Source organism: Pinus tabuliformis, chromosome X (assembly GCF_031772625.1).
Source record: "Pinus tabuliformis cultivar Carrire ecotype Pingquan chromosome X, CPIR1, whole genome shotgun sequence".
In the NCBI taxonomy this organism is placed as follows: Eukaryota; Viridiplantae; Streptophyta; class Pinopsida; order Pinales; family Pinaceae; genus Pinus; species Pinus tabuliformis.
This window is the reverse complement of record NC_142308.1, coordinates 769,699,448-769,987,805: the sequence shown is the minus strand read 5'-3', so window position 1 is coordinate 769,987,805 and position 288,358 is coordinate 769,699,448. Positions and strand designations below refer to the sequence as shown.

At 38.9% G+C, this 288,358-nt stretch overlaps 4 protein-coding genes, 2 long non-coding RNA genes and 4 pseudogenes across 52 annotated transcripts; 3 read left to right on the top strand and 7 right to left on the bottom strand.

Annotated features, from left to right (window-relative positions):
• Nucleotides 1-22,055: 22,055 nt before the first annotated feature.
• LOC149142136 (uncharacterized) lies at nucleotides 22,056-28,998 on the bottom strand. 8 transcript variants are annotated; one of them, XM_089448569.1, is made up of 6 exons: nucleotides 27,865-28,998; nucleotides 24,567-27,762; nucleotides 24,385-24,469; nucleotides 22,863-24,226; nucleotides 22,596-22,718; nucleotides 22,056-22,444 (listed from the first exon to the last, which is right to left on the bottom strand). In XM_089448569.1, exon 4 carries the CDS (start codon nucleotides 23,809-23,811, stop codon nucleotides 22,975-22,977), a length of 837 nt encoding a protein of 278 aa, XP_089304695.1. In that variant the 5' UTR covers nucleotides 23,812-24,226; nucleotides 24,385-24,469; nucleotides 24,567-27,762; nucleotides 27,865-28,998; the 3' UTR covers nucleotides 22,056-22,444; nucleotides 22,596-22,718; nucleotides 22,863-22,974. The 8 variants fall into 8 exon arrangements, with proteins under 8 accessions (XP_089304695.1, XP_089304691.1, XP_089304692.1 ...); XM_089448565.1 differs by having other exon boundaries at nucleotides 22,863-24,469; nucleotides 24,567-25,417; nucleotides 25,538-27,762; XM_089448566.1 differs by having other exon boundaries at nucleotides 22,863-24,469; nucleotides 24,567-25,154; nucleotides 25,538-27,762.
• Nucleotides 28,999-32,686: 3,688 nt separating this feature from the next.
• On the top strand, nucleotides 32,687-35,254 carry LOC149142135 (putative pentatricopeptide repeat-containing protein At3g13770, mitochondrial pseudogene; annotated as a pseudogene).
• Nucleotides 35,255-36,366: 1,112 nt separating this feature from the next.
• On the bottom strand, nucleotides 36,367-96,356 carry LOC149142131 (uncharacterized). Of its 5 annotated transcripts, XM_089450654.1 has the most exons (16): nucleotides 95,733-96,356; nucleotides 95,552-95,642; nucleotides 95,130-95,180; nucleotides 91,451-91,517; nucleotides 91,267-91,325; nucleotides 89,262-89,357; nucleotides 89,092-89,156; nucleotides 88,645-88,810; nucleotides 86,408-86,503; nucleotides 86,238-86,302; nucleotides 86,047-86,116; nucleotides 39,666-39,833; nucleotides 37,429-37,524; nucleotides 37,259-37,323; nucleotides 37,068-37,137; nucleotides 36,367-36,983 (listed from the first exon to the last, which is right to left on the bottom strand). In XM_089450654.1, the coding sequence occupies exons 1-16, from the start codon at nucleotides 95,854-95,856 to the stop codon at nucleotides 36,803-36,805; spliced, it is 1,530 nt and encodes a 509-aa protein (XP_089306780.1). In that variant the 5' UTR covers nucleotides 95,857-96,356; the 3' UTR covers nucleotides 36,367-36,802. The 5 variants fall into 5 exon arrangements, with proteins under 5 accessions (XP_089306780.1, XP_089306783.1, XP_089306784.1 ...); XM_089450657.1 differs by lacking the exons at nucleotides 91,267-91,325; nucleotides 91,451-91,517; nucleotides 95,130-95,180; nucleotides 95,552-95,642; nucleotides 95,733-96,356 and adding exons at nucleotides 90,058-90,493; nucleotides 90,634-90,841 and having other exon boundaries at nucleotides 36,368-36,983; XM_089450658.1 differs by lacking the exons at nucleotides 91,267-91,325; nucleotides 91,451-91,517; nucleotides 95,130-95,180; nucleotides 95,552-95,642; nucleotides 95,733-96,356 and adding exons at nucleotides 90,058-90,493; nucleotides 90,673-90,841 and having other exon boundaries at nucleotides 36,368-36,983.
• Nucleotides 39,827-47,055, bottom strand: LOC149142134 (uncharacterized). The gene is made up of 8 exons (XM_089450659.1): nucleotides 46,754-47,055; nucleotides 46,573-46,663; nucleotides 46,151-46,201; nucleotides 42,472-42,538; nucleotides 42,288-42,346; nucleotides 40,283-40,378; nucleotides 40,113-40,177; nucleotides 39,827-39,987 (listed from the first exon to the last, which is right to left on the bottom strand). Exons 1-8 carry the CDS (start codon nucleotides 46,875-46,877, stop codon nucleotides 39,890-39,892), a joined length of 651 nt encoding a protein of 216 aa, XP_089306785.1. The 5' UTR covers nucleotides 46,878-47,055; the 3' UTR covers nucleotides 39,827-39,889.
• Nucleotides 73,200-78,010, bottom strand: LOC149142133 (uncharacterized). The gene is made up of 4 exons (XR_016264871.1): nucleotides 76,844-78,010; nucleotides 74,517-76,741; nucleotides 73,546-74,133; nucleotides 73,200-73,448 (listed from the first exon to the last, which is right to left on the bottom strand). It is a non-coding gene; the product is annotated as an uncharacterized LOC149142133 (long non-coding RNA).
• LOC149142132 (putative pentatricopeptide repeat-containing protein At3g13770, mitochondrial pseudogene) lies at nucleotides 81,667-84,384 on the top strand (annotated as a pseudogene).
• A 7,446-nt stretch (nucleotides 96,357-103,802) lies between the features above and the next one.
• Nucleotides 103,803-273,536, bottom strand: LOC149142127 (uncharacterized). Of its 36 annotated transcripts, none has more exons than XR_016265216.1 (8): nucleotides 140,868-141,160; nucleotides 140,421-140,607; nucleotides 140,190-140,324; nucleotides 117,717-117,787; nucleotides 108,342-108,514; nucleotides 108,041-108,086; nucleotides 107,066-107,208; nucleotides 103,803-104,556 (listed from the first exon to the last, which is right to left on the bottom strand). XR_016265216.1 is itself a non-coding variant. In XM_089453032.1 (8 exons), the coding sequence occupies exons 7-8, from the start codon at nucleotides 107,227-107,229 to the stop codon at nucleotides 104,299-104,301; spliced, it is 318 nt and encodes a 105-aa protein (XP_089309158.1). In that variant the 5' UTR covers nucleotides 107,230-107,293; nucleotides 108,041-108,086; nucleotides 108,342-108,514; nucleotides 117,717-117,787; nucleotides 140,190-140,324; nucleotides 140,421-140,607; nucleotides 140,868-141,155; the 3' UTR covers nucleotides 103,803-104,298. The 36 variants fall into 36 exon arrangements, 9 of the variants coding, with proteins under 9 accessions (XP_089309158.1, XP_089309157.1, XP_089309160.1 ...); XM_089453032.1 differs by having other exon boundaries at nucleotides 107,170-107,293; nucleotides 140,868-141,155; XR_016265209.1 differs by lacking the exon at nucleotides 140,190-140,324 and having other exon boundaries at nucleotides 107,170-107,293.
• Nucleotides 111,238-115,589, top strand: LOC149142130 (probably inactive receptor-like protein kinase At2g46850; annotated as a pseudogene).
• Nucleotides 168,303-187,991, bottom strand: LOC149142129 (ultraviolet-B receptor UVR8-like; annotated as a pseudogene).
• On the bottom strand, nucleotides 217,059-220,819 carry LOC149142128 (uncharacterized). Its single transcript, XR_016265235.1, has 2 exons — nucleotides 218,732-220,819; nucleotides 217,059-217,955 (listed from the first exon to the last, which is right to left on the bottom strand). It is a non-coding gene; the product is annotated as an uncharacterized LOC149142128 (long non-coding RNA).
• Nucleotides 273,537-288,358: the final 14,822 nt, after the last annotated feature.

The window sequence follows — 288,358 nt, the reverse complement described above, 5'->3', positions numbered from 1 at the left end:
CGTGGGTCAAAATTACTCTATTACTATAGAGGAAATTCCATATAAATAGGACTAGCGCTTACAATAGAGAGTCCTAGTGGATCCTTTTTGTGGTATTTTTTTCTCATTTAATTTCTTTTGTTTACTTTTCTTGATTTTGAGTCATCATTAGGGGTCTTAGAATAATTCATTATGAAAAGTTGTGCTTGAAAAAAACTTCAAAACTAGGTCTAAAACCCTTCAACTCTCCTCTGCAGTCTTGAAAGAGTGTTGTTCGCTTGTTCAACACTATGTATGAGCTGTGAAAAAGGATTGCAACTCTCTATTTCCTCTGTTATAAAGCATTAAAACACTCAAAAAGGGGTTTTGCATGGGTTTTCTCTAAAATTTCTCAATTTTTCTTGCACCAGTATTAGCCCAAGGTTAGGCCAACTTTAGATCTAATTCTTTAGTCCTTGTCTCATTCAAAAATTTCTTAAATCCACTTCAAATAAGTGAGTTTGCAATCTTGTATAAAAGCTTTGAATCCTCCTGGGTTTTATTCCCAACAGTGACATTGGAGGTTGGGTGTTTCTCTCAGTCACCATTTTCATGTAGCCATGTTTCATTTTTGCCTTATGTTGTGAGTATGTTCTAACATTTGAATCCTTTTATTTGATGCATTCTTTCTTGTTGTTAGGGTCTTAGGTTTTGGGTACGTTCCTTTTTTATTCCTTTGGATTTCTCTTTGATTTCCTGCATATTACGATTCTAATATATTAATGTACATTAGAGTGATAAATGAGAGAGTTTTGAGGATTGTATTCATATTGCATTGAAAATATATAACTCTCCTATAGATAGTTTTCATTGAAATAAAATATTACATTTGCATATTTTGCATCTCTTTCCTTGAAGCAATTCAAAAAACCATTGAGTTTCATGCCATATACTCCTGACATAAAAAAAAAAAAAAAAAAAAAAAAAAAAAAAAAAGCCACTAAGAAGAAATTTAATTAAATTTATCAAACATTTTTCATTTCTTTGGCAGCGCACCAACATTATCTTAGGATTATAGGGCCTTCGAATAGGTTGGTGGGGATGCTCTCCAAGGCCATAAAAACAAAAACTAGAGTCTTCAATCAGTTAGTGTAAATCTAGATACAATTAGACATTGTCTAGGAATCCCTTCTGACACAAGGGTCAAGCATTAGGTCACACTGGGGATGGTGGAGTGACCGCCCCACTTCATTTGGTCTTGTTTGCGTGGTCTACATACATATGAGGGTATCTATTGGGAGGTTACGAGATCAATACTATTGATGTCCAAAATAAAAGTACTATTTGCCCATTTTTTTTTGAATCCTTGGTAGGCTAGAACAAAAAATATGGGAATGTAGCCTTGAATTCATAACCTTCTTTATCTATATTACAATTTCAAAGTAACTACTCAATAAATAAATACCAATAACATTAATATGATTGTTATATTTACATGCATGGACCAACCATAAGTAGTGCCATAAGTCACATAAGAAAAGAATTAAAACATCTATTAACGATGTATTTACAACTATAAAAGATAAGACATACATGGTAGATTGTTATAGCAAGTAGTTGCAACCATGTCAAACAAAATTCAACAATATTTACTGCTTCTATTTCATATAGAAACTCATCAACAAGAGAGGCGTTGTGTACAAAACAAATGAAACTACAATTAAAAATGTGAAGAAAATAAATAATAACAATAAGACATAGGATGGCAAGATAAGAAATAAATCCTTCATTGAGTATATTTGAAAAATTGTTTGGATATAATGATCCCAACTTAACAAATTATAAGTAATATATGACAAGAATCTTCTTTGGAAATGACAACGCTTATAACCTTATGAGTCAAATGTAAGTAGCAAAGAACAAAATATAGCCTCGGCCTTGTTGCAGCTAACTCAATAAGATCTTTTGGATGTTGGTATGACTATTGCAAAAAATGTTAATTATTAGCGATGACAAATAAACAATAGAGATAAATATCATTAAAGTCAAAAGTTAAAGTATACCTTAACAAAAAACACAAAACTTTTAAACCTTCATTCATTGCTACTATTTAAAAGAAGTCTTATAACAAAATTTTCATGTGTCTCAAAATATCTAAAACAACTTAACAAATTGTCCCAAAACTAAAGAAATTAGGCTCATTCATACCATACTCTGTGTGAATATTTATATAGTTTTCCTTCTCCATTTAGGTATTTGTAATCAAGTTTTACTTCATAGGGTTATGCAATTGTTTCATGTTTTATTTTCACTGAGATTCATCAATAAAAATGACTCACAAATAGGTGAGAAGGAAAATCATTTTAAAATGGTGGACTCTTAATAAATAGGGGACACATATGACTCAAGAGGGAGGGAGGACCCACTTCCGTAACATTAGCATGCCATCATATTTACATAAAAAAAAAATCTTTTAAAGAAACGAAAATCCACATTATTCATGATAACACCTTGTATCCTGTACAAAGTCATGCGTCACATTATGGTCACTCATCACAAGATCAACTTTCCCTCAAAGATTCCAAATATATATATATATATATATATATATCAAAATTAGTGAATAGGAACTTTCCATATGATTTTGATTGTCAAAACAAAACCATCATCAAAACTAACCAAACAATTGTAATTAATACTTAATAGAAGTCCAAAACCTGATCTACAATCCTATAAATTAAAATATGTATGAGAAAATAGTCGAGTTATATGTTGTTTCAGAAAAAAATATTATAAGTTGTAGCCATTGGTTTCCCTGTAGATGACTCAACAAGGTTTGCATTAGACACAACCTCCTTTTATTTTCCTCCTTCTTCATGAGGTGAAGCTCTGAAAACATCGCCTATGTTTAAGTGTTCAAGATTAGAAGTAGGATTTTCAACATTAGGGCTAATAGAATTTACTGGCAGAGGACAAGGATTAGTTGAATCAAAATGTTTGGGAATTGGATCATCAACAACAACAACTTTAGTAGCAACAACATCAATATGTCTAGGATCAAAAACTGTAATGACAATAGTCACAATATATTTGGTGTTAGGGTTATAGATGCTTCAAATGGGGAATATTGAGCATGGATTTTTGAGGAATGAGAGTGATTAGACATATGGCGAGCAAAGTTTGTAACAATTTGTCCCCAGCCTTTATCTTCAACCTTTATCCACCCTTTATCACTAAATTTATAGTAATTGAGTGTAATTCTTCAAATTTTACAGCTGGAAAAACTCAATATAATTGAGTATGGAAAGATAAGCAAGTTATCATGGCTAGGGTTTTTACAAGGCTTGAGGATTTAAGATCATGAACAAGGGTAATAGGTCCAGAAATAGAAGTTGTATCAAAATAGATGAATAAATGAATTGACTGTCGAGCATAAATACCCAAGGACGAATTGAACCTTAACTTATATGAGGGCTTTCACATTTTGCAATAAGAGTGAGAATTATTTTTAAAATGCCCATTCAGAGCTCATTTCCAGAGTCTATTTCATGAAACCTTAAGTCAAAATTAGGGCCTTTTAGTTTACTAAGCTCGATAGCTAATTTTGTGAGGTTTCCAACAAAAAGTTGTTAAAATATGTTGCAGTAAAAAGGGGTTTTATAGAGCCAAATAATGTCAATGTAATGGAGAACGAGAAAATATACAATAAACACTAATAGTATAAAAATGGTTGCGGAATTTATGATGAATCTACAGAGTAACGAATTTAAAAAAAAATGATTAATCAACATCCAAGACACATGTTAACTGCGTAATTAACCATAACATATATCAACTTACCTGTACCTTTCATTTCCAAAATTGACACACGACCTTTAGAAACATTCTAGTGGTTTTTCCACAACTTTAACTCAATGATCTCTTTTGGTTATAACTACTGCAATGATGCTTTGGTGAAACAAATAATTGTCGTTTAAAGTTATGGTTTGGTATGGTTATTTATTGTGAACTTGTGTCATGAAAATCATTTTATTCATAATAAAACATTGCAACATGATCAGTTATAGATTCGATTGTTGAGGCTTGATCTGGTTGCAAGTCATCTAGTCATAATTTGCTTGGAATACACTTTGATCCCACTGTTACATAGCTCTGGCTCTGGTTCAGTATACAACATCATATGATTCACATTATGACATGGAAAAGGCATAATATATGGTCGAGGTTTGATTGGTTCAAGATTTCCACGACGACATCCCTTGATAGGATTTCGTGGTATATGTTGTATTGGTTGGCACATGACATGAATTTTCAAGCCTGACACATCAGACCAAGGTGGTTTGTATAAGGACTGACACGATGTAACAAATATTTGAGCATAAGGTAGGCATGTTATCTTGCCCCTATTCAAAGTTAACTTTATTATAATGCCAGGAGAATAACATTACAAGGTTTAACATATAGATCAGTTGGTGGTGCACTGATAGTGTATGGGCTGAGACCCTGGTTCGAGTTCTAACGATAGTTAGGCTATATTAATTGTCTTTTATATAACGTCATTTAATCAAATGTTTAACAAATCGACAACATACATTTTGTAGCGTCGACACCAAAATGTGACCATAATATGGCCATTATGTCTAATGTGCCATAAATAAGGAAAATTGTATAATGGTTATTTTATTATATGGTTTTAAATGGTTGTTTTGATTTTTTGAGTTCATTCATGAGCCAAATTGAAATCTAGAAGATGCAGGTGATCAATGTTCAGAGGTGGATGAAAGCCTTGTTGACATATATTTGATGACCATAATCTATATTGCATGGTTTTGAGGATTTATGAGTAGGTTGTAGTGGTTTTGGATATGTTGAGAGAAAATTTTGATAAGGAGTTTGTGTGACCAGATAATGAACTAGTTGGAGAAGAGTATGGACAACAATATGACAGCCAGTGACAGTAATTGATATGATAGTTTGTGGTAATGATTGCAATGAAAAATTGTGGTAGTGATTGTAGTGACAATGTTTGCAGGTTGTGGCAGTGTTTGCAGTGGCAATGTGTGCAAGTATTAATGATGGTGAAAGTGTGTGCAGGTTGTGACAATAGTAACAATGATTTCGAGTTCTGAAAAATTCATTGAAAAAAAACTATTTAAGATGACGGTGGATCCAATTTGATTTTTTTTTAAAGAGGTCCATAAAAGGTTGAAGAAGGAGGTGGGTGCCTCCTTTAAGTTTGGAGCCTAGAGCAAGTCTAAGCTTTATCATCATTTCGATTGGTGCCTCAATCATGTTATAGCCTAGAGCAAGTTGAAGCTTGCTCATCATCTAAGTTGGTCCTCAATTAGGTTTGTAACCTATAGTGAGTTATTGCTTGCATATTTTCGAGGTTGGTGCCTCAATCAGGTTGTATCCTATCGCAAGTAGTAGATTACATATTTTTTTGGATGGGTGCCTCGAGTAGGTTAGTGCCTAATCTATGCAATAAATTGAAGCATAAGAAGAAGAATTTGTGGTTTTCTCTTATATGGGTTTCCACGTAAAATCTTGTGTATCTTTGTGATTGATGCGATAGCTTCTTGATGTGTTATTGATGTGATGGTAGCTTCATGATGCATTGTTAGTCTAAAAGCCCTTGGTTGATTTACTATGTAAATAAATAAAAATAATGACCAAGGTCATGGGACACGTATTCCAAGCTGAATATTGGGCACAAAAACATAGTGATGGGGATCACTGGTGATTAATAAATGGCTATGGAAATTAGCAAAGGCATTGGCAAAGGAAAAGTGGAATTTATTGACATTTTTTATGAAAATAATGGAAAATAGGAGAAAACGAAGGTGAAAGGTCACAAAATTGCATGTGAGGAAAATTGAAGGAAAATTAGAGGAAAATGAAGAAAATATAGGCCTCAATGATAAAAAGGCTTATGAGGATCAGTTCATAGTTTTTGACAGTACAAGATTTTATCAGTTCAGTTTTGGAGCTCTCTCTTTATTCTCTCTCTCTTGTACCCTTGCACACTTAAAGAAATCTTAGAGCATTGTTGGAGCATGCTTGGAGCACTCTAGTTTTCATTCGATTTGGTGAAAGAAGGCAAAGGAAAGAAGGAAATCGCAAGAGGACAATGGGATCAACAAATACAACATGATTGCTTTGCACATATTGAGTTGCATGTATGATTTCCTTGCTAGTATTGGCATACATGGTATATGCATGTGGTTATTTGGTTATGATCTATCATTGGCACAGAGGATTGCCTAGATTGACAATGGATTTTCCTAGCTTTGCCATTTCCTAGATAGCCATGGCGTTGTGGGTTTTTCCACTTGTTCTAGACAAATTGGGTTGAGTTACTAGCCTTGGAGCCTTGGTTGGACAAACGCTTTGGAGCCATGGAAGGTTGTGGGTTGAGTTATCAGTTCCTGGAGTTGTGGTTGGGACAAATGCTCTGGAGCCTTGGACAACTTGGGTAGGGACTGATCTGGTTCGTGTTAGTGATGTCCGACCGTGAGGTGGAATCAGGTTGAGGGTTGAGATGGTTGGCCTCTAGACGCCCTAGTTTGGTTTTGTTTGGTTTATTCCATGAGATCCCACATATACACTTGGGATATGGCATCGAGGTGATTGGCTAACAGAGAGATTTGGTTCATCCCAATCTATGGTTGGGTGGTACGTGGAAGTCCATGACTTGTTTTGATTTTTCATATGTTAATAAGAGCTCTTTCCTCTTGTATTTTCATAAGTAGTTGTAATTGTTAATATGTGGCTTTGATAGTTGTTTTATCATGATGTACATGATATTCATTTGTTGGTTATATAATGGTTATATGATGTATATTGGCTATGGATCTTGATGTGTTTTGATTGTTGATGAATGGTTAATGAATGTATGAACTAAAAGATGTTATTTCATCTATTATGAGAGGGCACTAGACCTTCTTGATGATTATCAGATAAGTATCAAACCCCTATGTTTAAATATGCATTCATGACCTGTACATTACATGTTTTCCATATGTTTGATGAAATGACTGTCATGGTTAGGCTTGGTTAGGTCAAGTTTTTGGTTTATGTTTGGTTGAATGTATTTGTCATCATGAAAGAAATGATTCTGGAAAGTGTCACTGAGTTCTGGGCAGTGGTCTGGAGGCTGACCTGGAAATTAAGCTCAGAATTCGAGACCGCATTCTCTAAAATGAAATTTTTGGGTTGCAATCGCTGAGATGTAGGCTTATGCATGTGGTTGGAGGCTCCCAACTGTATGAATGCCTTTCTATGGGATTAGTTGAGGGCTCATATCAGAAAAAAGGGTGTCCAACTCATTTTTTGGGCACCTGGGGTGGTTACTCAGCCTCTAAGTGACCTATAGCCCCTGTATGATGTGTTGAGTTGTTAGTTTGTTTTTCGTGGTTGGCCCCACTCCTTAATGGGACTTAGGATTTCAGGTCATGTGATAGTAGCTCCTCCTCTCATGATTACCCCGGCAGGCCGATGAAAATGGATAGACATGGGATGGGTGGTTATAGTTATATCTGTTGATATGTTGCATATGGTTATGGTTCATTGAAATATGATTGTTTGTTGAAGAAAATTTATGAAATGGTAAAATTGTTCTCACATTGATTCACCGCTCCGCCCCCCGCCCCTTCTTAGTGTGATATTTGATCAAACAATCTAGACCTCCTGAACGTACTATGCAGAACCCAAATTCCACGTTGCAATATTGTATTTGTATCTTGACCTTGTGACTGGTGATCCCTGTTATTGCACCAAGAATGTTGCAACTCCCAAGGGCTCCTCAACTCAAATTATCAAACTGAGGTTCATATAAACTTTAAGGTGACAACGTTATATGCACAGCAGAAAGGATTCCACTCATGCAACCCTCATTTATGACATTATATCAAAAAGTTCTCAGAGACCCTTCCTCCTACTGAATTAGAATGAAAACTTGATAAAAGGACAACTCGAAATTTCTTCTAGATATGAAAATAGAAATTCCATTGACTCAACTTGTAAAAACTTAACTAATCAATTCATGAAAGGACAAAGGCTAACCTACTTGCAGAAATAAAGCTATGTTATCTTGCGGAATTCATCAAATTACCTCATCTACATGCAGAATGGAAACTAACTTATCTTGCATAATTCATCAAGCTACCAATCAGAATTTCATGTACCATCTACCTAGTTCATACTTTCTCATAAATCAGTAACCTATTTGCATTATAAAGAAACTAACTCTACTATGTTTTTGCAGTGAAGAAAAGGAAGGTTTGGAGTGGCCCAGGAGCTTTCCCTGATCATAATATCACAGCTGGGGGTCATTATGCATTTATGTTAAGTCAAACTTGCATGGGGATCAAAACTAAAGAAGGAAAACGCTGCTACAGGTTTTCTACAGGCGATTGCTACAAGAGGCCTATAATGCTACAGGAGGGAATCGAAGTGGTTTTGGAAGGTGAAAACATTGTATTGAGGGTATGCAGAGGTGGATAGTAGTTGAAGAAAATGAAAGGAGGTTGGTTGGTTGGATATCAGGGCTAGGTATCTCTTCATTATGAGTGAACAAGAAGGAAAAGTAAAGGGGGGAGGCACCATTTGCATACTTTGTTCATGAGATTTGAAGAGGAGAAGGAGTTTGAGAGGACAAAGTACAACAAAGGAAGGAGAGTACAATAGGTACAATAATAAGGCTATAGGAATGAATTCCAAGGCATAGGCAGAGTAGGCTTGCATGAATTTCGAGTAGAAAATTCAGTGCATTTATTTTTGTAGACATAGAAAAGGATTTGAGGTAGTTTGGGTCGCATTTATTGTTGTCTTATGGGATAAAAAATCGAGGAGACTGATAAGCATTTATTATTGTAAGAAATGGCATGAAATTTGAGGTTCCGAGATACATTTAATGTATTCTAACAGACATGGAAATCAAGGAACAATGTTGCATGAATTTTGACACAATCAGCATGAATTTCTGAGTGAGTTGGGAATGAAAATCAAGGGAATCAAATCAGATTTATTGTAGCATGTTAGAAATGTAGACCAATGTTATTTTTCGAGGGGTGTAATGCATTTTTTCCTTCGAGGATTTTCCAAGGTCATTAGACCAAAATATCTTTCTTCAAAAATTATGTGATTGCTAATGTTATTCTCAACAAAAGTGAAAGAGTAGAGTAGGCTCATGCGTTTCTTGTTTGAAAAATATCCATGTCTATGACAACAACATAAAATATGTGGGTTGTGCATTAAACTTGATGTGATTTTAGAAAACTTGAAACCTGGTTTGACTTGCAACAAAATTTCTACACCATGTAATTACAAGTGGAACGTTTGGCCATTTAGATTTGAAACGACCCCTCTTGGCCTCATCCATGTAAAATTTTTCCTCCTTTGGGGTTTACTCAATGTAAATTTGAAAATTTCAATTTTTTAACTTAGCCTGCAAGTGTTTTGTGGGTGACAAGTTACTTATTTTGTGGAAGACCAAGGAGGAATTTTTGAAGAGCCTTGTCTATAAATATAGGCCTTCTCCTCCTTAGAAAATCATTGTGAACTTGTTGAGATCTATCAAAATGTGGATTTTTTCATGAGGAAAAAGGCTTTACATGTGAATTTCCTTCTTTTTCTTGATTGATCAAATATTTTTCAAAGGAAATTTTTGGAGAAACAAAAAGTTACTACAAGGCTAATCTAATTGATCCAAGAAGTCTTGGAAGAGGAGGTCTAGGGTTCATCTCACACATTCTCTTAATTCATTCAAGGTATTTTTGTTCTCTTTTAGGACATGATTCACTTTCACCTCTTGAGGTAGATAACCTTATCTTCAATAATTGTTGATTGCTTGGTTGGAGGAGTATCTTCTTGGAAGGCCCTCGTAGTAGAATTTTGGTTCTATTACTTCTTATTTTGGATTCTAGGGTTGTATCCTTGGTGTTCCACCTAATATTCCAAAACCTCAAGCATTGAGATACCAAATCAACAGAGGACATAATTCCATGTCTTTAACTCCCGTGGAAGAAAGATCATATCCTTATTCCAACAATTTGCAATCATTTTATTTACAAAATTATATATCAAAATCTCTTATCTTTTTTGTAAATTTGTAGTTAGTCTTAAATACAAAAACCCTAAAAGAATTATATATTTCAAAAAATCAATTTGTTTCTTATAAGAAATCCAAAAAATATTTAGATAGCGAATATATTCACTCAACTATGATTTACATTGTATTTATTGGTTATATCATTGGTAAAACCACCACAAAATTTGCAATTTTGGGAAGCCCTAAGCCATAAGGTTGTACAACCCCCATTGATTTGCCTTGTATTTTTGTACTAATTGTATTTTCAAATGTTTTAAAGCTAATTGCAGGTCTTAACAATTCGCCTACAATAATTGGAAGTGATTGGAGGCCAACCCTTCCCTCGGGATATGTGAAAACCAAGATACAATATTTTGTACCCATTGAAAATGATATAAAGAGGCTTTTCATTTACTAATTATTACTATATTTTTCAAGTTTTTGTAGTTGGAGTTTCTTATTGATAAAGGAATATCCACAGATGTGAAATTTATTGTCGACATTTCAGAGCCACATGTAGAGCACATGAAAAAGAGAGAGTGAGAAGTACAAGTACTCTTGGGCTCTAATCTAAATGAGTAATTTTGAGTGAAAATATTGGGTATTGTGTTTTACATATGTTTATTTTTTTAATTAAATGTGACAATGAATGGATAGGTTGTCCCACCTCCCTTATATACTATTTGGAATTTTGCATGAAATCAAGTCAAAGTAGTTAAGGTGTATAGGGATGGGTATGGGTATAGATGTAAATGAACCAATTTCAAACTTACATGTAAAAAGGGTGTATGCATACTAGTCAATTCAATTAAGTTTTATAAATTATGGAGAGAGAAAAATAATAGAAATTTTTAAATAAGTTTTATCACATCAAATATTATGGGTTAGTTAATACTATGGATCTATAATCACCAATGTTAAACTCATGATCGACAAAATCAAGGTGATTTTAATTAATATAAATCTCTTGTTTTAATTTTTTTTTGGGATAAACAACTACCCCTTTGAATTTTATTAACAATGTATTCTAGAATATACCTAGCTTGTCTCCTTAAAGCAGGACAAACATAAGTAAATGGTATTAATGGATGGAAAAGTATCCCATGAACCCCTCCTTCAAGTACATGCTTTAATGTCTAATGTTATAAGGCCAAATCATTTTCCCCTCAGTCTTATCCAAACTTTAGGAAAATGGGTAAAAATTGGGGGACCATGTGACAGGGTTTGTGGCTCCCATTGACACAACACTTCATGCAACTCACTTAATCTCAATCTCTTCACGTTCTCTGAGTACAAGGAAATGTCGATGTTTTGATCTCTTCTCAGATCTGGAAATCCTGCTATTGATTGTTCCAATTGCTACAATAATTTTTTAAGGTTAATGGAATATGGATTATAATCGCATGTGGGATTAACTCCAGGCATGTTAAATTTACAGTATCATATCGATCTCCTACTCTCAACATGTTAATTCCCTGCCACTTTTTGTTTTTTGGCCTTCGAAGGTACTCTAAGTAGTTTCGATTGAGAACGATCAACATCTCTAGGCATATCTCTGTGGTGGCGAATATAACTTTCTAGTTTGTTGCTTCATCATTTTCTGAGTGGACTTTGGCAGTAGTGATTCCCTCTAGACTCGTCTAGGTTTCAGGTTCGTTCTGGTGTGCCCATTTCAATTAGTCTTTGTTGATTGTATTTTCATCTCTAAGTTTATATTTTTATGTTGGAGCTCCTCAAATTTGGTTTTCTTTATCCATCTATCTAGTACTCCTTTCTTTTGGCTCATATTTTGTGTCTTTGAATTCAGCGAAGCCTCTTCCATTTCTGGAGTTAGATTTATACTTTGGTGTCTTTGTTATCTTTACCCCTTCATCAATGAAATTAGTTTGTCTCACTCCTACTTGGGCCCAAATGTCACAATATTAGGATTTCTTTAAGCGTGCTCTATCTCCTTTAGTGAATTGTGGTTGTTTCCTCTCTGCCTGGACCATGTTGTCTACTATAAGGTCGCTCTTGTCCTCCTTTGAGAAAATTGTTCCCTAGCACCTTTCTCCTATATCCCTCCTATTAGTCTCTAGCACCTATTACGCATCATGCGAGAAGGAAAAGAGGTCTCCCGTGCCATCAATCTGAGGATGTGGGAAAAAAGAGATAAAACTCCTCAAACTATGGATAACCTAAATTGTATAAATTGTTCCAAGAAAATTGAATCTCTACAATTGGAAACAATGGAAATTAACAGGAAGTTGCATAAGCAAATGCCAATGTCTATCAACCTCCTTGAAGAAATAAAATCCTTGAAAGGAAAATTAGCTTGATAGAAGGCCACAATCAACGCTTCCCAACAACAAAAAGAAGGTTTAAAGGTGCAACACCCGGTCGATGATAATCAAACTACCAACAACAATGCTTCCAATCAGCGTGTCGGCATACTACTGCCTGATCCCAACTAGCTTCCCAAAGATGACCCCCCATCAATTCTTTGAAATATTCCCTCTATAAATGTGTTTTGATTCTCGATCAGTTTTGAAAATTTTATGCATGTAGTTCATCAGTAATAGTCAGATTACAATATAGCTAATTTGTAATTCTAGAAAGATCCTCTCTAGAGGACCCACTACTAGATGAATTATTGTTACTACTTCTCAAGTAATTGTTGCATTAGAGCACATATTTTAATAGAAAATATTCTCGTTTTTGTTATAAAAAAATGTATTCTATAATATAAAATGTTCCTTATCACTAGATCTACATCCACACTTTACACTACTTACTAACCGAATCAAAAGAAGACATGCCTATATAGATCTTATAGCCATATACCCATTTAAATATGTGAATGCATATAACTCCATACATAAACTTGCAATTGTGTGCTCAAATATGCAATGCTTAAAGCATCTATTTTCTTCATTACTCAAATCCTCCAAATACACTTACTAAGTACTTATTAATTCATATATCCTATCACTATATGACTAAGAAAATGATTTTTGAAGCATCTACCTTTACTTCAAATACAATAAGCTAAATGAGACACTTCTTAATTAAAAAAACTTCTTCATTAGCTATAGTAATGTGTTGTCACCAATGCTCCAAATTGGTTCTTGTAATCTATTTCCTGTTGCTTTCCACCATTGAGACAACACGGGAAAAATATATCATGCAACAATGTTGACATATCCTCTCTATTGATGGAATTGTGACATATTTTTTCTATTGATGGAATTGTGACATATTCTCTCTGTTGATGGAATTATGACTTATTATCTCTATTGATATATATTAATATTAGACCACTATAGTGAGAAAGGATAAGGATACTAAGATTTGATTCACCATCTAGGAAATGCCTAGGTTAGTCTCACTAGATAGTCCAAGCCTAAGGTTTTATACTAAATTTTAAAACTAAGAGACGTAAATGTCATTATAAGATAGGAACAAAAAACATAAATAAGTTCATAGAGCCAATATTTATCTTGGAAACTCTTACTTGAGAAATGAACACCCAAACAAATACATAGTATTTCTTTGGAAAAGGTGGACAAATACCAAGTGAATTAAAAACATTATATAATGGTGTTCTTCAAACATTTCAATAGGTTTCATCACTTCAAATACCATGGTTTTACCAATACCATAGGGCCCTATACCACCAATCGAAATCTTGTTGTTGACATATCAAAATTTTCTCATAGGGTAAGTCAAAATTAACCCATCAATAACTACCAAACCCTTAGAACTTGGAATTTTTATCTTTTTGACAAATGAGTGATCAGACGACACCCTTCTTCCTTATTATTATCTAATATAATATTCACAATTTCTCCAGTTAGTGATGTTCCTAAGGTAGACCAAACCAAAATGGGAAGGTAATAAAAAAAACATGGTGCATGCAAACCAAATGGCAACTACATGCAATCTATGGCATAACATTTCATTAACATCCATATCTAAAAAATTCATATAATGCATAGTGGGTATGTAGAAAGTCAACACTTGCATCCCATTCCATCCTTTAAACACATGTCTAATGAGCACAAATTTATATACACTCTCGAGACACAAATTTATATACAATTTACATGGATATGCACATTATAATTGTGTTTATGTAAATTTGTTGAGAATGTGTATTAAACTTTTAATGCATTTAAATTGTTGCGTGATATTAAGAATAATATTGAATGTGACTCTTCATGATGACATCACTAGTGCCTCAATAGGCATTTAGGAAAGTGAAGGTGGACAATGCGCAACTCATTAAGGGCATGTTTGTGTGGATTGTAGTGTTTGCCATCCATCACAATGAGGAATTATGGGGATAATATGCCAATGAATTCAACCCATAGTGATTTGTTTACAATTCATGTAAGCTTGAGATTGATTTCTTATCTTTCTCCTTCATACTTCAAGTGATGATCATGATTTCCAATTGTGAAAATAAATTATACTAGCATTTGCACCACATGTTGCAAAGGAAACGCCGTAAGGCAATGGCATAATAAATAATTGCGTAGAAGAAAAAGTCAAAATTTTATGCAATTTTGTTTCTTTATTAGTTTTTATTTTTATGTTATGTTTTAAGGGGACCTGGGATTTAAGGTTTGATTCATGAGTCTATTTAATGTAGAACTTCATTTCTCTGTATGTATGTATATATGTATATGCTAATACTCTTCTGATAAGGTAAAAGGTGAAGCAAATATATCATACATTTTCTCCATTTATTATAGAGCTCCTGAGCTTATATTGTGAAGCAAATATATCATACATTTTCTCCATTTATTATAGAGCTCCTGAGCTTATATTTGGAGCCACTGAGTATACTTCTGCTATTGATATCTGGTCCATGGGTTGAGTTGTGTCTTGGTTGAGCTACTTCTTGGTCAGGTAAGTGGGTTTTCAGCTTCAGAGTACAGTCTTACCTCTGCATATCATGCATGAATACCGAATTTGCAGTTTGTAATATTCTCAATGACATCATTCTTACATATATTTGAGGAAATTTTACCAAATTTGTACCAAAAGACGGTGTAGCATGCTGATCATTCTCACCACGCAGAAAACTTGCAATCGTGTTTGTGTGTTATATCAAGTAAGGTATTATAGGCACACACAGATTTCTGATTTTCCTTTTCCCTTTACAGGCTCTCTTAAGCTCCCACCAGGATCAGATTTCATCCTTAGCTATCACTACCCAGTCTGTGGGGTGGCCCAAAAGGTCTTTTGATCATTAGTGTGAAAGCTACATACAGTTTGACAAAGATATGTAAATTACTGTTATCAAACTCTGGGAATTTAGGATTTTATTTTTTATGCAGTTGGAAAGGTTTCTTAGTGAATGTTCAGTAATATGGTTAAACTATTAATAGTCATACTTCAAAAAATCACTTCTGAACGGTCCAAGTAGTGACCTAATAAATCAGGAATAAAAGGCCCAATTCAACTTCAATTCAACATCAATGCATGAATAACTACACTGTTGCAGTAAGTTATGTAAGCCCAAATCTAAACCAATTATTTTCCCTGTATGTGTTATGCATAGAGCAATGCTTATTTCTCAGAAATGTCCAACGCTGTTGCAGTAAGTTATGTAAGCCCAATTGTAAATGAATTATTTTCCTTGTACGCGTTATGCATAGAGAAATGCTTATTTCTCATGTCCAGTGAAAGTTTTGGTAGCATTAAAATCTCAATATTTTTGACCTATAATTAGATGAAAAAGTTCATATTAAGTGTCACCATCAATTAAAAAAAAAATATAACTGATTTATGTCTGCCCCTTCATATTTAATTAAGAAATTATAAAAGCAACATTTATTTCTCTACCCTACTTCATTTCCCTTTCATGCCTTTCATTGAAGAAAAGCTAATAGAAAAAAAATTGTGAATTACATAAAAGTTCAGTCAAGTTTGCAATCTTGATTTCCTTTTCATACATTTAGATTGAACAAAAGCTGGATAAAATAATTGATAAAACTTTTGTGATCCTGCACTAAAGTTCAGTGAATAATGCAATCCAGAACAGAGTTATCACCATTTGGTTCCTTTTGTGACACCAGTGGAAGTGTCTCTACTTCATGCCAAAACTTCATGACAACAACTGTTTTTTCTTTGCTTCTAGTACAGGTCCTTTGTCCAAAAAAAGTTTCCATGACCTGTCCCTTAAGCTACCAACGACTTAATTCAAAAGCTACAGCGGTATTCCAAAGCCTTTCCTGCATAGAACAAAGGCAGACATATAAAGTAATATAACACAAACATAAATAATGTTGTTATTTGCACAACACTGTGAAGGTACTACATTTGGCTATAAACAAAGTCAAAAAATCAATAGAGAAAGCACAAAATCATTGCCATTGCATGAACCTGCATGAAATCATTAGCCATCCAAGATGTTTCCTCAAGAACAAAATCCCAATGAGATTTCCTTCGTGGAGGCTCCAGAAAAGGTTATTAGCAGATTCTGTGTTCTTTCTCAGTCTATAGCCTGCATGTCAGGCAAATTTGGCATTAAAACAATATTTCACGGCATAGCTAACAATGCTGAGATAGAGTAGTCTCCTAGAGAACGAATATATTAAATATCTATTAAAATTTTTGAAAGCATTTAACCATAAACCTCTATAATACTTACTTTGATCAATTTGGCCTCTTCCAAAATGATATCTTCATGTGCTCTTTTTGCTGCAGCCGATTAGTTTGAATTCTTCTCCATTTCCAAAGGAAGAGCAACTCCTGGGTATTTACTATTTACTACTCACAATACCAGATAAGATGGTAACTTTTGATTGTGGAAGCATAGACATTTTTTGGAAACTAGATATGCCACCCGCTTGACTCTCAACCTCCTTTTCTAGTACAAAAGAGGAATTTTCATTCCTTTTACATCCTGAATATTTGTGATCTTCGGTGCTAGCGGGTAATCCTTCTTCAGTCTTTATCTTAACATCAGTGACCCCTAAAAGTTTATCTTCATACATAGAATTGGCTCTGCTCCTCGTATGCAAATCCTTATAATTTGATGAAGATGTTTCCTTTGTATTGTCCAAACTTGTACTTTCTAGTAACCTCTCAGACATTGAATGTTTCTTACAGGCACATTCATTAAAGTCAGGGTTCTCATGTGTATGAGATGAATTAGTTCCTGATATGTTCAGTTTGCCAACATCAACTGCAGTTGTGGATGAACGATGTTGACTATTTTCCTGTTCAACATGTACATTCTCCTCATCTTCAATCAACCATCATACCTCCTATTCAGACTTGGTTCCAATACAATAGCATTCTGGACAAATTTATCTATACCCAATTTATCATTTTCTTGGCATGATGTTTGATATGTCTCTTCACTAACCACCATCGATGCTGCAACATTTCTTGGAACTGCGTCTTGAGCCACATTGACCTCTTTAGGATGCTGATGGCTTTGGATATTGTCAGAACTTATATCAACCTTAATGCCAATATGATTTCCTTCATTGTGGATATATGGTAGCATCCCTATGAGTGTCCTGCCTCTGTAGCCCACTCAAATCAGTTCCCAAATGGTTTTCATGCATAAGTGCTTCTCGCATTCCATTCTTATTGAAGGGCGTGGACTTTGAAATATTGGTTGATGAAATATTACAATTTTTGTCTGCATGTATCTCAACCTCTGTATCTTTGACTTCTCCAAGGCCTTTTAAACCAGTGGGAAAATTTGGAGATCTATCACTAATAATGACTTTAACATTATCCTTTATTGAGGAGTGTCCAGTATAACGATTTGATTTATGCCTATTTGTTCTTGCATATAGCCTTTAGCTCCCATGCGTACACCCCCCTGAGTATTTTGATTCTTTTACATGTGTTTGAATCCGACTTCCATCCAGCTGTGATGTCTGCTTTCCTGTGCAACATGTCCTTTCCCATCACAACATGATGTGATTCTTTCATCATCCACGACTTCTGTATCACCAACAAAATTGCCTGCTGTGTTTAATTAGTTGCCAAGAAAAGTCCCAGGTCTTCTATTGCTTTCGGCAAAATCTCCAATTGGTAAGGCATTCAAAGAAAAGCTACCTTTTGATTCACTGCAAAGTATCATTGAATGGTTTATTGGCTACCATAAGAGTTTATGTAACTAAGTATTGGTTGTGCTCCATCACAAAAGCAGAGATTTTGCAAATTCGTAGAGACAATAAAAACAAAGCTAAGCAGGTGATAAGCCTGAAGAAAACCTTGTCAGGTACTACTCAGCCAATGGATCCCTTGGTGATGGAGAGAGAAAACCAATAGAGTTCGTCTCTCCAAATTTGAAATCCGAAAATTTTCCTCTTGAAAAGAATAAAGCAAGATGTAAGCTACAGCAAAGCAAATAACCCTCACTAAGCATGGACTGTAAATTCAAGGAAAATGAATAAGAGATGAGACCTTCTCCAGTGATTCCATCTCCCGCCTCCGTTCTTCACGAACAAAAAACTCCTACCTGATTTCATGGTAATCATTTCTCTAGTGGATCAGTGAATAGAATAACACCGTTAAAAGAAAGCTTTGGGACTATAAAAATGGTATACAAACAAAATCACTGCTCACGAAGAGAAACCGAAGCTGTGGTGCTTGTATGAACAGTGGCGGGAGATGTGGTTATAACATTTCAGAACCAACTAAAACGTTTATTTGCTATTGTCCCGATGGCACCTCGCATACAGAGATATGCCCACCAATAGCATTGCTACTTTTCCTGAACCCCTTCTCCCAATTCGATTACGAGACCCAATGCTTAAATTATCACAATCTATAAAAATGTTTTAAATGTTCCCTCCATTCTGCACTCTTGAACCCATGGACATATGTGTATGTGTTTCCCTATATTGCCAAGTATTCCCCTCTTTGCAAAAACTATCGATTTTGCTTTTACTCATAATAGTTGTTATGACCGCGTTGCAGGTCATAAAAACAGGCCCGCCATTGTAATAGGTAAATATAATTCTTCCTAGTATTCGGTATCTCCACGGTGATTTAGTACTGAATTTGTATCTTTCTTTTCATTATTTTCTTCGGCGTTGGACAAAGGATCACATTCATATCTATCTGCTGGTGTCACCACAGGTTGCTCCACTGGAGGAATTGCTTTGGTAGCAATAGCGGTACTGTTATTAGGGTATTGTCTGAAAAAAAGAAAAAGTTCTAGGAATTTCTGCAAATATGAGAGAAAGGACATGGAAGCGTGTGTGTGCTTGGGCGCGAGACAGGCCATTTGCCAATATTCTCTTACGAAGCACTTCGCCAGTCAACAAATTGCTTCCACGAGGAGAACGAAATTGGGGTTGGAGGGCTCGGGTCGGTCTATCTGGGTAAGCTTAGCGACGGAAGAACTGTGGCGGTAAAGAGACTTTCTCATGATAACTCCAGGAGGGTCGATCAGTTCGATCAGTTCATCAATGAGGTTAAGATTTTTTCGACTTTGAATCATCCACACATTGTCCGGCTTTATGGCTGCACCCCTGCACACAGCCCACAGCTGCTGCTCGTATACGAATTTGCCCCAAACGGAACCCTAGCTGATCATCTTCATGGCGATCGCAAAGACCCCAAGGGATTACCATGGAATACTCGCTTTAATATTGTTGTTCAAACTGCGCAGGCCTTGGCTTTTCTTCACAGTGTTCATCCGCCTATATTGCACAGAGATGTGAAATCCTCAAACATTCTCTTGGGAGAAAATTTTATTGCCAAAGTGGCTGATTTTGGGCTTTGCAGACTTGTGCCTGTAGATGCCTCACATGTCACCACCTCTCCACAGGGCACACCAAGCTACCTTGATCCAGTGTATTATCAGTGCTATCAGCTGACAGAGAAATCCGATGTGTACAGCTTCGGGGTCGTTTTGGTGGAGATCATTTCTGCCAGATTAGCAGTGGACACCAATCGGAAGACCAGGGAAATCAACCTTGCTACCATGGCAATAGCTAAGATTCAAGAAGGGGCTTTGCATGAGCTTGTGGATCCGCAGCTCAATATCGAAAAGAACCATGAGGCGAAGGCCATGGTATGTGCCGTTTCCGAATTAGCGTTCAGATGCCTGGCGTCAGAAAGAGATGACAGACCACACATGGAGCAAGTTGTTACTGAGTTTGAGGAAATCAGACATTTGTGTGTTGGCAGTTCAAATGGTCCAGGTGAACAAGAGGAAGGATACCTTTCCAACATCAAACAGCTGAGCACAGCGCCAATATCTCCCACCTCTGTTGAAGACACGTGGCGCACCAGAAGCTTCACTCCCAAGCAGTGCATAATTTCTCCCTTGGAACTTCGTATGCATAGTGTTTAATTTGCAGTTTTCAGATTTGGCGCACCAGAAGCTTCACTCCCAAGCAGTGCATAATTTCTCCCTTGGAACTTCGTATGCATAGTGTTTAATTTGCAGTTTTCAGATTTGCTCCAGAATCTGGCTTTCTGACCTTAACCCAGGATGTAAAAAGACCACAGCTAATTAACATTCCCGGCTAGCTGGACTGTATAATGGCCGGGAGGCATAACCGCATGCTATTAAGGTAGGGCAGAGAATAATGAGATTTGAATAACTGGGTATATTAGAAATTGAACCAAACCTGTTTCATATTACATGCTGTTTGAGGAAATTTTTGTAGGAAAGAAATATGGAGCCTCCCAATGTTATAATATAAACAACATTTGTTTGTATTTACATAAAAGTTCGGTCAAGTTTGCAATCACTGCTACCTGAGCTCTGCTTGAGTCATGTATCTCAACCTCTGTATCTTTGACTTCTCCAAGGCCCTTTAAACCAGTGGGCAAAGACCATTTACGTTGGTGTCACCATCAATTAAAAAAAATTATAACTGATTTATGTCGCCCCTTTCATATTTAATTAAGAAATTATAAAAGAAACATTTATCACCATTTGGTTCCTTTTGTGACACTAGTGGACTACTACCCTGCTGCAAAGGAGACATCACCCCTGCATGAGAGTGTCTCCACTTCATGCCAAAACTTCATGACAGCAGCAGCAACTGCATGAGAATTTTTTGTTTGCTTCTGGTACAGGTCCTTTGTCCAAAAAAAATCTCCATGACCTGTCTCTTGAGCTACCGAATGACTTACTTGAGCAGCTGCAACCATCTTCCAAATCCTCGTGTTTATGTGTTATATCAAGTAAAGTATTATAGGCACACACAGATTTCTGATTTTCCTTTTCTCTTTACAGGCTCTCTTAAGCTCCCACTAGGATCAGATTTCATCCTTAGCTATCACTACCCAGTCTGTGGGGTGGCCCAAAAGGTCTTTTGATCATTAGTGTGAAAGCTACATACAGTTTGACAAAAATACATAGATCACTGTTATGAAACTCTGGGAATTTAGGATTTTATTTTTCATGCAGTTGGAAAATATTAATGCTAAACAGTAAGGTTTCTTTGTGAATGTTCAGTAATATGGTTAAACTGTTAATAGTCATACTTCAAAAAATCACTTCTGAACGGTCCAAGTAGTGACCTACTAAATCAGGAATAAAAGGCCCAATTCAACTTCAATTCAACATCAATGCATGAATAACTAGGCCGTTGCAGTAAGTTCTGTGAGCCCAATTGTAAACGAATTATTTTCCTTGTATGCGTTATGCATAGAGCAATGCTTGTTTCTTAGAAATGTCCAACGCTGTTGCAGTAAGTTATGTAATCCCAATTGTAAATGAATTATTTTCCTTGTATGCGTTATGAATAGAGAAATGCTTATTTCTCATGTCCAGTAAAAGTTTTGGTAGCATTAAAAACTCAATATTTTTAACCTGTAATTAGATGAAAAAGTTCATGTTAATGCTTATTTCTCATGTCAAGTAAAAGTTTTGGTAACATTAAAAACTCAATATTTTTAACCTATAATTAGATGAAAAAGTTCATATTAGGTGTCACCGTCAATTGAAAAAAAAATATAACTGATTTATGTCTGCCCCTTCATATTTAATTAAGAAATTATAAAAGCAACATTTATTTCTCTACCCTACTTCATTTCCCTTTCGTGCCTTTCGTTGCAGAAAAGCTAATAGAAAAAAAATTGTGAATTACATAAAAGTTCAGTCAAGTTTGCAATCTTGATTTCCTTTTCATACATTTAAATTGAACAAAAGCTGGATAAAACAATTGGTAAAACTTTAGTCATATATGTGATCCTGCACTAAAGTTCAGTGAATAATGCAATCCAGAACAGAGTTATCACCATTTGGTTCCTTTTGTGACAGCAGTGAAAGTGTTCATGACAACAGCTGCAATTGCATGAGCATTTTTTCTTTGCTTCTTGTACAGGGCCTTTGTCCAAAAAAAAGTCTCCATGACCTGTCCCTTAGGCTATCCAACGACCTAATTCAGCAGCTACAGCGGTATTCCAAAGCCTTTCCTGCATAGAACAAAGGCAGACATATAAGTAATATAACACAAACATAAATAATGTTGTTATTTACACAATACTGTGAAGGTATTTACGTTTGGTTATAAACAAAGTCAAAAAATCAATACAGAAAGTAGAAAATCATTGCCACTGCATGAACCTGCATGAAATCATTAGCCATCCAAGACGTTTCCTCAATGACAAAATCCTAATGAGATTTCCTTAGTGGAGGCTCCAGAAAAGGTTTTGAATTAGCAGATTCTGTGTTCTTTCTCAGTCTAGCCTGCATGTCAAGCAAATTTGGCATTAAAACAATATTTCACGACATAGCTAACAATGCTGAGATAGAGTAGTCTCCTATAGAATGAATATATTAAATATCTATTAAAAAGTTTGAAAGCATTTAACCATAAACCTCCATATTTACTTTGATCAATTTGGCCTCTTCCAAAATGATATCTTCATGTGCTCTTTTTGTTGCAGCCGATAAATTTGAATTCTTCTCCATTTCCAAAGGAAGAGCAACTCCTGGGTATTTACTATTTACTACTCACAATACCAGATAAGATGGTAACTTTTGATTGTGGAAGCATAGACATTTTTAGGGAACTAGATATGCCAATCGCTTGACTCTCAACCTCCTTTTCTAGTACAAAAGAGGAATTTTCTTTCCTTTTACATCCTAAATATTTGTGATCTTCGGTGCTAGCAGGTAATCCTTCTTCAATCTTTATCTTAACATCAGTGACCCCTAAAAGTTTATCTTCATACATAGAATTGGCTCTGCTCCTCGTATGCAAATCCTTATAATTTGATGAAGATGTTTCCTTTATATTGTCCAAACTTGTACTTTCTGGTAACCTCTCAAACATTGAATGTTTCTCACAGGCACATTCATTAAAGTCACGTTTCTCATGTGTATGAGATGAATTAGTTCCTGATATGTTCAGTTTGCCAACATCAACTGCAGTTGTGGATGAATGATGTTGACTATTGTCCTGTTCAACATGTACATTCTTCTCATCTTCAATTATGCAACCATCATACCTCCTATTCAGACTTGGTTCCAATACAACAGCATTCTGGACAAATTTATCTATACCCACTTTATCATTTTCTTGGCATGAAGTTTGATATGTCTCTTCACTAACCACCATCGATGCTGCAACATTTCTTGGAACTGCGTCTTGAGCCACACTGACCTCTTTAGGATGTTGATGGCTTTGGATATTGTCAGAACTTATATCAGCCTTAATGCCAATATGATTTCCTTCATTGTGGATATATTGTAGCATCCCTATGAGTGTCCTGCCTCTGTAGCCCACCCAAATCAGTTCCCGAATGGTTTTCATGAATAAGTGCTTCTCGCATTCCATTCTTATTGAAGGGCGTGGACTTTGAAATATTGGTGGATGAAATATTACAATTTTTGCATGTATCTCAACCTCTGTGTCTTTGACTTCTCCAAGGCCTTTTAAACCAGTGGGAAAATTTGGAGATCTATTACTAATAATAACTTTAACATTATCCTTTATTGAGGAGTGTCCAGTATAATGATTGATTCATGACTATTTCTTCTTGCATATAGCCTTTAACTGCCTGCTTTCCTGTGCAACATGTCCTTTCCCATCACAACATGATGTGATTCTTTCAGCATCCATGACTTCTGTATCACCAGCAAAATTGCCTACTGTGTTTAATTCGTTGCCAAGAAAAGTCCCAGGTCTTCTATTGCTTTCGGCAAAATCTCCAATTGGTAAGGCATTCAAAGCAAAGCTACCTTTTGATTCACTGCAAAGTATCATTGAATGGTTTATTGGCTACCATAAGAGTTTATGTAACTAAGTATTGGTTGTGCTCCATCACAAAAGCAGAGATTTTGCAAATTCGTAGAGACAATAAAAAGAAAACTGAGCAGGTAATAAGCCTGAAAAAAACTTGTTATGTACTACTCAGCCAGTGGATCCATTGGTGATGGAGACAGAAAACCAATAGAGTTCGTCTCTCCAAATTTGAAATCCGGAAAATTTCCTCCTTGAAAAGAATAAAACAAGATGTAAGCTACAGCAAAGCAAAGAACCCTCACTAAACATGGATTGTAAATTCAAGGGAAATGAATAAGAGATGAGACCTTCTCCAGTGATTCCATTTCCCGCCTCCGTTCTTCACGAACAAAAAACTCCTACCTGATTTCATGGTAATCATTTCTCTAGTGGATCAGTGAAGAGAACAACACCGTTAAAAAAAAAGCTTTGGGACCATAAAAAATGGTATACAAACAAAATCACTGCTACTTGAGTTCTGCTTGAGTCATGTATCTCAACCTCTGTATCTTTGACTTCTCCAAAGCCCTTTAAACCAGTGGGCAAAGACGATTTACGTTGGTGTCACCATCAATTAAAAAAAATTATAACTGATTTATGTTGCCCCCTTCATATTTAATTCATATTTAATTAAGAAATTATAAAAGAAACATTTATCACCATTTGGTTCCTTTTGTGACACCAGTGGACTACTACCCTGCTGCAAAGGAGACATCACCCCTGCATGAGAGTGTCTCCACTTCATGCCAAAACTTCATGACAGCAGTTGCAATTGCATGAAAAATTTTTGTTTGCTTCTGGTACAGGTCCTTCATCCAAAAAAAGTCTCCATGACCTGTCTCTTGAGCTACCCAACGACTTACTTGAGTAGCTGCAACCGTCTTCCAAATCCTTTGCTGCATAGAACAAAGGCAGACAGATAGTAATATATCACAAACATAAATAATGTTGTTATTTACACAATACTGTGAAGGTATTTACATTTGGCTATAAACAAAGTCAAAAAATCAATACAGAAACCAGAAAAGCATTGCCACTGCATGAAATAATTAGCCATCCAACACATTTCCTAGAGGACAAAATCTGAATGAGATTTCCTTCCTGGAGGCTACAAAAAAGGTTTTGAATTAGCAACTTTTGTGTTCTTCCTCAGTCTAGCCTGCATGTCAAGCAAATTTAGCATTAAAACAATATTTAACAGCATAGCTATCAATGCTGAGATAGAGTAGTCTCCTTTCGGCAGAATCTCCAATTGGTGAGGCATTCAAAGAAACACTACCTTTTTATCACCTTTCGGTTCCTTTTGTGACACCAGTGGACTACTACCCTGCTGCAAAGGAGACATCACCCCTGCATGAGAGTGTCTCCACTTCATGCCAAAACTTCAAGACAGCCGCTGCAATTGCATGAGAATTTTTTGTTTGCTTCTGGTACAGGTCCTTTCTCCAAAAAAAATCCCCATGACCTGTCTCTTGAGCTACCCAATGACTTACTTGAGCAGCTGCAACCGTCTTCCAAATCCTTTCTTGCATAGAACAAAGGCAGACAGATAGTAATATATCACAAACATAAATAATGTTGTTATTTACACAATACTGTGAAGGTATTTACATTTGGCTATAAACAAAGTCAAAAAATCAATACAGAAACCAGAAAAGCATTGCCACTGCATGAACCAGCATGAAATCATTAGCCATCCAACACATTTAAATCTGAATGAGATTTCCTTCGTGGAGGCTACAAAAAAGGTTTTGAATTAGCAACTTTTGTGTTCTTCCTCAGTCTAGCTTGCATGTCAAGCAAATTTGGCATTAAAAGAATATTTAACAGCATAGCTATCAATGCTGAGATAGAGTAGTCTCCTTTCGGCAGAATCTCCAATTGGTGAGGCATTCAAAGAAACACTACCTTTTTATCACCCTTTGGCTCCTTTTGTGACACCAGTGGACTACTACCCTGCTGCAAAAGAGACATCACCCCTGCATGAGAGTGTCTCCACTTCATGCCAAAACTTCAAGACAGCCGCTGCAATTGCATGAGAATTTTTTGTTTGCTTCTGGTACAGGTCCTTTGTCCAAAAAAATCCCCATGACCTGTCTCTTGAGCTACCCAACGACTTACTTGAGCAGCTGCAACCGTCTTGTAAATCCTTTCCTGCATAGAACAAAGGCAGACAGATAGTAATATATCACAAACATAAATAATGTTGTTATTTACACAATACTGCGAAGGTATTTACATTTGGCTATAAACAAAGTCAAAAAATCAATACAGAAACCAGAAAAGCATTGCCACTGCATGAACCAGCATGAAATCATTAGCCATCCAACACATTTTCTCGAGGACAAAATCTGAATGAGATTTCCTTCGTGGAGGCTATAGAAAAGGTTTTGAATTAGCAAATTTTGTGTTTTTTCTCAATTTAGTCTGCATGTCAAGAAAATTTGCCATTAAAACAATAGTTCACAGCATAGCTAACAATGCTGAGATAGAGTAGTGTCCTTTCGTCAGCATTTCCAATTGGTGAGGCATTCAAAGAAAAGCTACCTTTTTCTTCACTACAAATTATCATTGAATCGTTCATTGGCTACCATAAGAGTCTATGTAACTATGTATTGGTTGTGCTCCATCACAAAAGCAGAGATTTTGCAAATTCGTAGAGGCAATAAAAACAAAACTGCGCAGGTGATAAGCCTGAAGAAAAGCTTGTTATGTACTGCTCAGCCATTGGATCCGTTGGTGATGGAGACAAAAAATCTGGTACAGGTCCTTTGTCCAAAAAAATCTCCATGACCTGTCTCTTGAGCTACCCAACGACTTACTTGAGCAGCTGCAACCGTCTTGTAAATCCTTTCCTGCATAGAACAAAGGCAGACAGATAGTAATATATCACAAACATAAATAATGTTGTTATTTACACAATACTGCGAAGGTATTTGCATTTGGCTATAAACAAAGTCAAAAAATCAATACAGAAACCAGAAAAGCATTGCCACTGCATGAACCAGCATGAAATCATTAGCCATCCAACACATTTTCTCGAGGACAAAATCTGAATGAGATTTCCTTTGTGGAGGCTATAGAAAAGGTTTTGAATTAGCAAATTTTGTGTTTTTTCTCAATTTAGTCTGCATGTCAAGAAAATTTGCCATTAAAACAATAGTTCACAGCATAGCTAACAATGCAGAGATAGAGTAGTGTCCTTTCGTCAGCATTTCCAATTGGTGAGGCATTCAAAGAAAAGCTACCTTTTGCTTCACTACAAATTATCATTGAATCGTTCATTGGCTACCATAAGAGTCTATGTAACTATGTATTGGTTGTGCTCCATCACAAAAGCAGAGATTTTGCAAATTCGTAGAGGCAATAAAAACAAAACTGCGCAGGTGATAAGCCTGAAGAAAAGCTTGTTATGTACTGCTCAGCCATTGGATCCGTTGGTGATGGAGACAAAAAACCAACAGAGGTCGTCTGTCCAAATTTGAAATCCAAGGGGTTTTCTCCCTGAAAAAATAAAACAATATGTAAGCTACAACAAAGCAAATAACCCTCACTAAGCATGGCCTGTAAATTCAAGCGAAATGAATAAGAAATGAGACCACCTACAGGAATTTCAGTTCCCTCCTCCGTTCTTCTGCCTGGTTATTGCAAGGAGACGAGACTCCACTATACCTCGACGTCCACAGCTTGCTGCCCTTCGTTGCCAGTTTGTGTTGAAGCTGTGTGGTGGGGGTCAGCAGACACGGAACTCGTTCCTGTGACCTCTGCACGCTCCTTTGGCTTGCATCCCTACACAAACAAGAAAACCAGTCACAAAAAACAATAACCCTAAAAACAGAAAACAAGCAAGAAACCCTGGCAAGTAAGTGGTTTTGTCTTCCTCGACAGTCCAACCAGCTTTTGTACACAGTCCAACCAGCGTTTGTACACAGGAAACCGATGTAGAGAAAAACTACCAACGCATACGTGACCCTCCTCATCCTCCTGCAGCAAAGGCGTTTGCCTCTGCCCTCCTCTACATGCCCCTCACCCTCCTCTGCAGCAACCGCGGCTATCCGCGTGCACGACGGACCGAGTACACTGACAAAATGGTAGGGTTTACCTAATTTTTTAATTAATTAATTACTTTAACAGTTTTTAATTAAATTGGACGGCATATTATTGTTTAATCGTCTAACAAATGAATCTAACGGTTAAGATTAAGACAGAGAAGCATCTGGGGGAGTTGATTTCAGAGGGAAACGCCTTACGGCGTAATTATTGTTGAATTATGTGATTGACACCGAAAAATTATACTAGCATTTGCACCTGATGTTGCAAAAGAAACGCCGTAAGGCATAGAGTGTGGAAGAATATGGAGATGTGAATGGCCATTGTTGAAAGCAAGGGTCGATGATAAATAGTTGCAATTGAAATTGTTAGTTATGTGTATGCTGAATATAGATATTTTATAAATAATAGTGTGTAGAAGAATAGTGACATGTGAATGGACATTGTAGTTGTGTATGTTGAATATAGATATTTTATAAATAATAGTGCGTAGAAGAATAGTGACATGTGAATGGACATTGTTGAACGCAAGGGTGGATGATATTGAGTTACACTTGAAACTATTAGTTATGTGTGTTTTGAATATGGATAAGTAATAGTAGTGTGTGGAATAATAGCAACATGTGAATGGACATTCTTGAAAGAAAGGGTGGATGATAATGAGTTATAGTGAATGTCATATAGAGGTTATCCATTATTCATGTAGTAGTTGTTGTTTATGTGAACATATTTTTGTACATTATTTTAAGTTTTTTTTTTTGTATTTGGAGATTTTGTTTTTCCATATGTTACATATTTAAGAATGAATTGTCACTTTTAAAGAGGGCACACAAGGTTGCTAGTTGTCACAAACCATCGTGAGAGTAAAAATTAAATGTCATTTTCCTACTACATGGTTCTATCAACTAGGTGTTTCGAAAAATACAAGTGAAAGCCATCAAACTCCTTGCTGAAATCAAACTCTCTGGTGAACTTTTCGTAAATATAGGGATGCACAAATTCCTTAACTTGCCAGAACTCTATTAAAATGACATTTTTCACTACTAACTTCACATGAGATGTCATGAACTTTCTTTTGGATAAAACCTCGAATGTGTTTTTAATATCCCAATTCAACTCTCGGTGAAATTTTCATAGATATAGGGATGCACAAATTCCTTAACTTGCCAGAACTCTATTAAAATGACATTTTTCACTACTAAGTTCATATGAGATGTCAATTAAACTGTTTTATTATTATTATTTTAATTTTGTTTCATTATGCATACTAAATATTTTTTTCATATAAAACTAAATTTAAATGTTTACTCATTTACAAATACTACAACACATACCCCTTTTTCGGATTGATGTTTATGAGTAGTAGGCCAAAACTTGCGAAATGATTAAATTTATTTTCCAAAATTTTAGAGATGCCCATTTGAAAACCCTGGATATATTAGTGTTTGATATGAACAAGTTTCGAGCATACTGGTTGTTGAGGTACAGAGTTTTCTATAAATTGCTACCGAGCAAGGAAGAAGTCAAAAGAGGATTGGTACTAAAACCATGGCCGCAACTCAAGGACTTGTGTTCTTGTCCCCAAATAAGACACTGCAACTAACATATGAAGGTGAGTTTTATGAGGTACTCATAGCAAGAGCCCAGCTCTCCGCCATAGCAGACAAAGGGGGCATACCCTCATCTACAGATATTGTAAAGCAACTGTAGCCACATTTTGAATATTGCTACAAGGGCTTAGAGCATACTATATTGCAGGCTGTAAAGACTCCACATTCAAAACAAAATGGAAAGATAAGATGAGAAACATATTGGATCATAAAGCAATAGAGAGTATAGTGGAAGCATGGGATCGTTATAATTATCGTTGGTCCTCCTTAAGCCTTGCTAGGATTGGTGGCTTAGGCAAGAAGAGTGATTTTGTAGGTATCATTTTCATTTTGTTGCTCCTATGGGGCTTCTTAGATTCAGAATTTGAAGGGACCCAACATGGGAAAAGTGTTGTTTTGTGGCTTGGGCCTGTAACACATAGACTGTACTCATATTAGGCTATGCATTTATATACACCCTTTCGCTCTAGTTTTCCAACCATAAATCTCTCTGACAAAAGCACTGTCTTGACTGGAACCCTTCTTATGGTGACAATGACAAGAACTTCATGCAGAGACCCCACATTCTTTACATAATTCTCAATAATCAGTGGTAAGATGGAAATAAGGTCACTGTAGAAGAAACAAATTCCCGGTACACGTGAATTCACCCTGGCAAGCAATCCATTCAAACCTTCTATGCCGAGTTTTTTCTGTGCTAAAAATTTATACTTTTCTGCCTTCCATAGTTCCAAGAGAACATTATGGTCAGAGAAATTGTTGCAATTAGGAAGGGACACCAACCTCCCTGTGGTACCTTATTCAATACAAATGATAGATAAACGCCTTCAGAGATAGCAAAAAACATAGTGAAGGGTAGTATAAGCAAAATATTTTGTGTAAACGATGTCCCATGCACTATTTAACATAGATTATCCTTCTAATATTCTCACTAGTGAAGGAAACATGTTTTTCCAAGTCCCAAAAGTCAATAAAAACAACATATTATCAATGCAACAATGCAAAGGTTTCTATCTTCCTATATTTTACATAACAATTGAGCCTCAAGGGTTGGCACTTCCAAAGGAGCGTGATCAATTCTTCTTAAAATTCGCCACAACCAAAACAACACCATCAAGACCAGTAACAATATAAGTAAGAAAAATAAAATATCTAACCATATATATGCTATTATTCTCTGCTGGTAATCCATAAGTGCTGACGTTTCAAGAGCTGATGCAGATTCAAGTAGCAAGCTAGCCAATGTTGTCAATTTTCTATAAAACATTTGGTAAACAAACTTTGAATCTCAAATTCACCAAACAATGAGCAGGATTAAATAGCTCTAATTATCTCCATATAGCTCAGCTCACATATCCACTATCAAAACTGAAGTAAATTGAAAATGCTCTCAAAACTTTTACCTCTTCCAAAACATAATTTAAAAACACATTGTAACATCTTGTCCATCTTTTACCTATCTAATGATAACCTAAAAATCACAGAACTTTGGTAATCTTCTTCTACCATGCCAAGATTTCAAATCATGATTCATACGTATGGTCTATATAGACTCAAAGGTCATGCATGCTCATTAGTCTCCGCCCTAGATTGATGAGCAACATGTTCGCTAAATAAAAGCATAGATAATCTACCATAAATTTAAAAATGAATGCATATTTAAAACATGGTAAATGCTTAGAATTTTCATTATATATTGAATATCAGTACATTATGATATGAAATAAGGCAACATTTTTCATCCCTATGGTGGAAAATAAGCTCGGGGGAAGCAGCTAAGAGCCATTGACTGTTTTATGATTGAGAATGTTGTTGTAATCAATGCTTGAATGGCTACAATGGCTGCTAAAATGGCAACAATGAACATTGACTAATACATAGGCTGTGGTATTGCTTTGTAAAATGTAGAGCCTATGTCCCCTGTGTTGTTTATCAAATAAGTCGTTTGTCTCGTATATGTGATAAGCAGAGATGGGTAAACCAACACACAGAAAGAAAGCTGCAACAAACAACCCGAATTTCTCATTATGGTACTAAAACTTAAGGAGGATGAAGCATGTAGGTATGATGAAATACTAATAATTATGTCCTTGTCAGACATATAGCTTGGACCTGGATTGATTTCCTGTTGAAATGGCCCAAGTCTGCAAACATGGCATCGACACCTGGATCCAGTCAGAACAAAGCACTGATGTTAGTGTTTCTATTTGTATAGCTTTAACATAAATAATTGGGATAAAGTTCTGAATTTTCTTTGAGAAAATCATTGGTATGGATTTATCAATTTAGAAAATAGTTCCAAGTATACTATATGATAAAATGAGACACATATCATCATGCGAATAATCAATACCTGTTATACATAAGACTACACCTCCAAGCATCACCCATCCTTATTAGTGATATTCATGAAAGTAATAGTATATATAATATGGGTTGAATGCCTTGAATGCTCCAGGATAATATTTCACAATATTATACTGTCCTATCATGATGTTGGTCACGAACCAGGCAATCATTATGGGTGAGAACATGAAGCTAACTTTACTTGTACCAAGTACCTACACTCTAGATGAAACACCAATGTATTCAAAATGCTTCTCTGAGTATGATGATGGTGTCCGAGCTGTTTTAAATAGGTGAAATTCTGATAAGATGAATGGCACTGAGTGCTATGAATTAGATGAATGGCATTGTGTGCTATAAATTTCACCTGTTTAAAATAGCTCAAACACCATCATCATAGTCAGAGAAGCATTTTGAATATAATGGTGTTTCATCTAGAGTGTAGGTACTGGGTAAATAAGCAAAGAGAGTTTGGTTATGCTCTCAAAGATTATCCCAAAGAAGAACAAGGAAGTAGCCATGATATAGGTGTTCTGAATTCTACATATTGCAGGTTTGTTCAGGTGGATCCTAATATTTATATTCGTCGCTTGCTGGAGTGCGGAAATAGCAGAGCCCTAGCAGAGGGCAAGACGATTCATGGCCATATGGTTAAAACCGACTTTGAGCCAAGCATCTATTTGTGGAATTGTATGATTGACATGTATGTGAAGTGTGGGAGAATTAAGGATGCATGCCAAGCATTTGACACAATACCTAAACGAGATGCCTGTTCATGGACTACGGTTCTTACAGGTTATGCAAAATGTGGGTATGTGGAAAATGCACAGTCTCTGTTTGAAAAAATGCATGAACGTAGCATAGTTTCTTGGAACGCAATGATTGTGGCATATGCCCGATGTGGTGATCAGGTTGAAGCCATGGATTTATATGGCCAGATGCAATGGATGGCCATGAAACCTAATGAGTTCACCTTAGCCAGTGTTGTAAGTGCATGCATGGTGGATTTAGGATATGGGAGGAAAATTCATGGACCGATTGTTAAGCTTGGATTTGAGTCAAATGTATTTGTTGGGATTGCTCTTGTATATATGTATGTCAAATGTGGGAGAGTAGCTGGTGCACGCCAAATGTTTTATTTAATGCCAGTTCGAAATATTGTTTCTTGGACTGCCATGGTTGCAGGATATGCCCAAAATGGGCAAGTGGACGAGGCCACAAGGTTTTTTAATCAAATTCACCAGACCGATATGAAGCCAAATGAGTTGACATTTGTCAGTGTCGTCAATGCGTGTGTTATTCACATTGATTTGTAGTTTGGCATACAGGTCCATGCGTACATTATCAGAAGTGGATTCCAGTCCCAAGTTTCCGTGTGCAATGGTATTGTTACAATGTATGCCAAAACTCAAACCATAGAAAATGAACTATGTGTGCTTGATAAAATGCAGGAACGAGACTTAATCTCATGGAATGCAATTATTGCAGGATATGCACATAATGGCCATTATCAGGAGGCCTTCAAGCTTAGTTTCCAAATGAAACAGACAGGTGTGAAACTGAATCAATTCACTTATGCAAGCATTCTCAGTGTAAGTTACAGCTTACCTGCTTTTGAAGAAGGTAAACAACTTCACAGCCACATTATCCAGACTGGTTTTGACTCAAATATGTTCGTTGGAAGTGCTCTTGTAGACATGTATGCTAAATCTGGCAGCCTACAATATGCCCGTCAAGTGTTAGACAAAATGCCTCAACAAGATGTGATCTCCTGTAATGCAATGATTGAAAGGTATTTGCAGCATGGGCATAGTGAAGAGGCTCTAAAACTCTTTTGTCAAATGCAACACACTGGTTTGAAGCCAAATGAGACAACTTTTGCTAGCATTGTTAGTGTGTGTGCCAACTTAGCAGTTCTTGAGCATGGAAGACACATCCATGCCCACATTTTTTGTATGGGGTTTGAGTCACCCATGTCTGTGGTCAACGCCCTGGTTACTATGTATGCCAAATGTGGAGGCATAAAAGATGCACGGAAAGTTTTCAAGAAGATGATTGAGTGTGATGTTGTCTCATGGAATGCAATGATTGTTGGTCATGCTCAGCATGGGGATGGGGTGGAAACCTTGAGACTTTTTGAGCAAATGCTACTGACAAGCATTAGGCAAGATGCCATAACCTTCCTTGGTGTTCTCTCTGCTTGCAGCCATACAGGTCTAGTAGATCGAGGACATTACTACTGTCATTCCATGAGGCATGAACATAACATCACACCAAGAATGGATCATCATGCCTGCATGATTGACCTTCTTGGTCGTGTTGGTCATCTATACGAGGCAGAAGATTTCATCAATAAGATGCCATTTGAACCTGATGTCAGTATTTGGGTGGCACTGCTCAGTGCTTGCAGAGTTCACGGCAATATAGATATAGGAAAGTGTGTCACACAATTGCTTTTCGATTTGGAGCCACAAAATACTTTTGCATATGTGCTGCTTTCAAATATCTATTTTGCAGCTGGTAGGTGGGATGACGCAGCCAAGGTTAGAAAAATGATGAAGGACAAAGACGCAAAAAAGAAGCTAGGGTTCCGCTGGATTGAGGTCAAGAATAGAGTACAAGCATTCATGTCAGAAGATAGAACACACCCACAAATAGAAGAAGTTCATACAATGTTGAATACATTGGCCGGGAAAAATCAAGGAGGCAAGTTATGTACCGAACACAAACTTTGTCCTCCATGATATGGAGGATGAACATAAGGAACATGTCCTCTACCATCACAGTGAGAAGCTCGCCATTGCATTTGGGCTTATGAGCACACCTCCTGGGGCCCCTATGCGAATAATAAAGAACCTTCATGTATGTAGTGACTGTCACAATGCTGTCAAGTTTATTTCTAAGATTTTTGGACGTGAAATTGTAGTAAGGGACATTATACGTTTTCACCATTTTAGGATGGAACGTGCTCTTGTCAGGATTATTGGTAATACAAGATGAAGTTTGAGCACTATTTGGGAGTGGCTTGAATGATTCTCTATGTTATCCTCTATTGGTCTAGAAGTCGCCTCTTGTGACACGCGGAAATAAGGAGAAACATGTTGAGGATATGTCAGTTGTCTCGTAGCTTCTTCATGTGGAGCAGGCTCACCTCTGGTAAGTTTCATACAATATTTTGTATTGCTTTGATAGCATGAATGGATGCATTAAAAGTTTAGTATGTTAAGCTTGATTATTGACAAGACGGTTCTAATCTTGTTGCATGACACATAAGACACTTTCTTTTATAGTACTCATTTTTAACATTTTTTACTGTCTTTATAGCTGCACTAGTTTGGCAAATTGTAAAAATTTCCCTTTGGAGAAATGTTAGGAACATCACTTTCTAAAGAGAACAAAAGCATGGGTGAGAAGCAACATTACAAAACATATGTTTTTTCACAATTCTGCTTTTTATATGTTGAAGTGCTAATTCGGTCATTTATCATTATTGAGTTGCTTAGAAGGAGGGATGCAATCGATCTTTCTTGATCAGGAAACCAACTTGAACTTTTGAATGGAAGGGAACAAATGACATGTTGATTAATGTCAAACATTGAGGAATCCCAACTTTGGAATGGCACAACATTGTTTATGTAAGCCCCCATCATTGTAAGTCAGGTTTATACTAATTTTATATTATTTCAGAATAAAGTTTTAATTTAATTTAATTATAATTTTAAGCTAGTAAAACATCAAGTACCCTAGAATGTTTCCCACTGCTAGACGGTTTTTTGTTGAAATTGCTTTACAGACCCCAGAAATGCTTTGCAGCTAGGCCTTCCAATTGATATCATTTTTTTGCAATTACAGATGTCAAGTTTCTATTCTAGAGTGATGGAGATGCAGCGTTGCGTGTTGGTGGGAACAGAAAACAGATAGAAAATATCAAAAAATTGAAAATAAATATTGTGCACAGGAGCTCCACAATATTTCAGAACTGTGAATAATGGATAGCCTTGTGTGATAATGCCTCGCATGCATAAAAGGCAAAGAAATAAGTTATTTAACCTGAATTTTAAAACCCTCCAACTCATAATATAGAGGATCCTTTATTTTTTAAAAGCAGAGGAATATCAATGCATGTATGGTATCTGCAACTTTGAATAAAAGGCATGGTTTGACCACTGAAAAAAACCTTGTGTTCTTTAAAATATTATCCATACAGTTTTTGTCTCCATGGACAAAAATAGTGCTTTCAACAAGTCAGCCAACCAGCTACCCTTGCAAAGGACAGAGGAGGTTCAAACATATCCAGAAAGAGCCGATCTAATTTTCTCAACCAATCTCTCATGCAATCCAAATTGACATGATTTGCCAAGAAGACAAGGCTCCCAAGGAGTCAATCATGCAGCTTGTTGGACTTATTTATATACTAGATCTTTATTACACACCACCTTACATAAACTATTTTCCACAATGATAATTTGAAAGTTTTAAGTAGGGAGTCAAGATGGCTTTACAAATATGGCACTGTTTAGGCCTGACACCTGGTTAACTTAAAATATATACCCTTTAACGGGGAATATAAACGGCACACAGATAAGGCATGCAGCAGCAATGGTGGGTACAACAACTCCCTGATCAAAAGCCTTTTTAATACCCCCTGTCCTGGTGACGTGATGATAGATCAAGTATGCAGAAGCCGCTATGGAAATGACTATTCCAGCTTGGGTTCCTCTGCAAATCAACAACATCCCATAAACAACCATCCACATTTCCAAACACCAATTCAATCATTTGTTAAGGAAAACAACAACTTGCCTCAGGTTCATGGCTTGATAAGGAGCAATAATCACCAGTAACACAAATAAAAATGGCAGTTCCAATTCCCCTCTTCCCAACAAATTAAGTTTGTCAAACACTACAGTTCTGTCATGCAATTCAACTCAATATACTGTGCAGAAAAGAACGACCAAGTAAAATAGGATGGCATTTGAGTTCTTGTGACTCACCAGGAATGTAGTAAAATAGTCTAACAAGGAAGACCAAAAAGGCAGTCCACAAACCATAATCACCTCTGTAATAATGTAGACAAACAAATCCAAATGTGGGGTGAAGTTTAAACTCTCAGTTCACTTCACTGGAATTTGTCTAATTTTGCAACTGGGAAGAACCTGGTCACCCGATCTGAGAAATGACATCTCCAGGTGCCTCTAGGGCCAACAATGGAACAAGGAAAGATTTGTCGATGGATGTGTGCTTTGATAACATCAAAACCCTGCAACAACATAATTGAATCATTTTTTGCCTCAACAACTACTTGAGTCCCAAAAATAAAAGTTGAATTATGACTCAAAAAAGCCTAATGCCTTTTTTAAAGTACTGACCTTTGGAAACAGGCAAAAGCAAAAGCAAATAAAACTTGAGACATTTGTGTATAAAGATCTAAAGCTGAAATAAAAATTAAACTATGAACTCCAAGGGAGCCTTTGAGGTATTCCATTTTCTGAGAGGAATATATTGACAATTGGAAACAATCAGAAAGCAAAAGCTAAAAAGCTCAACGGATTGTTGTAGTAGAAAAATCTAGTAAATTGAGGTTGCCTATCCCAAATTAGTTAGCATTCTGAAGGAGCCCCTTGTCTCAACAGTAGGCTTGAGAGAGATTTTCCTTAACAAAGTTATCCTTAGCAGAGTTTTGAAGTTGAGAGAGATTGTCCTTAACAAAGTTATCCTTAGTAGAGTTTTGAGCTGATCTTTAGAGGGGGGGGATTGTATAGCTGGAAAACCAATCCGAGATGCTCTAAGAGAGATTGTCATTAACAAATTTATCCTTGGCAGAGTTTTATGCTGATCTTTAGAGAGGGGATTGTATAGCTGTAAAACCAATCCAGGATGCTCTAAGAAAGGCTTATCTAATCATTGTTTTACACAAATTCTGCACAAAAAGAAATATGACCGAGAAAGCAAACATACTTACTTAACCGATCAACCATTAAGTTAGTAGGAGACACCACTTCATTGACAATACCACTCTGTTATCCAGTAAGAAACACCACTACATTATAACTAAACTTTAAACTATATCCTATCTCAGTAAAAACTAATAATAAATATTTGTTTTTGAAAATTAAACATTACATAATTACATTGTTCAATAATTCAATAAGCTTTTTATATTGTAAAGTCCTACCTCAGTAAAAACTAATAATAATCCAATTACTATAAGAAAATAGATCCTTATATCATAAACAAATTATCTTTATACCAATTCAATATTTAACTTCACCATAATATTATATATAAACTTAATATATGTTCTTTCTCAATAAAGAAATAAAAAATTACTTGTTTTATATGGAAAATCATTTAGAATTGAAGTCACAGAGGCTTAGAAACAAAAATGGGATATTGCCTAAAACAGCCTGCATATCTTGACAATTATGAGTTATATAATCCATGGTATTATCTTGTTTTAAGAAGACAGAAGTCTCAGAAACAAAAATGGGATATTGCCTAAAACAGCCTGCATATCTCGACTTATTGCGAGTTGTATAATCCATGGTATTATCTTGTTTTAAGAAGACAGAAGGTGTACTGGAGCAACAATATCATATAATGGATTGAAAATAGAATGTGTTGCAATCAGATCGAATAATGGATTGAAAATATCAAAATTAGCAGAATGAAAGTAGATTCTGTATCCAGTAAAAAATTTGGCATCAAAATAGAAAGGATGCCAGATTAAGCGACATAAAAAAATGACAGAAAACAGATAGAAAATATCAAAAAATTGAAAATAAATATTGTGCACAGGAGCTCCACAATATTTCAGAACTGTGAATAATGGATAACTTTGTGTGATCATGCCTCACATGCATAAAAGGCAAAGAAATAAGTTATTTAACCTGAATTTTAAAACCCTCCAACTCAGTATACTCTCATACTATAGAGGATCCTTTATTTTTTAAATCAGAGGAATATCATTGCATGTATGGTATCTGCAACTTTGAATAAAAGGCATGGTTTGACCACTGAAAAGAACCTTGCGTTCTTTAAAATATTATTCATACAGTTTTTGTCTCCATGGACAAAAATAGTGCTTTCAACAAGTCAGCCAACCAGCTACCCTTGCAAAGGACAAAGGAGGTTCAAACATATCCAGAAAGAGCCGATCTAATTTTCTCAACCAATCTCTCATGCAATCCAAATTGACATGATTTGCAAAGAAGACAAAGCTCCCAAGGAGTCAATCATGCAGCTTGTTGGACTTATTTATATACTAGATCTTTATTACACACCACCTTGCATGTACTATTTTCCACAATAATAATTTGAAAATTTTAAGTAGGGAGTCAAGATGGCTTTACAAATATGGCATTGTTTAGGCCTGACACCTGGTTAAATTAAAATATATACCCTTTAACGGGGAATAGGAATGGCACACAGATAAGGCACGCAGCAGCAATGGTGGGTACAACAACTCCCTGATCAAAAGCCTTTTTAATACCCCCTGTCCTGGTGACGTGTTGATAGATCAAGTATGCAGAAGCCGCTATGGAAATGACCATTCCAGCTTGGGTTCCTTTGCAAATAAACAACATCCCATAAACTACCATCCACATTTCCAAACACCAATTCAATCATTTGTTAAGGAAAACAACAACTTGCATCAGGTTCATGGCTTGATAAGGAGCAATAATCACCAGTAACACAAATAAAAATGGCAGTTCCAATTCCCCTGTTCCCAACAAATTAAGTTTGTCAAACACTATAGTTCTATCATGCAATTCAACTCAATATACTGTGCAGGAAAGAACGACCAAGCAAGTAAAATAGGATGGCATTTGAGTTCTTGTGACTCACCAGGAATGTAGTAAAATAGTCTAACAAGGAAGACCAAAGAGGCAGTCCACAAACCATAATCACCTCTGTAATAATGTAGACAAACAAATCCAAATGTGGGGTGAAGTTTAAACTCTCAGTTCACTTAACTGGAATTTGTCCAATTTTGCAACTGGGAAGAACCTGGTCACCTGATCCAAGAAATGACATCTCCAGGTGCCTCTAGGGCCAACAGTGGAACGAGGAAAGATTTGTCGATGGCTGTGTACTTTGATAACATCAAAACCCTGCAACACCATAATTGAATCATTTTTTGCCTCAACAACTATTTGAGTCCCAAAAATAAAAGTTGAATTAGAGTACTGACCTTTGGAAACGGGCAAAAGCAAAAGCAAATAAAACGTGAGACATTTGTGTATAAAGATCTAAAGCTGAAATAAAAATTAAATTATGAACCCCAAGAGAGCCTTTGAGGTATTCCATTTTCTGAGAGGAATATATTGACAATTGGAAACAGCCAGAAAGCAAAAGCTAAAAAGCTCAACAGATTGTTGTAGTAGAAAAATCTAATAAATTGAGGTTGCCTATCCCAAATTAGTTAGCATTTTGAAGGAGCCCCTTGTCTCAATAGTAGGCTTGAGAGAGATTGTCCTTAACAAAGTTATCCTTAGCAGAGTTTTGAACTTGAGAGAGATTGTCCTTAACAAAGTTATCCTTAGAAGAGTTTTGAGTTGTTCTTTAGAGAAGGGGGGATTGTATAGCTGGAAAACCAATCCGAGATGCTCTAAGAGAGATTGTCATTAACAAATTTATCCTTGGCAGAGTTTTGAGCTGATCTTTAGAGAGGGGATTGTATAGCTGTAAAACCAATTCAGGATGTGGAGCAACAATATCATATAATGGATTGAAAATAGAATGTGTTGTAATCGGATCGAATAACGGATTCAAAATATCAAAATTATCAGAATGAAAGTAGAAATCGCTCACCGGCCCACCATAAAATCATTTTCTCTTTGAGTAGCAACCACATCTGTGGATTTATTGGTAAGAGGTATCATCCAATGTACCAAAATTACTAATGCAATCCAGCCCTTTTGCTTTTCCTGCATTCATCGAGAAATTTATAAAATCTCATAGAGTGAATGGAGATGAACATAGATCAGAGAGGAAAAGAACCCGATAGGTTTTCCTGTACAACTCCACAGCAGCTATATGTGATAGCAAAACATGGTGACCAACAATATATGGCTCAACAGTTGAGTTTCCAGCAGTACAATTTCCAAATGGTTGGGAACATCTTTAATGTGGGAAAACGCCGTCTCCTGCAGTGCCAAAAACATTGGGCTCATTGAAAGTGGACCAATATTTCACTCGATCACCAAACTCTCTGAAACACACATCTGCATAACCTTTAAAATCCTCCCTGCATAAGATCGAAGTAGATTAGAGAACTCTGCTTCTCTAACCATAAGGTTATTAATGCACCATAAATTGATGCTTTGACTTGTGTTTCAACCCACATGGGAAGAAAAACAAGAACAGGAGATGACATAAGATTTCTACACAATCTGTGGATTCAAGAAACATCCATAGGAATCTTACAGAGCTCGGGGCAGATCAAAGTGGTATAATGTCACATGTGGTTGAATGCCTGAGACATGCATTGTGAAATGATTAACAGTTTTAAGGATGATAGTCACAGGAATAAAAACAAAGTAGAGAGACAGGTTTGTCAATAAATACTACCATGGGACAAAAGCTCATTTATGAGGTTATTATACTACTCAACGTCTTTTGGGTTGATGGGTCCTTTGCCATCTGCATCAATATATGTGAAATAGTTATTTCCTACCATCATTGTCCATTGAGTGTTTACTAAATTCTCAGGATTAAACATGTGCTCAGAGCTCAAACAGAAATATACCAGGAATAAGCCTGGGCCATGAGATCGAAAATCTATAGGCATCTACTCCCATCGCAGATATTAGATCAATAACCTCCTTCAAAACCCACATGAAATTTTGCATCAGGTTGATACCCAAATCATCTAGGAGTTTAACTATTGATACATTAGTATGAAAACAACAATAATGGGGTTGGACATGCACATAAATCTTGAGGATGGCTTACAAGTAGCCACTGCATATAGGTTGTCCTAGTGACATTTATTGTTCTTAGATTTGCAGATAATAATACCTTGTAATGATGGTATTGATCAACAGCGACATCTCCATTACGTCCATCCACAGTAATTCCTGACAATACAGTTAAAACAAACAACAGCTCACTTCCAGCCTTGGCCTTGAAAGTCGCAAAGTAAAGTAAGGAACTGGGTAGAATGCAAATGAAGGGATGAATGAAGATATGTGATGAAACAGACCTTCCCTGTGAGTGAAAGTGTCAAAGATGCTTCGCTTCCGGCCATCTTCTGCTGTAGCTCCTTCATACTGCAGAAAACCAAATGTTATTTTGCAAAGAAACATGCTGGACAGTATTCCATATGGGCACAAACTGGAATTGAGTTTGCCATGGCAGAATTAGCACTACCGAGCAGTTTCGAAGTCCTGGAGACAAAAAGAGTTCAAAGGGCATGAGGAGGGGTTCGTAAGGAGAGAGGTGACCACCTAGAGAAACAGAGTGTGAATACTATGTTGCCTTGGGGAAGGTTATCTGGGGCTGCCTTGGGGAAGGTTATCTGGAGCTGGCTTGGTGCCAGTGGAAACCTCCCTGCCAGAGAGAAAATCTGACTTTTCCAGGCTGGACTACGGTTTTGGGCCCTGAGAAGTAATCTGTGAGAGTTTACTCTCAACAACTGGAACAGAAGGAGGAAGCTCGGGGGGAACTTGGACGTGATGGCCATTGCCAGTTCCATAGGTTGGGAGGTGTGGTCCTGTCCCAAATTCACTTCCTTGGAAAACTGCCAATCAATAAGCTTAAATCAATAAATGACAGTTGAAACATGTGGCAGCCAAAAATAAATACGTCCACACTATCTACTACCGGTCTTCTTTTATATCTTTGTGCTTAGCATTAGTTTACACAAAATGCAAGATTCGACTATCTCTTGTGCCAAAATGCCAGCAGCAAGGATCTTACATCCTTTGTTCTAATATATGTTCTGTCTTCTCCTATTGTGAGAACAAACTTATTCTAACTTGTGTTGCATTGTATTTACTGTAGCATCCTTTCCCCATTTGCAAGCTATCTGTGCATCTTTAAACTCTCCTACCAAAGCAAGATTGGTTTCTTGCTAACTGCTAGTTTGTTGGCTTCATCTATCTGAACCCCAATCAAGGGATAAAACAAATTGCAGTGTAACTTCTTTTTAATCAATGGATAGAACTTCTTTTCATGTTTTCAATCAAATCTTTTTGGAAGAAACTGTGTTGGGCGTGGGAAATGTTTGTTGTTTTGAGGGATGCTCTACCTATGAAGATAGCGTTGTTTGTTCCTGATGGTGGGCGGACTGTCCTCAGAAAATTTCCACACACAACACAATTTCTTTTAGAAGCATTTTATCCACAACATCAGTTCAAACTGTGGAAATTTTCATTCCCAAACTTCTTTTCATTTAAAAGATTCAAGGTTAAGATATATTTGCTCTTTGGTTTCCCACACAAACATAATTTCTTCTAAAAACATTTGATCGGCAACATGAGTTCAAACTGTGAAAACATTTTCATATAAAGATGAAAAGATTCAAGGTATATTTACTCTTTTGAGATTATGCACATTCATTCTTTTCCATCATAATTCAATGATGATATTACACAACGTGACATACCCATCTTTCACTGAAATGAAACATCTTCGATTGTTTATCTTGGTGCAATACTCAAGCATTTTACAGGGTTTCATATAGTGAATGATAAGGCTATGAGACTGCCCTTAACAAAATTAACACCAAGGTATCTTTCTGCACAGGATTTCCGAGAACAGTAGTCGAGACTGTCATTTCTCGTTTGTGAAAAACTGGACGCGGGTTCACATAGAAGACTGTGAGAAGACACTGAAAATGCCTTTGTTATTCTTTGAATTTGGAATCCCTAAAAGGGATGGAGGATACAGGGAGAGTTTCATGGAGGTTGTGTACGAGAGTGTGCTAAGGTCTTCAAGAATGGGCGGAGAAGCAGGAGGGAACCTGGTATGGCAGCTATTGTCTCCAGAGGACAAAGATCATATGGGAGATGGGTTTGAGATCGTGTTTTCTCAAGACCAGTCATATGAACGAGTCTTAGGCCTGATGGTCTATGCATTGTGAGGTTTAACAATAGGATGTTCTATGAGAAGGCAATCAGTGCTTGAAGAGATGGTACAGATTACAATAGGATTCAACTTGTTGTGCAGTATTTTCAATGTGTGACTGGCTTCACACAACCTGAGATAATAAAAGACTTGAAGAAGCTAGTGAAAACAGATTCTCCATTTGGTTGGCCTTCGGTGTTTCTGAGAATGGGGAGTGACCCTTTTAATGCAGTTATTGCTCATAGAAATTTTAAGCCCATTTGAATATGCGGCATAGTGCTCAGGAAGTCTATTAAATAAGGTCTCTGAGGATTTCACTAGAATTGGGCTTCTTTGATTTCACTGGAATTGGGCTTCTTTGCTTAGGTAAGGGCCTAGTCTGAATATCTGCCAACTAATCATAAAAGAGAGAGATATACCCGATGAGTGCATGGTCAAGATTCCAATTTAATTTGTAGAATTTATCCTGGTATTTATTCTTCTTCATTAATGGGGGTTGTAGAGTAGCCTGTTGAAATATTGTAATCATGTTTTGCTAATGGGTTTCAGTAAGAGCACAAAGTCCAGTGGGATGTGACTTGTAAGCCAAATGAAAAACTCTATTGTTCGATACCAGAATTAACAGTACGGATGAACACTTAAAGGTCACGGTACGGATGGTAGAGTGCTATTAGGCATGTTAATTTTAAGCATGCCTTTCTTTCATTTTTGGAAAATGTATCTTATAGTTCATCAACAAAGAATACATCAAGAATTATATATTATGGAGCTAATGCTTGAGATGACAGGTTACTCGTACCTACATAGACAAAGAGTAATAGTCTATCAGTTCTGACACCAATTGCAAGAAAATATTTGTCTGCATATTTCCTGAAAATGCTATTCTTGAATGAAATCTGGACAACCAATTATGAAACCTGATCTTAAAGTTGTGGGTTCTCCCAAACTAAATGTATTAGTTGCTGAGACTATCATTTCTCATTTGTGAGAAACTGGATGCGGGTTCACATCGAAGACTGAGAAGACACTGAAAATGCCTCTGTTTTTCTCTGAATTTTGAATCCCTAAAAGAGATGGAGGATAGAGGGAGAGTTTCATGGAGGTTGTGTATGACAGTGTGCTAAGGTCTTCATGAATGGGTGGAGTAGCAGAAGGGAGCCTGGTATGGAAGCTAGTGTATTCTTCAAGTTGTGGGTTCTCCCAAACTAAATGGATTAGTCACCCCATCAATGGTTGGGCAGGATTGAAATGGTAATGTTATTCAACCCATAATCAACAGAGACAATGTGACTGATAAAGTAAAGTAAAGGGAGTAAATGAACCATGTTCATAGTGCCAATACACTGGTCTGAGGGTAAGTGAGGTATTAAAATACCTATCCTCCAGCCAGGGTAACCTGTTCAGGTAGATTGATCCTCTTGGGAAGAAACCCCAAATTCAAAGAAAGAGCTCCATTGGGGAAACTGGGAAATCTCCGCTGTAGAAATGATACACAGCGAGAAAATGCAAATAACAGTATTCCTCAAAACGATAGGAATGAAACCCATAACCCTGTTTATTTATAGAATGAACTGTAAAGAGAGATATCAGCAATCTTATTCATTAACTGGAAATGAGTAAACCTGTGAAACACCGAGGAGATGTAACAGCATGACTACCCCATTTCTTCCAGACATAAATACATTTTTTTAAAAGACTAATACAATCGCTGAAAGGGCGAAAAGATGCTCCAGAACTTAATTAGGCATAGAACTGAATGAATATTATTACTATGCTGGGAGTGATCTTGAGGGACAGAAATAATTTCCGCATACCTCTTGGTCGCTGAAATGCAACAGTCATAACGAATACAGAGTATCATCAGCCTAAACCAAATTTGAATGTGTCAAACCGTTTAAATTACATTGCAGAAAATAAATAGTCATAGTAGATCTTATACAGAGAATTTGTAATTAAGGCAACAACCGTGCTGTCGGTTGTGAACCATTAAACTATATTCTGGGCCGAGGATCCTCAAACCAGAGATTAAGGCTAATTTTCTTCCAAACATTCATAGGGGTGAGGTGATAGCTTCAGGAAGCCCTAGGATACCGCAGGCAAGTTCCGGTTGTACAATAACTCATTTCACTATCAAACCCTCTGCTGGAAGAGGAATAACCAAACATGTTCCACAATAATAAAGCCTACATAGCTTCAAAGGAAATCGTAAGACAAGCCTTAGGCTGAGCTCGCCAACCTGAGTGAGAGAAGTTGTTCCTGCACTTCCGGAGTTCTTGATAGCCGATAACACCAACCCCACTTGGAGTTTGTTGGGGTTTGTTGCTGGCCTGCAAAAACAACCCATGAAAACAAGTAAAACCCTGGTTTCAAATTAAACATTATAACTCAGAAGGTAAGAGCTTCCAGGGTGAGATTACCCGAGTTCTGCCGTGATGAAATAACGGGGAAGAAACAATGTTCAGTGATACCAGGCCAGAGCCCTAGAAACAAGTTCTGTGGATCGTGTGGAGGATAGCTGAAGCAAGCAAGAACAGTTCTCATTCATATCATTGCTCTGTGAAATAACTTTGTTCGCTTCAGCTTCCCAGCGCATCCAAACCCCGCGACGGTTTCGATGACGTGAGCAACCATTTAACTACCTTCTCTTAATCGAACGACTAACAATACTATAATCGTCTAACACATGATCTGACGGCGCACAGGAATGACAGGTAGATTTTAGGGAAGTTTATTTCAGAGGGAAACGTCTTATGGCGTAATTATTGTGGAAACAAGTTCTGTGGATCCTGTGGAGGATAGCTGAAGCAAGCAAGAACAGTTCTCATTCATATCATTGCTCTGTGAAATAACTTTGTTCGCTTCAGCTTCCCAGCGCATCCAAACCCCGCGACGGTTTCGATGACGTGAGCAACCATTTAACTACCTTCTCTTAATCGAACGACTAACAATACTATAATCGTCTAACACATGATCTGACGGCGCACAGGAATGACAGGTAGATTTTAGGGAAGTTTATTTCAGAGGGAAACGCCTTACGGCGTAATTATTGTTTATATTTATATATATATATATATATATATATATGGGAATTTAAAAATTTATAAGAAAAACAATTAGTTTTTAAGGATATAATCCATTACAAATTTGGTTAGAAGTATAAATAAGTTATATTTAAATTTATTTTCAAAAATCATAAAAATTATTTAATTTAAATTTTCTTAGGTTAAAAATATAAATAAATTATATTTATATTTATTTTCAAAATCATAAGTCCACAGGTCTTGGATAGACAGTAATATGCTGCAATATTTTTGAACTCCTTAATCTAAAGTCACCCGTTCAATTCCCAACTTAATCAGAGTAATATATTGGACACTATGAAGATGTAATCCTGCCAAACTTTAAAAAAAATCATAATTTTTTTTTTTAATTATAATAATAATTGTTATTTCTCGATCTAGAAAGAAATGATAAGATAAGAAAACTTTATTTAAATATAAATATAAAAATACATTTATTATTAAAACTATATATTCACATAAATTTTTAATGCGTTATGCATTTTATTTCAAGTAATTTTTTTAAAATATTGAAACATCATTTGGTTACCATAATACACCATTTACATATTATTAGATATTTTATTTTAACATTTAATTTTTTTGTTTTTATACAAGGAGCTCGATAAATGTGGCACATGAATTATGAAATGGAGTAGTCTAACAAGGCAGAGGAATTGCCCGGTTTCCGTCACCGCTCGAAAAAACGTCCAGCTCCGGCCAACGACAATTCCTCCGCCCTCAGCCACCTTTCGCAAGCTCCGCCACCCTCCGCCACCGTTCCACCCTCCTTAATGGAGTAGTCTAACAAGGCGGAGGAATTGCCCGGTTTCCGTCACCGCCCGGAAAAACGTCCAGCGCCGACCACCGGCAATTCCTCCGCCCTCAGCCACCTTTCGCGAGCTCCGCCACTGTTCCACCCACCACCGTGGAACATTAATTCGTCTGACAGAATTTTGAGCGCGGGTATGGCAATTCAAATTTTCCCCAAACCAATTCCCATTTCGCTCATTTGCATTCGAATTTTCCCCACGGGCTCTGCAGCTCCCCTAACCAATTCGACTCACCAGCTCCCGCGCTCTGCAGCTCACCACTGAGGTGACAGACAGGCAGCAAACCAAGGCGAACATCATCAGCCAGACAGGCTGGTTCATTTTTCCACTCAGCAATTCCTCCACCTTGTTAGACTACTCCATTCATTTAGCAACGCCCAATTCCCGATTTGCCGAGAATTTTGGGTTTTGACACAGCAAATTTCAATCGATTATATACAGTGCCGCCATTAAAGTTGCAAATTGACCTTCAGAGCTTTTTGGAATAGCGGTGACATCTCGAATTGAATCATAGTGAGATCAATTGACCAATCATGTCGGATCCTAAGTACGCTTATCCATACCCAGCGCAAGGTACGTTTGGCGTTTCTAAAACTCAAATTTCTTTGAAATTCACAGTATTTTGAAGTCTGAATTGCCTTTTAATGGATTCGATGAGGAGACCATGTTTAATATGTTGTTGCAGGTTACCCTCAGGGTTATTACCAGCAACCCCGCCCATCGTTGCCCCACCGGTGTACTCTCAGGCGCCTCCGAGGAGGAATGCAGGGTTTCTAGAGGGATGGTATGTTGTTTTTTCCAGAGCTTTTGGTTGTTGTTTTTGTTGACGTCTAGGTATTATGTAAGGGTTTGATAGGAATTCTGAAGTTTTTGATATGAATTGTAAGGGTTTTTTATTTGAATGGGGGTTTAATAGGAATTATTGTCAGGTATTGTTAGGGTTTTGATATGAGTTTTTATTGTGCAGCGTGGCTACTCTCTGTTGTTGTTGTCTTCTGGATGAGTGTTGTTGCGATCCGTCTATTATCTTCATGAATTAATCGGCCGTTGAAACCTCTCCATGTGTACATATTTAAAAATAATCCCGCTGGTGTTAACAGAAATTGATTACAAGGAAAATCATGGTGTTGTATATTAACATATATGGATTTAGTCCATCCTGCTTCACTGAACATTTCATGGAATTCAATATAGGTTTCATGGTCTGTTATATTTCTTCTGATTATTGTCCATCTTACTTCACTGAACATTTCATGGAATTCAATATAGGTTTCATGGTCTGTTATATTTCTTCTGATTATTTTCCATGTTTACACTTCATATAGATTTTGTTGGAACTTTGGCATTTATACAGATAAATTAAGTGTTGTTTATGCATTCATTTTTAACGAGGCAAGAGTTCAAAGCTTCTAAACCTGACAGCATATGTAAAGAAGAGACTTATAAAATACTACATCATTCAAGCAATGAATTATGAACTGGAGAATAGCTAAAGGCCAATAAATCGTCCAACTAGCAGCATCCATATCAATTTAAAGACTGGATACAACATGGATAGAGAATTTTGAGCTGGTACGAGCTTTTTTGCATTAATCCTGAGAAGATTTCCCTTACCACCAACACCTGCCATGCACAGAGTTTGAATATATTTTCAAATTCAATTTATAGTTCAAACATTATTACCATGTCGTATCAAATTTGATTCCCTCAAGTTACAGACTTCTCATCAAGGGAAAAAACAACAATTTGAAAAACAATTTAAATTTTACAGAGACTAATTCAAATTGCAGTTCAGAATCCTCTCTCTTTCCATCTTCAATGGAAGTTTGCACCGAGAGACACAAAATGTTACCCACTTTCCAGCATACATTGACAATCACTAGACCAAACAAGTTTTGTAAAAATTACACAAGCAAAATTGATTCTGCTCCTTAACCTTGCATTGATTGCCAATCCCACTACCTTAGATCAACTTGCCACTTGCCATCAAAGTTAAGTGGGCAGTTAATGGTAAATCAACAAGGGATACAATCCATTGTTGCATAGGGACGGATTCATGGAAGTCTTACCCGAATAAGTGCCAGGCTGACAGCATACCTTAACAATCATTAAAGCACACAACTTTTGCAAGAATCACACATCAGCTAAATTGATTCTGTTCCATCAGCTTGTGTCTGCTGCCAATCCCACTACCTCATATCAACTTCCCATCAAAGTTCAATTGGGTATGGTAAATCAACAACAGATAGGAGCCATTTGTTGCATAGGGACAGAATCATGGATTGTAATCGAACATAATTGTTTGCTCTTCACTAAAATTACAAGTTTCAAAACCATTGGTCATAATAGAACACACAGTATGCACAATATCCTATGTTCCACCAAGTTTCCAGGGCAGCAGAGTGCGTGAGTGGAAGTCAAACAAGATGGGTAAATGATGGAATTCATCCTCATTCATCTTCAAGGCTTACAACAGGAAATTGTGGATTCAGAACTTATCAGTTATGGCTAACATTTTGCTTCAGAATTCATGGTTCTGTCAATTCCAACTCCAAACATCAAATCTATTGCACTGTGACACTGATCAATCTATGGCTCACCTTGAGTCTCAACAGTGGTTGTGGCCTCCTCATCCTACACTAACTTCCCCATCAGTTGGAAACTTTTAATCATTGTTACAGGGGGCCTTGAATAGTTTCTTAATGGCCGTAGAACTTTGCTTAAGGCAGAAAGTCAGAGCTCTTATTTTAAACCCTATTTGCACAGTATAACTTGCTAATAATTTATCCTCTTTGGTAGAAAACAATGATCTTACAGTAATATAGAATTTCCCTAATCTGAGGGGAAATATTAGGAGAGTGGCTGATACAGGAGTTTTTCAATATGCAAATTTAGTAATGATCGTAGCACTAAAGCCTTGACAATGTTTGTTACACTAAAACCTCAGCAACAATCATTGCCCCAACTTTTTTCTATGCAAGCCTCTTGGTGCCAGAATTCCTACAATTATGCCAAGCATCTTAGAAATCAGTTTAGTAATCCACAAGTTGTGCCCACTATGCCAACTCACAACCAAGAGGGATCACATAGAAGACACATTAACCATGAAAGTGGGCTTGGGTTCTCGCCATGAAGACCAAATGTAATTAACTAGTTACTATTAGTAGCATTATTTTATGAAATATAATAGCAGCAAGAGATCTCCAAAGTCAAAAGAATAAATAGATACAATATTGAGTTGGTTCAATGAATTCACTTCTATTGTTGCATTCTTAATAAAGGACTCTGATCCAAATGCAACGGTCCATAAGTCAAACAAGACTAGATTTGTATTGTTTTGCAACTGGCATGGAAATACATACTCTAAAATCTTTTCTCTCTAAACAAAGTGCACCAAGGTCAAGAGGACGCAATTTTCAGATTTTTTTCATACTCTATAACACCTTTCAACCATGGCCTAAAGAACCTGTGTTTTATGTTAATATGACTTCAAGGACTGTACTTAGTTATATCAGAAAATTGAGAGAAGGGTTACAAATTGGTGCACTAGGTGGTTGTTCATAGGAGAAAGGCTTAGTTTTGTTAAATCGATATTGGAAATAGTTCCTGTTTACCAGCATTCATTAGCTTACATTCATGTGGAGATGTTGGAAAAGATTAGAATGACCTGCTTCCATTTCTCATGGAGAGCTAAAAAGGAAAGAGATAGCATTGCCTTAGTATAGTGGAAAAGAATAGCTAAACCCAAGGGTGCTGGTGGGTGGGGTTTGTAAGATAACAAGCAATTGGCAAGGCACTAGCAGTGAAAACTTAGCAGAGGCTTATTTCTGAGGGGTGGCTGTGGTAGGCTGTTATACAACATAAATATCTGGATCTGGAATGAACGAGATTACCAGTAAGGTATATTTCTAATGTTTCTCCGGTTTTGAAAGCACTTGTTTTAACTTTTATCATTTCCCTTGGTGGGTAAATTAGCTGGCCTAGAGAAGAGGGGATGGCAAAAGAGTTAGATTGTGAACAGACCCTTGGGTGGGCTGTGGAAAACATCAAACTCGACAACAGATGGTTCAAAATATACTTCAAGAGCAAAGCTTTAATCTTCACTGCTGATAATGCAGAGCTATTAACCACTAATATTTTGGAGAAAGGCTGGAAGAAAACTAAGCATGTAAATCTGGTGGTACCAGATGCAGTTTCATGGAAGCTATACACTCACCAGCTGATTTTATCCTTTGTTAGACTGGGGGATAGATATGATTCCTTTAAATGGTCTAAAAATATTGCTACAAATTATTTCACTGCCAGACCAGGTTATAGAGAAACATTTGGTGATGAAATTGGTGAGAAATGTTTAGTGGTGAAAGCCCATTTGGAAGGTCAAATGAAAACACATGTTTACATGTGGCTTGCTTTAGCCAACAAAGTGTTTCTGGGAGGTACTGCAGAAATGAGCATGGCAAGGTCCTAGCCTCTTTTCACTTTGCAAGTGTAATAGAGAAATCTCCTACTCATACACTGTGCATATATAAGGAGGTATGGAGATACTGTGGCGGGAAAATATTTTAATCAACTGTATGAACTGGTTCACTAACAAAGCTTTGAAGAAGTTTTAAATGGTTCCCCTGTTTGTCTCCTGGGCCATTTCGATTGCCAGGAACATTTTCTATTTCAAGGTCAGGAAGCTCCCCCTTCTCAGGTAAAGCACCAAATCATGTATGTTTATGATGGCATCAAGCGTACTCCTTTGGTTAAAGTTCTTATGATGCAATCTGGTTCTTATTCCCCACTGTCAGCAGGCTAAACTTCTGGTCAGCACTTTCATGGTCTGCACTGTTGCTCACATCTATAGGGAGTTGAAAACAGAAGCAGAAGACTTACCAAGGAAAGCTTTGGACCAGAATGATGGTGTTTGGGAAATGTCTGAATTAGAAGGAGAAGCTGCACAGCCTCCTTGCATTAAAGCCATATCTGACTAGTTTATCTTGCAGCGCTAGGTGGACTATCCAGAATAGACTTTATGCATTTCTAGGAAGTTCTTCAGTTCTATTTTTGAACTTCTGAAGCTCAGTTTGAGCTCGCCTCTAAATTTGATTTGAGACTGTTATGTATACACCATATGGACAGATCTGTGGATACTTGGGACTTAGTTTCTGAATATATTTTGTGGTCTTTTCAAGCATCTAAACCATTTTAATGGTTTCCCTTTGTAGCCGCTAATAGAGAGTGGGTTATACTGAGGGATGTACCCAAGTCAGAATGTAAACTTTTTTCCTCTTGAATATAAATTACAATTTTTTTCTTTAGATTAATAATAAAAAAAATTTAAGTACACACACATAAAAGAGAAGAGTATATTAATTAGGGTAAAGGATATTGACAAATTATCCAATGGCTTTGTCACCAATATAGATCATACTGAACCATAAACTACATATACTCAACTATACATATTACAAACCATAGTCAAGCATTTAGAAAAGAATATAACACATCATAAGTTGAGAAGATCATCATCCATATGACCACAGCGAACCATAAAAACGATAGAGTAAACAATAGAGATCATATAATGATCAACTGGTCTAGTTCTTCGTGTACCAGGGTTGGGTAGGAATTTGTTTTCCATAGAACAAATTGCAATTGCAGATCACCACATTATACAATTCAAAGATGGCAAATGTCTTTTGAAAAATAAGAATAATGATATCCTTTCAATAAAAGATCTATAAAAAAACCCATGGAAAGTGTGTGTAAAACTCTGATTCTGCAAATGAATCTCAGATATCTCGTAAACTAAAGATATGTCATAAATGTATTGGAAATTTCGGTTATGACTTATGAGGTCTCAAAAGTTGAGTGGATTCTGTTGGTTTACCTGTTTTTACTTCAAACAACTTCTATGAAGCGTGTGTCTATGGTAAAAAAACATAAACAGAAACTTGACAAAATTCTAGCACATAGAACTAATAGAGTCTGGTTTATTCAGCATTTTTATAGAAGCAACATAGATCCATCTTAAATACGGATCTAACATGAGCCCAGAGGAATCCAATTTCTTCACATTCAAATTTTTTTACAAGTCGACATACAACGTCACACATCACACTGGGCTATAGAATGAACCTCTCCTCAATAAAAAACCAGCGTATATCCATCTCTACTCAATAAAAAGAACCAACATAAATCCATCTCGGCTCAATAAAAAGAATCAGCATAGATCCATCTTAAATAAGGATCTAACATGAGCTGAGAGGATCCATCTTAAATCAGGATCTAACATAAGCCGAGAGGAATCTAATTTCTTCACGTGCATTCTAGGGCTGTAGAATAAACTTTTCACATCGAGCTGTAGAATGAACTTTTCGGCTAAAAAAATTAAAACATTTTTATAGAATAAAAAAAAATTAAAAAGATGGCTAATTTCTTACTTGTTTGGTTTGAATTGATTTGATTTTCGCATCATAATTTGTAACTTTTGTTGTTATGTAAAGATTAAAAAGATGGCTAGTTTCTTACATGTTTGGTTTGAATTGATTTGATTTTCGCATCATAATTTGTAACTTTTGTTGTTATGTTTAAGTAGTATTTAGTAAGAATATGATATACAACATACATATTTAAAATCAATTACCAGTTGATTGAACATTCTATGATAACAAAGACTCTCATACTGTTGAAACACAGCATTACTGTATGATTCACAAAATTCAACACAGTGGATTGAGAATTCTATTGATAAAACATACTCTTCAGGTTGAAATTCAACATCACTGTATCGCATACATAAATCAACACAAAGTTGATTGAGATTTCTATGATAAAACATATTCTTCCAGTTGAAATGCAGCCTAACTGTATCACATTCCCACCTGAATAGCGAGAGGATACTACCCTTAATGCCAGCCCCAGTGATAGTCGACATTTAGTAAGGCCCATGTGCGTTGCTTTTGAATTGAAGAAAATGCAAGGACCTAATAATTTACAATTTGCAGCTTATCATCAGTCACAAACAAGCAAACGCTGACCTTCACCTTCAGGGCCTCAGGAGTACAGAACCAAAAATGAAGCTCACTAGTGATCGGAAAAAGTTTCTTTCAACGACATGGAGATGTCTGACGAAGGCATATTGGTGACAAAAAGGATCCAGATATATACAATATTAACCAATTTTGCACATAAAGCATCACAGATCTGGTTTTCTTTGAAGATCGATTAAAGCACTTTGCGAGATTTGTGGCAACACTTTTGCAGTGAGTTAATGATGAGCTTCCAGCAATAACCTCGCTGTCATCTTCCATCAGATCCTTCGTAAGATTCGGCCGAACATCCAGAATTCGAATAGGTAATGGTATCTGCAATCAGAGGCATTGAGAAGATTTTAGTCCAGAGATAATGGAGTATAATTTAAGGATTTCAGTGTCAGACAGAAATTGCAGTTAGTTAACTGTATCTGCAATCAGAGACAGTGAGAAGCTTTTAGCCCAGAGATAATGGAGTGGAATTTAGGGATTTTTCAATAGCAGATAGAAATAATAGCAATTCTTAAGAACAATCATGATCTCTGGTTAAAGCAGACATTCTGAATTTTAGAAAAGGCCTAGTTTGTATCAGAGAACGCAATGCAGATTAATGCAACAGGAATTAATAAAAAAGCCTATTCCTAGTCTATACATTTTCATGAAGCTCTTGCTGGGTTTTTAAGATTTTATTTATTTATTTTGAGTTGGAAAAGGTCAGGACTTGACAGCACATTGTTTATTGTTATGGAGTCCCACACAGGACCGCTTACTACTATGAACAATGAGAAACAATGTCTTTGCACAAAGTATCATCAAATCACACAGCTCCTGGGCACCCCTAACCATCGGACTGACTGTTATCTACTCAAGTGGTAGAACACCATAAATAATTACATGAGTAAAAAATATGCTTACAAGGTCTAAGATGTATGCCCATCAGTATCAACAGTTATAACTGCAAAAACAGTAAGAGGAAGGCTGATAAAAGAATAATGCCTATGGTGATGAGGAATTGCAGTGAGAATTTGGGTGGTTAATAAGTTTGAAGCTATGTTTGAGCCCTGAGACTGAGCCAAGACAAAATAATAATCAATTAGGTAAACAAAAAGAAGAACCCCTACAAGGATTTGCAGGGACTTCTGAAAAAACAATAGAAGTATGCCTATCAAGATCTACAAGAACCCTTGTTAATGCTGAAAACATAAGAGGAATGCCCATCGGGATCAGCAGACTAGCCTGAACAAGCACTATTGCAAAACAAAAGAGGAATGAGTATATGAACAGAGCAGGGCTGCTACCACACTACTTACCACTCTACAAGAAAAAATGACATTGGTGAGGAGCGAAAAATGTCACCATAAGCTCATTGGTGACGGTCAAAAGAGTGTTCGTCACCAAAAACTGAACGTCACCAAAAGTGGTGTCGCCAAAAGTATAGGTGTTTTGGTGACATTCAAAATCCGTCACCAATAATGATTTATAATGACGGATAGCGACCGTCACCGTTTCATATGAGCAATGGTGACAGACCATAGCCTCAGTCACCAAAAACTGAACGTCACCAAAGGTGGCGTCGCCAAAAGTATAGGTGTTTTGGTGACATTCAAAGTCTGTCACCAATAATGATTTATAATGACAGATAGTGACCGTCACCGTTTCATATGAGCAATGGTGACGGACTATAGCGTCAGTCACCAAAAACTGAACGTCACCAAAGGTGGCGTCGCCTAAAGTATAGGTGTTATGGTGACATTCAAGGTCCGTCACGAATATTGATTATAATAACGGATAATGACCGTCACCATTTCATATGAACTACAACGATTTATTGTGATGGATATTTCATTGTCGTCACTATTGGTGCATATATATGGTGACGTTCATTGACCGTCACCAAACGCCGCATTGTCAAAAGTATAGGTGTTGTGGTGACATTCAAAGTCAGTCACGAATAATGACTATAATGACGGACAGTGACCGTCACCATTTCATATCAACAACAACGATTTATGGTTACGGACCTTCCATGGTCATCACTATTGATGCGTATATATGGTGTCGTTCGTTGACCGTCACCATTTCATATTTTGGTGAGGGTCAAAAAATGTCACCATAAGCTCATTGGTGATGGGCAAAAGAGCCTTCGTCACCAAAAACTAATCGTCATCATTCCATATGGATATCAGGGCACGATGGAATCGAACCACCAACCAACTGCTTGTAAAGCAGATGCTCTTCCATTGAGCTAGCACCCTTTAAATAATTAGACCTTGAAACTTCATAAATTGTAAATTCAACAACTTTCAATAAATTAAAGTCTCGAAAATATTTTACTAAACAAGAAAAGCAGCGTCGAACCCGCAAGTCCCTACTTAATGGTTATGGAACTTATGAAATGTGGGTGGAGGAAAAAATAATTACATATAAGAAAATCAATATGTTAAGTTGAATACTCAATTAGAAGGGCACTAGACCTTCTTGATGATTATCAGATAAGTATCAAACCCCTATGTTTAAATATGCATTCATGACCTGTACATTACATGTTTTCCATATGTTTGATGAAATGACTGTCATGGTTAGGCTTGGTTAGGTCAAGTTTTTGGTTTATGTTTGGTTGAATGTATTTGTCATCATGAAAGAAATGATTCTGGAAAGTGTCACTGAGTTCTGGGCAGTGGTCTGGAGGCTGACCTGGAAATTAAGCTCAGAATTCGAGACCGCATTCTCTAAAATGAAATTTTTGGGTTGCAATCGCTGAGATGTAGGCTTATGCATGTGGTTGGAGGCTCCCAACTGTATGAATGCCTTTCTATGGGATTAGTTGAGGGCTCATATCAGAAAAAAGGGTGTCCAACTCATTTTTTGGGCACCTGGGGTGGTTACTCAGCCTCTAAGTGACCTATAGCCCCTGTATGATGTGTTGAGTTGTTAGTTTGTTTTTCGTGGTTGGCCCCACTCCTTAATGGGACTTAGGATTTCAGGTCATGTGATAGTAGCTCCTCCTCTCATGATTACCCTGGCAGGCCGATGAAAATGGATAGACATGGGATGGGTGGTTATAGTTATATCTGTTGATATGTTGCATATGGTTATGGTTCATTGAAATATGATTGTTTGTTGAAGAAAATTTATGAAATGGTAAAATTGTTCTCACATTGATTCACCGCTCCGCCCCCCGCCCCTTCTTAGTGTGATATTTGATCAAACAATCTAGACCTCCTGAACGTACTATGCAGAACCCAAATTCCACGTTGCAATATTGTATTTGTATCTTGACCTTGTGACTGGTGATCCCTGTTATTGCACCAAGAATGTTGCAACTCCCAAGGGCTCCTCAACTCAAATTATCAAACTGAGGTTCATATAAACTTTAAGGTGACAACGTTATATGCACAGCAGAAAGGATTCCACTCATGCAACCCTCATTTATGACATTATATCAAAAAGTTCTCAGAGACCCTTCCTCCTACTGAATTAGAATGAAAACTTGATAAAAGGACAACTCGAAATTTCTTCTAGATATGAAAATAGAAATTCCATTGACTCAACTTGTAAAAACTTAACTAATCAATTCATGAAAGGACAAAGGCTAACCTACTTGCAGAAATAAAGCTATGTTATCTTGCGGAATTCATCAAATTACCTCATCTACATGCAGAATGGAAACTAACTTATCTTGCATAATTCATCAAGCTACCAATCAGAATTTCATGTACCATCTACCTAGTTCATACTTTCTCATAAATCAGTAACCTATTTGCATTATAAAGAAACTAACTCTACTATGTTTTTGCAGTGAAGAAAAGGAAGGTTTGGAGTGGCCCAGGAGCTTTCCCTGATCATAATATCACAGTTGGGGGTCATTATGCATTTATGTTAAGTCAAACTTGCATGGGGATCAAAACTAAAGAAGGAAAACGCTGCTACAGGTTTTCTACAGGCGATTGCTACAAGAGGCCTATAATGCTACAGGAGGGAATCGAAGTGGTTTTGGAAGGTGAAAACATTGTATTGAGGGTATGCAGAGGTGGATAGTAGTTGAAGAAAATGAAAGGAGGTTGGTTGGTTGGATATCAGGGCTAGGTATCTCTTCATTATGAGTGAACAAGAAGGAAAAGTAAAGGGGGGAGGCACCATTTGCATACTTTGTTCATGAGATTTGAAGAGGAGAAGGAGTTTGAGAGGACAAAGTACAACAAAGGAAGGAGAGTACAATAGGTACAATAATAAGGCTATAGGAATGAATTCCAAGGCATAGGCAGAGTAGGCTTGCATGAATTTCGAGTAGAAAATTCAGTGCATTTATTTTTGTAGACATAGAAAAGGATTTGAGGTAGTTTGGGTCGCATTTATTGTTGTCTTATGGGATAAAAAATCGAGGAGACTGATAAGCATTTATTATTGTAAGAAATGGCATGAAATTTGAGGTTCCGAGATACATTTAATGTATTCTAACAGACATGGAAATCAAGGAACAATGTTGCATGAATTTTGACACAATCAGCATGAATTTCTGAGTGAGTTGGGAATGAAAATCAAGGGAATCAAATCAGATTTATTGTAGCATGTTAGAAATGTAGACCAATGTTATTTTTCGAGGGGTGTAATGCATTTTTTCCTTCGAGGATTTTCCAAGGTCATTAGACCAAAATATCTTTCTTCAAAAATTATGTGATTGCTAATGTTATTCTCAACAAAAGTGAAAGAGTAGAGTAGGCTCATGCGTTTCTTGTTTGAAAAATATCCATGTCTATGACAACAACATAAAATATGTGGGTTGTGCATTAAACTTGATGTGATTTTAGAAAACTTGAAACCTGGTTTGACTTGCAACAAAATTTCTACACCATGTAATTACAAGTGGAACGTTTGGCCATTTAGATTTGAAACGACCCCTCTTGGCCTCATCCATGTAAAATTTTTCCTCCTTTGGGGTTTACTCAATGTAAATTTGAAAATTTCAATTTTTTAACTTAGCCTGCAAGTGTTTTGTGGGTGACAAGTTACTTATTTTGTGGAAGACCAAGGAGGAATTTTTGAAGAGCCTTGTCTATAAATATAGGCCTTCTCCTCCTTAGAAAATCATTGTGAACTTGTTGAGATCTATCAAAATGTGGATTTTTTCATGAGGAAAAAGGCTTTACATGTGAATTTCCTTCTTTTTCTTGATTGATCAAATATTTTTCAAAGGAAATTTTTGGAGAAACAAAAAGTTACTACAAGGCTAATCTAATTGATCCAAGAAGTCTTGGAAGAGGAGGTCTAGGGTTCATCTCACACATTCTCTTAATTCATTCAAGGTATTTTTGTTCTCTTTTAGGACATGATTCACTTTCACCTCTTGAGGTAGATAACCTTATCTTCAATAATTGTTGATTGCTTGGTTGGAGGAGTATCTTCTTGGAAGGCCCTCGTAGTAGAATTTTGGTTCTATTACTTCTTATTTTGGATTCTAGGGTTGTATCCTTGGTGTTCCACCTAATATTCCAAAACCTCAAGCATTGAGATACCAAATCAACAGAGGACATAATTCCATGTCTTTAACTCCCGTGGAAGAAAGATCATATCCTTATTCCAACAATTTGCAATCATTTTATTTACAAAATTATATATCAAAATCTCTTATCTTTTTTGTAAATTTGTAGTTAGTCTTAAATACAAAAACCCTAAAAGAATTATATATTTCAAAAAATCAATTTGTTTCTTATAAGAAATCCAAAAAATATTTAGATAGCGAATATATTCACTCAACTATGATTTACATTGTATTTATTGGTTATATCATTGGTAAAACCACCACAAAATTTGCAATTTTGGGAAGCCCTAAGCCATAAGGTTGTACAACCCCCATTGATTTGCCTTGTATTTTTGTACTAATTGTATTTTCAAATGTTTTAAAGCTAATTGCAGGTCTTAACAATTCGCCTACAATAATTGGAAGTGATTGGAGGCCAACCCTTCCCTCGGGATATGTGAAAACCAAGATACAATATTTTGTACCCATTGAAAATGATATAAAGAGGCTTTTCATTTACTAATTATTACTATATTTTTCAAGTTTTTGTAGTTGGAGTTTCTTATTGATAAAGGAATATCCACAGATGTGAAATTTATTGTCGACATTTCAGAGCCACATGTAGAGCACATGAAAAAGAGAGAGTGAGAAGTACAAGTACTCTTGGGCTCTAATCTAAATGAGTAATTTTGAGTGAAAATATTGGGTATTGTGTTTTACATATGTTTATTTTTTTAATTAAATGTGACAATGAATGGATAGGTTGTCCCACCTCCCTTATATACTATTTGGAATTTTGCATGAAATCAAGTCAAAGTAGTTAAGGTGTATAGGGATGGGTATGGGTATAGATGTAAATGAACCAATTTCAAACTTACATGTAAAAAGGGTGTATGCATACTAGTCAATTCAATTAAGTTTTATAAATTATGGAGAGAGAAAAATAATAGAAATTTTTTAAATAAGTTTTATCACATCAAATATTATGGGTTAGTTAATACTATGGATCTATAATCACCAATGTTAAACTCATGATCGACAAAATCAAGGTGATTTTAATTAATATAAATCTCTTGTTTTAATTTTTTTTTGGGATAAACAACTACCCCTTTGAATTTTATTAACAATGTATTCTAGAATATACCTAGCTTGTCTCCTTAAAGCAGGACAAACATAAGTAAATGGTATTAATGGATGGAAAAGTATCCCATGAACCCCTCCTTCAAGTACATGCTTTAATGTCTAATGTTATAAGGCCAAATCATTTTCCCCTCAGTCTTATCCAAACTTTAGGAAAATGGGTAAAAATTGGGGGACCATGTGACAGGGTTTGTGGCTCCCATTGACGCAACACTTCATGCAACTCACTTAATCTCAATCTCTTCACGTTCTCTGAGTACAAGGAAATGTCGATGTTTTGATCTCTTCTCAGATCTGGAAATCCTGCTATTGATTGTTCCAATTGCTACAATAATTTTTTAAGGTTAATGGAATATGGATTATAATCGCATGTGGGATTAACTCCAGGCATGTTAAATTTACAGTATCATATCGATCTCCTACTCTCAACATGTTAATTCCCTGCCACTTTTTGTTTTTTGGCCTTCGAAGGTACTCTAAGTAGTTTCGATTGAGAACGATCAACATCTCTAGGCATATCTCTGTGGTGGCGAATATAACTTTCTAGTTTGTTGCTTCATCATTTTCTGAGTGGACTTTGGCAGTAGTGATTCCCTCTAGACTCGTCTAGGTTTCAGGTTCGTTCTGGTGTGCCCATTTCAATTAGTCTTTGTTGATTGTATTTTCATCTCTAAGTTTATATTTTTATGTTGGAGCTCCTCAAATTTGGTTTTCTTTATCCATCTATCTAGTACTCCTTTCTTTTGGCTCATATTTTGTGTCTTTGAATTCAGCGAAGCCTCTTCCATTTCTGGAGTTAGATTTATACTTTGGTGTCTTTGTTATCTTTACCCCTTCATCAATGAAATTAGTTTTTCTCACTCCTACTTGGGTCCAAATGTCACAATATTAGGATTTCTTTAAGCGTGCTCTATCTCCTTTAGTGAATTGTGGTTGTTTCCTCTCTGCCTGGACCATGTTGTCTACTATAAGGTCGCTCTTGTCCTCCTTTGAGAAAATTGTTCCCTAGCACCTTTCTCCTATATCCCTCCTATTAGTCTCTAGCACCTATTACGCATCATGCGAGAAGGAAAAGAGGTCTCCCGTGCCATCAATCTGAGGATGTGGGAAAAAAGAGATAAAACTCCTCAAACTATGGATAAACTAAATTGTATAAATTGTTCCAAGAAAATCGAATCTCTACAATTGGAAACAATGGAAATTAACTGGAAGTTGCATAAGCAAATGCCAATGTCTATCAACCTCCTTGAAGAAATAAAATCCTTGAAAGGAAAATTAGCTTGATAGAAGGCCACAATCAACGCTTCCCAACAACAAAAAGAAGGTTTAAAGGTGCAACACCCGGTCGATGATAATCAAACTACCAACAACAATGCTTCCAATCAGCGTGTGGGCATACTACTGCCTGATCCCAACTAGCTTCCCAAAGATGACCCCCCATCAATTCTTTGAAATATTCCCTCTATAAATGTGTTTTGATTCTCGATCAGTTTTGAAAATTTTATGCATGTAGTTCATCAGTAATAATCAGATTACAATATAGCTAATTTGTAATTCTAGAAAGATCCTCTCTAGAGGACCCACTACTAGATGAATTATTGTTACTACTTCTCAAGTAATTGTTGCATTAGAGCACATATTTTAATAGAAAATATTCTCGTTTTTGTTATAAAAAAATGTATTCTATAATATAAAATGTTCCTTATCACTAGATCTACATCCACACTTTACACTACTTACTAACTGAATCAAAAGAAGACATGCCTATATAGATCTTATAGCCATATACCCATTTAAATATGTGAATGCATATAACTCCATACATAAACTTGCAATTGTGTGCTCAAATATGCAATGCTTAAAGCATCTATTTTCTTCATTACTCAAATCCTCCAAATACACTTACTAAGTACTTATTAATTCATATATCCTATCACTATATGACTAAGAAAATGATTTTTGAAGCATCTACCTTTACTTCAAATACAATAAGCTAAATGAGACACTTCTTAATTAAAAAAACTTCTTCATTAGCTATAGTAATGTGTTGTCACCAATGCTCCAAATTGGTTCTTGTAATCTATTTCCTGTTGCTTTCCACCATTGAGACAACACGGGAAAAATATATCATGCAACAATGTTGACATATCCTCTCTATTGATGGAATTGTGACATATTTTTTCTATTGATGGAATTGTGACATATTCTCTCTGTTGATGGAATTATGACTTATTATCTCTATTGATATATATTAATATTAGACCACTATAGTGAGAAAGGATAAGGATACTAAGATTTGATTCACCATCTAGGAAATGCCTAGGTTAGTCTCACTAGATAGTCCAAGCCTAAGGTTTTATACTAAATTTTAAAACTAAGAGACGTAAATGTCATTATAAGATAGGAACAAAAAACATAAATAAGTTCATAGAGCCAATATTTATCTTGGAAACTCTTACTTGAGAAATGAACACCCAAACAAATACATAGTATTTCTTTGGCAAAGGTGGACAAATACCAAGTGAATTAAAAACATTATATAATGGTGTTCTTCAAACATTTCAATAGGTTTCATCACTTCAAATACCATGGTTTTACCAATACCATAGGGCCCTATACCACCAATCGAAATCTTGTTGTTGACATATCAAAATTTTCTCATAGGGTAAGTCAAAATTAACCCATCAATAACTACCAAACCCTTAGAACTTGGAATTTTTATCTTTTTGACAAATGAGTGATCAGACGACACCCTTCTTCCTTATTATTATCTAATATAATATTCACAATTTCTCCAGTTAGTGATGTTCCTAAGGTAGACCAAACCAAAATGGGAAGGTAATAAAAAAAACATGGTGCATGCAAACCAAATGGCAACTACATGCAATCTATGGCATAACATTTCATTAACATCCATATCTAAAAAATTCATATAATGCATAGTGGGTATGTAGAAAGTCAACACTTGCATCCCATTCCATCCTTTAAACACATGTCTAATGAGCACAAATTTATATACACTCTCGAGACACAAATTTATATACAATTTACATGGATATGCACATTATAATTGTGTTTATGTAAATTTGTTGAGAATGTGTATTAAACTTTTAATGCATTTAAATTGTTGCGTGATATTAAGAATAATATTGAATGTGACTCTTCATGATGACATCACTAGTGCCTCAATAGGCATTTAGGAAAGTGAAGGTGGACAATGCGCAACTCATTAAGGGCATGTTTGTGTGGATTGTAGTGTTTGCCATCCATCACAATGAGGAATTATGGGGATAATATGCCAATGAATTCAACCCATAGTGATTTGTTTACAATTCATGTAAGCTTGAGATTGATTTCTTATCTTTCTCCTTCATACTTCAAGTGATGATCATGATTTCCAATTGTGAAAATAAATTATACTAGCATTTGCACCACATGTTGCAAAGGAAACGCCGTAAGGCAATGGCATAATAAATAATTGCGTAGAAGAAAAAGTCAAAATTTTATGCAATTTTGTTTCTTTATTAGTTTTTATTTTTATGTTATGTTTTAAGGGGACCTGGGATTTAAGGTTTGATTCATGAGTCTATTTAATGTAGAACTTCATTTCTCTGTATGTATGTATATATGTATATGCTAATACTCTTCTGATAAGGTAAAAGGTGAAGCAAATATATCATACATTTTCTCCATTTATTATAGAGCTCCTGAGCTTATATTGTGAAGCAAATATATCATACATTTTCTCCATTTATTATAGAGCTCCTGAGCTTATATTTGGAGCCACTGAGTATACTTCTGCTATTGATATCTGGTCCATGGGTTGAGTTGTGTCTTGGTTGAGCTACTTCTTGGTCAGGTAAGTGGGTTTTCAGCTTCAGAGTACAGTCTTACCTCTGCATATCATGCATGAATACCGAATTTGCAGTTTGTAATATTCTCAATGACATCATTCTTACATATATTTGAGGAAATTTTACCAAATTTGTACCAAAAGACGGTGTAGCATGCTGATCATTCTCACCACGCAGAAAACTTGCAATCGTGTTTGTGTGTTATATCAAGTAAGGTATTATAGGCACACACAGATTTCTGATTTTCCTTTTCCCTTTACAGGCTCTCTTAAGCTCCCACCAGGATCAGATTTCATCCTTAGCTATCACTACCCAGTCTGTGGGGTGGCCCAAAAGGTCTTTTGATCATTAGTGTGAAAGCTACATACAGTTTGACAAAGATACGTAAATTACTGTTATCAAACTCTGGGAATTTAGGATTTTATTTTTTATGCAGTTGGAAAGGTTTCTTAGTGAATGTTCAGTAATATGGTTAAACTATTAATAGTCATACTTCAAAAAATCACTTCTGAACGGTCCAAGTAGTGACCTACTAAATCAGGAATAAAAGGCCCAATTCAACTTCAATTCAACATCAATGCATGAATAACTACACTGTTGCAGTAAGTTATGTAAGCCCAAATCTAAACCAATTATTTTCCCTGTATGTGTTATGCATAGAGCAATGCTTATTTCTCAGAAATGTCCAACGCTGTTGCAGTAAGTTATGTAAGCCCAATTGTAAATGAATTATTTTCCTTGTACGCGTTATGCATAGAGAAATGCTTATTTCTCATGTCCAGTGAAAGTTTTGGTAGCATTAAAATCTCAATATTTTTGACCTATAATTAGATGAAAAAGTTCATATTAAGTGTCACCATCAATTAAAAAAAATATATAACTGATTTATGTCTGCCCCTTCATATTTAATTAAGAAATTATAAAAGCAACATTTATTTCTCTACCCTACTTCATTTCCCTTTCATGCCTTTCATTGAAGAAAAGCTAATAGAAAAAAAATTGTGAATTACATAAAAGTTCAGTCAAGTTTGCAATCTTGATTTCCTTTTCATACATTTAGATTGAACAAAAGCTGGATAAAATAATTGATAAAACTTTTGTGATCCTGCACTAAAGTTCAGTGAATAATGCAATCCAGAACAGAGTTATCACCATTTGGTTCCTTTTGTGACACCAGTGGAAGTGTCTCTACTTCATGCCAAAACTTCATGACAACAACTGTTTTTTCTTTGCTTCTAGTACAGGTCCTTTGTCCAAAAAAAGTTTCCATGACCTGTCCCTTAAGCTACCAACGACTTAATTCAGAAGCTACAGCGGTATTCCAAAGCCTTTCCTGCATAGAACAAAGGCAGACATATAAAGTAATATAACACAAACATAAATAATGTTGTTATTTGCACAACACTGTGAAGGTACTACATTTGGCTATAAACAAAGTCAAAAAATCAATAGAGAAAGCACAAAATCATTGCCATTGCATGAACCTGCATGAAATCATTAGCCATCCAAGATGTTTCCTCAAGAACAAAATCCCAATGAGATTTCCTTCGTGGAGGCTCCAGAAAAGGTTATTAGCAGATTCTGTGTTCTTTCTCAGTCTATAGCCTGCATGTCAGGCAAATTTGGCATTAAAACAATATTTCACGGCATAGCTAACAATGCTGAGATAGAGTAGTCTCCTAGAGAACGAATATATTAAATATCTATTAAAATTTTTGAAAGCATTTAACCATAAACCTCTATAATACTTACTTTGATCAATTTGGCCTCTTCCAAAATGATATCTTCATGTGCTCTTTTTGCTGCAGCCGATTAGTTTGAATTCTTCTCCATTTCCAAAGGAAGAGCAACTCCTGGGTATTTACTATTTACTACTCACAATACCAAATAAGATGGTAACTTTTGATTGTGGAAGCATAGACATTTTTTGGAAACTAGATATGCCACCCGCTTGACTCTCAACCTCCTTTTCTAGTACAAAAGAGGAATTTTCATTCCTTTTACATCCTGAATATTTGTGATCTTCGGTGCTAGCGGGTAATCCTTCTTCAGTCTTTATCTTAACATCAGTGACCCCTAAAAGTTTATCTTCATACATAGAATTGGCTCTGCTCCTCGTATGCAAATCCTTATAATTTGATGAAGATGTTTCCTTTGTATTGTCCAAACTTGTACTTTCTAGTAACCTCTCAGACATTGAATGTTTCTTACAGGCACATTCATTAAAGTTAGGGTTCTCATGTGTATGAGATGAATTAGTTCCTGATATGTTCAGTTTGCCAACATCAACTGCAGTTGTGGATGAACGATGTTGACTATTTTCCTGTTCAACATGTACATTCTCCTCATCTTCAATCAACCATCATACCTCCTATTCAGACTTGGTTCCAATACAATAGCATTCTGGACAAATTTATCTATACCCAATTTATCATTTTCTTGGCATGATGTTTGATATGTCTCTTCACTAACCACCATCGATGCTGCAACATTTCTTGGAACTGCGTCTTGAGCCACATTGACCTCTTTAGGATGCTGATGGCTTTGGATATTGTCAGAACTTATATCAACCTTAATGCCAATATGATTTCCTTCATTGTGGATATATGGTAGCATCCCTATGAGTGTCCTGCCTCTGTAGCCCACTCAAATCAGTTCCCAAATGGTTTTCATGCATAAGTGCTTCTCGCATTCCATTCTTATTGAAGGGCGTGGACTTTGAAATATTGGTTGATGAAATATTACAATTTTTGTCTGCATGTATCTCAACCTCTGTATCTTTGACTTCTCCAAGGCCTTTTAAACCAGTGGGAAAATTTGGAGATCTATCACTAATAATGACTTTAACATTATCCTTTATTGAGGAGTGTCCAGTATAACGATTTGATTTATGCCTATTTGTTCTTGCATATAGCCTTTAGCTCCCATGCGTACACCCCCCTGAGTATTTTGATTCTTTTACATGTGTTTGAATCCGACTTCCATCCAGCTGTGATGTCTGCTTTCCTGTGCAACATGTCCTTTCCCATCACAACATGATGTGATTCTTTCATCATCCACGACTTCTGTATCACCAACAAAATTGCCTGCTGTGTTTAATTAGTTGCCAAGAAAAGTCCCAGGTCTTCTATTGCTTTCGGCAAAATCTCCAATTGGTAAGGCATTCAAAGAAAAGCTACCTTTTGATTCACTGCAAAGTATCATTGAATGGTTTATTGGCTACCATAAGAGTTTATGTAACTAAGTATTGGTTGTGCTCCATCACAAAAGCAGAGATTTTGCAAATTCGTAGAGACAATAAAAACAAAGCTAAGCAGGTGATAAGCCTGAAGAAAACCTTGTCAGGTACTACTCAGCCAATGGATCCCTTGGTGATGGAGAGAGAAAACCAATAGAGTTCGTCTCTCCAAATTTGAAATCCGAAAATTTTCCTCTTGAAAAGAATAAAGCAAGATGTAAGCTACAGCAAAGCAAATAACCCTCACTAAGCATGGACTGTAAATTCAAGGAAAATGAATAAGAGATGAGACCTTCTCCAGTGATTCCATCTCCCGCCTCCGTTCTTCACGAACAAAAAACTCCTACCTGATTTCATGGTAATCATTTCTCTAGTGGATCAGTGAATAGAATAACACCGTTAAAAGAAAGCTTTGGGACTATAAAAATGGTATACAAACAAAATCACTGCTCACGAAGAGAAACCGAAGCTGTGGTGCTTGTATGAACAGTGGCGGGAGATGTGGTTATAACATTTCAGAACCAACTAAAACGTTTATTTGCTATTGTCCCGATGGCACCTCGCATACAGAGATATGCCCACCAATAGCATTGCTACTTTTCCTGAACCCCTTCTCCCAATTCGATTACGAGACCCAATGCTTAAATTATCACAATCTATAAAAATGTTTTAAATGTTCCCTCCATTCTGCACTCTTGAACCCATGGACATATGTGTATGTGTTTCCCTATATTGCCAAGTATTCCCCCTCTTTGCAAAAACTATCGATTTTGCTTTTACTCATAATAGTTGTTATGACCGCGTTGCAGGTCATAAAAACAGGCCCGCCATTGTAATAGGTAAATATAATTCTTCCTAGTATTCGGTATCTCCACGGTGATTTAGTACTGAATTTGTATCTTTCTTTTCATTATTTTCTTCGGCGTTGGACAAAGGATCACATTCATATCTATCTGCTGGTGTCACCACAGGTTGCTCCACTGGAGGAATTGCTTTGGTAGCAATAGCGGTACTGTTATTAGGGTATTGTCTGAAAAAAAGAAAAAGTTCTAGGAATTTCTGCAAATATGAGAGAAAGGACATGGAAGCGTGTGTGTGCTTGGGCGCGAGACAGGCCATTTGCCAATATTCTCTTACGAAGCACTTCGCCAGTCAACAAATTGCTTCCACGAGGAGAACGAAATTGGGGTTGGAGGGCTCGGGTCGGTCTATCTGGGTAAGCTTAGCGACGGAAGAACTGTGGCGGTAAAGAGACTTTCTCATGATAACTCCAGGAGGGTCGATCAGTTCGATCAGTTCATCAATGAGGTTAAGATTTTTTCGACTTTGAATCATCCACACATTGTCCGGCTTTATGGCTGCACCCCTGCACACAGCCCACAGCTGCTGCTCGTATACGAATTTGCCCCAAACGGAACCCTAGCTGATCATCTTCATGGCGATCGCAAAGACCCCAAGGGATTACCATGGAATACTCGCTTTAATATTGCTGTTCAAACTGCGCAGGCCTTGGCTTTTCTTCACAGTGTTCATCCGCCTATATTGCACAGAGATGTGAAATCCTCAAACATTCTCTTGGGAGAAAATTTTATTGCCAAAGTGGCTGATTTTGGGCTTTGCAGACTTGTGCCTGTAGATGCCTCACATGTCACCACCTCTCCACAGGGCACACCAAGCTACCTTGATCCAGTGTATTATCAGTGCTATCAGCTGACAGAGAAATCCGATGTGTACAGCTTCGGGGTCGTTTTGGTGGAGATCATTTCTGCCAGATTAGCAGTGGACACCAATCGGAAGACCAGGGAAATCAACCTTGCTACCATGGCAATAGCTAAGATTCAAGAAGGGGCTTTGCATGAGCTTGTGGATCCGCAGCTCAATATCGAAAAGAACCATGAGGCGAAGGCCATGGTATGTGCCGTTTCCGAATTAGCGTTCAGATGCCTGGCGTCAGAAAGAGATGACAGACCACACATGGAGCAAGTTGTTACTGAGTTTGAGGAAATCAGACATTTGTGTGTTGGCAGTTCAAATGGTCCAGGTGAACAAGAGGAAGGATACCTTTCCAACATCAAACAGCTGAGCACAGCGCCAATATCTCCCACCTCTGTTGAAGACACGTGGCGCACCAGAAGCTTCACTCCCAAGCAGTGCATAATTTCTCCCTTGGAACTTCGTATGCATAGTGTTTAATTTGCAGTTTTCAGATTTGGCGCACCAGAAGCTTCACTCCCAAGCAGTGCATAATTTCTCCCTTGGAACTTCGTATGCATAGTGTTTAATTTGCAGTTTTCAGATTTGCTCCAGAATCTGGCTTTCTGACCTTAACCCAGGATGTAAAAAGACCACAGCTAATTAACATTCCCGGCTAGCTGGAATGTATAATGGCCGGGAGGCATAACCGCATGCTATTAAGGTAGGGCAGAGAATAATGAGATTTGAATAACTGGGTATATTAGAAATTGAACCAAACCTGTTTCATATTACATGCTGTTTGAGGAAATTTTTGTAGGAAAGAAATATGGAGCCTCCCAATGTTATAATATAAACAACATTTGTTTGTATTTACATAAAAGTTCGGTCAAGTTTGCAATCACTGCTACCTGAGCTCTGCTTGAGTCATGTATCTCAACCTCTGTATCTTTGACTTCTCCAAGGCCCTTTAAACCAGTGGGCAAAGACCATTTACGTTGGTGTCACCATCAATTAAAAAAAATTATAACTGATTTATGTCGCCCCTTTCATATTTAATTCATATTTAATTAAGAAATTATAAAAGAAACATTTATCACCATTTGGTTCCTTTTGTGACACTAGTGGACTACTACCCTGCTGCAAAGGAGACATCACCCCTGCATGAGAGTGTCTCCACTTCATGCCAAAACTTCATGACAGCAGCAGCAACTGCATGAGAATTTTTTGTTTGCTTCTGGTACAGGTCCTTTGTCCAAAAAAAATCTCCATGACCTGTCTCTTGAGCTACCGAATGACTTACTTGAAAGTCAAAAAATCAATACAGAAAGTAGAAAATCATTGCCACTGCATGAACCTGCATGAAATCATTAGCCATCCAAGACGTTTCCTCAATGACAAAATCCTAATGAGATTTCCTTAGTGGAGGCTCCAGAAAAGGTTTTGAATTAGCAGATTCTGTGTTCTTTCTCAGTCTAGCCTGCATGTCAAGCAAATTTGGCATTAAAACAATATTTCACGACATAGCTAACAATGCTGAGATAGAGTAGTCTCCTATAGAATGAATATATTAAATATCTATTAAAAAGTTTGAAAGCATTTAACCATAAACCTCCATATTTACTTTGATCAATTTGGCCTCTTCCAAAATGATATCTTCATGTGCTCTTTTTGTTGCAGCCGATAAATTTGAATTCTTCTCCATTTCCAAAGGAAGAGCAACTCCTGGGTATTTACTATTTACTACTCACAATACCAGATAAGATGGTAACTTTTGATTGTGGAAGCATAGACATTTTTAGGGAACTAGATATGCCAATCGCTTGACTCTCAACCTCCTTTTCTAGTACAAAAGAGGAATTTTCTTTCCTTTTACATCCTAAATATTTGTGATCTTCGGTGCTAGCAGGTAATCCTTCTTCAATCTTTATCTTAACATCAGTGACCCCTAAAAGTTTATCTTCATACATAGAATTGGCTCTGCTCCTCGTATGCAAATCCTTATAATTTGATGAAGATGTTTCCTTTATATTGTCCAAACTTGTACTTTCTGGTAACCTCTCAAACATTGAATGTTTCTCACAGGCACATTCATTAAAGTCACGTTTCTCATGTGTATGAGATGAATTAGTTCCTGATATGTTCAGTTTGCCAACATCAACTGCAGTTGTGGATGAATGATGTTGACTATTGTCCTGTTCAACATGTACATTCTTCTCATCTTCAATTATGCAACCATCATACCTCCTATTCAGACTTGGTTCCAAACAACAGCATTCTGGACAAATTTATCTATACCCACTTTATCTGAATGAGATTTCCTTTGTGGAGGCTATAGAAAAGGTTTGAATCAGCAAATTTTTGTTTTTTTCTCAATTTAGTCTGCATGTCAAGAAAATTTGCCATTAAAACAATAGTTCACAGCATAGCTAACAATGCAGAGATAGAGTGATTGCATCCTTTCTGTCAGCATTTCCAATTGTGAAGGCATTCAAAAAAAGCTACCTTTTGATTCACTGCAAAGTATCATTGAATGGTTTATTGGCTACCATAAGAGTTTATGTAACTAAGTATTGGTTGTGCTCCATCACAAAAGCAGAGATTTTGCAAATTCGTAGAGACAATAAAAAGAAAACTGAGCAGGTAATAAGCCTGAAAAAAACTTGTTATGTACTACTCAGCCAGTGGATCCATTGGTGATGGAGACAGAAAACCAATAGAGTTCGTCTCTCCAAATTTGAAATCCGGAAAATTTCCTCCTTGAAAAGAATAAAACAAGATGTAAGCTACAGCAAAGCAAAGAACCCTCACTAAACATGGATTGTAAATTCAAGGGAAATGAATAAGAGATGAGACCTTCTCCAGTGATTCCATTTCCCGCCTCCGTTCTTCACGAACAAAAAACTCCTACCTGATTTCATGGTAATCATTTCTCTAGTGGATCAGTGAAGAGAACAACACCGTTAAAAAAAAAGCTTTGGGACCATAAAAAATGGTATACAAACAAAATCACTTCTACTTGAGTTCTGCTTGAGTCATGTATCTCAACCTCTGTATCTTTGACTTCTCCAAAGCCCTTTAAACCAGTGGGCAAAGACGATTTACGTTGGTGTCACCATCAATTAAAAAAAATTATAACTGATTTATGTTGCCCCCTTCATATTTAATTCATATTTAATTAAGAAATTATAAAAGAAACATTTATCACCATTTGGTTCCTTTTGTGACACCAGTGGACTACTACCCTGCTGCAAAGGAGACATCACTCCTGCATGAGAGTGTCTCCACTTCATGCCAAAACTTCATGACAGCAGTTGCAATTGCATGAAAAATTTTTGTTTGCTTCTGGTACAGGTCCTTCATCCAAAAAAAGTCTCCATGACCTGTCTCTTGAGCTACCCAACGACTTACTTGAGTAGCTGCAACCGTCTTCCAAATCCTTTGCTGCATAGAACAAAGGCAGACAGATAGTAATATATCACAAACATAAATAATGTTGTTATTTACACAATACTGTGAAGGTATTTACATTTGGCTATAAACAAAGTCAAAAAATCAATACAGAAACTAGAAAAGCATTGCCACTGCATGAAATAATTAGCCATCCAACACATTTCCTAGAGGACAAAATCTGAATGAGATTTCCTTCCTGGAGGCTACAAAAAAGGTTTTGAATTAGCAACTTTTGTGTTCTTCCTCAGTCTAGCCTGCATGTCAAGCAAATTTAGCATTAAAACAATATTTAACAGCATAGCTATCAATGCTGAGATAGAGTAGTCTCCTTTCGGCAGAATCTCCAATTGGTGAGGCATTCAAAGAAACACTACCTTTTTATCACCTTTCGGTTCCTTTTGTGACACCAGTGGACTACTACCCTGCTGCAAAGGAGACATCACCCCTGCATGAGAGTGTCTCCACTTCATGCCAAAACTTCAAGACAGCCGCTGCAATTGCATGAGAATTTTTTGTTTGCTTCTGGTACAGGTCCTTTGTCCAAAAAAAATCCCCATGACCTGTCTCTTGAGCTACCCAATGACTTACTTGCGCAGCTGCAACCGTCTTCCAAATCCTTTCTTGCATAGAACAAAGGCAGACAGATAGTAATATATCACAAACATAAATAATGTTGTTATTTACACAATACTGTGAAGGTATTTACATTTGGCTATAAACAAAGTCAAAAAATCAATACAGAAACCAGAAAAGCATTGCCACTGCATGAACCAGCATGAAATCATTAGCCATCCAACACATTTAAATCTGAATGAGATTTCCTTCGTGGAGGCTACAAAAAAGGTTTTGAATTAGCAACTTTTGTGTTCTTCCTCAGTCTAGCTTGCATGTCAAGCAAATTTGGCATTAAAAGAATATTTAACAGCATAGCTATCAATGCTGAGATAGAGTAGTCTCCTTTCGGCAGAATCTCCAATTGGTGAGGCATTCAAAGAAACACTACCTTTTTATCACCCTTTGGCTCCTTTTGTGACACCAGTGGACTACTACCCTGCTGCAAAAGAGACATCACCCCTGCATGAGAGTGTCTCCACTTCATGCCAAAACTTCAAGACAGCCGCTGCAATTGCATGAGAATTTTTTGTTTGCTTCTGGTACAGGTCCTTTGTCCAAAAAAATCTCCATGACCTGTCTCTTGAGCTACCCAACGACTTACTTGAGCAGCTGCAACCGTCTTGTAAATCCTTTCCTGCATAGAACAAAGGCAGACAGATAGTAATATATCACAAACATAAATAATGTTGTTATTTACACAATACTGCGAAGGTATTTACATTTGGCTATAAACAAAGTCAAAAAATCAATACAGAAACCAGAAAAGCATTGCCACTGCATGAACCAGCATGAAATCATTAGCCATCCAACACATTTTCTCGAGGACAAAATCTGAATGAGATTTCCTTCGTGGAGGCTATAGAAAAGGTTTTGAATTAGCAAATTTTGTGTTTTTTCTCAATTTAGTCTGCATGTCAAGAAAATTTGCCATTAAAACAATAGTTCACAGCATAGCTAACAATGCTGAGATAGAGTAGTGTCCTTTCGTCAGCATTTCCAATTGGTGAGGCATTCAAAGAAAAGCTACCTTTTTCTTCACTACAAATTATCATTGAATCGTTCATTGGCTACCATAAGAGTCTATGTAACTATGTATTGGTTGTGCTCCATCACAAAAGCAGAGATTTTGCAAATTCGTAGAGGCAATAAAAACAAAACTGCGCAGGTGATAAGCCTGAAGAAAAGCTTGTTATGTACTGCTCAGCCATTGGATCCGTTGGTGATGGAGACAAAAAATCTGGTACAGGTCCTTTGTCCAAAAAAATCTCCATGACCTGTCTCTTGAGCTACCCAACGACTTACTTGAGCAGCTGCAACCGTCTTGTAAATCCTTTCCTGCATAGAACAAAGGCAGACAGATAGTAATATATCACAAACATAAATAATGTTGTTATTTACACAATACTGCGAAGGTATTTGCATTTGGCTATAAACAAAGTCAAAAAATCAATACAGAAACCAGAAAAGCATTGCCACTGCATGAACCAGCATGAAATCATTAGCCATCCAACACATTTTCTCGAGGACAAAATCTGAATGAGATTTCCTTTGTGGAGGCTATAGAAAAGGTTTTGAATTAGCAAATTTTGTGTTTTTTCTCAATTTAGTCTGCATGTCAAGAAAATTTGCCATTAAAACAATAGTTCACAGCATAGCTAACAATGCAGAGATAGAGTAGTGTCCTTTCGTCAGCATTTCCAATTGGTGAGGCATTCAAAGAAAAGCTACCTTTTGCTTCACTACAAATTATCATTGAATCGTTCATTGGCTACCATAAGAGTCTATGTAACTATGTATTGGTTGTGCTCCATCACAAAAGCAGAGATTTTGCAAATTCGTAGAGGCAATAAAAACAAAACTGCGCAGGTGATAAGCCTGAAGAAAAGCTTGTTATGTACTGCTCAGCCATTGGATCCGTTGGTGATGGAGACAAAAAACCAATAGAGGTCGTCTGTCCAAATTTGAAATCCAAGGGGTTTTCTCCCTGAAAAAATAAAACAATATGTAAGCTACAACAAAGCAAATAACCCTCACTAAGCATGGCCTGTAAATTCAAGCGAAATGAATAAGAAATGAGACCACCTACAGGAATTTCAGTTCCCTCCTCCGTTCTTCTGCCTGGTTATTGCAAGGAGACGAGACTCCACTATACCTCGACGTCCACAGCTTGCTGCCCTTCGTTGCCAGTTTGTGTTGAAGCTGTGTGGTGGGGGTCAGCAGACACGGAACTCGTTCCTGTGACCTCTGCACGCTCCTTTGGCTTGCATCCCTACACAAACAAGAAAACCAGTCACAAAAAACAATAACCCTAAAAACAGAAAACAAGCAAGAAACCCTGGCAAGTAAGTGGTTTTGTCTTCCTCGACAGTCCAACCAGCTTTTGTACACAGTCCAACCAGCGTTTGTACACAGGAAACCGATGTAGAGAAAAACTACCAACGCATACGTGACCCTCCTCATCCTCCTGCAGCAAAGGCGTTTGCCTCTGCCCTCCTCTACATGCCCCTCACCCTCCTCTGCAGCAACCGCGGCTATCCGCGTGCACGACGGACCGAGTACACTGACAAAATGGTAGGGTTTACCTAATTTTTTAATTAATTAATTACTTTAACAGTTTTTAATTAAATTGGACGGCATATTATTGTTTAATCGTCTAACAAATGAATCTAACGGTTAAGATTAAGACAGAGAAGCATCTGGGGGAGTTGATTTCAGAGGGAAACGCCTTACGGCGTAATTATTGTTGAATTATGTGATTGACACCGAAAAATTATACTAGCATTTGCACCTGATGTTGCAAAAGAAACGCCGTAAGGCATAGAGTGTGGAAGAATATGGAGATGTGAATGGCCATTGTTGAAAGCAAGGGTCGATGATAAATAGTTGCAATTGAAATTGTTAGTTATGTGTATGCTGAATATAGATATTTTATAAATAATAGTGTGTAGAAGAATAGTGACATGTGAATGGACATTGTAGTTGTGTATGTTGAATATAGATATTTTATAAATAATAGTGCGTAGAAGAATAGTGACATGTGAATGGACATTGTTGAACGCAAGGGTGGATGATATTGAGTTACACTTGAAACTATTAGTTATGTGTGTTTTGAATATGGATAAGTAATAGTAGTGTGTGGAATAATAGCAACATGTGAATGGACATTCTTGAAAGAAAGGGTGGATGATAATGAGTTATAGTGAATGTCATATAGAGGTTATCCATTATTCATGTAGTAGTTGTTGTTTATGTGAACATATTTTTGTACATTATTTTAAGTTTTTTTTTTTTGTATTTGGAGATTTTGTTTTTCCATATGTTACATATTTAAGAATGAATTGTCACTTTTAAAGAGGGCACACAAGGTTGCTAGTTGTCACAAACCATCGTGAGAGTAAAAATTAAATGTCATTTTCCTACTACATGGTTCTATCAACTAGGTGTTTCGAAAAATACAAGTGAAAGCCATCAAACTCCTTGCTGAAATCAAACTCTCTGGTGAACTTTTCGTAAATATAGGGATGCAAAAATTCCTTAACTTGCCAGAACTCTATTAAAATGACATTTTTCACTACTAACTTCACATGAGATGTCATGAACTTTCTTTTGGATAAAACCTCGAATGTGTTTTTAATATCCCAATTCAACTCTCGGTGAAATTTTCATAGATATAGGGATGCACAAATTCCTTAACTTGCCAGAACTCTATTAAAATGACATTTTTCACTACTAAGTTCATATGAGATGTCAATTAAACTGTTTTATTATTATTATTTTAATTTTGTTTCATTATGCATACTAAATATTTTTTTCATATAAAACTAAATTTAAATGTTTACTCATTTACAAATACTACAACACATACCCCTTTTTCGGATTGATGTTTATGAGTAGTAGGCCAAAACTTGCGAAATGATTAAATTTATTTTCCAAAATTTTAGAGATGCCCATTTGAAAACCCTGGATATATTAGTGTTTGATATGAACAAGTTTCGAGCATACTGGTTGTTGAGGTACAGAGTTTTCTATAAATTGCTACCGAGCAAGGAAGAAGTCAAAAGAGGATTGGTACTAAAACCATGGCCGCAACTCAAGGACTTGTGTTCTTGTCCCCAAATAAGACACTGCAACTAACATATGAAGGTGAGTTTTATGAGGTACTCATAGCAAGAGCCCAGCTCTCCGCCATAGCAGACAAAGGGGGCATACCCTCATCTACAGATATTGTAAAGCAACTGTAGCCACATTTTGAATATTGCTACAAGGGCTTAGAGCATACTATATTGCAGGCTGTAAAGACTCCACATTCAAAACAAAATGGAAAGATAAGATGAGAAACATATTGGATCATAAAGCAATAGAGAGTATAGTGGAAGCATGGGATCGTTATAATTATCGTTGGTCCTCCTTAAGCCTTGCTAGGATTGGTGGCTTAGGCAAGAAGAGTGATTTTGTAGGTATCATTTTCATTTTGTTGCTCCTATGGGGCTTCTTAGATTCAGAATTTGAAGGGACCCAACATGGGAAAAGTGTTGTTTTGTGGCTTGGGCCTGTAACACATAGACTGTACTTATATTAGGCTATGCATTTATATACACCCTTTCGCTCTAGTTTTCCAACCATAAATCTCTCTGACAAAAGCATTGTCTTGACTGGAACCCTTCTTATGGTGATAATGACAAGAACTTCATGCAGAGACCCCACATTCTTTACATAATTCTCAATAATCAGTGGTAAGATGGAAATAAGGTCACTGTAGAAGAAACAAATTCCCGGTACACGTGAATTCACCCTGGCAAGCAATCCATTCAAACCTTCTATGCCGAGTTTTTTCTGTGCTAAAAATTTATACTTTTCTGCCTTCCATAGTTCCAAGAGAACATTATGGTCAGAGAAATTGTTGCAATTAGGAAGGGACACCAACCTCCCTGTGGTACCTTATTCAATACAAATGATAGATAAACGCCTTCAGAGATAGCAAAAAACATAGTGAAGGGTAGTATAAGCAAAATATTTTGTGTAAACGATGTCCCATGCACTATTTAACATAGATTATCCTTCTAATATTCTCACTAGTGAAGGAAACATGTTTTTCCAAGTCCCAAAAGTCAATAAAAACAACATATTATCAATGCAACAATGCAAAGGTTTCTATCTTCCTATATTTTACATAACAATTGAGCCTCAAGGGTTGGCACTTCCAAAGGAGCGTGATCAATTCTTCTTAAAATTCGCCACAACCAAAACAACACCATCAAGACCAGTAACAATATAAGTAAGAAAAATAAAATATCTAACCATATATATGCTATTATTCTCTGCTGGTAATCCATAAGTGCTGACGTTTCAAGAGCTGATGCAGATTCAAGTAGCAAGCTAGCCAATGTTGTCAATTTTCTATAAAACATTTGGTAAACAAACTTTGAATCTCAAATTCACCAAACAATGAGCAGGATTAAATAGCTCTAATTATCTCCATATAGCTCAGCTCACATATCCACTATCAAAACTGAAGTAAATTGAAAATGCTCTCAAAACTTTTACCTCTTCCAAAACATAATTTAAAAACACATTGTAACATCTTGTCCATCTTTTACCTATCTAATGATAACCTAAAAATCACAGAACTTTGGTAATCTTCTTCTACCATGCCAAGATTTCAAATCATGATTCATACGTATGGTCTATATAGACTCAAAGGTCATGCATGCTCATTAGTCTCCGCCCTAGATTGATGAGCAACATGTTCGCTAAATAAAAGCATAGATAATCTACCATAAATTTAAAAATGAATGCATATTTAAAACATGGTAAATGCTTAGAATTTTCATTATATATTGAATATCAGTACATTATGATATGAAATAAGGCAACATTTTTCATCCCTATGGTGGAAAATAAGCTCGGGGGAAGCAGCTAAGAGCCATTGACTGTTTTATGATTGAGAATGTTGTTGTAATCAATGCTTGACTGGCTACAATGGCTGCTAAAATGGCAACAATGAACATTGACTAATACATAGGCTGTGGTATTGCTTTGTAAAATGTAGAGCCTATGTCCCCTGTGTTGTTTATCAAATAAGTCGTTTGTCTCGTATATGTGATAAGCAGAGATGGGTAAACCAACACACAGAAAGCAAGCTGCAACAAACAACCCGAATTTCTCATTATGGTACTAAAACTTAAGGAGGATGAAGCATGTAGGTATGATGAAATACTAATAATTATGTCCTTGTCAGACATATAGCTTGGACCTGGATTGATTTCCTGTTGAAATGGCCCAAGTCTGCAAACATGGCATCGACACCTGGATCCAGTCAGAACAAAGCACTGATGTTAGTGTTTCTATTTGTATAGCTTTAACATAAATAATTGGGATAAAGTTCTGAATTTTCTTTGAGAAAATCATTGGTATGGATTTATCAATTTAGAAAATAGTTCCAAGTATACTATATGATAAAATGAGACACATATCATCATGCGAATAATCAATACCTGTTATACATAAGACTACACCTCCAAGCATCACCCATCCTTATTAGTGATATTCATGAAAGTAATAGTATATATAATATGGGTTGAATGCCTTGAATGCTCCAGGATAATATTTCACAATATTATACTGTCCTATCATGATGTTGGTCACGAACCAGGCAATCATTATGGGTGAGAACATGAAGCTAACTTTACTTGTACCAAGTACCTACACTCTAGATGAAACACCAATGTATTCAAAATGCTTCTCTGAGTATGATGATGGTGTCCGAGCTGTTTTAAATAGGTGAAATTCTGATAAGATGAATGGCACTGAGTGCTATGAATTAGATGAATGGCATTGTGTGCTATAAATTTCACCTGTTTAAAATAGCTCAAACACCATCATCATAGTCAGAGAAGCATTTTGAATATAATGGTGTTTCATCTAGAGTGTAGGTACTGGGTAAATAAGCAAAGAGAGTTTGGTTATGCTCTCAAAGATTATCCCAAAGAAGAACAAGGAAGTAGCCATGATATAGGTGTTCTGAATTCTACATATTGCAGGTTTGTTCAGGTGGATCCTAATATTTATATTCGTCGCTTGCTGGAGTGCGGAAATAGCAGAGCCCTAGCAGAGGGCAAGACGATTCATGGACATATGGTTAAAACCGACTTTGAGCCAAGCATCTATTTGTGGAATTGTATGATTGACATGTATGTGAAGTGTGGGAGAATTAAGGATGCATGCCAAGCATTTGACACAATACCTAAACGAGATGCCTGTTCATGGACTACGGTTCTTACAGGTTATGCAAAATGTGGGTATGTGGAAAATGCACAGTCTCTGTTTGAAAAAATGCATGAACGTAGCATAGTTTCTTGGAACGCAATGATTGTGGCATATGCCCGATGTGGTGATCAGGTTGAAGCCATGGATTTATATGGCCAGATGCAATGGATGGCCATGAAACCTAATGAGTTCACCTTAGCCAGTGTTGTAAGTGCATGCATGGTGGATTTAGGATATGGGAGGAAAATTCATGGACCGGTTGTTAAGCTTGGATTTGAGTCAAATGTATTTGTTGGGATTGCTCTTGTTGATATGTATGTCAAATGTGGGAGAGTAGCTGGTGCACGCCAAATGTTTTATTTAATGCCAGTTCGAAATATTGTTTCTTGGACTGCCATGGTTGCAGGATATGCCCAAAATGGGCAAGTGGACGAGGCCACAAGGTTTTTTAATCAAATTCACCAGACCGATATGAAGCCAAATGAGTTGACATTTGTCAGTGTCGTCAATGCGTGTGTTATTCACATTGATTTGTAGTTTGGCATACAGGTCCATGCGTACATTATCAGAAGTGGATTCCAGTCCCAAGTTTCCGTGTGCAATGGTATTGTTACAATGTATGCCAAAACTCAAACCATAGAAAATGAACTATGTGTGCTTGATTAAATGCAGGAACGAGACTTAATCTCATGGAATGTAATTATTGCAGGATATGCACATAATGGCCATTATCAGGAGGCCTTCAAGCTTAGTTTCCAAATGAAACAGACAGGTGTGAAACTGAATCAATTCACTTATGCAAGCATTCTCAGTGTAAGTTACAGCTTACCTGCTTTTGAAGAAGGTAAACAACTTCACAGCCACATTATCCAGATTGGTTTTGACTCAAATATGTTCGTTGGAAGTGCTCTTGTAGACATGTATGCTAAATCTGGCAGCCTACAATATGCCCGTCAAGTGTTAGACAAAATGCCTCAACAAGATGTGATCTCCTGTAATGCAATGATTGAAAGGTATTTGCAGCATGGGCATAGTGAAGAGGCTCTAAAACTCTTTTGTCAAATGCAACACACTGGTTTGAAGCCAAATGAGACAACTTTTGCTAGCATTGTTAGTGTGTGTGCCAACTTAGCAGTTCTTGAGCATGGAAGACACATCCATGCCCACATTTTTTGTATGGGGTTTGAGTCACCCATGTCTGTGGTCAACGCCCTGGTTACTATGTATGCCAAATGTGGAGGCATAAAAGATGCACGGAAAGTTTTCAAGAAGATGATTGAGTGTGATGTTGTCTCATGGAATGCAATGATTGTTGGTCATGCTCAGCATGGGGATGGGGTGGAAACCTTGAGACTTTTTGAGCAAATGCTACTGACAAGCATTAGGCAAGATGCCATAACCTTCCTTGGTGTTCTCTCTGCTTGCAGCCATACAGGTCTAGTAGATCGAGGACATTACTACTGTCATTCCATGAGGCATGAACATAACATCACACCAAGAATGGATCATCATGCCTGCATGATTGACCTTCTTGGTCGTGTTGGTCATCTATACGAGGCAGAAGATTTCATCAATAAGATGCCATTTGAACCTGATGTCAGTATTTGGGTGGCACTGCTCAGTGCTTGCAGAGTTCACGGCAATATAGATATAGGAAAGTGTGTCACACAATTGCTTTTCGATTTGGAGCCACAAAATACTTTTGCATATGTGCTGCTTTCAAATATCTATTTTGCAGCTGGTAGGTGGGATGACGCAGCCAAGGTTAGAAAAATGATGAAGGACAAAGACGCAAAAAAGAAGCTAGGGTTCCGCTGGATTGAGGTCAAGAATAGAGTACATGCATTCATGTCAGAAGATAGAACACACCCACAAATAGAAGAAGTTCATACAATGTTGAATACATTGGCCGGGAAAAATCAAGGAGGCAAGTTATGTACCGAACACAAACTTTGTCCTCCATGATATGGAGGATGAACATAAGGAACATGTCCTCTACCATCACAGTGAGAAGCTCGCCATTGCATTTGGGCTTATGAGCACACCTCCTGGGGCCCCTATTCGAATAATAAAGAACCTTCATGTATGTAGTGACTGTCACAATGCTGTCAAGTTTATTTCTAAGATTTTTGGACGTGAAATTGTAGTAAGGGACATTATACGTTTTCACCATTTTAGGATGGAACGTGCTCTTGTCAGGATTATTGGTAATACAAGATGAAGTTTGAGCACTATTTGGGAGTGGCTTGAATGATTCTCTATGTTATCCTCTATTGGTCTAGAAGTCGCCTCTTGTGACACGCGGAAATAAGGAGAAACATGTTGAGGATATGTCAGTTGTCTCGTAGCTTCTTCATGTGGAGCAGGCTCACCTCTGGTAAGTTTCATTCAATATTTTGTATTGCTTTGATAGCATGAATGGATGCATTAAAAGTTTAGTATGTTAAGCTTGATTATTGACAAGACGGTTCTGATCTTGTTGCATGACACATAAGACACTTTCTTTTATAGTACTCATTTTTAACATTTTTTACTGTCTTTATAGCTGCACTAGTTTGGCAAATTGTAAAAATTTCCCTTTGGAGAAATGTTAGGAACATCACTTTCTAAAGAGAACAAAAGCATGGGTGAGAAGCAACATTACAAAACATATGTTTTTTCACAATTCTGCTTTTTATATGTTGAAGTGCTAATTCGGTCATTTATCATTATTGAGTTGCTTAGAAGGAGGGATGCAATCGATCTTTCTTGATCAGGAAACCAACTTGAACTTTTGAATGGAAGGGAACAAATGGCATGTTGATTAATGTCAAACATTGAGGAATCCCAACTTTGGAATGGCACAACATTGTTTATGTAAGCCCCCATCATTGTAAGTCAGGTTTATACTAATTTTATATTATTTCAGAATAAAGTTTTAATTTAATTTAATTATAATTTTAAGCTAGTAAAACATCAAGTACTGTAGAATGTTTCCCACTGCTAGACGGTTTTTTGTTGAAATTGCTTTACAGACCCCAGAAATGCTTTGCAGCTAGGCCTTCCAATTGATATCATTTTTTTGCAATTACAGATGTCAAGTTTCTATTCTAGAGTGATGGAGATGCAGCGTTGCGTGTTGGTGGGAACAGAAAACAGATAGAAAATATCAAAAAATTGAAAATAAATATTGTGCACAGGAGCTCCACAATATTTCAGAACTGTGAATAATGGATAGCCTTGTGTGATAATGCCTCGCATGCATAAAAGGCAAAGAAATAAGTTATTTAACCTGAATTTTAAAACCCTCCAACTCATAATATAGAGGATCCTTTATTTTTTAAAAGCAGAGGAATATCAATGCATGTATGGTATCTGCAACTTTGAATAAAAGGCATGGTTTGACCACTGAAAAAAACCTTGTGTTCTTTAAAATATTATCCATACAGTTTTTGTCTCCATGGACAAAAATAGTGCTTTCAACAAGTCAGCCAACCAGCTACCCTTGCAAAGGACAGAGGAGGTTCAAACATATCCAGAAAGAGCCGATCTAATTTTCTCAACCAATCTCTCATGCAATCCAAATTGACATGATTTGCCAAGAAGACAAGGCTCCCAAGGAGTCAATCATGCAGCTTGTTGGACTTATTTATATACTAGATCTTTATTACACACCACCTTACATAAACTATTTTCCACAATGATAATTTGAAAGTTTTAAGTAGGGAGTCAAGATGGCTTTACAAATATGGCACTGTTTAGGCCTGACACCTGGTTAACTTAAAATATATACCCTTTAACGGGAATATAAACGGCACACAGATAAGGCATGCAGCAGCAATGGTGGGTACAACAACTCCCTGATCAAAAGCCTTTTTAATACCCCCTGTCCTGGTGACGTGATGATAGATCAAGTATGCAGAAGCCGCTATGGAAATGACTATTCCAGCTTGGGTTCCTCTGCAAATCAACAACATCCCATAAACAACCATCCACATTTCCAAACACCAATTCAATCATTTGTTAAGGAAAACAACAACTTGCCTCAGGTTCATGGCTTGATAAGGAGCAATAATCACCAGTAACACAAATAAAAATGGCAGTTCCAATTCCCCTGTTCCCAACAAATTAAGTTTTTCAAACACTACAGTTCTGTCATGCAATTCAACTCAATATACTGTGCAGAAAAGAACGACCAAGTAAAATAGGATGGCATTTGAGTTCTTGTGACTCACCAGGAATGTAGTAAAATAGTCTAACAAGGAAGACCAAAAAGGCAGTCCACAAACCATAATCACCTCTGTAATAATGTAGACAAACAAATCCAAATGTGGGGTGAAGTTTAAACTCTCAGTTCACTTCACTGGAATTTGTCTAATTTTGCAACTGGGAAGAACCTGGTCACCCGATCTGAGAAATGACATCTCCAGGTGCCTCTAGGGCCAACAATGGAACAAGGAAAGATTTGTCGATGGATGTGTGCTTTGATAACATCAAAACCCTGCAACAACATAATTGAATCATTTTTTGCCTCAACAACTACTTGAGTCCCAAAAATAAAAGTTGAATTATGACTCAAAAAAGCCTAATGCCTTTTTTAAAGTACTGACCTTTGGAAACAGGCAAAAGCAAAAGCAAATAAAACTTGAGACATTTGTGTATAAAGATCTAAAGCTGAAATAAAAATTAAACTATGAACCCCAAGGGAGCCTTTGAGGTATTCCATTTTCTGAGAGGAATATATTGACAATTGGAAACAATCAGAAAGCAAAAGCTAAAAAGCTCAACGGATTGCTGTAGTAGAAAAATCTAGTAAATTGAGGTTGCCTATCCCAAATTAGTTAGCATTCTGAAGGAGCCCCTTGTCTCAACAGTAGGCTTGAGAGAGATTTTCCTTAACAAAGTTATCCTTAGCAGAGTTTTGAAGTTGAGAGAGATTGTCCTTAACAAAGTTATCCTTAGTAGAGTTTTGAGCTGATCTTTAGAGGGGGGGGATTGTATAGCTGGAAAACCAATCCGAGATGCTCTAAGAGAGATTGTCATTAACAAATTTATCCTTGGCAGAGTTTTATGCTGATCTTTAGAGAGGGGATTGTATAGCTGTAAAACCAATCCAGGATGCTCTAAGAAAGGCTTATCTAATCATTGTTTTACACAAATTCTGCACAAAAAGAAATATGACCGAGAAAGCAAACATACTTACTTAACCGATCAACCATTAAGTTAGTAGGAGACACCACTTCATTGACAATACCACTCTGTTATCCAGTAAGAAACACCACTACATTATAACTAAACTTTAAACTGTATCCTATCTCAGTAAAAACTAATAATAAATATTTGTTTTTGAAAATTAAACATTACATAATTACATTGTTCAATAATTCAATAAGCTTTTTATATTGTAAAGTCCTACCTCAGTAAAAACTAATAATAATCCAATTACTATAAGAAAATAGATCCTTATATCATAAACAAATTATCTTTATACCAATTCAATATTTAACTTCACCATAATATTATATATAAACTTAATATATGTTCTTTCTCAATAAAGAAATAAAAAATTACTTGTTTTATATGGAAAATCATTTAGAATTGAAGTCACAGAGGCTTAGAAACAAAAATGGGATATTGCCTAAAACAGCCTGCATATCTTGACAATTATGAGTTATATAATCCATGGTATTATCTTGTTTTAAGAAGACAGAAGTCTCAGAAACAAAAATGGGATATTGCCTAAAACAGCCTGCATATCTCGACTTATTGCGAGTTGTATAATCCGTGGTATTATCTTGTTTTAAGAAGACAGAAGGTGTACTGGAGCAACAATATCATATAATGGATTGAAAATAGAATGTGTTGCAATCAGATCGAATAATGGATTGAAAATATCAAAATTAGCAGAATGAAAGTAGATTCTGTATCCAGTAAAAAATTTGGCATCAAAATAGAAAGGATGCCAGATTAAGCGACATAAAAAAATGACAGAAAACAGATAGAAAATATCAAAAAATTGAAAATAAATATTGTGCACAGGAGCTCCACAATATTTCAGAACTGTGAATAATGGATAACTTTGTGTGATCATGCCTCACATGCATAAAAGGCAAAGAAATAAGTTATTTAACCTGAATTTTAAAACCCTCCAACTCAGTATACTCTCATACTATAGAGGATCCTTTATTTTTTAAATCAGAGGAATATCATTGCATGTATGGTATCTGCAACTTTGAATAAAAGGCATGGTTTGACCACTGAAAAGAACCTTGCGTTCTTTAAAATATTATTCATACAGTTTTTGTCTCCATGGACAAAAATAGTGCTTTCAACAAGTCAGCCAACCAGCTACCCTTGCAAAGGACAAAGGAGGTTCAAACATATCCAGAAAGAGCCGATCTAATTTTCTCAACCAATCTCTCATGCAATCCAAATTGACATGATTTGCAAAGAAGACAAAGCTCCCAAGGAGTCAATCATGCAGCTTGTTGGACTTATTTATATACTAGATCTTTATTACACACCACCTTGCATGTACTATTTTCCACAATAATAATTTGAAAATTTTAAGTAGGGAGTCAAGATGGCTTTACAAATATGGCACTGTTTAGGCCTGACACCTGGTTAAATTAAAATATATACCCTTTAACGGGGAATAGGAATGGCACACAGATAAGGCACGCAGCAGCAATGGTGGGTACAACAACTCCCTGATCAAAAGCCTTTTTAATACCCCCTGTCCTGGTGACGTGTTGATAGATCAAGTATGCAGAAGCCGCTATGGAAATGACCATTCCAGCTTGGGTTCCTTTGCAAATAAACAACATCCCATAAACTACCATCCACATTTCCAAACACCAATTCAATCATTTGTTAAGGAAAACAACAACTTGCATCAGGTTCATGGCTTGATAAGGAGCAATAATCACCAGTAACACAAATAAAAATGGCAGTTCCAATTCCCCTGTTCCCAACAAATTAAGTTTGTCAAACACTATAGTTCTATCATGCAATTCAACTCAATATACTGTGCAGGAAAGAACGACCAAGTAAGTAAAATAGGATGGCATTTGAGTTCTTGTGACTCACCAGGAATGTAGTAAAATAGTCTAACAAGGAAGACCAAAGAGGCAGTCCACAAACCATAATCACCTCTGTAATAATGTAGACAAACAAATCCAAATGTGGGGTGAAGTTTAAACTCTCAGTTCACTTCACTGGAATTTGTCCAATTTTGCAACTGGGAAGAACCTGGTCACCTGATCCAAGAAATGACATCTCCAGGTGCCTCTAGGGCCAACAGTGGAACGAGGAAAGATTTGTCGATGGCTGTGTACTTTGATAACATCAAAACCCTGCAACACCATAATTGAATCATTTTTTGCCTCAACAACTATTTGAGTCCCAAAAATAAAAGTTGAATTAGAGTACTGACCTTTGGAAACGGGCAAAAGCAAAAGCAAATAAAACGTGAGACATTTGTGTATAAAGATCTAAAGCTGAAATAAAAATTAAATTATGAACCCCAAGAGAGCCTTTGAGGTATTCCATTTTCTGAGAGGAATATATTGACAATTGGAAACAGCCAGAAAGCAAAAGCTAAAAAGCTCAACAGATTGTTGTAGTAGAAAAATCTAATAAATTGAGGTTGCCTATCCCAAATTAGTTAGCATTTTGAAGGAGCCCCTTGTCTCAATATTAGGCTTGAGAGAGATTGTCCTTAACAAAGTTATCCTTAGCAGAGTTTTGAACTTGAGAGAGATTGTCCTTAACAAAGTTATCCTTAGAAGAGTTTTGAGTTGTTCTTTAGAGAAGGGGGGATTGTATAGCTGGAAAACCAATCCGAGATGCTCTAAGAGAGATTGTCATTAACAAATTTGTCCTTGGCAGAGTTTTGAGCTGATCTTTAGAGAGGGGATTGTATAGCTGTAAAACCAATTCAGGATGTGGAGCAACAATATCATATAATGGATTGAAAATAGAATGTGTTGTAATCGGATCGAATAACGGATTCAAAATATCAAAATTATCAGAATGAAAGTAGAAATCGCTCACCGGCCCACCATAAAATCATTTTCTCTTTGAGTAGCAACCACATCTGTGGATTTATTGGTAAGAGGTATCATCCAATGTACCAAAATTACTAATGCAATCCAGCCCTTTTGCTTTTCCTGCATTCATCGAGAAATTTATAAAATCTCATAGAGTGAATGGAGATGAACATAGATCAGAGAGGAAAAGAACCCGATAGGTTTTCCTGTACAACTCCACAGCAGCTATATGTGATAGCAAAACATGGTGACCAACAACATATGGCTCAACAGTTGAGTTTCCAGCAGTACAATTTCCAAATGGTTGGGAACATCTTTAATGTGGGAAAACGCCGTCTCCTGCAGTGCCAAAAACATTGGGCTCATTGAAAGTGGACCAATATTTCACTCGATCACCAAACTCTCTGAAACACACATCTGCATAACCTTTAAAATCCTCCCTGCATAAGATCGAAGTAGATTAGAGAACTCTGCTTCTCTAACCATAAGGTTATTAATGCACCATAAATTGATGCTTTGACTTGTGTTTCAACCCACATGGGAAGAAAAACAAGAACAGGAGATGACATAAGATGTTTACACAATCTGTGGATTCAAGAAACATCCATAGGAATCTTACAGAGCTCGGGGCAGATCAAAGTGGTATAATGTCACATGTGGTTGAATGCCTGAGACATGCATTGTGAAATGATTAACAGTTTTAAGGATGATAGTCACAGGAATAAAAACAAAGTAGAGAGACAGGTTTGTCAATAAATACTACCATGGGACAAAAGCTCATTTATGAGGTTATTATACTACTCAACGTCTTTTGGGTTGATGGGTCCTTTGCCATCTGCATCAATATATGTGAAATAGTTATTTCCTACCATCATTGTCCATTGAGTGTTTACTAAATTCTCAGGATTAAACATGTGCTCAGAGCTCAAACAGAAATATACCAGGAATAAGCCTGGGCCATGAGATCGAAAATCTATAGGCATCTACTCCCATCGCAGATATTAGATCAATAACCTCCTTCAAAACCCACATGAAATTTTGCATCAGGTTGATACCCAAATCATCTAGGAGTTTAACTATTGATACATTAGTATGAAAACAACAATAATGGGGTTGGACATGCACATAAATCTTGAGGATGGCTTACAAGTAGCCACTGCATATAGGTTGTCCTAGTGACATTTATTGTTCTTAGATTTGCAGATAATAATACCTTGTAATGATGGTATTGATCAACAGCGACATCTCCATTACGTCCATCCACAGTAATTCCTGACAATACAGTTAAAACAAACAACAGCTCACTTCCAGCCTTGGCCTTGAAAGTCGCAAAGTAAAGTAAGGAACTGGGTAGAATGCAAATGAAGGGATGAATGAAGATATGTGATGAAACAGACCTTCCCTGTGAGTGAAAGTGTCAAAGATGCTTCGCTTCCGGCCATCTTCTGCTGTAGCTCCTTCATACTGCAGAAAACCAAATGTTATTTTGCAAAGAAACATGCTGGACAGTATTCCATATGGGCACAAACTGGAATTGAGTTTGCCATGGCAGAATTAGCACTACCGAGCAGTTTCGAAGTCCTGGAGACAAAAAGAGTTCAAAGGGCATGAGGAGGGGTTCGTAAGGAGAGAGGTGACCACCTAGAGAAACAGAGTGTGAATACTATGTTGCCTTGGGGAAGGTTATCTGGGGCTGCCTTGGGGAAGGTTATCTGGAGCTGGCTTGGTGCCAGTGGAAACCTCCCTGCCAGAGAGAAAATCTGACTTTTCCAGGCTGGACTACGGTTTTGGGCCCTGAGAAGTAATCTGTGAGAGTTTACTCTCAACAACTGGAACAGAAGGAGGAAGCTCGGGGGGAACTTGGACGTGATGGCCATTGCCAGTTCCATAGGTTGGGAGGTGTGGTCCTGTCCCAAATTCACTTCCTTGGAAAACTGCCAATCAATAAGCTTAAATCAATAAATGACAGTTGAAACATGTGGCAGCCAAAAATAAATACGTCCACACTATCTACTACCGGTCTTCTTTTATATCTTTGTGCTTAGCATTAGTTTACACAAAATGCAAGATTCGACTATCTCTTGTGCCAAAATGCCAGCAGCAAGGATCTTACATCCTTTGTTCTAATATATGTTCTGTCTTCTCCTATTGTGAGAACAAACTTATTCTAACTTGTGTTGCATTGTATTTACTGTAGCATCCTTTCCCCATTTGCAAGCTATCTGTGCATCTTTAAACTCTCCTACCAAAGCAAGATTGGTTTCTTGCTAACTGCTAGTTTGTTGGCTTCATCTATCTGAACCCCAATCAAGGGATAAAACAAATTGCAGTGTAACTTCTTTTTAATCAATGGATAGAACTTCTTTTCATGTTTTCAATCAAATCTTTTTGGAAGAAACTGTGTTGGGCGTGGGAAATGTTTGTTGTTTTGAGGGATGCTCTACCTATGAAGATAGCGTTGTTTGTTCCTGATGGTGGGCGGACTGTCCTCAGAAAATTTCCACACACAACACAATTTCTTTTAGAAGCATTTTATCCACAACATCAGTTCAAACTGTGGAAATTTTCATTCCCAAACTTCTTTTCATTTAAAAGATTCAAGGTTAAGATATATTTGCTCTTTGGTTTCCCACACAAACATAATTTCTTCTAAAAACATTTGATCGGCAACATGAGTTCAAACTGTGAAAACATTTTCATATAAAGATGAAAAGATTCAAGGTATATTTACTCTTTTGAGATTATGCACATTCATTCTTTTCCATCATAATTCAATGATGATATTACACAACGTGACATACCCATCTTTCACTGAAATGAAACATCTTCGATTGTTTATCTTGGTGCAATACTCAAGCATTTTACAGGGTTTCATATAGTGAATGATAAGGCTATGAGACTGCCCTTAACAAAATTAACACCAAGGTATCTTTCTGCACAGGATTTCCGAGAACAGTAGTCGAGACTGTCATTTCTCGTTTGTGAAAAACTGGACGCGGGTTCACATAGAAGACTGTGAGAAGACACTGAAAATGCCTTTGTTATTCTTTGAATTTGGAATCCCTAAAAGGGATGGAGGATACAGGGAGAGTTTCATGGAGGTTGTGTACGAGAGTGTGCTAAGGTCTTCAAGAATGGGCGGAGAAGCAGGAGGGAACCTGGTATGGCAGCTATTGTCTCCAGAGGACAAAGATCATATGGGAGATGGGTTTGAGATCGTGTTTTCTCAAGACCAGTCATATGAACGAGTCTTAGGCCTGATGGTCTATGCATTGTGAGGTTTAACAATAGGATGTTCTATGAGAAGGCAATCAGTGCTTGAAGAGATGGTACAGATTACAATAGGATTCAACTTGTTGTGCAGTATTTTCAATGTGTGACTGGCTTCACACAACCTGAGATAATAAAAGACTTGAAGAAGCCAGTGAAAACAGATTCTCCATTTGGTTGGCCTTCAGTGTTTCTGAGAATGGGGAGTGACCCTTTTAATGCAGTTATTGCTCATAGAAATTTTAAGCCCATTTGAATATGCGGCATAGTGCTCAGGAAGTCTATTAAATAAGGTCTCTGAGGATTTCACTAGAATTGGGCTTCTTTGATTTCACTGGAATTGGGCTTCTTTGCTTAGGTAAGGGCCTAGTCTGAATATCTGCCAACTAATCATAAAAGAGAGAGATATACCCGATGAGTGCATGGTCAAGATTCCAATTTAATTTGTAGAATTTATCCTGGTATTTATTCTTCTTCATTAATGGGGGTTGTAGAGTAGCCTGTTGAAATATTGTAATCATGTTTTGCTAATGGGTTTCAGTAAGAGCACAAAGTCCAGTGGGATGTGACTTGTAAGCCAAATGAAAAACTCTATTGTTCGATACCAGAATTAACAGTACGGATGAACACTTAAAGGTCACGGTACGGATGGTAGAGTGCTATTAGGCATGTTAATTTTAAGCATGCCTTTCTTTCATTTTTGGAAAATGTATCTTATAGTTCATCAACAAAGAATACATCAAGAATTATATATTATGGAGCTAATGCTTGAGATGACAGGTTACTCGTACCTACATAGACAAAGAGTAATAGTCTATCAGTTCTGACACCAATTGCAAGAAAATATTTGTCTGCATATTTCCTGAAAATGCTATTCTTGAATGAAATCTGGACAACCAATTATGAAACCTGATCTTAAAGTTGTGGGTTCTCCCAAACTAAATGTATTAGTTGCTGAGACTATCATTTCTCATTTGTGAGAAACTGGATGCGGGTTCACATCGAAGACTGAGAAGACACTGAAAATGCCTCTGTTATTCTCTGAATTTTGAATCCCTAAAAGAGATGGAGGATAGAGGGAGAGTTTCATGGAGGTTGTGTATGACAGTGTGCTAAGGTCTTCATGAATGGGTGGAGTAGCAGAAGGGAGCCTGGTATGGAAGCTAGTGTATTCTTCAAGTTGTGGGTTCTCCCAAACTAAATGGATTAGTCACCCCATCAACGGTTGGGCAGGATTGAAATGGTAATGTTATTCAACCCATAATCAACAGAGACAATGTGACTGATAAAGTAAAGTAAAGGGAGTAAATGAACCATGTTCATAGTGCCAATACACTGGTCTGAGGGTAAGTGAGGTATTAAAATACCTATCCTCCAGCCAGGGTAACCTGTTCAGGTAGATTGATCCTCTTGGGAAGAAACCCCAAATTCAAAGAAAGAGCTCCATTGGGGAAACTGGGAAATCTCCGCTGTAGAAATGATACACAGCGAGCAAATGAAAATAACAGTATTCCTCAAAACGATAGGAATGAAACCCATAACCCTGTTTATTTATAGAATGAACTGTAAAGAGAGATATCAGCAATCTTATTCATTAACTGGAAATGAGTAAACCTGTGAAACACCGAGGAGATGTAACAGCATGACGACCCCATTTCTTCCAGACATAAATACATTTTTTTAAAAGACTAATACAATCGCTGAAAGGGCGAAAAGATGCTCCAGAACTTAATTAGGCATAGAACTGAATGAATATTATTACTATGCTGGGAGTGATCTTGAGGGACAGAAATAATTTCCGCATACCTCTTGGTCGCTGAAATGCAACAGTCATAACGAATACAGAGTATCATCAGCCTAAACCAAATTTGAATGTGTCAAACCGTTTAAATTACATTGCAGAAAATAAATAGTCATAGTAGATCTTATACAGAGAATTTGTAATTAAGGCAACAACCGTGCTGTCGGTTGTGAACCATTAAACTATATTCTGGGCCGAGGATCCTCAAACCAGAGATTAAGGCTAATTTTCTTCCAAACATTCATAGGGGTGAGGTGATAGCTTCAGGAAGCCCTAGGATACCGCAGGCAAGTTCCGGTTGTACAATAACTCATTTCACTATCAAACCCTCTGCTGGAAGAGGAATAACCAAACATGTTCCACAGTAATAAAGCCTACATAGCTTCAAAGGAAATCGTAAGACAAGCCTTAGGCTGAGCTCGCCAACCTGAGTGAGAGAAGTTGTTCCTGCACTTCCGGAGTTCTTGATAGCCGATAACACCAACCCCACTTGGAGTTTGTTGGGGTTTGTTGCTGGCCTGCAAAAACAACCCATGAAAACAAGTAAAACCCTGGTTTCAAATTAAACATTATAACTCAGAAGGTAAGAGCTTCCAGGGTGAGATTACCCGAGTTCTGCCGTGATGAAATAACGGGGAAGAAACAATGTTCAGTGATACCAGGCCAGAGCCCTAGAAACAAGTTCTGTGGATCGTGTGGAGGATAGCTGAAGCAAGCAAGAACAGTTCTCATTCATATCATTGCTCTGTGAAATAACTTTGTTCGCTTCAGCTTCCCAGCGCATCCAAACCCCGCGACGGTTTCGATGACGTGAGCAACCATTTAACTACCTTCTCTTAATCGAACGACTAACAATACTATAATCGTCTAACACATGATCTGACGGCGCACAGGAATGACAGGTAGATTTTAGGGAAGTTTATTTCAGAGGGAAACGTCTTACGGCGTAATTATTGTGGAAACAAGTTCTGTGGATCCTGTGGAGGATAGCTGAAGCAAGCAAGAACAGTTCTCATTCATATCATTGCTCTGTGAAATAACTTTGTTCGCTTCAGCTTCCCAGCGCATCCAAACCCCGCGACGGTTTCGATGACGTGAGCAACCATTTAACTACCTTCTCTTAATCGAACGACTAACAATACTATAATCGTCTAACACATGATCTGACGGCGCACAGGAATGACAGGTAGATTTTAGGGAAGTTTATTTCAGAGGGAAACGCCTTACGGCGTAATTATTGTTTATATATATATATATATATATATATATATATGGGAATTTAAAAATTTATAAGAAAAACAATTAGTTTTTAAGGATATAATCCATTACAAATTTGGTTAGAAGTATAAATAAGTTATATTTAAATTTATTTTCAAAAATCATAAAAATTATTTAATTTAAATTTTCTTAGGTTAAAAATATAAATAAATTATATTTATATTTATTTTCAAAATCATAAGTCCACGGGTCTTGGATAGACAGTAATATGCTGCAATATTTTTGAACTCCTTAATCTAAAGTCACCCGTTCAATTCCCAACTTAATCAGAGTAATATATTGGACACTATGAAGATGTAATCCTGCCAAACTTTAAAAAAAATCATAATTTTTTTTTTTAATTATAATAATAATTGTTATTTCTCGATCTAGAAAAAAATGATAAGATAAGAAAACTTTATTTAAATATAAATATAAAAATACATTTATTATTAAAACTATATATTCACATAAATTTTTAATGCGTTATGCATTTTATTTCAAGTAATTTTTTTAAAATATTGAAACATCATTTGGTTACCATAGTACACCATTTACATATTATTAGATATTTTATTTTAACATTTAATTTTTTTGTTTTTATACAAGGAGCTCGATAAATGTGGCACATGAATTATGAAATGGAGTAGTCTAACAAGGCAGAGGAATTGCCCGGTTTCCGTCACCGCTCGAAAAAACGTCCAGCTCCGGCCAACGGCAATTCCTCCGCCCTCAGCCACCTTTCGCAAGCTCCGCCACCCTCCGCCACCGTTCCACCCTCCTTAATGGAGTAGTCTAACAAGGCGGAGGAATTGCCCGGTTTCCGTCACCGCCCGGAAAAACGTCCAGCGCCGACCACCGGCAATTCCTCCGCCCTCAGCCACCTTTCGCGAGCTCCGCCACTGTTCCACCCACCACCGTGGAACATTAATTCATCTGACAGAATTTTGAGCGCGGGTATGGCAATTCAAATTTGCCCCAAACCAATTCCCATTTCGCTCATTTGCATTCGAATTTTCCCCACGGGCTCTGCAGCTCCCCTAACCAATTCGACTCACCAGCTCCCGCGCTCTGCAGCTCACCACTGAGGTGACAGACAGGCAGCAAACCAAGGCGAACATCATCAGCCAGACAGGCTGGTTCATTTTTCCACTCAGCAATTCCTCCACCTTGTTAGACTACTCCATTCATTTAGCAACGCCCAATTCCCGATTTGCCGAGAATTTTGGGTTTTGACACAGCAAATTTCAATCGATTATATACAGTGCCGCCATTAAAGTTGCAAATTGACCTTCAGAGCTTTTTGGAATAGCGGTGACATCTCGAATTGAATCATAGTGAGATCAATTGACCAATCATGTCGGATCCTAAGTACGCTTATCCATACCCAGCGCAAGGTACGTTTGGCGTTTCTAAAACTCAAATTTCTTTGAAATTCACAGTATTTTGAAGTCTGAATTGCCTTTTAATGGATTCGATGAGGAGACCATGTTTAATATGTTGTTGCAGGTTACCCTCAGGGTTATTACCAGCAACCCCGCCCATCGTTGCCCCACCGGTGTACTCTCAGGCGCCTCCGAGGAGGAATGCAGGGTTTCTAGAGGGATGGTATGTTGTTTTTTCCAGAGCTTTTGGTTGTTGTTTTTGTTGACGTCTAGGTATTATGTAAGGGTTTGATAGGAATTCTGAAGTTTTTGATATGAATTGTAAGGGTTTTTTATTTGAATGGGGGTTTAATAGGAATTATTGTCAGGTAGTTAGGGTTTTGATATGAGTTTTTATTGTGCAGCGTGGCTACTCTCTGTTGTTGTTGTCTTCTGGATGAGTGTTGTTGCGATCCGTCTATTATCTTCATGAATTAATCGGCCGTTGAAACCTCTCCATGTGTACATATTTAAAAATAATCCCGCTGGTGTTAACAGAAATTGATTACAAGGAAAATCATGGTGTTGTATATTAACATATATGGATTTAGTCCATCCTGCTTCACTGAACATTTCATGGAATTCAATATAGGTTTCATGGTCTGTTATATTTCTTCTGATTATTGTCCATCTTACTTCACTGAACATTTCATGGAATTCAATATAGGTTTCATGGTCTGTTATATTTCTTCTGATTATTTTCCATGTTTACACTTCATATAGATTTTGTTGGAACTTTGGCATTTATACAGATAAATTAAGTGTTGTTTATGCATTCATTTTTAACGAGGCAAGAGTTCAAAGCTTCTAAACCTGACAGCATATGTAAAGAAGAGACTTATAAAATACTACATCATTCAAGCAATGAATTATGAACTGGAGAATAGCTAAAGGCCAATAAATCGTCCAACTAGCAGCATCCATATCAATTTAAAGACTGGATACAACATGGATAGAGAATTTTGAGCTGGTACGAGCTTTTTTGCATTAATCCTGAGAAGATTTCCCTTACCACCAACACCTGCCATGCACAGAGTTTGAATATATTTTCAAATTCAATTTATAGTTCAAACATTATTACCATGTCGTATCAAATTTGATTCCCTCAAGTTACAGACTTCTCATCAAGGGAAAAAACAACAATTTGAAAAACAATTTAAATTTTACAGAGACTAATTCAAATTGCAGTTCAGAATCCTCTCTCTTTCCATCTTCAATGGAAGTTTGCACCGAGAGACACAAAATGTTACCCACTTTCCAGCATACATTGACAATCACTAGACCAAACAAGTTTTGTAAAAATTACACAAGCAAAATTGATTCTGCTCCTTAACCTTGCATTGATTGCCAATCCCACTACCTTAGATCAACTTGCCACTTGCCATCAAAGTTAAGTGGGCAGTTAATGGTAAATCAACAAGGGATACAATCCATTGTTGCATAGGGACGGATTCATGGAAGTCTTACCCGAATAAGTGCCAGGCTGACAGCATACCTTAACAATCATTAAAGCACACAACTTTTGCAAGAATCACACATCAGCTAAATTGATTCTGTTCCATCAGCTTGTGTCTGCTGCCAATCCCACTACCTCATATCAACTTCCCATCAAAGTTCAATTGGGTATGGTAAATCAACAACAGATAGGAGCCATTTGTTGCATAGGGATAGAATCATGGATTGTAATCGAACATAATTGTTTGCTCTTCACTAAAATTACAAGTTTCAAAACCATTGGTCATAATAGAACACACAGTATGCACAATATCCTATGTTCCACCAAGTTTCCAGGGCAGCAGAGTGTGTGAGTGGAAGTCAAACAAGATGGGTAAATGATGGAATTCATCCTCATTCATCTTCAAGGCTTACAACAGGAAATTGTGGATTCAGAACTTATCAGTTATGGCTAACATTTTGCTTCAGAATTCATGGTTCTGTCAATTCCAACTCCAAACATCAAATCTATTGCACTGTGACACTGATCAATCTATGGCTCACCTTGAGTCTCAACAGTGGTTGTGGCCTCCTCATCCTACACTAACTTCCCCATCAGTTGGAAACTTTTAATCATTGTTACAGGGGGCCTTGAATAGTTTCTTAATGGCCGTAGAACTTTGCTTAAGGCAGAAAGTCAGAGCTCTTATTTTAAACCCTATTTGCACAGTATAACTTGCTAATAATTTATCCTCTTTGGTAGAAAACAATGATCTTACAGTAATATAGAATTTCCCTAATCTGAGGGGAAATATTAGGAGAGTGGCTGATACAGGAGTTTTTCAATATGCAAATTTAGTAATGATCGTAGCACTAAAGCCTTGACAATGTTTGTTACACTAAAACCTCAGCAACAATCATTGCCCCAACTTTTTTCTATGCAAGCCTCTTGGTGCCAGAATTCCTACAATTATGCCAAGCATCTTAGAAATCAGTTTAGTAATCCACAAGTTGTGCCCACTATGCCAACTCACAACCAAGAGGGATCACATAGAAGACACATTAACCATGAAAGTGGGCTTGGGTTCTCGCCATGAAGACCAAATGTAATTAACTAGTTACTATTAGTAGCATTATTTTATGAAATATAATAGCAGCAAGAGATCTCCAAAGTCAAAAGAATAAATAGATACAATATTGAGTTGGTTCAATGAATTCACTTCTATTGTTGCATTCTTAATAAAGGACTCTGATCCAAATGCAACGGTCCATAATTCAAACAAGACTAGATTTGTATTGTTTTGCAACTGGCATGGAAATACATACTCTAAAATCTTTTCTCTCTAAACAAAGTGCACCAAGGTCAAGAGGACGCAATTTTCAGATTTTTTTCATACTCTATAATACCTTTCAACCATGGCCTAAAGAACCTGTGTTTTATGTTAATATGACTTCAAGGACTGTACTTAGTTATATCAGAAAATTGAGAGAAGGGTTACAAATTGGTGCACTAGGTGGTTGTTCATAGGAGAAAGGCTTAGTTTTGTTAAATCGATATTGGAAATAGTTCCTGTTTACCAGCATTCATTAGCTTACATTCATGTGGAGATGTTGGAAAAGATTAGAATGACCTGCTTCCATTTCTCATGGAGAGCTAAAAAGGAAAGAGATAGCATTGCCTTAGTATAGTGGAAAAGAATAGCTAAACCCAAGGGTGTTGGTGGGTGGGGTTTGTAAGATAACAAGCAATTGGCAAGGCACTAGCAGTGAAAACTTAGCAGAGGCTTATTTCTGAGGGGTGGCTGTGGTAGGCTGTTATACAACATAAATATCTGGATCTGGAATGAACGAGATTACCAGTAAGGTATATTTCTAATGTTTCTCCGGTTTTGAAAGCACTTGTTTTAACTTTTATCATTTCCCTTGGTGGGTAAATTAGCTGGCCTAGAGAAGAGGGGATGGCAAAAGAGTTAGATTGTGAACAGACCCTTGGGTGGGCTGTGGAAAACATCAAACTCGACAACAGATGATTCAAAATATACTTCAAGAGCAAAGCTTTAATCTTCACTGCTGATAATGCAAAGCTATTAACCACTAATATTTTGGAGAAAGGCTGGAAGAAAACTAAGCATGTAAATCTGGTGGTACCAGATGCAGTTTCATGGAAGCTATACACTCACCAGCTGATTTTATCCTTTGTTAGACTGGGGGATAGATATGATTCCTTTAAATGGTCTAAAAATATTGCTACAAATTATTTCACTGCCAGACTAGGTTATAGAGAAACATTTGGTGATGAAATTGGTGAGAAATGTTTAGTGGTGAAAGCCCATTTGGAAGGTCAGATGAAAACACATGTTTACATGTGGCTTGCTTTAGCCAACAAAGTGTTTCTGGGAGGTACTGCAGAAATGAGCATGGCAAGGTCCTAGCCTCTTTTCACTTTGCAAGTGTAATAGAGAAATCTCCTACTCATACACTGTGCATATATAAGGAGGTATGGAGATACTGTGGCGGGAAAATATTTTAATCAACTGTATGAACTGGTTCACTAACAAAGCTTTGAAGAAGTTTTAAATGGTTCCCCTGTTTGTCTCCTGGGCCATTTCGATTGCCAGGAACATTTTCTATTTCAAGGTCAGGAAGCTCCCCCTTCTCAGGTAAAGCACCAAATCATGTATGTTTATGATGGCATCAAGCGTACTCCTTTGGTTAAAGTTCTTATGATGCAATCTGGTTCTTATTCCCCACTGTCAGCAGGCTAAACTTCTGGTCAGCACTTTCATGGTCTGCACTGTTGCTCACATCTATAGGGAGTTGAAAACAGAAGCAGAAGACTTACCAAGGAAAGCTTTGGACCAGAATGATGGTGTTTGGGAAATGTCTGAATTAGAAGGAGAAGTTGCACAGCCTCCTTGCATTAAAGCCATATCTGACTAGTTTATCTTGCAGCGCTAGGTGGACTATCCAGAATAGACTTTATGCATTTCTAGGAAGTTCTTCAGTTCTATTTTTGAACTTCTGAAGCTCAGTTTGAGCTCGCCTCTAAATTTGATTTGAGACTGTTATGTATACACCATATGGACAGATCTGTGGATACTTGGGACTTAGTTTCTGAATATATTTTGTGGTCTTTTCAAGCATCTAAACCATTTTAATGGTTTCCCTTTGTAGCCGCTAATAGAGAGTGGGTTATACTGAGGGATGTACCCAAGTCAGAATGTAAACTTTTTTCCTCTTGAATATAAATTACAATTTTTTTCTTTAGATTAATAATAAAAAAAAATTAAGTACACACACATAAAAGAGAAGAGTATATTAATTAGGGTAAAGGATATTGACAAATTATCCAATGGCTTTGTCACCAATATAGATCATACTGAACCATAAACTACATATACTCAACTATACATATTACAAACCATAGTCAAGCATTTAGAAAAGAATATAACACATCATAAGTTGAGAAGATCATCATCCATATGACCACAGCGAACCATAAAAACGATAGAGTAAACAATAGAGATCATATAATGATCAACCGGTCTAGTTCTTCGTGTACCAGGGTTGGGTAGGAATTTGTTTTCCATAGAACAAATTGCAATTGCAGATCACCACATTATACAATTCAAAGATGGCAAATGTCTTGTGAAAAATAAGAATAATGATATCCTTTCAATAAAAGATCTATAAAAAAACCCATGGAAAGTGTGTGTAAAACTCTGATTCTGCAAATGAATCTCAGATATCTCGTAAACTAAAGATATGTCATAAATGTATTGGAAATTTGGGTTATGACTTATGAGGTCTCAAAAGTTGAGTGGATTCTGTTGGTTTACCTGTTTTTACTTCAAACAACTTCTATGAAGCGTGTGTCTATGGTAAAAAAACATAAACAGAAACTTGACAAAATTCTAGCACATAGAACTAATAGAGTCTGGTTTATTCAGCATTTTTATAGAAGCAGCATAGATCCATCTTAAATACGGATCTAACATGAGCCCAGAGGAATCCAATTTCTTCACATTCAAATTTTTTTACAAGTCGACATACAACGTCACACATCACACTGGGCTATAGAATGAACCTCTCCTCAATAAAAAACCAGCGTATATCCATCTCTACTCAATAAAAAGAACCAACATAAATCCATCTCGGCTCAATAAAAAGAATCAGCATAGATCCATCTTAAATAAGGATCTAACATGAGCTGAGAGGATCCATCTTAAATCAGGATCTAACATAAGCCGAGAGGAATCTAATTTCTTCACGTGCATTCTAGGGCTGTAGAATAAACTTTTCACATCGAGCTGTAGAATGAACTTTTCGGCTAAAAAAATTAAAACATTTTTATAGAATAAAAAAAAAATTAAAAAGATGGCTAATTTCTTACTTGTTTGGTTTGAATTGATTTGATTTTCGCATCATAATTTGTAACTTTTGTTGTTATGTAAAGATTAAAAAGATGGCTAGTTTCTTACATGTTTGGTTTGAATTGATTTGATTTTCGCATCATAATTTGTAACTTTTGTTGTTATGTTTAAGTAGTATTTAGTAAGAATATGATATACAACATACATATTTAAAATCAATTACCAGCTGATTGAACATTCTATGATAACAAAGACTCTCATACTGTTGAAACACAGCATTACTGTATGATTCACAAAATTCAACACAGTGGATTGAGAATTCTATTGATAAAACATACTCTTCAGGTTGAAATTCAACATCACTGTATCGCATACATAAATCAACACAAAGTTGATTGAGATTTCTATGATAAAACATATTCTTCCAGTTGAAATGCAGCCTAACTGTATCACATTCCCACCTGAATAGCGAGAGGATACTACCCTTAATGCCAGCCCCAGTGATAGTCGACATTTAGTAAGGCCCATGTGCGTTGCTTTTGAATTGAAGAAAATGCAAGGACCTAATAATTTACAATTTGCAGCTTATCATCAGTCACAAACAAGCAAACGCTGACCTTCACCTTCAGGGCCTCAGGAGTACAGAACCAAAAATGAAGCTCACTAGTGATCGGAAAAAGTTGCTTTCAACGACATGGAGATGTCTGACGAAGGCATATTGGTGACAAAAAGGATCCAGATATATACAATATTAACCAATTTTGCACATAAAGCATCACAGATCTGGTTTTCTTTGAAGATTGATTAAAGCACTTTGCGAGATTTGTGGCAACACTTTTGCAGTGAGTTAATGATGAGCTTCCAGCAATAACCTCGCTGTCATCTTCCATCAGATCCTTCGTAAGATTCGGCCGAACATCCAGAATTCGAATAGGTAATGGTATCTGCAATCAGAGGCATTGAGAAGATTTTAGTCCAGAGATAATGGAGTATAATTTAAGGATTTCAGTGTCAGACAGAAATTGCAGTTAGTTAACTGTATCTGCAATCAGAGACAGTGAGAAGCTTTTAGCCCAGAGATAATGGAGTGGAATTTAGGGATTTTTCAATAGCAGACAGAAATAATAGCAATTCTTAAGAACAATCATGATCTCTGGTTAAAGCAGACATTCTGAATTTTAGAAAAGGCCTAGTTTGTATCAGAGAACGCAATGCAGATTAATGCAACAGGAATTAATAAAAAAGCCTATTCCTAGTCTATACATTTTCATGAAGCTCTTGCTGGGTTTTTAAGATTTTATTTATTTATTTTGAGTTGGAAAAGGTCAGGACTTGACAGCACATTGTTTATTGTTATGGAGTCCCACACAGGACCGCTTACTACTATGAACAATGAGAAACAATGTCTTTGCACAAAGTATCATCAAATCGCACAGCTCCTGGGCACCCCTAACCATCGGACTGACTGTTATCTACTCAAGTGGTAGAACACCATAAATAATTACATGAGTAAAAAATATGCTTACAAGGTCTAAGATGTATGCCCATCAGTATCAACAGTTATAACTGCAAAAACAGTAAGAGGAAGGCTGATAAAAGAATAATGCCTATGGTGATGAGGAATTGCAGTGAGAATTTGGGTGGTTAATAAGTTTGAAGCTATGTTTGAGCCCTGAGACTGAGCCAAGACAAAATAATAATCAATTAGGTAAACAAAAAGAAGAACCCCTCCAAGGATTTGCAGGGACTTCTGAAAAAACAATAGAAGTATGCCTATCAAGATCTACAAGAACCCTTGTTAATGCTGAAAACATAAGAGGAATGCCCATCGGGATCAGCAGACTAGCCAGAACAAGCACTATTGCAAAACAAAAGAGGAATGAGTATATGAACAGAGCAGGGATGCTACCACACTACTTACCACTCTACAAGAAAAAATGACATTGGTGAGGAGCGAAAATTGTCACCATAAGCTCATTGGTGACGGTCAAAAGAGTGTTCGTCACCAAAAACTGAACGTCACCAAAAGTGGTGTCGCCAAAAGTATAGGTGTTTTGGTGACATTCAAAATCCGTCACCAATAATGATTTATAATGACGGATAGCGACCGTCACCGTTTCATATGAGCAATGGTGACAGACCATAGCCTCAGTCACCAAAAACTGAACGTCACCAAAGGTGGCGTCGCCAAAAGTATAGGTGTTTTGGTGACATTCAAAGTCTGTCACCAATAATGATTTATAATGACAGATAGTGACCGTCACCGTTTCATATGAGCAATGGTGACGGACTATAGCGTCAGTCACCAAAAACTGAACGTCACCAAAGGTGGCGTCGCCTAAAGTATAGGTGTTATGGTGACATTCAAGGTCTGTCACGAATATTGATTATAATAACGGATAATGACCGTCACCATTTCATATGAACTACAACGATTTATTGTGATGGATATTTCATTGTCGTCACTATTGGTGCATATATATGGTGACGTTCATTGACCGTCACCAAACGCCGCATTGTCAAAAGTATAGGTGTTGTGGTGACATTCAAAGTCAGTCACGAATAATGACTATAATGACGGACAGTGACCGTCACCATTTCATATCAACAACAACGATTTATGGTTACGGACCTTCCATGGTCATCACTATTGATGCGTATATATGGTGTCGTTCGTTGACCGTCACCATTTCATATTTTGGTGAGGGTCAAAAAATGTCACCATAAGCTCATTGGTGATGGGCAAAAGAGCCTTCGTCACCAAAAACTAATCGTCATCATTCCATATGGATATCAGGGCACGATGGAATCGAACCACCAACCAACTGCTTGTAAAGCAGATGCTCTTCCATTGAGCTAGCACCCTTTAAATAATTAGACCTTGAAACTTCATAAATTGTAAATTCAACAACTTTCAATAAATTAAAGTCTCGAAAATATTTTACTAAACAAGCAAAGCAGCGTCGAACCTGCAAGTCCCTACTTAATGGTTATGGAACTTATGAAATGTGGGTGGAGGAAAAAATAATTACATATAAGAAAATCAATATGTTAAGTTGAATACTCAATTAGAAGTGAAACTTTGAAGACATTTATAACCTATAAATGACCTATAACTAGCAAATGCACCAAATATTGCAAAAGAAATGTCATAAGTGGATAGCATATGGAAGAAGAGCATTGATGAAGACAGATGCAATATGTTATAGGTTGAGTGAAATAAAAATCTCAATGTTGTTGTTGTTGGGTGTTTAGATATTTGAATGATATCTAAACTTCTGTGCAAATGTAACATGGATCTCCAGAAACCATGAACGGCATAGGATATATATAAATATATTCCCCCTTCACATAAACTAACATGCAATTTAAAATTTCACAAGTCCGCACTCAAAACACAACAACAACCAACAAATAAAAAAAATTGATGTGAACAGAAAGCAATAGCTTCACCTTCATTCTTAAGCTACTTCTATTTATTTGAATTTGATTTGTGACATTCTTTATCTAACAAGGAAACAAAATCATCACTAGTATTAAATTCATCCAACACGGACTTTGGAGATCCCACTGACATCTGCATTTTTGTCCAATGCCTGAAAACCATGGAGATCCATGTCAATAGTAGAATACGATGTGTGCCTGTTGCTCAAGAACACATTCCTTATTAACCATTGTTACCTGACAGAAACCAAAGAGAACACAATATCAATGTACACAAAATCCCCTACAGAAATATAATCATAACTTAACTAAGATGTCTAAAAGATGTTTTTAATTAATAAACTTTGTATTTGGAAATTATGTTTCTTTAGATTTAAAAAAGACTACGTTGTAGAACACTTCTGTCTATTTATCCAGGCAATTATATAGTAGCATATGTCACGCGGTAGCAATCTACAGCACCTAAAGTAAAAAGACATTTTCTCAAGAAAATAGATTTAGAAAAGAGCTTTGAAAACTATATGTTTGTCATCAAAGCTTTAATTAGTTTAACAACAAACTAGTTGGAATTTGAAAATAAAAAATATTTCATAGGAAACGAACAGGAAAATGGCCAAAGTCGTTATTCATACAAATAAATCTAGAGTCACTATTGCCATTGCAGATAACTGAAATTTGGGCAGTGGTCTAACAATTAGAGCTTATTTGCAAGGAAGACTCGTCAATATCATCATTTTTTTCCAGGGTTTGTTGTGTCTCTAGATCGAGATCAGATAGCTTTCTATTCTCAAGTTCTACCTTTCAAGTACTTATTTTTGGCTCACCCTTTAAAACACAATTCTACGACTCCATTTGATTTTGTTTTGTCAAGAGAATTGGCAGGAACCTTCCCATCCTCTATTTTACATCAATCAATAACCATCCATCAGTGATATAAAGAATAACAAATACACAACAAAGGCCAAAGATGCGCTAGTTGTATACCTATGTTCTATGACTCCTCTGACCTTACTGGTGCAAAGAGCTCACCCTGAAAAAATAACGTCCACGTGGAATTTACAAAACTTTTTTAAATCAATTAAAATACGAACATCATTTTAATCAATAAAATCTCTGACTTAAAATAAAAGTGGCCTAGAATTGAATGTTATATCAACCATGTCAAGTAACTAACATCGGGTGAGAAATACAAGCCATGCATATTGGATTAGTGAAATAATTGATCTGATGAAGCTCAAAATCAAACAGAGGACTTACAACTAAGAAACGCAAATAAATGACTTACAATTAAGACATGAGGTTGCCCTTTCAACCATGTCGTTAAATGACTCTTCTTTATGTCACAGAACATTAAACTTTTTCTGATACCAAGTGGAAGTGGTATTGTAACATTAACCACTGATAGAGTTTGTGTCCACGACTACTTCTCAAGATCCACTCCATTACCATCATTTGGGGCTAGATAAGATTCGTGCAAAAACCATCAACATGAAAATGAAATCTACATCCTTGTAAAAAAAATGGGAGGAAAAAAAATCCACAAATTGAAACAGATTGTAGGATAACTCATTCCTGCAACATGATTATCTTGTCATGAACAATAAAAAAAGAAATCAGGAGAAATGTAATTTTTGCCACATTTTGCCAATCATTTCCTTTTGCATATTCTATGAGCAATTGATGAAAAAAGTCAACTAAAACTTGTCAACATCAGGATTATAGTAAAACATAAAAGTACTGCTCCAACACATATATAATCCTAAACATAAGTATCTATACATATAAGTATTTATTGAGATCATTGTATTTTGTGAAAATATGGAAGTCAAATCTTTGAATTAACACAATTTATGGTACCACTGCGTTACGAAGTCCATTCATTCGAGTATTTACGAAGTCCATCCAAAAATTTCTTCAAGGTTCAAAGTTCAAACAATTAACATGTAGCCTAAAAAAGCTCAGATTTGAAAAGGAGATAACCCAAAAATGTAGAGTATATATCTCACATTTATATATCCTAATTTCTAGACATTGAAATGACACTTTTTAGCATACTATTGTGAATTCAGCCTAAAATGCTATAAAAAAGTATTGATGGTTATTTTTGTTAAAAATGGAAACTAGGGCCAAATTCCACTTTGAACAGCTCCTTTGGGGCTAGATAATTGTGGCATTGAATTCCTCTTTTTGAGAGGACGAAAATTGATCTAAATATCATCAAATTTGGATAAGTAGAAGTGGAATTTCGAATTTATGTTTCTCTCATGTAAATTATTTAGGTCGGCCTCAACTATATGTCGGCTTAAGAAGATCATAAGTCACATCCCCTCAACTCCACTAAATTGTATATATAGAGGAGCATTCCCTCTCATTTGGGACACATCAATCAAAAGAAAAAGATATCTTTGTGGCAGCGAAGATTAAGGAGGATAAATTCAACTACAAGTTAAGGGGACCCATCAAACAACCACATAAGAAGGTACACTTATACGTAACATAAGTTTCATTTAGATTAAGGTGCGTGAAACACTTTCAAGCTAAACAAACTTCAACGGGAAATCTCACACGTGACATACTACAATTTGACAATTAGCAGTCGGCATTGTTTCTCCAAGTCCATAACTGAATGATTAATCATTCAGAATTGGTTAAGGTGCAAAACTTACAAATTCACTTTAAGGACACTTCTTCCATTTAAAGAGTCATAAAAGCTAAATTTGAATTAAGATGTCACCAGCCAGAAAAAGTATTAAGCGCTCAATAATCCAACAATTGTAATGCTTTCAAGACCTTTTAAATATTCATAACAGTGACAATCGTGAATCATTGGGATAATGCATTCCATTAAATTATAATCTGGGTTGTGCACATTATCTATTGGATGTATATAGAGCTTTACAAGCTGAGTCAGTTTATTAGCGACAAACCAGTTTCATCAACATTCAGAAAATGAAAATGATGATAGAAATGAATGAAAGGAGATATCTACCTTGCAGGATAGTTTAGAAACCAAAGCGCAAAATTATAGAATTTGGACATATCGTTAACCACACTTTTGGGACTTTAGCTTCCCAAATATTCACTTTCTTGTCATCCACACCCTCTACAATGAGGGACACTTTAATAGCTGTCAAAGGTTTAGAGTTAGAAAGATTATGTGAAAGTTCCTGTAGATAGAGATCTTGCTCCCTTATTTCAATCACTGGGTAAAACTGCAAGTCACACATCAAAAAAGATCGATGTTACCGATGTGAGTATTTATTCCTTTAGGTATCATGAAGTCTGTGGGTGCTACACACATGCATATGTGTGTGTGTAATTAAGCCTATAGGTTGCATGTAAGCCTTTCAATGCTCTTTACGCCAGAAGTATTCTTACAATGGTCAATGGCTCGTAGGTAAAAGCATTGGATAACAAAAATCAATGTTGGATAAAGCGAATAAAAATACCAACTGCAGAACAGAAGATGACAACCCCCAAAAGTTTGCTACCAAATCTGCATTTTCTAGTAGACCTCAAGATATACAGTAGTTGCAACTATTTGCACGTCATAGTTAGGATAGAAAGAAACAAGGATAAATTACAAGTTTCCATCACTGATTGCATCAAAATGTTGATATGATTATCAACGCATAGTGATAATGGTTGTAAGGTGACAAGAAACAATGCATATCTAATTCACAAATTGTACTTATGTATGCTTCAACACTGAACTCATAGGCTTGTAATTGAACTCTTACAACCATCAAATTAATTCATGCACTATCAAGAAATACCATCAATGATATATTTCCTTATAAAAGATTATGCCTCATACCTTGAATTCGACCTAGAGTTTAATGCACATTCCAATCATAAGAAGTACTAATCCCAGATAAAATGGGCAACTGAGTTAGAGACTACGCTTTTCCACCTAGCCATAGATTGGGCAGCATTATGGTCTTTCTTGTTGCCCAATCACCATCGAGCCAGATTCCAGGGCATAAGGAGGTTGCTCAAGAACAAAAACAATCAGGAATCCAAAAAAAGATCTCCACCCCGGGCTATCAAGGGGAAATGTTGAAGATGCAGTTGAACTCATCAACAAAATGCTTGATTGGGATTTTGTGTCTTGGAATGCAATCATTTCAGCGTTTTCCCAGCAAGGCCACAACAAGGAGACTCTGGAGCTTTACTTTTAGATGAAGCTTGCAAGTTTAAGGCCAGACCAATTTACATTGACAAGTGGTCTAAATCCATGTGCCAACTTGACGTGTCCCCAGTGTGGTGCGCAAGTTCAAGCTAAGGTAATCAAAGTGGGATTCGAATCAAATGCCTTTCCAGAGCTTGCTCTTATTGAAATGTATGTTAAGTGTGATAGAAAGGAGGATGCAATCCAAGTGTTCGATCACATCTGCGTGCCTAATGTTTTCACATGGAATTCTTTGGTTGTCGGATATGCCCGATGCAGTAGGTTAGAGCGTGCAAGGTAATTGTTTGATATGATTCCTGAGAGGGATGTGGTCTCTTGGAGTAAATTGATTGGGATCTACACCCAACATGGGTATAGTGAGGAATCCCTCCAATGGTTTCGTGAAATGCATAGGTCTAGCATGAGGCTGAATTATATTACCTTCAATAGTGCCCTCAGTGCTTGTTACCTTACACTCCATTGAGCAAGGAAGACATCTACATGGCTTGATAATCATAAGTGAACTTGAATTGGATGTATTTTTCGAGAGTTCCCTTGTAGACCTGTATACTAAATGTGTTGGAGTATAGATGATGCACACCTTCTATTTGATAAAATGGTTATGTGAGATGCCATTTCATGGACATCAATCATTACGAATTTGGCACCTTAGAGAGTGCACACCAATTATTTAATATAATGCCTACAAGGAATGCAGTTTCTTGGAATGCAATGATGGCAACATATGCCCAAGTTGGGTATGGTGAGAAAACCCTACATATTTTTAGAGAAACGTTTTTGGCAAGAATGAAAACAGATTGGGTCACCTTTGTTAGTGTTTTAAGTTCATGTGCCCATTTAGCGACTTTGAAGTAGGGCAGGCAAGTCAATGTACACACTATCAGAAGTGAACTCAAGTCAAAATAGGAAGCCACCTGACTTGAAGACTACCATGCACATCGAACTGGTGGGCCATGCAATCTGGCGAAAGCTAGCTGCTGCGGGGTTTGAACCTGCAACCTGCCAACGACAACACCCGCATATGAGTTTGCAACAAAAGTGGTATTCCAAGTGAGAGATTAGAGTTTGCAAGGGAAGTGTTTGTTAAAATTCCACTAAGAATATGCGTTGAGGCAGTACAAATGGTCTCACTCTCAAGTTTGCTCCCCAAGTTTAACAAAGGGTGGATCTGCTGCACAAGTAGCACCAAATGCCTCTATATTCAGACATTCAATTTTATTTCAAGTTGCTCAAAGCTCAAACATAGCTTTGTTCTTATTAAATATCCACTTAAGACGTCATATGATTGTCGCGTCTTATCAATTTACAATTTGGCACATAGCAGTCGCCAAGAATGTTTACGAAGATCCAAAATCATTGTAGCCTCTTCCATCTTTTTCAAAGAAAACTTTCACCAAGTTGGTAATATTTCTATTTCGACAAAAATGAAGACCCCCTCTTCGGGTCTATAATGTATTTTATTATTGGAATGATTCATGGCTATTGTCAAAGTGTTGCAATATTTGTCAGATTGGTAAAAATCTGTGCAAAATAAATGTTTTATTGCACTAATTGCATAGATATGGACTTGAATTCCATCTGCGTCAATGTAACTCCTTCCTGGTTCTGGTGCAAACAAACATATTATTAGAGTGGCACTTGAATTCTGGCACTCGTATCAAAGTGGTGGTTCCCTGATATTTTATATTGTGAATGGGTAACTGAAATATAGGACTCTTGACCCGCATGCAAAAATATTTCATTTCAAGGATTTGGTGATATACCCAATGTATATATTGTAGACTAGGATGTATACGCAGTAGCTGTCGGGATTCGACAATGAGGCACTAGTCATGCCTTCATGACCCAAATGCAAGAAGTTTGAACCCACATGTCCAAAATGTCATTTTTGGTATTTGGATAGATATGTAGTATATATATGTAGTAGGCTGAGTAAATATATATATCATATACTCGGTGGTTGTGGACATACAATGAAGTACTAATCAAGCACACTATGAAAGACAGGCTACTACAGTGTCTAAGCAATTATTCAACCTCTTGTCTTGTCGAGAACCAAGAAAAAAAAAAGTATGAACAAAGAAATTGAATGCATATATATTTTGAGCCATGATTGTCCTACTTTTGGGTTGATTTGATACGGACCATTGTAGACTTTGCAATCGAATGGAGTAGTGAAGCTGAAAGGGGAAGTTTAGAGTAGGTAATGAGCATAGGATGAACGCTGCCATCATATCAAAGGCAAAATCTTCCCATCGCAGGCTTCAAAACCAGGTGGATATACAAAACATACATGCGTATTTGCTTTGTTATTCTGGGAAGTATATATTGTCTTAGCATGCCTTAAAATGATGTGGTAACTTTCAAGACAAATAAGTATTAGCCTTTGCTATCTTGTTATTCTGGCCTTTTTGGGTTCATGGCTGCCTCTGGTCTTCTCGATTAGAGTGTTTTCTAACATAGCACAGGGCACAAGGAAATGCAGTGAAACTTGTGGGAATGCCTCAATTCCATATCCTTTCTATATCAATTCAAGGCATTGTCAGCTGGATGGATTCAAATTGCAATTCTATAACAATACTGTGAGGATTTAAGTGAACAACCTTTACTATAAGTTTCTCATCAGATGGGATCATCATCAATCCTCTCTAATCTTCCTATCCTAAAAACCTCAAGGGCTTCAGTGTCAAAGGCATGAAGAATTATGCAATTTCTGTCAACAACTTTCTCCAGTTATTTGACTGCAAGAACACTCCAGATTTTCTGTTGAAGTGCAATATTCCTTATATGCAGAGCTGCAATGAGCAGTGCATGTTTGATAGGACATTTTGCTATCCCTTTCTGAATGAGACAATATGGCACCATGGAGATGATGACTTTGCTCACTTCTCCTAGTTGCAATGCCAGAGCTTCATTAGTTGGATACTCACACCCATATTGACCCATTTGGATGCAAAGTATCGGCTAAGTGGGAATTGGGTGTTATGGGCACTTTTTGATGATGTTCACTATGACCCCAATGTGGTCTATCAATATGCAGTAGATGTAATTGACAATGTGAGGTGTGCTTCTAAAGATGGCTATCAAGGAGATGAGTTCTGTCAAGGCACTGGATACGTAAGAGTATGCAAAAAGCATGGTGAGAAGTCACACGATAAGGACTGTCGAAGAGATCACAATGCAACAAAGAGAATAGTCCTTGCGACTGGGCTTGTGGCTTCGTCAACACTTGTGGCAGCAAGTCTTATTGCACTTGCTTTACACAGACAACATAGATAATCTAATTTTTGAATTAGACAGTCCAGGGAGGAAGCCAACTTGCAAACCTTCTACCTATGCACTCTGAAGAATTCAAACTTGATCTATTCTCTTATAAGATGTTGGAGAAGGCCACTAAAATCTTTGCTACTACAAAAAAAAAGTGTGGACATAGTGCTTGTGGGACTATATCTGCTGGGAGGCTTACTGATGGTCACCTTGTTGCTATAAAAGGGATCCATTTTGGGAGTTCTCATGGAGTAGATCAACTATTAAATGAAATTAATATCTTCTCAACAGTGAAACAAAATAAAACTTAATACAAATTCTTGGTTTTGTTTATTAACTGAATTTGTCTCTACTTGAATTGAGGGTTTATATATACTAATGTTGATGAAGCGATGATATAATTGCCTACATTGTTTACCTTGTTGTTAAAGTATGTTAGAATTCTAGAACCAAGTCAGTAAGAAGCAGAGTTCATCTCTGTTCTACCTATGATTATCATATCAGGTTGAGTACTCCCTACTTACTGTTGTTATTCTGCTAGTATCAGATTCTGCAAATTAGTGTTCTAGAGATTAGATTATTGCATACAGGGTACAAGAGCTATGTGCCATCATTTGCAGAGCAATTCATTCAAGCAAGATAAAGGGTTGTGAATGAGTTGAAGTCATCCACTCATCGGGTAGTGAACAAATTGGATAAAAGAGAGCAGCAGTCAGATTCTCAGTTGGAGCACTCTAATGAAAACCATAATTCCCTAGACTCTATTTATTCTCAAGCATAACTACTGGATCAAATTCAAAGGTTGTACAAGATAAAATGACAAATGTTATAGATCAGTGCAATTCCATTTTTTTGAGCAATCTCATCAGATAATTGGCATTTAATTTAAGTTTCAAGAATAGTAGTTTGATATGCTGAAGACTGTGGACACTAGTATGGTTGATCTTCAAAAGTTCTATGTAAGATTAGGACAAGATATAGGGTACCTTCAAAAATTAACTTCACAGATATAAAAGCAAATCACTGAAGTGGCTAGCACTGTATCATCTCAATTAGACAATATTCAAAATAAAACAGATGACATTGGCAACGCAGTGACTTTGTCATTGGGTCAACAGAAACTACTACTGGATGACCAAAGTCTTGCTTTGCAAGGCCTTGATACTCATACACAAACTCAAGCTGAAGCATTTGAATAAAGCAAGTATCAGTACAACAGCTTGCTGATAATGCTTGCCAGCACTAGCTTTAGTTCACTACTTACCAAGAGGAGCTTTAGCCAACTCATAATTGCCTAGCACAGAGCTCCTCTATGGTTTTGTCAACCCAGGAAGAATTTGAGTCAAAGAAAGCCACTATGGTCATGGCTCAGAACAAGTTATCTTCATTGCAAAATGCCATTCTTCTTGAATCTCGGGCTATTAATACCATCTTCTTCTACTTGATTATGATGTTTGTGCTCTATATGTTGATAAAAACAAAAGAAAACCAATAAGGTCAGATGTGTTCTGTACTCTGTACTTTGCATATCATTTGCCATTGAGCTCATCACAGCCCATTTTAAAGGCAGTGTCTTTCACAACAACGCTGGATTGCCTCAGAGACATTTTATGTAAGAACAACATTTTCATATACTCTTGCTCTCTTGGGAGTTCAATATTTTTGACTCGTATACCGTCAGCAACAATGGAACCCAAAAGACAGCACATAAACTTTTTTAATGTGCTAGATATTGAAAGGCACTCTTACTAAACATTTTGCACTTCAATGTTGCCAAGTTAATATACATGTATATTAGGAATATAACACCCCATGGGATCACCATCGCTGATGCATTAACACTCATGAAATTGACCGATAAACTTCTCTTGGGAGTTCAATATTTTTGACTCGTATCCAGATAATGGAACCCAAAAGACAGCACATCAATTTCTTGGATCACTGGAACCACAAAACAGCACAATAATTTTGATTAATTAACAATATATGACAGGTTTAAGATTCCTGTGGGATGGAATATATGGTTGTAGGTTTCCTGGAGAATTTACCAGTGTTCATCCTGAAGATGAATCCAGTTGAGGATTCAAAACATCAACCATTCTGGAAGATGAACACTGGTAAATTCTCCAGAAAAAGCTACAACCTAACAATGAATGCTTTGCTAATTCATCAAGAGGCATGATATAAACAAAACGTACAACATGACAGACTCAACACATACAGAAGAATGGCATCACATGATTGACAGGTTGCAGATCTGTATGTGAAGCATCTCAAAGGCACAAAATCGAATTGCGTACAACATACTATTTCAGGTTCTATATGTTTCACAATGGCATTTCCTCTGTGTGAATCCTATGGCATATACAGTCAACCCTATAGGATGACTTGATGCCTAATTTTCCCCACACAAGAATTCTTGCAAAATCTATTAAAATTTTCAAAATGATACGCTGACTAGAATAGGGGCTAGATTTTGCTATAATGTGCCCATAACAGATCAAGGCACTAGTCTTCTTTCCTTGTTAATAAAAAAAAATCCAAAATTATTCTCTCTTTTACCCCATTTTGTTTCATTCTGCAATCTAGAATTTACCAGAAAATTTTACTCGACATCAGAGTCTGTTTGAACCATAAAAATCCCAAAAAATATATCATAAACTTGGCTCTACTTCCCTCAAGCAAATCATGTGAAATTGACCTAAAAATCCTAGGACATTTTGCTTGTAGGGGCCCTTGAAGTGTGCTTTGTTGAAAGATCTTAATAGGGCAAAGATGGTAAAAGTTATAGACCATGAGGGTTACTCATCCACTAGGTGAATAAATATTCACTTATAAAAGTTCCCTACTTCTCAATAATCATAGAAATAGACTTTACATTCTCAATGCCAATGAAAAGCTAATAAACAGTGTGCAGATTTGGCTTCCATAAATGCTTGTTATCTCTTTTTAGTGATATGTTATATAATTATTTATGTTTGCTTGGAATTTTTGCATAATTGATTATAAGTGTCATACTATGGTTTGTTAATATTCTGAACAAATTTTTAAGTAAAATGATTAAATTGGTTTAGATGTACACTCCAACATGCACATGCAAAAAATATAACTAATTAGGTCACACATAAAGCTAATGGCATTTATGGAGTCTTGCAAAACTAAAAATCAACGTGTATCCTAGGGTTTAGCAAAGAAAATTACCTTAAGATGTTGAAAAGAGCATCGAGGTCCACCAGGCTTTGTCGTAAATCTCTATAGAAGAATCCCAAAAACTGTAAAACCAAGGTACAAATTATAAATTTCTTTGATCACAATCCAACAAAATTCAAATAAATTACATGAAACACCATTTAAAGAATTTGTATCCCAAACAAAATGGGTAACTACAAAGAATTATTTTCATAAAATGTAATAAAGCATCTAACTTACTGAAGTTTTTTTATTTCAGATTGTCACTTTTCTTCTCATAAAATGTAATAAAGCATCTAACTCACTGAAGTTTTGATTTCAGATTTTCACTTTTCTTCTCATAAAATGTAATAAAGCATCTAACTTACTGAAGTTTTGATTTCAGATTGTCACTTTTCTTCAAGTTTTTATTTTTTAGTGTGAGAATGTATCTGGTCATTGAATACAATGGACCTGTATGTTATAAAAGTTTATTTTAGTGCCAGTGTGGACTGAGGATGGAATGCTATTGTTTGGTTTGGAAGTGGAACCTTCCTTTCACGATGGGAATGGATAGGGTATTGGTAGAAAATTGGTTATTCATTATCATATAAATGTGTTTTTTGATTGCCTGTGGGTATCATTCTAACAATGATAAATTGAAACTCTGGGGCATCACACCTGCTTCATTGCCAAACCTGAAAAGGTGCTTGTGTCTAGACAGTTTATAAGTTCTAGAGAAAGCAAAGTTTGTTAGGATGCTTGTTATCATGCAAAAAACAAGTTATATGGTACTAAAATTTCTTCCTTGAGGTCAAGTAGAGATTTGACAATAAGCTATTTGAAGCTCCATGCCCAGGATATTTTAAAGAAGATGTATAAGTGTCAAATGCCACCATTCCAGAATTGGAAGTACCAAAGGAATCTCAATTCTAAAAGCATTTCATTTTTGAAGAACTTCCATAGTGATAACAATAACATCCTGCAAAAGATCCTAACATGCATCCACACAAACAAATCATTCAACAAGCAAGATGTTAAGTGCTAGAATAATGCAAAAGATTATGAGAGATGCTCCAGAAATGGTTTTGATCTGCCATGTTATAGTTGATATACCTTGGTAATAATCAAGTAGAAGTCAAGTGGAGGCTTTCTCAGGTTAACACTATTGAGTTTTGGTATGAACTGTGTAAAAATATTTAATCGGACACATTTTGCTCGAAGATTTCACTTCTTTGATGATAAGTGAAATGTTAACTCGAAACAAGTTAGATTAAAACATCTTCACAGTCCCAACAAAAAACTCAGATAAAAGTAGTGGTAGTTATATTAGTAATAGTGTTGGTTACAATAATTAATCTTCACAAAGAGTTATAAAGTTATGACCCCTTGCTAAGATATACAAGAAAGCATATATGCCTTGGCTCTCATTGCTAGTGACCCTCCATCAGTTGACCTATATGGATTAATTAAATAAAAGTTTCAACTTCTACTTGCTTTCCCATTGTATGGGACTTGCCAGTTCTAATAAAATGAGTGGTTGTGGACCTTGAAGGTACACCATATAACAAAATTGTGGTTATTAGAAGTTCAAGGTCTTTCAATTTGTTTTATTTGTGCAGATTTAATGCCATTGAATTTCAGGATGTAATCGAGTACATGGTGTGCATGTTAGCCATGCTGACTGAAATATACGCTTAGTAAAGAAAGACTAGACAAATACAGACTTGCCTGTTTCGCTAAACATGTAGGATGTGAACATGTAATAAAGGGTATTCTAATTGAATCTCGGGGATTGATTTGAATCATAGAAGGGCTTCATCTGCTTGCAACTGATGTTGCATGGAGCCAAAGTAATGGTCATCTTCTTCACAAATTTAACTGTTGAAATTTTGTTAACATTGGAGACTGGGGCCAAATTCCACATTGGGCAGGTCTCTTGAAGAAGATAATTATGGCATTGAATTCATCTTTCCGAGAGGACCAAAATCAACCTAAAGTTAATCGAATTTGGTTAAGGAAAAGTGTGTTTTTGAATTTATGTTTCTATCATATAAAATCATCAAGGTCGGCCTCACCTATATGTCAGCTCAATAAGCCCAAAAGTCACGTCTCTTCAACCCCATTGAATTGTATATAAAGAGGTGCCTTTCAACCTCATTTGACACAACTCAAGGGCTCTAATATATCTCTGAGGTAGCTGCAGCTTGAAGGAGCTAGGAGGACAAGTATTGGGTAAGTTTTCGGTGTGTTCTTCCTTCCATAGGTTCGATCTTGAAGCAGTATGGCAGTTGTAGGTCAGGGCAGAGAATTTTGGTGAGATTTCTCCTCTATTGAAGGATGCATCTTCTTGTAATCATTTCAGGAGGGCCGCAAGATTTGTGAGTCTTGGACAGGGGGCCGAAAGGCTGTTCTAAGGAGCAGAACAGGCCGCAATACAAATAGACATGAAACCTTGATGGAGGCTATTTGTAGCACAGAACCTTAGATCAGGTTTGCCTAAGGAAGGACCGCAGCAAGTGTCTCAAGATATGGGCTAATCTACAAGCCCTAACTGCAGATCTTCAACCTCAGAACTCGTCAACTCTTTGACCAGGCTTCACTGCTCAATTTGGGACTGTCTTGTCCTCTTTATAATCAGAAAAGGAAGCCGCTTGAAGCAAACCAGGACCAAGCTCATTTTGGAAGTTGGAACCTGTTAGCGCTTGAGATTTCACCCTAGGCTGAGAAAGGTAAACCTTCAAGGCCACATCAAACCATTCAGCCTCGTAGCTAGCCCTACGGGGCAGGAGAAGGCTCTCTCCGGTCAATCTCGGTAGATCTTCAAAGGGAATGAGATGACCAACAAGTTAAACACTGATATTAGGCTAGTAAACTGATTTAGGAAGGTTGATTTGGGGTTTTTTGGAGTTTTTGGTGGCAAATTGAGGAACTGCAATTTAGGGTGCGGGGATTTGACACAGTTTCTGCAGGGGGATCTTTGGGGCAAGGTAGGAGCTTGTATTGATGTCTTTAGCTGAAATGGATGATCAGGAAGAAAGATAAGAAGGCTAAAGAGAGCAAACAATGGATTTGAATTCTCTTTAGGCAGCAGAAAACATAAAAATTAAACAAATTTGAAAGCAGAGCATGGCAAGCATGGATTCTAACTTTATCACTTCATTTGTTTAATATGCAGCAGTATAGAAAGAAATGAATCACATAACAAAGCTTACGATAACATGAAGAGACACACCATCAACACAATGAGTCCACAAGAATCCCAAAGATGACTGCAAAACCCTGGTCCTCCTTAGCCAAAAATTGCAGAGATACAAGTGAAATAATACAATGATAGCTTCTCCCTCAAGAGTCCCACCATGAAAATGAGTAAAAGAGTGCATAATATAGATGATCTAACCTCTCTCCCCACCTCTAGGGGTCGAGCTCCCCTTCCTAGGAGCTGTTTGAACAACCTCTAAACTAAGCACTACAAAATAGGCAGTCAAAACCACTTGCCTCTAAAAACTTGGAAACCAGTTCATACAGTCAATTTTACCCTTTTACATGAGAGAAACTTCTAGAAGAGTAAAACAATAGTAAAAGTATCTAAAAAGTGCCACAAGTACAGTCAAGAGGACCACCATCGACCTCAGCAAGTCAAACTGGAGCTGAACTGCAATTTCTGGGCTGAACTGGTCAAATCTGGCAAAAATTTCCCAAGGGGTCGCGCACATCCAGCTGAAAGGGTCGCGCACTTTGGAGCCCTGTTTGGAGGCCTTCCCGGTGTCAGAATGAGGTGCAGGATAGCTCGTTGGAAAGGTCTCTGAGTCTACTTTCCAACCCAACCGGAATTTTTGGATTTGGAGGTCATTTGCCCAGTCAAAAGTCAATTCTCCCAAGACTACTTCTGCAGCTCAAAAAAGGGCAGAAAGTCAAAATTTGGCTGTATTTTGACCTTTTGGAGACCCAAAACTCCATGAAAACTCAAGCTAATCCATAGGCATGTGTAACTTTGCATGAAAAATCCATCAATGCTGAGTTTTCGCAAAACGGAGCTACGAGGACAAAGGGTCTCACCGGGGGTGAGACCCCTTGAGAAGCCAAAACCTGTAAATTGCCCAAAAAATTCACAAATGACAAAATTTTCTCCAAATTTCTTGAAATTTGGGCTGGGAGTCCCCAATCAAGTACCATGCTCAGTCAAAGAGGCTTTGGCCAAAATTTGGAGTGGATCGGGCGTTTTCCTTCGTTTTTGTGCTTTGGCCAACCGTCCTTGGAGCACCTTCGTTCTCGCCGGTATTTTTGACATTTCTTTAAAACCATGACACCTGTGCAAAAAGTGAAGGAGGTTTTTCTTCCTTGGCATGTTGTGGACAAAAACCTCTCTCAGTTTTGCAAAATTCATCTCTGATTGCTCTGAAACATTGTTTGAGTGCGACTTGTCCCGATGTGTGAAACAAGGAATTTTGTCGAAATGGAGCGAAATGAAGGGGATAGGGGGCTTCTAAATTCTTGGGGAAATTTTTGGAAGTAGGGAGGGATGTTAGGAAGTAGGGGAAAGTGGAATCTCAGAGATTGAGTGAGGGGAAGGGGTCCAAAAGGGCAAAACACAGGCCAAACCTAGAAAATTGCCAAGTTGTAGCTAGAAACTAGGGTTTGTGCAAAAATGAGGAATTTGGCGGATCTAAGGGATGGGAAGTGTTTGATAAGGTACTTTAAGGATAGGGGAAGGTGTATGAACATCAGGAAACAAGTTTTGCCGGTGATTTGGCCGCCCAAGAGAAATTACCTCCAAAACCCTAGGAGAGGGAAATGACCTTGCCAAGGCACAACTGAAGCATGAACAAGGTGTACAATGACTCATTAGACACTGAGATGATAATGAAAACCCTATGAATGATGATAGACTCAGCTGAATAATGACATGGACCGCCATTTGGACAACTTTAGAAGGAGTGAAAGCAAACCCTAGACCTAATGCCTAGTGACCAAATTTTTCTTGAAGACTCACTGAAATGACAAAATTTGACCTTGACACTTCAAAATCACTTTGTAAGAGCACATTTGATCACTGGAGGAAGGCTGGAAAGACTGACACTAACAGAACCTATTGAGTTGCAGCTTTGAATACTATAAGTTAAATACTATTATGAAGACCGACACTAGTTACATTCTTCAACACCTACAATCAACACATCTACACTAGTCATGTAAGAAAATGCATAGACTAGTATTCAAGTGCAAAGGAAAACACATAAAATCTTAAATGGGAACAATTTTTGCTGCAAGCTAACAACAAACAACCAATCCAGCCTTCTAATATCCCATCTGCACAACTACAAAACAAATTCACCAATGACAAAACTCATGGGAACTCATTCAGTGTAAAAATGTGATTGGAAAATTTAACTCCTATAATGGCTCTTCACAATCTGAAGATAATGGCCTCCTTCTTGTCCATTGAATTCCGCAACTTTTCCTTGCCCAGAAGTTGCGAATCGAACTTGGTCAGTGAGTGCTCCAAATGAGGTCGAGTTGTTGTCTTTATATAGGAGTTTATGCCCCTTAGTTAGGTCGACTTGTCCAGTTTGAGGCCGACTTGGTGGAGGAGAACTAATTGGCCTATTTTACAAATAAATTACATTTCTTCTTTGACAAATGGGCAAGGACACTTGACATAAACCCTAGAAGCCTACAATAGAGGCTTTGACATATAAACAATTGACCCAAGCATGAAACCCATGCTTTAATAAGTCAAATTCTTTAATAATAAAATTTATTTTTCTTTCTTTTGACAAATACATTACATCATGACTTGAATACTATTATGAAGACTGACACTAGTTACATTCTTCAACACCTACAATTAACACATGTACACTAGTCATGTAAGAAAATGCATAGACTAGTATTCAGGTGCAAAGCAAAGCACAGAAAATCTTAAATGGGAACAATTTTTGCTGCAAGCTAACAACAAACAACCAATCCAGCCTTCTAATATCCCATCTGCACAACTACAAAGCAAATTCATCAATGACAAAACTCATGGGAACTCATTCAATGTAAAAATGTGATTGGAAAATTTAACTCCTATAATGGCTCTTCACAATCTGAAGAGTATACACAAAGTCTTGACAATTGCTCAAGAATATATGCAAATTATCTAAATAGTAAATATATATCTTTTTCATGTGGTAATGAATGTGCGCGCTATTCAAAAACTTATATGAAGCTGAAACTTCTACGTGAACATGTAAAAACTTATATGAAGCTGAAACTTCTATGTGAACATGTAATGAACCTAGATAATAATTTACTAAATATCCATGGAAAGAGAAATAACATTATCCATGTATTATGTCACCTTTTTTCAATGTAAATACTAAATACGGGTAACAGTCACTCTGGCTTCTGGAATCTAAAGACATTACTCTATCATGTATTAAATAACAATTGGGGTAATCTCTTTCAGCCCTCAAGAATTGCCTCATACTGTCCGAAAGATCTGGTACCAAGTGCCCAATTTTGCTGTTAGAAATCCTCACTGTGAGTGTTCCCTTTCTCCCTCACCAGCCAACCAGGGAATCAATCAAGGACCCTAAGCATTCATGGCCTCCACCCATAATTGCCTCTCCTCTTCACCAGCCAACCGGGGAATAAATCGAGGACCCTAAGCATTCATGGCTTCCACCCTTAATTGCATCTACTCTTCACTCTGCGCAATTAAGTGACATGGAGGATAGTGACAAAGCAACAAAGGACAGCACTCAAACAAAGTAAAGATTCTGAGACTGAGAAGGAAAAGAAGCTAATCCAGAATGTGCAGTCACCAGTGTATACAAAATAATCTCCAAAAATATTTATATACTAAAAAACGGTAGCCTACTCCAACAATTTTGAACTTCTCAACTACTCTCCTACCAAAATGCTTGCCCAAACTGACTTTCATCTTTAATTTTAAAATTGAGAATTAGAAGTCTTCTATTTGAGAATTAAACAAGTTAACATAAGATGTCATATGTAAGGCGTGATTTATCCTCACAGAATCATGAAAAAAGATTGGACATAAACCCCAAAGGTAAAAAGATATGAGGCCCGATTTTGGACTAGTGTGTTAGAAGCCACCCATGTCTATTAATCATGTTGGGATCCTTACACGAGCACACCTACAAGGGGTTGGACAAATCCTTTACATTTTGTATGGGCTCTTAATTTTCAAACCATGCTGAGAAGATTCTGCACTCAGCAAGAACAAACTAGATACTAGGTAGCTGAAAACTTGAAAGCTTCAATCAAAACAGCAGATCTAAGTACAATAATCTACAAACACTACTGCTAAAAATTCAAACAGCAAATACACAGATCTGAACTCTCAATCACATCTATCTTCTCTTGAATACTGAAGGAAGAAAATACCTTGCAACAGCTCAAAGCAAAAACTCACTAACCAACACGGTGGTGTGCTCTGCATGTCTCTTACAGAATAGGAAGAAGAGGGAAAATACAATGTATCTGATCACATGCATGAAGCACTCAAGGTGACTCAGTCAAACCTTAATCCTAGTCTGATCACCCTAGCTGCGTGATAAGAGTGCCAAGTATGTGTGCCTCAACTGGAAGACGAACTGGAGCATGCACCCCCTTCCTTAAGATCTGTGCCATCTACCTAAACTGCAAACTTATAATGCATGAGCACTCCTAACTTACTAGGGATTAGCGTCCTCCTACAAACAACAGATCATGCATGTGAAGACTAACAAAAGAAAAGCTCCAACAATAAACAAGCTCTAACAAAAATGGAATTGCTAAAAACTGAAACAAAATTTAAACTGGAAATAATTGATGGTGAAGGCATGCATGTGCTCTCTACCCAACAGCAGAGTCTATATCTCTGTCTCCTGTTCCCTCATTCAATCAGTTCATCATTACTGTAAGGAAAGGCTGGATATGGGAAAGGTCAAAAAGTCTTCCACAAATTTCATTGGATTGTATGTTTTACATCAACAGATCAGGATTCTATGGGTATCCTTGATACTCATTCAAGGACTAGTTCTGTGCAACTAAGTGGATAATCTGATCTTTGGACAGCCAGGCAGCTTCGAAAGTGCTACTATAAAAGACCAGTACTACTCGAAGAGCTCCCAATGGAAAGAAATGTTGGGTCAGGCCTAAGCTTTCGAGATCTCAATCTCACCCTGACCAGAGTTAAAATGAAAAACGCAATTCTGGCTCAAAGCACCTATAGAGTCTAAGAGGCCAGTAAACCATTCTTACACTGGAAGGGCGACAGTTTCAGTAACATCTAACTTTCAATGAATATTCCATCTGGTGGTCACCCACTGTGTTAGAAAATAGCAAGCTGCTAGCAAAGACCACATGGTTCTAAGACTTGAGGTCCTTCCAAAAAGGGATTAAGACTATTCATGATATTTTTGGTGTTGCTTCCAAGGATTGTATGCCGTGGACAGAACTGAGAGAGGTCAAAACCAGTATTATCAGAACCGGACCAGTGAACAAGCCAGTTGACCCCAAAAACTGGAAGAGGACTAGAAGCAGACAAAAATCAAAAACCAGTATTATCAGAACTGGACCAGTGATCAAGCCAGTTGACCCCAAAAACTGGAAGAGGACTAGAAGCAGACAAAATTGAAAAATCAGAAACAGACCCCAACCAAAAAATACATAAAATAATCAAATGATATATATATCCATGTGAATCCAAACCATTACACATAAAATATGCAAAGTTTCTCATGTAATAGCAAGGGTGCATACAACCAAAATGGCACCGAGTACAATCCACTTTCGAACCAAAATACATCGAGAATAGGGTTCTACATGGCCTCTAAAATCCAGAAATATACAGTACTAATTAATAACTATAGGCCCTAGACTCAGTAACGAAAATAGCACCAACTGCAATCTACATCCAAACCAACATACATCAACAAAGAGGCTCTAAATGGCCCCCATAGTCCAAAAATAGGCATAGTACTAATTAATAACCATATTCTAGAGTCTAGACTCTAGACTTTACAATCTAATCATAATAGAATCATCTGAATTCTCATCATCTACATCCTCAACATAAGTATATTAAAAAAGGGACTCTGACTTGATTCCCTTGGCCCTGAAGGTAGCTGTCCAACAACAATGATCAAATCATCTGGCTGTGGAAGTGGATCAAAGTCCCTCCAAGATTTGTCAAGCACTGCTAGCTGAGTCTCCATAACCCTCTTTTACAAAAGATCAATATCATCCAAGACTATGCTACTCGATTCGGTGGTCATGTTCAACCACTGGGTGCACATCTTCAAATCAACCCTTCTATCAACCCTCCAAATCAGCCCAAGAAACTCAGCTCAAAAACTACAAATTGCTCACATGAATTTTGAGTCTTATGGAGGAGTGGGGACCTATTTAAATAGAGTCGAGGTGGGCCTAGTTAGGTTTAGTGTTTTACTTTTTTCCATTTTATTGATTTTTTTTTTAAATTTAAGTTCAAGTGGTCCCCGTCACTTGTTATACAATTCTATACAAAATCAACTAGTTTTGACATTTATGACCAATTCAGGAACAAAACCTGCCAATTCAGGTGCAGAACCTGAAAATTGAGCTCGATGGTACCCATCTCTAGCAACTCCTTAAATATTTAGGTAGGTCCCCCTGTATCTTACACTTGGAGCCTCCTGTCCCATTGCCAACTCCCTCTCTCCATTTTCATCAGTCACAAACAGCGGCTATCACAGACACATTGCTGGACACACAAAGAGGAGTCGAGGACACATCAACAATGCTATCACGGTTGCCCTTACAGTCCCCAGAACAAGCCAATAATGTTAGTTCCCTAATGAGACTTGGCTGGTTGTGATAAGACCAGAAGGGTAGACAGAGGGATGAAGACCACTCAGGTGCCTCGACCCTTGCTAAGTTATAGGTTATTGGTGTATCTAGCATGCGGGCTATTAGATATACTCTTGGATTATAGTGGCAGCCAGTTGGTTTGATCCCAGGCCTAGACCAAAGCATTCGAACAAATTACTGATTCCCATGGCTAAAAAAATGGTAAGTTCCCAACATTAACCCTAGGAATTTCTACAACTAAGAAGCATCCACAGAGAAAGATTGCCGGGTGGAAGATCAAAGCCACAGATATATGGTGGGGGTGTCTTGCAAAAACAATGATTACAATAATCCTCCAGCGACAGGAATATTGCTTGCAGTTTCCCTATATATTTTGTGCCTTGTATGTTGGTTTTTGCATCCATGATGGCAGTTTTATTTTTAATAATTGTAACCCTGGATTTATTCACCAATTCCAGCTGGATAATTGATAAATTTTGTTAGATATGGTAGTTAAAACATTTTTGCCATAAAATTTGGGGCAACTAAGGCCTTTGTTGCTAGTGTTTGTGCTTGTGGCATGTGCAACACTATTTTTTTTGTACACAAATGCTCATGTGTGTCTATATATATACTGTTTTATTACTAGTTAAAAGTAAGCACCTTTACAAAAAATGAGTAAAAGAATAGATGCAGACACAAATCAACTATTTTGGAAGAACATGGAAACCAAGACAAGCAGAAGACAATTGTCACATCTCTCAACATCTGAAACTAGCTATTCAACTTTATGGAAATGTGTTGTCAAACATAAATTATATTTGAGTATTACACCACAAACAAAATAAAATTGACATCTTGACAAATTATCAAAGCCACAGATGGCAAGAATTAAGTAGCAGCACTCTAGAGTCTAGAGTCTAATGACTAATATAACCTAAAGCTGCATAAAAAAAACATGGTTAAGACTTGCACTACAATAAATGCAGACATAACTAAGCACACTGGCACAATATAGCCAACAAATAACAACCTCCATAAGCCTTTGGATAAATCCAAAAAATATTAAACCAACTGTAGCTGACTAGACAGAAAAGGAAACCAATCAAAAAAATTTAGGAGTGATAGAGACCTATAATTCAATCAACAATTTACTACCAATAACAAGAAACTATTGAAAAGTTATAAGAGAAACAGAGGTAGTACTTCCACTACAATATTATATCTGTAAACAGGTAAAACTGAGTACTAAACAATCTCATATATAGAAAACAATCAACCAAAAGGAAATACTAGAAATATATTGCTAAAATATAACGGGGAAATCATAAGTTTGAATCCAAAAGATGAACTAAACAATCCAAAGGGGTGTTCAACTGTAACTAGAGAACTCACAATTAAACCCATGGAACTCCTAGAGGTAGAATAGGACAAGTTGGAAATGACCCAATTCCAAATGGTACCAAAAAAAAGAAAAAAGCCCAAATAGAGAGAATTCTTATTAACACACCAAGTGAAGAACAATCACAATAGATCATAAGATTTTTTTACCAAGAAAAAGAGAGAGCACATTTCTAGGGGAATATCATTCTAAATAAAGAATATCTACAAATAGCAGAACATCATCGCCCCTTAAACTAATTATGAGACAACAATACTTGCTAGATGACACCTAGAAAATGAAGGTTCAATGAAACTAGTTGTGAAGGTATTGGTCTTAACGAGTCATCATTAAACCAGCGTTCAAGACCTAATTGTCAAACAGGCTCAATTGACCTATATCTATGAGGAAGAGATTGTTGCCACTCAACTCCAAAACCCCTAGATAAGCAACCAATTTTTGGATGATTACACAACATGGTAACATACAATTCAACATTAAGCCTGAGTCAAAGATTCCATGGTCTAAAAACAATAACCCCAAAACCCCGTCCTAATTAGTTATATATTCCAATGTGATGGTTAAAAGAAAAATATAGTACTGTTATTTTTTAAGATGAAAATGAGCATTGTTAGGGTCTACAGTAAGAGAGATAACAAGACAAAAGATCAATACACACAATGCAACCATACCAGTGCTTCTAAGAACTCAAACTCCACATAAAACTCCTATTAGGTGTGCCTATTTATAGGCTCATTGATACAAGATCAAAATAAAAAATCAGTGTCCCATAAATGACCCTGACAATAAGTACAGTAAATTATTAACAAAAGGTAGGCTGAAAGAGGTCATCATGTGGTCTTTAAACATTCTAACACCCCCTTAATGGTCAACTCATTGACCAGAACTCCAAGTGCTGATATAAATTTCTCAAACTTGTCCTTACCCAGTGATATTACTTGTTTGGTCATCAATAAAATGCTATCTCAACTCAATCTCTATTTTCCATTTCCTCTCCGATGTCATGGAAATGTGTACCTCACAATAATGTGGCACATGCATGTACATTGGTTCTTCACAAACTCCAACACACTTCGATTATCACAACGGAGGGTAGAGGGAAAAATATGCTTCTAATTCATACTCACATATTCGTTGAAGCCAAACCACTTCACAAGTAGCATCCATAGTTGCCATGTACTCTACCTTTGTCGTGGACAATGCCATTACCTATGGCCCTAATGGTTCTTATTGCACCTACTACCACACTAAATATGTACTTTGGTATCAACTTCTTATCATCATGTGACCTATTTGATTTGCATCTGTATACCTTGTCCACTTGAAATCGCCATTTTTGTTGTACTTGATCCCATAATCAATGGTACCCATCACATATTGAAAGATCATCTTAGCATGTATGCAATATGTGGTCTTTGGAGAAGATAAAACTCTTGCAACCAATGAAATTGCATAAGCCAGATATATTCATGTGTTGATCAAGTAAAACAAGCTATCAACCAATTAGTTATAAATAGTTACATTCATTGGCTTAGAAGTATCCTCCATTGTCAACCTCAAAACAATGCCAATGAACGTTGACGATAACCTACAATTGATCATCTTAAACCCTATGAAGTAACTCATTTACATGCTTACTCTATGTCATAGATATATGTTGTCCCCATATTCCCATACCTCCAAACCTAGGAAAGAATGCATCAATCCCAAGTCTATCATCTTAAAAGTACTTTGTAGTTTCTTCTAGATCAACATTAAAAGCAAAAAGGGATAAAAAACTAAGTGTCTGGCTAAAAGGTATATGTACTACCTTAAAGAAGATATAAAATAAGGTACAAGCAATGTCACAGGCTTCGCTGAATTTCGGACCTCAATCTCAATAAAATAATTTTAAGTTCATTGCAATTCGGCAATGGCATTCACCAGCTAATCATACAACCAATTTTCTGAAGAACGAATGCTCTTTATTTCTTCTTGACTATTGAAAAAGTCGAGATGAGAAGGTATAACACGCTCAGTAAATAAGAGATTCAGTTGATCAATCTCGCTCGACGTTCCAAGGCAGAAAACTAATTGATCCTTCAAATAGAACCAATATGCGACCAAGGGGATGCGGTCGGCACGTGACTGCAACTGTGACGATGAATATTCTTTAATTGTGCAACTATGGCAGTTAATTTTTGAATCTATCCCTTGAACCTTTGCCACAGTCTGGTTAATTTCTATGAGTTCTTTAAATTTTTGCAACAGTCCTTTAAGTTTTAGCAACAATGCTTTGAATTTTAAAATATGTTATATATATTAGATATTAACCATATATGTTAGAATGTTATTTTTTATATTTTTTATTTTATGATAATTTGTAATATTGTATTATATAATGATATAAAATATTTTATATATTATATATTTAGTATATATGTTACAAAGTTTTACATATATATACAAAATGTTATTTATTATATATAAAATAGAAATATATAAAACATATTATAAAATATTTATATTTTGAAAATATGTATAAATATATAAAATGTGTTATAAAATATTTATATTTTGAAAATATGTATATGGACGAACCTAATGGTGAACCTTATTGAAAAATTCAAATTCAAATCGAACTTTATTCTTGTCGAACCTTAACCATGTGATTTAGAATACAAGACATAGGAGATAAGATAAGATAATTATATTAATGTTCAACAAATGACCACAAAAGTAGGTCCCTAGGACTCAAGAGTACGACTAGTATGAATACAATGTGGCAATGCAAGCACAGCTCCTACATATATATATATATATATATATATATATATATATATATATATATATATTATATAATTTCAACATTTATAGGAGTTGTGCTTGCATTGCCACATTGTATTCATATGTATATGTATATGTATGTGTATGTGTGTGTGTGTGATCATGAAAAAGGTACAATGTTACAAAATACTAAGTAAGTTTGGACAACTCAAGAGTCTGTCAAGAGAGAGTGAGAGAAGGAGATTGAACAATGATGTCGATGATATCTAAAATTGGAAAAATGGAAACCCTAAATGGATCATTGATTGCTCCTCGGAGCCTAGAAGGTAGTCTGACGAGCAAAAGGTACTCTAATCTGAGTTCGTCTAGAATTGGTCCCTCTACAACTCTGAGAATGTGTGGCCTAATGTACAAATTGATATCATATTATCATCAATGCAATCTCGATGATGTCAGTTGGCCTCTCAGAGGGGGAGGATAAGGAGAAACCCAATGCCTCACCATTATGTTGTTTGGTGCCTTGTGGAACTTTGCCTGCCATTTGTTGCGTCAATCTAACAAATCAACGAGGCAAGGAAGTATGAGGTGAACAATTTGGTCATCTCAAGGCAAGGCATGGTGTGCAGAAGTTGAAATCTATGGCTAAAGATCTCCCTGATGAAGAGGACTAAGCATCTTTGGTCCTGAAACACAAAGAAAGTAGAGAGGGAGTCCCCCGAGTCCCTATAAAGGAAAGATAGTATCTTCTAATCTTGTATATAAGGGGCACCAAAATAAGGTGCATCTACGTCTCCAGCTCCTAAAGGTGGCACACTTAGCAGACCCTATCAGATCATGGTAAATGGTGATTTGTCTCAATCTAGATTCGATGGGATCTAACCCAAAGTTATCCCAAAGGGATCCTAAGAGAGTGCATCCAATGCCTACACGTCTAAGGGGAAGAAACAATGATTCCATCCCACAGCTCCAGAAAGTGTTATAAGTAGGACATATTCAAGCCCAAGTTTGTCAAAGGTGAGAAACTAATAAGTTTTTGTGCTAAATAGAAAGGATGTCAAGGCATCCTACAGTTTGTTGTTGAGGACAACTAAGGGGACCACAAAACATGCTCCTCGTCAGAGTCATCAATAACTATGAAAGGGCCAATAATATGCACTAGTAAATGATATCCCATACATGAACTGACAGGCACTGAGAGTGCCTACTTGCAAGATCCTGGGGCGGACACAAGAGCACGAAGCCCAACACTACTAACATCCAAGGCCATGGGTAATAAACTGTAGATGGAAGCTTGGCTACTCAAACAAACCTAGGGAGTAGAGTGTTGGATGAGGGTAACCCAACTTTGAGACCCTGAATCAATTTGTTCACTAGTTTGGTGGTGTTCCAAAAAAGGTTACACCTCATGAGTCTCATGGAGTATAACATACCCAACCCCCTAATGCCTTATTAGGGATGTGGGGCGTAACTAGACCCGACCTTCACGATTTATTACGAAAATGGGGTTATTAAATTTCCTCTTTCTTCCATCACTTCAAATCACTATTGTGACACCACCATCATCTCCTGCTTGTCAAGAGCTTTCCAACATTATAAATTTCCTCATTTTGAGCTCTGGGCACCAAGTTATGCCCATTTGAAGACTTCTCCCCGTAAGGGCCATATAAGCATTCGTACTTGCCCACATCGCTGACATGTGGTAGCTCGTAGCCATGTGTCGCCCACACACTAGTCCACGCCCCAGGCCCACTTGTGATGTCAACCCTCGCCATATCATTGTTTCTATGAAATGAGCCTTATCCCAATCTCTGAAGGTTTCAATAAACTGATACTTTGGCTAACCCAATATGTCAATATTCCAAGTGACCCAATATGCTAATATGGAATATCGAGTATCGACAAATTCCTACAACTACGAACTTTTGCAATTCTCAATAGGCCAATGGCCCGATGGCCAACTCAGCATGCCATCTCAAAACTATCAAATCCAACCACAGACCGACACGTGGCAAATACTAATGTCCTTTGCCACATGGCACTACTAATGTGTGCCACATGTCAGTGACCTTTAAATAGTTGGCATGCCAAAAACCCCAAATCTACATGACACATGTTCTCCACTTGGTACTGCCATGTCATTGATTCTGATATCATCCCTCAAAAGTCCCACACTTTGATGCTTCGATGTCATCGTTTACTGTGTCTAATTCGATTAACAAAGATTTTTCCATCCAGTAAGGACCATCAACGAAGGGCCACACCATATCAAGACTTCTACAAAATATGCTTTCAACATACTTCTAAGGTCTTGATATATGGTAAGCCCTCCATATACCTGCCTTTTGGTCATAGCCCCTATGTCAGCCATGCTACCAGGGGCTAAGGCCGAGGCCTGCAAACCCCAAATCTCCAATGAAACATTGTGTTAAGGGTCTCTACCTCAAATCCCTTTTCACCCAAAGCAATGGAATCAAAACCCCGACTTTTCTCTCTCCCATACCAAGGATCTCACAACTAAATTGCGGCCCAAACCAATATACATAATGGTTGTTTTGAACCATTAGCTAGCCCCAAACAGTGCCAAAGTTCTTTAGTTCACTCTTTCATGATTCCATCACATGTTCTGGGAAGACTCTTTCCCTTATGTTTCCCCTTTGAAGTCAAGGCTTCTGCTCCTGCCTTTGACATCCACATCATTCACAAGACCCTCTAATAAAACTCAGCTAGTTTGGGGTTTCCCCAGTCTAAGAACCAACCATCGTCATTGGCCATATGGCCAGGATTAGAACTCCTTCAATCCCTTACTTAAGGAACCATTTACTTCTTGTCCATAACATGAAAGGCATGTCACAAAAATATATTAATGATTGAATATGGGCATATGAGCATTATACAGCCATTCCAACTTGATGTACTGCTTCACATCATACATAGACATTGTATAGACCATATTGTCCATTAAGCAGGAACGCATATAAATACAATACATTTCAACAATGATCTTATCTTTCTTATTAACATAGTTTACATCGCAGAGATGAAATCCACGCTAATTACAATTTTATGATGTCTGCAATAATGAAGGGTGAGCCACATTCCACCCCACCATACGCTCAGTTGCACTGTGTTCTTTCTTGTAGCTACACATCCACGAGGCCAAACCAAGAGACCATGAGGGGAGTTCTACTCAGCATTATAGGTTGAATTCATGAAATCCATTCTCCTTCAACAAGTTAACTCATCGGTTTCCTTTAAGATCACACAATGCCCAAAGTCATTGCCTACTTGTTATGGGTGATTTCTTAGTTGCTCTACACAACAACCACCCCAAGGGGCAACATCTCTCATGCTACTAGTAGTGTAACGATGAAGGCCACTGTCCTTCATCCACTCAATGGTCTGTATTGAGTTTTTTTAGCATGTAGAGCCATGGCCTAATCCCATTCCCAATGTGGTCACAACAGAACCTGCACAACACAAGGAGAACCCTTTTGCTCGGCCAAGAGTTCCTCAATGCCCCTTCCAAGTGCTCAAGTGCATGACTTCCAACATTTCACTCGTCAAATGGCCATTCCAAGCCTGCATAGCATGAAAGGAGCCCTTCCCACTCAATCATAAGTCCCTTAGCACCTCCTTTCGATGTCTTCGTGCATTACACAAACAGTCCTCAACAAAATTTATTCAACCCTCTAACTCAAGCTAAGACTCGCCCCCTGACCTTACTCATCGAAATTAGGCAAACCCGATCATGCACGAGGTTCCCTTCTCCTTCACACGAGAGCCCTCCTCTCATCTCTGGTCTTCTCTGCACCCATGCGCTATGCGCTTCTCTCTCCTCTAGCGCACCCACTTGTGCTATATTTCGCTCTCCTCTCTTCCCCTTGCTTTTTAGCTCTACTCTTCTCTGTCCTCAAGCACAAGTGCTTCTCTCTCCCTTCTTTTTTTTTCTCTGCCTTTTCTTGTCTTTCACAATCAACTTCCATAGGTTTCTTCCCTTGATGGGATTGCATGTCATGTTTTCCCATGCTGGTCAGATCAGAGACTTCTAGTGAAAGTATTCAAGAGGTACGTTGCCCATACTCATTATGCAGTTTTGGTACTACTGCCCACTCCACTCATAACTATTGGCAATTATTGTTGCACCTTCCCATTAGATATTTTCTTAGAAAATGTTAACAATGTTGGTCCTTATGAACATTTGGCTCGACCAATAATCCATTGGCAACTACTAACCTCCAATTTCCCTTTGTTTGCTTCCCTCTCCTCATGGCCTCACATGGTTTGTATCATATCAAGGCTTCACTGCTTCATCAGCTACTATTTAAATTGTAATTACAATTATTTTGGGTCTTTGCCCGTTTACATGCCCATATAGCGATCAATAGTATAATTAAGTACAATTACAATATCAACAGGGTTAAGTTTTGGGAATGTTATAAAGAGGTTGATTGACCACCTTTGCTTTTTTTTTTTTTGAAAGGGGGGTGTCTGATCTGATATTCACCTTATGAGTGACATTAGTTAAAGATTCATTAAACAAAGGTATTACAGACTCATGTGCTGGTGTGTGTTCTGTGTTGTTGAAGCAACGGATCGATCAGATTGCCAATACACAGACAATAAAATGGAAAGACAGCAGAGAAATACAGTAAGCAAACACAAAGACACAAGAATTTTAATAAGGAGTTCACCCTATTCTCCAGGGCTACGTCTCCGGTCCAGCTTTCAGTGGTGGCCTTGTTTTATTGTGCCTTTAGCAGAGAATTACAATGCAGGGACTCAATGTGAGTTCTCCTGAAGCAGGTTTTGCTTGGCAGGGTGGTTCTTGGATTCCCCAAGCCACTGGAGTACACAGACTCTTCTTCTACCTACCAGCTCTGTGACCTTCTGGTCTACAGTGGAAAGAGCCAAATATGGTGCTCAGTCCGGACAAATTCCTCTATGGGACGGCTTGAATCTCTCAAGCTCTCTGGTGCTCGATGTTGCCGCTGGTCAGCTCGGCCCTCTGTCTCTTTCTGCTTTTGCTTTACTGCCTCCTTTCTCTGTCAATTCCGTCCTCCTCTCGGGATTCTGGTTTTTTTTAGTCTCTCGGACTTCACTGTGTATTTTTCCGTTGTTCATGGCTTTGAAGCCATTCGAACTCATGTTTGTTCGGTTCCTCTTCCGCCTCTATCGATTCACCTTCTGCAACTGCGCTTGGAGTTCCCTGTTCGGCGTCAGCATGAACGTTCAGGGAGTGGCCACTTGTCCTCTTCTAAACAGCGCCAGCCTGCTTCGTCGGTTCATTTCTTCAATTACGTCGTGGATGAAGTCTTTCCTCCACCGTGGCGGTCAAACGGATTCCAAATCTTTACAAATTACGGCGTATTCCTTCGTCGATTCCGCTTCCTCCATCGGGCGCGATCTCAGCCGTCCGATCTGGGGCCTCCAAATCCGACGCCATACGCACGTCCCGCGCGGTTGACTTGCTCGATCGATAACACGCGATCAACTGCGGTTTTCTCTCACCTCCACTTGCCATGCGTCGATCGTTGAGTGGGATCGCTCCGCTCTCGTCCAAAACCGTTTACCGTTTGAGGGCGCCCCGATCAATACCGCCGGTTTCCAGAGTGCGGGTCCCGCCTTTGTACGTTTAGCGCTTTTGCCTTTTCACCCGCGGTTCTCCGGTTCCCGATGCGTCCGAGTGCTTGGGCTCCCTCCACTTCGGCCCTGTTTACCTAGCGATGAGCGATTAACGCTAATCGCGCATCAAAATCCACCTCCTTTTCCCGATCCAGGGCTCCCAGGGGCTACTTTGACCTCCTGCGCAGTCTCCATGGGCCTCGGTCAACGCGCTTTGACCGAGGTCCTCGTCGTTCCACACTGGCTGCCATTGTCACTGGTTCAGGGGTGTTTTTGATCGCAGTTTTGGAATTCTTTAGAGATTTGTCCCGCCCTGATACAGTCATGGTTCTTGACAGTCTTTTATGGATCCAATTCGGATCAGTGTCAAAAGAACAAAATGTTAAATTGGGATGCCAATCCTTGCCAAAGGCCAAGACCCAAAAATCAAAAGTAAGTGAGGAACAAGATAAGTCAAAAACGAAAAGAAAAAAAAAATGATGTGCAAAACAAGATCAATCAAAAGACATCATTAATGATTAAGGCAATGAGACTAAACCCCAAAATCTACTTGAACAATGTGTCGAGGTATAATTTGTTTGTATCCAATGGTATGTATGACGAGGAGCGTCTAGAATTTGTCTAACTTGAACCCAATCAATCTGAAGCAAACTTGTTCCCCACACCTCAAAACCATAAATGACTATGGGCTTAATAATCATGTCCAAGAGGTGCATTTTGGATGAGATGTCCTTGAAATGATTTTAGAAGCACTATCTCTCAAGAAGAGCAAGGACGTTGCATCCCTTATTAAGTTGAGGCTAAAGGGCGTATCACACACTGGAACCTAAACCCTTGAATTCAACCCCTAAATATGTGTAAGTTGTAAAGAACTAAATCTCTTCCCTCTAAAAGAAACTTTTATGAACAACTAAAACTATCTTGCTATCCAAAACCAAATCAATGTCACGTTGATCATCCTAATCAAGTCCAAGGAAAAGCTAGAATGTCTCCTTGCTAACTCCACTAGATCAAGAGGTAGAAGATGCTCTTTAAAGTTTAAACAACTATTGCAATAGCAAGGATTCCCACATATATATCTCCGAACATATCTATTAGGGTTATTCTTCAAGGCTAACAATGTGTATGAAAGTGATACAAAAGAATTTCGTCAAAGACTTAACAATGCACAACTACTAACAACTATAACTATATTATCACTTGACCAAATCAAGACTTGGTTGATGATCCCAAATGAATCAATAGTAAAGCTAGAATTCCTCATTGCTATCCAAACTAGATCAAGGATCTAAACATGCTAATTTAAGTTTAAACAATCATCAATCAGCAAAGATGTATTCTCCTTAAACATGCATCTCTCCCTGCATATCCATTGAAGCTATTCTTTAAGGCCAACAATCTATAGGCATCCATTGAGGGCATTCTTTAAGACTAACAATGTGCACGCAAGCAACACAAAAGAACACCGTCAAAGACTTATCAATATGTGTCTATGAACAGCTTGCGAGACAAAGTGACTACAACAATGCAAAACAACATTTCTAGCAACCATTAGCCATACTCAAAAGGAGTGACTTGATGACAACTAGGAATGACATGGAAAGTGCCAAAGAAAAAGGGATAGAGAACAAGCCAAATAAAAAGTCCCCTTATTATTATAAAGTGGTTGATGTATAAAGGTGAGGTGGCTTGGCAAAAATGATTGACCTAAATAAGGCTTTGTTCCCCAACAAGCAAAATGATCAGATTTTGCTCCATTTGATATAGCATGCTCCTCATCATCATGTCCTAAGCTAATCTATCCTGAATTTATTCCACACCTGCCCTCGTATTTTACCTAGACATGTATGCATAGTACATACCCTGCTTGATGGAGTCTTGACAATGAATTTCCCATTTCACGAAAAGGTTGTACATTCTATCCGATAACATCATTAAATTCTTAATAATAAAACTGTCTCATTATTTATTTACAAGACATTAAAACATTGAATCGGGGATATTAAATAATAAAATCTCAAGAGGCAAAAAAATTCTTAAAGACTTGGAAGTTTGGGAAAGTGCCATAATATCATGGAATTTACGAGGACCAATTCCCAAAATGAAATTCATTATCCAATGAAAGTTATTTTTCAGAAAATTAGACTATCGAAAGATGTGATGAGAATATTGAGCCAAAGATTTTTTAAGGGTTACGTGAGAATAGTTGTCGATGCAAAGGAGTCAGTGAAGAGATCTGTTTACAGACTAGAAGCCAAAGCTTGTCAAGATGGTGAATTACAAAGAGAATTAGTGATCAATAACAATCTCTCTTTCTGCTTAGAGGTTACAATTAAGCCAATCTAGATATTGTTTTAAACATGTCATTGTGATCCAAAAGCAGACCGTAGTTAGAACCAACCAAAAGCAGTATGCAGATTCACAAACACAGATAATATCTAAACTGCACCTTGATCTCACATACATATACCAAGAGTTGACTGTAATATCTCAAATTAGCTATATTAACTAATTCCAATGAGTGGCATGACACTTTGTCTTGACGGACACCATCTCATCTCCTACCACAGAAGTTAGTTTTTATCCCGAATTTACATGCCGTACCACTTAGAAGTGCCCGTGTACGTTTTGTGGGCCCCTTCCCGTTGCCTTTACGATGCCTTCATCCTTGCCAGATTACTAAAAACAAAGTGGCAAATCCCTTGTTGAGGATTCATTCCATTAAGAACTATACAGCACTGTAGGCTTTAAGGTGGAAGCCATTTGCGTTCATCCTATCTTTGGTTGCTACATGATCCATTGTTCAGCGTGTTACTTGAATCACTTGGGCTCTACTATGTGTACTGTGTCTATTTAATCTTTGAAGGCCTATTCAAGAATATGGATCATACCTTAATATGTCAAAACCCACTAGCCCATATAAGGAATAAAAGCAACAGCTCGTATTGGGGCAGGTTCTGCGTCAGTGAATGGAAGATTTTGGAGATTCTCCACAGTGAATGGCGAAACCCCTCAATAAAACAGCTCTGGTTGGAGCACATAAAACCCCAAAATCACCATTATTGGTTAAATAAAAACAAGATGAACACAACAAGTGATAGAGGAAGGAAAATGGCATCTACCTGCCATATAAGCAGAAGCATTCAAGGCATTCTTGCTGTATTCATAAATGGGGTTTTGCACAACAAATATCATTTGCCAACAGGCAGTCACAGGATCGATTCCCGTGCAGAACCCCAAAAATTTTAACCTTCGGGACCCCCAATCACAATGGGGGTATTGTGCTTTGTTCCCATTGAACCGTCATGACTGCATTTCAACCAAAACCAAATTCGTAAATTCATCTAACGGGCACACGCACAGACCCCATGAGCAGCTCAAAGAAAAAGAGGGAAGAAAAGTGGGTATAAGTGTAACCAGCAGTAATGATCTGAGAAGGGGGCTAAATGAAAAGACTATGTGACCAGAGGGAATGACAATTTACTGAACCTCGAAGAGAGAGCCACCCACGTGACCATCTGTTAGCAGAGGAGAAGCGAAAAGGATATTATAGAGGAAGAAATATGTACCTGGAAATTTTGGGTTCTACTGCTCAGCCTCCTCAACCGCCTTCGTCCTCGTCCTCATCATCCCATCTTCCCCTCCGGTTCCTCGAGATCGAATAAAACCCTGAGCTCACACACGCCCTTGGCGTTTGTCTTTATGTAACCCCACGTTTAATTCCCTAATGTGTCTAACGTCCCCCGTTCAATCCTTGTTTCCAGTGATAATACAATGGTGGTGACCTTCAGAAATAGAAAGGGGTCCATCATTAGTGGAGCTACCTATGAGGTCTGAGTGTTACACTTAACTAAAGGGAGGTGGACGGTCACAAAAAATTGTTGGCCACGAGGAATTTTAGAGGGAACTTTGTTTGTGTATGGAAATGTGTTTTTGTTTTATTGAAATTGAATATGATTTGGTAATAGTAATTACTTTGGTAGAAATTAAATAACAGAATATTTTCTGAATTGAGAAAATATAGTAATTTTCAGATTATATGGTTTATGGGGTATAGAGTAGATAGTGGTTAGGTGTTTTGTTAAGGCACTCTGGATGTAAAGGTTACCAGTTTAAAATTTTATGGTCAAAATCCAGTGATGCTAAGTGTGTTAGTGTGGCGTAGACCAGGTCTTAGTGATTTTGACAATTTAAATGCCTCTTACTCAAGCCATAAATTAGTGGTGCAATCATCTCAAGACTCACATAAACTACTAAACAAAAAAATAAATTTTAGATGAAGTAATATTTAACAACAATAACAACAAAATTAAGTATTATTTAAATGTGAAAATAAAAGTTCAAAATTTTGATATTGAATATAATTTAAATGTGAAAATAAATGTTTAAAATTGAGTAGGATGTAAATATAAAAATAAAATCTATAAATTAGTTAAATGGAATTATATTTAATATGTAATTTTTCCATTTTTATGTTAAATATTTTTAAGATAATTTTAAAAATAATGTTTGTTATTTAAAAAATATTTTATACAAAATTGTAAATATATAATAAAGAATTTAATGGATTATTGATTTTTTTAATCATTTAAACTTTTAATATGGGAGGAGATTGGAACTTTATACTTTATATATATCATTAGAGATACATTTTGAGTTTAGATCTACTAAGCACTTAGAGGGATCAAATCTCTCAAGATGCAAAAAAAATTTGGAGTGCAAAACTTGAGGAAAGCTTTGCTAGAGATTTAATTCCTCTTGGTGCTTGGTAGATCAGGAGATATCATGGATCTATGCTAGTTCTTAATAATACTAATGCAACCATATAAATTAAATGGTTGGTTCTTAACAAAAGCAACCATGTAAATTAAATGGTTGGTAAACACGTATAGACATCAATCCATAACAAGCATCAAAACACTTACTTCATGATACATCTCAGCTTTAAAAAAATATTTAAAAAATAGCTAAATTATCACTTTATTTTAAATAATTATTATTTTTATTAATTATATATATATATATATATGTGTGTGTGTGTGTGTGAATTAAACATATATACATTAAAAAAAAACATGTGACAATATTATTTATCATAGAGATTCACCCCACTTTACCATGGAGATTGTAAATAGGTTTTCTTACAATATTATGGCTTATCAATACCAAAGTCAACAAAATTATAACTCATTTCATATGACACTTGTTCATATAACATTTTTTTCAATTAATCAATTTAATTAAAAGAGTGGAAAGGGCATAACTACTTTTAAGATCAATGTCAACCTGCTATTAAAAATAGTATAGAATCCCCGATGGGGGTGAGAACTGAGACTAACATTGTTGTCGGGCCCCATGAAGAGTGACAAATGGGTCGGTGGGGAGGGTCGTACCTCCAAGTCCCCTCATACCATGCGGAGGAGGAAATGGCGTACACGAGCCTTAGCTCTCAAACGTGTGAGTATTTATGGCGCATTGGGAAAGGGAAGCGACAACGGGTTGATAAGCGAGATGAGGAAGGTGTCATGATTTCGGTTCAGTGCTCAGGTTTGGTGGTGTAAATATACTTGGCCTCCTACTCGATGGCGAAAGAGGCGTCGGAGGCATGACAAAATTGGTGGTTTCTTGATTTTCTTCGAGGAATTATGGTTTGTTGTGTATAACGAAGCCCAATTCCTTGTTTTTCTCAGGCCTTGCAAGGCCGGACTGGGTTGGCAGGTGCAGTCTAAAAGCAAATGTTATTTCTGGTTCATTTGGGGTAAGGAGTGTCTCTGTAAAAGCTGGCAGTGCCATGGTGAGGCTAGTGTTTGGGAGGCGTCAAGCTTTTGTAGAATTGTCATCCTCCTGGTAGCCAGATCTATACAGTAGAGTGACTGGTGTGGCGGGGAATGTGAAGGTGGTGTTAGCGGCGCTGCCTTAAGTTCGGTCTGGTGGACGAGAGGGCAGCAATTAATTCTCGCAGATGCGAAAACACAACCGGAAGAATTGGGTGTGATTGGCCGGCGATAGATGCATCCTAATCCTCATCGGGGGTGGCCTAACTTCCCAGCGAAGCCAGGGACGGGGAGGGAGGAGGCCCTTGCATTGGCAACCATGTTGGGTGGAAGTGGGAGCAAACCGGTGGGCAAGGCTCAGGGTGCAAGTATTGAAGCGCGCGGAGGGTGAGCTGGTGGACTTCGCGGCATTCAACAAGGTGGCTGGAGATGGGGGCAGTTGACTAAGCGTGGCAGCAGCGATGGCACGAATACACCCCGCACCGGTAGTAGTACGCGGACTCTTGGCTCTCAGAGAGGTGGCAGGCGCAGGAGGGCTCATACAGCTCAAAATGATGGTCGTTGTGATGCCCCGAACCCAAAAGGATTGTAGCACTGCTGCTTGGAAAACTGTCAAGGCCTAATCCAATCCTTGGTGGACCGGGTAGATGCAACAGAACGAATTAATTGGGAAAAGCACGATGAGCTAATGGAAACATTGGAATGCATGCATTACTTCCAGTGTTAGGTTAGGGAGCGAGTCGTGGTAGTCTGGCGAGGACAAAACCATCTAGCGGAGAAAGTGGAACAGCGGGAGACTTGGATGGCGCACTTCGAAGAGCACGTTTAGTGCAACTTTCGTCCTCCGCCTCCTCTAGGAACTGCTCCAGACAACCCAGCTTCAGTCACCTCAGATGATTATAATTTCCTCTGGCTTTCTTTATGTTTTGTTTATCTATTGGAGCCTATGGCCCTCTCATTTGTGGGTAATGTTACTGGCATCTCTTTTGTATTTTTGCCACCTTCTGTTGACTATGGTCAACAAATCCAGTCGTGGTGAGACCACATGCTTTTTGAAATATCGGATGTATATCTTTTTTTTTTCTCTCAATGAATAGAATGTTGAATTGCAAAAAAAAATATTATAGAATATTCCAAATAAGTTAAATCTCTTACCATCTACCTATTAATTATTGATAATTGAATTTCCCCGATCGGGGTGAAAGAGGCGGTGGCGTGTGAAATCATTAGGAAGGCAGGAAGGGGGCATGGCAGGCCACCCCGCAAAAACATAATAACACAGGACGATAGTATGGATTACAGGCCTATAATAATACTGAGGAGTAGCGGTGACAGAGCAATGAAGGGAGAAGGTGGGGAGAATGGCGGCGATCAATCGATGGGACGCAGGATAGCTGGCACAAGAATAATAAGGGGAGGAGATGGCGAACATGGAAATTGCATGCAGCAAAGGGAGGAGGTGCAGAAAGGTAGAGGATGGCAGACATGTCATGATACTTGGCATGAAAAGAGGCATTTAGGCGAGAAAGTGTCCATTACTCTCTATGATATCACTGACAAGAGCAAGGAAACGAGAGGTGGATTAATAGTAATAGAAGATAGACGAAAAGAGAGGGACCGAACACCCATCCACTGTAATATTAGGCAGAAGACAGAGAGGGAAAGTATGAGAAAGGCAGGAACAGAATTGAGCAAAGAAGGGCGCTGGACAGGGCAGGATAAGAGTATGCACGATCCCCGGGAGGTTAATGCTCAGAGGCAGCCGGAGATGGAAAAGAAGACGGGATGGGAGGAAGAGAAAGCTCCTGAACAGAGTTACCAAATACAGACGAGGAAAGGAGGAATGGGGAAGTTCAGGCACCCAGAGGAAAAGCAACAAGGAGAGGAAAAGAACCTGGGAAAGAAAACTAAGGGACAGGGAGGTGAGGGATTCTCAGGAACTGCATCCTTCGAAGCTGGTCAGGGAAGCAAGGCAACGTTTGACAATAAAGCGGTTTGTCCAGGCCGGGGAAGGGGGCGCAGAGGCAGAGAGAAAGGTCGCCGAGCAGATAGCCAGGAGTAGAGCACTCCATCTCTAGTTGGCAAGAGACGTGGCAGGAAAGCGATGAAGCATAAGGTGCAGGAGGCGGAAAGAGCATACAGTGAAGAAACCAACGCTGACATCAGAAGGATAATCCAAGAACTAGAAGCTACAGCCATGCAGGAGGATTCGGACCCTGAAATGGAGGATTGAGGCAACCTGATTCCGGACCCAGGAAATACTAGAGGTCGCATGTCCTTATATAAGCAGGCCCTACATGTTTATTGGGTGCTAAAGAGATTACGGGCTAAAGCTATGGAGCAGGTGGCTATGGAGATGATAGAGATGGCCTAGGGCATTCCAAATTTGAAGAAAGAAATGAAGAACCTACAGATAACTCTGCTCATGCAGGATAGCAAGTTAGAGAAGATTCAACAACAGTTGCAGAAGATAGTTCTTGTGCCAAAAGAAGAGGACAACCCACCTGGAAATATGGTAGACTAATCTTGCTAGCTATGTTTAAGGTTTTCTTTGTTAGCTCACTGAGAGCAAGCTCTCCTTTTCTGTTCATAGGTCTTTATGTCGATAGGAAACAAGATTAGTTTTTTTGGCAGTATAGTGTATTTGGCATGGACAAACAGACTTATCCTTTTTTGCTTTTGGATGGCTAATAAAAACTTAAGATGGCCAACAGACTCGGTTTCCCTTCGGGGCGGGTTGAGGTCACCGAATGTATGTACTTGTTTCAACCCGATTAAATAGAAAATGAAAGGTCCTTCTCTAGCTTACAAAAAAAAATTATTGATAATTGAATTAAAAGTTTGGAAACCTTATTCCAAAATATATATGTCTATTAACTTAATTATTTATATTTATATAAATTTCACATCTTTGTATATAGAAATATTCTTATTTTAATTTTATTAAAACCCTAAAAAAAAGTCTACATATGTTGGAAACACTAGGGGGGTGAATCAATATTTTGTTATTATTAACAATGGAGTTGTCTATAATGCGAATTTTTGGAGATTCCGGTGACGGAATCCGGCGGAAGAAATTGAGGTTGAATCTTGATTTGTTGCAGTTAAAATGGTTTTTTAACTGCATATTTGGATTCAGCACCCTGAAAAACCCCTGGGACGCTTTCATTGTGCAGAAACTAGCTATCAAACTTGCGATTCCAATAAATTCCTGCCGGATTTCGACCAGAAAAACCCGCCGGAAAGGCTTTCAAAAAGTCGCGTTATAGACAACTGCATTAACAATTTTATCTTTTAAAACATTTGATGCACATAATTCATGAAACACATATTTTTATAAGAAACACTTATACAAATTTTCTTTGTAAATATTTTGTAAACTTTCTCATACAAAGTAAGCACCAACTTACAACTTTTGTAGGCACCAAATTGCAAGAGATTTCAGTCCCCTAGTTGAGCATCAACTTAGAAACTTCATAGGCACCAACATACAGGAGAATCTAAGCCCCTCAGTTGAGCACCAACTCAATAATTTGTAGGCACCAACCTACTTCTTCAAGATGCTTCACAACTTCTCATAGTTCACACAAATTTCCCTTCTTCAGTAGGATTTGTCACCGCTATGTCGCTCTTAGGTTTGTACCTTCAACCTTGGTGACAACCACTTGTCCTTCCTATACACTTCCTCTAATCTTTAACTTGGCTTGACTCTTCAACTTTTGTGTAACTCCAAATGGGCTTAAAACAGGTAGTTCCTTCTCCCGCATGACGTAAAAAATATAGACCCAGTGTTAAAATATCTATGGTCACCTCTGACTTTTCACAAGGACTAATAACAGAGCTTCTCGAGCAAAGTGTTATCACTCAGGTTGTCCCTTGGCTCCTTAAGGGATACGGCCGAGGTAACCACAAACCAATCTTTGGGCTGCAGGTCCTAGCCTACCTGCAGTCAGAGAGGGCTCTCTCTTTAAAATTTAGCTTTGTTTTGGGTTGATTTTAGGCTAGTTATGGTGTACATGGGTTTTGTTTTGATTTTGGTGGGAAGGATGATGTTTTCAAGCAGAGTTGGGATGCATAGTGTGAGAAGTTCAAACCATTGGGCATGGAGTCATGGATTAGGGCTTGCTGTTGCATTTTCTTGGTCACAAGAGGAATACAGAGCAGGATAGCTACACATAGAACAATATCAAGCTGGAATAAAGATGGAATGAAGGTCAGAGATGAAAGGCAACTAAGAATCTTTCATTAGCTAACAGAGAGGGAAGGTGAATGAAAGTTTATCTAGGAGCAGTCAAGAATTCCTAAATAACAGTCATATGTGAAAGAAACAGTGTAAACATGATCATTTAAGTATGCATATTCATAACCATTTCTGAAGAAAACATATAGAAATAACAAGAACTGAGCATAGAGTGCAGTCAAGCAAAGCCTAAGCTATTCTTCTTTCTTGCTATTTATATGGTAACACAATGGTGGCATAAACATATATAAACTGTAAACAGAGGTAAGAAAACACTTATTGAGCCATGTAGTAGCACAGGAATTCCACAGTCACTTTTCAACCATTAAATAACACAACAGGCAGTTCTTCATCCAAAGCATTCCAACAGTCTTTGATTATAGAGCTCTCAAAGTATACATCGCAAGTCTAGAATGAGGATTGTCAACCAACCAACCCTTTAAACAATGAATCAGGGTGGTTTATATAGAGAAAATATCCAAAAATATCTGTTACAGCAGATCTTAAACAGATCTGAGGGAAATGAGTTCTTTAATCTAATCTTATCTTGAAATTAATGCATAAAATATCTATCTAACTGCTGCGCTGGGGCAACCGCCTCAAAAATGAGTTGAAATCTGTCCTTACTGGCTCGGTGCAGTGTTTATGCAATAACTGTGCCTTTAATCTCTTATCCGCACCTTGTAGGCGGTTCTGCTGCTTTTAGGTGGCTTTAATATGCACTGATCTCGATCTGATGAGCCTTAATGGGCTTTCACTGCTTTCTTTGACTTTGATGGAGGCTTTTAATGTTCACCTGCTTTGATTTTGCTAATCTGATACTCTTTGCCGCTTCACTGATACTCTTTAACACTTGAATCGGGCCACTTTCTCTCCCTTGATATGCTTGAAACTGTCAAATCGCCCCTTTTCTGCCCTTTCAAGGCAAAAATAACTGCTGCAAATGCTTTCCGTGGCCTCTAGAATGTTATCGGCGCTGGCCGATTGAATATGAACATACATGAAGAAATCCTGCCAAATAATGGCGAAGGAATGCAACCTGATAACTGTGTTGGGCCGAGGCTGGCTTCCTGAAGAAATAATGGTCTTTGGAGTGATCCAAAATGACTGAAAAATGCATGATTTCCCTTGACTGGGCGCGCGCAGGCGCAACTGTGAAAACAACGAAGAAATGGCCTCCTTTCCTTTTACACAGCAAAAGACCCATTACATGCAAAAATCGCGAAAATTTGGAGCGGGAGTGACACTGTAGATTAGATTCAATCCTGGCCGTTGGATCGCGCGAAGGCAGATCCAACGGCTGGCGCTAAATCGGCGATCGGCGGATCCCCAAACTGTAATACCTCCGAAATGCGATGAACCCGCGGACCCAAAACGCATTATAGGCCCACTTTCAATTGATATCGGGTCCGGCCCATCGGCGATTTCTTATCGGCGGATTTTGATGAAACGGGTCTGCGGACCCGAAATCCCTTTAACACTGCTCTTTATGACTTTTCGGCTCCGGAATATCAGAGCAAACGGTGCCAATCCCTGCGGACCCGACACACAATTAAGCTCCATTCTATAACATTTCGGCTCCGGCCAGTCAGAGCTTTATATGGGAGCGATGCGACTAAATATGGGCCGTTGATCTAAGGGCCCGAATGGGCGGCTGTGATTAAGTCGGAATTTCGCTATCGGTGGGCGGAGGGCTTTATACATAAGCGATCGCCGAAATGATCTGGGCCATTGGATGAGCGGGGGGATCGGACGGCTGACATTGAGTCGGCGATCGGCAATCGGCGGGGTGGAGGGTGCGGGCCTTTGTATATGCCGATAGCGAAATAGCGAAAAAGCAATGAGGTTTGCGATACATGGAAAATGCGGGTTTTGCGATAAAACTTAAGTTTTATGAAAAACTTAGATTATAACAATAAAGGGCCATTAACGATAGAGCGGAGATATGCGGCATATATGAGATATATGGTATGGAGGGCTCCCGATAGCGATATCGCATCGGCGAAAAGGGGAAGGGGCATATATATGGGGCATATAACATTGCGATACGCCGATCGCCGAAATCGCGTCGGCGACTATCCATCGGAGAAATGCATAAAAGGGCCAACTCTTTTCGCTGCGACCTCCGACAGCGATATCGCATCGGAGGGAGGGGGAAGAGATCGGAGGCAAGTTTATACATCGGCCAAGGCATAATATGATCGGAGGAATGATTTATGTGATCGGAAAAGGCTTTTTAAAGCTTTGGAAGGGTTCTTGAGGCCTCGGAAGGGATCCGATAACCAAAAAAAGAGGAATTTCATGCCTTGGAAGGAGTCCAAAGGCACTTTGAAGGGAGCTTATGTGTTTTGAGAAGGGCTTTTAGGCCTTAGAAAGGGGTTTATGCCTTGGAAAAGGTAAACAAGGCCAAAAGATGATTTTTGTACATTTGGAGGGGATTTTATGCTTAGGAAGAGGTCCTTTGCATTGGAAGATGGTTTAAAGGGGAAAAATGAGGGTTCTTGCTAAGTTTCAGGCAAACTTAGCAATTCCCAAGCATACTTATGGTTATTTTTCAACCAGAGGGAGGGGATATATACATAGAGGAGCTATTTAGCATATTTTAGTAAGGGGAAGGGAAAATAGATAGGGATTTACATAGTAGAGTTAGAAATTAATATGGATTGTGACAAGAAAGCTCTAAGTTTAGAGATCTTAGGCTTAAAAGGGGAGATAGAACTTTGTAGAGGACATATGAACACTCCTTAAGTAAAGCAAATCTTTACTAAGGGAAATGATATGAAACATGATGAATTTAAGAGATATCAAGCAGATCTTGACCTCTTTAGGGGAATTAGTGAGTGATTTGGGGAAGAGGAAGAAGGGGAAGTTAGACATGCCTCGCTTGAGCTGATCCAAATGGAAAATTGCCTCATACTTGTGATCTGAATAGATATAACACTTGAAAACACAAAACTGATCACAATCATTGATTCTGCAACCTCAAAACTACCTACCCAGCCTACTTACCTAGCATTTTCTCTTCTTTTTGGTTTGGGTGCACTTGAACTAGCAACCCAGCTTTTCAACTTTTCTTTTGGCTATCCTCCTATCTAAATCTGCCCTTATAGCTTCCAGGGGCTCAGATTAAGCTGTTGAGCACCCTTGTTTCTCTACCTAGCTAAAATCTGCCAAGATTAAACAGTTTGGACAGATATTCATTCTCTATCTTCTAAAACAAGCAATTTAAACCTAGGGAAGCCAAGATTAAGCTGTTTGGCTTTCCCTTAACTGTAAAACTCTTCAAAAATGGTATGATTCTTCAAAAATGGAACTTCTTGGAAATATGGAACCTTGCAGCATGAAAAGATGACATATTTGGCATGTAAAACAGTCAATCATGAAATATGAAACCTATTGCAATAGGAGGCTAACAGTGGCTCCACTTGGGGATGGTTTTTCAAGATGAAAAGCCAAGAACAGCAGGTCAGAATGCCTTGATCTTCAATTGTTGCTGTAAACTGAAATTCTCCTTCTTCTCAATGCCTTTGACTGAATTCTTATACGCTGATATGCAGTATCCTTTTGAGCTGAATTGCAAAAAAATTACAGCTCTGCTTCTTGCCTTTTGGGTGCTTGTAAACATATTGAAATCTGCTTGAGCACTTCTTTGGAATTATTTCAAAAAACAGAGATCTGAAATGGAGCTTTCTTTGATCTTTCCTTCAAAATTTGCTGCGTTGTTCCCTCTTATCGGCCTGCTATAAAACAAAAGTGCTGATAATATAAAATATTAATGTACAGATAGTATACAGAGCTGTGTTGCGTTCAACAAAAGGGATCATGATAGTGCTTTAGCATTCGGCCATTGACAGGGCCTTCTTTGGCTGTGCTGCCATCCAAACTCTTCAGAAAATATGTGTTGTTGCCTTGAACAACAGAAATAATAAAGGGGCCTTTCCACAGGAAATCAAACTTGCCATGCTTTCCTTTGTCCTCTCTTCTTGAATCCCATCTTAAGACTTTGTTGCCTATGTAGAAATCTTCAGCCTTGGTTCCTTTGTCAAACATTTTCTTGAGCTTCTCTTGTAAAATCTGAGCTCTGTCGTACACTTGCTCTCTTGTTTGCTGCAAATGGATGGTTTGGTTTATTCTTCTTTGGATATCATTAGGCTCAGCATGAATCTCTTGCAGTAATTTGATAACAGGGATTCCCAAAGATGAAGGAAATCTTGCCTCCATTCCATAAACTAACTCATATGGGCTCATCCCAATGGATCTTTTGGTTGACAATTTGTCTGCCCATAGGGCATTCACAAGCTTTTTGTGCCAGTTCTTCTTGTTCTCCTCTAAGACTTTCTTGATGATATTAATGAGGCTTTTATTGGATGATTCGGCCAAGCCATTACCTTGAGGGTAATAGTCTGAGGAGTGACCTAAGGAAATGTGGTATTTGTGGCAAAAACTGATCATTTTCTTGGATTTAAAGGCAACAGCGTTGTCTGTAATGATTTTTTCGGGACAGCCAAATCTGGACAAAATGTTGGTTTCAAGGAATTGGATGATGGTGGAGTCATTGGCTTGCCTACATGGGATGGCCTCAATCCACTTGGTGAAGTAATCTGTGGCTGTTAGAATCCACTTATGCTGGCCAGAAGAGGATGGATGGATTTCTCCAATGAAGTCAAGACCCCATTGTTGAAAAGGCTTCTCGGTTGAAATGGGCTTAAGGGGCAAGGGCAGCAGCTTTCTTTTGCCTTCAAAGATTTGGCATTTGTGACATGAAACAACAAACTTTTTGACATCTGCAAACAAAGAGGGCCAATAGAAACCAGCCCTTAAAATCTTGTCAGCAGTGGACTTCCAATATAAGTGCCCTCCACAGTCCCCTGCATGGAATTCTTTCATAACACTGTCAGTTTCATTTAAAGTTAAATAGTTCAGCAAAATTCCTTCATGATTCTTCCAAAACAGGGCACTATCTAAGACACAAAACTTTGATGCTTTCATCTTTAAAAATCTCTTTTTGGTTCTGGAAAACCCTGGGGGAGCAAACAGGTTTAACAATATAAAACAAATATCAGCATACCATGGGGATTGCAAAAAAGCTTCACTGATCTGTGGAGTCGCTAGCTCCTGTTCATTGTCCAGTTGATTAATGTCTAAAGCTTGAAAATTGATTTCGGACATTAGTTTGGCTAAACCTTGTCCCTTTATGAGTTTAGTGGGCTTTATTTCAATGTCATACTCAAGGATATTGGCAATCCATTTGCCTCTTTTGCCTTCTATGCCCTCTTGAGTTAATATGTCTTTTACAACAGCATTTGGCACATAAGCAATCACATGTGAATATAAAATGTAAACTTTGAAATCTTTGATTGCTTTAACAAGGGCATAGGCTTGCTTCTCCATGATTTGATACTTCAAGGGTGCATCTCTAAGGGCTCGGCTGAAAAATGCAATTGGCTTTTCATTTCCCTGATCATCTTTCTGCAAAAGGACAGCAGCAATGGTGTGTTGGGAAGCAAATGAAAAAATGATGAAATCCTTATCAAATTGAGGACTTGTGAGGACTGGGGCTTGGGTTAAGGCAGATTTTATGCCCTCAAAGGCTTGCTTGGCCTCTAAAGTCCATTTTACCTTGGAATCCTTCTTTAACATGTTATTTAGCATTCTTATCAGCTCGGCCAAGTTTGGGATAAATCTCCTTAGGAAATTGATCTTTCCTAGGAATGCTTGCAATTCTTTGATGTTTCTTGGATAAGGGATTTGCAAAATGGCTTGGATCCTTTCCGGATCTATTCTAATTCCATCTTTTGAAATGATATGGCCTAGCAATTTGCCTTCTTCTAGGCCGAAGAGAGATTTCTTAGGATTTAAGGAAATGCCATATTTCCTACAAGTTAGGAATACTTGCCTTAGGTGTTTAAGGTGCTCTTGATCAGATTTTGAGAAAGGAGTAAGGTCATCAAGGTAAACCACCAAGAAATCATGGATTTCCTTGGAAAATGCAATGTCCATGGCCCTTTGAAAGGTAGCACCTGCATTCTTTAGCCCAAAAGGCATTTTCACATATTTAAAGGTTCCCCACGGTGTTGTAAAGGCTGTCTTGTCTTGGTCATCCGGGTGAACAAGTATTTGATTAAAACCTGAAAAGCCATCTAGCAAAGAAATTCTTGAAGACCCCACTACTCTTTGTAGAATATGGTCCATCTTTGGCAATGGGTAGTGGTCTTTAAGGGAGACTTGGTTCAGATTTCTTAAGTCCACACATAGTCTAATCTCACCTGTTTTCTTTCTTGTGGGAACAAGATTGGATACCCATTCTGAAAATCTAATGGGTGCTATGATACCAGCCTCAAACATTCTTTTCACTTCTTTCTCAATCAAAGGGAGAAACACAGGATTGATTCTCCTTAGTTTCTGTTTGAAAGGCTTTTGATTTGGCTTTAAGGGAATGGTATGTTGAATAACAGAGGTGTCATAGGACTTAAGGTCCTCATAACTCCAGGCAAAGACATCTTGGAACTCTTTAAACAAGTCGACATATTTTGGTTTTTGATCAGGAGGCAAAGACTTGGACAGTTTAATCATTTTGGGCTTCTCTGCTGTCCCAATATTATAGTCTTCCACAGCAACGTTTAATGGTTGCGTATTTGGCTTTTTGGGGACATCGTTTGAATCAAATATGTCTTCTAATGGAGTGAGGCCAGCAGGCAGAAAATTGTCTTTTAAATCAATTATTTCGGCCTCTGTTTCAGCTATTTCTTCTAAATGCATTTGCTTCAACTCTTGCATGTTTTTCTCATAAAAAATGGTTGGGTGCAGCATTTGGTTTGCTGCTTCAGCTGTTATAGTTTGCTCATTTTGGCTCATTTGCTGTTGTGGATCATCCATGGCATCTTCATCAATGTTTAAGCTTGAGAATTCTTGCTGTAAAGTGAGGAAATTGTTGATCTGTGCATCACTTTCAAAGACTTGCCAGTCTTTGACATTGTTTGGGACAGCAGGCCTGTGCTTTATTTCAGCTGAGAAATGGTGATTGGGCTCAAAAGGTAGCTTACAAGTGCTAGCAAAAGTAGCTAGGCTGTGTGCATGTAGATTATGGCTTCTTGGAATTTTGGTAAGCTTGCATTCGGTGAAGGTATCAAGTATTTCTGTGGCAGCAGTCCTATAAGCTCTTAGCTTATTGTCATTAGTAACAAAGTTACCTTTCATCTGTTGAATAATCAGGTCGGAGTCACCTAGAATGGAAACTTTTGCAGCTCCTAGAGATTTGATTAGCTTAAGGCCTAAAAGGAGGGCTTCATACTCTGCCATGTTGTTAGTACATCTGAAATTTAATCTATAAGCATGACCCTCTGCATGATTTTTTTGTGTACTATGGATCCATACTCCTGCCCCTGCTCCTAGCTTATTAACTGAACCATCAAACTCCAAATACCATAGGATTTCTTGCTCTTGACTAGTATTGAGAGTTTCAACCATTTTAGGAGTGGGCAGATTTGAATTTTCTGTTTTATTGAGTTCCTCTTGTGTGCTGGTTGCATTGATTGTTTTGACAGTTTCTTGGCTATGGGCAACCAATTCTTCATTTATGCATGTTTCTTGTTCTAAAGCCAAAGGCTTATCATCAGTGGGAGGAGACATATCATCATTAAACAAAATAAATGAACCCATATCAGAATGGATTGAATAGATAGGGAAGTTTTGGGGCTTTTCCTCACTACTTACCACATATTTCATGAGTGTTTCCCTATACAGTCTCTTTGGTTGCCCAAAGACTGAAATAGTGGCATAAGAGAGGTCTAGTTGGAGAGATCCTTGGAGTTTTGCTCCCCAAGATCTTGATAATAGCATGCCATACTTTGGTGGAATGTCAGCAACCACCACGTCCATTAGGATTGTTTTGTTGGGAAATTGAACTAAAGACACACAAAGGTCTTTGATTAAGCCTAAACACTTGACCTGACTAGAATCAAATGAGAATAAGTCTTTGTAGGGTCTAGTGACATCAAGGTTTAGCTTCTCCATTACAGCTTTGGGCATTAGATTGTGTGAAGCACCTGAATCAAACATAGCATTGTGCAACACTTTATCATGAATGTGCAAACTGACATAAAAGGGTAGAACAGCTCCATGTCCTGATTTACCATTGACTTCAGGACCAAAAAGTAATTCAGGTTGATCATCTAAGACATTAACATCATCCCTGTTCTCTGGCATTTGCAGTGATCTTTTGATTTGCTGTCTGTACACATCATGTTTGGCAAGCTCAGAGAGAGGAATAGATATCTTTAATTTACCAATTTCTGCTTCTAAATCAAAAGGTTTTTCTGACTGTGTTTTAGTATTGTGACTGGCAGATTTTCCCTTTTCAATTGTATCTTCAGTGATCTTCTCTTGGTTATCAGTGATTTCTTGAGATTTTTCTGTTTTGGGAAGGCTTTCAGGAGTGCTGTTTACATTGTCTTTTGAGGGAAAGGATACAAAAGGCTGGTTATTAGAGGGCTGCATGTCAGATACATCCTCTATGGTCACTTCTTTTAATTTTGGGTCTGTTTTATCAGCAGGTTCTGTGATAGCGGCCTTGTCTTTTACTTTCTTAGGCTTCTTGGCATCCTTTGGCTTGATGGGATCAGACACATCAATGGTTCTTGTTCTCAATTTGTATTGTTTATGGACTTCGTAAACAGCTGAATCATAGCCTTGTTTGAAGTCAAATGACTCTCCAGACTTGGTCTGAAATTGATTTATATCATGGTCATCTTGGTCTTCTTGGGTTAGAAACACTTGTTGTTCACTTTTCAAACCCATCAAGTTGATATGAGAGTCCTCGGTTGGCTCACTAGATGTTGATGCTTCAGCATAGTTTTCATGAAAATGAGGTCTTATATCATGGTCAGGACTTGCCCTTCCAACATTTGGGTTTTGGTTTTTCCTAAAGTTTGGATTTCTGATAGGATTGTTTTGTTGTCCTTCCCATGAGGCTTTTCTTTCAATAGTTCCCATTCTATTTTCAAAGTTGTCATACCTTTGATGATTGTATCCAATTTTTGCTCAAATGCTGAAGGTTCTTCTTTAAAAGTAGTTATTCTCTCAACTCTTGCTCTGTTTCGCTTGGCAATTAGGTTTGCCTCCACACTAACAACTACATTCTGCATGTCTGCTAAGCTTTGAGGGGCTCTTTCCCTCAATTGATATGCCATGTCGGAATCAAATCCATCAGGGAATTTGTATAAAGCTAGATCAGGTGGAGGTCTAAGGTTTTGTGGAATAGCATTGTAAACATTGTTGAACCTAGCACAATAGTCTAAGACAGTTTCTTGTGGGCCTCTTTTGATAGTATCATATTCAGATAATATGTGCAGAGGGTCCTTCTTCTCCCATCTGTTAAGAAATGTTTGGTAAAGGGCCTCTGGGTCAGCTATGGAATTTGCAGGAAGAGCTCTAAACCAGGGCCTTACATCTCCTGTTAAACTTTGGACAAAAATCTTAATTCTTACACTATCATCATCTATTTCATAACTCTCAAAATAGTCCTGCATTTTCTTGGTATGTTTCAGGGCTGTGCAAGAACCAGTACCGTCAAAATATGTGATTTTGGTTTGATAATCCTGAGGCATAGCCCCTGGATTTGCAGGTAACTGTAAAGGTGCATATCTGTTAGCCATATTTACCGGGATAAGTGGAACAACAGGGATAAATGGAACAGCTGGAACAGCTGTAACAACAGTGGTGGTAGTGGTAGTAGGTGCAGTGAATGGAGGTGTGGAATAGGTGGTTGGAGAAGTGGATGACGAACAAGGGGAAGTAGGGGTTGAACGAAACAAAACTTTAACAGGGGTTGGAAAACAGCTTGGCTGAACTGTTTCAGGACTAGAACCAGCAAACTCTTCTTGTTTTTGTTTGCTAAGGTTTCTAGGGATTAAATTGGGATTTTCAAAAACAGCTGGTGGATTTGGGTCTGGATTTGACCTAGTATTACGTGTTTTCTTCTTGGGAGCCAGCTTCTAACTTGTTTTTTGGAATTTTCTGAATAAGGTCCCCAGCGGAGTCGCCAATGATGTTATCACTCAGGTTGTCCCTTGGCTCCTCAAGGGATACGACCGAGGTAACCACAAACCAATCTTTGGGCTGCAGGTCCTAGCCTACCTGCAGTCAGAGAGGGCTCTCTCTTTAAAATTTAGCTTTGTTTTGGGTTGATTTTAGGCTAGTTATGGTGTACATGGGTTTTGTTTTGATTTTGGTGGGAAGGATGATGTTTTCAAGCAGAGTTGGGATGCATAGTGTGAGAAGTTCAAACCATTGGGCATGGAGTCATGGATTAGGGCTTGCTGTTGCGTTTTCTTGGTCACAAGAGGAATACAGAGCAGGATAGCTACACATAGAACAATATCAAGCTGGAATAAAGATGGAATGAAGGTCAGAGATGAAAGGCAACTAAGAATCTTTCATTAGCTAACAGAGAGGGAAGGTGAATGAAAGTTTATCTAGGAGCAGTTAAGAATTCCTAAATAATAGTCATATGTGAAAGAAACAGTGTAAACATGATCATTTAAGTATGCATATTCATAACCATTTCTGAAGAAAACATATAGAAATAACAAGAACTGAGCATAGAGTGCAGTCAAGCAAAGCCTAAGCTATTCTTCTTTCTTGCTATTTAGATGGTAACACAATGGTGGCATAAACATATATAAACTGTAAACAGAGGTAAGAAAACACTTATTGAGCCATGTAGTAGCACAGGAATTCCACAGTCACTTTTCAGCCATTAAATAACACAACAGACAGTTCTTCATCCAAAGCATTCCAGCAGTCTTTGATTATAGAGCTCTCAAAGTATACAGCGCAAGTCTAGAATGAGGATTGTCAACCAACCAACCCTTTAAACAATGAATCAGGGTGGTTTATATAGAGAAAATATCCAAAAATATCTGTTACAACAGATCTTAAACAGATCTGAGGGAAATGAGTTCTTTAATCTAATCTTATCCTGAAATTAATGCATAAAATATCTATCTAACTGCTGCGCTGGGGCAACCGCCTCAAAAATGAGTTGAAATCTGTCCTTAGTGGCTCGGTGCAGTGTTTCTGCAATAACTGTGCCTTTAATCTCTTATCCGCACCTTGTAGGCGGTTCTGCTACTTTTAGGTGGCTTTAATATGCACTGATCTCGATCTGATGAGCCTTAATGGGCTTTCACTGCTTTCTTTGACTTTGATGGAGGCTTTTAATGTTCACCTGCTTTGATTTTTGCGATCTGATACTCTTTGCCGCTTCACTGATACTCTTTAACACTTGAATCGGGCCACTTTCTCTCCCTTGATATGCTTGAAACTGTCAAATCGCCCCTTTTCTGCCCTTTCAAGGCAAAAATAACTGCTGCAAATGCTTTCCGTGGCCTCTAGAATGTTATCGGCGCTGGCCGATTGAATATGAACATACATGAAGAAATCCTGCCAAATAATGGCGAAGGAATGCAACCTGATAACTGTGTTGGGCCGAGGCTGGCTTCCTGAAGAAATAATGGGCTTTGGAGTGATCCAAAATGACTGAAAAATGCATGATTTCCCTTGACTGGGCGCGCGCAGGCACAACTGTGAAAACAACGAAGAAATGGCCTCCTTTCCTTTTACACAGCAAAAGATCCATTACACGCAAAAATCGCGAAAATTTGGAGCGGGAGCGACACTATAGATTAGATTCAATCCTGGCCGTTGGATTGCGCGAAGGCAATCCAACGGCTGGCGCTAAATCGGCGATCGGCGGATCCCCAAACTGTAATATCTTCGAAATGCGATGAACCCGCGGACCCGAAACGCATTATAGGCCCACTTTCAATTGATATCGGGTCCGGCCCATCGACGATTTCTTATCGGCGGATTTTGATGAAACGGGTCTGCGGACCCGAAATCCCTTTAACACTGCTCTTTATGACTTTTCGGCTCCGGAATATCGGAGCGAACGGTGCCAATCCCTGCGGACCCGACACACAATTAAGCTCCATTCTATAACATTTCGGCTCCGGCCAGTCGGAGCTTTATATGGGAGCGATGCGACTAAATATGGCCCGTTGATCTAAGGGCCCGAATGGGCGGCTGTGATTAAGTCGGAATTTCACTATCGGCGGGCGGAGGGCTTTATACATAAGCGATCGCCGAAATGGGGCGATCGCCGAAATGATCTGGGCCATTGGATGAGCGGGGGGATCGGACGGCTGACATTAAGTCGGCGATCGGCAATCGGCGGGGTGGAGGGTGCGGGCCTTTGTATATGCCGATAGCGAAATAGCGAAAAAGCAATGAGGCTTGCGATACATGGAAAATGCGGGTTTTGCGATAAAACTTAAGTTTTATGAAAAACTTAGGTTATAACAATAAAGGGCCATTAACGATAGAGCGGAGATATGCGGCATATATGAGATATATGGTATGGAGGGCTCCCGATAGCGATATCGCATCGGCGAAAAGGGGAAGGGGCATATATATGGGGCATATAACATTGCGATACGCCGATCCCGAAATCGCGTCGGTGACTATCCATCGGAGAAATGCATAAAAGGGCCAACTCTTTTCGCTGCGACCTCCGACAGCGATATCGCGTCGGAGGGAGGGGGAAGCGATCGGAGGCATGTTTATACATCGGCCAAGGCATAATATGATCAGAGGAATGATTTATGTGATCAGAAAAGGATTTTTAAAGCTTTGGAAGGGTTCTTGAGGCCTCGGAAGGGGTCCGATAACCAAAAAAAGAGGAATTTCATGCCTTGGAAGGAGTCCAAAGGCACTTTGAAGGGAGCTTATGTGTTTTGAGAAGGGATTTTAGGCCTTAGAAAGGGGTTTATGCCTTGGAAAAGGTAAACAAGGCCAAAAGATGATTTTTGTACATTTGGAGGGGATTTTATGCTTAGGAAGGGGTCCTTTGCATTGGAAGATGGTTTAAAGTGGCAAAATGAGGGTTCTTGCTAAGTTTCAGGCAAACTTAGCAATTCCCAAGCATACTTATGGTTATTTTTCAACCATAGGGAGGGGATATATACATAGAGGAGCTATTTAGCATATTTTAGTAAGGGGAAGGGAAAATAGATAGGGATTTACATAGTAGAGTTAGAAATTAATATGGATTGTGACAAGAAAGCGCTAAGTTTAGAGATCTTAGGCTTAAAAGGGGAGATAGAACTTTGTAGAGGACATATGAACACTCCTTAAGTAAAGCAAATCTTTACTAAGGGAAATGATATGAAACATGATGAATTTAAGTGATATCAAGCAGATCTTGACCTCTTTAGGGGAATTAGTGAGTGATTTGGGGAAGAGGAAGAAGGGGAAGTTAGACATGCCTCGCTTGAGCTGATCCAAATGGAAAACTGCCTCATACTTGTGATCTGAATAGATATAACACTTGAAAACACAAAACTGATCACAATCATTGATTCTGCAACCTCAAAACTACCTACCCAGCCTACTTACCTAGCATTTTCTCTTCTTTTTGGTTTGGGTGCACTTGAACTAGCAACCCAGCTTTTCAACTTTTCTTTTGGCTATCCTCCTATCTAAATCTGCCCTTATAGCTTCCAGGGGCTCAGATTAAGCTGTTGAGCACCCTTGTTTCTCTACCTAGCTAAAATCTGCCAAGATTAAACAGTTTGGACAGATATTCATTCTCTATCTTCTAAAACAAGCAATTTAAACCTAGGGAAGCCAAGATTAAGCTGTTTGGCTTTCCCTTAACTGTAAAACTCTTCAAAAATGGTATGATTCTTCAAAAATGGAACTTCTTGGAAATATGGAACCTTGCAGCATGAAAAGATGACATATTTGGCATGTAAAACAGTCAATCATGAAATATGAAACCTATTGCAATAGGAGGCTAACACAAAGTTTGGCTTCTTCTGCCCCTTCTTCTTTTTGTACTTGTACACAACGACTACGCGCTTCTCTTTACTAGTATCATAATCGACAAAACCTAATAGTTAGTTGCATAGACTATTTTGTCAACTCAAAACAAATCCTCTGCAACTCAACTCAACTTAGTACTGTTGAGAAATCCAAAGTGTGGCAAGTTAATTGATTTCTCTTATTATGGCATTATCTTGTGATGTTTTCATTATTATTATTCCTTCTTTCGATTTATCTTTTCTTATCATCAATACTAATGCTAAGAAACAAATAGAAGAGGACACAATATGTAGGCACACAACCAAAGAAAAACCCCACTCTAGGGGAAAACCTGGTTAAAATTCTTTCTTTAGTAGATTCAATACAAGATGAGACGACCAAGCCCCTCACAACCTAGACTAGAGACTCCCTACATCAATTCAACATTGGATCTTAGTCATGTAAGTAGTATTTCATTCTTCAATGTGTACTCAACACGTCCTCCTTGCAAGAATGAGATAATCCTTTACAAATTTCCTATAAAGATATCCATATACTTGTAGTGACCAACACTGTAATATATGATGACCAACAATGACGACCAACACTGTAACATATGATGGCCAACATTGTAATGTATGTTGCCTTCAGTCTTGTGGTGACTTCCCCAAACTCTGATCTCAGTCCTGTAATTTTCTGAGTTTCCTTACTGTAATACATCAAAACTTTACTGTAATTTCGAACTCCATTACTGAGGTTCACTGAATAGTCATCTCTGCAATATCCAAAAAATCTTTGAGGTATGCCGAAGTTATGTACCTTCATTCCACTAAAACTTTCTCTAAAATATTTGCATTGTCTCACTGTGATTACACTGAACTTCATCTCTGAAATACCGAACCTTTCTTATGTGATTTTCGCACTTGTCTCACGAGTTCATCTCTGCAACTAAACCGAGCTCCTTCATTGTGTCCACCGAACCTTTCTTTTGAGATTTATGCGAGTTGTCAATCTGAACTGTGGAGCAAGGCATACCCTCCTATTTATAGTTATTCTCCATAATAAATAAGTCGACATGAGTTTCTTGAACACATGTGTCTCTATATTAGGCCAATATGAGTTCATTGAGGGAAGTCAACTTGATGATGAGGCTGACATCAAAGAGACTTTGATGGAGGATTCTTTGACCAAACAAACTTTTACTTTTGACTCAAGTAAGCAATCCTAAAGCCTACAATGGGGGCTTGAACTATAGCAATTGACCCAAACATGAAACTCATGCTTTAACAAGTCAATTCAATTAATAATAAAATTCCTTTTGACAAATATATTAAATTTTGACTCAAGTACAATTTATGAAGACCGAACCTAGTTACATTCTTCAACACTCCCTCTTAACTAGGGAGGTATTCATATTTACATATAATCAAATAGGTACATGGAAGATCTCAAAACACATCATCTACGAAGAAGTTTAGGCACCGCAATGCCATGGACTAAATTCCTGACCAGGGCAATCTATCCAAGGCCTCTCAACAATTTAGGCACCGCAATGCCATGGACTAGATTCCTAACCAAGGGAATCTATTCAAGAGGGACTAAGATGTTCTCAAGCTTTCAACCTCTCTAGGTACCATCAGGCTTACTTGTTAACCATCAACCCAGGGATCTACGTGTGTATCCGAGATCAGAGCTCTATGACCAACACCACCCTCCCAACTTCAGTACCTAGACATCAGCACAAAGTGTCGTCCAGATGTCCTCCCAGGCAGTGCTTCACTCACAAAGCCTCAACACTACTTGATCTAGCAAATCAAGGACAACAAATCTCTCCCGATCAAACTGATCGGTAACCAGCATGTTATCAAAACTTCGAGAGATTTACCTGTACAAGCACAACCCCAATCAATAATATACTTTCACATGTTCAGAAATAAACACAAACCTTTGGGGTCTTTTAGACAACTGATGTTGCTTCTCAACACAGTAGGACTATCAACCGAATCATTGATAGAAGATTCTTCAATCAACTTTTCTTTCCTACTTCACATGCAACAACATATCCTCCAAAATGCATTATTCAATCAAAACTATGAAATGCCCTCCCTCTCAACCAAGGAGATTCCTTATATCTAGACTCCCTCTTAATCTCAGGGAGATATCTTATATTCAGGCTCCCTCTTAGGGAGATCATCTTCTTCTTATGAAATTGGAGAATCTTTCATGGCTTCCATTGTTCTTATTAGATTCATGCTTACCACATTTTACGATCATCTTCACCATCTTGAAGATGATGCACCTGCACAACTTAGATAGCAAGTAGAACCAAAACTATAGAAACATGAGGTTAATCATCTCAAAATCTCATAATAACATAAGCATTAGAATTTACAAACATAATCAGCAAGAGACTATACTTCAATACTTCACCTTCTTGCCCAGGTTTTTTTAAACCCTAAATCACATCAATAGCTCAAAATATTAAACTCATATAGGGTTTCAATATTTTTTCAATGATATGACAAGTTCTTTCATATAAAAAACCCTATAAACAATTCAAGCAAGTAATGCATCCAACAATTATCAGAATTCATATGTTAGAATCCTCACTAGGATTTCATACATATCCTAGATTTCACACATGAGCTTAAACAATGATCATAACTTAATCAACAACATAACTAGCTTCTACTAGGGTTTGATGTACACCCTAGATTTATCATTTACACAATCTCAATAATCACTATATAAATTCATAGATTCCAGATTGTCATATCACACATACTAGAGAATTTAACTACTACTAGGGTTTAGTTGCAAAACCCTAGATTTCCCAAACATCATCATCTTAGAATATCAAACTTTGACTAGGGCTTGTTTTGAAACCCTAGGACATATGACCATTAATAATTAGGTCAAGCACACATGTCTAGGAATTCATTATCAGGAATAAGCACATCATATGTCAGACAATACATTAGACATATACTGACCTAGACTAGGCTAGGGATTCAACCAATGGACATATACCTAGGGTTTCATTCCTAGGACCTTACATAACAAGGGTTTTGCTTATAGACCCAACCAAACCCTAAAGATCTAGGGTTTCATAACATAACAAATCAAACCCTACATTACCAAAACCATTAAAGGTTTAGAATTTCAGACAACATTATTCAACCCTAACAAGTTAGGGTTTTCATGATCATGCCAAACCCCAAACATGACATTATCATCAAAAACATGAAATAACATTTCCAATAACCCTAAGCAGGCTAGAGTTTCACACATTAACATTAGCATACCCTTAAGTTAGGGTTTCCAGAGAACCTATCTAGGGTTCTGTAAGAACTATCAAGAATGTAAGGAGGGTAAATTTACTTAGCGATGAATCACCCTCGACAAGAATATTTATGATTCAAGACAACTAGACATAACGATGTTAGTAATGTAATGAAAATTACAAAAATAAGATGAACATACCTTTTATATTAAGAGAGTTTTTATAAGGTGTATAGTCTACGACATACCTGGAGATTGACAAACCTTTGAAGGATTCCTTAAAGTGTCTTCTTTGTATTGAGCCATGATCTTTTATACATGTAATACATACTTACAAGCAAAACATGTGGTACCAAGAACATGATTTAATTTCTCAAGTTAGATATTCTACCTAATCATGGAGGATGGAATCCTATGATATTGAAAATCAAGTTATTCCTTCTTCCAATCAATATTAGGGCTTTTGCTACACATCCTAGATTACTTATTAGGATTAAGGTTCTTATATGTTATCTAGGGATTACATTCTTTTTACCCTAGACTAACTATAAACTAGGACCATCTAAGATTAAATATATTACAAATCTAAAAGCATACCTTGTATTTACGTACCTCTCATTAGATAGCTCATTAGACTTATTGCAAGTGCATCTTGTTGAGTACAAAATACTTACTTGATTTCCTTAAGTTGGTTCCTTATGCTTGTACTTGATAGATCTTCATAGGCAGTTGTACCAAGTTCCATTCCTTCAACGAGTGGAAGATAGAATATACTTTTTTGCTACTTTGACCTTATCATTGCTTCAGCACTTAGTGCTTCAACTATAAACATATCACTGATCCTGAATCCTTCTTCTGAAATCTATAGCGAAGTCATGACTGTGACTATGACTTCACCAAAAAACTATGAACCCAATTTCTGAAGTGATCAAGTTGTCTCATTGTAGCTTACATCACATTGTAATCCTCATTTTACTTATGAGATTATATGTACTCAATGATCGAACTTGTCTCCTTGTGATTTTCACCGAAACTGATTTGAACTGTCTTGTTGAGGATAGTACTTACCTTATACTTGTGATACTAGATGTCTCGAGTTCATCACTACACTTGTTACAAATTCCTCACTGAAATTTGGTCTAGACTTCACTTGTTTCTGTGGATTATATCACTATCCTATGGAGCAAAGTTACATTTATTCTAGACTGCGAGATCATATAACCTTTCTCTATGAAATGATTTGACTTTTTCACTGTAAATTTTTTTTTGCTCTCTGTCTCTTTGAGATATACTGAAATCCTCCTTCTTCTTCAAGGTGTCTTGAAAAGACTGAACTAGCTCTCTGTAATCTTAATTCTATAAGCCTAGAGATGTCCTTAAGCTATGAACCTTTCACTGAGAATATTTCAAAGATGCATAAGTAATCTTCAAGCTGCCTTTGATCATGACCTTAGCTCTGATACCATGTTGAGAAATCCAAAGTGTGGCAAGTTAATTGATTTATCTTATTATGACATTATTTTGTGATATTTTCTTTATTATTATTCTTTATTTTGATTTATATTTTCTTATCATCAAGACTAATGCCAAGCAACAAATAGAAGAGGACACAAGGTGTAGGCACACATCGAGGGAAAAACCCCACTCTAGGGTAAAACCGAGTCAAAATTCTTTCTTCAGTAGATTCAAAACAGGATGAGACGACCAAGGCCCTCACAACCTAGACTAGGGACTCCCTACATCAAGTCAACCTTGGCTCTTAGTCTTGTAAGTAGTATTTCATCCTCCAATGTGTACTCAACACGTCCTCCTTGCAACAATGAGGTAACCCTTTATAAATTTCCTATAAATATATCCATATACTTGTAGTGAACAACACTGTGATATATGATGACCAACAATGACGACCAACACTGTAACATATGATGACCAACATTGTAATGTATGTTGCCTTCAGTGTTGTGGTGACTGCCCCAAACTCTGATGTCAGTCCTGTAATGTTCTGAGTCTCCTTACTGTAATACATCAAAACTTTGTTGTAATTTTGGACTCCATTACTGAGGTTCATTGAATAGTCATCTCTGTAATATCCAAAAAATTTCAATGAGGTATGTCGAAGTTATGTACCTTTATTCCACTGAAACTTTCTCTAAAATATCTACACTATCTCACTGTGATTACACCAAACTTCATCTTTGAAATACCAAACCTTTCTTCTGTGATTTCTGCACTTGTATCACAAGTTCATCTCTGCAACTAAATTGAGCTCCTTCATTGTGTTCCACCGAACATTTCTTTTTAGATTTATGCGATATGTCAATCTGACCAGTGGAGCGAGGTATACCCTCCTATTTATATTTGTTCTCCATAGTAAATAAGCTGACATGAGTTTCTTGAACATATGTGTCTCTATATTAGGCCAATTTTAGTTCATTAAGGGAAGTCGACTTGATGATGAGGCCAACAACAAGGAGACTTTGACCAAACAAACTTTGACTTTTGACTCAAGTAAACAATCTTAAAGCCTACAATGGAGGCTTGACCTATAATAATTGACCCAAGCATGAAACCCATGCTTTAACAAGTCAATTCAATTAATAATAAAATTCATTTTGACAAATATATTACATTTTGACTCAAGTACAATTTATGAAGACCGAACCTAGTTACATTCTTCAACAAATACTTTGTCGATCGTTGTCAATATTTAGGCTTATTGTACGTTCAAAAGAAGATTTCCCCTCCTGGAAGCTTGTACCCACACTATACCTTTTTCCTTGATGTTCTAGCACTTAGATAGCCATTACAAATATGTTGTCACTTCATTTCAAGGTTCCCTACAGGCTTGTGGTCTAAATAAGAAGAACTCAACCCCCTCCAATACCAGATGGGATAAAATCATATAATAAAACAAACAATTTACCTTGGTAGTCTTCCTCAACTCGGCCCTGTCTCAACTCATTTGGGCCCTATTCTCTTGGCTAATCCCTGTTCTCCTAGCTCAACCTTGTCCCTTGTTCTCCTAGCTCGACATCCTTTCTCTAGGTCAGTCTACTTGTTGCTCCTCAAACTCAACCTTCTTTATAATAATTCTTTAACCCAAATCTTTGGTGGTCTATTTCATACCTTATTTCTCACGCAAACACAAAATTGGTTGCCTTAAATGAGCCACATGAGTGGCATATTTATAGTGTTTGACATCACCTTTTTAGGGGCCAATTTGTCCTGGGGTCGACCTGTTCACTGGCTAGGCTGACTTGCCCATTGGTTGGGTTGACTTATGCGACTCGCAAGATGTATAATGAATATTCAAAAAATCATTTTTCTTCAACCATGAGGATTTAGAAGGTGTAACATATATCATTGGAAAGTTCTCAAAATATGTTCTTTGACTAAGTATCTTTCTCTTTCATTTGGATAGTGTTTAAAATAAATAACAACCATTTTCAACAATATCCCCATTTATTATTGATGGCATTATTTTGACACTTGTTTCACCTATCTTCATTCTCTCCACACTTTGTGTTAGCTACTCCCCCCGACTGCATTTTCTCCCCCTTTGGCATCGATAACAAAGGATGCTCCTCCTATTTGCATATTTTAAACACTTCTTGACTAGTGTTCCTATTTTTCTGACACTGAGGATTGCTCCCCATGACTTTGTGCTTCCTAAGGACATTTGAATCCAACAGGTTGTCTGATTCAAGGTGGCAAGAACTTTCTCACCAATCACGAAATCATAAATTGGTCAATTATCACTGTCAACTCTAGGCCAAGTTGTGTACGAAGCAATGCAAATGGATATGGTCTATTATGATTGAGCATAAGTGACTTTTCTTAGCCTCTTATCTTGATTCCAGGCATTACCTCAAGGAACCTTGCCCAAGTTGTGCCCTCTCATTGTCTCCAAAACCAAAAACCAACCCTTGTTTGTAACCACAATTGGCAATGCAAATGGATACGGTCTATTATGATTGAGCATAAGTGACTTTTCTTAGCCTCTTATCTTGATTCCAGGCATTACCTCAAGGAACCTTGCCCAAGTTGTGCCCTCTCATTGTCTCCAAAACCAAAAACCCACCCATGTTTGTAACCACAATTGTGTTATACAACCCTATGCTTACTTGAGAAACATAATAACCCTTTAGTGTGTCAAGCACTTGTAAACTTACAACTTTGTGCATAATAACTCTATTTACAAATCCCAAACTTCCAAAAGCCATCCATCCAAAAGAAAATACCAACCTGTCATCGGAGAGGAAAAGGGTTGTAACAACCTTGGGTCAAAAGTTCATGTAATAAAGTTAATAAAGGCCAAAATAAGACCAAGGTCATGGGACATGTATTCCAAGTTGAATGCTGGGAAAAAACATCCTAGTGGGTGTTCATTTGGTTTATTATGGCTAAGGGAAATTGTCAAAGGCTTTGAAAAGGAAAAGAGACACTATTTAGCATTTTATTGATAAAAATAAAGTAAAATAGGAGAAAAGGAAGGTGAAAGGTCACATGATTGCATGTGAGGAGAATTGAAGGAAAAATAAAGGAAATTGAAAAAAATATAAGCCTCAAGAATAAAAAGGCTTCTGAGGATCAGTTCACAACCTTTTTGTCTATCTTAGCTTGGAGCTCTCTCTCTATTCTCTCTCTCATACTCTTGCACACTTATAGCATTCTTGGAGCCCTCTAGCATTGGAGAATGGAAAGCAAAGGAAGGACAAGAAAGAAAAGGAAAGCAAGAATCAAGAAAAGAAAAGTTGGATCAAGCAACTTCGGAAGAATACTTGCGGGTAACAGGTTGCATGTGTGATTTCCTAGTTGGTTTGTGAATGCATGGTACATGCATGTGTGTATTTGGTTCTCTTGCTGTCATTTGCATGGGTTTTGCGAAGTGTGACAATGGTTTCAGCCTTGCCTTGCCATTTTTGAATAGCCATGGTGTCATGGGGTCCTTTCATTTGGTTGAGCTTTTGATTGTTGAATGGTTTTGGAACCGGGTGAAGTGGTCTCAGGAAAATTTCCAAGGGCCTGGGAATCCCTTGACTGGTTTTGGAAGGATTGTAGTAAAGCCTGAGTGTGGAGACGGGAAAATTTCTCAAGGTATTGGTGAATAAATTCTGAGACATCCAAGCTTGTTTTGGGCCTAGTGATCCCTTTACCGGTTTTGACGAGATTGTGGTAAAGCCTGGTTGTTTATGTGCTCGTTGGGCCTAGGAATCCCTTGACCAGTTTTGGCGAGATTACAGGAAAGCCTGAGGGTGGAGGTGGTTTAATCTCCAGGAAGCCTTGGTTGTTTTTGTCTTGAGTCCCACATTCATGCTTGGAATATGCAACGAGGGTGATTTGCTAAAAGAAAGATTTGGTTCAACCCAATCTATGGTCGAGTGCTACGTGGAAGTCCCTGACTTGGTTGGCTTTTGCATATGTTAATAAAAAAAAATCTTCTTGTATTTCATGAGTATTTGTACTTGCTATTATGTGGCTTTGATGGTTGTTCTATCATGAGTAATATTCCGGTTATATGCTATTTATAAGCATGGTTTCATAACAGGTTCTAGTTATGGCTCTTGATATGTTTGATTTATTGATGAATGGTTAATGAATGCATGAGTTAACAAATGTTATGATAACTATTATGATAGGGCATTAGACCTTATTCATGATTCTCAGATAAGTACCAAACTCCTATGTTCAGATACGCATTCATGACCTATAGATTACATGTTCTCAATATGTTTGATGAAATGACTGTCATGGTTAGGCTTGGATAGGTCAAGGTTTTGACTCAAGTTTGATTGAATGGCATTGTCACCATGTTAGAAATTATTCTGGAAAGCCTCACTGAGTTATAGGATAGTGGTTTGGAGGCTAACCTGGAAATTAGGCTTAGAATCCGGGACCGCATGCTCTAAGCTTGACATTTTGGGCGACAACTGTTCGGATGCAGGCTTATGCATGCAGATGAAGACTCCCAACTGCATGGATGCCTTGTTGTGGGAGCGGTTGAGGGCTCAAGACAAGTAAAAGGCAATCAAACTCAAGATTTGGCCACTTGGGGTGGTTTCTTAGCCTCTGAGTGACCTGCAACCCTATAGGATGTGTTGATATGTCTGTTGGTTTTCAGTTGTCAACCTCACTTCCTTAATGGGACCTAGGAGGTTGGGTCATGTCATAGTATCTCTTTGTCTCATGTTTACCCGACAAACTAGTGAAAGTGGGTAAATGTGGGAGGGGTGGGTTACAGATTGGTATCATAGCATGGTTCAATACTTGGATTGAATGGCCAGAATGTGTTTGTCATGCATGCATGCCAATTTTATATGTGGTTATTGTTATTCATGCATGGTATCTAGATTGTGTTATAGTTTGTGACATCATGCATGGTAACTGGGATGATGATTGAGATGATGTCGATATCTTGATGTGATTATTTATATACATGTATTGTGCTAATATGGAATAATTTTGCAGATGAGATAGCCTCCCCTAAACTTCACTGAGGTATGTTGATTATGTTTGTATTTGGTTTATCTAACATGGTATCTTTGCAGGAAGAAGAAGATCAAAGATGACTAGAAAAATGGTGGATTATAGTTCATGAGTCTCCCCTTATAGATCAAATGAGCAGCCAAGACATGAGTATTCTTTAGAAATAGCAGACACTTTGAGAAGTTTGAAGGCTGAAATAAGAAGTTGCAAAGAAGATAATGACAAAACCATAAATGAGCAGCCAAGAGATGAGTATTCTCTAGACATAGCAGACACTTTGAGGAGTTTGAAGGATGAGAGAAGAAGTTGCAAAGAAGAAAATGAAAAAATCATTTAGTCACAAGAGAGACTTGCCAGGGCATAGGGGAAACAAGCAGAGGTCAATGCATTTATCCTTTAGAGTTTGTCAGACTTGCAGAGACATGGACAACCACAGATCAGTTATGGACAGGAGGACACGACTAATGGGGCATATGAGAGCAAGTCTCATGGTGGACACAGGTTGGATAGAGATGGCAGATTCTTGGATACACCTGATGGGAGAGGCAGTGGACATGGATTCTACTGTAGTTATGGTTCAAATAGGTATCATGGTCATCATCACTATCATCCTTATAGGAGGAGTGATAGGGGATATTTCTCGGATGAGTTCAAGTGATTCGAATTGGATCCATGAAAAAATTATCAAAGTGCCATGACTGTTTCAAATCAGGACAGACTTCAAAATTCATGAACAAAGAGCGATCAGGAAGACCTCTGGACAGTGGCAGTTTGCAGCCAGCAAGGAATGACGAGGACCTCGGTCAAAGCGCGTTGACCGAGGCCCATGGAGACCACGCAGGAGGCAAAACTGGCAGTTAGGAAGCCCAGATCGGGAAACTGAGGCCATTTCTGATTTGCTGGGCAAAAGCCCTCGAAAAGGAAAAGCCCTGAGCGCTCGGTCGCATGGGAAGTCAGGGAACCGTAAGGAAAGCGCTAAGGCGAAAGGCGGGTCCCGCGCTCCAAAACCGGCGGTATATCGGAGGCACATTGGGATGGTAAGAGGATTTGGCAGAAAACGAGCAATTCCATTCAGCGCACGACACGTGTCCGACGGATGAGAGAGAAAACCGCCTCTCATCACGCGCTAACGATCGAGCAAGTCAACCGCGCGAAATGAGCGAACACCGTAGGATCTGGGGACCCCAGATCTGATGGCGGAGATTGCGCCCGATGGGAAAACCGAATTTGACAGGGGAATTAACCCGTGGCATACAAAAGTTTGAAGTCCGATTTGACCGCTGAGTTGGAAGATGAATCATTCCACAGTGTAACTGAAATACTGAACCGTTGAGGAAGAGTTGGTGCAATTCGTGAGAGGACAAGTGGCCACCTCCCTGTGAGACGATGGCGATGACACAAAGGCAAGGAACTCCAAACGAACAACAGCAAGCGATCCGAAGGGGCGGAAGAGGAAGAGAACGATCAAGGATAGATTGGCTTTAAGCCATGAACAGACAGAGAACAACATGAAGACAGAGAGAGCGAGAGTGAAGAAAAGACAGTGAAGCAAGAAGTAGAAAATAGAGAGCCGAGCTGACCTAAGGCAGCATCGAGCAGACAGAACTAGGCTTGAGAGGTTCAAGCCATCCCTGTGAGGATATCTGTCAGGAATTGAGCACCATTGGACTCATCCCATTAAAGACCAGAGAGGTCGAGACTTGGTAAGGAAAGAGTCTGTGCACTCTAGTGGCGTGGGGAATCCAAGAACCACCCTACTAAGCATCCTCTGTTTCAGGAGACTCGAGTTGAGCTCCTCATTGTAAATCTCTGCTTTAAAGACACAATAAAAGAAGGCCACCACTGAAAGCTGGACCGAAGACGTAGCCCTGGAGAATAGGGTGAACTCCTTATTAAATCTGTTGCATTCTTGTATTTGCTTACTGTGTTTCTCTTACTGTTTTCCATTCTTCCAGTGTCTGTGTATTTTGCAAATTGATCGATCCGTTGCCTAAAATAACATAGACACACACCAACACATGAGTCTGTAATACCTTCATTCATTAATTAATTAACTGAGGTCACTCACGAGTGATTTTCAGATCAAGTGGTATCAGAGCTTTAGGCTGTTAAGGTTAGACAAGCTTGTGTTGGTTTAGTTGTTGAATGCTAACTAGATCAAAGCTCAAATTAGGAGAAGGAGAGTTGGTCGAAACTAATCCTGAAATTGGGAGAGTCTATCCTCGGAAGACAATGTCAGAGGAAGGTTCTATGGGGCCAGACCCTCAATTCATAGATAGTTTCTTAGCCATAAAGTCCATGGTAGAAGAAATGTATAGGGACTTTAGAAAACATAAGGATGAAGATTCATCAGGCTCTAAACAAGACAAAGGAGAAGATGAGTCACATTCCCATGACCACAAAAGGCAAAGGGAAAGAGGAAAGCTTTCTCACACCTCCTGATAGCCCTAAAAAGAAAACATCTTTGATCAAACTAGATGTTAAATTTGATTTACCTATATATGATGGAGAGTTGAATGCAGAAAAGCTGGAAAATTGGATTAGACAAATTGATGTTGATTGCAGAGTGCAGAATATCGATTCAGACAAGAGCAAGATTCAACTGGCAAGCCTATGCCTTGGAGGCACTGCCTTGGTTTGGTGGGAAGGCAGGACCCAAGCTGACATGAAAAGACATGGTAAGACTATCTATGTCTGGGGTGAATTTGTTTTTGCAATCAAAAAGCAGTTCTATCCATTGGCCTACATGCAACAAGCCATGATGAGTTGGCAAACTCTTCGACAGTTGAAAGGGCAAAGTGTGCAAGGGTACACTCAAGAATTTAGAAAGAGAGCATTGGTTCTAGGAATCTCATTAGACTCACCTGAGACTCTGTTGAAGTACATTGGTGGTCTACACAACTACATGAGGCACACTATCCTCATGTTTAATCCCACTAGTATAGATGAGGTATCTGTACAAGCTACTCATCTAGAGGCTAGAGGAAAGAATGGAAGTCCAAAAGTTGGGGGATCATCCCAACCCACTGCAAGCAAGAATAAGGAGAAAAGAAAGCAGAAATGGAAAGAAAGGAAGGCTAACACTGCACAGAAAAGTAAGGCTTCATAAGCTCACTGTAAAAAGGATGGGCATGATGATGAGCATTGTTGGATTCTGCATCCAGAGCTGAGACCTAAGAAGTTCGAGGGAAAGAAGAAGAAGACTGCTGCAACTATTCAGAAAGATTTGGGGTCAGACTCAGGAGATGAAACAACCATTGCAGCCACAGGTATAAGAGGTAAGAATTTTGAAGCATCTACTAGTAATTCTGCACAATCTACTATTGATGAAGAAGATGAGAGAAAAAGACATCAGCTTTTCCATATTCGAGTTATTTCCAAACATCAAAAGATTGGTACTTTGTTTGATAGTGGCTCACAAGTAAATTTTATTTCTGAAGCAATTGTAAAGAAGTTGGGATTAGTAACTACACCTCACAAGAAACCATACCCATTAGGATGGTTGAATGATAAAGCACAACTACAAGTGACTAGACAATGCAAACTCAAGTTTTCTTTTGGGTTAGCATTTGTAGATGAGGTTGAGTTAGACATAATTCCTTTGGATATATGTGGAATTATTTTAGGAAGTCCTTACTTGTATGATATAAAAGCTATTTTCTACAGAGCTGAGAACAAGTATCTACTTGTTAAAGATGGAATCGAATACTTTGTAAGAGATCATAAGCTCAAGAATAATTATACTCTCATAAACTCGGGGCAGATGAAATGAATGATAAATTCATGCAAACAATTCTTACTGATGGTTGTAAAGGAAAAGAAACCTGATAAAACCAATGTATTTGAAGGATGTAATGCTAAACAGCAAGCTAATTTAGAAAAGGTTGTTTCAGAGTATGATATCTTGTTTCAAGAACCTAAAGGTCTGCCACCCAAAAGGGAAATAGTGCATGATATTATTTTGCAGCAAGATGCTCCATTGCCTAACATTGGAATGTACAGGTTATCCGCTTTAGAGAATGCTGAAATCAAGAAGCAGGTGCAGGAGTTGCTCGAGAAGGGGTTCATCAAACCTAACACATCACCATGTGGGTCACCAATCGTTTTGGTGAGAAAGAAAGATGGCTCGTGGAGAATGTGCATTGATTACCGAGCACTGAATAAGATAACAATCAAAAATCGTTATCCCCTTCCTCGCATAGATGATCTTTTAGATCAATTGAAAGAAGTTGTTTATTTCTCCAAGCTAGACTTGCATAGTGGATACCATCAGGTCAGAGTTGCAAAACAAGATGCATGGAAGACTGCTTTCAAAACAAAGCAGGGATTGTATGAGTGGCTGGTTATGCCTTTTGGCTTAACTAATGCTCCTGCTACTTTCATGAGATTAATGAATGATGTACTCAGACCTTTTCTGGATGATTTTGTTATTGTGTATCTGGATGACATTCTAATATTTAGCAAAACGTGAGAAGAACACTTAAAGCATGTTAAGCAGACACTAGATGTTTTGAAAAGAGAAAAACTTTGTGTTAAACTCTCAAAATGTGAATTTGGAAAAACATGTTTGAATTATTTGGGTCATATAGTAGGGGGTGGTGAACTGAAGATAGATCCCTCTAAGGTGGCAGTGATTGTAAACTGGCCTAAACCCAAATCTGCTACAGAAGTTAGAAGCTTCTTAGGAGTAGCACAATATTGGAGGAAGTTCATTTCTAACTTTTCCTCAATTGTAGCTCCCTTACATGCTTTAACATGATTGAACAAGGTGTTTCAGTGGGGAGGCAAACAGCAGAAAGCCTTCGACACCTTGAAAGAAAATATTAGTACAACACCTGTACTAGCACTGCCTGATCTTCAAAGACCATTTGAGATCCAAACGGATGCCAGTGACTATGCCATGGGAGTAGTGTTGACACAGCACGGTAAACCCATATGTTATCATTATGAGACATTTAATTCTGCAGTAGTTAACTATCCTACATATGATAAAGAATTGTATGCATTAGTACAGAGTGTGAAAAGGTGGAAACATTACTTAATGGGCAAAGAGATAGTAATACATACTGATCATCAACCACTTCAATATCTACACTCCTAAACTAAGTTGCAGCAATCAAGGCACTATAGATGGATGGGTTTTCTACAACAATTTCATTTAGTCATCATATATAAAAAGGGCATACACAATAAAGTTGCAGACATGTTATCTAGATCCATTATAAATGCACCTACTATACTTAAACATAATTATGTGTTACATGAGAGTTACATTGAACAATATGCTCAAGATGTAGACTTTAAAGATGTATATGCAACTTTAAGTCAAGGTAAACGAGTAGAAGAATTGGATTATCATGTAAAGGACCGACTCTTATATCATTGTGGGAAGTTATGCATTCCACAAACTGAAAGAGTAAAGATAATTTGAGAAGCACACACTTCTCTAATATCAGGTCATTTTGGGGTAAGTAAAACAGTTGCAGAGTTGCAAAGATTTTGTTATTGGCCAAAAACGAATGAGACAGTTTCTAGATATGTAAGAGGGTGTACTATGTGTGCTAAAAGCAAGCCCAACAATAGAAAACTGGGCTTGTACACTCCATTACCAGTTCCTTCTCACCCTTGGGAAAGTGTTTCCATGGATTTTGTTGGAGGACTGCCTAAATCTAGGAAGGGTCATGATTATCTATATGTTGTTGTGGATAGGTTCAACAAAATGTGTATTTTGATACCTTGTAATAAACAGATTACAGCTGAACAAACTGCAAAACTATTCTTTGAACATGTATGGGTTCATTTTGGATTACCCACTTCCATTGTATCTGATCGAGACACCCGATTTGTGGGGAAGTTTTGGTCAAGACTGTGGGAACTGATGGACACCAAACTGAAGAAAAGCACAACTTTTCATCCACAAACTGATGGCTAGACAGAAGTAGTTAATAGGACAATTATCTAGTTACTCAGAGGATATTGCAGCAAGCATCCTAAGCTTTGGGATGAACATTTATGTTATGTGCAGCATGCTTACAATAGAGCAAAACATTCTTCTACACAGAGATCTCCTTTTGAGACTTGTTTTGGTTTCACACCAAGGTCTCCTTTGGATTTTGTCTTTGGTAAAGACACCACAGTTGAGGGACACAGTGATGTGGACAGGGCAACTAGGTTCATTGAACAAATCCAAGAGATCCACCAGGCAGTACAGGAACAGTTGGAAAAGAGCCAAGCCAAATACAAGGCAAGGCATGACAAGCATCAGATGGAGCATAGTTTCCATGTTGGTGACCAAGTCTCGCTGTATATCAGCAAGGACAGGATGCGAGGTGAATGTAAAAAGCTAAAGCCTATCAGGTATGGACCCCTCAAGATACTTGAGAAGATTGGTGAGAATGCTTTTCGCCTTGATCTACCAGCTTACATGCACATCTACTTAGTCGTAAATGAAAATTACTTGAGATTGTTTGAACCTTCACTAATTGAGGATCCCGAAGAGCAGAGTCAATTGCCTTCTATTGATGACCTATTACCTGAATATCTTAATGAATTGCAGGAAGACACAGTTCTGGACAGGAAGGTGAGGACAACGCGCAGAGGAGATGTTGAGTACCTCAGAATTGGGCTCAAGGGTTCAAAGCAGAGCAGTGCAAAGTGGATAGAGATTGGACAAGTGAGACAATTGTACCCTCACTTAGTCGATGCTTGAAAACCAACTTTTGGTGGTCCAAAATCTTTTTCAATGGGAAGGTCGTGATCCGAATTGGATCCATGAAAAAATTATCAAAGTGCCATGACCGTATCAAATCAGGACAGACTTTAAAATTCATGAACAAAGAGCAACCAGGAAGACCTCTGGACAGTGGTAGTTTGCAGCCAGCAAGGAACGACGAGGACCTCGGTCAAAGCGCACTGACCGAGGCCCATGGAGACCGCCTAGGAGGCAAAACTGGCAGTTAGGAAGCCTGGATCGGGAAACGGAGGCCATTTCTGATGCGCGATTAGCACTGGGAAAAACCCCTCGAAAAGGAAAAGCCCCGAGCGCTTGGTCGCATGGGAAGCCGGGGAACCGTAAGGAAAGCGCTAAGGCGAAAGGCGGGTCCCGCGCTCCAAAACCGGTAGTATATCGGAGGCACATTGGGATGGTAAGCGGATTTGGCAGAAAACGAGCGATTCCATTTAGCGCACGACACCTGTTCGGTGGATGAGAGAGAAAACCGCCTCTCATTGCGCGCTAACGGTCGAGCAAGTCAATCGCGCGAAATGAGCGAACACCGTAGGATCTGGGGACCCCAGATCTGATGGTGGAGATTGCGCCCGATGGGAAAACCGTATTCGACAGGGGAATTAAGCCGCGACATACAAAAGTTTGAAGTTTGATTTGACCGCTGAGTTGGCGGATGAATCATTCCATAGTGTAACTGAAATACCGAACCGTTGAGGAAGAGCTGGCGCAGTTCGTGAGAGGACAAGTGGCCACCTCCCTGTGAGACGATGGCGATGACGCAGAGGCAGGGAACTCCAAACGAACAACAATAGGCGATCCGAAGGGGCGGAATAGGAACCGAACGGTCAAGGATAGATTGGCTTTAAGCCATGAATAGACAGAGAACAGAACACGAAGACAAAGAGAGTGAGAGCGAAGAAAAGACAGTGAAGCAAGAAGCAGAAAACAGACAGCCGAGTTGACCTAAGGCAACATCAAGCAGACAGAACTAGGCTTGAGAGGTTCAAGCCATCCCTGTGAGGATATCCGTCGGGAATTGAGCACCATTAGACTCATCCCATTAAAGACCGGAGAGGTCGAGACTTGGTAAGGAAAGAGTATGTGCACTCTAGTGGCTTGGGGAATCCAAGAACCACCCTACTAAGCATCCTCTGTTTCAGGAGACTCAAGTTGAGCTCCTCATTGTAAATCTCTGCTTTAAAGACATAATAAAAGAAGTCCACCACTGAAAGTTGGACCAGAGACGTAGCCCTGGAGAATAGGGTGAACTCCTTATTAAATCTGTTGCGTTCTTGCATTTGCTTACTGTGTTTCTCTTACTGTTTTCCATTCTTCCAGTGTCTGTGTATTTTGCAATCTGATCGATCCATTGCCTAAAATAACATAGACACACACCAGCACATGAGTCTGTAATACCTTCATTCATTAATTAATTAACTGAGGTCACTCATGAGTGATTTTCAGATCATCAAGAAATCTAAGCCACCTACATTTGATGGAGAGTTGAATAAACCAAAAGATGTAGAGGCATGGTTACTTGGGATGAAGAAGTTCTTTGAGTTGCATGAATACACAGAGAACATGAAGGTTAGGATAGTTATTTTCAATCTGAAAGGGAAAGCATACATTTGGTGGGAAGATGTGAAGCGGGTCAAAGACATCAGGACAAAGGAGTCTAGTTGGCATGAATTCAAGAGACTCTCAGGAAGAAGTACTTGTCAGAGAGGTACTATGACAATAAGGCCAAGGAGTTCTATGAGCTGAAGATAGGATCGATGATAGATGAGGAGTACATGACTAAGTTCCTCGAGTTGTTGAGATATGTGTCCTATATTAAGGATGAGAAAATTAATTTTCATTGATTTTTTAGTGGATTACCATTAGCATTTAAGGATCAACATGAGTATGATGAGCCTCGGTCGCTGGAGGAAGTCACTGGAAAAATAAAACATTGTTATAAGTAATCGAAGCGTAACACTGAGTCTAAGTAGGGTTGGAAAGGGAATGACAAGATTAAAGGTGAATTAATACTGAAGTGAACAAGACCTCAAGATGCAAGTGAGAAAGAGAATGTTGCTCCTTACAAGAAGTTTAATGTAGTAGATAAGGGACACGGACCTCAGCCTGGAGAGCAGCAGAATAGAAGTGATTGTAGGAGATGGTTGTAGTGTTGGATATGTGGCAAGGAGCATCTCAACAATGATTGTTTGTTATATCATGGTGGTAGGCCTTAGATCTATAGTGCTCACGAGGCATAGACAGTTGGGGATGTTGGGCAGAGCATTCCTCGGATTTATGCGGCATTGGATGATAGGCAGGCGGATCACCAGGCATTCATTATTGAGATGGAAGGTAAGCTTTGTGATCGAGTTGTTGTTATTTTGATTGACCCTGGATCTAATTATAGTTATGTTAACCCTGACCTGGTGGATAAGTGTGGCTTGAGAAAAGAAGTGCATGCAGATTCTTGGTTGGTGCAGTTGGCTACATGATTTGAACTTAAATAGGAACACAAAAATTACAAATATAATCATAAATACAGAGATGCAACATAAAAACACTTATTTTCATTAATAGAAAAATACTGAATTATGCTTACAAACAGAATGGAAATAAGATAGCTCAGGCGATGGTAACTTATCTATGAGAAGAGATGGGGCGGCTACATGCCAACTGAACTGTGTTAGAATGAGGCTCAAGGGCTTATTTATTATTGAAAAACATGAGAAAACCCTAAATAGCCAAAACCCTAACCCCAGGAGATGTAACACCAACATTTTGTGGGCCCTGTTGGGGTTAGTTAGGTAGCCAACTTCCCGGGGTCGTAACTTGGTCATATTATCTTTGTTTGGTGCGTACAATACCATGTTGGAAATGTTTCTTGGAGTACTACAGGTTTTGCCACAAGCCTTGGCCTATGGCATAGAGCTTGCAGCAGACCTAAAAAAATGTCGTTTGGGGGGTCAAAATTGCTTCGGAAGTTCAGTACCCGAAAAACTGCTAAAAATAGTAAATGATGAAATAAATAAGGAAACATATGAAACTGATTGGAGGGTCTAGGTGGAATAGGCGGGTGGCCACCAATATCCACCTAGATCACTACAAGTACAAAGAAAAGAGTTCATCATTGGGTAAGAGCTTGTGCATTTGAGATGAACGATATGCCTACATCAGCGCATCTGAATGTGCTTCCATTGGGATCGTACAACATGCTTATGGGTATGGATTGGTTATACTTTCATAGGACTAAGGTTGATTATTAAGAAAAGGCTATTGAGTGCGTGGATGACAATGGAGAACAAAGAATCTTGCAGGGTAAGAATAAGGTGACATCCGTTAGAATGGTTACAATTATGCAAGAAAAGCGTAGTCGCAGGAAAGGGTGTATATTGTTTGCAATGCATCCTTTCAGTGATAAAGGTAAGGATGTTGAGGGTGTGGAAGTCTTGAAGAGGTACCCAGATTAGCAACAGTTTCAAGATGTATTTCCAACAGAGATTTTAGAGTTACCGCTTGACAAGGAAGTGGACTTTTCTATTGAGTTGGTACCAGGGGCAACACCAACATCAAAGGCACCTTACAAATTGAGCACTCTAGAGATAGTGGAATTGAAGTTGCAGTTGAAGGAAATGCTTGAAAAAGGATACATTAGGTCAAGTGTGTCACCTTGGGGTGCACCAATGTTGTTCGTGAAGAAGAAGGATGGTACTCTCAGGTTGTGTATTGATTACAAGCAGTTGAATAAGGTGATGATCAAGAATAGGTATTTGTTGCCTCGGATCGATGACATGTTTGACCAATTGAAGGGAGCAACAATGTCCTCAAAGATTGATTTGAGATCAGGATATCATCAGGTACGCATCAAATAAGAGGACATCTACAAGACTGGTTTCTGAACCAGGTATGGGCATTATGAGTTTGTTGAGGTTCCTTTTGGTCCAACTAATGTTCCATCTACTTTCATGTGTTTGATAAATAATGTGTTGTGTCCTTATCTGGACAAGTTTGTGATTGCATTCATTGATGACATATTGATATATTCTAAGACTGAGGAAGAGCATGTAGAACACTTAACAACAATATTGAGATTGCTAAGAGAGCATCAATTGTATGCCAAGCTTAGTAACTGTAGTTTCTTTCAAACAAAGGTACATTACTTGGGACATGTTGTTTCCAATGAAAGCACAATAGTGGATCCAGAAAAGATAAGAGCCATCATGGAAAGGGAAGCTCTTAGGAATGTGGATGAGGTTAGATCATTCATGGGGTTAGCAGGTTACTACAGGAGGTTCATCAGGAACTTCTCACAGATTTCTTATCCCATTACATTATTGCGGCGAAAAGGAAATAAAATTGAATGGATAGAGTAATGTGCAACTAGTTCTGAACAATTGAAGGAGTTGCTTACAAATGCTCCAGTTCTAAAGATTGCAGATCCAGATAAAGAGTTTGTGGTATATACAAATGCTTGCAAGAGAGGACTTTGCAGAGTCCTGATGTAGAAATGGCAGATGATATGCTACAAATCAAGGAAACTAAATGAGCATGAGAAGAATTATGTGACTCATGATTTGGAGTTGGCAACGATTATTCATGCATTGAAGATGTGGAGGCACTATCTTGTCATGTCCCTTCCTAAATTAATTTGGAACAAGATTAATTATTACATTTTGGGGCCAATTTCGGAGATGATGGGGCCCATTCGATTTTATTAGGAGGTTAGACTTAATAGAAGTTATTTTTGATGTGGTTAAGTTGTACGTGGGGACCACTCACACTAGGAGAATACTCACTCCCTAGTTCGAATTGCATTGAGGGGAAGTCGATGGTTAAGTTAGGGACCCACGATGGAGGGAAAATGGAGGGAAAAGTGCTCCACAAAATCTATATAAGGAAAGCATCTCTCCTCATTTCATCATCTTTTGGCATATCTATTTTCTCTTTGGTTGCTCGAGCTGCTTAGCTGAGTCACTTGTTGTTTAGCAAGAGTTCTTCAAGCGAAGAGCTCACCCTTTCTTCGGGGGACTTCGAGTGCCACCCTGAGAGGTTCGTCTTCATTCTTCTAGAGGTGGATTTCATTGTGGTTTCCAGCAGTTGCATTCATCTCCAGGTGGTGCATATTTATGGAGGACGCAGTGAAGGGAGGCCGAGTTTGTTTATAACATCTTTCAGAGGAGTTTTGGCCGGGAGAATTTTCGAAGAGGAGGAATAAGAATTTGGCTGCCATTTTGGAGAGTTTTGGAGTTGGAGGAGAGTGCTCATATCCAGTGTGACTTTTGCACTTCCTGGCCCAGCGCAGAGGCAACATTTGGAGCACACGTGGGAGGTAGAGTATGAGTTAGTGAGGCTGGTCCTTGCCGGGGGAGTTAAGGAAAGCATTTATGGAGGACATTACTACTTTTCCGGAGCCTTGGTGGAGGAATTTTCTTGTATCTTTGCAGGTTGTGTTCTTGAGCAGTTTGGAGGGCATAGGGCATATTGGAGGCCGAATTTGGGAGGTTGGATTCAAAACAAACCCTTTCTGGGTTTTTGTGGGCTTTGGTCAAGGAACTTGGGGTTAATTTTGCAACATTTTATGAGCAGCGGAGGTGGATTTTCTTGCAGTTCCTTTCTAGCCAGCAGTGCAATTTTTTGGGCGACGTAGAGCATTAGAGGAGCAGTCATTTCCAGCATTTGAGATCATTGTCTTATCACCTGGGTTCTGTCACACTTTCCATTGAGGCAAGCCGAGGTGTATTCCTCCATACTATTGTACTTGCTCCATTAATTAATTAAATGGCTTAGTTGGTTCTTACTTTTGAAGTTCTTACGAGCATTTGCTAATTGTTTAAAAGTTGTGTGTTGTAAATCGTTTTCGCTTTGCATGTCACTGTTTATATAAGTTTGGAACATTAAATACCTTATTGGCAAGAGGTTTGTGTTGATGAGTGATCATAATGGGTTGAGATACTTGTTTGACCAACCTAATTTGAATGCCAGGAAAGCTAGGTGGTTGGCCACGCTCAGTGAGTTTGACTTCGAGATTAGGTACATTAAGGGTAAGGAGAATAGGGTTGCAGATGCTCTTAGTAGAAAAGTATAGGTAAATCACATAGCAGTTATGAGCTCATATAGGACAGATTTACAAGATCAAATATTACAGGCAGGACAACAGGATGACATGTATAGGGAGCATATGCGCAAGTTACAGCAGCAGGGTACAAGTGATCAGGATGTGGATTATCATCTTACGACAGATGGTTTGTTCAGATTTAGAGACAGGATCTATGTGTCGGACAATAGTGAACTCAAGAAGCTTATATTGTTGGAATTTCATGTTAAGTTGTATTCATGTCATACAAGATATCAGAAGATTTTGACAGCTGTGAAGAAGTTATACTATTGGTCGAATATGAAGAAAGAGGGCGCAGATTTCATTGCAAGGTGTTTGGATTGTCAATAGGTAAAATTAGAGTGTAAGAATCCAGGTGGTTTTCTACAACCGATTCTGATTCCAATGTGGAAATGGGAGGTCATTTCCATGGATTTCATCACAGGTTTGTCGAGGACATCCAGACAACATGATTCTATTATGATTGTGGTTGACAAGTTGACTAAGGTAGCTCACTTCATAACAGTTAAGTCTACTTATTCAACTACTGAGGTAGCACATGTCTTCATCAGGGAGATAGTGAGATTGCATGGTATTCCTAAAAAAGATTGTATCTGATAGAGAGGCTAAGTTCACTTCCAAGTTTTGGAATGAGTTATTTGCAGGTTTGCGTATAAAGTTGGCATTCAATACATATTATCATTTGCAGACACATGGAAAGACATAGAGGGTCAACGAGATTTTGGAGGACATATTGAGAACGTATGTTAGGCACCAACAAAGGAGGTAAGAGGAGTATCTTCCATTGGTTGAGTTTGCTTGCAACAATGTGTATCAGGAGTCACTGAGGATGAGTCTGTTTGAGGCATTTTATGGGAAGAGATGTAATTATCCCATCATCTGGAGTGATCCAATGAATAGGGTACTAATAGGATCAAACATGTTGGAACAGTCAAGAATAATTTAAAGGTAGCACAGGATAGACAGAAGAGTTATGCAGATCAGAACAAGGCATTTAAGGAGTTTAAAGTTAGGGATCATGTGTACTTGCGCATCAAGCCCAAGAAGAGTTATTTGAGGATTGGGTCATGTGCTAAGTTAGCACCTCGGTATTGCGGGACTTTCGAGATCCTTGAGAGGATTAGAATAGTGGCCTATAGACTTGCACTACCGCCGACAGTGAAAGTCTATGATGTTTCCCATGTTTCTTTGCTTAAAATATATGTCAAAGATGTTGATCATGTGATTGATTGGTATGTATAGTAGGTGGATCTACAAGGAGAATAGCTGGAATCTCAGTGCATATTGCAACGAAAACAACTCATGCTCCAGAACCAAGAATTTGAGCATGTTAAAGTGTAGTGGAAGCACTTTGGACCCGATGAAGCTATATGCGAGATGGCTGATTAGATGTAGGCTAAGTATCCTTCATTATTTGTTAGTTGAGGCAAAGGAGTTTTGGTATATATATATATATATATATATATATATATATATATATGGTTGTATTGTAAACACCACAATGAGTTGTGTTATAAAGATCCAATAAGCGATATGGTTATTATGTTGTCATAATTGTCATGTTGGTTTGCTTTTGAGTAGGATGTCATTGTAAATACTGCATCGAATTGAGTTACGAAGCTCCATGGGCAGTATGTTTTGGTTTTCAGTGGTCTTGCAGGTTATAGCTGTTATAGAACACCAAGGACAGTGTTCCCCTAAGGGGGAAGGGTTTGTAAATGCCCCGGGTTAAAATTTCATGTAATAAAGGTAAAAATATGACCAAGGTCACGAGACACATATTCCAAGCTGAATGTTGGGAAAAAACATCCTAGTGGGTGTTCATTTGGTTTATTATGGCTAAGGGAAATTGGAAAAGGCTTTGAAAAGGAAAAGAGGCATTATTTGGCATTTTATTTATGAAAATAAATGAAAATAGGAGAAAAGGAAGGTGAAAAGTCACATGATTGCATGTGAGGAAAATTGAAGGAAGAATAAAGGAAATTGAAGAAAATAGAAGCCTCAAGAATAAAAAGGCTTCTAAGGATCAGTTCACAACCTTTTTGTCAATTTTAGGTTGAAGCTCTCTCTCATACTCTTGCACACTTATGGCATTCTTGGAGCACTCTAACATTGGAGAAAGGAAAGCAAAGGAAAGCAAGAAAAAATAAAGGAAAAGTTGAATCAAACAGCTTCAACAGGAATATTGGCAGGTAACAGGTTGCATGTGTGATTTCCCAACTGGTTTGTGAATTCATGGTACATGCATGTGTGTATTTGGTTCTCTTGTGGTCATTGGCATGGGTTTTTCCAAGTGTGACAGTGGTTTCAGCCTTGCCTTGCCATTTCCAGATAGCCATGGTGTGATGGGGTTCTTTATTTGGTCGAGCTTTGGATTTTCGGATGGTTTTGGAACTGAGTGAGGTGGTCTCAGGAAAATTCCCAAGGGCCTAGGAATCCCTTGACCGATTTTGGTAGGATTGCGGTAAAGCCTGGGGGTGGAGACTCGAAAATTCCTCAGAGTATTGGTGAAGAAATTATGAGGCATCTAAGGTTGTTTCAAGCCTAGTGATCCCTTGACTGTTTTGGCAGGATTGAAGTAAATCTTGGTAGTGTATGTTCATGTTTTGTGCCTAGTGATCTCCTGACCAGTTTTGGTGGGATTGCGGTAAAGCCTGGTTGTTTATGTGCTCATTGGGCATAGGAATCCCTTGATAAGTTTTGCTGGGATTGCGGTAAATCCTGAGGGTGGAGGTGGTTTAATCTCCTAGTAGCCCTGGTTGTTTTTTTCTTGAGACCCACATTCATGCTTGGAACATGGCACTGGGGTGATTGGCTAAAAGAAAGATTTCGTTCAACCCAATCTATGGTCAGGTGGTACGTGGAAATCCCTGACTTGGTTGGCTTTTGCATATGTTAATAAGATATTTTTCCTCTTACATTTCATGGGTATTTGTACTTGTTATTATCTGTCTTTGATGGTTGTTCTGTCATGCTTAATATTCTGGTTATATGCTTGTTACAAGCATGGTTTCATTACAGGTTCTAGCTGTGGCTCTTGATATGTTTGGTTTATTGATGAATGGTTAATGAATGCAAGAGCTAACAAATGTTATGGAAACTATTATGAGAGGGTATTAGACCTTCTTGATAATTCTTAGAGAAGTATCAGACCCCTATGTTCAAATATGCATTCATGACCTGTAGATTACATGTTCTCAATATTTTTGACGAAATGACTGTCATTGTTAGGCCTATCTAGATCAAGGTTTTGACTCAAGTTTGATTGGATGGATTTGTCACCATGTTAGGAATGATTCTAGAAATTTTCACTGAGTTATGGGAAGTGGCCTAGAGGCTGAATTTAGGCTCAAAATCTGGGACCGCATGCTCTGAACTGGACATTTTGGGTTGCAATCGCTGGGATGCAGGCTTAGGCATGTAGTTGGAGCCTCCAAACCACATAAATGTCTTGTTATGGGAGTGGTTGAGGGCTTATGGCAATGAAAAGGTGGTCAAGCTCAGGATTTGGCCTCATGGGGTGGTTGCTCAACCTCTGAGTGACCTGCAACCCTGTAAGATGTGTTGAGATGTTAGTTAGTTGTCAGTTGTCGACCCCACTTCCTTAATGGGACCTAGGAGGTTGGGTCATGCCATAGTAGCTCTCTGTCTCATGTTTACTTAGCAGACCGGTGAAAGTGGGTAAATATGGGATGGGTGGGTTACAAAAGTGTTCTTTTTCCTAGCACAAACCTACATTGCCTAATGGTCCCTAAGAATAACCACAAAATTTGGAACCATCTTATCATTCTCATCACCATGCCCCAAGGATCCAACATAACCTTTCCCTTATATATACACATATCCATTAGAGTCAAATGCAACTGAATGTTCATCTTCAACAGATACACGATTTACATGAATATTATTCCTCTTGAAAGATTGCAATTCTTGTGGTTGCAACTCATCTCGTGGATCATTATTTCCAAGTAAATTGGAACCATGACCAAAAGAATATAACATACCATCCTCAGTGATTGCCATAGTATGGCTGACACATTCAAAACTTTAAACAACAAGACCAAGACTATTGAATCTCTAGGCCTTCCTTGGAATAGGTCTCTCTAGAGTATAACCATAACCTGACTAACCATGTGAGTTGTTGCCACATGTGTTAACTCACCCATGTCTTGTAGGAATGATAGTGAAACCAATACATGTTGAAACCATTCTACTAAAGAGCCTCCAACCTAGGCAACTCAAACACTTTTATATAATGGTCCTAATTTGTAGTTTTATCCATAAGACCAAAGACCGTGAATTTTTCTTCCACGTATATAGTGGTTTTGTCTTTTGCTTAGTTGGAGAATGCCATAGAAAACCCTAATTATGATTTGGATAGCAAGGAATAGAGTGCAAAAATTTATACATAAGATGATTGTTATGATCATGGGAAGAAAACTAATGAGTGATCAAAGAATAACTGACATGTGTAAGTTATCCTAGTAAACCCAACTACACCATTATGATGTGAAAGTGTCAACACCAACAACCCATCTTAATCATCAACATGGTGGGAAACAAGTAGTATGACATGCCCCTCCTTTCATGGTTTCCATATGTTTACCTCGAAACTACCAACTCAAGTCTTGGAAAATACATGGCGTTTATTTAGACCTCCAATTCTAATCTCATAGGATTGTTGGAACATTGATGTGAGTGAGGGAACAAGACATGATGAAATCCTAGTATAATTACCGAAAATGATAAAACATGTATTCGTCTAAGTGAACATAGAATTGTCAACTATACATGAAATTTTAATGAGTGTGCATGATGCTCATGCATCACATATGTCCAATAAAACCCAACCTTTATGCTTCCCATAATGATGTTGTGTATTATGGTTCCAACCCTTTTTTAGAGAATGAAAAGCATTCAAATAAGTTTGGGAATCCATGTTGCCAATGGTTGGTCACTAGCCTTACTTCAAGACTACCATGAAACTGGGTTAGAATCAAGCCATCTGTTGGCATGTGGGATTTTGACAGACCCGAGTTTTGCAACACAGTGGCCAATATGACCCACTTAACATCGACCCTTTCGGCAACACCGACGATGTGAGTGAAGTCTCACTCAAGATTCTAATGGGTGACTGTCGGAACTAGGTTTCCCCAATCTGATAGGATTGTATTATGGCTTGTGACATGTTATTATTCACTGACACATGTTATAATGCCTAACTATTACTGCGCAGAGTACTAAACCTTGTTCACCCAACCCACCGCGCAAGACTGCAGCAGTAGTGGGGATAAAGATTTGAATGAACTATGGCACAGGAGGATGGGACACTTAAACCATGGGGCTCTGAGAATTATTGGGAAAACGGTATCAAGAGTTCCATAATTAAGTACCGAATGAGATCATGTATGTAGAGGATGCGCATTAGGAAAGTACGCCAAGGCAACATTTTCCAAAAGCAACAATATGGCTAAGAGTGTTCTGGGATTGATACACTCAGATATCTGCAGACCCATGTCCACAAAATCTCTTAGTGGTGCCAAATATTTCGTCACCTTCATTGATGACCGTTCCAGAAAGACTTGGATCCACTTTCTAAAAACCAAGGATGAGGTTTTTGGTCGATTCAAAGAGTTCAAGGCTCTAGTTGAGAATCTAACAGGAAAGAAGATAAAGATATTGCGCTCAGAAAATGGTGGAGAATACATCGAAAAGGACTTCACTGGTTTTTGCGCAAGGGAAGGCATCAGAAGAGAGTGGACATCCCCCTATAATCTGGAGCAGAATGGAGTAGCAGAAAGGAAGAACCGGACTATTGTTGAAGCAGCCAGGGAAATGTTGTATGATCAGGATATGCCCAAGTTTCTATGGGCAGAAGCATGCAACACGCTAGTGTATATCCAGAACAAGGCTCCTCACCGGGCATTAGGAAAGATTACTCCAGAAAGTGTCTTTACCAGTAAGAAGCCTGAGGTGAGTCATTTTAGGATATTTTGGAGTTTGGCATACTGTCGTGTACCCGAAGAGAAGAGGAAGAAATTGGATCAGACTGCGGAGAAAGGATATCTTGTAGGATATAGTGAGAATGTTAAGGAATATAGAGTCTATCTTCCGGGGAATAGGAAGATTGTAATTCAACAGGATGTAAAGTTCACAGAGGACAAAACCTTCAGAAAATCCCGAGAAATGCCTTCCAAAGAGCTGTCAAAGGATGATTCGTTGGTCCAACCACTTCGACCAGCAGAAACTAGCGCTAGTATTTCTCCTAAAGACAAAGCTCCAGAGGTGGAGCCTCAGGAAGAGGAGGAGAAGATAGATATACCCACTACCAGTGGTAGAATGAGTCGGGAACTTCGACAGATACTATGAGATGCAGATGATTTTGTCAGGGCACCCAGGAATGAGAAAAGGGAGCATAGACAGCCAAGCAGATACCAAGCTTTGGTGGCTCAGGTTGGAGAACCCTCCAGTTTTCAGGAGGCCATTCAACATCAAGTATGGGTAGATTCTATGGTGGAGGAATACATTTCCATAATGGTCAATGATGTCTGGGAAGTGGTACCTAGGCCTCAGGGTAGGTTAGTTTTAGGGTCGATATGGCTCTACAAAGTCCAATACGCTGCAGATGGCAGTGTAGAAAAATACAAAGCCAGGTTTGTGGCTAAGGGGTTTGCTCAGAAGAAAGGGATAGGCTACGAAGAAACCTTCGCCCCAGTAGCCAGGTATACTTCTATTAGATTCGTGATATCCCTTGCAACTCAAATGGGGTGGGAGATTCACGAGATGGATGTCAAGACAACGTTCTTGAACGGGGTGATAGAATAAGTATACATTGAACAACCAGAGGGTTTTGAGACACATGAGAAGAATCTCATGTATGCAGATTGAAGAAAGCTCTGTGTGGGCTTAAACAGGCACCTAAAGCATGGTACGGTCAAATTGATGGCTACTTGCATAAGAGGGGATTCGTCAAGAGTGACACAGATCCTAACCTCTACTATATCGTTGTAGAGAATGAGCCTCTGATCCTGGTTTTATATCTGGATGCTCTCTTTTCGACAGGATCATCCAGGTTCATAAAAGATTGCAAGGAGAACCCAGCCACGTAACTGGGGTTGTAAGTTTGGTAGTAGAAGGGTGAAATTTTCCTTGGGCAAGGAAGATACACTACATAGATTTTGAAAAGGTTCAGAATGCAGGACTGTAGACTTGTGGCTACTCCAATGATCACCAATTGGAAGAAGATTGATGCATCTGAAGATAAAGAAGTCGATCCCACCTTGTACAGGCAGCTCATAGGGTCCCTGATGTGTTTGGTCAATACCAGGTCGGACATTTGTTACGCTGTCAACAGTCTCAGTCAGTTCATGGTAGAACCAAAGAGGGCGCACTAGGCAGCAGCGAAGCATGTTCTCAGATATATACGAGGAATAGTCGAGCATGGACTAATGTACACCCAAGGAAATGACATAAGTTTGAGTGGGTTCACTGACGCAGATTGGGCTGGAAGTTCAGTAGATCGGAAAAGTACCATTGGGTACTGTTTCAGCATTGGATCAAGAATGACCTCCTGGTGTAGTAGGAAACAGAAATTTGTGGCTCTGAGCTTAGCTGAAGTTGAATATATGGCAGCTAGCACAACTTCATGTGAATCCGTATGGCTTAGGAAATTGCTTGTGAATATATTCAGGAGAAATATGGAAGCGACCATTATTTTGTGTGATAATCAGAGTTGCATCAAGCTCTTTGAGAATCCAGTCTTTCATGATCAGTCGAAGCACATTGATATCAGGTGTCGCTTTATCGGTGACTGTGTCCAAGGAGGGGCAGTACAGTTGAGGTACACCCCAATAGTAGAACTGGTGGCAGACATTCTCACCAAGGCCCTAGGAAGAACAAAGTGTGTTTACTTCAGGGAAAAGATGGGGATGGTGAAGAATTTGTTTCAACAGTAGAAGCAGATAGTATAAGGAGTTGCACTGCAACAGTTAGCAGTGAGCTATGGGAAACATGATGCAACATATTCAGAGGGAGATGTGGTACAGATGTAGTAGTGACAGTTATAGTGTCATGGGAATCAGTACAGGTTTCAGCAGTGCAGTAGATGAGGGACAGTTGGCTGAGCGTCAATAGCGTAGAGGACCGATGTCGTGGATCAGTTTGATGCTTCTGTTGGGAAGTATTGCTAGAGCACATTCCTCGCTAAGAGGGAGTGTTAATTTTGGGTAGCATAAGATGTGCTCTAGCTCTGAAATTTTGTGAAGGGGCTAGAACACATGATATCTCCAAAACCTAGAAATCGTTTGGAGAAATTCCACCCGAATGAGGAGTTATTAAAATAATTAATATTTTTAATGGGTTCTTAAGTCTAAACTTAGGAAAATAAAAATATTAATGGGTATTAATAAAGCTATGGGTGAGAAGCTTCTAAGAGACGAGGATCAAGTCTATTTTAATATTAGCCATTGATTAGAGACTTAATCTCGGTCTTTGATTCATCAACAAGAAAAGTATAAGAGAAGACTTGAGAGTCATTTGGAGATACATTGGGTAAATACTCAGTACCCCGAGGGAAATCGATTCTCAAGGAGGAGTTTGATTTCAGAGGGAGAGTTGCATGGTGAAGGAAGAGGAGGGCATCAACAGCAGTCAGTGACTGAGGAGGAGGTGACGCAGGGCATTCGAGAGACAGCGCAGAGGGAAGAGCAGGGAGATAGCACCATTGGAGATGCAATCCTCACATAGGCTGATGCAGACTGACGCAGAGGTGGGTGAAGGGTCTTCAGGGTGTCAGAACTCCTCCAGGAGGAAGAGAAACTTTGTCTCAGGTGTTTTCTCTCAGAAGTGTCTCAGTTTTTCTATGGAATCATTCCTTGTAAAGCGATTGTTGTTGAAGATTAATAAAACTCTCATCTGCTGCACCGGTTTTCCCACATTGGGTTTTTCCTGGGACAATTGTCCAAAAACAACTGTGTTGATGTGATTGATTCTTCTGCTTGTATATCATTGTTATTTTCTCTATGTAATTATGTGATAACTGTGGTAGAATTGATTTTAATGTTTACTGAAGAGTTTCGTAAATAACTTATTGTGAAAGATAAGTAGGTGAAATAAATCAATTACTACAGTAGAATTTCGTGTTAGAATTTTTCACAGTCTATAGGAAGAAAACCCATATGACTAATTATCTTCATGCTCAGTCTCATCATTGTCATGCACATAAAGTCAATGTTAATGCCATTTTCAATAGAGTTATTCATAATTCTAATATAAACCACTTATTAAAAATAAAATAAAAAAAATCTCACCTTAGGGAACCTTTTGGAATAATGGCTACTCTAACTCTAGATAAATATAGCTTTTCTCAAATTCAACCATCATATAAAATCCAGCCATTATAAATAATTCAAAAAAATGTCTTAATGCGATAATTCCCAAGTTAATGCCTTCATGGCCTACATTCAAGGTGTTTCAAAAAATAATTATTAAAAGACTTGTTAGAAAGGACATCAAAATTATTTAAATCCCATAAGACTTTATAACATGTCTTCACTGGTGTCAAAAATAAAATTGAACTATATCTCAACCAAGATGCATCTAAAATTTATGCTCTTGTGGAAACATAGGTGTTCCTTAAAAACCAAACTTTAAGAGTCAAATCGGTACCGCCAAATTTACAACTAATGAATACATACTCCAAATTAGGTGTTCAATAAAATCCATGATGTTAGGATATTTAGATGCTTAGGAGTTAGTTAATTTTAACTCGGCCTAATGTGTCTATTAGGTAAAATTTTGTTTCTTAGTGTGTTTATTTAGTATGAATTAGTTTCATTGTAATCTTATGATCATCATAAGTTCTAGATATAGAGTGATCTAAGGGAACATATTCTCATTGATATTAATGGCTATTGATATGTGTCTTAGCACTCCACTGGTCCATGGTATCTATTTAAATGGTATGGAGATTCGTGGTTGATGATTAATCGCGAGAAATCTCTTATGTAAAATATTTTCTTTTGCATTAATAAAATTGCCTCAAGTGGTCAGGTTGGTTGGGGTCGTGGGTCGTTTCCCTCTCAGAGGGTTTTAACCACGTAAAAATATTGGTATTGTGATCTTTGATCTAGTTGTGTGATTGGTTATTGAAGGTGTTCGTCATGTATGGAATACCCTATTTACTCGAACATGGTATCAGAACCCATTTGAATAATTACTCTTGTTGGTGATCAAGATCTTAAAACTTGTGTTGTTGCATTTTTTAGTTCTTCTATTTATATATTATTTTGGCCTAAATAGATTATTCCAGTGTCTGAAACGTTGTTTTTGGCTAAAAAATCATTTTGTTTCATCAGATCTGAAGGTATATACTCCAAATACATCCTTTTTTTTAATTATTTTGCATAGACCTCATATATATATATTTTTTTTTTTTTTTTTTTTTTTTTTTTTTTCCAAGTTTGATATTCTTTATGGTCTATGCATGCTCTATTCCCTGCATTATGTGTGATATTGAAAACTAAGAAATAGAGTGGAAAGTGTTTTCTTGACTGCATGTGCTCTTTGTTGTGTGCTTTGTGCGATCTTGGCAAATCATAAACAATGAGAAAAATCACATTTTTTGGGTAAGCTAACCAAGATCTAACCTCTTTATTGATAAAATTTGGAAAAAAAAAATCGAACTGTTATTTATTTTTGGATGAGCACATCTTTTTCAGTAAGCACATAGTTCAAGGCAGAGCTCCAACAAAAACACCCTCACCCTCAACAACAACAACACTAATGCCCCACCCTCCTTCACTGCTATTGTTATATCTTTTGCACTAGCTCACTTTGTTAAAAATTACTTTACTTAGTAAGAGGTTTTGAGTTCAAATATCCTTTTAAGTTATTTTTTGAAAAAAATTGTGCAAACTTAAGTTATTTCATAACTTTATTTTAAAGTGTATTTCACTTGTCTTATAAAAGTGAATCACTATAAAATAACTTCAATCTTTAATATTTTTAAAGTTTGCATGCAACTTTCATTTATAAAGTAACTTCATTGTAAAAGTGATTCTCACTTGTTTTATAAAAGTGGGTCACTTCATAAAGTAATTTATTTGTAAAAGCGAGCTTATAGGCAAAGTTAGTGAAAGGAAACAAAAAAAAATGTCATCATCCATCAACACATGGACCAATTTATACTTGATGTGTGGTTCTTTGCTATTGTTAATGCCTTTATTTAAAAAGGACATAACTTTCACATTCAAGGTCTGTTTTCAATGACGTTTTTTTAAACAACCTATTTTTTCGTGAGATTTCTATCCAAAAAATCAATTTTAGCTTTTGAAACCACATTATCTTCATATTGTAATATGGCAACTCCAAGTGAACTTTTTCTTACCAATACTAACTACTTCTCATGGAAATCCCATGTAGAGGATGTACTGAGAAGTAAAGGATTGTACTGAATTAACTTGGGACAAGGAAATTCCCCCACTAATCCTGATAAGAAACCTAAATGGGATAATAGAAATGACGAACCCCATGGATTAATCAGAATGTATGTTTATCCTGATTTGTAATTTCATATTCAAGGAATTGATGCTCGAGATGAAGCTTGGGAAAATTTACAAAAGATATTTGGTCATGCTAATATTATTTGATCTCATCAAGTTCAAAATCAAATCATGACTTTAATTCAGTAACGCACCCTTCCCCTATCCTCACCGATAACCATAGGGTGGTTACTTTGCAGTTAGAAAATTGGGGTTATTTATTTATTTTTATTTTTTTAAACTTGTTATCATCAAAGAATACTAACTCTTGTAATTTAGTTAGATGGATCGGTGGTAGGTTTCATTATATATATATATATATATATATATATATATATATATATATAGAGAGAGAGAGAGAGAGAGATGGTTGTACCTATGCAACTTCCCTATGGTAAAGTCAAAGGGAATATCTACCAGCCCTCAAACATGCACACAACTTGCATTCAATAAGGAATGCCATAGGTGCCAATGCCCATCGTCATTATAAGGGGATGCCCTCCCTACTTAGGTATATTATCCAATTATGCTTGTATGCCTTGGATGAGGATATTTTCCTATTTACTATGATATATATATATATATATATATATATATATATATATATATATATGCATGGTCCTACCTATGTAGCTTCCATATGGTAAAGTCGAAGGGAATATCTACCAGCCCTAAAACTTGCACACAACTTGCATTCAATAAGGAATGTCCTAGGTGCCAATGAACATCGTCATTGTAAGGCGATGCCCTCCCTACTTGGGTATATTATCCAATTTTTCTCGTATGCCTTGGAAGAGGATATTTTCGTATTTACTGTTAGCGCTTGAAATTTCACCTCAGGCTGAGAAAGGTAAACCTCAAGGCAACATCAAACCACTTAGCCTCGTAGCTAGCCCTACGGGGCAGGAGAGGGCTCTCTCCGGTCTATCTCGGTGAGATCTTCAATGAATGAGATGACCAATAGAGTAACCCTGATTTTAGGCTAGTAAACTGATCAAAAGGGTTGATTTGGGGTTTTTAGGGTTTTTGGTGGCAAATTGAGGGGGTGGCAATTTTGGGTGCGGGGATTGGACACAGCTTCTGCAGGGGGTTCTTTGGGGCGAGGTAGGAGACAGTATTGATGCCTTTGATTTGAGGTGGATGATCAGGAATGACAGGTGAGGAGTTAAGGAGAGCAAACAATAACTTTGAATTCTCCTTAAACAGTAGAAAACATTGAAATTAAACAAACTTAAAAGCAGAGCATGACTGAATTCTTACTTTAACACTTCGTTTGCTTAATGTGCAGAAGGAAAAGAAAGGAAATGATTCACATAACACACTTACAAGTACATAGAGAAATACACCATCAATACATGTAACCACAAGAATCCCAAAAAGGACTGCAAAACCCTGGTCTTCCTTAGCCAAAAATTGTAGAGATACAGTGAATAATACAATGATAGCTTCTCCCTCAAGAGTCCAACCATGAAAATGAGCAAGAAAGTACATAATATAGATCATCTAACCTCTTTCCCTGCCTCTATGGGTCGAGCTCACTATCCTAGGAGCTGTTTCAACCACTTCTAAACTAAGCACTACAAACTAGGCAGTCAAAACAACTTGCCTCTATAAGCTAGGAAACCAATTCATTCATTTAATTTTCACCTTTTCATGAATGAATCTTCTAGAAGAGGTACATAAGTGTAAAAGTGTCATAAAAGTACATTAATTACATCAAGGAGGATAACAATTCACTCCATAAAGTCAAACAAGGTCAAAACTGCGTTTTTCTGAGCTGTATACTGAAATTTTGGAAAATTTGCCTGATGGGTCGCGCGCCTTTGGGGCCACTTTTGGGGCACTTCCAGGTGTCCAAATGGGGCAAGAGTAGGCTTGTTGGAAAGGTCTGTGAGTCTACTTTCCAACCCAACTGGAATTTCTGAATTTGGTGGTCATTTGCCCCTCAAAAATTGCAATCTCCCAAGACTTCTTTCTGTGTCTCAAAAATGTGGCAGAAAGTCATTTTTTGCTTGTTTTTTGACTTTCTAGAGGCCCAAAACTTCACAAAATCTCTTGGCAATGGATGAGCATGTGTAACTTTGCATGAAAAATCTGGAAATGCTGATTTTTTTCAAAATGGAGTTGCCAAGTGAAAGGGTCGCGCGGGGGGTGAGACCCGTTAATGGACAAAACCTGTAAATTGCCTGAAAAAACCAAAATTTACCCAAAATGCTCAAAATTTCTTGGGATTTGTGCTGTGGCTAGGCTATTTAGTGCCTTGGTCCTTCAGTGAAGCCTCGACCAAGATGTGGAGGGGATCGGGCCTCTTTCTCCGTTTTAGTGCCTTGGTCAACCGCCTTTGAAGCACCTTCATCTTCGCCTTGCACACGTGCATCCGTGCCCAATAATGGTTCTTCATGTTCCTCAACAATTTCTTATCTTGGTTGGCCTTAGCCAACAACCTCTCCAAGTGTGCATTGAGCCGGATAAGCATAGCCTCTCGCTCAATTGGCACTAAATCACCGGGCCTTCTTCGGTTCAAGATGCGGTCACTACGAATCCTCCACAACTCATCAAGAGTTTGCTCATCCTCCAACTGCTTGTTGCGCTGCTCTAGATATGAGATTTTCCATTGTGCCCCTTCTAGTCTCTTCTGTAATGCATCATTTTAAGCTCTAAGGTGCTGAATGATCTCCTTTGACTCTTGGCTAGGAGAACTGACATCAAGATCAACAAGCTCTATATCTGGAACACCTGATGGCCCCTCATCAATCTTGGGCTACTTGCCCCTCTGTGCTGCCTGTGCTGCTAAAGAAAGCGAGGCCCCTTCCACCTGATGTGGAGATAACACTCGCTGAGCTGATGATGAAGGCGAGACCCCTTCCACATGCTGTGGAGAAAGTACTCGCCGAGCTGCTGCAAATAAGGCCCTCTGGCCTCTCTGATAAGTAACCAAAGGTGAGGAGCTGACATGTCTAGTGACGGGGATGTCATGCTGCTGTGATGGTCCTCCCTCCTCGTGAACAACCTCAGGATGTGGCGAGGGTGGTGCTGTGAAAAGCTCACGAGAGATGAACTCCTCCCATGAGATGCCCTGCTGAGCCAACTGATGTAATACTACAAGCTGAATCAAACCATAATGGTAAAGGCTCCTATACTGCTGTGCCGGGCTCTTCCTCTGCATCATGGACACCATCCTCTCAATGTTCTGATAGAAGAAAACAGGGATGTTCATCATCCGTACCTGTGTGAAGTGCATCAATAGGCGAATATGGTACGAATATATCTGTGAAAATCTGCCCTCACAGGTAAAATAGAGCATGATGAGCCTCATCATGGGAGCATACTCACTCCTGAGAAATCTGAAGGGAAACACACCTGTCAAGTGTCTCATGAATGCTGGTCTAACAAAAGGTTCAAACTGAACACTGTCCAACACCTTGCGCTTATTCCACACCTCTCCGACATTCGGTATCCCTGTGGCTTGAGCAATCATCTCGGGTGTCAATGTAAAGTCCACCCCGCCAAGGTTGACATGTCCATCATGCAAATGTAAAACAAATAGGCGAGCCAACTCTCTGTGATGCTGAATCCGAGGGATCCTCTCGCAAAACTCATAGCAAGACATGTACTGGAAACATGAGACTGCCATAGGACAAGCCTGTAAATCTGTCAAAGAGGTGGGCTCCTCTCGCCTATGATGACCGCCCTTTCCACCCTTGTGAGGCCTCCTCTGTTCCTCAAACTCTGAAGCTGATGCCTGGTCATCACTCTGCTCATAGGTTTCGGTTTCTGACATTGTTTAAGGAGCAAAGTGGCTGAATTGTACTGCTGTTTCTGCTTTGCAAAATGCTGATCTATATGCTGTTTCAAGGGGACAAGGAGCACGAGGGGAATGTTAGGGAAGGGATACTTTTAAAGGGAAAATGGGAATAAATATATAAAACAGGGATTTTAGGGAAAAAAACATTGCAAAATCATTGCATATGCATCATTATATACATTTGTTTACATGGGTATAATGAGAGGTAGGGTTAGGGCTTGATTTTTTATTTTTTAGGGAAGAGGGGTAGGGTTTAGGTTTTCTTTACAAATTTAGCAAGGGAAATTTACATGGAATATCAAGGAAAAAGAAATGGGAATGGGGAAAAAATGATTACAAGGGAATACCCTAAAACAGCATAAAACCCTAGGCATATTTTACAATTTTAAACCACAGCTACATAGAGCTTTTTCTCTTGCACAATGAGATCTTTAAAAATGTATTCATGATGTCTTTAACCATAACAAGCAGAAATTTGTAAGTTGGAGGGCCTACCTCAGGCAATTTGGCGATTTTGTTGGCTCCTTGGATGAATTTGCAGGCGATTTTATAAGGAGGGCGCTGACGGGTCGCGCGCCTCACCCAATGGGTCGTGCCCGTTAGAAATTAACACTGCTGGAAGGCGCTCTACGGGTCGCGTGCCTCTGACGGGTCGCGCGCCTGGTCTGATGGGTCGCGCGCCTGTCAAGCTCACAAACTCAGCTTGAAATCACTTGCAAGCACTTGCTCAACGACTTGGATGCACAATGAGGGTCGATGGAGGGAGATTGGGCTTTTATAACTTTGATTTGAATTAATTTCATGCCCAAACCCACTTTATAATGTTTTTCTTTGACACTTTATAAACTTGACTTTTCTTGGTTTCCTTTGTCCTGAAATTGACTGATTTGATGCTTTTCTTTGATGCTTTTTGCAGGGATAGCATCTGAGGGATCTTGGCAAGGGAGCCAGGGTTACATGCTGTCTTTGGAAGCCTTTTGAAATTTCACCACTTTTACAAAAATTTGAAAAATGACCTTGGCTTTAAAAACAGAGTTTTTAAATCCAAGGTGAAAATTAACTGTACAAGATAGAAATTTGCGAAGAAACACCTTTAAAATCATCCCTCTGGCTTGCTGAGCACTTATTGACCTTCAGAGACATGACCTTGTAAACAAACTTGACCAAAACCCTAGACCTAGGAATTTGACCTCAAGACAAGACAAGACAAGCTTGAAATAGATTAAGGACTGAAATGACTTTGATCCAGCATTGCCAAGAGGGGGACAAAGACACCAACTCCTCCATCAGGGTTATGGCATGCCTAATGGAATGCAAAAATTGACACTGATGAGACACCTACTTATGCAAATGCAAAGAGCTTTGATCGCTGATGGAGGGTTACAAGACCGACTCTAACATTTACTATGACCTCTAGGTATCCAATTCTCATGGTCTATTGACCATGCATACAAAACTGATTATGTGAAATTCCCTGCATCCAAACTCATGCCCCCAAGGATTTGATTTACATCTTTATCAATCTTAGATAGACAGCCTTGATATACGCTTCCAGGTTGATCCAATACAGGGGTATGGATGTTGCTTAGGTCCACCCAATGTCTGTCTTACTCACACTGAATCCATGACATGGAATGCCTCATCAAGTCAAGCCAAAACCTAATCATGTTAGTCTATAAGTCAGCCAAATGGATGTGCGTAATTTCTATCAATATGGGCATAGCTTTTGGATGCAAGTTCTTGAGTTAGTAAATTATCACCTCAGTTATGGTTAAATATGGATGAGACTCCTTCCATGGCTTGAAAAGTGTTTTTAATTCTCCACCTATGAGGAAACTTTCATTTTCACCAGCAGACAACTTCCCAACACTATTAAAAGTCACTTGGATGGTCCTAGGATGAATCCTATGATTAGCTTTGAATTAGTCTCAACACATGAATATTTTGTGGTCACTAGGTACAATGCTTAATGTAGAGTAGAAAGTGTTCAAGTAGATGACATTCATCAACTGAGCCCAACTTGAGGGAGTCACCTATAAAATGGTTGTCAATCATGTTTGAACAATTCAAGAGAACAATTCTCTAAAGTTATCCTTGGAGATAAGAAAAATCTTAACAATTAACCCAGAATATTCTCTAGCAAAGCATAAAACAAATTGTCAAGGCGAATCCATGTCATATAGATAGATGAGGGGAATAGATATCAGACATTCTTAACCACATATAGGTCAGTGCATTAATGGAAATGGTGTTCACCTTTCCTACACACCTTGGACCAAAGCCTTAAATAATCAATAACATTCAAATGAAAGATCGATCACTTTGATCATAAACCTTGTCAAGATATGTCTTGATGAAAAGTTATCGTTGGCTAGTCCCTTGACCCACTTGAAATATTCCCAGGTAGAAAATGCAATGTTAAGGATATGTCTCTATTTAACAACCCTAATTTCTATTGTCGCACTACACACCACGTGAAGGTAGACTAATTAGAAATCTAGAGGGATCCTCTTGAAACTCTCTGTTTTTAGCGAGCAACTTCTAATAATTCAAAATAGGCTTCATTTAGTTTTAATATCTTAATCATGTACATTTTCAAGTCGTAAATATATTCATTCACCATTTGCTAGTCGTCTATATTTAAACCGGTCCTATTCAATTTGGATGTGTGATTGAACTAGGATACTAGAGCATATTATTTTACCTTTGCCTCTTTTGACTCCTGATAAGTACCTATATGTTCATAATTAAACTCATGGGAAATGAGGTGGTGTATTTCAGCTCAAGCAATCTCTTCAATTGTTATTATTTTCAAGTTGGTATATCTTTATTTTGAGGTCTATAATATAGCTTTACAACTGACTAATCATAGTATAATCACTGAGGTAGTATAATAGTCAAGTTTGCTTTTCAGGGAGTTTAATGAACTGAACCATCCTTTCATCACAACTTTACTCAAGCCTCAATATGAAATTTGTCATGCCAAGTAATTTCCTCCTCTAATTGTATCTCTGAAAACTAAGTCCATTACATTTATGATGAATGGTTTTGTAACCATTCTTATCGTTATTGCTTCCTTGGTAATTTCTCCTTGAGGTAAATATAATAGGACGCCATCTGATTCAAATGAAATTATAACAACAATAGATATAAACATCCACCACAATCCTAATAGTCCATTCAAGAACTATTTTGGCAATTGATAAGAGGGTATGCTTAAACTAAACAAGATTGCTTATGGGTCTTCTAAGGAGACAAGATGTAAAGTAAACATAGTCCCTGAAAAACCTATGGAGTAGGAAGTTGTGCAGGAGTAATTTATAATGTTCACCTATTCCCTTGCAGCCCAGGGTTTTCTATGGTATTTAGAATCAATCTCTCAATGACTGTGTTGCACCCTGTGATTCGTAGAACCGGTTAACTCAAGATGGTGACCACAACATGTAGGACTTCTTATTTTCATATACTTACACATATAGTAAAATTACATGCTATTATTTGTAGCATTAGGCAAAGGTCCAATTATGGAAGTATTTACAATCATATCAACAGTCTAAGTGTAATCATAACATGAGTAATTCCAAATTCATGAGAAGGCATCTTTTAACACATTGAATTTAGCAAATAAACCATTTCAGAAATATAAACATTACACATCTCAAACAAGACCAGGCAACTGAGTCGGGGATTGTAACTCTCCGCCCAACTGTAGATTGGGATGCACTGTGGTTTTTCTTTCAACCTAGCCACCCCCAAGCCGGATTCTAGATTTGAGGAGGTATGCTCAAGGGATGACACCAACACATTTTTCGCCCCTGTGTGCTATATGAATGTAGGATTCCTTCTTAGATGTTGTTTTCAACTTTCTTCGGTCACCCATGTCCATTTTCTAGTGTAGCTTTATCAGAGGTTTCATGAATGCTTCTTCCCAAAATTTCAGCAGGTTCACATGGCAACTCCTCAATTGTGAATGGTAATATTTCCTCTAGAAAGAAAATATCCACAATGTGATGATCACCCATTGTGTAGTTGTACACCTATCTTCAGCTTCCGTAAGATGGATCCTCAATACCATATGATGATCACCCTATGCGTAGAATCCCAATATCTTCAGTCGATTGTATTATGGGTCCTTCTTAGTAATGTGATTCTCACCTTCAGTGTGGGTCTCCCTGTATTCTCTACTCGAGTTTCCTTTTTTTTTTTTTTTTTTTTTTTTTTTTTCAGTGTGGGTCTCCTTGTATTCTCTACTCGAGTTTCCTTTTTTTTTTTTTTTAGTGTGGGTCTCCCTGTATTCTCTACTCGAGTTTCCTCTTTTTTTTTTTTAATCGTTTCCCTTTATGTGTTTCCTTCATTCATTCCCTTCCTATGTATCCTCCAATAAGTTATGATTCTTCTCCCTCTTTCATCCAATATGCCTTCCCTCCAACTTCTCGAGTCCCATCTGTAGGTTGTTATTGTCAAGTCTAGTCAGAATCTTTCACTTGTTTGTGTATGTTTGGCCAGCATCTTTTTGTCCAATCACATTGGTGCCATAAAATTCTCTATCCTCCTATATTTTTTGTTTTGGTTATTCCTTGTTACCACTGGTGGCAAAAATATTTACGTGCACCTAGTCACACATTGACCCTTGTTGTGTGGCAAATTTCCCATTGGCCCTGTTGTCATGTTTGGTTGTCCTAAGGCATGCTCTTGTCCCATTCTCAGTTGATATTTTGTAACATGTCCCTTATGCACACTTGTCAGCCTCCATGGTTTCCATTAAACCAATCAACATCCCAAGCAACCCCCCCCCCTTCCTTAGCTTTGGAATCTATCACCCTGACTCATCCAATTTTTATTTAATTTAATTTTCAATAAATGGGAAATGTAACTGGGGTTGTCACAAATTCCTAATGATTTCTCTTGCACTGAAGATTACTTAACTAAGTTTAAAACCCTTAGACATTTGCTTAAAGATTGTTAGGTTACTCTAGACGCCGAACATTGCATAATTATTATTACTTGAAAACTCAATTTTCAATACTTTATTTTTTTATCTACATTTTATGCCACTATAGAAGCTTTGGGAACTACTTATCAAAATAATTCTCTTAAACTTTTTGTGACTCTTTGATTAGAGGAACTGCTTATCAAAATCCTTCTCTTAAATCTTTTTGTAACTCTTTGATTAGAGAACAAGACAAACTCTTGCATATTGGAGTGATTATCATTGCAGCTACATCTAGCAAGGCCTTAGTAGCCCAATAGAATTATAAAACCAAGTATCCAAAGAAGCAACATCCTCACAAAAACATGAAAAATAAGGGTTCCAAACCATCTCAGCCAGCGTCTACTACTAGTGGTGATAAAGGACCAAAATCAAAGAGTAATAAGACTAATAAAAATTGCAACTATTGTAAGAAAGATGGTCATCTAGAGTCCAAATGATTTAAAAATATGGAGGCATTAGAAGCAACAATGAAGAAGCACAATACCAACCTTAGTTCTTCTTCTAGCGCTTCTTCTCATGGACATGCACTTTCCTCTTCTAGTTTCTTCTTTAATAATGCAACCTCTACTTCTTCTAATGAATGGATTATTGATTATGGAGCATCTTATCATATGGTTAAGGATAAAGCCATTTTTTCTTCTCTTAATGATTGTAACATCAAACAAATATCTATTGATGATGATAGATCTCTTAATGTTGTAGGATCTATAAAATTTCAAGTAGATAATGGTCATTTCAATGATGTATTACATGTTCCAATTCTTTCCTGCAACCTTCTATTAGTATATCAGCTCACTCATTCATGTGAAGGTAAAATAGTAGAGTTTTCACCTCACTAATTTGTAATTAAGGATTTGAAACATCCTAAGCATGTCCTTGCCACAAGAATAGTTGATGATATTAGTTGGACATACAAGTTTGACAACTTTGGGTCATCATCTTTTCCCTCATTTTTATTTCTCATGGTGATAACTTGAGTAAACTTTGGCATGAGCGATTTGGTCATTTAAACTATTTCTCACTGCAACAACTATGTAATCAAAACACGATGATTGGTTTTCCTCTTATTTCTTGTAGCGATGGTGTTTGTGCTATTTGTGTTCTTGACAAACATCATAGGGAAAGTTTTGATAAACATGCCTCGTGGTGTGCCTCATCCCCTTGCAACTTATTCATGGTGATTTATGTGGTCCACTTTCTTCTCCTTCCTTCTTTGGGTTCAAGTATTTCTTAAATTTCATTGACGACATTTCCAAATGCACTTGGGTTTATTTCTTAAAACTTAAGAGCAGATTTTCTAGCTTGTTCTTGGCCTACAAGGCCCTAGTAGAAAAAAAATCTAGACATCAATTGCAAATATTAAGAACGGATAATGGAGGTGAATATGTCAACAATAAATTCACAACTTACTGCACTACACAAAGCATTCAAATGCATCATAGTGTACCATATATACCACAAAAAAATGTTGTTGTTAAAATAAAGAAACATGCATTAACAAAAATGTCTAATTGTATCAATATAAAGGATTAAGTCTTTGTTATTGGGCAGAAGCCATAATTTATGCAAATTACCTAGTAAATCTCACTCCTACAAAGGCTTTAAGCAACATAGCACTAGAAGAAGCATAGACTAACATTAAGACAGATGTAAGCCACATTTGTATCTTCGATAGTGTAGCATGGGCTCACATTCCTGATGAAAAGAGGAAAGCCTTATAGCATAAAAGTGAAAAGTGTATTTTAATTGTACATTCCGAAGATGTAAAAGGTTATGGTTGAACATCACTCCAATGAAATAATCATTAGAAGGGTTGTTTATTTTGATGAAAATATCTTGGCATGTGAGCCTAATTCAACGATTATCCCTCCTTTTCCTTGTGAGCCATCTCCAACATTTGTGCCATTGTCTCTTCCTATTCTTGTTTCTTCTTCAAATGATGACACTGAGGATGAAAATCCACCTTTGCCTTATAAAATTCCTCGAGATAAACCCATTGAACATGAACCTGCACCAACACCACAGCGTCCCAAATAAGTTTTTTCGACACATGAAGTAGCTAGTGGCCTTTCCAATGATCCTACATATCAATGTCATACTCGTTCACAATTCCAGCGTGCCTCCTCTCTTTTGGCTCAAGTTTCAGAGACTCGTGATCCAGAAACATTTGTAGAAGCTTCAGGACATCCAGATTGGGAAACAACGATGAATGAAGAATACCATTCCTTGATGGTGAATGATACTTGGGAACTTGTATCTCTACCAAAAGGAAGAATTTAATTTGTAAAATGTAAATGGACATACAAAACTAAACATGCATCATATGGAAGTGTTGAAAGACATAAGGCCCAATTAGTTGTTAGGATTCTATCAAGTTGAAGGAATTGACTACAATGAAACATTTTCCCCTATTGCCAAAATAAATTCCATTTTCCTTTTTCTAGCCCTTATTGTGTCACATGGATGGGAGGTCCATTAGATGGACGTTAAAACTACTTTTTTGCATTGGAATCTACAAGAAGAAATCTACATGGAACAACCTCCTAGCTATGTTTAGAGTGACTCCAACCTTTTTTGTTACCTTAAGGAAATCTATCTATGGTATTAAACAAGCTCCTCGATCTTGTTATGCAAAAATGAATAGATTTCTTCTTGACGCCAACTTCTCTAGATCTCATTTTGACCCCACTGTCTACATAATTAAAAAAGTAGGAAACAATCTCATAATCCTCGTTCTTTATTTTGATGACCTTATCCTCACTGGTAGTGACCCTAAACTTTTATCCCATGTGAATTCAAGCCTTCCAAAGAAGTTTGAAATGACAAATAGGATATTTGCATTATTTTCTTGGCCTCCAAGTCTTCCAAACCAAGGAAGGAATTTCTCTTTCCCAATCTATGTATGTGACCTTCTTCATTATTTTCACATGGAATATTGTAAACCATCCCCTTCTCCCTTTCAGTTTGGAGTCAAATTTATTGCTACCTACACTACATCTGAAGTTGATGCCACTTGGTACCATCGGTTAGTTGGTATCCTCTTATATTTGAGTCATACCTATCCTGATATTTCCTTTGTTATTGGTCTTGTTGCATGATATATGCAAACACCACATATTCAAAGTCATTGGAAAGTAGCAAAAAGGATACTTCAATATATTTGGTGTACAGTTCGGTTTGGGCTACATTATGGTTCACAGGGGAATCCTTTATTGGTTGGTTTCATTGATTCAAATTAGGATGGTGACCTTAATAACCGGAAGTCTACTACAGGTTATGTTTTAAATCTTGGTTCTAAACCTGTCACTTGGGCTTGTAAAAAGCAGCAGGATATTACTCTTTCTTCAACAAAAGAAAAGTATCGAGCAGTGGTTAATGCAAGTCAAGATGTTTTGTGGCTTCGACAGATCCTTTTAATGTTTGGATTCCAACAATAGCATCCGACAACCATATGGTGCAACAATCAAGCTCATTTGGAATCAAGCTAAGTTTCTATCAAGCTTGAGTCGATATCATGTGGTGGTTTCTCTACATAGGGTTTCTCTACAAGTGCATATGTTTTCCTTCACATTCACAACACCATTGTCACGAGCATTTAGCATCATTCAATGCATAATGTTATCCTTCAAACAACACTCTCCTTACTCTTCAATGCTCCTAATGATCACATGCAAAGCTTGACTCCATATCATTTTTTCACATAATATTTCACAATATTAACACAATAGTAGACTCTAAACTAAATCTTGGAGCCATATTAGGTGAAAAGATTAGGGTGTGGGGGAGAATCAACACCTCCACATGTTTCCCACTTCCCTCCATTATTGCAATGATAATATAGGAATGATGAACACCACATGTCATTTCACATTTATTCAAGAGAAGGTTAATAGGGTTTCTCTACAATTTCATATGGTTTCCTTCACATTCACAACACCATTCATTCTACCAAAATGATATCATTCTACCAAGCTTGATTCCATATCATTTTTTCACATAATATTTCACAATCTTAACACAAAAGTAGACTCTAAACTAAATCTTGGAGCCATATTAGGTGAAAAGAGGAGGGCGTGGAGAGAATCAAGACCTCCACATGTTTCCCACTCCCCTCCATTATTTCATTGATAATATAGGAATGATGAACACCACATGCCATTTCACATTTATTCAAGAGAAGGTTAATAGCATGCCACTACCTTACCTTATTCACTCCGTACACAATGGGATTAATGAGTAGTGTAATGTTTGGTTAGGCTCTTGCCCATGGGAAAACCTAGATGTTTGGGAGGTTGATTGCATAATGGAAGGCTCCAAATGATATCGTTCATTCGAAGGAGAATAATATTTCTCCATGACTTTCTTTGTGTATCACTTTTGGGAGTTCCTCGACATCGTATCAATGTTCTCATAGCACATTTCCATTATAGAAATAGATGTTGTCTCCTCTACATCCTAAGATATATAAGTAAGGGGCTAAAGAAATGTAAGAACATTGTAGAAACTAATGGAATTGTGACATGTTAAACACTCCACTAGAATAAATGGAAAGAAGGTTTGAACAAAATAAAATGAGACCAATGCACTATTGATACAAGAGAGCATATTCTTAGGCTCTGTGAATAGGAGGAAGTCTCAAGAATTAATAGTAGTGTTACGAGCTAAACAAGGTAAAATGGTATCTAATATAACATCATACAATCTCTAATGGAGTGCATAATGGCATTTCTCAACCTTCTTCAAATTTGTGGCTCTGCCTTGTCCAAGTCATATGGACACATCTATAGACTCCTTGTCCTATGAGCCCCCCTGGCAATTATATGGAGCATATTTTTGCTCATTTGGCTCAAAAAGACAAACTTCCACCTACTCACACAACTAAATCTACTACAATAGTAATGGAATTTTAAGACACGTCCACCCAAGTGGGTCGTAAGGTGGGCATCCTCTTTGCACATGATGTTTTTTCTTTAGATGCTTTGTTATTTTGTGTGTATTATATGCCAACTCAAGTATCACAATAACCCCATGGCATCTTGCAAAGAATTTTTTTGGAACAATTATCAAGTTTTGAAAGTTTATAAATTCATTCTACTAGACGAAGTAAAGATATTGCCTTCCTATCTACCCCCCATTTCCTAAAATTTCCCGTGGTATGATTTAGTCACTGCGTATTTTAATACAACCCCCTATCCATAACTATGAGAAAAAAGGTCTTAAATTCAAAACACTTCTTTATATAAATGACCACTAGCTTTTTCATGTTCACATAAATCACAACGCACACTTTATTTAAATCAATTTGACCTCTAAGCTTGTATATGTAACATTTCTTATAAATACTTCTACAATATCCCCTTTTGAATACAAGAATTTGTGGTAAGCCTCTTGAAAACATTATAAGATAAATAAACAATAGTCAATTTTATCTCGAGTAGTTGAAAATAATGATTGTTATCCTCCTCACCCAGGTTTGATTCCCACAAGTGGCATGTTAAGCTCATCTTGAGTATTTTTTTGTAATGGTTTCAAGCCTTGTTGAACAACCTTGGGCCTTGAGAAATATTTTACCCTTACCTATAGGTTAAAGGAGATAATGCTTAGTTACATGGGAAAAAAAGAAGATAAAAAGCAATAAAATTATTTTCATTTACAAATGTTCAAAGATTTTTCCATGACATCCGTCATCTTCACCTCACTACATTTATATTCTTCTTCAAAGTCTATGTTCTCACTTAATTAAGTTCTTACTTATTAAAGAATATAAAGTAATCTTAGCAAAGTTGCAGAAATTTGTTAAAGAATGCAATGGCACTTCAACCATGATGATCAGGAATTGTGTTTTCCCTCAACTTGCAAAAGCATCGAAAAGGAACCATTCTCGCTTACATATCAATGTTTCTCTTCAAACAACATTATTTTCTATTTGCATTGATACCCTTATAATAATTTTGATTTGCATTCTCTTTTCTTGGGCTTGTACAACACCCATCCTAGACATAGAGTTACCCTCCCTTTGACTTTTCACATCTCCATCTTAACCACATTTCATTAATTTCTTATTACCACATAGGGTTTCTCTACAATTGCATATGGGTTCCTTCACATTCACAACACCAATGTCATGGGAATTTAGCATCATTCAATGCATAGTGTTATCCTTCAAACAACACTCTCCTTACTCTTCAATGCTCCTAATGATCACATGCAAAGTTATAATTACATATGTAAACATGCATTCTGATACCAAATGAAAGTAAGAATTGAGCAATGAACCTACAAAGATCAATCACACAGAGAATTGAACAATGAACCTATAGAGATCATCACATAATGAATTGAGCAATGAAACTACAAAGATCCATCACATAGAGAATTGGTATACAACCATGTAGTAGTATGCCACAATCTAACTCATTTCCAATTGATCACACATAAATAAGGAAAGAGAGTATGTAAAACCACTATGATAAAATAGTGGCTTACACAATACTGCAATCGCGCACACACACACAAACCAAAGTAAAGTTAAGGTGACCATGTGTGTGTGTGTGTGTGTGTATATATATATATATATAGACACACACACACACCCAAAGTAAAGTTAAGGTGACCATGGAAGATGGTAAATAATGTCAAAGAAACAATAGCACTAAGCAACTTTTATTTACAAAGCATAAAGATCCTTTTGTACGATATGTATGGCTACATCACATCAATATGGTTCATTGCAGAGGAGCATATAGTTGAGATTGAAATTGAACAACACAATGTGCATAGAATATTCATGTGACATTACACCCTATCAAGGCAAAATGTGCAACAATGGGTGACCAACAATTTTTATTCTTGGTTATAACAATTGAAGGGCATTAACTTTGACAAGTTAATTGTATGAAACAATAAATGTACAATATATTGACCACAATGCATCTAGACAAGTCACTATAATTTTTTATTTATTTATTTATTTTTTCACGAACTTTGTAGATCGATGATCACTACATCCACAAAATATTTGTACTAGTCAAATCCACTCAAAGTGATCACTTCCTGCCACCTCAACCACTAAGCCTGACCTCGAGAGTGTTAGCCAGAATTGAAGTCGTGACCTCTCAAAAGCAAAGATGTTTTAATGACGAAAACTCAACCAATTGAGCTAACCCTCGGCACTAATCCAAAGAAATGTTGAAAAAATACTTATTAATAGCAAGCGAAGAAAAAAAATTAAGATTATTTGGAAATGATAATTAATGCACCATCATAAGTTATATTTGTTCTCATTACAGTGAAAATTCCAAAAGATTCAAGAATCTAAAAGACTTCAAAATTTTAGAAATTTGTCAAAAATTTAATATGAAACATAATGAAACTATTATACAAAGATTCAGGAATCTAAAAGACTTCAAAATTTTAGAAAGTTGTCAAGAATTTATTATGAAACATAATGAAACTGTTATACAAACTTTATGCACAAGTTACATTACAATAAATTTTAATTTTAATTAGAAAATATCTTTATTTATATATATGTGAGAGAATAAGATTATAATTTTTTAATTGTGTTTATAATAATTTGTACTTGTTCTTCTGCTCAGTTATGTTTATAATAATTTGTCTGCTAAATGATTACTTTAAGAGAGATTTTTATGTCATCAAAATTACCCAATATTTATATCCAATTTCATCAATCATTATTTAAAGAGGTTTTAAATCAAGATCTCCACATCATTTTTTATTTTTCTAGTTACTATGTTTATAATACTTTATAGTTCTGCTTTGCTAAATGATTACTTTATAAGTAACTTCTTCTTTGGCAAAATTAACCGAGCTTTATACCCAGTTTCATCTACCTTTCATTTGGAGAGGTGTTTTGAATCAGAATAATGAAAGGTGTTTTGAATCAGAATCTGACATCCATAGGAAGCCAACTACATCATTGTTTTCCATTGAACCACACACTAATGAACATTAGAGACATTTCCAAACTGTCAAGGAGAGGATTTAACCATGAAGTCTAATGGGTTGAATGTCATTTTATTAATTTTCCATTTATTTTCTAAAAATAGTTTGTCAATTTTCAGTTTTTTTCCAAATACAATTCACTGAAATTAGGATAAAATTATCTCATTTTAAAAATTACCCACAAAAATTCAAACTATAAGATACTTAAAATTTTAATTTAAAATATTTAAATATTTTTATACTTATCTTGATATAAATCTTTCAATTTTTCTCTAATTTACAAATAACATAACAATTTTAAAATAGATAAAAAAGCCCCTCGATCGGAGTGCGAGCCGGAGGGTGGCCCCATCAAGGCAGTTTAAATGATAAGTACATCGAGGTAGACCGCCACCGCCCCCCACACGCTCGAGGCAATGGGTGTGGTGGCTCTATGCATGTATAAGGTTATCAATGCAGCGGAAGGTGGCAAAGGTATTTTGTTAAGTTTTTACTCTGGTGGCAGAGGTATTTTGTTAAGTTTTTAGTCTGGTGGCAGAGGTATTTTGTTAAGTTTTTAGTCTGGTGGCAAGTGTAGTGGGAGGGTTGTAGGTTGTTTCCGCGGCTAAACGAGTGTAGTGCAGCGATTCCGGTGAAGGGACTATGTGAACAATGAAGCAGAGCGTCTCCAGAAGCGACGAGGGATCCTTCTGCTCCAGGCGAGGGCAATCGGGTATGTAACATGTTTTCCCCCCCTCCATCATGCATCCAAATGTCTAGTTTTGTATTTGGGTTCTGCACGAGGGCAATTGGTCGGCGAGAGGGGCTCAATTGGGCTAGGGGGGATGTATGGCGTCTGTAGTTTGGCAAAAGGATTTTATCCTCACCGGAACTACTTCAGTGTTGATTAGCTGTGAGATCCTCCTCTCCCGCATGGGGTTAATTGGGCTCTGGGGCAGGGGTGTTAACCATGGGGAGTGTTGTTGTCTAGCTTGGTTCGAAGACCGGGGGGTTGGGGGTTGAGGTGCTATTAGTTTCGGTTTTACTTTCGAAGCCTACTTTACTATAGATTATGGGGGTGACTTGGCTAGCTGGCTTATAGCACTGCGCACCCATGCTCTGTGTTGAAGTGTATGTGAGGTTGTTGTTGCGGGGCAGTGTCAACCGAGGTATGGGAATTGTCATGATGATATTGGAGCTAGCCATGCCAGGCTCGGAATACTGGTTACTGGGGGTTATGCAAATGGGCATGTGGTTGGCTAGCTTTCGGGGCCTCGCACCCAAGGCTTGTGTCGAAGCGTCTGCGAAGTCATGGTTGAAGTGGTTCATCACCCTAGCGTCTGCAAGGTCGTTGAGGAGGTGTTGCGTCACTCGGGGCATGGGAATTATCATAATGGTGCTAGAATTGGTTATGAGGGGTTGGGAATTTTCGTTTCGGGTTGCTATGCAAATGGGCTTGTGGCTTGCTAGCTTTCAGGGCTCCGCAACCATGGCTTGTGTCGAAGCGTCCTCGAGGTCATTGTAGTGGTGGTGCGTCAACTGGGGAAAGGGAATTTTCATAATGGTGCGAGAGTTGTTCATAAGGGGTTCGAGATTTTTGTTTCTAGTTGTTATGCAAATGGGCCTGGGGGCCAAGAGATTGCATGCTTGGGTGGGGTGGCAGACTTCAGATGGTTGCAGGGTTTGCGTGTGGTGGAGAGACAAAGCTTAATTTTACGTCAATTTTGGTTTCTTGCTCCCATGGCAGGTGCACAGAGAGTTAGTCCCTCCCGGGCGCGAAGGGCTCCTGGGCTTGCTGTCTCACTTGCTCAAGGATTTGTCAATTCTAATTTCTTTACTAGGCTTCGGGACTATGTAGCGATGGCAAGAGCATTGAAGGCTAGGGGCTGAGGCAGGAGACCTCAGGTGGTTGAGCAAGTAGATGAGCCCAGCTCCTCAAGCGGGAGAAGAGGCAAAAAACCAGTCGTCAACCTCATTAATGAAGCAACCACAACATATAGGGAGGGGACCAACAAGGAGATCAAAAGGTTGATTGAGGAATGGGAAGCCAACCTGAATCACCAGGCCAACGCGACAAAGATAGAGATGGAGGATTGGCGCATCCTCGTGTCGGACCCTGGGCATACTCGAGGGCGAGTGACATAGTTCAAGCAGACCCTGTACTTGTATTGGATTATGAAAAGTCTCATGGACAAGGCCATGGAGCAAATTTCAGTGAGCATGGCGACAGTTGTACAGGACTTTCCTAGTTACAAACAGGATTTCCAGAAGCTACAATTCCAAATGCAAAAACAAGATGGACGCCTCGGCCACATGGAGAAACACTTCCCTTGTCTATTCTCACAGACAGGGCTGCCTGGTTCCAATGCCAATGATCTGGCTCTGGTCGAATCCACCTTTGCCGAGCAAGATGTTTAGAATGTTTGTTGATTTTCATTTTTTATTAGTACTTATGCGAATAGCTTTTACGTTTCAGTTTGAAGTCATATATGTTTACAGGAAAATAGAGTATGGACATGGACATGATATACAAACTTACATAGCTTGGGTAGAAAGACTTATTATTTTTTGCTACTTGATGGCTTATCATGCGGTTAGGTGACCAACAAACTTTGTTTCCCAATGGGCAAGTTGAGGCCACCTACACTGTTTTATGTGGTTGTAACTTGCTTATTTATTAATGAAAATGGAATGATCTACCAAGCTTACAAAACAAAAAACAAACAAAAAAATATTAAAGATTTTACAAAATTAACATTAAAGATGACTCTAATAATAACAAAGAGTCATCTTTACATTGTTACCATCCTAACTTGAGTCACGTGAAAAGAAACCCGCTTAGTTGCCAATTCTTTCAGAAAAAAATAATAATAATAATAAAAGAAAGAAACAACATTCAAATTATCCAATTCAACCAAGGCCCCCTCGGGCCTTCCTATACCCAATTTGAAAAAGTTATAAGGACGGAATAAATATCCTTTATTTCTACGAATAGATATTTGGTGAAAAGTTTTCGAGTTGTCTTTAGTGCGACTTTTTGGAAGCTTTTCCCGTGAATTTTTCTGGTCTAATTTCTCTAAAATCCGGCAAGAATATATTGAAATCACAAGTTTTATGGGTAACCCCTACATAATAGAAGTGCCCTAGGGGTTTTTCAGGGTGTTGGAATCCATATATACAATCAAAAAACTAGTTTATTTTTCTGCCGGATTCCGGCACTGAAAACTCCAAAAAGTCGCACTGAAGACAACTGCAAAAGTTTTGATTAAGGACGGAATCAATATCTTTTATTTCTACGAATAGATATTTGGTGTGGATGCTATGGAATATTCTGCTTCTCTGATTCTCTTCGGAGTAGTAGTACGCTAATGCCTTCGGGGATAGCTCTGCCTCCTCCACTTGGCCCACACTTCAGATGACATCTCATACGGTATCGGTAATGACATCATTTTTGACAGTGCTACAAATTCCCCTGCTTTTGAAAGTAGTTCATTTCACTTGGTCTTAGTTTGTTTCACTATCCCGAAGACAATGTAATCTTGTCATGAGTGTTTGTATAATCTCAAAGTTTTTCCTTTTCCTTCTGTCAAAGGGTTTTCCATTTTTCCTAGTTTCCCTTGATGGGTGGTGATTGCTTTGTGCACTCCTTGTTAGATGGGGAGTGGTGATTGCTTTGTGCACTCCTTGTTAGATGGGGATTCTTTGCATCATTTTTTTGGGTGACTACGCTGAGGCCAGCCTGTTTATTAGATGAAGAAAAATGATAAATCCACAGCGAGATGCTATCACTAGGATTGTGTGAGACTCGGTCAACCCTGGACACCCTTTAAAATAGTTCAATTTATACAAAGTGGCTTCCATCCTCAGCCCCTCCCCATAAAGTTTGAACCAGAGACCTAATATTATTAACATTATAGATATTTGTATTTTAAAATTCCTTTGACTTTTTTCTTTTATTTTCTTTTCTCTTTTGTCATACAAGAAAATTAATATTTTTTAAAAATAATTTTTAAAAATCTCTTTTCCTTGCTTTGATTAAAATTTGATGCCTCGAACATTGAATTAAACCCAAAAAGAAGAAGAAGAAAAAGACGATGACTAAGAAAATTCCAATGTCTGTCAATAGAAGTTTGAATGACAAATCATTTATGTCTATGCATTGAGGCATGAATAACCAAGTAAAAATTACTTGGATAATATACCTGGAAACATTCACCCCTTGGTGACCATGTAAACGTTATAGTACTAATACTAGCCTGGAGAAAGCTTTTATGCAAACCATATTTACATTCCCGTAAACTACGATGATCCTGAAAAGTAAGAAAAGATCAGCATCATAACAATTCCAGACAATGCAGAGAATGATAACACATGCTAATCATGTAACTTATTCCACAGAAGCACCAACGTGTATGTAAACCATATTTACAGTCCCGTAAACTACGATGATCCTGAAAAATAAGAAAAGATCAGCATCATAACAATTCCAGACAATGCAGAGAATGATAACACATGCTAATCATGTAACTTATTCCACAGAAGCACCAACGTGTATGTAACTGAAATATTGCTGAAGCAATAATGTGTAACTCGTTAAAATCACCGTGTTATATCTAAATAACTGATAAAGACATAACTCCAGAATGCAAGAATTGAAGATCAACATTTTAATATTAGAAAGATCTTGTGTAGATGTTAAAATCAAGATCATATATATTATATAGAATCCAGTAAATTAACCCGAAGGGTTAGCAGGTTAGCTCAATTAGTAGATGCCCATGCTGGGCCCACATATGTCTCGACTCTCGAGATCATCGGGTCCCACAGGGTTACCAGCCACATAGGTGGCGGAAGATCAATCCAAAAATTCTAGGGAAGAAGAGATGGATTGGTACCACCAACCCCGTTCTTCACTTGAGTGTGAGAGTGGAGTGAAATTATTTTCTTTGAAAAAAATTACAGCCAGTAATTGTATGTAGTGGATATACAAAAACTTTATGTAAGGTAACAATGGAAACCTTTTAAGCAATACGAAATAGTAAATAAATACATAAAGGTTACTCCAGTGATTCAAGAGAACATTGTTAGAGCTACAATGGTATGAATTCCTGAAAAATTACAATAAGTATTTTCGAAGAACTAATATTGTTTGCAACGATAGCATCTGAGTGGGTGCAGAGCTCTTAAGCACATGAATCAGAAGCAGAGATATTAAAAGACGCTGCTAAGGCTGCAGAATAAATTCTATTTCATCCATTACAAACAGTGGCAGATATGCATGCATAAAGAGAATAGAAAGACAATCAACCTTTCGTATCAAGGGACTCACAAATCTTCAACATTGCTTGACCAATAGTATTCAATGCCGATACCAAGTCACGTCATGCTTTCACCTTCTGCTCCTCAACATTGATCATCCGTTGCACATTCATTGCATGGTGGTTCAGATATTTCTCAATGGCTGATTTCGTCCTCTTTATTGCACCACCAGCAGAGTGCATATTTTTCTCAACTAGTTTAGCATTCACAAGTACAAGGGTATCTGAACTTGTCCACCGAACTCTTCCCTTGTGTTCAGAAGACAACTTTCTCTTTCCCCGTACCTCATGCGGAATCACATCCCTTGGTTCCTGGTTAGATGGTAAACAGATTACATCTGCTACAGTTGCCATGGAGTGATTAACCTGTTGCTCCGAAATCTCATCTTTATGAATAACACCATTTGGATCATCAGGTCCCATTGGTGGGATACAAAGACCCTCTGAAAAAGTCTCGGCCAACATTTTGTCTCCCAAGGACTAGATGTTTTCAATGGCATGTTATGGAGACACCTGCAACAGGAATCTTGTATGTCTAGCACAGGAAAGTTGAATACATTGACTCAACAAATCCTGCAACCACAAAGGTAAAGATGTATAAACCATTGAAGATCTATTGCACAAGCACATAAGTTATTGCTGCAGATACCCATCCACTCTTGCCAAAGTAAATTATCTATGTGAAGAAGAAACTTCGGACATGAAAATAGCCAACATTTGGAGAACAAGCAATTCTGAACTGATCTCTGATAATAAAGAACTCACTTTGACAGGTATTGTAACATATGAGATCTAGTACTTAACCATGTTTCAGAAGGTTTGAAATATTATAGTGTGAAACTTAGATAAGGGTTGAGTTGAAGTTGAGCTTTTAAAGGGAGAAAAACACGGCAGTTTCAGATTTTCCCTAAATATGTCCCGTTCCAGATGGTTTCAAGTTTCAATCAAAATCACTAGTAGCTATTGATAGTTTGGTAAGGCAAGCAACAAAACAGAGAAGATAGAACCATTGCAAGCTGATACATGTCATAGAAACATGCAGCTATGCAACAACACAAAGTTATACGTGAAAAAAATTGAAATTACACAAGCTTTGAAACAAAGCACAAACTGGAAGAAGCAAACAATATGAAACTATCGTTGTGATAGCCACAAACCAACCAAAACTGCCACAAATAGCAGCCAAATCATAACCGACCACGCAAGGGAATTGGATATTCCGAAGAAGAGGCTAGCCAGCTCTAGTTTTCCATTAAGCTAACCTTCCCGTATTTCCCGTTCCAGGTGGTTTCAAGTTTCAATCAAAATCACTAGTAGCTATTGATAGTTTGACAAGGCAAGCAACAAACCAGAGAAGACAGAACCCTTGCTTCAGAATGCTTCATCTTCCTGTAGTCTGCTAGAATTTCTTCCCACCTGTCCCAGCACTGAGTAATATTGCAATCAAGGCCATTCTTTTGGTACTGAGTTGCAATTTCTTTCCATTTCTCGATGGCTGATTTTGTCCTCTTTATAACACCATCAGTGGAGTTGCACATTTTTCTCAATTGTATTGCACTGATTTAATAATGGTGTCAGAACTTGTCCATCAAACTCTCCCTTCAGGTGAAGAAACGGAACTCTGGGACTATGTATATATCTTGTGGTGTAAATGCAGTTTGATCATGGCTAAAAGGAAAACTACAGATTATATCTGCGACAACTGTTATTGGCTTGTTAGATTGATGTTCAAATTTCAATTAACTTTGTAAATCACACCATTCACATCTTGACTTTCCATTAGTGTAAGATAGACCCTGGAAAAGGATCACACAACATTTTGTCACCCAAAGGAAAAATAACGTTATTAGTGTGTCAGTGAGCCACATCCAAAAGGAGTCTTGCTAATGCAGTACAAATAGGCTCGATGCAATGTCTAATTGAATCCTGCAAGCATAAGTTGAACTTCCATAACCCACTAAATTTTGCTGCAAAGAATTTGCAAATGGAAACAAAAAACCACATACATGAGATAAACAAAAATCAGTATCGATAAGAAGAAGCTATAGATGTACAATGAATGAGGAAGAGAGGAAACGCATGTTCTTAACTATCTTCTGGTAATAAAGAAAGTGCATCTGTTGAGCTCTATAATACTATAATGGATGGAATTACTACAAACGAACTTTGAAAGCAATGGAATAGGAAAGAGCTGAACATTTTAAGAAAATCAAGAAGTCAAAAGAACGAAGTTTGTTGAACACAAAGCATGTACAACATATACTTCAGAAGTCACCTTGGTATCAAGAATTTTGGATATAGATTATGAAGACAAGACAAGAGAAGCACATATGTTGCAATCATATTAAACAGAAAGCCTCAAAGAGTGATGCAGACAAAAACTTGGTGAATGCAGACTACTTACCTAATTTTATCTTTGACAAAATAATTTCCCAGCCTTACACAATGATACGCGAGGAGAAAAACATCTCTAGGATAGATCATAGAACTAGTTAACCTAGCTAATATAAATTCAGTGTCAATAAAATAACCCTTAAAAACAGAAGAAAGAATCAGTATTTCCAGCGATTTAAGTTGGCCAAGTTTGACAGGTTTCATGTGCAGCATTAACTTGATAAAAAAAGAAGCCTACATACTTGGAAAGGACATATTCGTACTAGTAGGATCCTCTAACGCATTCCAAAATAGTCACAAAAAATTGCAATAAAATTTTAATGAAAATAAACCCTCAGAAAAGGCAAATATAGTTCGTAACCAATTTTTGCACAGATGAACCATATTTTAGATAACATTTAAAAACCAGTAAATTAATATTTCAATTCCACATTAATCCAAATAAACTCATGCTGCCAATGGGCCTTGGTTCACTGGTGTGGTTGATGCAGTGGTAAGCCATCCACTAGGATTCCTTCTCAGGGTGATCTCGCCCACACAATTGGCATGTTAAAAGAGATTATTCTTAATGCAGATCCCTGGGTAATTTGGCAAAATAAAGCATCTAGGCCAAAGAAAGTCAGTGTTATGCAGTGCAGTCTCTCAGGTCATGTTTCTAGAAGCACTTTACCAACAACAAAAAAGCATATGATCACCATTACCAAATATTTGTACAGTAATGAATCCAACTTTAGATAGACATTCAACAATTTTTGCTTTCTCATGGAATAATGCCTACTGGTTGGTTCAAAAAATCTTCTTTGGCACCTAATAATAGTACATGCAGTGTTCCATGGAGATGCGTCCCCTAGGGCAGCAGGGCAGCCCCCATGTTTCCCATGCTCCAGGGAAGGGGTAGATGCATGGGGAAACATTTCCCCACATCCCCCTTTGGAGGAAACTTGGGGAAATGTTTCCCCAATGTGGGGGGATACATTTCCCCAAAAGGGGGGCGTCTAGGCACCCCTCTCCCCCAGAAGGGGGGTGCCTAGGCAATCCCCCCCCCAAGATTTTTTGTCAACAACCCATGAAGATAGAAAACAAAACAAGGGTTAGAGATTTGAGAAGTCAAGGACCTTAGTGATTAATGGTAATATTAAATTCTTATAGTAATAATTTTTAACATTACTATTAACTGTTTCAGGATGTTTGAGAGTGGTTACAACCTCATTAGACTTCATATCAAGAAAGTAGAATTTCATATCCCATTCAGAATTCAGCAGACTTGATGGTTTTCAGAATTTCAGGATTTGCAGGATTATAGGATTTCCACTGGATTGCATGATGAAGAATTTGCATGGGATAAATTGTTATTGTTGGGATTTTATCATTATTATTTTTATATTTTAAAAGTTTAGAGACAGGAACCCCTATGCTAGGGACCCCAACATCCCCCTTGTGTGTCTCCCCACTCCCGTGCTCCCCCAACCCAGAATCTTGCTGGAACATAGGTAAAATGTAAAAGCTCTTAAATAGCATATTTATCAGTTTTCATCCCCTATAGTTTAGCTTTGCAAAGTGCACATAAATTCCAATATTTCATAGTAATTAGTACAGCAGCAGGTTCCTTTGATCATTTCTCTATTTTTGCAATTACACAACTTCATCTGTTAATCTATGAAATGTGAAATTACAAGTAACAATTGCTGCAATATGTCGAAGGACAAGTATGTACAGCTTTACCAAACAACTATTTGAACTGTATCTTGCTACTAAAAATCATCACAACTATCTAACGGTACATTGACAGGTTAGAAGGCATGACAAGCATTTGATTATAAGAACTATACAACCAAAAATTCATAACATTACTATGTAAAAGATTTTGTTACTTCAAATTAGGGTTAAACATGCCAAGCAAATTATCTGAAATGAGGTTAGCATGATGGAAAAAAATAAACAGTTTCCTTTTTGAAGCAGAAGCACACATGAAACGATTGCAGAAATAGTGTAAAATCTTGGAATTCAACTTACCAACCTTGCATTACTCAGAAAGAGACAGTCATTTCTACACTGTAATTGCCAAGAAGCCTTTAAAGAATGGATTAAACACTAAAAGGTGGATCATAGTGACCCAACAACAGATAAATATTTAAGCTAAAAACAAGATTGTGACGCGGGACTGATAGTATTAAATAGTTTGTTGTAAATAATGGCCCTTACTGTTAGAAAATCAGAAAGGCAGAAAGATTTTCTCTTGTTGATAATTACTTGTGATATCTTTGAGTTCTTATTATCTTTCTTATGTTATTATTTTATCTTAGTTTTATCAAGCAATTACCAAAAGCAAAACATGAAGATCAAGTACACCAGATGTAGGCACTCTGCCAAGGCTAAAACCCCTCTATAGGGGAAAAACCAGTCAAAAAACTCTTCCTTCAGTAGATTCAAAATGAGATAGGCCAAGACCTTAGACCTTCCTCCTCCACCAAGTCAGCCTTCCAATAAGATACAACAACCTTCAATAGTCTCTTTTTGTCCAACAGCTACAGCCCAACATCAACCCAGAAATTTCAGCCCCAACTTCACCAGAATTTCGGCCCAGCTTCAGATTTACCGCCTCCCAGCTTTTGCAGAATTTTGGCCCCCTGCAACACTCCAGAACTTCGCACGTGTGGGATAGGAGAGAGAAATTTCAGTTTCTTTTGCAAGATAATGACCTCCTTCTTGTCCCTTGAATTTTGCACATTTTTCTTGCCCAGAAGTTGCAGAATGAACTTGGTGAGTGAGTGCTCCAAATGAGGTAGAGGAGTTGTCTTTATATAGGAGTTTCTGCCCCATAGTTAGGCTGACTTGTTCAATTTGAGGCCAACTTGGTGGAGGAGGCCTAATTGACCTATTTTATATTAAAATAAATTTCTTCTTTGACAAATGAAGCCCAAGAAGGTTCTTTTACATTATGGCATGGATAAGGACACTTGACATAAAAACTAGAAGCCTGCAATGGAGCCTTTGGCCTATAAACAATTGACCCAAACATGAAACCCATGCTTTAATAAGTCAATTTCTTTAATAATAAAATTTATTTTTCTTTCTTTTGACAAATATATTACATCATGACTTAAATACAATTATGAAGACCGACACTAGTTACATTCTTCAACACTCCCTCTTAACTAGGAAGATATTCATAATTACATATATATATATATATATATAGAGGTGCATGGAAGATCTCAAAATAAACTACGAAAAGTTTTAACACACTCAGTGTTGCGGACTAGAAACCTGACCAGGGTATTCTATCCGGGTGGGAATAAGGGGACTCAAACTTTAGCCAACTCTAGGTACCATCCGGCTTTTAAGCTCTACCACCAACCTAGGGATCTAGGTGCATATCCAAGGTCAAAGCTCCATGACCAACACATCTAGACATCAAACACATAGGTCGGCCAGATGTCTTCCCAAGCATCCTGCCATTAAATGCTTCATCTCTCTTATAAACTAAACCAGATATATCCACTTGTCCAAGCATGCTTCCAAAATGTTCAACCTTCTTACGGAGAGATTTACCTATACTAACACAACCCCAATCAATAATAAACTTTCATATATATATATATATATATATATATATATATATATATATATATATATATATATATATACATATATACACACACACACACACATATATATATATATAAACTTTACTTATACATATATATATATATATATATATATATATATATATATATATATATATATATATATATATATATATATATATATATATATATATATATATATACAAGTAAACACAAGCCTTAAGGGTCTTTAATCATCCTGATGCCACTTATATCATCATCAAATTATCCATATACATTTTATCGGAGCTTTTTATTCTTTTATTTCTTCAGCAACACCTAATACAACCTCAGTACTTCCCAAGTCTTGCAATGAACATTTATCTTGAACTACTTTCATTTATTCTTACTTCAAGGTATTCACTGTCATAATATGCCCTCCCTCTCAACTGGGGAGATATACCCTTTCTCCCTCTTAACTTAGGGAAATCAACCACTTCCTTCTTCTATAACATCGGAGAACCTTTCACGACTTCATTCTTTCTGATGGCATCAAGGTCATCTTGATCATCATCATTCATATAACTTCCTTCATCATGTTGATTATTGTCATATGAACATCTTCATCATCTTGAAGATTATGTACCTGCAAAACCTTAATAGCAAGTACAACAAAGTACAGATATAGGAAAGCATGAAGTTAACTAAATCATATTACTATAATGGAAGCATTCAAACATTCAAACTTTTGACACCAAATACCTAAGCCTAGTTAGGTTCATAATCGATAAGAGACACATATTTTACATACTAAACTTCAATTTCTAGCTAGGGTGTTGTCCCAAACCCCTAGATTTTATCATCGAGACACAAAATCTTAGATATCAACAATTCAATCAAATTACAATCCAATCATAGTACTATAGATCTAAGACTTTAATATTACTTTCAGAATTGTATGACAGACTCTACTAGGGTTTGTTGCAAACCCTAAATTTTATTATCAAAGCAAATTCATGAAAACAGTATCATTATCTACTAGAATATCAATCTCTACGAAGGTTTTGTTACAAACCCTAGATTTTACAAATCAAAACATGAGGATAAACAATTAAGTATACTTATATCTAGGATTTCATAACTATGCACTAACAATATCTACTAGGTAAACCTAGGACACAAACATTAATACATCAAGGTTAGATATACAACAATTTTCACTGAGCTAGGGTTTCGATCAAACATACGAACATACACCTAGGGATTTATTCACAGGATCTTACTATAATTATTATAAAAGTTTTGTTCAGAAACCCTAATTCACAAAACCCTAAAGATCGGGTTTCAATATATAATTTAGAAACTAACAGCAAACCCTAAAGGAATAGGGTTTTTATGTTGTTGAACCTCTGTTGATCGTGTACGAACAGGATACGGGTCCAAAGGTAGGGTCAGATAGGATGTAGCTGATGGAAAGATCAACACATATATGAAGGGAACCAATGACGCGTAAATACCCCATGTCGAACTAGGACCAATCAATATCTGAACGAATTCTAGCTTCTCCCTCCATCGTTCCCTCTCAATTTGTATGATATGGATGAAAAATGACTATGATATTGATCTCGTCGCTCGCCCAGCGGTAAAGCAAACTCTGGAACTTGGTAGCCATTGTATATGCTTCACCAAGACATTATCAACTGCATCAAGCACTTGGCCCGCCTACTCAATGACTCCATTCAATAGGCACCGACCCTCCAGAGTGACTCCATAACTGCCTCAACCCAATAGCAATAATTCAGGATCTACGTCTATGCATGAGGTCCCCACTTGCCTATGAAAAAGACAGAGACATTTTCTGCATTTCCTGAGATTGAAAGCATATCTCCTTAATAGCCCTCTCCCTCTCCGGTCGAGTGACGGATACAATTCTCTCTCCCCAAGCCAAGCAAGCAAGGCGTACGGAAAAGCTGGAGATCGCCCCCATTGAAGTCAGCTACACTCACTCCCTAGTAGCCGGCTATGCAACTTGGTGAAAGCACTCTCACTAACCTACTGAGCAATCTTCCTCCATCTCCTAAACCATCGCCTATACCGGCAGGCGGGGATTGGGTTCGCCTAGCTACGAAGGGAAACATTACCAGCAACTGGAGAACAAACAGAGAGAACAAGAGCAGATGGGCATATTCTTAAGGTTGGTGGGATCAGTCAGTACCGTAGGGAGCTTGGGAACATTATGTCCTTATCGCTAGCGGCATCCGTCTCATTATCTCGGTCAAACTACTATATTCCTCCTATTGCCGAGGTAGGACTCCTCTAACCCTTAGAGAATCTATGTTTCTAAACCATTCCAAGCATATCTCATCTCTCCCATCAATCGTACTTGGTCAATGGCAATAGTACTTTGAAACAGCAGGGGCTTCTTCCTTCCTATCGGTCGGAACGGAGAACCCAACAACTATCGGATCAGGTGCACCAACGTGGACTATTTATCCATCGTATCCATTTCCATCTCCCTCGAATCCAGTCAAACTACTATCGCACCCAAGCTTTCTCAATCGTCACACCTATATCTTTCTCATATCTTTCTCATGGTTGGTAGGTAGAGCTTATTCGGTAGGCTTAGTGGGCGGTATCATAGTAATCATTTACTAGTGCAGCAGGGGATAAGTCCTTCTCTGAATCGTTACTTGCCAATCATTTATTTGAATCCTTACTGAGAGCATAGGGGTATGGGTAGTACGGAGTGTCAATAGAATATCTCATTATCGGAGCAGCTATCTCTAGTACGGGTTGGGAGAAAGATCTTCACTATCGAATGCATGGGAGGAATCGGCTTATTCTCCTAATGCGGTTGGTTCCATCATCCCGTCACCCGCACAGCGGATACGGGCAATAAAGACAATCTAATAAGGGTTGGTCCAGTGATATATTCAGAGGTTCCTAGGGAATACGATGGGAGGGATGGCATACGGTCTGAGGAGGATCGGCATAACGAAATGACTCGAATGACCGTACCAACGACTGAGCTTGAAGAACCAAGATCCCTAAGCTCCGAAGCCTCTATCAATTGCTATCCTTTTTCTGTCTCACCTCGCTCATAAGAGGTAGTCCACCCAGCTACGATTGATAGTTATAATGCCACTAATGAATGAATGAAACCGGCCGAATGAAGATAGGACGAAACCGCTTGACTAGATGAGACACTAATCTTTCGCTTCCGCTCGAATGGGCATCGATCGCAAAAACCCCGTTTAGATTACAGCTACAACAGAGATAGGACGTGTGTTTGAAGGAAAAGGGGAAAGGGCCAGTAGCGAGCCCGCTCGATAGTGGGAGGGGCATAAGCGTAGGGGGGGATACCTGCGTATTAATAGGGGTAAATCATAAAGGACCCGTTATAAATGTAATGCATATTCTATTTGTCGAGCAAGCAATAAGTAGCTATATGAGCTTGCATCAGTCCTTCTCAAGCCTCTGAAAAGGATGCGACAGCAGGCCCTTTTTTTTACTTATTTGAGAGGGGCCACCCAATAAGTAAATTGAACATTTGCGTGCGTTTTATCGCTACTTTAGCCACACGTTGGTACCCAACCCTTCTTCAATGCATATATTCTCTATTTCATTACATCAATCCTAAGCTGGATGTTTGGATGGAAGGCAAGCTGGACCTCAGGATAGTGAAACCGGTGGTCCCTACCGGAGGTGAAAGGTGTATAACTACACTCCCGGTGGCGGGATAGCTAATACAATTAGTTAGGTCCCTCCTCCATTAGCTGGCTATTGACTAGATTCTATTTTGAGCTGGCTTGACTAGATTATCTAGCTGGACTGGATTCATTCCTACACGAGAATTCTAGTTTGTATCCGGAAGAGGTAGAGGAAGGCTGGATGGAGGATGGCTGGCAGAGGATGGCTGGAGGTGAAGGAAGAGGCTGGATGGGGTATGGCTGGCAGAGGATGGAGTTGAAGGATGGATGGAAGAGGATGCGTAAGCAGGCTCGACCATAGGCCCGGTAGGGTGAGGTACATTAAGTGACTCGACCTATGCCCCCCCACCCAATAAGTCAAATGAATACGTTAGTGACTCGACTGACAGGGAGAGGTACGTTAGTGACTTTTTTAGTTACTTATTTGATAGGGGCCACCCAATAAGTCAAATGAATACGTTAGTGACTCGACTGACAAGGACCCTTTAGGGGGCTCGACTGATAAGGATGCGTAAGCAGGCTCGACTATTAAGGATGCGTAAGCAGGCTCGATTGTTAAGGACCCTTTAGGGGGCTCGACCATAGGACCTTTAGGTACTCGACCATAAGGGAGAGGGAGAGGAGAGGACCCTCACCATATGAATAGTGAGTGACTCCGTCCCTTTAGGGGGCTCGACTGATAAGGATGCGTAAGCAGGCTCGACTGTTAAGGAGAGGACCCTTTAGGGTGCTCGACCATAAGGGAGAGGAGAGGAGAGGACCGGCAACGGGGCTCGACTGATAAGGACCTTTAGGTACTCGACCCCAAGGATGCGTAAGCAGGCTCGACTGTTAAGGATGCGTAAGCAGGCTCGACTGTTAAGGACCCTTTAGGGGGCTCGACCATAGGACCTTTAGGTACTCGACCACAAGGGAGAGGGAGAGGAGAGGACCCTCACCATATGAATAGTGAGTGACTCCGTCCCTTTAGGGGGCTCGACTGATAAGGATGCGTAAGCAGGCTCGACTGTTAAGGAGAGGACCCTTTAGGGTGCTCGACCATAAGGGAGAGGAGAGGAGAGGACCTTTAGGTGCTTGACTGTTAAGGATGCGTAAGCAGGCTCGACTGTTAAGGAGAGGACCTTTAGGTACTCGACTCTTTTTTTACTTATTTGGGGGGGCCAATAAGTAAACCCAAGAGGGAGAGGATGCGTAAGCAGGCTCGACTGTTAAGGAGAGGACCCTTTAGGGGGCTCGACTGATAAGGATGCGTAAGCAGGCTCGACTGTTAAGGCCGCCATCACCTTTAGGTGCTCGACCATAAGGACCTTTAGGTGCTCGACCATAGGACCTTTAGGTACTCGACCATAAGGGAGAGGGAGAGGATGCGTAAGCAGGCTCGACTGTTAAGGACCCTTTAGGGGGCTCGACCATAGGACCTTTAGGTACTCGACCATAAGGGAGAGGGAGAGGAGAGGACCCTCACCATATGAATAGTGAGTGACTCCGTCCCTTTAGGGGGCTCGACTGATAAGGATGCGTAAGCAGGCTCGACTGTTAAGGAGAGGACCCTTTAGGGTGCTCGACCATAAGGGAGAGGAGAGGAGAGGACCTTTAGGTGCTCGACTGTTAAGGATGCGTAAGCAGGCTCGACTGTTAAGGAGAGGACCTTTAGGTGCTCGACCATAAGGGAGAGGAGAGGGAGAGGAGAGGGAGAGGAGAGGAACTTTAGTTACTCGACCATAAGCCCCCCCACCCAATAAGTAAACCCAAGAGGTACGTTAGTGACTTTTTTAGTTACTTATTTGAGAGCCCAATAAGTAAATTGAAAAGAGGAGGTGGGTGATTCTATTCTGGTTCCTATCTCGAATGACGTAATTACGTATATAATGAATGCCGACCAAGACAATGAGTAAGTGACTGCTGAAATGGTGGTAGTTAGTTATATATGAGCATGTGGTAGTTTAGGTTCAGTCAGTTCCTTGCACTAGGAAGCGCAAGCCCCTCCGGGACCTTGCTTTCCTAACGTCAAGCAAGCCCTGCCGGACCTTTCTAGAATACTTTTATAAAGACCCAGCACCCGTTGACCTTGTACCAGTATATCCATAACCCCTAGCAGTTGTTTCGGATCCTACAAATGCAAAGGTAGCATCTGAGCAAGCCCCAGCAACTAGCAAGCCACCAGCCACTACCCTCGCTCGCCTAGTAACCACCAGCATATCCACCAGGAGCACAGTAAGCAGTTTAAGTAGGAGCAGCATCCTGAGGTCTCGCTTGGTAGGAAAGGAAAGGGGTATCGCTAGCTGGTTTGTGCGCCATGCACCTCTTATAGTTAGTCCGCCGGTTAGCCCTCGTCCTGCTATTCCATTCCGCTGGAGACCTAAGCTGATATAAGAACTACATTGATAGGAACATCATTCTAAGTTGGCGGCCCTGAACGACTAGGTTTCCCAGTTAAGCACCGTTTGTTACCCGCACTTCGGCCTGGAATATCGCCATTAGACCGAGGGAAAATAGGGGCGGGTCCTCTGAGGTTGGTGCTGGTTCTGGTTCAAGGTCATCATCTCAATCACCCGTATCTGGGACTGGCACAGGAGTGGTGGGACCTAGGGCTGGATCTCTATCACGAACAGAAGCTCCTTCTGAAATGCAAATAATGGCTTCAAAAGGCCTTTGCGTGTGTTTTAAGGTCAGTTCATGCCGCTTCATGATATCTGGTCTGGAGACTAAGGCAAAGGAGCAAGCAGCAAAGCTAGCAGATATCGTTGCAAAGTTATCAGTTCCCACCCGTATTTTCCTAGTTTTTTACCATCTAACTTAAGCATCTGAGCCAGGAGCAACACCAATAGCATAGGTAGCAACAGATAGAACAGCAGTAGTTTCATTAGCAGATTCAGTCTTCATGCTTAATAGCCCTGTTACCTAATATATAGGATGTCTTCATTATGTGTAGAAAGATGGATCGATAGTCATTTTTCCGAGTCTCACCTTTTTCACTATGTCGCCCGGCATCATACCTTCTAGATCAAGAGACATAGCCCACGGCCCTTATAGGTCCAGTTTAAGAACCACCACTGCCTATATCTTAATCCAAACCAACAGCATCACAGCTAGCACCTCGCCCAGATCAAAAGATATTCCCTTTATCCAAGTAAGCAGCAGAGGAAAAGGAAGTCTCACCGCCAGCAATGAAGACAGAGGCAGTTCCGGTACCAATTTAAGATCCTCTAGTTCCAGAGCAAGCAAAGGCAGCTAGAATATAGGCAGAGGGTAAAAGTATCCGAGCCAGAACATAGGTAAGAGCAACAAAGGCAAAGACCACATATTGAAGAAGAAAGGCATTTGAAGACGTTCAAGCCAATGTTTGGTACGAAGTCAGCAAGCTATGGGAAGCAACCAGCCAGCCAATCCCAGCAAGAATCAAGACCGGACATCCGATCCAGCCGTACCTGCCTTCCCAAGTAAGTCTAACCAAGCAAGTGCAAATGACTAAGTGCTGCTTCTAATGACTAAGTGCTGCTTCTTATGACCAAGTTCAGCTTGACGAACTAAACCGAGAGTGAGGCTAGAATGAACAACTATACAAACAACTATAGAGCGGTTGAACGTGAAGTAGTGTCTCAGTTAGTGAAAACACCACCCAAAGTACTTATACGCAAGCAAGGTAGGTCACCAGTGCAAGTAGTAAACTAGGCAGGCTGCGTAGCGTTAAACCTTTTACAATGTCGCTCGCTTGAACCGGCTTCACGAACATGAATGACTGGGTTCGAACTGTAGGGATAGGGGGTCAAGAATATCAAACAAAAGATAGGCTCGTAGAGAATCAAATTATAAAGGTAAGGGTATAACTAAATAATATGAAAATATAGCGTATATGAAAGGTATACCAACAAATAACATATATAAATACCCGCATAAACCGGTTCGTTTTCTTCTCTTCTCCTCTCCTCTCAGGCAGAAAGGTCGGTATCAATTAGTTCGATGAAGGCAGTTCGGTCGATGAAGACGGGTAGTTCTAAGGTCGCAGGTCGGGTCGAAGCAGTCGGGCGGGATCAGCAGTCAGGAAGGTGGCAAGGGAGAGGAGGTAGAGATAAGATCTCAGGAAGGAAAGAGATAGAATAGATTGAAGCAGATAGAAATAGAATATCAACGGACGGACAGGTAGCAAGATAGATAGACGGGCAGCAAGAGAGAGACGGACAGTCAAGAGAAAAGAGATCAGGAGATAGATCTCAGGCAAGCAGCAATCGATCTAGCAGGTAGGTTCGACTGGTGAGCTTAAGGTTCACTGTGGACTTCAGATTCCACTGCTCGCTTTTAGAAACTGGGTGATTCAATAACTAACTAACTAACTGTGGGGGGCTTAAGGTTCACTGCTTCAGGTGGAGCTAATTGGGCGTGATTCAATAACTGAGGGCTGGCTGTTGGGAACTGGGCTGTTGATAACTACTGGGTGATTCGATAACTGTGGGCTGTTGGGAATGAACAACTGGGTGTGATGATCACTCACTGCGGGCTTTAGGTTCACGTCGTGTCTCTCTCGTCTCGTGGCAGAACTAAATCTATCTCGTATCGTGTCTCGCTCGATGGGGACATAATATGCACTTGACCAACGTCGGGCAGGATATGCACTTGCTCGACCAGCGGATCAAAAGGGATAGGACTCGTCGTCGTAGCTTCCCTTGCTCCTGCGGATGGTCCTTAGAAGCTTTCCCTTTACCTTATATTGTTTAACTGCCAAATTGCTTGGGTGGGATTATGGTTCATCAGAGAGCCTTGTTGGGATGGATGGGACCAGGCTTCAGACTGTTAGGAGATGGATGCCCAATCCATGGAGGACTTTCTCTTATCAGCAGAAGCGGCACCGAATGGACGATCCCAGCAAAGGCGACCTACGACGCCAGCCACGCCTTCCTTTAAACAGCTTCTGAACTACTAGGAGTGAAAATTGGAGTTATAGCGGGAGATAATAGGGAAATCTAGATAGAACTGCTTCTTATGCACAAGGTTACAGGCTTCATCTTCTGCTGATAGGTTGAGGCTCCTAATTAGAACAAGGACGTATTGATGCGCGTAGAGTATGTGAAAACGCCGATATGCAACACGTAGATATGTGATATCATATATCAATGTATTGATTTGTTTATCTGTAGTTCCAGTAGTTTTTTTCTTCAAACTCTTCGGAATATTCCGATCCGGATCAAAAATGATTGGAATAGATGGCTCAGTGGCTTAGCCGGGCTTCGGAAGGACTGAAGCGAGAAGGGAGGAAGGTGGAATTTGGGTGTACTTGCCATGGAAAGGTTAAACGTCTCTATGCGACATCGTAGATCGATTCCTTCCCGTCAAATGTCGTCTGTTGGCTGCCATAAGCATTGGTCCCCCTCTAACGAGACCTTTGGTGTGGTGCCCCTATAACAATTAGACCTGCAAGCAACTTGCCTTTCTCTCTAGCCTCAACCTCAAAGCCAAGGGAAACGATAGGAAAGGGTATAGTTAATGAAAAAGAATCTCCATTTCTGTGCCCCGATTGGGAGAGGGATTATGATTCATCGAACCCATAAAAAAGAGTTTGTTACAAAGGTGCGAAGCCGCTTGTCTTTCCGAGGGCAAGGCCCGGAGGGACTCGATTGAGGTTACGAAATTGAGGCCCGGAGGGCCCTTACTTCTTCATAGGGGTCACTCACTATTCATATGGTGAGGGTGAGGTAACGAACGCTCGACCCCCGCCATCGATTTATTGCTCACCTTCCCACTATTTACCCACCCACCCCAATCCCCGGGGCCCGGAGGGCCCTTACTTCTTCATAGGGGTCACTCACTATTCATATGGTGAGGGTGCGTTAGCACACTCGACTGTCCAGGAGAGGGATTTATCGCTCACCTTCCCCAAAGAAGTGAGGGACTCGACTGAGGTTACGAGGTCGAGGGACTCGACCGAGGTACCGAGGGAGAGGAAAAACGCCAAATTCAATAAGTTTTTTTCAATCTGTCCCAACAAAACAAGCATGGATTCAATTCAACGGGTTGTGTCTTTAGAGTCAACGGGCTCTCTTCTACCTCAACTACAAACAGTCCACCCCTCCCACATCCACAGGAAAGCAAACAAGCTCGCTGACAGACTGGCAAACGAGGGGGTGCACTTGGTACAGGGAGACCTAGATCTGGATTGGGATAGTACTCCAAATAATGAGCTCAAACAAAATTGCCTTCAAATAAGCATAGAAGACCTCAATCACCCGGATGGGGTGCCAGGGATGAAAAAGAAATCCCCCGTACCACCATCCACCTGCAACAATCACACACTACAGGCAGCAGACGACGACACGGGGGTGGTACCGTGTGAAGAGGCAGATAACCCTTCAGCTCTGTATGGGACTCCAGCTCGCCTGTCGGGACGCAATGAAGGAAACAGACGGACGGTGGCTCACCAGGACATACCCGTGCTTAGTAATGAAGAGGAGAGGACGCATCGAAATGACAGACCTTCCTCTGATGATGATATATGGGAAGTGGCTGGACGACATGTTACTTACCATCCATATAGTATGCTTCGACATGAGGATGCGAAGTCCTAACCACTAGACGAAAGGGAGCGTGTACTCGAGTGTACTCGGGGCTCGCCCACTTTCCAGTTAAACCTGCTTCTCCTCTTTCAAGTTTAGCAGAAGGAACCTCCTCACCTACTCTCCCCGATGATCCGGTGGAAGCGGTTGAGGCGGAAAGGCGGCAGCCAGCCCAATCTCTTAGATACAAAATTGACTCTATTTAGTTCGACCCAACGTTGTTGGCATTGGATCTGAGGGCTTGAGAAATGACGCTACCGCTGTTTATGTAAATAAAACAACTCTTCCCGCAGACTCTGTTTATAGATAGGACTCCAAGGGCTACTTCCTCGCCAACCTTCTTTCTTATCTTTAGTACCAGAATCGGAGATAAACTTTTGACGTAAACCCGGCCTTGGAACAGAGGTGAAGAAGCGCAATTCCCCAAAAAAGCTCGCACCGGAGATAGCTGTCACTCCACCTATTTCCAAATAGAAGGATAACAACGGTTAGGAGGCAAAACAAGTGAGCTTCGAGTGGGACTCGAGACAAGCGATCTCCACTCACACAAATATTATGTATTTCCCTACAAATACGACAACAAAGAAGTAGTAGTGCCCGTTCTTCCAACAAATCCATTCTCGCTCTATCGATCGACCGACCCTAAACCTCCTCCTTATGTCGGCCTTATCGCATCGATATTGGTATGCGAACAATGCTGTCCAGCCTTAGACCTTCCTTCGCGCTTTCCTTTCCTTTGGACCAACGCACCCTTTCGATAAACCCTTTTGACACCAACGAACTAGAAGGATAGAGCTAATTTTTCTTTCACTGTCGATGGAGGAGGCTTGTCAACTCAACACAGTGATTGATGGATTGCCCACCCGTTGTTGCGTACTGTGGTAACAGAGAATTGTTTCATTTTTCAAAAAGGGGGGGCTTTAACTGCTATCACCTCCCCAGACCCAGAACTTCTACGCTCAATTAGCTGTCAGGGCCCTATTTAATATATTTATCCTACCCACTCGGATCTACGCAGCGCACATCTAGGTGGAATGCACTGTCCATGGTATTGTCTCTCGTCTGTATTAAGATTAAGTAACGTATTGGCATCCATTGATCCAACGGTCATCTCTAACATAGATAGTGATGCGCAGTAATAGATAGTATAGTATAGAGGAGGAAACGGGACGTATAGTATAGATTATATCTGCTGACGTCGCTCCAATGCACGATAGCTTTATTTATATATGTCATTACGACGCCTTCCCCTTGAAATGCCCGATCTACTCTACCTCTACATAGAAATGCGCAGTAATCCGCGCCTTAAGGAAGCGTTAGCTAAGAAAAGAGGCAAGATCAGTAACTCGAGATAGTCTTTATTCTCTCTCTTTATCCCGAACGAATAGAAAGTAAAGTAATAATATAAGTAACATAACTTTTAGCACACCTTTAATTAATGCTTATTCCTGTCACCTTTAATGCACCAAGGAAGTTGCTAGTTAAGTCGCTATTGGCTATCCCACATGCGTGCCTTTCTTTCTTTATTGTGCCTAACTATTGTCTACTGGCTTATGTCTATCCCGAAAGTCTATCCCGTCTCTCCCGAAAGTAAGGGATACATAAAGAAATCTGCTGCCTTCTACTGAGGTCTACTGAGGTAGGGCTTGAGGATGGGAACTAACTAAAGGATGGGAACTAATACCAATTACCAATGAAGGATGCGAGCGGGTAACCCCAACGAGAGGGAAGGTCTTTAAGCGGGTAACTAAATGCCACAGCAGATAATAGAAGCAATGCATTACCGTGCTTTCAGGTGTAGGGACAGTCAGGGAAGGGAAGGGAGGTGGTGCTTATTAAACTTCACGTTATATACGTTCTTATACCGTTTACCTATTGCATTTGATTAGCAAGGGCTTTATTTAGAGGATTTATTGCCCCAACATATGAAGAAAGGCGGGGCGAAACAACTGATTAGGTTCACTGAAATGGACGAGAGGAGATGGACCCTAGTTACCAACTTATTAGAGAGAGAGGATATGGCCCCCAGGTGAGAAAAGAGAAGAAGGACACGTTCATTCATACCCGTCCGTTCATTCCCCCGTTCAATCAGACCCCGAAGAGAATAAGTTTGTTCCCCATCACTGGCCGAGAAGAGATGATGGCCCCCACGTTTTCACCAGATGAGAGAGGAGAAGTACACCATCGTTACTACCAGAATCACAAACAAGCCAAGTACATTACACGCTAGAACTAGCCTAACCTATACCTGTGAATAACATCACACCTATTACGATTTACCACAACTAGTTATATATGTATATATACCTTTTTAGTATAATATGCAAAATACGGTGCTAAATAACAGGCACGCTTCGCGTTAGAAGTTCCACTGTAGTCATGCCCTTCGTACTTGGTCACTCTTGGGAGCAACCAAGCACTGCGGGAGGGATGAAGGGCATCTGTTGATGGCTTGAGCTAGCACTTGCTCGTGATCGGATGGGAGTATTATTCAAAGTTTCTGGAGTCTGGGACTTAGCTGGACTTCTTTCTTTGCTATGTCTTGGCTCATTCCCTCGGAGATGAGCTTCTATGCTTGGAGCAGGGACGGAGTCACTCACTATTCATATGGTGAGGGATTTCCTTTCTCATCTCTTCCTCTTTGCGGATATTCTAATAAATCCTGTGCTCTGCTTCCACCCATGCCTTAGAACCTTTGACAGGAGGTCTGACAGGCGATGTAGGTGGTGCCACTTTATCCTTCTTTGTCAAATCCAGCATATCTTGGCGGGAGAGAAGTCGGCAGTACTTCTCTTCATCCTTGTCTGAGAGGTGATTGTATGTTCATTTAGCATCCGTCTTGCCAAGTTCATGAATGATATTCAACGGATCATGCCTCCTAAATTGAGCTTGTCCAAGCCAGAAATTTCCCATGAAGCCCTTGGCTTGCTCAATGTCCTTAGCCTTTGTAAGCTTGTAAGCTCCGATCTGGATTGGATGCTTAGGCCAAGCAACCTTCTTCCTTCTCTGCATAACTGCTGCAAATCCATTGTCATAAGTCTGAAAGATGAGTTCTCCCAGCACCGCATCTGTCAGGAATGTAGTAAGGGAATATATGAGGTGCCATGATAGCACCATAGATTATGAAATACACTCCGTGAGTGTTCACATACCAATCCCCCACTGTGCCGATGTACTTCCGAGCATTCTCTTACATGTATGGGACAGGTGATCCTTGAACTGCCTTGAGCAGTGGGATAATGAAGTGGGAGATGATCTCTGTATAGAAAACCTTGTACTTGCGCTCCCATAGCATATGGCAATAAATGTGCACAGGATGGCATTTGGGAGTCCATCTCCAACTCAGTGCAGGAAATGTGTTCGAAGCACACACCGCATCCATAAAGTAAGAGCTCATATAGAAACCTGTGACTTGTGCACTCTTTCTGATCTGATTGATAGCCAAACTCATACTATCTGAAAGTATAGTGGCCCAATTGAGTATGGTGCCATTGGTCGAGATCTCATGGATGAGCGGTGCCCATGAACTCTTGAAAAATCTTCCTGATTTCCTTCCGTATAATCTGCAGAGTAACAAGATAAGCAATTGATATGGTCTCCTCAGAGTTGCTGTGCGGGAGGCTCCTTGATCATTCTTTGCTATTCTGGCTTGAGTAAGCTTCATCTTAGCTATGAGAGATTCTGCTGGATTGTCTTTCTTTGCCTTGGTCATCCATTTATCATTCACTTCCAACTCCGGCTGTGGCAAGTGGTATCTCTTCTTGATCCCATCATATTGATATGAAGCCATGGGCCTTCTTTGATGGTTGAGGATGAGCCTTTTATCTGTATCTGCTGCCTTTATGAGCTGGGAGATTATCTCTTAGCATGGTAGGACAGCTGGGTGAGCAGCTATCTGTGGGAGTCTGCTCCTTGCAATGTTCCTGTAGATCTGAGCTTCTTCCGCTGCTTCATGCTCGTCTGTAACGGGGAAGTATTTATGTTTTAACATTCAATAGACTTCTGGCCAAGCATAGGATATTGAATCACCAATAACACATTCTGTATCTCCACACAATATGGTGAAAATATCCCCCATTGTGTTCTCCTCTTGCATCTCTTCCGGTGTTTGCACAGGTTCAGTCTTCTTCTTCTTAGTGGCCTTGGGTGCCATTATCCTGTACCTGCACAAAACACAGTATGATAACCTCACCCCTCCCTGTCAAAGTGGAAAATTCAGGTCCGTAGGTCTTGCGCTTCTGAGGGCAAGGAAGAAAAGGTTTCGTCTCAGCCCACCAGCCCAAGAGCAACCAAGCCAAGTACCTGCCGATGCTCTGCCTCACCCTTGTCAAAGTGGGGAAATTGAAGAGCGAAAAGGTGGCGTATTGGAATGACCCTGACCTTGTGCAAAGTGGGTAAATTCAGTACAGAAAGGTGGCCTTGGTACCTGGGAAATTGAATAGTGAAGGCCTTAAGGTCAGTGCCAAGCCAGGTGTCCTTTTCGGGAGTCATTGCCAGTCCTAGCCATACAGTAAGTAATAACCAGTCGTAGCAGGAGCCTTAAGGTCATTGTCACCAGTATCAGAGCAGCAGCCATAATATCATTCTAGTCAGTGCTACACCCTCATTGACATAAGGTCAGGCCATACAGCTAGGCATTGCCAGTCCTCATAGCCTTAAGGTCAATGTTGATAGCCATTTGTCTTAAGCCAATTGTCTTAGCCGATAGTCTTAGCCAGGAGGCCTTGCCAGCCGGTACTAGTCAGCCAGTCAGAGCCATAGGGGCAGGCTGCAGTTGTCATTGCTTTAAGTTCATTACTTATAGTCTTTTCTCATTGCCAATAGCCGCTAGTTTATCCAGGAGTCATAGTCGATGCCGCTAATAGCGTACATCTTTGTGGCTGCTTCCAAAGCTACCCATACTACATTTATTAGCTAATGAAAGAAACCTTGAGCTAATATGGCCCAAGTGAAGCTACCTTGACTTATACGGGCTTACAAACAATAGTTCTGGAAGGGATATGTTTGGACCCGGACCTCGTGCCGCTATTAGGCTGGTTATCATCCCAAGCTAGTATGGATGATGGGCTGAGCTGCCTCACCTACAAGCATACCTACCCTACCTCTTTACTGATTATACTGCCTCTGAGGAAGAGGTAGGCATCCTCTGAATTATGGGCTGGTCATCCGTACCTCGTGCCAGTTGGTGGGCTTATAATCTTTCAACCGGACCTCGTGCTGCTATTGCGACCTCGTAACCTCAGTCGAGTCCCTCGACCTCGTAACCTCAGTCGAGCCCCCTAAAGGGTCCTCTCCTCTCCCTCTCCTTAACAGTCGAGCATCTAAAGGTCCTCTCCTTAACAGTCGAGCCTGCTTACGCATCCTTGGGGTCGAGTACCTAAAGGTCCTCTCCTCTCCTCTCCCTTATGGTCGAGCACCCTAAAGGGTCCTTTCCTTAACAGTCAAGCCTGCTTACGCATCCTTATTAGTCGAGCCCCCTAAAGGGACGGAGTCACTCACTATTCATATGGTGAGGGTCCTCTCCTCTCCCTCTCCCTTATGGTCGAGTACCTAAAGGTCCTATGGTCGAGCCCCCTAAAGGGTCCTTAACAGTCGAGCCTGCTTACGCATCCTTAACAGTCGAGCCTGCTTACGCATCCTCTCCCTTGGGGTCGAGTACCTAAAGGTCCTTATTAGTCGAGCGTGCTTACGCACCCTAAAGGTGATGGCAGCCAGTCGAGCCTGCTTACGCATCCTTAACAGTCGAGCCCTGCCGGACCTTGCCCTCAGAAGCGCAAGCCCTCCGAACCTTCATTTGGCCCAGCTCCCCTTTCAATCTCTCCTTATGTCATGGGAGCCCTCCTTGTGGGTCGATATTTCGCGTAATTACGTATATAACGAATGCATAATGACATATATGCATTCACTCTCTATCGATCGAATCTGGTATGACACATATCTCATTCATGCATAATGACATATATAATGAGATATCTCTTTGTATACGATATTAGGTATGGATCGATTATGAGAGCCTAAAGCGTAAGTCATGAATGAGATATATTATATATGTCATTACATTACATTACATGAGCCATTGAGAGAGATTGGGGTAGTTTTGACCTACTTTGATAGAGATCGTCACTCATCTGATTAGGAGAGAGTGGTTCATTCATTATATAGGGCTCCAGCTCTCTTTCCATCGCAGGTGAAATGTCAGATATATGTGATATCGTTAAGCAGTAGCGATCATTACCGAACATGGAGGCAAGCGGTTTCTTTCTCTCTTTTTTTCGCTCTCATTATCAAACCTTCTCTTCCGGCAAGCGGTATCGATTATTGCCCAACTAGGAGGCAAGCTTTCGCGATCATTACCAAACATGGAAAACCATTATCTCTAAACCTCATTTGTGTAACCAGGCTCTAAGCAGCTTCTCTCCAGTGTAGCGTCCTGTTACTAGTCCAGGATAGATGGGTCTGGGGGGCCCCCGTACAGTGCTGCTGTCTGTCTGTGTTCTGCGGGTTTCCATTGTTAAGGGTAGAAGCGTAAGGCCTATTGTCCAGGGGTATTCGGATAGAGCTTCCTGGGCGGCAGGTTCCCAGAAAGTGTAATGTGTATCCGCTCTTTCTTGTTCACCAACCCCTTTCTTTCGCTCTCCGCTTATGGCTCCACTTCATGCTCTCATTGCTCGGCCCCCGGTCATCATTAATCATTCAAGAAAGAAGTAAAGAGAGCGTTCTGGGTATTTCACTTCATGCGGGGTTTTCACGCTGGGGAGTGCTGGTCAAGAGATCGAATGCTACCTTCCTGGTTCATATTCTCATGCTGGACTGGGTAATGGGGGCTGCTGACTGAAAGCGGGAATGCTTTTTTCATGTCGTACTGGGGGATGCATATTGGGGAATTTGGGTATGTGGGCGTATGTGGGGCAGTAAAGATAGAAAGCATACAGGGCCATCCTTCTTCCTGGGCGAGGTGTCCTTCCTTCCTGGGCTACTGGAAAAGAAATTCATGGGGAAAACGTGAAAGTGAGAGTATCAAGGGTATGTAAAAGAAAGCGTTAATGGGTAAGGGTACGCCTCTTTTGTCATCTGGGTCATTGCTTGGTGGGACCGCTCTTCTCGTAAGATTGAGAGGATCAAACCAATTACCACTACTGCTAGCCAATACCCGAGAGAGCAGTGTGTGAGCTGCCGCTAGCCAATACACGGGAGCCAATAGAGAGATGCCGAGAGCCACTAGTTGATGATGCAGTTGTTCGATACAGGTGGCGGTGTATTCTTTCGTCTGTCTGTGAACCGATCGATGTCTTCTTTTGTCTGTTTGGGAAACGATGCACGATGCTTACTTACGTTGATACGCAATTCGAAGAGCTGGGCTAAAGGCCCTGTTGACCGATCCACCCACCCGGTACACGACCTCCCCCGGGAAAAGGCGAACCAAGATCTATTACGTTGTTCTGGTTCGATTTCGGATTGATCTCCTCTGCGGTTCGTGCCGTTGTAAAGTCGATCAGGCTAACGAGGCTAAATGGGTTGTTTCAGAAGAATAATGTATAATTCAGTCCTACTGGCCCCACCTGGTTATACAGTCTTAAGAGCAATAATGAATAAGTAAGCCAACATGCTTTGAAAGTGATTACTCACGTAATATTAGCTAGACCTGGAACAGCTCCTGGGTATGTAACTACTGCTGGGTAAGGAACTGCTATGACTGGGTCGTAAGGAACTACTACTAGTGGGCCAGGAACTGCCGCTCGTGCTGCTACTTAGTATGAATCACTTCATGGAGAAATGATCACATGGGCTTATTTTATTATACCAAACTTTTCCTGATGCCCTCCTCTAAAACAGATATAGCCCTGGGTGGTAGAGGTGTGGGACCCGAGTAACCAAGAGACAAGTACGCTTCCTGCTGCCGGTTCATCTTGCCACTAACAGCACCAGGCCATGTTGCATTATATAAGTGAATATGAAACAATGAGAGAAGAAACTACCAGCATGTAGTACTGGCATCTCCTCTTGGATTACACTAATTGACACGAACTAGAGCTTCATGCACCGACTAAAGCTTCCCTGACTATACTTCCTTTTCATGCACTGACAGGAGCTTCGTTGTATCTGAGCCAAGTATTCCAACCGATGATCCCAGCTGATGATCCCCCATGAGCGTAGTATTCCAGGAGCCCAGGGAAGCAAATCCCGGTAGCTAAGCTGATTAGCCCGTAATAAAATAGATTTCTGTGCCCCGATAAAAAAAAAGAATATCTGACCCGATCACAAATTGTTTTTATTGGACAAACATGGCGAATCGAGTGAAAGCCTATTGAACTGGACTAGCTTCAGTGCATTAAGCTGCATGGACTGCCTATGAACTGTAGAGAGTGAAAGAGAGAGTGAAGGCCATACAGTAAATCCTACTAGAGAGAATCTAGCTTCAGTCTTAGTAACTTGCCCTAAGGTATTAGAGAGAGACTGCCTTAATTAAGGTCTTGCTTACGGTAATAGCTCTACGGTACGGTAAATAGACTTAAGGTCTTGCCTCCGCTTCCGTATTAAGCTCTAAAGACTTCCAAAGGTCCACTTTAGAATGCCTTAAGCCTACGCCCAGGTCACTTAGCCCGTAGATACTTGCCAGAGACTTACCATAGCCTCCTCAGTCCCCTCTGGCCGCACCTTCCCGGCCAGCCAACTCAGAAGACTAACCAGCATCGCTCAATCATTCACTATTGAGTATCAGTTCCTTGCGTAGCGTCCTACCCCTGAAGATGTTTTGTTAGTTGTGTCTGTTGTAGTAGCGCCCCACATCGAAAGTGCAATCAATTTGCTCACAATCAATGCCTTTCGCGTCGACATGTCTGTTGTTTAGCCAGCTTAGAGAAATGAAATATTTCTTTATATATGTTGCGGTAGTTTGAAATGAGATGTAGAATTTCAGGATGAAATAACTAGAATTGGTAACTAGAGATATTGTAAATCAATCTCATTATATATGTAATTACGCTGACGCATCGAACGTACTCCCATAGTACTGCTACCTCCGCTGCTTGATCATTCACTGGCTCTGGATCAGAGACACGGCCAATCAAATAAAATGCAACTGATGTTCGATCTCGATCAATTGGTTCCTCAGCTGAAACCACCGGAGCTCCCGGCTCTGCCACCTATGTATATGCTTGCTTTGATGCTTAAATTCCAATGAGGTGATGCTTATGATTTGATAGCTCATATAGGTGTCATTATAAATAGTAAGGCCTTTATGGTTTCTGGTAGCGGGCAGAGTAGCCTTTCCTTGCTGCTGATTAAGAATATGGTGAATCAACTGCTTCGGGGTCAACAAATGGATCTGGGACTTATGAATTTCGCGCAGTAAGGAGCCTTTGCCTTCCCTATTGCCTATGCCTTTCCCACTTATCCTGTTCCCACCTTTTTATCTATCTTTGCTTCTGGCATTGTAACAGGCTCTAGCTCTCGAATCGAAACATCTGCCTCCATCCCTGCTGCGGGTAATTACCCTTAAACTATTGGCTCTCAATCTGGCTCCCCTTAAATTATTGGCGGCTCCGTTGGCTTCTTTGCTTATTTCCCCACCACCTCCGGCCACAAGGGATCGTCTTCTAGCTTTTCGGAGTTGATGCTGTTCATCCGCGGCTTCCTCGTAAGGTTAGTAGAGGTTTTAGTCCTCTCCCCGGTCAGTTGAGTGACTATATACGTAGAATGTGCATCTAGCTCGGGTTCCATGGATCCAATGGAGGCTTGGTTCGTAAACCTGAGAGCTATCCTAGGAGTCCTCACTACGGGTATTTAGAGGTACGCTGAGCTATATACATTTTTTCTAGTAGGTCCGGTCCATAGTCTGACAGCAGTAGGCTTTCCAGTCCAGCAGCGGGGTCTTATGCACTGGGTTTGGCTGTACTGGGTATTCTCGCTTCACTTCTGGCTGGAGCTGGGTTGGTGGAAGCTGCCTCGGTTGGACTTAATGTTTCAAGGTAAGCGGTCTTTACGTTACGTAAGTGAATCCCCCGCCTAGCATTAGAAGCAAAGGAACCACCAGCATCTGAGCTAATTGACCGAATCCCAGCTTCCCCATAAGCAGTTCGAGAGCCAGCAACACTTTACTATCTTGCCCCAGCCTTAAGGGGAAGGATAAGCACTCTTCCGAAAGATAAGGGAGGGAGAATAGCTCCAAAAAGCCTTTAGGGGGCAGTGGAGTCACTATCCTTCCAAAAACCTTAAGGATGCGTAAGCAGGCTCGACTGTTAAGGAGAGGACCTTTAGGTGCTCGACTGTTAAGGATGCGTAAGCAGGCTCGACTGTTAAGGAGAGGACCTTTAGGTACTCGACTCTTTTTTTACTTATTTGGGGGGGCCAATAAGTAAACCCAAGAGGGAGAGAGATAATAAATCAAAGCGTAACTACATATATAATATATACACAGGCTCGCTTGGGAGGTCCCCGAGCAAGACTGAGATAGGAGGACCTTTAAGACGGTTACCCCTATCCCTTTTCCGGTATCAACAACCCCTTCCCTTTTCTATACCTTACCTTCTGTGTTTCCTAAATACCTACCCACCTTCCGACTTCCTTCGACCTTTTCTGCTTCGCTCGACTAATCCGACCCACCTTACCTGATTGGGGGGGCCAGCCAGCCAACTAACCTACCTATTTAGGAACCACCTTCCCACTTAGAACTTTCATGTAATCTTTAGTTCTTTATCATCCATTCATAGTTTTGTACCAATAATCATCAAACTACCATGCTTTCGCTAGTAACATATTAGTACATGCACTGATATGGCACAAGATGATTAGTTCTATCATTCATTATAGGATGATAAATAGAAATCAATTTCATTAGTAACCTAACATCATGATAGGCAAATCCACTAACTAACTAATATGATTATCATTCGGATTTAGTAACCTCAGTCCATAATGACAGGACCTCAATCCAATCAGTTCCATTGTGCATGATAAACAGGAAGCTCAGCTAATTAGACAGGCAGGGTTCGTTCCGTTCCATCATTACAGGCAAAGGAGAATCTATCTCATCTATGATATAGCAGAGATAAGGTTTGGGCTCAGTTTGTTAGTTCCATTTAGTCTTTTATATCAGTTAGTTCCATTTAGTCCATCTCTATCCTCCTTTCTGCATTAACATTTCTCTATTTTGCCCGCCCATTTCTAAACACAGATTCAATTTACCTTTTTTAAGTAACATAGGCATAGGCACATTCACCCGTTTCATTAGTTGATCCAGCAGCATACGCAACATAAGAAGTCAAGGTGGTGGCACCTCGCTCAATTCCATACCTTACGGCATCTCTTCATGTTTGAGAACCAGTACCTCGCCCAGATGAAGCAGATTGAGTTCCAGTTTGAGTTAAGGAAGGGGTGTGCCTCCATCTCTCTCGCTACATGACTTGCCTAGAGCAGTCGAAGCCTAGAGCAGAACTTGCCTCATGAAAGGATGTGAGTGCGTATAACTACTTGCCTTATGACATTCTCTTTTTTCAGGAAGGCGTAGCCCATACCATACCATCGCATATCACTCCTCCAGCAACATAGCACAACTTAGGGCTTGTTTCCTATCCAACCCTAGAGCAATACTATAGAACTGGATGCCATTCTATCTCTTTAACCATTAGGTGCTCAGCCCCCTGCATGGTCACTCTGGAGTCTATTTTAGGCCTTCCTATCATTTATTACCCGATGTGTATATTCAGGCATCCGGCAACTCCATGCATGAGTTACTAATTAGGTTTTTCTCTTTTTTCAGGAAGGCGTAGCCCATCGCATCGCTATAACTACATAGCACCGCTATAGGGTATGATTCCCTCACACCCTAGAGAAATGCTATAGCACTGCTCCGGCAACATCGCTTTCATTACAGTTATCTATCCCAGCGTAGCCTCTCCATAACTGCTCTAGAAGTGCCCCAACCTAATAGCAGTAATTCGGGATTTACGCGTACACATGAGGTCTCCACTTGCCTATTAATAAGAAAAAGGAAACCAAGTTCACCCAAAGGTCTGGATTCAGTTTGTGTTCGACTAGTGAATTTGAAAAAAGAAAGCCGATCTCAATCCGCGGGTCTTAATTCGCCCAGTCTTTTCAACCCGCCATGACTTCCTCTATTTGACCAAGGATCTCTATCCAGCGTTTATCCTAGGCTGCTCTTTCCACTACTCTACCTGGCCTGGAAAACGACCTCGATATAGTTTCTTTCTTGGATAGAAGAAAGGATAGGGTGAGGGATTTATCGCTCATCCATCATATGGATGAGGGTGAGCCTGTCGAACTCTCGACCTATGGGAGAGGTAACGTGCGAGGAGAGGCCCGGTAGGGTGAGCCTGCTTGCGCATCATGACTGGAAGAAATGCATAATGACATATGCCCATAGCAGCATTTTCTGCTAAAGCGTAATGACATATATAATGAATGTCACTATCTCTGGTCTCGAAGTCACCTCTAAGTCATGAAATATCAGGTTGGAAAAACCACAATGACATATCTAATTCATGACTGGATTCGAGAGCGTAATGACATATCTCATATATGCATTATCTGCTAAGGCATAATGACATATCTCATTCATGACCAATATAAGTACGCCTATAAGAAAGCGTAATGACATATATAAGAAATCGTAATGACATATATAATTCATGACCAGCAGCCACTCCTCGGCGATAGCCTCTTTTCTTTCCTCAATCCCACCCATTATAGACAAAGAGAGATAGAGATAGAACATGCCGATGCCTTAAATAAAAAACCCATTCTGATCGGAACAGAAGATCTAGTAAATAGAAGGGATGGGTTCTCGGTCCCTTTCGTCTAGTGGTTAGGACATCGTCTCCTCATGTCGAAGACACGGGTTCGATTCCCGTAGGGGATAGGTAGGTACTCATTCCCGGTCTCATTGCTGAGTGACAGGCTGAGAAGCACACGCACCTATATGCATATCCATATATCATATCGAGACATCCATAGATGGGTAGAAGAGATCTATTTATATCCATATATGCATATATCTACATATATCTACATATATCCACACCCATATCCATATATCGATATGGATACAGATATAGATCCATACATAGATACGGATATGGATCTCCATCTTACTTACGCGACTTAATACTGGCTGGCCTGGTGGGGGGCTTAAAATGCCCACGGTAAACTATATGGGAATTGGGTACGGGTATGTACAGAGCGTGGAGCCATCCTGCCTGATGGGTGCGCGCTTTCAATACGTTACGCCTTCTCTTCAACGCGTTCTTGGTTGGGATGAAACTGACCCTGCCCACGAGGGGGAGATCCGACTGACCCTACTAAGAAAGAGGAGACTCAGGATGCGGGGCCTGCGGCAGAGCCACAACACGGGAAAACGAACAACGAGATCATTGATAGGTATAACTGGCTCGTGGCCTGTTGAACGACTACAGCTAGCTGTAGCGAGAACCTGAGATCGCTGATTAAGGGGCGATCTATAAGGGGCTGCTATGTACACTTGGGTGGGCCATAAGAGCCCCCATTGTCAAGATGTATGTATGTATGGAAAGGACCTGAGCGCTCATCCTGGCTCGCTCCGGCCGGTACCTATAGATATAGGGGGGATAACGAGATGGATCGGATTCCTAAGGGATCATTGACCATGGGACCAGCCGAATCGACGTCCCTGCCTCCCGGAGAACAGCTGTTGTCAACGAAGCGACCTGTACATTCCGTGAAAATGAGAAAGGATTATGGGGGACCTGGTCCTCTGGTCCTGCAGGCAGAAGGAAGGCCGCGAGAGGAAGGAGTGGATACTAGGAAACATATCCCATTATGTAAGGGGACAAAGGTTTCCATCCGTGCAAAACCAGCAAATAGCGTATATCTTATCTAAGAGTATAGTAGTTTCCCAAACCGATAGGGATAACGGGAAAGGAAGAAGGAGGAAGAACCGCGAGGTTATCCCTTCCCCTACCCCCCGACTAGTATAACCTTGCGGAATCACCCGAACCCAGGCCTTCCTACAGTAACTTAGTGCTGCGCCGCGCTAATTTAGCCCAAGCCGGAGATGAAAAATATATCCGAATCCCTTCCTATTCCTTCTTCCACATGTTCAATCTTTTTCCAGCGGTTTTCCCAGAGATCTTTCCCATTAACGCCACTCTAATTCTGCTCATTCATGGAGTTGTATTTAGTACCTCTAAGAAATATGATTATCCACCGTCAGCAAGTAATGTGGGTTGGCTTGGATTACCCAGTGTTGTGCGCCTAGGAGGGTTTCAACCCGTCTCGACCAAAGAGAGAGGAGGGCAGCGCGCTTCAGAATGCGAAGGTTTCAAGTCTTTATCGCCCGGAATAGCTCCCTCACCTAATGCATGCGCGGGTTCGGACCGCAGGGAACCGTAGCATGGGGGTACTATCATCGTTTTGCCGCCGCAAGGCTGGCTAATCGCAACAGGGGCGAGGTAGCTCCCCTCAGGATGTTCCGGAAGGCGCATGAGTCCGAACGCTATTATTAATGTGCGACCGACCCGGGGCCGGATTAGTACCTGTGATTAACAGGTTCGGCGTGGGCTGGAAAGAAACGGCGGCAGCGGCGAGTAAACGACCGAACGTGCTGCAACCTAGGGATCACCGGGCTGCTCTTTCGCTCTATAGGGATCGGGGCGAGAAGTGGGGCATAGCACAATTTGGGAGGGAGGAGGGTTTGGTTCGCCCGCCAGCCAGGGTGACTGATCCTGCCGTAGTGTACTCCTATTGCACCAGCAACCGATGCTTGTCGAGCATACGACGATGCGTGAATAGCCTTATTCTTTTCTTTTTTCATCGAATATTGAATCGAGGGAGGAAAGGGCGGTAGATGGTAATGCGATGTCCTACGCCGCGCGTCCCCGCCGAACCCGTGCTGCGCCGCGGAAAGGGCATCGGAAGATGGGCGAATCAGGAGAATGCCATACCAACCAATATGGGTTTCAATACTGGGTCATATCGTATGATACAACTAAATGGAACCAAGCAGCCGAGGAACTAACTGGATAGGACCTTCCTTATAGATCGAGCACAGGATAGGCAAGAGATCCTGTGAGTTATGGGGAATATATGCTCCGGGATCTGCCGAACAGCTGACCCCCTGCCCTGACCCGTACAGTGGTTTTGGGTCTCGTGGGCTTCTGCGCTATTATCCTGGGTGGGCATACATAATAGCGCATATTAGTATTAGGCTCAATATGCATGCGCAATGAGGCGAGGAAGGAATAGGCAGGCACCACTCTGGATCCAAGTGGATGCTACGCTACGCCTGACCCGCTGAGTGAGCGATCTATGGCGATTCTGGACGCACGCACCGGAGCCTCACCTATATGGGATATCCAAAAGGCCTCCACGGGAGAAATAGAAGGTGGTTTTTCCAAAGTTTAGATCTGATCGATTCCTCCATCTGGCTGCTTTCTCTCGTAAAGCCAAAGACGCCCCCCGTTCATTGAGGACAAGGTACAACTGTTGGTAATTCCTACCTATAGGTAGGTAGGTAGGGGCGAACTCGAAGGCGTCTGGACATGATCGAATAACCTAGATCCGGGCTGGGATAGTGGCATATGCCATATACTCCTGCTGGGGGGCATCGAATGCCCATCAGTTTCGAAAAGGTTCGCTCATGCGCATCCTACCTACCTACGGCTAGTTCGCGCAAATCTGAATGAGTTATCACGGACGAGCCACATGCAGGGAAACTCGCATGTGTGGTTCTGGCCGCCTTCGGTATCTAATAACCATGCTTTTGCTCGCCGCATGTGGAATGATCAGATGATCAGAAGTACGGGAGATATAACACTTTCTTCATCATAAGCTTGGTGAAGTCAATTGCATTTCCCCAAAACATCTCTATGGGAATCTTCCAAGCATTGTGGAGGAGGCATTTGAATGCAGTCCATATATAGAAGCATGCTTCAATTAACTTTAATGCAGTGACAAATGAACCAGCTTCAGCCCAACGAATTTTATATTGTATTTATTAAAGGATGGGTACTTCCATGAAGTCAGTTAAAGGTATCAATCAATAGTAAATAGGCAGAAACTCTTACAAGCCAATATTCCTGGTAATCTACTCTATCTCCAACAAGAACATAACTTTCACATAAAACCAAAATACATTAAGTTTTGAAACAACCATTCACATAGTTCTGCACATGTTTCACTTTCAAGATAGCTCATTGTTTGCATTTTGTTCTATGTGGAGGGATGAGGTAACCCTCAGCTCTTGCTCAAGGACACTTCAAGATGTCCAATCTTTAGATCCCATAGCTTATTTAGGATCTATCTAAGTTTTAGGAACTTGTGGGAGGAAGTTATGTTGTCCATTCTACATGCCTTTTCACTTTCTTTCTTTTTATTCTCTATTGTTTGTAAATATTTTCCTATAAATATAAAACATATTCTATTCAAAAGAAAGAAGAAGAATAGATAAAAATCTATCATTGAATTCATTAGAACAAAGTTTGGCTTTGATTGTCTATATACAAGGTCACTGTAAACCACAAGGAGAAAGCTCAGAGGGGCAAGACGCTAAAGAAAATGTGTTCAATGTAGAGGTATGAATATATAGGCAAAGGAAATCTCTCTGGAATCTGTTAGCAGAAAGACATTGTCCAAGGAGTCAAGTTGATCTGTAAATGTAATATGCCTATGGCCTCTCCATTTCACCAACACGGATCCTTTGTGGAATTAATAAATTCAACTGGTGTCTCTGCAATTCCTTGAATGACAGATTACAACAATGCATATAAATTCTTTAACAATAACCTGTGTCTCTGTGTTATGCTTTCAGTTATTTATTTTATGTGTGGCCTATCCAGAGAACCCAGTTTCTAATACATTGATTTCCAACCATTAAATAAGGTTATTTCATTTCAAAACATTCCCAGCACTTCTATGCTCATTAATAAAACAAAAGAACAACTATATATATTGTTCGATCAGACACAAACATCACAGTGAGCATTATCCTTCAAGGAAACGCTGAATTTATGGTTCTTAATTTGAAGAGAAGGCAATGGGGATTTAAATATGCACTTGGTTTGAAATATGGTATCCAACCACCAATGCTGCATTAAATAAGAACAGAAGCACCCCAGCATTAAATAAGAATAGTAGCACTTTCCTCAAGTTTCAACTTTCAACATCAACATCACCAAGCATTGCCACATTTATATATTCAGATGAGGGCCAACAATTTAAATGGGAGTATCTACAGACCATCTCATTTTCTGCCCTCCATCTCAGCAATTAACAAAGTAATGAGCAAGTATTTGTTTACAAAGGAAAAGATATGAAGTGACATACATATACCGATTTTTCATGTATACTTGTTTTGCTGCAATTTACCATACTATGCATTCTCCAAAGACTGCCTGGTCCTGCATATGTTCAATTTCAGAATAGGGGTCCAAAAAAATAATAATTTTCAGTGCAGAAATGATATATGGAGAATTACATAGCTTGAAAGACATCCATAATACATATACATTGAACAAATGGGTATATCGCTCACATGGTTAGTCACAGAATTAAGAATACTTGGATGCAGCTAGTCTGTGGGTGGGTGAGATAAAATCTAATGCCTGTGAGTAGATGAAGAAAATGTTGTCATAAAATAGAGTACACCCTAAGGAAAGACAGAGCAAGAAATTTGTTGTGTGAAATGAGGATGGTAGAATTTAATACTACGATACTTTTGAAACCCAAGAGATTACTTCTAAGCATGCAATGTGAACAACACTATGATGCTTTTGAAACCCAAGAGGTTACTTCTGATCATGCAATGTGAACAATATTAGTCTAGTTTAGTCATCCCATTACATAGCACTCAGAAAACATTCAATGATGTTGCCCAAAATTGTTCCTCTTATGATTGTGATTCTATTGAGTACTACAGTCTATCGTTGAATGGGAGGATTGCATACTAGGTAAGGAGACAATTAATCACTCTACCCTAAACTTTTCCAATTTGTGTAGACACAAAGAAGATTACAAGATAGACACTAGCTTAAGTAGATGGTATTCCGATGACAAGTCAACTTGGTGAATAGAAAGTGCACTTTCCCCTAAAAAAATCATTGATCCATCACTTCTAACGTCAATGACTGAAATGACCACCAACATAAGCTTCAGCCCATTCATCAACGAAGGGTTCTAAACCCTCACATTAAAAATAGAATGAGCCTACATCTAACAGAATATCATTATTTGATATCAAGCAGTAAATATGTCCAAAATCAAAAGAACATTCCTCAAAACGAATTTGACCCATGTATCAGACAACTATTTATGAAAATACGTAGATACATAGCAACGAAGCTATGGTGACCATATCTTTGGTACCAAACCAAAAACCCAGTAAAATGGCTAAGAAGGGTAAAGATGAGAGTATGCAAGCATACTTCTTAAGAATAACCGAGATCAAGAACGATCTCCTATCTATTGGGGAGGCTATTACTGACAGGGAAATGGCACTCACGACTCTTGGAGGATTACCATCCGAATGGTATGTGTTTAGGACTACTCTTCTGAACAATAATGTAATTCCTGGTTTCGAGGAATTAATGGCTAGATGCATTCAAGAAGAAACAAGGGAAGAAGAGCAAGAAATGCCCATGCCTAAAGGTCCTCCCGCTGCCTTTTCTTCTCATGCTAAGAAAAGAAATAATTCCTGGACTAAATCAAAAGGAAAGGTTGGACCTAAGGGTGGAAGAAAATGATGATGTTACATTTGCGATAAAGCAGGTCACTATGCAAGGGAGTGCCCTGATAGAAAGGACTCACACCGGGACGACGATCAAAATCCCTCTGATGGTAATCAAAGGAATGAAAAATTTAATAGCAAAGGTAAGAGGAGAGCTGGGAATCGAGGAAGAGGACAACCATTCAAGAAGGCTAGAAATTCCAGGATGTATTAAATGCACTTGACCTCAAAAAGAACTTAGTTTCCATCTCGGCAATGGAAGACAAAGGCTACAAGGTAACCTTCAGCAATGGCAAGGTATGTGTATAAAAAAATAATGTTAAAGATGCCTTTACTCTTGGGTTTCGTGTTGATTCATTATATTAGGTCGATGGAAGTCCGCTAGGTATCATGTCTTATGACACATCTCTTTAGTCCGAACTTTGGCATCGGAGGTTTGGCCCCCTTCATTATAAAGCTATACTCGGTGTAAGACAAATGGTGACAGGGATGCCCAAATTCCGAGTAGAGAAAGAAGGTGTATGTCTAGGATGTGCCGAAGGAAAGCTCAAAAGGGGACCATTCCCCTCAAGCCAAAGCAAGACCTCCGATATATTACAGTTGGTTCACTCAGGCATATCTAAGGCTGGCATTAAGAGGGAGACTACTACACCACATACTCCTAAGCAGAATGGTCTGGCGGGAAGGAAGAACCGTATGATTGTGGAAGCTGTCCGGGCCATGCTACATGATCAAAGACTTCCGAAGTTTCTATGGGCTGAAACTACAAACACCGCCATATATGTACAAAATCGATGCCCTTATCAAGCATTGGGTTCCAAGACTCCTGAAGAAATGTTCACCGCCGGTCAAAGGGAAGTCGTGATTAGTCATGATGTCACCTTTGACGAAGATATGGCTCTCAGCAAGGTGGACAATCTTCTGACTTTGAGGAGCTCTCAAGAAGTCGACACCAGGGAACCGAAAGAAAAGGATGATGAATCAATGCCTGATGTAGAAGAACCCATGGATTCGATTGATCCTCATCCACATGAGCCTTCCTCTTCTAGGAAGAGGTCTTCATGGCTTAGGGGGATACTTGATGATGCTGAAGGACATGCTGCACCCCAAGGAACCTTTCGTGAAAGTAAGAAACCTAACAGGTATCAGGGATACCTGACCATCATGAGCACGATCATACAAAATGAGCCTTCATCATTCTCAGATGCCGTCAAGCATCAAGTATGGAAGGATGCTAACACCGAAGAATATGAGTCTATTATGAAGAATGATGTCTGGGAAGTAGTTCCCAGACCCCAGGACAAGACAGTTGTTACTTCCAAATGGCTTTACAAGATAAAGCATGCAACAGATGGAAGTACGGAAAAGTATAAGGCTCGTTTTGTTGCTCGTGGTTTCTCCCAGAAGGAAGGTATAGACTATGATATTTGCACCTGTTGCTAGATATATGACCATCCGCTTGATCATAGCCCTTGTGGCTTCACAAGGATGGAACCTACATCAGATGGATAGACCGCGTTTTTGCATGGTTCGATCAAAGAAGAGGTCTATGTGGAGCAACCTGAAGGATTTGAGATTTATGATTGAAAATCTCATGTATGCAGGTTGAAGAAGGCTCTCTATGGGCTGAAGCAAGCACCCCGAGCATGGTATGAGAGGATCGATAGCTACTTGATGAAGCTGAGATTCACTAGGAGTGAAGCCGATCCTAACCTTTACTTTAAGGTTGAAGATGACAAACCTCTCAGACTGGTGCTGTACGTGGATGACCTCTTTCTAAGAAGTGCATACCCTCTCATTCACAAATGTAAGAGGGAGTTGGCTTCTGAATTTGAAATGAAGAACCAAGGACTTGAAGTGTGGCAGAAGCCAAGGGAAATTTTCCTATCTCAAGTAAAATATGTGGTGAAGATTCTGAAAAGATTTGGTATGATGGACTGCAAGCTTGTGACTACCTCGAGGATCTTAACTTTCAGAAGTTATATGGTAGTGATGTCGAACCAGATTTGGGAAATGCCTCTGAGTTTCAAAAAAACTCATTCGCGTTGATGTTCTTGGTGAACCTCCGTCCGAACATATGTTTTGCAGTTAGCATTGTGAGCTCATATTTAGTTGAGCTTCACTAGATTGGTGCCAAGAATCTTCTGAGATGTCTTTAGGACACAATCTCTCATGGATTGAGATACACTGCATGATTATTCGAATGCTGATTAGGCAAGTAGTGTGGAGGATCACTGGAGCACTTTTAGTGTTGTTTCTCTTTGGATTCTGCTTCGATATAATGGATGAGCAGGAAGCAGAAGTCGGTTGCCATAAGCATCACTGAGACTAGATACATATCTACGAGTATGATCTCGTATGAAGCTGCCTGGTTGGGAAAGCTCTTCAATGAGCTGTTTGAACACATACCACTGTGATTCTCTGTAACAACTAGAGGTGGGATTCGATTACTGAGGAATCCCGTATTCGTCGATTGCTCCAGCAGATAGACATCATCTGGGATATGGTAAGTCAATGAGCAAGGAGGCTCCATCACATTAAGATGATGTACAGGTCGATACACCTTGTCAAAGCCCCGAGGAAAGATCTAATCTGTGATTTTCCCAAACGACTTGGAGTCGTCAAGAAACCCTTGTACAAGGGTCCTGCATGTTGCATACATTGAGCTCTGGGAGCTCTGAGGACTTGCGGTTCTTACTGGAGCAACATACAACCACAGGGTGACTCACCCTCCCCTGGTGGTGTGCACTGGAACAAGATGATTCACTCTCTTGTGGGGCAAGATGATTCGCTCTCTTGTGGGACAAGATGATTCGCTCTCTTGTGGAACAGGATGATTTGCTCTCCTGTGTAGCAGGATGATGTGTTCTCCTGTGAGGCCTGGATTGATGTGTTCTCCATGGCGACTGTAGCAGGATTGATGTGTTCTCTTGTGAGGTCTGGATTGATGTGTTCTCCATGGCAACTGTAGCAGGATTGATGTGTTCTCCTGTGAGGCCTGGATTGATGTGTTCTCCATGGCAGCCTGGATTGATGTGTTCTCCATGGCAGCCTGGATTGATGTGTTCTCATGTGAGGACAAGATTGATTAGTTCTCCTGTCGAGGCATCCTACCCATGCAGTCTAGGACTCATGGGAAGTACCTCTCATCTGATCAATGAGCAGGGAAATGATGTTAGGGACCATAGTAGTACCGATGGACACATCGTTGTGTCTACCATACTCCCTACGCTAGGATGACCTCCATTGATCTGGGATCAATGATATTGGTCTGGGGCCAGTGGTAGGAGTTGTACCATACTATGACACTGACTTCGGGTCGGTTGAGACTGGTCTGGGACCAGTGGTACATACTCTGAGACTGACTTCGTGTCAGTGCAGTACTGGTCTGGGACCAGTGAGAGTGGTACATACTATGACGCTGACTTCGGGTCGGTTGAGACTGGTCTGGGACTAGTGGTACACTCTCTGAGACTGCGATACTAGTTTGGGACCAGTGGTAGGAGTGGTACTTACTATGAAGCTGACTTCGGGTTGGTTGAGACTGGTCTGGGACTAGTGGTATGCACTCTGAGACTGACTTTGAGTCAGTGGAGGATGATATTGGTCTGGGACCAGTGGAGTTGTACTCACTATGACGCTGACTTCGGGTTGGTTGAGACTGGTTTGCGACCAGTGGTACATACTCTGAGACTGACTTTGAGTTAGTATGATACATCCTCGATCATTTCTTCTTCTTCATAATTCGGATAAAAGCAGAGCAGAACAGAACAATGCAAGAGTAGAGCAGAACAGAGCAGAACAGTACAGATCAGTACAGGGCAGAACAAGACAAAGCAGAACAGGAAGAATAGAGCAGAGCAGGGCAAGGGTCAGGCTGTACAGGGCAGTGCATTTGATGGATGAATAATAACGACCAATAAACAGATTGCAGATGAAGTTCTCCCTAGTTTAGAGGGAGTGTTAAAATTGGCAACCAGGGAAAAACTTCATGTGGGTCATCTTATTCATGGTTGATAATATTTTTATTAGATTCTTCTCGTCGAGAGGTGTAGGATTGATATAAAGATCATCCGATTCCGATAAGTATTCATGGAGATATGAATTTATTTTGATTATGGAATTATTATCAAGCCGACCTACAACTCATGTAGGCTCAGAAGCCCAACAGTCACATCTATTCAAACACCAACGTTGTGTATAAATATAGGAGGAATTTTCCTCATTTGGACTCACTCATCTCATCACATCTCTCTCTCTCTACTGCGCAGAAAAGAGTCTCTTCTCTATTTCGCAGAAAAGGGTCTCTCTCTCACACGTGAAGTCGGAAGCTGTTGAACCTGAAGCTGTAACTGCAGATCCAAAGTTTGACCAGCGTTGACCATCAGATCTCCTCCTTAGAACTGCGCTGTAGGTCCATCTGGATCTCCTCTGAAAGCCGCAACTTTTGGTGGTGGAATCAAGTCAATCCGACGGACGGTTTGCAAGATATCGACTGCCCTAGTTTGAAGGAAGCTGCTGAAACTGAAGCTGCAACTACAGAAGTAAATTTTGACCTGCGTGGACTAGAAGATATCCTCATCTGAACTGCATTGTAGGTTCATCTGAACCTCCTCTAAAAGCGGCAACTTTTGGTGGTGGAATCAAGTCAATTCGACGGACGGTTTGCAAGATATCGACTGCCCTAGTTTGAAGGAAGCTGCTGAAATTGAAGCTGCAATTGCAGAAGTAAAGTTTGACCTACGTGGACTAGAAGATATCCTCATCTGAACTGTGCTATAGGTTCATCTGAACCTCCTCTGGAAGCCGCAACTTTTGGTGGTGGAATCAAGCCGATCCGACAGTCGGTTTGTGAGATATCGTCTGCCCTAGTTTGATGATGACGCCGCTCATGCTGATGCTGCTGATCTAGGGTTTGCTACTGCTGATATAAATCAGATTTATTGTACTATTTCTCTCTGCTGAATTATTGAAGATAAAAGAAGATTTGATCAAAGGGTTTCCCCACACATTGTGGGGTTTGTCCCTGGCTAGCCGCCACATCTTGTCTCTTGTCTTGGCTTGTTTTCTGTCAATCGTTTAACGTTCTATCTGCACTTTACTTTATGTATATGTGATTGCTAATCTGTGGAATATAATAAGAAAAACAAGTAAAGTGTTATAAGCATAGAACATACCATATCTTAACATTCTCAAAGGTTGCAAAAGAGCTTAAATCAACATTTTCATATAAAAAAACTGCATGTAAATTCTTACCATTTTCCTCATCTTTTGACTGAAGGAAAAAGATGCTTTGAAACTCCTTCCTAATTCTTGAGGTGTCTTCTTGGAATCTTGGACTTTCTTATTTCAGCTCCTTGGACTTTGGTGCTGATAGAACCTCATCCTCATCATCATGAGGACAAAAGGTGCAGACTTGGCCATCTTCCTTCTCTGAGGGGCTTTCTGCACTAGCCTCTTGTGTAAGGGTTGTTTTCGAAGAGGATGATGATGAAGGTGAGGATGGAGGTGAAGATGATGGTGAAGAATATGGTGGTTCATCATAATTCCCTTTTGAAGGCTTGTCATCATCTCCTCTTTTTCCTCCAGAAGAACCCTCTCCTTTTGAAGGCTTGGAGCTCTCACCCTTCAATCTTGAATTTCTCTCTTCATAGAGAACTTTCACCATGTGGGTCATGTTAAGGAATGCTTTTTTGAAAGAATTCTCATCCTTTGATATATTATCAACTCCTCCATCATGAGACATGCTTACTAAAGCTTCAGGAACAACTTTAGGTGAAACTTATGGTGGGGATTGTGGCAAATGTGCTCTCCTTGTCCTTGTCCCAAATTGAGAACCTATACCCACAAGCTTTCCCTCTCCTCTCTTAAGCCTCAACCTTGTAAGCATCATAAACACTTGCAAACAATTAAATCCTCACAGGAGCAAAGAAAACCTATTCTCTAAGGCCAAACTTGGTCTGTATATGAAACTACTTGAGGATTATGTAAATTGCAAGTTAATAAAATGAGTTTTTATGGCTTTTTAAGTTCAATTTATACACATTAAAACATGAATTTAATTGATATATTGCAGAAAATTGTAGATAATAAAACCATAATAGTAACCACAAAACAAAACATGATGAAGGAGTTCACCCCTCCTGGGCTACGTCTCCTGGTCCAGCTTCCAATGCTTGGCCCTCTTTCATTATGCTAAAAGATGATGACAAAAATGAGTTACAGTGCTCAAATGGCTTCAAAAACTGCTTCAACGGCTTCATAGCTATCAAAAACCCTTTTCTAGCCTCTTTCTACTCCCAAAAAGACCAAAAACTGAGAGAGTAATGAGCTTTCCAAGTTTTGCTGCTAGTTGACCCACAATTTCGCCAAGTCTGGCTAACTGTCCTATATTTTCGCCCCATTTTTCGCTAATGGAGCAACAAATTGGCACACCACCGGTGCAAATTATGGGACCGTTAATTTCTCCATTAACTCATGTGCGCACCGGTGGTCACATGGGCGCTCCACGTGACTTGGGGTTGGACCCCGCGGTCTAGCTCCCCTTTGTATCAACCCTTGGTCTCGGCATTATGGTCGCAAGGCCAATGTTTAAGGTTGGGGGGGTCGGGGCTAAGCCCTAGCCCTCGGTCCCGCCCCTAGTCCTTGTGGGCGTGGCGACCGGGGCTGGGGCTAGCCCTCGACCCCTTACCCCAATACTCACCCCAATAATGTTTAAATAAACATATGGTGGGTCCTTTACACAAGGCCCACATTGGCGCAATGGTGTATGCAGATATTTGTTGGTAAGCGGTTTCAGGTTCGATTCCTGTGGAGTAAAATTCAGACTTGCCCCAAAAAATTTCATGGCCACTGAGGCACCACGTGGCATCCTATGGCTGGGCCATGTGGCGGCCTCCGGTTACTCCACCTAACCAACAACAAACTGACCAATAAATAATCACCAACTCAGCACAAATAAGAATATGAAAAGTGGCGCGATGTCATTGGCCATTTTTGAAGCCCAGTCATATGCCAACTCGGCAGGCCCAGTGAGTATGCCACGTCAGCATTACAGACTGTTGACTGGGTAGTCGTGCACATAATTTTGCCTGCTTGCCAAAACGATCAGAACTCATTTCCGGGAGCATACGACGTCTGTTTTCTATGAAACGAGTTGCGCTGGATTCAAGTAGACGAGATCTACGCGATCATTCATGTTTTGCTTCAATCTAAAAAATTTCATTTTTGAGCATATTTTTTAGCATCAAATCACTCCTCCCCATTGGAAGATTTTGGATCCCAAAAGCTCTTTTATTACTGAATTCAACAATTTGAGCTTTTCATGAATGTTATAGACAATTTTGTGCCTTACAGCAACAAGCATGAATTGTCAATAATCCAAGGGATCCAAAGTTCCCTAAACATGATGTTCCTACCCCTAGAGGAACAAGGTCAGCAAACCAACAGCTCTCAGATCAATTCTCCACCTGAAAATACTCAAAAACAAGCAATCCTGAAATCAAAGCAGGTGCTCCACTAGGTTTCTACGCCGAAACTCAGTTGCTCCATGGTGTACCTGCGTTGCAAAGCAAGTGGGACAAAGGCCACCTGCGCTGAGCGAGATGGGACAAGTGGCACACTGAGTCATTGCTCTGGAATCTTCCAAAAATGACACTTGGATCAGGTATTTCGCCTTGTGATGAGTCAGAGGCTCTGTTTCTCCAAGTGGAAGCAAGGTTCTCCAAGTGGACTCAAGAACTGAAGATCAACTAAAGATTAACTGAAGAGAGAGAGGACACAAGGCAGCTACACATCAGTTGCAAGCTGACTCATCCTTTCTCAATTCATCTATATATTGAGCTCTCTCCTATGAGCTCGGGAGGCTGGAATTTTGTGCAAAGTAATGATATGTTGTTGGTTTCATTCTTGAGTTATTGGGTGATTGTTTGAGAGAGGTGAAGAAGAGAAATTCTTTCTGCTGGGAGGTGTTGCTGGGTTGGAGCCTGCAATGGTTGTAATCCTCTCAGAACCTTTATTTCTTCATTAATAAAAGCTATTGAGGTTCTTCTATGTGCTCTTGTTTCAATTATGTATTGTGATGATTGCATGTTTGGTTTACACTAATCCATGAACCAGTTATGATTGCATGCCTCTTGTAGTTTCCTTCTTTGTTATTGTGCAGGATCTCATTGCAGCTGGGTGAGCAGAACAACAAAGAGCTAGGAGCAAGCGGCCAAAGAGGAGAGTTTGGATTCGACATTAAGCGCAAGGCAACGGTTAGTGCTTTTTCCATCCTCTTTTGCTTTCATAAAGAAGTAAACCTTCAGTAGTTTGTTTTACAGTTGTTGCTAAGGAACTGTCACCCTTAGAGTGGGTTAGGGTCATCCGAGTCGGATACTTTTCCCTACAACAAACTGGCGACTCCACTGGGGATCGTATCCATTTGATTGTGTTTGTAGTATTTTTGCTATTCATTTCCTGAACAAAAGAGTACCAAATCGAAAAGCTTTTGACTATATCAAAAGCGAAGTAGAGGGGCTGCTACTCTTGCTCATTGTCTGAGCAGATTCATGATTTGAAGAGCTGATCTACAAAGAGCCTTGTAAGCTCTTAGTGATAGCTTTGCACCTTCTAAATCATCCCTTTGAGTATGCTTGACTGAATGCTTCTGATTTGAGCAAAAACCGTGCATTTTTTAGAAAATTATGACCCGGAGACTGTGAAAAACGCAATTCTCGTTTTCCAAAGCAGGTAGTACACAGGCTACCTGCTTTGCAACGCAGGTCCCGAACTGACTACCTGCGCTGAGAGCCAGTTTGACTGTGCAGAGCCTGCGTTGACCCAAATTTTCTTAGTGCATTTGGGGTTTCCTCTTTTCTCTTGCCTGTTTTCACTTAGTTTTGCTGCTAAGTGTCAGTCTTGTACCTGTTTTGAAACCATATTACTTGCCATCATTCCGCCTCTGTTATATAACGAAATTGTACTTGTTCTTTGTATTTCTTGCTCATTTACAATTTCCCATAACGAAAAGTAAACTAGTCATGCTTTTGGCCTCTTAGATCTGAACCTGTGTTAGGCGTTTTGCTGGTCTAAAGAGTTAGCTTGTTTGCTGTCCATAGCTGATTAGTCATTTTACTTTCGTTAGTTTGGTTTGATTTCATGTATTTCCAGTGATTAAGCAAGTGAATCTTAAGGTGTCTTTTGATTTTGGACAAGCTTGTTTGTTTTCACTTTAAATCGAAATCAAAGTTAAATAACAACTTTCTTTTTGTAATACATCAACATTAAGAAAGGGAAAAGAAAATACATGCATTGTGCATTTTGCATTTGAAAAAGTTTGCATGATGATTTAGGAGAAAGTGCATTAGTTTGTGCTGTATGAACTGTGTGAAAAGATATGCCTTTCTTCTCCCTCAGTAGTTAAGATTTTCATCAGTCAAAAAGATTTGAAAAAGCTTGCTTCTCATCTTAGGCTGCATTTAGGAATTTGTCATATACATCTCGTGGTGATCCTTAAAGGCAAACTGCTAAACAAGATCAACATTAAAATAAATTCAATTTACATAACAACGCTTTGTAACATAACGCAAACACATAGAGGTCTAGGTAGAGACGTGTTCCGGCGTCGTTAAACGTAGTGACTGTCGATCTCTACGAAGGTGGGTGATTCCTCCTGAGAGTCGGTGGCACTAATACGGACTTGTGCTCCCACGTACCGTCGCGTATATATTGGGAGACCCCTATAGGAACAAAGCCTTTATCCATAGGAAGCCGTGTCGGCCGCCCTACTGATCGCGATGCAGTGAACACAGCATTCACGAAGATCGACCACCCGTACCGTAAAACGTATTCTGTGGTTTCGCGAAAAGTTTGGCACACCCTCTGCCTAGAACTCCAGAGTAGTTTCTTTTGGCCTTTTTCAAACTCTATAACTGAAAAAGTCCATCCGAGCATTTGTCACTTCGGGCTCGTTAAAACATCGAAGGAGACTAGAGTCATCTTTAGCTTTTTCTCAACTCTTAAAACATGAAAAAGCAAAGTTGTGTCTAAAGCGTCGTTAATAAAATTTATTTTAAACGGAACATAATCACCTCCTATTCCTGCGTTGATCTTCGAAGTTAGTCTTTTGGCATCGTAAGTTCTTGTAGAATCGCTAAAATCTTTTGGATAGACTCAAAATGTCTGAACAACCGTCAACATCTAGGACTGTGTCATCCGACACAGCAACAGCAGAGCCTCCTGCTGCTACTCCAACGATGTTTGCTGGTATACCATCTGTCCCGGCAAATTGTCAACAACAAGCCGGAGTCCCATCAGGGACAACAATATGGTTAGTTCCTATTGCTTCATCCGGATTATCATCTGGTACTTCTTATGTTGAAACTCAACAAATTGATCCAATGTGTCTTCAAAGGCCAATCTTCCCTTTAAGTACTGGATTTCCACCATGTGGAGGGCAGTATGCTCTTTCATTGTTCCCTCCCGGAGAACAACCATATGGGAGTTTACAACAAAGTTCAGGTCAAACTGGAATCACATCTAGCGGTTGGGTACCAATACTGCCTCAACAACCAGGAGTTGTATCTTCAATGCAACCAGTACACCCTGTGTCGAATATTACCACCACTCCTGCTATGGTGAATGCATTGCATCAATCACAATCTCAGGGTAGTGCCTCCTTATCTGGAGCGACTCAGGCTCAAACAAGTACTGTGACTCCTCATCTTGGTCAATCATCCAATATTGGTCAACAGCAAATGGTCCAACAACCAGAGCTGGTTCAATCTCAACAACCGCCATTCCAGCAATCATATCAAGGACCTGAGCAACAAGTCTTTGTAAGTAATGGGCAACCATGCTATAATGGTTACGCCCATCAACCTTGTCAAAGTTGTCAACATTATGCTGGTATGCAAAGACCCACTGCTCAGGCGATTCCATCTTATCCTGGATATGCTTCGCCTAACCTGAATCAACAGTTGCCCTTTGTAGCAACTCTAGAATTACCAGATCTAAACCGGCTGACGAATGATCCAATTGCTTATGCCCCTTGGTGGCCAGCGATTCCACACAAACTTCCATCAGACATTCCTAAATTTAATGGAAATCCAGGTGAAGACCCGTCGAATCACGTGATGACATTCCATCTATGGTGTTCATCAAACACCCTGAATGATGATTCGATAAGACTTCGCCTTTTTTAGAGAACGTTAACGGGTCCAGCGGCAAAATGGTATATTGAATTGCCTAGAGCTTCGTTCGACAACTTCAGTGCCTTAGCTACAACCTTTTTAACCCATTTTCAATTACCGATAAGGTATGAAACGGGAACAGAACTCCTTACCAACTTCAAACAGACAACGGCCACTCATATATCTGATCATATACATGAATGGCGACGTCGTCGTAGGATGGTAAAAACATATGTTCCCGATCAGCTATTAGCTGAATGGTTTATAAAGTCATTACTTCCGGCCATAACGGAAGATGTGGCCAAGGGGGGAGTCGTAACAGAAGAGCAAGTTATAGCTCGTGCGCAATATCTAGACTTGGTTTATACTCAGTCTGGCACGCTCTACGACAAAATACCTGACGCCCCTAGACCGGAATTCTCAATTCCTCCTCCTCCTAAATCAAACAATGACTCTCACGCCGGCGATGACGTGATTGGCAAGCACAAAATTTACAGTCGAAATGAAAATGAAAAACTTCTTGCCTCAGAAGTAAATGCCATGTCGACCGACAAGGGCAAACAACTGAAGCAACCAGGGGGCAAGAAGAAAAAGACAGGAAGAAAAAGGAAACCCCCGGCAGGGTGTCATATATGCGATGAGGATCATTGGACGAAATATTGTCCACATATAGCTGAAGTTAAGAAACTCTTCAAGAGTTCAAAAACCCCAGCAGTATTGACTGATCCGTTTCCTAATCCAGGTCAAAATATGGTTGCTAATCAAAATGCTTCTGGGTCCCAAGTGCTTATGTTGTCTACCTCAAAGCAACAGAATAATGCTTTGACAAGGAATAAAGATTACGGGAATCCAAAGCTGTCGAACAACAAGGTTAACGAATGACCTAGTAGTTCAACAACAACTTTGACCGAAGTTGTGCCACCCATCGTTCCTGAGCCAATGATAAAGTCGCCAAAGGGAGTAGTACACAAATCGACATTTAATCCTCGTGCCAAAGAAGCACAGAATTATAATATAGTAAAGGACCTGGCCCAATCGCCGTCCACTATGTCGACACTTGAGGTACCACAAAATTGCCCCTCCCAAGAGCAAGCTTTATCATCAGCAATAGGTGGGATTGGCCCAATGGATTCCAATCTTGTGGCCTTTGATCATAAAGGATATGACCCTCATTTACCAGCTCAACTAGCTTTCCTTATTCAAGTGAAAGCCCTCAACAAAACTGTTCATCGAACAATTATTGATGAGGGGGCATCTACATGTCTTATGTCGATGAGTTGCTGGAAAGATTTAGGCTCACCACCCTTGTCGAAATCGTCAACGACGTTAAAAGCATTTGATGGACGATCATACACTCCATACGGGATTTTAAGTAACTTGCAAGTTGAACTGGGGGGCAAAACAGTAGGAATTGATGTTGAAGTAATTGATGGAAACCTCGATTACAACATCCTACTTGGAAGGCCCTGGATCTATGCCATGGCCGCGATTGTGTCGACCTACTTCAGGAAGATTGCATTTCCCTTCCAAGAAGGAATTACAATCGTCGACCAAAAAACTTTTCTCCCCAACAGTTCACAAGTTACGGGAAGCATTCCAATGATCCATGGAAGCAATCATTCGCTCCAAAATATCGGAGTAGGTCTCCTAAAAGACCCTACTTTAATGGGTACTTTCGCCCTACCGCCTCCAAGTAATCTGGCGAAAGTGGCCACAGTGGAAACCTACAATATGAAATCTTCTATATCCAAAGGATTCAGAAGATTCCTAAATATTTTGTCAGCATGGATCGTCGCCCTAATGGAAATACTGTAAATACAGTGGGCCCCGAGGATAGTTCCTATCTCAGGTCAACCTCGTTAAAAAATGAAGAGTCGAGGATAGTTCCTATCTTGTGTCAACCTCATTAAAAAATGAAACAAATCCCCGAGGTAAACCTTCATTCCAACCACTGAGTCGGATGCAATGAAGCTTGGGGGGCATGCACCTCGATTTTCATTATTATGCTGGGGGCATGCAAACTTATCATCGAGCAGTTTTAGCAATGTTCATGCTCGTTAAAAAATAAACGCAAGAATTGAGCAGTTTTGTACAGAGTTCATGCTCGTTAAAAAATAAACATAAATTGTGAGCAATCTTTCCCTACAGTTCAAGCTCATCCAGAAAAAATGAACCGGTAAATAACCTTGAGAAATGTAACCTTTGATAGCCATATTAAAAGCCCTTGGTCGTGTTTATATGCCATCACCTCCATCCGTTCATTTGGCCAATCGTTCATCTCCATATGTTTGTTTACCCATTTTGAGGAACAGCTGCGAAGAGTGATTTCACTTAGCCATCCTTGTGACTCTGCCGTGATTGGAGAATTCCAACCTGTACCTGGAATCTGTGCTATCCCTGTTCATCACTCGTTCCTCAAAAGACGAGTCTTCTTTGAGCTCTTTTCACTGACTCGTAAAATATGAAAAGTTTGCCGAGTTTTGGCCTTCCAGCTCGTTAAAGGACAAGAAGAGCTATCCCTCCTCTAGATTTTAATCTTTTTGGACCTGAGGGATTATTACACAAAAAGATCGAGCGCTTGTTTTGTTCGGCTCGTTAAAGAAATCGAAAATTCATCCTTCTGTATTGTTTTATACTTTTTCAGACTTAAGGGATTAGAAGACGAAAAAGGAATTTTGGAGTTAACTTTTCGTACCTTTTCAGACTCTCTAAAAATGAAAAGGACCGAGTTTTCTTTGTCGTTAGACTCGTTTAAAATGATTAAATAGCGACAAACTTGTCTTTAGACGAGAACGAGTTTCCCTATCGCTAGGCTCGTTAAAACATAGCGATGGGCTTGCCCGAAGGGCAAGTTATAGAACAAGCATATGTTATCCTCTCAAGCTTGACAAAAATAAAGAGGTACTGGTCAGCAATGACTGGGGAAAAATTGGGAGAACCTCACAGCATTAATGGTAGCAAGTCGCTCTTGAACATGACACTTTGTCCTCCGTATCACATCGGGTTGGGTTGTTTCATTCACCGGTCTCATAACCATGGTCTTCGCCACACCATCCACAATTGGGGTAATGCTACCAATCCATCACATCAGTGTCGTTATATGTTCAAGAGATGTGGTTCTGTAAAGAGTCAACCGTGTTCCACCACTGCCATACATTATCCTTCATCCACTTCATGACCGCCACCCTGAATCATACATCACAGTTTGTTTTCACCTCATCACAATCACTAGCTCCGTTCTGTGTCACTGATGTGGGATTCATTAAGGCCCTCCTTTGACGGATCACTCCTTGTCGACATCAGCTCATTATCCAAGGAGTTGATCTAGGAACACCCCCTTCAGTACTTTGAAGCTTGCATGCCTCAATGGCAAGTTTCTCACTTCCGGCGACAGGTATACATCAACGACCTTCGACCAGAAGATTTTGCATGGTGGTCGACGCCAAGTCCTTTATTCCCACCATGTGGATTGTGCTGCCGTACCTTGAGGGTCATCATCCTTATTGGTGATTCCTCTCGCGCTTGTTAACGGTTTTACATCATTGACTGGTAATCAAGCGATGTCTTTCCATGTTCGACTTCAAGAAATTCTCACATGGATCGACTTGTACATCGAGTGAATATCGGAAGAGATTGAAGACCCCAGATCTAGTTTCATCCATCTGGGCTGCGATATATATTCAGGACATAAAGACATTTGATATGTACATCATTACAGCAGATGATCATCCTTCTCAAAGGATGATAATTTCAGCAGAGAATTATCAGTCTATCATCAGACGATCGTCTGTGCTATGTACCAAAATGAATTTATAAAGCTGAGCATGGGAATGCCCGCCTCAGCTAGATCATGAAAATGTATGAAAAATAATGTATTGTATTGTATCTTATTACAGGACACTTCTCAGCAAATTGAATGAACTTCGGATCCTCTCAATAAAGCATTTCACCCGATAAACGACCTCATACTTTAGGGGGCATCTGTTATAGACAATTTTGTGCCTTACAGTAACAAGCATGAATTGTCAATAATCCAAGGGATCAAGTTCCCTAAAACATGATGTTCCTACCCTAGAGGAACAAGGTCAGCAAACCAACAGCTCTCAGATCAGTTCTCCACCTGAAAATACTCAAAAAACAAGCAATCCTGAAATCAAAGCAGGTGCTCCACTAGGTTTCTGCGCTGAAAACTCAGTTGCTCCATGGATGGTGTACCTGCGTTGCAAAGCAAGTGGGACAAAGGCCATGCGCTGAGCGAGATGGGACAAGTGGCACACTGAGTCATTGCTCTGGAATCTTCAAAAATGACACTTGGATCAGGTATTTCGCCTTGTGATGAGTCAGAGGCTCTGTTTCTCCAAGTGGAAGCAAGGTTCTCCAAGTGGACTCAAGAACTGAAGATCAACTAAAGATTAACTGAAGAGAGAGAGGACACAAGGCAGCTACACATCAGTTGCAAGCTGACTCATCCTTTCTCAATTCATCTATATATTGAGCTCTCTCCTATGAGCTCAAGAGGCTAGAATTTTGTGCAAAGTAATGAATGCTGTTGGTTTCATTCTTTAGTTATTGGGTGATTGTTTGAGAGAGGTGAAGAAGAGAAATTCTTTCTGCTGGGAGGTGTTGCTGGGTTGGAGCCTGCAATGGTTGTAATCCTCTCAGAACTTTATTTCTTCATTAATAAAAGCTATTGAGGTTCTTCTATGTGCTCTTGTTTCAATTATGTATTGTGATGATTGCATGTTTGGTTTACACTAATCCATGAACCAGTTATGATTGCATGCCTCTTGTAGTTTCCTTCTTTGTTATTGTGCAGGATCTCATTGCAGCTGGGTGAGCAGAACAACAAAGAGCTAGGAGCAAGCAGCCAAAGAGGAGAGTTTGATTCGACATTAAGCGCAAGGCAACAGTTAGTTCTTTTTCCATCCTCTTTTGCTTTCATAAAGAAGTAAACCTTCAGTAGTTTGTTTTACAGTTGTTGCTAAGGAACTGTCACCCTTAGAGTGGGTTAGGGTCATCCGAGTCGGATACTTTTCCCTACAACAATGAAAACTGATCTTTTTCCTTGATTCTAGAGACATTGTCTTGTTGTTGTAGACACCATCTTGCTGCAATTTCCCAGAATTTGTAGAAAAACCAACTGTTCTTGAAGAAACAAACATATTCCTTCATCGGTCGTCAATCAAAGGAAACTTAAACAAATTGAAAATTTTCTCACCTCGAACACTGTCGACATGGTGATGTTTAGCTTGTCTTACCTTGTCTTGCTTTCCTTTCCTAGGATGAAGTTGCGGATGCAATTTCCAGCACTTCTCGACCCAATGGCCACTAATATTACAATGGGTGCATAAATTTTTGTGCTTGCTGCTTGATGACATTGTCTTCGAACCTAGAAGAGAGTTTTTCTTCCTTGTTTCATTCCCACATTCAAGCAACTCTTTCCTTTGCTGACACTTCTTCACACTATGGTTATGTGAATGATAGAAAGTGCATGGAACCATATTCCATAAAACTTTATTCAATTGATTATGTGGCTCAAAATCAAAGAAACTATTTAAGTGAGGCTTATACCTTCCCTTGTTATCCTTTGAACCATGCTTCTTACACGAGAGACTTGAATGGTGAGAAGAACTTGTCTTAGTCTCTGCTTCAACTTGCTCATCTCTCTTTGGAGAGGTCTTGCATTTCATGTAGTCCTTTTGCTTTAGAAACCAAGTTGGTACCAATTCCGGATGAAAATCCCAACAATTTTCCTCGTCATGTCCTCTCTTATGACAAAAAGATCATGATACCCAAGAGATATCACTGGAAGACCATTCTCCCTTTTCGACATAGCCCAAACCTTAATATCGAGGTCTCTCCTTTGCCTCAATTGGATGGATAATGCCCTGATTGTTCACTCCAAAGCCTCCTCCCTTGTAACCCATATTGGACAAGAACGTTGTTCCTATGCCTTTTCTATGCTTCTCAAAGGCTGCAAAAGAGATTAAATCAACATTTTCATGTAAAGAAACTGCATGTAAATGCTTACCATTTTCCTCATATTTCAACTGAGGGACAAACATGCTCTTAAACTCTTTCCTAATTCTTTAGGTGTCTTATTAGACTCCTGGTCTTTCTTCTTTCAGATCCTTGGACTTTGGCGCTGATAGAACCTCATCTACTTCATCATGCGGACAAAACGTGCAGACTTGGCCACCTTCCTTCTCTGAGGGGCTTTTTGCACTAACCTCTTGTGAAAGGGTTGTTGTGGAAGATGATGATGATGAAGGTGAGGATGGAGGTGAAGATGATGGTGAAGAAGATAGTGGTTTGTCACCATTCCCTTTTAAAGGCTTGTGCTCATCTCCTCCTTTTCCTCCAAGAGAACCCTCTCCTTTTGAAGGCTTGGAGCTCTCACCCTGCAATCTTGAATTTCTTTCTTCATAGAGAACTTTCACCATGTGGGTCATGTCAAAGAAAGCTTTTCTTAAAGCCTTCTCATACTCTGACATATTATTATCTCCTCCATTAGACATGCTTACTGAAGCTTCAGGAACAAATTGAGGTGAAACTTGTGGTGGAGATTATGGCAAATGTGCTCTCCTTGACCTTGTCCCAAATTGAGAACCCGTACCCACAAGATTACCTTCTCCTTTCTTAAGCTTCAACCTTGTAAGCATCAGAAACACTTGCAAACAATTAAATCGTCATAGCAGCAAAGAAAACTTATGCTCCGATACCAAACTTGATTTGTATATGAAACTGCTTAAGGATTATGTAAATTGCAAGTTAATAAAATGAGTTTTTATGAATCTTCAAGTTGAATTCATACAAATATTAAAACATGAATCTAACTCATAAATTGCAGAAAATTGTAGAGAATAAAACCATAATATAACCACAAAAGAACAAGTGATGAAGGAGTTCACCCCTCTTGGGCTACATCTCTTGGTCCAACTTCCAATGCTTGGCTCTCTTTCATTATGTTGAATGAAGGTGATTACAATGAGTTATAGTGCTCAAATGGCTTCAAAACCTACCCCAACATCTTCAGAGCTATCAAAGACCCCTGTCTAGCCTCTTTCTGCTCCCAAAAAGACCAAAAACAGATAAAGTTATGAGTTTTCCAAGTTTTGTTGCTAGTTGACCCATAATTTCTCCAAATCTGGCTAATTGTCCTACATTTTCACCCCATTTTTCGCTAATGGAGCAACAAATCAGTGCATCACCAGCGCAAATTGTGGGACCATTAATTTCTCCATTAACTCCTGTGCGTGTCAGTGGTCACATGGGCGCTTGATGTGACCTGGGCTGGCCCTCGCGATCTAGCTCCCCTTCATATCGTCCCTTGGTCTCAGCGCTATGGTCGCCTGACCAATGTTTAAGGTTGGGGGGGCGGGCTAAGCCCTGGCCCCCGGTCTTGCCCCTAGTCCTTGTGGGCGCGATCACTGGGGCTAGGGCTAGCCCTTGGTCCCTTACCCCAATACTCTACCCCGTTAATGTTTAAATAAATATATGGTGGGTCCTTTAGTAAAAGGCCCACCTTTGACGCAATGGTGTATGTGGATATTTGTTGGTAAGAAGTTTCAGGTTCGATTCTTGTGGAGTGTAATTTGGACTTGCTCCAAAAAATTCAGTGGCCACCGAGGTGCCACGTGGTAGTCAAAGAAAGCATGTTGAGAAATGCCGATGATCATAACCTTAGTCTTGAATACGAATCTATATTGACTTGATGGTTTGCTTGCAGGCCTCACTTTGGTACTTTCTATTTCTATTTAGAAACTTCAAATAACTAGAAGAATAATTATGTTTCCCTCCTCTTATCGGAATGACACTACTCTTTCAAAGGAAAACTGTCCAACCTACAGTTGGGTTCTGGCTGTCTTCCAATTATCACCTGGATCTGGAGAAAGAGAGAATACAGTGTAATATTTAAATACATCCTATTGGAATTATGATTTATGCCACTAGTTTTATTTTTGAATATGCTTATTGAATAACGTAGCTTATGCAATAAGGCACAGGCCATGCCACAAAAAAAACAGGGGTGGAAAATAGGTTGTGCCACAATCACAACAATGCAAAATCTGGGGAGAATAAAAAGTTCCTGCTTTCTAGATTCTCACTGAAAAATATAATCAAGGTCAACCTCCTCATGTGTTCAAGGAGTTTAGGGTTTTCAAAATAAGCCTAAAGAGAGTTACAATGTGACAATATTGTAAATGCTTTAGCTACTTGGAATAGATTAGAATGTAGGGTTGATGTTTCTGTTGGAGCCTAAATTCATGCAATGTTCAGATTGCAAGTTGGCCTCCAACAATTATCAAAACAATATGTTATGTTCCCATTGTAGTTTTTGATGCCTACTGCATCCATTCTAGGATTGATGGTCAACATGCTTCATACAAAACAAGAACCAAGGAGATAGTACGCATTGCACAAATTTACCCATATGTCCCTTATAACACTTTCTTCATCATAAGCTTGGTGAAGTCAATTGCATTTCCCCAAAACATCTCTATGGGAATCTTCCAAGCATTGTGGAGGAGGCATTTGAACGCAGTCCATATATAGAAGCATGCTTCAATTAACTTTAATGCAGTGACAAATGAACCAGCTTCAGCCCAACGAATTTTATATTGTATTTATTAAAGGATGGGTACTTCCATGAAGTCAGTTAAAGGTATCAATCAATAGTAAATAGGCAGAAACTCTTACAAGCCAATATTCCTGGTAATCTACTCTATCTCCAACAAGAACATAACTTTCACATAAAACCAAAATACATTAAGTTTTGAAACAACCATTCACATAGTTCTGCACATGTTTCACTTTCAAGATAGCTCATTGTTTGCATTTTGTTCTATGTGGAGGGATGAGGTAACCCTCAGCTCTTGCTCAAGGACACTTCAAGATGTCCAATCTTTAGATCCCATAGCTTATTTAGGATCTATCTAAGTTTTAGGAACTTGTGGGAGGAAGTTATGTTGTCCATTCTACATGCCTTTTCACTTTCTTTCTTTTTATTCTCTATTGTTTGTAAATATTTTCCTATAAATATAAAACATATTCTATTCAAAAGAAAGAAGAAGAATAGATAAAAATCTATCATTGAATTCATTAGAACAAAGTTTGGCTTTGATTGTCTATATACAAGGTCACTGTAAACCACAAGGAGAAAGCCCAGAGGGGCAAGACGCTAAAGAAAATGTGTTCAATGTAGAGGTATGAATATATAGGCAAAGGAAATCTCTCTGGAGTCTGTTAGCAGAAAGACATTGTCCAAGGAGTCAAGTTGATCTGTAAATGTAATATGCCTATGGCCTCTCCATTTCACCAACACGGATCCTTTGTGGAATTAATAAATTCAACTGGTGTCTCTGCAATTCCTTAAAACAGATTACAACAATGCATATAAATTCTTTAACAATAACCTGTGTCTCTGTGTTATGCTTTCAGTTATTTATTTTATGTGTGGCCTATCCATAGAACCCAGTTTCTAATACATTGATTTCCAACCATTAAATAAGGTTATTTCATTTCAAAACATTCCCAGCACTTCTATGCTCATTAATAAAACAAAAGAACAACTATATATATTGTTCGATCAGACACAAACATCACAGTGAGCATTATCCTTCAAGGAAACGCTGAATTTATGGTTCTTAATTTGAAGAGAAGGCAATGGGGATTTAAATATGCACTTGGTTTGAAATATGGTATCCAACCACCAATGCTGCATTAAATAAGAACAGAAGCACCCCAGCATTAAATAAGAATAGTAGCACTTTCCTCAAGTTTCAACTTTCAACATCAACATCACCAAGCATTGCCACATTTATATATTCAGATGAGGGCCAACAATTTAAATGGGAGTATCTACAGACCATCTCATTTTCTGCCCTCCATCTCAGCAATTAACAAAGTAATGAGCAAGTATTTGTTTACAAAGGAAAAGATATGAAGTGACATACATATACCGATTTTTCATGTATACTTGTTTTGCTGCAATTTACCATACTATGCATTCTCCAAAGACTGCCTGGTCCTGCATATGTTCAATTTCAGAATAGGGGTCCAAAAAAATAATAATTTTCAGTGCAGAAATGATATATGGAGAATTACATAGCTTGAAAGACATCCATAATACATATACATTGAACAAATGGGTATTATCGCTCACATGGTTAGTCACAGAATTAAGAATACTTGGATGCAGCTAGTCTGTGGGTGGGTGAGATAAAATCTAATGCCTGTGAGTAGATGAAGAAAATGTTGTCATAAAATAGAGTACACCCTAAGGAAAGACAGAGCAAGAAATTTGTTGTGTGGAATGAGGATGGTAGAATTTAATACTACGATACTTTTGAAACCCAAGAGATTACTTCTAAGCATGCAATGTGAACAACACTATGATGCTTTTGAAACCCAAGAGGTTACTTCTGATCATGCAATGTGAACAATATTAGTCTAGTTTAGTCATCCCATTACATAGCACTCAGAAAACATTCAATGATGTTGCCCAAAATTGTTCCTCTTATGATTGTGATTCTATTGAGTACTACAGTCTATCGTTGAATGGGAGGATTGCATACTAGGTAAGGAGACAATTAATCACTCTACCCTAAACTTTTCCAATTTGTGTAGACACAAAGAAGATTACAAGATAGACACTAGCTTAAGTAGATGGTATTCCGATGACAAGTCAACTTGGTGAATAGAAAGTGCACTTTCCCCTAAAAAAATCATTGATCCATCACTTCTAACGTCAATGACTGAAATGACCACCAACATAAGCTTCAGCCCATTCATCAACGAAGGGTTCTAAACCCTCACATTAAAAATAGAATGAGCCTACATCTAACAGAATATCATTATTTGATATCAAGCAGTAAATATGTCCAAAATCAAAAGAACATTCCTCAAAACGAATTTGACCCATGTATCAGACAACTATTTATGAAAATACGTAGATACATAGCAACGAAGCTATGGTGACCATATCTTTGGTACCAAACCAAAAACCCAGTAAAATGGCTAAGAAACAAAAACCACACTGATGGAGATCATTGCAATTTATAAAATTACAATCAGCAAGGCTCAACTCGTAATGAAATAGCCATCTGACTGCCAGTAATCCTTTGGACTTTCAAACCATAGAACATATTTTCCTACCCCAGTAAACCACCTGAGCTTCTGAAATGTATATATGGTAGATAAATGAGTTATATTTTGCTTAATTTCTACATATCTTGAAGATATGTTTCATGGAAACCGGAGAGTTTTACTCCTTACCTTTGTGGAGAGTTTGATTCCCTGAAAAAACTACGCACATGGCTCTCTCCTGTCACTGACATTGTTACTGAAGTGATTCCTTACTCCCAGCAAACATAAGGTTGACCAATTGAACCATAAGCCTAACCAGCTGAGTTGGGGACTGCCAATGACCGCCCAACCATAGATTGGGCTGCACTGTAAGCTTTCTTGCAGCCCAATCACTCCCATGCCAGACTCCAGAGCATGAGGAGGCTACTTAAAGGATGAAGCACTCGCTCCTATTCTGCTCGCAATTTCCAGTCCATTCTCCTGCGTACCTGCTTCTCACCTTCTTCATGACATGCTACCTTAAACAGTGTACTGTCATTCACAGACTTTAAGTTCTCCCGCTCCTTGTCAGTGCGCTCTTCCTTTTGAAAGATGCCTCGAACTGTTTCCCCCTTTCCCGGGTATAACCAGGGTCTAATAAAAAAAAAATCTCCCTCTGGCCCAAAGTTACTGAGCCAATCAATTGTTTCCCAACTATCCATCTTGTTCCATATTTTTTTGTGTTACTTGACCTTGTCACTGCTGATTAATTTGTTTCTGCTTGCCAAGTCTTGCAAGCCAATCTCTGTGATGCCACCTACCAGCCTTCATGGTTGTCATAAGCAACAAAATCCCAAGCAGTTTACCTCCTCATCTCTGGAAGTCCATGTCACCAACTTAGCCTTTTTATTTAATTAAATTTATAATGCTTAAAGCAAGCAGGAAATGTATTGAGTTATTACAGCCAACAGCGCATCGCAAGATCCAGAATTCCTCCAGGCACCTAGTGTCATCAAATTATCTTACTCCAACAATTAAAGGACTTGATATTGAAACCTAGAATTAGCTACCATGATGAGAATTCTCTTAGATTAGCACATCAAGAAAATTACACTTCCACCTTGTCCTTTGAAAATTAAAAAATTATAGAGAAAAGGCAAGGTGATACGTTTGGAGATGGCCCAGTTTAACTCTTAGTTACCTCCTGTACACACAATTTCTAATCCGCCTAAAGGGTGTTTAGACTCTACATACAGAGAATAAATACAAATATTCTTAGATAATGCACAAGATTCATGGAAATTATCAGTGGTCAATAAACCCTCTAGAGCTTAGAAGTCACTCTCAAGATAACACACATGTGAGGTACATTGGATGCAAGAATGATAAAAATGAAACCACATTTGCAACCCAGCAATCTCACCCACCCAACACCCCTAAATTGTCTGGAAAAAACAAAGAACCCAAAAAACACCAGAACAAATAAAAAGCAAGCCCTGAAACTCATAACCCCAAAATTCTTGCATAAGATTTTTTGGTTTTGAAGAGCTAAAAACAATCAATGATGACATTGCAAAAAAAACTATTGATAAACCATTAACGCTCATATAAACACTCTTAGTTGATGTTTCTCAACATTTCCTTGTATCTTGGCATATCCATTACGAACCCATGAATCAACTTGAGCACATATAGTCACAAGGTCAATGTATTTCCAACAAACTACGTATTTTGGTTAGGAAACAAAGGCGGTTCACCTAGAGTTCGATCCACCATGCTGTTAAAAAAATTACTTTTAACATGCGAATCCATCAAAAGTGCCCAATGTTCTTTATTTGAAAATTCAAAAATAATCTTTACAAAAAAACATTGCTAACCAACCCTTAGCAGCTTAGATGAAAAGAATAAAATAAGGACCAATGGCACTCCAACCCATATACACTACAACACTAGATGTACACACTTGGATCCCTCAGAGCCAGTTTCAAGTGGGTTCACAATGCACATAGGCTTTAGGTTGGGGTCGAGCATCATATTCCACAAGCATTCCCATAGTGTATTCATATTATTGTACTTAGCCATCCCATTCACCTATTTGTGGCCATTTGTTGGAGATTACTATAATTATCTTCTCCTATTATACACAATGTATTTGTATATTGTACTTAGCAATCCCTTTCATTCATTTGTGGTCATTTGTTGGAGATTCCTAAAACTGTCCTCTTTTATTATCTTGTCTTCTTCTTCTCGTCCTAGAAAGAAAACAGAAAACAAAGCCTTCCCCAGTGTTTTTCCATAAACAACATTATTAAACTTTGTACAAGCAATTTCCCTTGATGGTGTAAAGGATGCTTTAAAAAAAAGTGATCTGTTTTATGTTGATTTAAAATTTTCTATGTTGTGTTGATTGAATACCACCTTATTGTTGCAACTAGTTAGCTTCTGATGGCTATATCAATATGCATGACTAGAAGGGTAGTGTAGCCATTTTGTAAGGACCAAACACAGTAACCAGAATCTGAAATACAGAAAGCCTGAAGAATTTAAGTTTGTACTTACCTTAACTGCTGCTGATTCTGCTACTGAACTGGTGATTCTGCTGATGATGTCGTGGCTATTTTGATCCAATCTCCGGGAGACCAATACCACCCAACCAGACTGAGCAAACCTAGTTGCTCAATCCAGAAAGCTTCTCAACAGAAGCTCTCTGTCCCTCCGTGCCCAGAACCTCAGACGGCTTAAAGCTCTTCCAATGGATAATTATCTTCCTCCTGGTTTTCTCCTGGTGAATTTCTGCTTCTGGTTCTTTCTGCTCCTCTCTTGTTTTCCCCCCCTTCTCTCGGTTCAGGCCTCCGGTTTTATCTGCGGGCCTGGCGGTAGCCGCCCTCCTACCTGCAGCCACCGCCTTCCCTCGTCCCGACACGCCCTCCACGCATTTATGCTCTCAGATATTTTCCCTGTCAAATGCGCTCTGTTATAAATATTCAGTTGATTTTAAGCGCCCCCTTTGTAAAAGGGTCCTTCATTTGATTTTTGGTATTTTTAGCATGTAGTTTAGTTTAAAGTTTTAATTTATATATGTTATAAAGTTTAAATTATATATTTTATAAAATTTAATTTATATATGTTATAAAGTTTAAATTATATTTATAAAACTTAAACATATTTATTATTTAAAATTCATCATATTTGTTTTATTATAAAGTTTAAAACTTTATATAGTGGATCAGTTTAGATGGGCCGTTACATACACCCCCCCTTCTGAAAACTTCGTCCCGAAGTTAGAGTTTTAGGTTCAAGGTTTTAATGGACATGACCTTTTTCTATCCAGGTCCCCAAGCTATTCAAAATCATCCTATCCTCCCTAATCTCTTCTGCTCCCATCCTATCCGTCCTCTACCGGAGTATGCCATGGCGTCAGTTTTACTGACCTGACCATTCATAAACTCTAAGGTGACAGCGTCGGCTATACCGACCTGATTCCCAGTAAGCATCCGGCAGTCATCATCACACGTCTAGGGGAGCGTGATCCGCACAGTCCTCCCATGACTCCAGGGTTCGAAGGATAAACGGTGGGCAACACTTCCACCCCTCCTAGTAGGATCTAGGGTTAATACCCTATCATAGAATCACTTGGAGCTTTAATTGTTCTGAGGTTCTGTCGTCACGTGGTCATCCTGGTAACTGTGTATTACCTGCAATCAGACGCTTATCCATGCATTGATAAAATGTGCATCAGCATATTCAAAATAACTCACATATTATTCCCTCATGAATTCACCTATGATACTATAATACAACATATTTTGCCATATTCCATGCATGTCTTTTGACGTTCATCTAGAATGTATTCACTCCCTGATTTCTATCCCATTGATCATATTGACAAAAATAAATAAATCATATCTATAATATCTTCATTTCTATCAATTTTTTTTTTTTTTTTTTCAACTATCTTAACTTTACTTTAACAACTATAATTTAGTAAAATGAACCACATATATTGTTTTGGTATCCATGTACCAGCAGGAATTTAAACATATATTATGCCATAAAGTTTCATGTTTATCCATAATCATTCAAAATGTTTCTGAGTCTCTGATTGTAGTGAAGTAAATACATACTAAACATAGTGTAAAGTTCTTCAAAATGGACATAAATTAGGGTATCTCTGACATATGTCCTCTGTATTTTCCCAAGTTGCTGATCCAGGACTATACTTGTCCCATTGGACCTTAACTTGGTCCACCAGACGGTTCCTCAGCTGTCGAACTCTACGTTCCAGTATACGTAACGGTTCGACCGTTATGACTCCCTCGTCCGATACCTGCAATTCTTTCCACTGGAGGTTATGAGATAGATCAGCTATATAATGTCTTAATACAGAAACATGAAATACATTATGAATTCTATGCAGGTGAGGTGGCAGGGCAAGACGATAGGCAACAGGTCCAACTCTTTCCACGACTTTAAACGGTCCTATAAATCGGGGTGACAACTTTGTCCCTTTTCCGAATCGAATAGTACTTTTATTTGGTTTGATGCGGATGAAGACCTGATCCCCTACTTCATACCTCCTATCAATTCGGTGAGTATCAGCATAACTCTTTTGTCTATCCTGTGCTTCCCTTAATCGCTGTCTAATTTGTCTGACCTGAGCTTCCATTTCATGGATTAATTCTGGTCCTATTATCACTCGATCTTCTAACCTGTCCCAACTTAACGGTGTTCTACAAGGTCTGCCATATAAAGCTTCAAATGGAGGCATCCCAATCGAACTGTGGTAACTGTTGTTGTATGCGAATTCGACTAAGGGTAAATAATTTTCCCAGTGTGATTGTTGATCCATCACATACATTCGCAACATGTCTTCAAGTACTTGATTTATTCTTTCAGTTTGCCCATCAGTCTCAGGATGGTAAGCAGTGCTTAAATTTAGCTGAGTACCTAAGGTTGTTTGCATGCAAGTCCAGAATCTGGAAGTGAATCGCGAATCTCTATCGGATATAATCTTCTTAGGTACTCCATGAAATCTGATAATTTCATTTATGAATACTCGAGCTACGTCAGCAACATCTAAGTATCTCTTACCGGAATGAAATGGGCGCTTTTTGTTAATTTATCCACCACTACCAGAATGGCATTGTGTCTTTGAGAAGTAAGAGGTAGTCCAGTGATAAAATCCATAGAAATGGTCTCCCATTTAGACATAGGAATGTCGTGGGGTTGTAAGAGGCCCGCTGGGTGACAATGATCTGCCTTTACTTGCTGACATTCCAAACATTTTGCAACAAATTGAGTGATATCACGTTTCATGCCTGCCCAAAAGAAGAGTTTCTTGGTATCCGCATACATTTTCCCTACTCCAGGATGAGCACAATATACTGCTTTGTGGGCTTCCCCAAGGATGGTATCTCGAAGATCTTTATCATCAGGAATGTACATCCTTCCATGGAATCGTAAGATCCCATCGTTTTCTAATTCATAACCCTCAAATTTAGATTCTTTTGCCTTAATACCCTCAAGACTTGCTCTCACCTTTAAATACCAACTGTCTTTTATAAGATGATCCAGTACTCGTTGTCTTAAGTCCACTTTAATGGGTATGAGAGAAAATATCCGAGGTCTCCTGCTTAAGGCATCGGCTACTACATTTTCTTTTCCCTTAATGTATGATATTCCGAAGTCATATTCACTTAGGAATTCACTCCATCGCCTTTGCCTGGCATTTAAGTCTCTTTGGGTGAACAATATTGTAGACTTTGATGGTCGCTTTTAAGTGTAAAATTTCGTCCCACTAGATAGTGTCTCCAAATCTTTAAAGCTAGCATTACAGCGGCCAATTCTAAATCGTGAGTAGCATAGAGTTCTTCATGAGGTTTTAGCTTTCTGGAAGCATAAGCTATCACTCCCTTATCCTGCATCAATACTGCACCCAGCCCTTGCTTGGATGCATCAGTACATACCGTAAAGTCTTTGCCCATATCAGGGACTCTTAGGATTGGTGCACTAGTGAGTAGTCTTTTGAGTTCAGAGAATGCTTTATTACATTCCTCGGTCCATTGATACTTAACACCTTTACGCTGAAGGGTTGTGATTGGCTTTGCGATTTTGGAGAATCCCTCCACAAATCTCCGGTAATAACCGGCTAAACCCATAAAGCTTTGTATCTCATATGCATTTTTCGGTATTGGCCATTCCATGATCGCTTTTACCTTCTCAGGATCTACTGAAATCCCTTCACCTGATATGATGTGACCCAAATAATGAATTTTTTTTCTGAAAAAAAGAACACTTGGATAGTTTTCCATATAACTGACGTTCTCTAAGGCAGGACAATACTATCCGCAAATGATCTTCATGCTCTTCTTAATTCTTGGAATAGATGAGAATATCATCTAAAAAGACTTGCACAAATTTATCAAGATATTGACGGAAAACACTGTTCATAAGATTCATGAACACGGCTGGCGCATTTGTTAACCCAAATGGTACCACAGTAAATTCATAATGTCCAAAACGTGTCCGGAATGCAGTCTTAGAGATATCATTTTCAGAAATCCTTAGCTAATGATACCCTGATCGAAGATCAATTTTTGAAAAGACAGCAGCTCCTTTCATTTGATCGAAAAGATCATCGATTCGCGGCATAGGGTATTGATTCTTTACTGTAGCTCGATTCAAGTCTCGATAATCTATGCATAATCTTAAGGATCCATCTTTCTTCTTCACAAAAATTACAGGAGCACCCCAAGGTGATGTACTGGGCCGAATATGCCCTATATCGAGTAGTTCCTTCAACTGGATTTGCAATTCCTGAAGTTCTGGAGCTGTCATTCTATAAGGCGTTTTAGAGATCGGTTGGGTACCTGGCTTTAATTCAATAGTGAGATCCAATTCTCTTACCGGGGGTAATCCAGGTAGTTCCTTTGGAAATACATCCGGGAACTCGGCTAACACCGGATATTGTTCTAAGGATGGCCCTTTTTCTTGGCTTACTTCGTGAATTGCATAAGCCTGACAACCTTTTCTTAAACAACGCTTCACCTGCATTGCCGAAATGTAGCGTAAAGAAACTTCCCTCTTGATTCCTTGAATTTGGATTACTTCTCCCTCATCATTTATGCCCAGAATCCTTTTTCCATAACAGTCCACCCAAGCTTGGTGAGCTTCCAGCCAATCCATACCTATGATAAGATCATACGTTCCTAAGGCTGTGACATAGACTTTCAATTTAGTCGAACAGACCCCTAGGTCAATTTTGCATTGATTCACACTCAAGCCCATGGTTTGGAGTTCTCCTGAGGCCATTTCCACTTGGTGGAAATCATTTTGTCTATGAGCTGCCAACCCACATTTGTTTAATGCATATGACGAAATGAAACTATCTGTGGCACCAGTATCAAATAAGATTTTGAGTTTTATGCCATTGATAATACCTGAAGATTCCACTACAGTGGATTGATGGGCTGCTTGGTCGTGGTTGACTACTGCATGAATTCTATGATTACCTCGATTGGCTGATATCGGCTCCTTCCCAGTCCTATGCAATATATTCGATGAAGCTTCTGGGCAGTCACGCTGGAAATGCGGTCCCCCACATCCCCAACAATTGAGCTGCGTTGATCCTCTTGAATCAAGGTGTGAATTTCTAGAGAACGAGCTGCGTCCTCCCATGTTGATTCATCTCGCACTTCTTCCTCTACCGACAGTCCCTCGCGATGCCCATGGTCTGGTGTTGGACGATTCCGCGGCTATAGTGTTTACTGCCATGGGAACTCTTGTCCCCACATTAGGGGTAAACCTGTTACCGTAAGGTGGCCTCGAGCTACCTCCTCTGAAGAAGTTCCGGGGAGCCTTCCCTGGAAATCCTGATTGTAAAGGCCCTGCTGGCCCCATATCGTTTTTGATTCCAAGGTGCTCTTCTGCATAACGACCACATTCGACTGCCTCGGCTACTGATGAGGGTTTCCACATGCTTACCAAGGCTCTGATGCGAGGATTTAACCCAAATATGAAGCGTTCAGCTTGACGTTCATCAGAATCTAAGTAGTGAATGTATTTTACAAGTTCCATAAACCTTATCTCGTATTCTTCCACCGTTTTATTTCCCTGAATTAATGTATGGAAGGCTCTGGCTTGCTGTTGTTGAAAGTATGGAGGCAAATACTTTGCGCGGAACCTTTCCTCAAATAGTTCCCAAGGGACATTATCCGATGTAAGGTGCAGCTGCTTTTCCAGATTTCCCCACCAAATCAAGGCACTTTCCTTTAGTTGAAACACGACAATTTTTGTTTTTGCTGAAGGCGAATATTCTCTTAACCTAAAGCATCGGTTCATCCCTTCTAACCATGCTTCAGCGCGTTCACCTGCTCGACCTCCTGAGAATTCTGGGAGTCTAATTTTCTGAAGCTCCCTAGAAATGTCTTCTCTCGATCTTCTGGGCTCAAAATTATTTGGTTCTGCTAAACTGGTGGCTACATGTTGAAATTCCCCTTTGGTTTTGGCCTTAGTTGATTCTTTTAATGTTTCCAATAAGGCCTCCAAAGAATTCATTATCACAGTCAACTCTGGCGCTGGGGCGATTGATGTTGATGATGGTCTTGGCGGTGACGCTGGTGATGGGGATGATGATGGCGACGGTGGCGGCATTAATGGTGGTGATGCTGCCTGATCATGTCCTCGTCGCTCATACGTCCTCACCATTGTGATGGTTCCTGAACACATAATAAAATTCTGTAAAAATTTTGAGGTGGATAACCGAATTTTAACACACAATTTCCTTTTGCAACATCACATTCATAAACGGGTATAGTTTTGCTATTTTTACCCGCTAGGCGGATCTTACTGGTACCGAGGTCAAGGAGGGTGGTCTCGCGACCTCCTTGTCCTAATGCAGGGTATTCTATCCTAATATGAATAATGCAAAAGTGTATGGGTATTAGCCCCTAAGGTAAGGCACCTAAAGTTTATTTACCTAACAACATCCACAAAATGAAAATGTTAGATGTTTCGTTTACAATGTACATCGGTAACATACCTGTCATATCTCAATCTGACTATCACATTTAAAGAAGGTCATATATGATTATTTTATTAGATAACCCTGAGTATGTTGACAATGATGGAAAAAACATGAAAGTCCAACAAGAATCACGTTTTAATTTATTATTTCTAGCCGTGGTAAATTTACCTGATGCGAATGATTGAGTAGATTCTTTTATCTTCACTAATTAAGAGGTCTACTATCTACGTGACTAAATAATGTATGGGTACTTTTGTAATTTTCTTAATATCATATATAGTCTACTTTATTAATTCCTTCTAGAGCAATGTAATCTGGTGGTTCAGCAGTAATATATATAGTTTGCAGGGGTGAAAAAAAAACCACATAACTGCACTTGTTTGCTCAGTTCTCTAAGAATCTTCTAACTTTGTTTTGCTTCTCTTCCAGTGCTACTCCTGAGGTTTCTTTCTGGTTAAAACTCTTAATTTCACGGACTGCTGCATTATTGATCCCCTCAACTGAAAAGGAAATGGTGCTTGCTTCTACCTTAGATGCTGATCTTAACTGTGATGCAAGCAAGCATCGCAATAACTGTAGCTGCCCAATATGGGCCAGGCATTCAACCAATGGTTCCCACGTTGAATTTATGAACTCAACCTTTTTGTATACAGAAACACCCAGGTAAGGGATTGAAGCAGGTGGAGCTAATGCAGCATCCAGACTTCCAAGTTGCTCCAGATAGCTTTTACCCAGCTGGTTCCGTAGATCAATTAGTGCACGTTGAAGGCTTCTTGTGATGACAAAACTTAAGAGGCGATCAATACCAGTCATCCCTGAAGGTCCAGGATTCAAGCAATCTAAAAGGCCGCAAACCAAACATCTCTTTGCCTCCTGCATCAAACCACCCACTCATAGGAGCGAGATACATAGACTGGGATGGATCAGTCAAACGAAGAATTTGTTGCAGCAATCGCCCAATAAAAGTTGCCACGCTTGAAAGATCTTTGATATCCAAGAATGTACTTTTCAAGTCCTGTATTCTCCTCTTAAGATAAGCATTGCATTCCAGCTCAATGTTATGACTGAGTACTTGAATGAACTCTTCTTGCCATATTTTATGACCAAGCACATGACCATAATCCTGAAAATACTCCATTAATTGCTGTTGTGATCGTATTGATAGCAATAGAGCCTCTAACTTTTCTTCAAATTCTTCTGCTTGAACAACTGAGAAAATGATGAAATTATTTAATGTGTTCTCAATTTCCCTTCTGAGTTCCTTGCGTATTCCATCCTCTAGCAGTTGCCTAGGATCCTATTTTGCAGTTCTTGCAACCTAGGTCTAGACTCCATGTGCTCTCTTTATAGATCCTCCAAGAACCTGGATTATAGCAAAGTGTCAACTCAATAACCCCAATGAATGTTTTTGACATCGCTAGTATTCCCTGTGAGAAAACAGCTAATTTATCTGTTGCCTTTGCTAATGTATATCGCTCATCCAACTGAGCAAAGTCACGAAAACTAGCTTTTTCAATACGACTCGGCAAGTCATGTAACCTGTGGGTTTTCTTTGCAACAATATCATTGAGGATTTTGAAAATATTAATAGGGATTATCTCCAGTACTTTTATGATGTTTTCCAGTCACCCGCCTATCCCTGACTTCATTTATATAGGTCTTTATCCATTTTAATTTCTACTGAGATATTCGCAAGGGTTCAAACTTTCCTAAAAAAAATTCTTATCATCTTATTCAGGCACGGATCAGCATAAATCCGATTCACATGTTTCATAGTTATAATCGACCACAGTGGAAATCGTAGACAAATATGGTCTCACGCTCCACAGTGCAACCTCCTTTTATGACAAAACTTTGGTGGTTATAACAAACGCGCCATGGTAACTTCGGTAATTAATGTATATTTGAATAAGGCTAACGGTTACGATAACCGTGGGCGTATACGGTGGGAAGGTTACATGGATGCGATAAGCTTTTCTAACCTAATAGCATCACCGGATTTGCAGCTGAGATATCACGAGATCGTATCCCATCAAGTCCCGTCGGAACCTTAACCAAACTTGTAACGAATCTAGGTGTGCTACGTGGGAGTCGAACCCACGCCCTTTTGATCCGAAGTCAAACGCGCTAATCCACTGTGCTAAGCAAGGGGTGCGGGGTTCGATACACCCCCGCATCTCTATTTCCTCAAATGTCTCGAATAATACGATTAATCTCCTCCTCGCTGCGCATATCGGTTTATTGCCTGCGACACATCGACTTGCCTCTGCTGCTCTGTTTGCAGAGTGAAGGATGGGGAAAATTTGATCAGACGGAAAAAAACCAACGCTCATACAGCATTTTGACGTCTGCAAGATTTTTCCCTTTTTCTTTTCGTTAAGCAAGAACATGGATTCTGGGTGGCGCAGTTATGGTTCGCAGTTTACAAGAAGGATAGAACACCTAAGGAATCACAGAATTGCATTCACTACCGAAAATCGTGCCTTTATCGGGCGCAAAAGTAAAGACTATACAATTAAAATCAGCGGAGGAAAACGGCCATGATAATGATGCAGAAAAGGGCAGTGAATAAAATACAGAGACGACAGCCTGTAGAACCGCGTAGATAGTGCTGAGAAGCGTTTCACTGGCCAATGCACAGTAATGAAACAGGAAAACACGACAATATATACCTGAGGAGCGGACTGTGGTGTGCGGACAATGGAATACCATGTCAGGCCATATGTCCAAAGAAACTGATTGTTAAATAACGTGACAGCATGGGGCGTGAATTTCCTGAAGGTGCATTAGACCAGCTTTGGGACAATTTATGAGGTTTAAAAAAAATCAATTTCATTCTTCATATACCAAAGAACAACAAATTGTGGCCTGTAAGGTCGAAAAGGGTTTGAACAACACCCTCTGATACCATCTGTAAGGACCAAACACAGTAACCAGAATCTGAAATACAGAAAGCATGAAGAATTTAAGTTTGTACTTACCTTAACTGCTGCTGATTCTGCTACTAAACTGGTGATTCTGCTGATGATGTCGTGGCTATTTTGATCCAATCTCCGGGAGACCAATACCACCCAACCAGACTGAGCAAACCTAGCTGCTCAATCCAGAAAGCTTCTCAACAGAAGCTCTCTGTCCCTCCGTGCCCAGAACCTCAGACGGCTTAAAGCTCTTCCAATGGATAATTATCTTCCTCCCGGTTTTCTCCTGGTGAATTTCTGCTTCTGGTTCTTTCTGCTCCTCTCTTGTTTCCCCCCCCTCTCTCGGTTCAGGCCTCCGGTTTTATCTGCGGGCCTGGCAGTGGCCGCCCTCCTACCTGCAGCCACCGCCTTCCCTCGTCCCGACACGCCCTCCACGCATTTATGCTCTCAGATATTTTCCCTGTCAAATGCGCTCTGTTATAAATATTCAGTTGATTTTAAGCGCCCCCTTTGTAAAAGGGTCCTTCATTTGATTTTTGGTATTTTTAGCATATAGTTTAGTTTAAAGTTTTAATTTATATATGTTATAAAGTTTAAATTATATATTTTATAAAATTTAATTTATATATGTTATAAAGTTTAAATTATATTTATAAAACTTAAACATATTTATTATTTAAAATTCATCATATTTGTTTTATTATAAAGTTTAAAACTTTATATAGTGGATCAGTTTAGATGGGCCGTTACACATTTGATTAGGACGAGGGTGTATTTTAGAAATACAACATGCCTAACAAATTGGAAAACAAACTTATATAGTTGGGATTTAAATATGCACAAGCAACCCAAAAATAAATACGAATGAACACCTTGTCTTTCTGTCTAAGGCATAATTGACCGGGGATTGATTCCTTCTCCTGTGGGGTTAACTGTCCAACATCCTCCATTTTTCTTATGTTCATCACCATTGCCTGGCTCTAGTTGGGCTGCTTGTAAATCACTTTCCTACTGTGGGTTGTTTCAGAAATCAATTCCCTATTTGCCTAAAATCAGAAATTTCCTATGCAGTTTTCAGAATACAACTAGGGTGCCAGAAATGGCTCACCCAACAGAGAATGCCCTCGATAGTAGTACCTCTCCTCGGAGACAGATATTCCAGCTGATTAATCACCGGATGAACAATCCCACAGCAACAATTGCAGCTTCCACTGCTCTGCATTACTCTGATAGGGACTGTGTCACCCTACCCGGCTCACCAGCTCCCAGTCTGTCCCTCGAAATCCTCCCAGCACTGCCTCTTGGCCTTGCGTTAGCTCTGCGTAGCTTCTGAACCTTCTGCGTCAGCCCTTAGACCCTCTACGTCACCCATTCTGGCCTCTCCTGGCTCTGCGCAACTCCTAGCTGCCTCTACGTAGCACCCAGTTGCCTCTGCGTCAACCTCTCCGAGTTCTCCGTTGTCTCTCTGGTACCAACTCTGCCTCTCTTCTATGTATTCACCGCCCCTCGCTGCTGATCACTGATTCGATTTCTCTTAGCAAACCCTGCTCTAGAAAATCGAATGACCGATCACTCTGGTCTATTCTCCAACGGACCCTCAAGCCTCCTCTTATACTTTTCTCGTTGGTCCATCAACAACTGAGATTGAATCTTTAATCAACGACTAAGATTATATTTGGCTTGATCCATGACTTTTGGACCCTTCTAACCCAGTTTTATATTAATACCCATTAATATTTTATTTTTCCTAAGTTTAGACTTAGGAACGCCATTAAAAATATTAATTATTTTAATATCTCCCAAACCGGGTACAATCTGTCCAAACCATTTCTGAGTCTTGGAGATCTCACGTGCTTTAGCCT

What these genes read in the sequence shown, in the direction of transcription:
- LOC149142136 (XM_089448568.1), bottom strand. Translation starts at nt 23,811, where the DNA reads ATGGAATGCGAGAAGCACTTATTCATGAAAACCATTCGGGAACTGATT.
- LOC149142134 (XM_089450659.1), bottom strand. Translation starts at nt 46,877, where the DNA reads ATGAGAACTGTTCTTGCTTGCTTCAGCTATCCTCCACACGATCCACAG. An exon ending in TTCATCACGGCAGAACTCGG is followed by an intron (nt 46,664 to 46,753) that starts GTAATCTCACCC and finishes TTGTTTTTGCAG; the next exon opens with GCCAGCAACAAACCCCAACA. An exon ending in TGCATTTCAGCGACCAAGAG is followed by an intron (nt 42,539 to 46,150) that starts GTATGCGGAAAT and finishes GGTTTTCTGCAG; the next exon opens with TATGAAGGAGCTACAGCAGA.
- LOC149142131 (XM_089450654.1), bottom strand. Translation starts at nt 95,856, where the DNA reads ATGAGAACTGTTCTTGCTTGCTTCAGCTATCCTCCACACGATCCACAG. An exon ending in GAACAACTTCTCTCACTCAG is followed by an intron (nt 95,181 to 95,551) that starts GTTGGCGAGCTC and finishes AATTTGGTTTAG; the next exon opens with GCTGATGATACTCTGTATTC. An exon ending in GATGTCATTTCTCAGATCGG is followed by an intron (nt 86,303 to 86,407) that starts GTGACCAGGTTC and finishes ACATTATTACAG; the next exon opens with AGGTGATTATGGTTTGTGGA.
- LOC149142127 (XM_089453032.1), bottom strand. Translation starts at nt 107,229, where the DNA reads ATGGATCTCCATGGTTTTCAGGCATTGGACAAAAATGCAGATGTCAGT. An exon ending in ATGTCAGTGGGATCTCCAAA is followed by an intron (nt 104,557 to 107,169) that starts GTCCGTGTTGGA and finishes CTCTGATTGCAG; the next exon opens with ATACCATTACCTATTCGAAT.